Source organism: Panthera leo, chromosome B4 (genome assembly GCF_018350215.1).
Source record: "Panthera leo isolate Ple1 chromosome B4, P.leo_Ple1_pat1.1, whole genome shotgun sequence".
Taxonomy (NCBI): domain Eukaryota; kingdom Metazoa; phylum Chordata; class Mammalia; order Carnivora; family Felidae; genus Panthera; species Panthera leo.
In genome coordinates this window covers 28,735,276-29,010,000 of record NC_056685.1, presented here as the reverse complement: position 1 = coordinate 29,010,000, position 274,725 = coordinate 28,735,276, and the positions used below count along the sequence as shown (strand labels likewise).

General features: G+C 38.0%; 3 protein-coding genes, 2 long non-coding RNA genes and 1 pseudogene across 21 annotated transcripts in view; 1 reads left to right on the top strand and 5 right to left on the bottom strand.

The window, feature by feature from the left end:
- The window catches only part of LOC122224035 (coiled-coil domain-containing protein 7-like), a 134,101-nt gene extending 132,156 nt beyond the window's left edge, over window positions 1-1,945 (bottom strand). For all 3 annotated transcript variants that reach the window (XM_042945300.1, XM_042945302.1, XM_042945301.1), the window contains exon 1: window positions 1,694-1,945. The gene's annotated coding sequence lies outside the window, so the exon portion shown is untranslated. The remainder of the gene's footprint in view (window positions 1-1,693) is intronic.
- Window positions 1,946-35,572: 33,627 nt separating this feature from the next.
- Window positions 35,573-35,994, bottom strand: LOC122224036. The gene is made up of 3 exons (XR_006204635.1): window positions 35,922-35,994; window positions 35,766-35,837; window positions 35,573-35,631 (listed from the first exon to the last, which is right to left on the bottom strand). It is a non-coding gene; the product is annotated as an uncharacterized LOC122224036 (long non-coding RNA).
- A 17,919-nt stretch (window positions 35,995-53,913) lies between these two features.
- On the top strand, window positions 53,914-158,501 carry EPC1 (enhancer of polycomb homolog 1). 15 transcript variants are annotated; one of them, XM_042945269.1, is made up of 17 exons: window positions 53,914-54,017; window positions 54,129-54,221; window positions 65,021-65,212; window positions 126,984-127,143; window positions 139,748-139,893; window positions 140,281-140,487; window positions 140,867-141,015; window positions 141,908-142,067; window positions 143,316-143,492; window positions 143,574-143,663; window positions 143,746-143,894; window positions 145,725-146,077; window positions 153,408-153,526; window positions 153,607-153,693; window positions 154,537-154,678; window positions 154,784-155,147; window positions 157,123-158,501. In XM_042945269.1, the coding sequence occupies exons 3-17, from the start codon at window positions 65,210-65,212 to the stop codon at window positions 157,193-157,195; spliced, it is 2,379 nt and encodes a 792-aa protein (XP_042801203.1). In that variant the 5' UTR covers window positions 53,914-54,017; window positions 54,129-54,221; window positions 65,021-65,209; the 3' UTR covers window positions 157,196-158,501. The 15 variants fall into 15 exon arrangements, with proteins under 15 accessions (XP_042801203.1, XP_042801193.1, XP_042801202.1 ...); XM_042945260.1 differs by lacking the exons at window positions 53,914-54,017; window positions 54,129-54,221; window positions 65,021-65,212 and adding exons at window positions 103,077-103,167; window positions 110,413-110,513; window positions 113,593-113,741; XM_042945267.1 differs by lacking the exons at window positions 53,914-54,017; window positions 54,129-54,221; window positions 65,021-65,212 and adding exons at window positions 90,534-90,549; window positions 113,593-113,741.
- On the bottom strand, window positions 82,900-90,697 carry LOC122224031. Its single transcript, XR_006204631.1, has 3 exons — window positions 90,629-90,697; window positions 89,418-89,469; window positions 82,900-83,752 (listed from the first exon to the last, which is right to left on the bottom strand). It is a non-coding gene; the product is annotated as an uncharacterized LOC122224031 (long non-coding RNA).
- A 2,553-nt stretch (window positions 158,502-161,054) lies between the features above and the next one.
- On the bottom strand, window positions 161,055-163,910 carry LOC122224030 (transcription factor BTF3-like). Its single transcript, XM_042945275.1, has one exon. It carries the CDS (start codon window positions 163,899-163,901, stop codon window positions 163,398-163,400), a length of 504 nt encoding a protein of 167 aa, XP_042801209.1. The 5' UTR covers window positions 163,902-163,910; the 3' UTR covers window positions 161,055-163,397.
- A 70,165-nt stretch (window positions 163,911-234,075) lies between these two features.
- On the bottom strand, window positions 234,076-240,139 carry LOC122225319 (annotated as a pseudogene).
- Window positions 240,140-274,725: the final 34,586 nt, after the last annotated feature.

The window sequence follows — 274,725 nt, the reverse complement described above, 5'->3', positions numbered from 1 at the left end:
GAGGGGCAGAGAGAGAGGGAGACACAGAATCGGAAGCAGGCTCCAGGCTCTGAGCCGTCAGCCCAGAGCCCAAAGCAGGGCTCGAACTCACGGACCTCGAGATCGTGACCTGAGCTGAAGTCGGACGCTTAACTGACTGAGCCACCCAGGCGCCCCAGTGGCATAATATTTTAAATAAAGGTAATGTAATAAGTGATACAGAAACTAAAATTTAATTTACAAAATTGAAAAGCATCAAAAGAATTTCAAAGAAATTATATTGCCAAAGACAATGCATCAAAAGCATCAGGTCTGAGAGAAAAGGACCAGCAAAAATGACTTAAGAATGATTGATCAATGAGCCAGAAGGTAAAACCAGGAGAGGATGTATTGAAAATAAAGTGAAAAACAAACAAACAAACAAAAAAAACTTACGAGTAAATGATGAACTGCGTTAAATGCTGGGCGGGTAAGATGAGGACTAAGAATTAACCACCGGATTTAGCGACAAGGAGGTAGGTCATTTGTGACCTAAAGGATAGCAACAGTTTTAAGAGTGACGGGAGGTGAATGCCTGAAATATGGGCAAAAGGAAGATTTTTTAAGAGAAAAGTAACATGTTTGTATGCTGTTGTAGGTTGAATTATGCCCTCTCCCCCCAAAAAAATATGTTCAAGTCCTAACCCCAGAACCTGTGAATGTGACCTTATTTGTTAATAAGATCTTTGTAGATGGAACCAAGACGGATTCAAACTGGATTGGAGTGGGCCCCAACCCCAATGGTGTGCTTCCTGGAAGAAACTCAGACCTCTAGGCGCATGGGGAGACCACCACGTGAAGACAGAGGCGAAGATGAGAGCAAGGAGTCTAAGGGACACCAACTGGCAGCGGCCACCAGAAGCTGGGAGGAAACACGGAACAAAATCCTCCCTGAGAGCCTCCAGGAGGAACCAGCACTGCCACACTCTTCAGACTTCAGCGTCCAGAAACAGAGGATAAATGTTTGTTGTTTTAAGCCACCCAGTTTGTGGTACTTGTTTAGGCAACCCTAGGAAATTAATACATATGCTGATGGAAATGACCCAGCAGAAAGCAAAATGTATTGATTGGTATGGAGGGAAACTGCTGGAATGATATCCTTGAGTAAACAAGGGGATATAGGTTTTAATGCATAAATGCTCCCGTGCACTTAAGGCAGGACCAGGGAAACTTCTGCGGTGACAGACAGGAAGGCTGAGACGCCCGCTACTTCAGGAAACCAATTGAGAAAAAGACGGGCCGCGCACCAGGTGCAACCAAACAACCTAATAAATGGACCCATGAAGTTCACACGCCTATAAAAATAAAGGTTACATGGACTAAACGCTTGTATTTACAAGAAATATTTAGGGATTTTACGTATTGTCTTCATTTAATCCTAACTATCCTAGGAGGAGTAGATCACCACAAATTTGCCCAAGTTTATCAGTCACCTTCTACCACAAAGAAAACGTTTTCTGGTCTCCCTTCAAGGATTCATCTCAAACGCTTTAATGATACAGTACACAACGAAATGGGGGAGGGGGCGACATAGGGCAGAGAAGCTAGGATTATCGTCTTAGATTTCGCTTCAACAGAGGCACAGCTGCCGCTTTTGCCAGAGAACACAACAGAAACCCTCACACTCCGCGGAGGGAAGGACCGCAGGCGCCTCCCCTCCCAGTGGCTAGAATACCTGCTGAGGCCGCTGGAAGCCAGGTTACTGGGCGGTTTTGCCTTGGCCAAGCGGGCTCTAAGGTGAAAGAGTTGGAAATGCCGAGCCTCCCAGACTTCCTTCAAGGCGGAAGCCTGCAAACCCTTCAGACTCCAGCCTTGCTATTTTACAAACTGACATTTGGGCGGAAAGGCCGGGCCTCTGCGCCCTGAGGCGGCGGCAACGACCGGCCCGGCGCTAAGCGGCGAGGTGGGCGGTTGACGCCGCGTCACCGACGCCCCCGCCGCGCGCCCCCGCCCCGAGAGACCCGCGCCGCGCGCCCCCGCCGCGCGCGATCCGCCGCCGCTCTAGGAGCCAAAGCCTGAACCGAGTCTTTCCCGGAACTGAAGGCTAGAGGATTTTCGGCAACTGTGGAGCCCTACGAAGTAATACAGTCCAGACTGCGCTTTCTGTGTTTCTTGCTCCCTGGGCTGTGTACTTCCCTCCAGGACGCTGCACAAGTGAGATTCTTTTAGGCATTTGGCCTAAAGAAATAAAACAGGGGCCTCTTTGGTGCATTGAGAACTTGGGCTTCATCACCAGCAAAACCTGAGCCCCAGGCCCTTAAAGTCTGCAGTTGTCTAAAGTTCTTTACAATCCGGGGTTTGGTAGAGTCCCTTACCAGACTTAAGCTCCCAGGGAATTGTGCAGCGGCTTCGTATTTTAAAAATAAAATGTACCAGAGAGGCATCTGGGTGGCTTAGTCCCTTAAGCCTTTTGAGTCTTGATTTCTGCTCAAGTCATGCCCTCACAGCTCCAGATACCAAATCCTGCTTCAGGGTCCATCCTGATAGCACCGAGCCTGCTTGGGGTTCTCTCTCTCTCTCTCTCTCTCTGCCCATCCCCTGCTTGTACTCTCTCTCAAAATAAATAAATAAACTTAAAAAATAATTAAAAAGTAAAATGGACTAGAAAGTTGCATCATGCCACACAACAGTCTATTGCCATCAGTTTGCATACTATTTGCAAAAGATGTAATTTTCCAAGGTAGAGTTTTTTTGATAGTTTGACTTCAAGAAATGAATTTTTTCTTTTAAAAAATGAAAACTATTGATTTAAAACACTCTCCAAATAAAGTTTTGTTGCCCAAAGTACAATGTTTTAATATTTAAAAATACTAACTTGATATAATTTAATTTTTTAATAATGGCTTGTTTGGTTTGCTATATGAATATTCAAGTAAATAGTTCTAGGGCACCTGGGTGGCTCAGTTGGTTAAGCGTCTGACTTCTGCTCAGGTCACGATCTTGCAATTCACGGGTTCAAACCCCACATTGGGCTCTATGCTGACAGCTCAGAGCCTGGATCCTGCTTCAGATTCTGTGTCTCCCTCTTTTTCTGACCCTCCCCTGCTTGTTCTCTCTCTCTCTCTCTCTCTCTCTCTCTCTCTCTCTCAAAAATAAATAAAAACATTTTTAGAAACATAGCCCAGAACAAAATCTGAAACAAGAAGTACAAAAATGGAAGAGGGCTCCAAATTGAGACATAGAAGGATCCCGAACTCACCTCCTCCCCCAAACACAAGAAATTTCCAGCTACATATGGAAAAATTCCCTCTGCAAAGGACTTTGGAAACTAAGTGAACAGCACTTCTGCAACATAGGAGAAAAGGGCCACATTGAGACAGGTAGGAGAGGTAAAGACCAAGTCTTGCAAGAAACCTCTCCAAATCCCAGCAGACCCACAATTAGGAGAGATCTCATAACAGAAGAGCTAGTCCCTGAGGACAAAGGCTCCCCAACTCTTGGGATCTGCACCAGAGAAACAAGCCACAGAATGTCTGGCCTTGAAAAACAAGGCTTACTTCCAGGAGAACCATGTGGCTCTAATAACGGAACATCCACTCTTAAAGGGATTGTGCCTAGACTCATTCACCACCCTTACCCTCCAGAGCCAAAGCAACAGTTTAAAAAGCACCTACATCATATGCAAAGGAGACTCATTTGCTAATCTTAAAAATATTTCAATTTATATTCAATTGATAATGTGGTCATTTCAAGGATCTGGGACAATTTAAATTCTTACAAAAAGAAGTGGAATTTCCTACTGACTCATTTTCTAATTTTCAGAGTTATATAGAAGGTATGTGATACAGTGATATATTTATTCATATATATAAACTAATATGCTTATATGTAACATAAACTTTCTATATATTGAGATATACACATTTAAAAGACAGAAAATATTTGTGTTTTATCCTTTCCTAGATATCAGCATACAATAAATGCTTGTTAAGTAAATGTTACAACTTTTTTTCAAAAGTGCAAAAATGTAAGAGATCCATGGAAAATTGTATCCCAATAGATGGAAAAAGAGATACCATGCTAACATTACTCAAAAGAAAGCTGTAGTTTTTATATCAATTACAGAAAAACTGGATTTTTGAGTAAAGATGATTACCAGGGATAAAATGGGTTATTACATAATGATAAATAAGTCATTCATTAAGAAGACATAACAATCCTAAACATTTATGAAACTAACAAGAGAGGATCAAAATACACAAAACAAAAGCTGATAGGACTCCAAGAAGAATAGACAAACCTACAATTAAAATCTACAATTAAAGTCAGAGATTTCATCATATCTCCCTCCATAAAATATGTAGACAGAAAATCAGTTAGGGTATAGAAACTTGAATACCGCTTTCAACACTAACAACATTATCAACCAAATAGTAATTCATGTGTCAAAGAAATAGTCAAAATAGAAATTATTTTGAACTGAATGAAAATAAAAACAAATCATATCAAAATGTGCAGGATGCTGCTAAAGTAACATATAAAGGTAAATTTCTACACACCTGTAATAGAAAAGAAGAAAGCTCTCAAATAAATGACTTCAAATTAGAAAGGAAAGGCACTAAAAAAAGAAAGCAAATGAAACACAAAGGAAGAATAAAGGAAATGGTTAAGAACAGAAATCAATCAATAAAAAATAAATATAAACTCATCAGTATAAACTCTACAGATGTCAACAAGATAATAAGGGACTTTATGAACAACTTTATGCCTATAAATTCAAAATCTTGGACAAAATGGATAAATTTCCTGAAAGACAGAAATGACCAAAGCTTATTCAAGAAATTGATATCGTGAGTACTATTATATGTACTAAAGAAATTGAATTTGTAGTTAAAAAATCAAGAAAAGTTTTCCACCAAAAGAACCCTAAGCCCAGATGGCATCATTGGTGAATAATATAAAACATTAAAGAATAAGCAGTAAAAATTTTATACAAATGAGATCCAGAAAATTGCAGAGGATCCAGGAATACTTCCCAACTCATTTTGTGAGGCAGCATTACCCTAACACTGACATCAAAAACATTATAAGAAAAGAAAACTACAGGTCAATATCCCACATGAACATATATGCAATAATTGTCAATGAAATTTTAGCAAATTGAACCAAACAATATATAAAAAAATAGTAGTCATGACCAGCTGGGGTTTATTCCAGGGATGCAAGTTTGCAATAACATATGAGAATCAATGCAGGGCGCCTGGGTGGCTCAGTAGATTAAGCGTCCATCTTCACCTTAGGTCATGATCTTGCTGTTCCAGAGTTCAAGGCCCCTGTCAGGCTTTGTGCTGACAGCTCAGAGCCTGGAGCCTGTTTCAGATTCTGTGTCTCCCTCTCTCTCTGCCTCTCTTTCTCTCTCTCTCTCTCTCTCTCTCTCTCAAAGATAAATGAATGTTAAAAAAGTTTTTATAAAGGGGCACCTGGGTGGTTCAGTTGGTTGAGTGTCCAACTTTGGCTCGGGTCATGGTCTTACGGTTCATGAGTTCAAGCCCCACATCACGCTCTGTGCTGACAGTGAGGAGCCTGGAGCCTGCTTCCGATTCTGTGTCTCCCTCTCTGCCCCTGCCTTGCTTGCACTCTGTCTCTCCATCTCTCTCAAAAATAAACATTAAAAAAAATTTTTTTTTAATTTCATAGTTACAAACAGAGGGGGGGGGGAGGCAAACCATAGGAGGCTCTTAAATACAGAGAACAAATTTGAGGGTTAATAGAGGTGGGGGAGAGGAGAAAGTGGGTAATAAGCATTGAGAAGGGCATTTGTTGGGATGAGCACTGGATGTTGTATGTAAGCCAATTTGACAATAAATTATATTAAAAAATTTTTAAAAGCATGATAATGTAATTCATCATATTTACAGGCTAAACACACACACATATGCACACAGATGATTATCTAAAGAGGGGCTGAAAAAAATAATTGAAAAAATCCAACATCCATTCCAGATTTTTCATAATCTGAAAACTTGAATTAGAAATTTTCTCAGCCGTGGGGCGCCTGGGTGGCTTGGTCGGTTAAGCGTCCGACTTCGGCTCAGGTCATGATCTCAGGGTCCGTGAGTTCGAGCCCCGCGTCGGGCTCTGTGCTGACTGCTCAGAGCCTGGAGCCTGTTTCAGATTCTGTGTCTCCCTCTCTCTCTGCCCCTCCCCTGTTCACGCTCTCTCTCTGTCTCAAAAATAAATAAAAACGTTAAAAAAATTTAAAAAAAGAAAAAAAAAGAAATTTTCTCAGCCTTATAAAACACATCAGTGAAAACCTATAGCTAATATCATACTTAATGGTAAAGATTGACCGCTTTCTCTCTATGATAAGGAACAGGACAAGGATGTCTGTTCTCATTACTTCTTTTCAACAATGTACTTAATGGAAGTCCTAACCAATGTGAAAGCCCAGGAAAAAGAAATGAAGGCATTCAAACTGCAAAGGAAGAAAAATGAAATTTTGATAAAGAGACAAAATGATCTATGTAGAAAATCTGATGAAATCTTCAAAAATTAACTAATAAGCATAACATGGTTGCAGGATACAAGACCAAAATACAAAAACCAATTGTGTTTCTGTATGCTCTTGATAAACAATGAGAAAGTAAAATACAATAAACACCACTTACCATGGTATCAAATACATGAAATATATATACATACTACTGAAAAAAATGTGCAAAACCTCTACACTGAAAATTATAAAAACTTGCTGAGAGAAAATAAAGATCTAAATAAATGCCGATATACTGGGCTCATGAATTAGAAGATTTAATAATGTTAAGATGTCAGTTCTCCCCTACTTGATCTATAAATTCAATATAATCCCAATCAAAATACCAACAGGTCTTTTCAAAGAAATGGTACTAAAATTCCTTTCAAAACGCAAAGGACATGCAATAAGCAAAACAACTTTGAAAAAGAATAAAGTTGGAGGATTTCAAACAAAAAGTATAGTCCTAGAGGAGTCCCTGGTGTCCCCGGGAATAAAGTCTTATTGACCATTTTTGAGCAACGCTCCCCTCCCCCAAGTGGCACCTATTGCTCTCATAAGTGCACACGTTGACAGTGGTTCCAACATGGCCTCCCAGCCACTGATACACCTTAGGTTTCTTACTTCTGTTCAACTAATTGAGAGTCCTTGTATTTGGAGGGACTATACGATGGCAGTCAGTCCAATCTGTCCTGTTTGTTTATAATAACAGTTGGGTGGGATTTGTCCATCCCATGAAATGCCTGAATAACAGGTATGAGAAAGTCTGTGAAAAAGACAACAAATATTTTGACAAGGTTTTGCATAGGAGGTGAAGAAGCTGGGGCCATTTGCTGCTACTTCCAATACTGAGAAGCAAGATTGAGAAAACAGCAATCAAATTGTAATCAAAGCCATACGGCAGAGAGCAATTCAGAAGTCAGTTACATTCAAAAAATATGATTTGCAAGACAAAAATAGATGGTGGCTGCACTATAGCCATTGTTAGGGATGATCTTGAATAACAGTGTTGAAGCAAATTTTTCCTAATGAGAGAAGTTGTGAGCAGTGCCTCTGTTTATCCACTTTGCAGGGAAGAAGTGGCTCAACATAAGAATATATATGGACTCATGGATGGTGGAAAATTGCTTGGCCTACTGATCAAGGGCATAGAAGGAAATAGACTGACAGGTCAGAGACAAGATCCTACGTAGAGGCATGTGGACAGACACATGAAATTTTCCATATCACATATAACTGCCTACTTAGAAGGCATCCACTGCAGAAGAAGCACTGAACAACTTAGTGGACAAAATCATTCAGCTAATTGATATTAGCCAACCTCTGTCTTCAGGCATACTGAACCTGGCACATTGGGCACATGAAAAAGTGGTCACAGTAGGAGAGATGGAGGCTACACATCAGTCCAAAACCATGAAGTTCCTCTTACCGAGGCCAATCAAGCTACTGAATATCCACCATGACAGCAACAGAGGCCAATAACCTAGTGTGACACCATTCCTTGAGGAGGCCACCGGGTCATTTGGGGGCAAGTTGATTAATTTGTGCCCATTCCATCCTGGAAGAACCAGTGAAATACATGGGTTTGGAAGCATAGGGATGGAAGCAGGAGATATCCCAGTTAGCATCATTCCCAATAACCACTAAAGAACTCTGTGCTTTTCTTCCTGCAACTCTGGACTTTGGAAACTTAAAAATCTAGGTCCCCAAAGGGAACAGCAAGTCTCCTATTGAACTACAAGCTACAGCTTCCACAGCTGCCACAGCTGCCACCTAGACACCCTGGGATCCTTGTATCCAGGAACCAGGATGCTGGAAGAGGACTGACCACTTGGCAGGCATAAATGATACTGATCAACAGGGTAAACTAAAACTAATGTTACACAGTGGTAGCAGGGAGGAATACATGTGTAATTCAGGTGACCCACCTGAGTGTCTCTTAGTACTCTCTTTCCCAGTTACAACTGTGAATGAGCAAATGCAGCAAACCTAGCCTAAGAACTGTGTGGGCCCTGGGGATCAGATCAGTCAGGAGTTTGGGTCACACCACCAGGTAAGCTGGGTGAGTAAGTTGGGTCATGACCAACACAGGGAATAGCTGAAGACAAGGAAATTTAGAACGGATGGTGGAGAAAGGACATGATAAGTGTGAGTTTCAGCCCCCAAATTAACTGCAGCAGTGGAGACTGTAGTTCAGCCCATAGACCTCCCTATTTTAAGTTTATTCTCAGAAAGAGAGGTCCACAGGAGAAACGTGTAAGAAGAAATACATGCAAAGCAGAGCGTGAACTGTGACAACCATGAAGACCTCACTGTGATGATCACATTTCCCTTCAAGAAAGAACCTGAAGCAAAGAGTATGGGTTGCTGAAAGCCTCTGGCTATGGATGCCATCAGGCTCTGTTTCAGCCTTTGAGATAAGTCCACTTGCCTCTTGGGCATTCCCCAGCTGATGACTAAGCACACAGCGATATAAAGATTTGCTATTTCTGGCCATTGTGGGACTCCTCCATGAGCATTCTCTGTACTTGAGATCCCAACAGGGCTTTCCGAGACTTTCTCACCTATGCCATGGTCTGATCCTCTTTCATTCTCCCTCTCCTTTCACAGGTACCAGCTCAGCATCATTGTCTGAAAGCTTCCTCTGCCACTCCTGCTCCTTCTTCCCTTTACAGTGGTAACCCCTAATAAATCTTTCATTTGTAACTTCATCTTAGCACCTGCTTCCTGGAGGACCCAAATCAACAAAGAACTAAATGTAAAAACAAAAACCATAAATCTAAAAGAAAACATGAGAGAATGTATTCATGACCTTGGTATGGGTCTTAGACAAGACACAACTATAGCATCAGTTGACTAGTACTTAGTCAAGTACTAACTGTAAAAAAAGAAATTGATAAACTGGACTTCTTTCACAGTTAAAATGAATTATCTTTCAACAGATGAATACATAAACAAACTATGATGTGTCATTACAATGTAATACTGTTCAGCAATAAATAGAAGGGAACTATTGATACACAAAACAATTTGGATGAATCTGGAAAGCCATTATGCTAAGTGAAAGTACCCAATCTCACAAAGTTACATACTGTATCATTCCATTTATATGACATTCTCAAAAAGACAAAACTGTAATAATGGAGAACAGATTAGTATTTTCCAGGGGTTAGAGGTAGGGGAGTGTGTGATTATAAAAGGGTAGCATAAGGGAGTGTTTTAGCATTATGAAACTATTCTGTATCTATATTCACAATGGTTACATCCATTCATGTGTTAAAATTCACAGCAATGTACACCAAAGAAGTCAATTTTACTATATGTAATTTTTTAAATAAAAAAAAACAAAAATAATCACCCACATACTGATGCTTTGCTTAAAATTATTCAATGAATGAATGTTTAGGGCTGAAGTTGTTGCAGCATATGGTAGGTGTGTGTTTAATTTTGTCACAAGATGACAGGCTTTTTTCCAGGGTGTTTGTTCTACATCTTGATTGGGGTATGCACTTGTGTCAAAACTCATCAAACTGAGCACTTACAATGGCTGCAATTTATTTTATGTATAATATACTTCAATAAAGCTGATTAAAAAGAAAATGCTTTAAATTATCCTTACATATCAATAATAAAAGGATTTGAACAGACATTTCACAAATGAATACATAGCATCAATTATTCATTGATGAGCAACATTATTTCTCATTAAGATAATGCAGATTAAAAGCACAATGAGATACCACTACATAGCCACTAGAATGGCTAAATATCACTGAATACCAACTGTTCCAAGAATATAGAACTACTGGAATTCTCATACATTTCTCATGAGTGTGTTAAATGGTACTCAATTTTCAAAAACATTTTGGTCATTTCTTATAAGGTAACCATAATCTTACCCTCTGACTAAGCAATTCCATCCATATGTACACAAAAATACATGGACATGGAACATTTGATTGTAATAGTACAAAACTTAAACCATATAAATGTCCATTAAAAGGACTACGAGTAACCAAACTGTGTCATACTCATATAATAGAATGCTAATCAGTAACATGAGTAATAATCACTGCCACACACAGTGTCATAAATAAATCTCACAGACATTATAAGCAAAAGAAGATAAATACAAAAGTCTATATACTGTATGATTCCATTTATATGAATTTCAAAAAAAGTAAAACAAATATATATAGTGATATATGTTTGTCAGCCTCCAAGATGCCGTCAATGATCTTTGCCTCCTGGTTTTCATATCCTTGTGTAGTCCCTTCCTACACTGAATCATGTCTGGCCACGTGACCACTACAATATTGTAGAAGTGACAGTGCATGACTTCCAGAGTTAAGTCATAAAATACATTGCAGTTTCTGCCTCAGCCTCACTTGAATTGCTGACTCTGGGAAGCCAGCCACCATAGCACAAGGACACTTAAGCAGACTTGCATAAGGCTCATGTGAGGAAGAACTTGCCGGCCCTGTGAATAAGCCACCATTCAAACATTCAGATAACTACAATCCTGGGCCTTGCTGACATGTGACACAATCTCAAGAAAGGCTCTAGTGAAACCATCTAAACAATGGAGTCCCAAATTCCTGACCCACAAAACTTACAAAATGTAGTAAGTATTGCTTAGTATTTTAAGCCACAAAGTTTTGGATAATCATTTATGCAGCAATAGATACCTAAGACATGATAAAAATCAAAACAATATTTGTGGGAAGGGGCATATTGACTGAAAAGAAGCACAGGGTAACTTTTAGGGGTAATAGAAATGTTCTATATCTTAATCCTGATGATGTTTATATGGATGTATTCATATGTCAAACTTTTGAACTAAATGCTTATGATCTATGCATTTTATTGCATTTAATACATATGAATAAAAATTAAACGAACAATAAAGAAAACATGATTCAGGAAAGAAAAAGTTCATTCATAATAGTAACTACACCATAAAATATCTAGAAACAAACATTAAAAATGTGCAAATTCATGGGCGCCTGGGTGGCTCAGTGGGTTAAGTGTCTGACTTGATTTCAGCTCAAGTCATGATCTCATGGTTTGGTTCCTGAAATGGAGCCCTGTGTCAGGCTCTGCATTGACAGCATGGAGCCTGCTTGGGATTAACTCTCTTGCTCCCTTGCCCTCTCTCTCAAAATAAGTAAATAAACATTTTTTAAATATGCAAATTCTATACAAAAAAAAAAAAAAAGACTAACTCCTTGGAGAATAATATCAAGGGGGATAAAGACCTGAATAAAAAGAGAGACAGACCATGTTCATAATAATAAAGGTAATTAAAACGACTAACTTTTGTTGAGTGCTTTTAATGTAGCAGACTCTGGTTCAAGCACTGCACATGGATTATATCATATTATACCTTAAAATAACACATGAAGTTATTTCTATTTCATAGACAATGAAACAAATTGAGAGGTTAGGTCAATATTGTCAATATGTCTATTCTGCAGATAGCAATCCTTAAATTCAGTGTTATACCAAGCAAAAACTCCAACACCATTTTTATGAAATTTGGAGGACTAATTCCACAATATATATATATGGAAGAGAGAAAGAACAGTGACAGGGGGATATGCTTTATCAAATCATGCAAAGTATGCAAAATAAATAGTGACTTAAACGGACAAATTTGGAAAAGAAAAACATTAACAAATAAGTAGGGAAACTGAATATAAAGCCCAGAAATAGATCCATAGATACAAAAATTTCTAATTGTAAAAATACGATATTTCGAATCACTGGTGAAAGAATATGCAATTCAGTAAAATGGTTTGGATATATATCTACCGTCTGGGAAATAACCTACATTGAGTTCCAACTTCACACCATATAACAAGTTCTAAATCAATTAAAATATTAAATGCTAAGTAGCTACAAAGTATTAGAAAGAAAAGAAATGTAGGGGCACCTGGTTGGCAGAGTTGGTTAACTGTCCAACTCTTGGTTTGAGTCAGGTCATGATCTCATGGTTTGTGAGTTCAAGGCCTGTGTCACTCTCTGAGCTGTCAGCTTGGGAATCTGTCTCCCTCTCTCTCTGCCCCTCCTCCACTCATGCTTGAGCACTTTCCCTTTCTAGAAAGAAAGAAAGAAAGAAAGAAAGAAAGAAAGAAAGAAAGAAAGAAAGAAAAGTAATGTAAAATTTTATAAGCTTGGGATAGGAATAGGCTTACACTCAAAGCTCAAAATCCAGCAAGGAAAAAATGAAAAGATTTGATTACATGATTTTAAAATTTCTATTTATTGCATGATATCACGAGCAAAACTTAAAAGACATATTTGCAACATATGTAACTAACAAAGAATATATAAAGACCTTCTAAAAAGACACCTGGGCACTTCTAAAAGGAGCGCCTGCATGGCTCAGTCAGCTAAGTGTCCAACTCTTGATCTCAGCTCAGGTCTTGATCTCACTTGAGTTTAAGCCCCGTGTTGGGCTCCATGCTGAGTGTGGAGCCTACTTAAAATTTTAAAAAATAATAAATAAATAAACAGACAAGTCAATAGAAAAATTAACTTTAAATATATAGTTCATGCATTTTGAACTAAATTCAAAAATTTGAAATTCACGTAGGCAAAAAAGCATAAGAAAATATGTTCAGGGCACCTGGGTGGCTCAGTTGGTTAAGTGTCTGACTTCAGCTCAGGTCACAATCTCACGATTTGTAACTTTGAGACCCACGTTGGGCTCTGTGGCTAACAGTTCAGAACCTGGAGCCTGCTTTGGATCCTATGTCTCCCTCTCTCTCTGCCCCTCCCCTACTTGCACGCTGTCTCTCTCAAGAATAAATAAACATTTTAAAAAAATTTTTAAAGAAAATATGTTCAAATTTTCTAGTAATTGTGAAAATGAAACCTAACATGAGATGTCACCTTATACCATCAAAATGGCAAAAATTAAAATAGTGATTATATCCACAGTTCACAAGGATTTGGGGAAAGGAACAATCTTATGCATACTTCATGAGAAAACCAATTAACAAAATCCTTTTGTAAAACAATTCAATATTATTTTTCAAAGTTAAAATTTTACATATTCTTTGACAGAATAATTTTACAACCATGAATCTATCTTATAGAAATGTCCAAATACATGCACAAAAATATTTTAACAAGAATGTTTATTATAGCATTATTTATGATAGTGAAAATTCTTAAATAATACAAATGTCTGTCAAAACAGAGGTCACTTTAATAAATTGGGATATATCCAAAATATTTTGTAATGATATGCAGCTATTAAGAATAGGAACTTTGTATATCACTATGGAATAACCACTAAGACATGTCCATTGAAAATTGTATAATTATGCATAAATTATTATTTTATTTGTTTAAATAACCTGTATGTACTTCTGTAGATTATATGTGTATAAACATATATTAATGCAGCGAGAAAAATCTCAAAGGATACATATCAAAACATTTAAATTCAAGTTAGTTAACATGCAGTGTAGTATTGGCTTCAGGAGTAGAACCCAATGTTTCATCACTTACATATAACACCCAGTGCTCTTCCCAACAAGTGCCCTCCTTAATGCCCATCACCAGTTTAGCCCATCTCCCCAACCACCTCCCCTCCAGCAACCCTCAGTTTGTTCTCTATATTTAAGAGTCTATTATGGTTGCCTCCCTCTCTATTTTTGTCTTATTTTTCATTCCCTTCCCCTCTGTTCATCTGTTTTGTTTCTTAAATTCCACATGTGAGTGAAATCATATAATAGAATGTGTATATGTAAGGTGGAAAATGAAGATGAACTTTATTGCTCTATGTGTTCATGCACATCTGAGGCTTTCATAAAAATACAGTAATTTATTTCTATTACCTGTACAACAAAAAGTACAGAGAAATATAATCATCAAAAATCCATTCCACTTACAATGTACAGTTTATTCAATATAAGACTCTGTGATACTTTGGTAGGTATTATTGCCAACCTTTTTTATAATTTTCAACATCAATTTTTACATTTTATTCAACAAATATTTATTTAAGGTTACTAAGCAACAAGCACTGTGTTGGGTACTTAGACGTAGTAGCCAGAGAAAACACAGTCAACTGCCCTTATAGAGTTCACAGTCTATTGGAAGTAGAAAAAATTAATAAGTAGTTAAATAAAATGCAATGAATGTTCGAACTAAGGAAATACAGGGTACAAGTAAGAGGAAATAATAAGAAAACCTGATTTAATCTAATCTAAAACTAAATCAAAGAGCACAGAAAGCTCTAAGAAAGGAGATACACACCCCAAAAGAGATGATTACATTAAAACTGAAATGTAGGCTTGGAGTAGCCAGGCAGAATAGGAGGGAATGCTAGGGAAGGAGGGGAAAAGACCAAAATGAGAACATTCAGGGCAGAAAGAATTATCATATGCAAAGTAGGTATGGTTGGAACATAGCAGGTGAGGGTTGAGTGGCAAGAGGTTAATTTGGAGAGACAGCCCAGGACCTATCTGTCAAGTTTCTGATTAGCCCTGGTAAGAAAGGAAGAACTTTATCTAAAAGCCAATGGGAAGTCTGATGTGGAAACAAAGGCAAAAGAAAAAAATTAAATTCCCTTTCAGTATACAGCCCATTGACAAGTCCTTGAAGCAGACACAATGACCTTCCTCTAGGACTCAGCTGTCTCAGATGTTAACACTTTGCTAAGGGCAAAAGGCAATATTAGCTTAATATTATCCCTCCCCCAACCCCAGGACCCTGTAGTCTACCTCAACATACAAAAATTACTTTGGAAATGTCCTTTATCTCTAACCGCCCCCAAGATCTATGTTAACAATCATCGTCCAAGCATATGGCTTACTGATATACATCTGAAGGGTCTCATGACTAAGGTTTTACTAGACAGTGGTAAATGACCTTTTCCTAACAATAACTAGTTCCTCAAGGTGCTGGAAACCTTACTTCCAAAATTCCTTAGAGACTTACACTAAACTTCACCTCCCTCCCAACTTGAAGGTATGTAATCAGTCACCTGGCACAACTCCAGGACAGCTCTTTCTCCCCAAGAGTCCTGTCCCCATGCTTTAATATTTTTTTTCTTTCTTTTATTTTAGAGAGAAAGAGAGAATGCCAGCAGGGGAGAACAGCAGAGGGAGAGAGAGAGAATCCCAAGCAGTTTCCTTGCTCAGTCTGGAGCCCAAAGCAGGGCTCAAACTCACCATCCAGAGACCATGACCTAGACAAAATCAAAAGTCAGAGGCTTAACCCACTGAGCCACCCAAGCACCCCTGTCCTGGTGCTTCAATTAAACCACCTTTTTACACCTAAGACAGCTCCTATTGGCTCCAAGCCCCAACATTTCCACATCAAAGTCACTAAACAGTTTAATGCAGGAGCCTAACAGGCTTAGGTTTATAGCACATTTTTGAAAGACCACATCAGATGATTGTGGAGAAAGGACTCCAATGGTACAAAAATGGAGACAGAAAAATCCATCAGAATGCAGTTTCAGTAAGCCAGATAATAAAGACAGAGATGTGAGTAGATTTGAAAGATATTCAACCCAAGTAATTCAGTGGGATCTAGCAACTAGGTGGATGTGTGAGGACAGGGAGAGGAAAGAATACAGAATACATTCCACCAAGGGGGTCGGACAGGGGGCCGGGCAGGGGCAGGGGAATAAGGCTGCAGGAATTGGTGGCAGCAATGAGGCAGGCTGCGCTAGAGGCAAAGGTCGTGCTGGAGGCACTAGTCTAAAAGAACATGAGGGAGCAGCCACTGGCCAGAGCAAGGAGGACTTGGTTGAGGTTTGTGGGCGGGAAGGAGAGGGACACAGAAATGGGAGTGGACCGACTCCTGGGCCTGGGCAGCTGCAGTAGCTCCAGAGGCCGAGTGACGTCATTCCGAAAAGACAAGGAGGCCGCCAAACTGGGGCTCTGAGTGTTTGTGCAAGGTATGCACGCAGCCTTTAGAAGCTGGAAATGACAATAAATAGATTCTCCACTAGAGCCTACAAAAGGAACACAGCCATGGCAGTTCCATTTTGGACTTCTGACCTGCAGACTATAAAATACTAAACTTGTATTGTCTGAAGCCACTAAATCTGTGGTAATTTGTAATGGCAGCAATAATACAGGTGTTCTTTAATACAGCGTATCAACCTGGGTTCTCCCATAGACAACAGGTGATTTTGCCTCAACAGCGTATCAACCTGGGTTCTCCCATAGACAACAGGTGAATTGCCTCAAGATAAGACAGAGGCAATTATTTTTTGATTTCTTGAATCCAGAGTTCTCATACACCTACAAACTTTGTGTACATGCATAACCTCCTTTTCATCAAACTAAGAAAAGACTTTGTTCTTTCTGAAACCTTATTCTCTTCACCTGTCTCTATCTTCTAACAACTCATTTTCACTGGGTCTTGCTCTATCAGTGATCTCTATCTTGTATCTTTACTCTCTCCCTCTCAACAGAGTCTACACATCAGTCTATGAACAGGCTCAAATAATAACCGTATTTATTGAGACCTTTTCTATATACCAGACATTAGGCTGTGGTCTACTTCATTATAGCACTGAATCCTCTGAGACTGAATTTGATGAGTAGTGGCAGATTTACAGTGAGGCCTTAAACTTAAACCTTAAACCTCAAACCTCAAAACATTCAACTGCACAAGTCATATCCAAAGCATATCTAATTTTGTATTTTAAGTTTTATTTATTTATTTTGAGAGAGAGAGAGCGCACATGTGAGCAAGAGCACAAGCAGGGGAGGGACAGAGAGAGGGAAGACAGAATCCCAAGCAGGCTCCACATACATCAGCACAGACCCTGACTTGGGGTTCAAACTCATGAGCTATGAGATCATGACCTGAGCAGAGATCCAGGGTCAGACACTTAGCTGACTACACCACCTAGGTGCCCCTTGTATTACTCTTCTTGAAAAGGCCCCCAAACTGTATGAACTTCAAAATTCCACAAAACCATGATCTATACCTGTCTATGCGGTAAATATTATTATTGTCCCCATCTTACAAATAAGAAAACTGCCATAGTGAGGTTTTACAATTCACCTAAGATTATATAAACAGTCAGGGACATAGCAATATTTCTACCTAATTTTTCTGACTCTCAAGTCTAAAGATTGCTAATTTGCCCATTAAATTAACCTGTTTCTTCAGGGAACTTCTTACCTTAATACATCCCTTCCTTTGCAACTTGTTTTCCTCTAGTTAGTATTTTATCTGTCTTGTTCATTTCATAATCCAAAGAATAATCTAAACTTACCAGCTCTACTTCCTTATCTCCCATTTACTTTTAACTCACTATAATCCAGTTTCTATCTACCCCCACTAAAATTCTTACTGTCTCCAACTGCACCATACTCAAACCATTCCTTCCCTCCTGAAGCTTTCTTTTTCCTTAGTTACTAAGACATACTTTCCTCTTTCTCCCTCTTTTTCTATGACTGCCTTCTTTTATTTATTGTGCTTCTATTTGTCCCACCTCCTCATCCCACTCTTTTTTTTATCCCCTCTTTAAATATCAAATTTAAATTTTCTTGTATTTTTTATTGTACCCTCTTCTCGCTCATTTCATTTCCTTACAGTGGTCTCATTTTCACACATCCTACAGCTTTAACTAGACTCCAATAGTCACAAATCTATACCTCTATCTTAGCCATGTATCATGAATTAAAGACCTATTAATACAATTGCCCACTGGACATCTCCATCTAGATAAACTGCTTCCAATTTAACAGATCTAAATCCAAATTTAGATCTAAATCAACTCTTCCTTCTGCTTAATCTATCTAGTCAATTAAGCCAGACCCTAGGAATGATACTTGAATCTTCCCATTTCCTCATATTCTATATGTAATCTTAAGCAAGTCATTGTGGTTCTACATTTTATTTCTCTTCTTCAACCCCACCGGGATTGCTTCAGCTCAGACTATCACTATATCTGACATCTTTTATCATAAAAATACTTATAATTTGTCTTACTAATCTGCATTTAACCCCCTCTACACACACATACATGTACATACACAAACACACTCATAAATAGTCACTTCCTCCAGGGTGCTTTTTTCTAAAATGCAAATCAAATCACATTACTTCTCCTGTTTAAAGCCATTCTCATCTTCCTATTGCAGAAGTAATCAAATTTTAATGTGTTGTAGGGCCATTATCTGTCCCTAATTACATTTGACCTTAACTTCCGAGGTTTCTGCCTCAAATCTGTACTTGAACCATTGTGAACTTTTTGTAGGAATTAAACCACGTTGTTCTACACTTCTTTCACACACCTGTAATTCTCTCTGGCAAGCTTCCATTTCTATTGTCCTCCATAAAAGTTCTACAAATTCCTTAGGACTCAACATATGTTGAAGCCTGAAGCCTTCCTTTCCCCCTCATCAGGTAAAATTGACTACCTCTTCACATTGTGCTTTGTTATTTCACTTTGTATACTTCTGTACAATATTTAATAATATGCAAAGATAGAATCTACAATATCTAAGATGAAAAACACACTGTATTGATTAATAATAAATTAGACGTTGTAGTAGAATAGGTTAGGGAACTTGAAGACCTAGAAAAGGGCACTATTCAAAACACAGAGAGAAAAAACTGAAAAAAAAATTACAGAGTAGCATTGAGCTGTGGGATAATTTCAAAAAACCTAGTATTATGGTACTAAAGATGCCAATAGTGGTTGGGAGAAGGGAGGAATTTGAAGAAATAATGGCCAAAAAACCTAAATTTGATGAAAACCCACGGATACAGGAATTTCAATGAACAAGACACACACACACACACACACACACACACACACACACACACAAACAGGAAACCTATACCAATACACCATAATCAAATTAGTTAAAACCAGGGAATAAAAGAAAATCCTGAAAACAACTAGAAAAACAAGACATTACTGACAAAAGAACAAAGGTGAGGATGACAGCAGACTTTTTGTCAAAAACTAGGCAAACCAAAAAACAGGAAACCAACATCTTCAAAAGTACTGAAAGAAAAAATTGCCAATCTAGTACTTTTACTCAGTAAGATAATGAATCAACATCTTCTCAGTGAGATTATTTTTTAAAACAAAACAAAATAAAAAATTTTTCATAGATCCATATTCATCAGATAGTGACATAAATCATTCCTGACTTCAGTCCCCTCACAAGAAGACTTCCTATCCATAGACAAGACAACATTGTGAAAATTCCAAAGCCCAGAGAGTGAGACTGCAGCACCACTCTGGACCACAGAGACTAAGAAGAAACACATTAGAAGGGTAAGAAGAGTGACTACATCCTGACTGCATCAAGCTAGCACAATCCTGCACTGACAGGGTCTCCATGGGCCTACAGTTTTTCCAGTGAGAAAAGAGAGCCCAAGGTGGACATCCAACTCACCCAGTGTTGCAGAACACTTCCTGAGAGATCCCTCAGGTGTTGCTTCATGGTTGCTGCAGGGTTCAACCACTGGGGATCAGATTGAGATGGAGAATGGGGGCAAAGCCTACAGCAACCAGTGCTAAGATCTTGGTGGACAGCATTCCTGCTTACAGCAGTAACAGAGCAGAGAACTCTCATCTGCAAAACCAAGCTGGAGGCCCCATCTGGCCAGAATGCTTGGTGTGCAGTTCTGTCTTATTTAGATCCCAAACCAACAAGCAGAACTGACCGTGGAGTCTGTTCTACAACCCCACCTTGCCAGGAAATAAGTTCACAGCCCTGCCTAACTACTGAATGTAACTTCCAATCATGCCCGGCAGAAAGCCTGGCCAGTTAACTCAGGCAAACACAGACACCATCCTAAAGCCCTACTTCTAGAAGGAGCCAAGACAGCAGCCCTGCATAACTGTTAATTATAGCCACTGGTCCCACATAACCAGGGAATCTAAACAGTGACCCTGAGCATCCTCAGAGATCAACCTATAGTATCACCCAGGCAAGAAGCCCAGCCTACAGCCCTGCCTAAAAACAGAGCCCAGCCTATGGCTCTGATTGATGAGCATACCCCAAGGCCTGGTCCAGACAGAAAGCTCAGTCAGTGACCCTGCCTAATCATAGAGCATACCCTGAGGCCTTACCCAATGAGTGAGCACAGACAGCAACTCCACCTGACCATGAAGCACAGTGTCTAGCCCCAACCAGCTATGGGATACAGGTGGAGGCCCCCTCCCAATCAGGCACCGGCCAGAGACCTTATCCAACAGCAGAACATAGTGAACAGCCTACCTGATTGCAAGCTCGGGCTGAGGCCCCATCTAACCATAAAGCTCTGCCTATAGAACCACATGAATACAGAGTCCAAAATCTATCCTTTTTTAAATGGAACCACAGGGGACCCAGATTAGCCAAAAGAGTTCTGAGAAAGAAGGAAAAAACTAAAGACACCACATTCTTGATTTCAAACTATATTATATATACTATAATCAAAACAATGTGGTACTGCATAAGAATAGACATATAAACCAATGCAACAGAATGGAGAGCTCAGAAAAACAAACCCATACCTAGTCAACTAATATTTGACAAGCAACCCAAGAATACTCAAGGGAAAGAATAGTCTCTTCAATAAATGGTGCTGAGAAAACTGGATAATCACATGACATGCAAAACAAATTAAGTTGGAACTTTATCTTACACCACTCACAAAAATTAACTTGAAATGGATTATAAACTTAAATGTAAATCCTGAAACTGTTCCCAAGAGAAAACATTGGGAAAAAGCTCCTTGACATTGGTCACAGCAATGATTTTTGGATGATACCAAAAGCACAAGCAATAAAAGAAAAATAAGTAGGACTATGTCAAACTGAGAAGTTTCTACAATGCAAAAGAAATGACCAACAAAATGACAAACTACGAAATGGGAGAAAACATTTACAAACCACACATCTGATAAAGGGTTAATATCCAAAATACATAAAGAACTCATACAAATCCATAGCAAAAAAAATAATCTAATTTTTTAAATGGGCGAAGACCTGAATAGACATTTTTCCAAAGAAGACATACAAATACCCAACTAGTACATGAAAAGATGCTCCACATCAGTAATAATTAGGGAAACACAAATCAAAACCACAATGGATATCATCAAAAAGACAAGAGATAACAAGTTCTGGCAAGGATGTAGAGTAAAGTAACTCTTATACAGTATTGGTGGGAATGTAAATTTGTACAACCACTATGGAAAACTCTCTGAAGTTTCCTCAGAAAATTAAAAATAGAACTACCATGTGATCCAGCAATCTCACTTCTTGGTATATATCTGAAGGAAAAGAAATCACTATCTCAAGGAGATATATATACCTCATGTTCATTTAAGCATTATTTACAATAGTTAAGACATGAAAATAATATAAATGACCATCAATATGAGTCAATAAAGAAAATGTGATATATATACATATATACACATATACATATGTGACTTTCTGTGCCATAGAACAAGTCCCAATAAATTTACAAAAATTTGAGTCATGTGAAATTGTTCTCAGACCTCAATGGAATAATATTGGGAAAATCCCCAAATACCTGGAAAAAAGTAATGCAAATCTAGAAACAAAAAGGTGTGTGTGGGGGGGGGGGGGGGTGAAGGAAACAAAGAGGAAATTATAAAGTACTTTAAGTTGATAGAAAATACATATATAAAAATTTTTGAGGTACAAGAAAATCAGGGAAAAATAAAACTAATTAGATATATGAAAAAAGAAAATAAGTCAAATCAATGTCCTCAGTTTACACCTTAAAAAAAAAAATGAAGACCAAAATTAAAAATTAACAAAAGAAAGAAAATACTGACAATCAGACAGGAATCAATGAACTAACAAACCAACATATAGAAGATATTAATAAAACAAAAAGCTTGTTCTCTGGGAGGATAACAAAATAGACAAATATTTAGCCATGCTGATCAGGAAGAAAAGAGAGAAGACATAAATTACTAAATCAGGAATGAGAGACATGACATCACTATGGATTAGAGGGGAAATAAAAGAATTATAAGGGAAAGGTATAACTGTCTTTTTTTGTAAGTTTATTTATTTTGAGAGAGAGAGAGCACAAGCAGGAGAGGGGCAGAGAAAGAGAGACAGAATCCCAAACAGGCTCCACACTGCCAGCACAGAGCCCAGCACAGGGTCTTGAACCCACTAACTGTGAGATCATGACCTGAGCCAAAACCAGGAGTCAGACGCTTAACCAACTGAGTTACCCAGGCACCCCAGTATAATTATCTTTATATCCAAAATTCAATGATTCGGATGAATAGATAAATTCTTTGAAAAGTACAAACTACCAAAACTCAAGTCAAGAAGAGAAAAAAAAATTCTTTACAAACTTACCTAGAAAATATATCTTAACTCATTCTTTCAGCCAGCATTACTCTTTAACCAAAACCAGATAAAGATACTATAATAAAAAAAAACATACAGACTAATATCCCTTATGAATATAAGTTAAATTTAACAGTATAGTAAGAGAATAATTCATCATGAACAAATGGGATTTATTCCAGGAATGTGAAGTTGGTTTAATATTCAAAATCAATCAGTGCAATTCACAACATAAAAAAAAAACCATATCATAATATCAATTACTGTGGAAAAAGAATTGCCAAGATCCAGCATCCACTCCTATTTTTTTTTTAATTCTTGATAATCCAGGAATAAAATGGGACTTTCTTAACCTGATAAAAGGCATTAATGAGAAAACTATCTTAATTTAAAGAATATCATTTGCAATAGCATGAAAAATATGAAGTGCTTAAGGATAAATCTGACAACAGGTGTGCAATACATGCACACTAAAAACTATAAACTATTGCTGAAATCAATTAAAGACTATGTTAGTCTACTTGGACTGCTATAACAAAATGCCACAGACTGGGTTACCTATAAACAACAAACATTTATTTCTCACACTTATGGAGGCTAGAGATGCCAACATCAGTGCTGCATTAGCAGTGGACCACTTTCTCCAAGAGATTTTGGTCAAAATTGGTTTTATCAAATGTTTGAAGAGGCAATTCAGAAACAGGGCATGATTGGCTAGAAGTCCAGGATTTCCTAATAAGGCTGGCAGGTCGAGGGTAAAATAAACTACCTAAAGCTGAGTTGGTAGATTATGACTAGCATATGCTAAGTTTTCTTGACAGGTATTTCCTGTAAGTGCAAGCTGATGTAGGTTTAGATTTGTGATGTGAGTCAGGCCACTAAGGTGGCCTCCATTTTGTGGGTCCTGATATATGATTTAACTTCATCAGATTTCATACAGAAAGGAAGACTATATTATTGGGGAATGGAGGAGGAGTGACCTTTGTCATAAAGTGGCAAAGAACTTGGTTGAATTGTGTTAGTGTCCTATTCTTTTGTGGAAGATACAACTTGTGAGTGTTGAAATTAGATTATTTGGCAGAGGAAACATGCAAGCAAAGTGTGGAAGTTTGTGTCTTGGTTTCTATTGACTTCTTATAGTAAAATGCAAGGAGAAATGACAATTGCTAATCAAACTGGAAGCAGAACTTTAAAATTTGGGAAAATTTTATTCATATTGGGAAAAACAAGAAATCCTGTTAGGGAGAGAACAAAAAGTACACGGTCAAATTAGATAAAGAGATTATTTTGGATTATTATGGATAAGCTATCTCAACAGAAGCTAGGAGCTATTCATCAAGACAATGGGGAGATTAGTCAGCCATCTAAGTACAAGTCAGGATCTGTAGTCAAAAACCCCATAGAGATTTTGGAGCTGCCTTCCCGTCACAGGTCCAGAGTGGACAGGATCATAGAGAAACCCCATTAAGGCAATACCCAACAGAGCCTTGGAAGTAGGGTCACCCCCATAAACCCAGAGTAGTAGAGCCACCACCTGACTCCAGCTTCAGGGAGATTCAAGTGCTGTTGACCCAGGCACAAAGCTATCATGGAGGTGGAATCACTGCAGAGAATACCTGCGGGGGCAGACCCAGGGACGCAGGTGCTCCCGGGCTGGCCACCCAGAGCCCTACAGGCAGGGCTATCCAGACACATGAAAAGATGCTCAACATCACTCCTCATCAGGGAAATACAAATCAAAACCACAGTCAGATACCACCTCACACCAGTCAGAGTGGCTAAAATGAACAAATCAGGAGACTATAGATGCTGGCGAGGATGTGGAGAAATGGGATCTCTCTTGCACTGTTGGTGGGAATGCAAACTGGTGCAGCCACTCTGGAAAACAGTATGGAGATTCCTCAAAAAATTAAAAATAGAACTACCCTATGACCCAGCAATAACACCGCTAGGAATTTACCCAAGGGATACAGGAGCGCTGATGCATAGGGGCACATGTACCCCAATGTTTATAGTAGCATTTTCAACAATAGCCAAATTATGGAAAGAATCTAAATGTCCATCAACTGACAAATGGATAAAGAAGATGTGGTTTATATATACAATGGAATACTACTTGGCAATGAGAAAGAATGAAACCTGGCCATTTGCAGCAACATGGAGGGTATAATGCTAAGTGAAATAAGTCAGTCAGAGAAAGACAGATACCATGTTTTCACTCATATGTGGATCTTGAGAAACTTAACAGAAGACCATGGGGAAGGGGAAGGGGGGAATAAAACGTTACAGAGAGGGAGGGAGGCAAACCATAAATACTGAGAACAAACTGAGGGTTGATGGGGAGAGGAAAGTGGGTGATGGGCATTGAGGAGGGCACATGTTGGGATGAGCACCGGTGTTGTATGGAAACCAATCTGATGATAAATTATATCAAAAATAAATAAATAAATAAATAAATAAATAAATAAATAAACAAATATTTAATAAATAAAAATTAAAAACAAAACAAAGAAGTTCCTCTTAAGAAGGTAACAGACACCACCTACTCCCCTTCTGGTTTCCCTCAAGAATTTGACAAAAGACCTAACTAAAAACAAGTAGTAGACCATGAAACAGTACGACTCACAAAGATCGGTATGGCCATAGACCACCCCTCTTACAACGGAAAGGAGCCAATCAAAAAGGAATGACCAAGCATTTAGAGTTACCTAGCCAATAAGGGTAGAACCTGAGAAGAAACAAGGGAAAAGGAGCCCACCAAAACCCTATATAACAAAGTCCCTTGCCTATTGTCTCAGACATTTATTTTCAAATGCCCCTTCTCTTCAAAGAGAGATTTCATACTATTCTTACTTTCTAATCTTATACTCTAATAAACTTTTGCCTGCTGCTCATTTTATTCTTTGTCTACCTCTTCATTCTTCAAAGCAATGAAACAACAAACCCAGGTATTGAGGTAAAGAATCCTGCCTGCAACACAAGAGCAGAATGCTATGATCTGAATATTTCTCTCCCCCTAAAACTCATATGTTGCAATTTGATGAGGGACCATAAGACAAGCTGAGGACAAAGCACAAGCTAGCATACTTCCACACCCCAGGTGGGGTATGTGTGATCTTCCTAAGGCACTTCTTGCTGTCCAAGAACAAAGGAAAGGACAACAAAGGATGAGAGTCTCCATCAGTTTACAAATATCTTAGTACAATTACAAAAAAAGGGGGGGGGGCAATCTTATTAATAGTCTAAAGCCCAGGAAATCCCTACCATCTTAATGTTAATACTTTGCTAGAGGGAAAAACAACCTTAACTTGACAATAGCAGACCTCCAGTAATCTAGGAGTCTTCTTAAGCACACGGAAATCCCTTTAAGAAACTTCTTCTGGGGTTGCCTGGGTGGCTCAGTCGGTTAAGCGGCCGACTTCAGCTCAGGTCATGATCTTGCGGTCCGTGAGTTCGAGCCCCGCGTCAGGCTCTGTGCTGACTGCTCAGAGCCTGGAGCCTATTTCAGATTCTGTGTCTCCCTCTCTCTCTGACCCTCCCTCATTCATGCTCTGTCTCTCTCTGTCTCAAAAATAAATAAACGTTAAAAAAAAATTTTTAAAAAGAAACTTCCTCTTGACTTTACCTCCCCCAACTCCATAGTGTATGTAGTATATAATCAGTTACTCTTCACAATCCCAGTGCAGCCCTTTCTGCCTATGGCCCTGTCCCCGTGCTTTAAAAAAATCACTTTTTTGCACCAAAGACATCTTCAAGAATTCTTTCTTGGCCATCAGTTCTGAACCCCACCACCACCACAAAATCCCTCCAAAACCTACTCCCTGAAGTGATGGTATCAGGAGGTAGGGTCTTTGGGAGATGATTAGGTCACGAGGGCACAACAGAACTGTGAGAAATCGGTATTTGCTGTTTATAAGTGACCAAGTCTATGGTAGCCTGAACAGACTAAAACATGGACCCACATATATAGGGTCCCTTGAATTTCAACGAAGTTGCAAAAGGAGCTTCTTTCAACAAAGCTGCAAAAGCAACTCAAATTATGCTATAAAATTGAACATTCATATGCAAAAAAAGAACCTTGGAGAACTTTGGCCCATACCACCATCATATCAAAATAACTTAAAGTGGATCATAAAGCAAAAATGTAAAACTTAAAACTATAAAACTTAATGAATCAAGGAAGAAAAGCCTATGTAACTTTGGGTTGGGCAAAGATTTCTCAATACTATTCCAAAAGCATGATCCATAAAATAGAAAACTAGTAAACTAGACTTCATCAAAATTTAGACCTGCTTTCGGAAAAATACTGTCCAAAAATTAAAAACTAAACCACAGACCAAGAAAAAATATTTGCAAATCACATATCTGATGAAGGACTTATATCCAAAATAGACTAAAATACTCAAACCTTAATAATGAGAAACGAGCAATCCATTAAAAAATGAGCAAAAGATTTGAACAGACGCTTCACCAAAGAAGATATATGGATGACTAGTAAGCACCTGTTTAACATCATCAGTCATTAAGAAAATGCAAATTAAAACCACTACATTAGAATATCTAAAACTAAAAACATTGACTATACCAAGTGTGGGTATGGATGCAGAAGAACTGGAAAGTTCATATAATGCCAGTAGGGAAGTATACCCAGTTTTTGGAAGTTTCTTAAAAAGTTAAACCTACAAGAGTGCCTGGGTGGCTCAGTCAGTTAAGCGTCTGACTCTTGATTTTGACTCAGGTTATCTTCTCACAGTTCTGAGCTGACTGCACAAAGCCTGCTTGGGATTCTCTCTCCTCTCTCTCTCTCTCTCTCTCTCTCTCTCTCTCTGCCTCTCCCCTCATGTGCTCTCTCTCTCTCTTTCTCTCTCAAAATAAATAAATATACATTTTTTAAAAAGTTAAACATATGTATCATATATAATCTAACCATTCCACTCATATATACTCAAGAGAAATGAATGCTTGTGCATGAATATTCACAGTAACTTTATTTTAAAATGCTGTGTGAAACAAGCAACACTAAAGATGACACATACTGTATGATTCCATTTACATAAACTTCTAGGAAATGCAAAACCTGCTGTTCCAGAAAGCAGATAAGTTATTTCCTGGGATGAAGGAAAGGGCAGAGAGGAGAGGAATGTACTATTCCAAAGGGGCACAGAATATTTTTTGAGTAATGATTATATTCTTACTCTTAATTGTGGTGATAGTCTTATGGATATATAATTGATATGCCTGTGTGTGTTTGTGTGAAAAAAACAATTATATTCTTTCTGGCACCCTATTGTATATCAATTATATCTCAATAAAGATGTTTTAAAAAAAGAAATAAAAATAAACCTCTAGTCCCAAATCATAATTTTAAATCTAAATAAATGAACTATTATCAAAATTTTATGAAATTATTCACCCACTATAGGCCAAGCACTATGCCAGTTGCTTTAGAGGAACAAAAGAAAAATAGTAGAGTCCTTGCGCTTAATCACATAACCAAAATATTTGCAAGGTAGCATATATCAAGAGTATTGAATAGTTTTTGACTTTAAGGAATATGGCAGAGTAGGAGGATCCTAAATTAATCTCTGTCCTACAAACACACCTAGATAAGAGCCAACCCAGAAAATGACTCAAAGTTGGGCAGACAGACTTTCCAAAGTTAATGGTAGAGAGGAGGCCAAATCAAAAAGGGTAGGAGAGGTGGAGACACCATTGAGAACAAAACACTTACTAAAACTAACCACAAACAGGAGGGACACCACAAGTACAAAGAAGGGAAAAGAGCAAATCCCACACCAGGCACTCCAACATGGGAAACCTACACAGAGAAGATGAATCCCCATGACATCTGGCTTTGAAACACAATGGGACTTAACTTGGAGAATTTTTACAGCCAGCAGTGCTTACTTATGTCTGGGTACTTTAAAAAGCAACAAACTTAGCTCTAGGAGAGCCAGAGGCAATAGCACACTGAGTCCCTGCTCTTACAGAGACAGCATAATGAACAACACCCCCTTCCCCAAGATAGAGCATAGAAGGAGCAGTTTGAAAAACACCTAGGAGAATATGTGAAAATTTATTTACTAATCTCAGAATCAGTGCTGAAAGGTTAGAGATGTTTAGAAGATTTCTCTAAGAACAAAAGAGCTGGAAGATTCTATTTCTTCCCCTATACCCATCCTCCCACCCCTAGCCTAGCTAGCTTGGATATTTGCAGGAATCAACACAAACACTCTTAACTACTTTGCTAACACTGTGTGCCCCATCCCCACATTTTACAGAGGATGTGTCCCATCCAATCCACCCCACTTGGCAGGAATCCCTCCAAAGTGGCTCCTGCCATGTTTCATCCTACAGGCAGCCTTGGCAAGGACCAGAGACACTCCAAGTGACTCCTGCCCTGTGGGGAGGGGAAGATAACTACATACACCAGGTCAACTGCAGACCCAGGAAATGAAGTTTATAACTGGCAGTCCATAAAGAGTGCCCTGCCAACCAGTGCATGTCCAGCCTTGGCAATATCTGATCTAACATCTGGCACTGCTCACCAACAAAAACCTCTCAGGGGGCAACACCTGAATAGACATTTTTCCAAGGGCAACAGACACATGAAAAGATGCTCAACATCACTACTTATCAGGGAAATGCAAATTTCCTGTCAGAATGGCTAAAATCAAAAACACAAGAAATAACTAGTGTTGGTAATGATGTGGCAATACAGGAACATTTGTGCACCATTGGGAATATAAATCGGTGCAGTCACTGTAGAAAACAAGAGGTTCCTTAAAAAATTAAAAGTATAATTACCCTATGATCCAATAATTCCACTACTCAGTATTTACTCAAAGAAAATGAAAACACTAATTTGAAAAGATATATGCACACCCTTGTATGTTGCAGCATGATATAAAATAACCAAGGTATGGAAGCAACCCAAGTGTCCATCCATAGATGAATTGATGAAGAAGATGTGGTACACACACACACACACACACACACACACACTGGAGTATTATTTAGCCATAAAAAAAAGAATGAGACCTTGCCCTTTACAACAACATGGATGGACCTAGAAGGGTTATGCTATGTGAAATAAGTCACAGAAAGACAAATATCATATGATTTTACTCTTGTGGAATTTAAGAGACAAAACAAAGAAAAAATGAGACAAACAAAAAACCATACTGTTCATGTAAAACCAAAAAGCAAACTTGAGACAACTGGGAAAATTTATAAACTGACAAAATATTTGAATAGAAGAAAGACATATTTTAATTTTATTCCATTGGAAAAGAATCCAAATTGTTTATAAGTGAATATATGGGATTTTTTTTCCAAACTCTCCTTTGCTGAGTTTGGAAATTTTAAGAAAATTTTAATATAAATGGTATCCTCAGTTTAATGTTTATATTGCAATTCCTCAAAATAATTAAACATTACACATATGAATGGGGAAAAAAACCCATACTCTTAATACAAAGAAGAAACTGGTGGGTACCAGAGGGGAGGTGGGTGGAAAGAAGGACAAAATAGATAAAGGGGATTAAGAGTACTTATCTTGGGGTGCTTGGGTGGCTCAGTCACTTAAGCATCCGACTCTTGATTTCAGCACAGGTAATGATTCTTAGTTCGTGAGATAGGCCCTCCATTGGGCTCTGCACCGGCAGCGTGGATCCTCCCCTCCCTCTCTCTCTGCCCCTCTCCTGCTTGAGCTCTATCTCTCTCTCTCTCAAAATAAATAAATAAATAAATAACCACTTAAATTTTTTTAAAAAAAAGAGTACACTTACCTTGAAGGATATTGAAAAATGTATAGTATTGTTGAATCATTATACTGTACACCTAAAATTAATATAACACCGCATGTTAATTATACTTTAATATGTGTATGTATATACACATATATACATCTATATTTAAGGTATATATACATAGGCAAACATTCCTACACAATAGAGAAATTAAAAGGGTAATTATTCCCATTGTAGAGTAATATACTAGCGTTCTTTTAAAAGTACAGAACTTGTGGGGCACCTGGGTGGCTCAGTTGGTTAAGCGTCCAACTGTAGCTCAGGTCATGAGCTCACAGTTCTTGAGTTCAAGCCCTGTGTTGGGCTCTGTGCTGACAACTCCGGGCCTGGAGCCTGCTTTCGCTTCTGTGTCTCCCTCTCTCTCTGTTCCTCCCCTACTTGCACTTTCCCTCTCTCTGTCTCTCTCAAAAATAAATAAAGAGCAAACATTTTTTTTTTTACAAAATAAAAGTACAGAGCTTGCCTTTGCATTAAAATATTGTATCTATAATTTGCAAGTCTTTCAGGAATTGATCTCATATAAATTATAATGTACCTCCATTTAAATAGATTATTATAGAGAGCAGCTCCTTTTAATCAGGGGGAAGAACCCTGAAACAGGTAAGTTTTAGGTGAATTTCAAAGGACATGGTATTAAGGACATGGTATTAAAGGACATTTAAGAAATGGTAGATGGGGACTTGGGTAAATTATTCCAGGTGAGGAAAATACCCTTAGTGGCAAGCTTAAAAGACAAATGAATTCAAAGAAAATGGAAACTGGGGAAACAGTAGAGAGCCAGGCTTGAAGGTCATTAATAAAAAGGGTTTTTGAAAATAAATTAGCTTTTAAAACTGGTGAATGTTACTCAGAGAAGCTATGGGTCTGAGAAAGTATGGAAATGGATAAGTGTCATTGGGTATATTTCCATAAGTAATGTCAACCCCTTTTGGGAATTTTCTGCATATGGATCATCCTCCTCCCCTCCTAATTCAAAATGGATAAAAGAGGGGCTTCTGGGTGGCTCAGTTTGTTAAGCATCCGACTTCAGCTCAGGTCATAATCTCACAGTTCGTGGGTTCGAGCCCCACATTGGGCTCTGTGCTGATAGTTCAGCCTGGAGCTTGCTTTGTGTTCTGTGCCTCCCTCTCTCTCTGCTCCTCCCCTGCTCACACGTTCTCTCTCTCTCAAAAATAAATAAATTTTTAAAAATGGATAAAAGACTTAAATATAAGGTATGAAATTGTAAAACTCCTAGAATAAAACATGGGGGTTAGCTCCTTGACATCAGTCTTGGCAATGATTTTTTTTTAGATATGACACAAAAAGCAAAAGCAACAAAAGAAAAAATAAACTAGTGGAACTACATTAAACTAAAAAGGTTCTGTACAGCAGAGGAAACATCAGCAACATTAAAAGGCAACTTATAGAATGGGAGAAAATATTTGAAAATCATGTATTTGATAAGAAGTTAATATCCAAAATATATATAAGGAACTCTTACAACTCCATAACAAAACAAAACAAAACACCTGATTAAAAACTGAATAGACATTTTTCTGAAGAAGACACACAAATGACCAACATGTACATGAAAAGGTACTCAACATCACTAATATTCATGTTGACACAAATCAAAACCACAATGAGCTATCACCTCACAGCTACTAGAACAACTATCTTGGAAAGTACAAGAGATAACAAGTGTTGGTGAGGAAGCAGAGAAAAAGGAACCCTCATGCACTGTTGGCAGGAATGTACATTGGTACAGCAACTATGAAAAACAGTATGGAGGTTCTTCAAAAAATTAAAACTAGAAGTACCATATGATTCAGCAATCCCACTTCTGGGTATAATCTGAAGTAAACGAAATCACTATCTGGAAGAGATACATGCACACTATGTTCATTGCACCATGACTCACAATAGCTAAGACATGGAAACAGCCTAAGTATACATCAAGAGATGAATAGGTAGGGGCACCTGGGTGGTTCAGTCGGGTTAAGCGTCTGCCTTCAGCTCAGGTCATGACCTCACAGTTCATGAGTTCCAGCCCCACGTCTGGCTCTGTGCTGTCAGATTCTCTATCTCTCCCCTCTCTCTCTGCCCCTACCTTGCGTGTGCTCTCTCTCTCTCTCTCTCAAAATAAATAAATAAACTTTTTAAAAAAATTCTTAAAAAGAGATGAATAGGTAAATAAAATATGGTTTTTAGATATATGTACACACACACACACACACACACACACACACACACACACACAATGGAGTATTATTCAGCCATTTAAAATGAAGGAAATCCTGCCAGGGGTGGGAAGTGGGTGAAAGTGGTCAAAAGGTACAAACGTCCAGTTATAAGATAAATGACTTCTGGGGATGTAATGTACAGCGTGGTGATTATAGTTAACAATACTGCTGTATATTTGAAAGTTGATAAGAGAGAAGATCTTAAAAGTTCTCATCCCAGGAAGAAAAGAAATTGTAACTATGTGAGATGATGGATGGTAACTAAACTTATGTGATGACCATTTTGTATTTATACATATTTCAAGTTATTATATTGAACACCTTAAGCTAATACAATATTATATATCAATTATAGCTTAATAAAACAAGTAGGGGGGAGAAATGTTGATCCCATTTATAGAATTCTCCACAGCTAGATCACCCTCCTCCATCACCCCCTACACACACACACACACACACACACACACACACTTCTTCCTGAAGCAGAGAGAGAAAAGGAATAGTTCCAACAGCTACAAAGGATAAATAATAGTTGTACCAGGTTGAATCAGAGAAAGTATTTTCTACTAAACACCAAGACTTCCTTCTGCCTGTTTCCAAGGGGCCAGCTATGGGGAAGTTAGCAGTGCATCTGCATTCAATGAAGGTCTTGGAAGAGACCCAAATCACCACATTCGGAAGAGTTCCAAGAACTCTGCGAGGCTGTATGTTCCAAACAGAAAGAAAGAACACAGAAAGCAAGGTTTGAAGTGGAGCCCAGAAAGGAATCTAGTAACAGGAAGCAGGAGTGTGGAAAATGAACATTTTAAATTAAAGTTGCTCAGGGATTCTCAGAATCAATAGACAATATACATGCTTAATGTTTGAAATATGCTTTTTTACAGCATTCCTTTTTGTTCACTAAACTTCTTCATATGATTTTGAACAAGTGTGCTGACAGAGAACAAACAGCCCATGAAAGAGAACACTGGCTGATTCTGGGTAATAAATATTCCCATGTGTACATATACCAAAGAAAGTGCTATATTCATAAGGAGCATATTAGTGACGAGAGGATGCTTTCTAAGAACATATTTCACTTTTTAGGTCCACAATAATAATATGCAGTGTTGGGGCATCATATCCTTCAACACATGGAGAAACGTAATATTAAATGAAATCTAAGAATCTGGGCAAGTATCTTAGAAAATTCATTTTTGGGGGTAAAAAAATGCCACCACCCCCCCCCCCAGTGGAGTGTCTGGCTAGCTCAGTCGGTGGAGCCTGCGACTCTTGATCTGAGGTTGTGACTTCATGTCCCCTATTGGGCATGGTGATTATGTTAAAAAAAAAAAAAAAAAGTAAGTCCACCCAGAAAAATTCTGTCACAAGCTGCAACATGGATGAACCTTGAGGACATTATGTTAAGTGAAATAAGCCAGTCACAAAAAGACAAACATTATGGGGTGCCTGGGTGGCTCAGTCAGTTAAGGGTTCAACTTTAGCTCAGGTCATGATCTTGCAGTTCATGAGTTCGAGCCCCACGTGGGGTTCTGTGCTGTGTCTGCCTCTCTCTGCCCCTCCACCACTTGTGCTCTGTCTCTCAAAAATGAATAAACATTAGGGGCGCCTGGGTGGCTCAGTCGGTTAAGCGTCTGACATCGGCTCAGGGCATGATCTCACAGTCCGTGAGTTCGAGCCCCGCATCGGGGTCTGTGCTGACAGCTCAGAGCCTGGAGCCTGCTTCGGATTCTGTGTCTCCCTCTCTCTCTCTGACCCTCCCCTGCTCGTGTTCTGTCTCTCTCTGTCTCAAAAATAAATAAAAACATTAAAAAATTTTTAAAAAAATGAATAAACATTAAAAAACATTTTTTTAATAAAAAAATGTTTTAAAAAGACATTCTGTGATCCACTCATACTGTTATCTATCTAGTCAAATCTACAGAAACAGAAAGTCAAATGGTGGTTGCCAGGAGCTGAGAAAGAAGTATATGAAAAATTGTTATTTAATGGATATACAGTTTTAGTTTTGCAAGATGAAAAAGTTCTGGCATTGGATGCACAACAATAAGAATATATTTTACAATACTGAACCATACATTTAAAAATGTTTAAGATGGGATATTTTACCTTATGCATGTTTTACGAAAGCTAAAAAAAATTTTTTTAAACAAGGGAAAAGAGTCAGTCCACCAAGTACACAGGCTTTCTGAGAAGCAGTTGCAGAAGGACTGAATAAACATTTGAAGTACATACAATGTAATATTTTTAAGTATGCAGTCGGAAGAAAGAATAAAGTAAAAGAGCATTTACTGGGTCTCAGTGCAGGCTCATCAATATTAGATCCTTCACATATGTTGTATTAAATTCTTACAATAATCCTGAAAGTAGATATTCTGGTCCAGATGCTGATATGCTAGTCCTGAAAAAATTGGGGTTTAGAAAGGACAAATATCTTGCCCAAGTTTCTGCAGCTAATAAGCAGCCTAGGGGAATAAGGTTGCCCATTACTGGAAGATAAGAGGGTCATTACAATGAAAGTTTAGAGAATTAAGAGAATTAGTTTTCTACCTGTCCCACTTTATTGTCACTTTTCTTTCCCACTTACTGAATCCAGAGAAGAAATTTAAAAGCTAAGTTATTCTAGCATTTATGGAGGAAATTGCAGGGAAAAGCCTTGAGAGTTTCTTAACTTAATTATAGCATAAAATTTTGAAACTGGAAGTCGTATCAAGTTACCTGACAGAAAACAGTGCCTGGGAAAAGGATTCACAAGCCTAATCCCGTGAAGTGAGCCTCCAGGGGGAAAACAAAATATGGTTAGCAGCCATGCACATTTTTCACATATATATGTTTAAGTTTCTCTTGATATAAAGTGTGTCAGTCAGAATACCAGATAAAATTGAACTTCTCCACCACTTAATAAATACCTTTCGTAAAAGTGAACCAAGGACTTTGTATCAGTCAAGGTCATATCAGGAAACAGATGGCACACACAAACTCTGCAATTTGAGGAAAGTTTAATAAGGAGCTATTCATGAAGGTGTGGGCAGGATACAAGGAAATCACAAGGGATAGCACAGTACCTTGGGGCTAGTGACTTCAGGGGTTATCCTCCCCTCTCCAAGGCCATCATGGACTAAGGGAGTGCGCTATTCCTGAAACGCAGAGAGAGAGCATGGTTGATGCTGTCTTTTGGCCACAGGATGCAAGCAGTTTGCAGTGACCCAGCAGCGAGAAACTCCAGAAATTAAATCTCTCTATTCCCACTCTCCTCTATTCCTGTTTCTGATCTTCTGTCAATGCTCTCCATTGGCTGCACCTTATTTAGGCCTTTTAAGGCACAGAGTAAGGTGGAAAAGAATGGAGAGTGCATTTGGAGAGGCAAACAAAAGGTATCCAGCAGAGACTGACTAATATTTTATAGCTCGTGTGTGAAAATAAGTTAAGGAAGAACTAACAACAAAAAACAAGTCCTCTGGGGTTTGTTTGTTTGCTTGTTGTAATAAAATATATTAGAAAACTTACCACTAAGTCTGAGAAATGTGTTAGTTAGGTTTTGCTATAACAATGCAGCATCACAAACAACTCCCAAATCTCAGTAGATTACAATAATAAACATTTATCTTTTACTCTCAGGTCTACAAGTCAGTTCTGGTTCAATTACATTTGGCTAAGTTAACTGGACATGTCTCCTGGCTGAAGGTTGGGATCAGTTGTGCTTCACGTATCTTCTCATTCTGGAATTCAGGCTAAATGGCCAATGATTACATAGAGCATGGCAGCTGGTAGGTGCACAAAGGGAAAAACAGAAACCATAACATCTGTTAAATCTGTATTTTTTACTGGGATGCTTATCATTTCCACCTTATTGAATCTGCCAACGGAAGACTTTTGACCAAGCCCAATGTCAATGGAGTGGAAACATCAATGTATCGAGAAGGGTAGAGTGAATATTTTCTAAACAATAATTAATCTACTATACTTAGTAAAACTGCCTCTGAAAATATACCTTATATAGAAACACCCAGGCTTTATGACTACAAATAGATTTTTATCCCATTAACTGTTTTTTATATATATACTTTTCTTCTTATTAAAAGTATCCTCTGGGTGTGATTATGCATTCCCTGCCAATCACATTTACCTTCTATGTTACTGAAAGAAACTGTCTAGGTAAACACTGTTAACAGAAATGTTAGCCTAAAAGCACATTTATGCACCTTCACGTATAGGTATAGGTGTAGGCCTCTGTGTAATGCACCTAGAAAAAGATGAAAAGCACTAAAAGTTTATACATCACACCCTAGTAACTTATTCAAATTTCAAAGCTACTCATAGCCCTTCCTAAATCAGCAGAATTTTTAAAACATATTAAAGCTGATTTTTAAAGATTTATATGTTCAATGTTTCCTTGCTGCCCATCTACAGTTACAATGTTTTTTTCCAGCTTTATTGGGATGTGATTGGCATACAGCATTGTGTAAGTTTAAGGTATACAAATTGTTGAATTAATACACTTATTACCACTGTAGCCTTAGCTAATACTTTTATCACATTATATAACTGCCATTTCATTTTTGTGGTGAAAAATTTAACATTACTCTCCTAAAAACTTTCAAGTATGTAATACAGTTTTATTAACTAAACTCACAATGCTATACATTAGATCCCCAGAACTTATATCTTCTAACTGGAAGTCTGTATTATTTGTCCAACATCTCTCCATTTCTCTCATCCCCATGGTAACCACCATTCTACTCTGTTTCTACCCGTTCACTTTTTTTAGATTCTGCATGTAAGTGATATCATACAGAATTTGTCTTTCCTTGTCTGACTTATTTTACATAGCATAATGCTCTCAAGGTCCACTTGTGTTGCTGCAAATGGCAAGATCTTCTTTCTCGTGGCTGAATAATATTCCATTACATATATATCACCACATTTTTCTACCCATTCATCCATTAACAGACACTTGGTTATTTCCCTATCTTGGCCATTGTGAATAATGCTGCAATAAACATGGACATGCAGATATCTCATCAAAATCTTGTTTTTGTTTTTGCATCTATATTTTTCAGGGGTATTGATCTGTGGTTTTCTTGAAGTGTCTTTGTCTGGCTTTTGGTATCAGAGTAATTCTAGGCTTGTAATTTTGTAATTTTGGAAATGTTCCCTCCTCAATTTTTGGAAGTGTTTGATTTTAATTTTTCTTTAAATATTTGATAGAATTTACCAGGGAAACCATCTGGTCCTGGATTTTTCTTTGTTGGGAGCTTTTTGATTACTGATTAATGTTCCTACTCAGTATGTTCGTATTTTCTATTTCTTCATGATTCAGTCTGATAAGTTGTATGTTTCTAGGAATTTATCCATTCTTCTAGGTTATCCAATTTGTCGGTGTATAATTATATATACTAATTTCTTATGATTTCTGTGTATTTCAGTTGCAATATCTCTTCTTTCACTTCTGATTTTGAGTCTTCTGTCTTGCTTAGTCTAGCTAAAGGTTTTCAATTTTGCTTATCTTTTAAAAAACAGCTCTTAGTTTTGTGATCTCTTCTATTATTTTTCTGATCTCTATTTCATTTATTTCTGCTCTGATCTTTGTTATTTCCTTCTATCTGCTAACTTTAGGCTTAGTTTGTTCTTCTTTTTCTAGTTCCTTGATTTGTAAAATTAGGTTATTTCCAAAGATAAAGAGAAGGAATCAGAGCATACTACCACAGAAAATCACCAATTAGCAAGGGCAGAAAGAGAAGGAAAAAGAAACAAGGAAACTACAAAAAAAAAGCCAAAAAATGATTAATAAGATGACATTAATAAGTCTTTACATATCAATAATTTCTCTAAACAGAATGAATTCTTCAATCACAAAACACATTGTGGCTGGCTGGATTAATAAAAGCAAGACCCAACTATATTTTGCCTACAGAAAACTCATTTCAGCTTTAAGGAAAACATGGGCTCAAAGTGAAAGGATGAAAAAAAGACATTCTATGCAAGTGGAAACCAAAAGACAACAAGGATCACTATATCTACACCAGACAAAGGAGACTTTATGCCAGAAATGGTTAACAAGAGACAAAGAAGATCATTATATAAGATAAATGGGTCTATGTGTCAACTATACTTCAAAAAAGTTAATTTCTTTTAATTAAAAAAAATAAAATTAAAAAGTTTTTTTAAAAGATAAATAGGTCGACTCATTAAGAGGATATAATCATCATAAAGGCACCCAACATGGGACCACCTAAGTATATTAACCAAATACTAACAGGTCTGAAGGACAAAATAGATAACAATACAATAATGGTAGGGTACTGCACTTGCATCAATGGGTAGATCATTCAGACAGAAAATCAGCAAGGAAACAATGGACTTGAACCATGCTCTAGACCAAATGGACCTAATGGACCTATAAAGAACAGTCCACCAATAGCGTCAGAATATACATCCTTCTCAAGCACACACAGAACACCATCTAGGATAGATCCTATGATAGGTCACATAACAAGTCTTATCAAATTAAAGAAGACTGAAATTATACCAAGTATCCTTCCAGCTACAACGGTATGTAACTAGAAATTAACAACAATAGGAAAGCTGGAAAATTCACAAAAGTGGAAATTAAATAACACACCCTTGAAAAACCAATGCATAAAGAAGAAATCAAAAGGGAAACCAAAAATTATCTCAAAACAAATGACAATGGAGACACAATCTACCAAAATTTGTAGGATGCAGCAGAAGCAGTTCTAAGAGGGAAATGTAGAGAAATAAATGCATAAAGTAAGAACAAAAGAAAGATCTCAAATAAACAACCTGACTTTACACCTCAAGGAACCATGATTTTTTTTATCTACTAATTTATGTATTATGCATGAAAGAAGGAAAATCACAAAAACCTCAAAAAGGATTTAAGCAGTTATACAGGTAAACTTATGATCCTGTTTAGGAATTTTTTTCCCATGTGCCTGACAAAGGGTTGTGCCACCTTTGATTAGATAGTTCTGGTGACAGACAGTCACCATCTAATGTGGTAGTCTTTTGGACACTCTCCTTTTGTTTTTTAATATTTTAAAAAATATTTATTTATTTTTGAGAGAGACATAGACAGAGTGTGAGTGGGGGAGGGGCAGAGAGAGGGAGACACAGAATCTGAGCTGTCAGCAAAGAGCCAGACGCAGAGCTCGAACTCACAAACCGTGAAATCATGACCTGAGCAGAAGTCAGACGCTTAACCGACTGAGCCACCCCAGGTGCCCCTTCGACACTCTCTTTGATGGAATGTTATAGTTTACTCATTTTTTTTTAGTAAATTCTACACCAAAATGGGGCCTAAACTCATGATCCCAAGATCAAGAGTTGCATGCTCCTCCAACTGAGCAAGCCAGGTCCCCCATTTGTTTTGTTTTTTTAATTGATCCCAAATCTTCCTTTCTTCAGCTTCCTCTCAATTGTTCCTAGGTTTGTCCTTGAGAGTAAAGCAAATGCATCCCCTCTTCTGTTAGGATAGTTGCTCCATATTTGGAAACAGCTAGAATGTGTGCTACTACCCTCCCTGTCCCCCACCTCTCACTCCACCAGAGCTCTAGTCTCTTAAGACAAGGGCTCTTTCCAAAAGTCTTCATATATCAGTGTCTCCAGAACTCTTCTCACCCTGTTTGCACTCTTTTAGATTACACTAAGAAAAAAAAATATTCAGGGAGATTTAATTTTATATTTTAAATATTAAGTATTCATGGGGTGTCTGGGTGGCTCAATCAGTTGAGCGTCCAACTCTTGATTTTGGCTCAGGTCACAATCTCATGGTTTGTGAGATCAAGCCACCTGTGGGGCTCTGTGCTGACAGCATGGAGCCTGCTTGGGATTCTCTCTCTCTCTCTCTCTCTCTCTCTCTCTCTCTGTCCCTCCCCTGCTCACACTCTCTCTCTCCCTCAAAAAAAAAAAAATTAAATAAATAAATAAATAAATATTACGTATTCACATTCACTATGCCTTCCCCAAGCATCCAACCTAAAATAACTTTCATTATATTCTTTCAGGGTATCTTGTTCTATTCCTTTATAGTACTTATCATATATAAGTGATACTTACAAATCTAATTAATCATAAATACCTAATTTAGATAACACTTTAAATTATTAAATATTTATTTAATAATTTAATTATATCTATAATAATATCTGTCTCTTCCACTGGTCTGTAAGTTCTCTGAGAGCAGGAACTATATTTATTTTGCTCACCATCTTATTTCTTGTTTTCAGCATAATCCATGCTACACAGTATATATTAATAAGTATTTATTGACTGATTCTCAGCTGTTGAATAAAATGAAATTCACATTGTGAACATAATTAAAGAAAACAGAGTGTCATTGTCTTCCTACATAGGAAAAATATCCTGGAAGAAATTAAGAAAAAGCAAATTTTGAAGAAGACAAGGGTCCTGGATTGATGGAGAAAGCAGGGGAAAACACTCCAGCATGTAGCGCTTTATCTAACGTAGTAGAGAATGGTAACTGTTTACTAAAGTCCATATTCCCTTCTTCCTGGACATATGGTTAGGTTACATTTCTAAGCCTCCCTTCCTGTTAGACAACTCCTTTGCTGGTGACTAATTTATGTTCATGCTGGAACATGAACATAAGTGAGGGCTACTGCTTTTGCATTTCTGTTTTAGAAGTGTCTCCTTGCCCTTTTGTCTCTTCCCAGCCTCATCAATGCAGATAACAACAAGGCCACAAGTGGTTTATTCTCCATTTGGGGTGGAGCCACAAGTTGGAAGGAGCCTGGGTCCATTTTGGACTCCTCGGAGCAGAGCTGTCCCACTCACTTGGATTGTACATTTTCTATTACTGCATAGAAGAGACATAAACTTCTTTGCTCTTTAGGCTACATTATCAGTGGGTCTCTTCTTATAACAAGTTACCTTTGTGGGACACCTGGATGGCTCAGTAGGTTAAGCGTCCCACTCTTGATTTCGGCTCTGGTCAGGATCTCACAGTTCATGAGACCAAGCCCCACATTGGGCTCTGTGTTAACAGTGCAGAGCCTGCTTGGGATTCTCTCTCCCCCTGCTACTACCCCGCTCACATGCACAAACACACCCTCTTTCTGTCTCAAAATAAATAAATAAACTTAAAACAAAATTTTACCCTTTGCCCTAAGACATCTGTCATTTAGAAAATGTTTGATCAATATTGCTTGAATTCACAGTATAGAGAATGACATGTGTGGCATAGTCTAAAAGAATCTAATCACAAACAGAGGAGATGAATATGCTTCAGACAAGAAGCTAATGAAGAGTAGTGAGAAATCGCTAACCAATTGTGGGAAATATTGGGGGTTATTATAAGCATATATTAAAAATATTTTTAAGTAATATAAATTGTATTATTAAACTCTCATGTACCACTCCCTCAAAATGAATAAATGTCAGCATTTTTGGAACTCAGTTCAGATTTTTTTCATTTTTTTAAAGAAATAGTACCTTATAGCAGGAACTTGGGTGGCTCAGTCGGTTAAGAGTCTGACTTCAGCTCAGGTCATGATCTCACAGCTCGTGAGTTCAAGCCCCACTTAGGGCTCTATGCTGACAGCTCAGAGCCTGGGGCCTGCTTCAGATTCTGTGTCTCCCTCTGTCTCTGCACCTCTCCTGCTCGCATTCTGTCTCTCTCTCTCTCTCTCTCAAAAATAAGTAAACATTAAAAAAAAGAAAGAAATAAAATAGTACCTTATAAAAAATTACTGTCCCCTATAATTATCCTGCCTGGAGGAGGTTTTTCAACATTCCTCCCAAAGTCTGGTACCTACAGTTGAAACCCAAATAAGGACTAATCATGAGAGTACAGAGTCTATTACTCACTGGGATTGGGACGGTAAAGTTCTAATAGCAAAAACCACGATTGCATTTCTTACTTAACAAGTGCTTAACACTACTTGCTTATGTTAAAGTGGAAATTTACTAACACTGCCTAGCCATCTTTCACATTAACTACTACCACCTGTTCTCCCCTTTCTAGGCTAACAAAACTTGTGAAATTGACTTCTGACATAAGTGCACCACCCGACATTTACTACTTGTAATTGTTCTCCTGTTATTTTGGTCTATTGGTGACAGGGCATGACTTTTATTCAGGAGAATTTTTGGCATCTAGTTGCAGACATTGCCCATTTATGAGGACTAAAAACTCCTAGGTGGATCCTAGCACTTCCAATACTTTATAATAAGTTTATCACTTGGTTCCTTTCCCAAAACTGGTCAATATATCAGGCAGATACAGGTGCCTGGTAAAAGCAGGGTCCTATTTTAGTATTTCTGTTTTGTTTTGTTTTGTTTTGTTTTGTTTTGTTTTGTTTTGTTTTGTTTTGAATCTGAAGAGGTTTCATCTAAAAGTTGCTAGACATTTTCTGCCACAAGGAGTAGCGACATCAATTATTCCTTAGAACAGACTTCCTTTGTTTTGAAAAAACTACACGAAGGAGCCATTTAATTATATTTCCCCCAATTGTTCTGTGGATTGTTCTGTGGTGGCATGGAAAGTTGTTTGCTTACAAGGGCAGACTGGGTGAAATTAGCCCAAGAGATTTCCAGATAGTATTATTGAGCAAGAAAAGTAAGATGCACAGAGATGTGTATGATTCCATTTATGTAAAACAAATGAAACAAAAATGTGAACGTGTATAAATATGTTTTTAAGTGGCTACATGATCATAGAAAAAGTACATTAGGCTACATACACCAGACTGTGAACATGGGATGGTTTTGTGGTACAAGGAAAAGCAAAAACAGGGAAGACAAGTAACAAAATAAATAAATAAAAATAAACTTTAAAAAAGATATTTTTAGAAAAGAACACTAAAAAGTAACAGTACCATGTAATATAAGTGAAAGATTGGACTTTGCTAAACTAGTTGAAGTCATCATTTTTTCAAATATAAAAGCAATGTGGTAACAGATTTGTGAGGGTTTAGGGACATATGTGTTTTAAGATGAATATCAAAACACAAAACAATAACAACAACAACAACAACAAACCCTTATGTACACTAGTAGAAAGACGATAGTAAAACCCTCTATGACAAAAGCAAGTGCAAATTATCTCAAGTGTTTCTGTTAACAGATTTTAAAAATGCAGTTTGAGGTTACAGTTAATAGCATCTTAAGTAGAGGGAAAAGAAATGCCAAATAAAGCAGATTTGATTCCAGATCATGGAATAAAATAGGCAGGCTATAATGGCTTCTTTCAGGTATGACTTAAGATCCTTCCACCAGTGGAGCATCTAGGTGGCTCAGTCAATTAGGTATCTGACTCTTGATTTCAGCTCACATAATGATCTCACGATTCAGGAGATAAAGCCCTGTGTCAGGCTCTGTACTGACAGCATGGAGCCTGCTTCAGGTTCTCTTTCTCTGCCCCTACCCCACTCGTTCTCTCTCTCTCTCTCTCTCTCTCTCTCTCTCTGTCTCTCTGTCTCTCTCTCTCAGTAAATAAATAAGCTTTTTTTTTTAAAGGCTCCTCCACCACAGGTATTAATGTAACCATTTTACAGATGATGAAACTGAGTCTTTGAAAGTTTTGGCAGCTTTCCTAAGATTACTCTACTTGAATTTGAGCCCATTTCACATAATTCCAAAACCCATGTACTACTCACTATCATAATAATTGTCTCACTATAGAATGATATACTATAGATTTAAAATTCATTTAGGAGCATGACATACATATCCTGTATTTGCCATGGCAGGCTATATTGTATTCCAGAGTAGTGCCACCGAGTTCTTCTTTTCTTTTGTATCAACCCAAATGTTCTCTGTGTTTCCATGCCCCAATATATATATATTATCATTATCATTATCATTTAATAAGTTTTATATTTATTAGATCTGTATAGGCTCACAAACCTATATGATCTTCACACACCTCCATCTCGCTGACTTCTTCTGTCTTACTCCACTCCAGCCACTCTGGCCTCCTTGTTGTTCCTCAAACACAATAAGCATGTTCCTGCCTCAGTGCCTTTGTACTTGCTATTTCCTCTACCTGGAATAGTCTTCCTTCAGATGTCTACTTGATTCACTCTCCTCCTTCACAATGAATCTTTTCCAGATCAACTTACTTAAAATTAGAATCTTTGTGGCCAATCTGACTCTTGCTAAATGGTATCTCCTGTTTTATTTTTTCTATCACATTCATTATCATTTAATAAGTTTTATATTTATTTACTTTGTTTGATCCCTACCACAAAAATGTAAACTTCACAGGGCATTGATTTTCTCTTTTTTTTTTTTTTTTTTTACTGGCATGTCACACGCATCTAAAATAGTACTTGGAACACAATAGGTTCTCAATGTGTGGAACAAATGAATAAGTGCATTGCTGTTCTCCTTTCCAATATTCAGATCTGATAGTATGATGTTCATTAGATATGTCTTTTAATTACCACATTCTGGTCATGCATCTCATGCTATAAATGTCTACAATTTCTACATGCCTGTGATTTCTAGAGATAAAAACAGGACTGAGGGGTCAGTGGTGAGACAAGTGAGTCAATAATATTGTTGAAGAAATAGTGATTGTATAATATGAAAATATAATTTTTATCTATGCCTGTAGTTTACACAAAAATGAATCTAGGTAGATTATATACATATTTTTAAGTGGTGCAAAGCTACAGAAATTCAAATTTTATGTTGTCATTGGAAGGGTAATAAACAGGGGCACTGGGTGGCTCAGTAGGTTAAGCGTCAGACGGCGGCTCAGGTCAGGATCTCATGGCTCATTAGTTCAAGCCCTGCATCAGGCTCTGTGCTGACAGCTCAGAGCCTGGAGCCTGCTTCGGATTCTGTGTCTCCCTCTCTCTCTCTGCCCCTCCCTTGCTCATGCTCTGTCTCTCTCTGTCTCTCAAAAATGAATAAACGTTAAAAAAATTTTAAAAGAAGGGTAATAAACAATGTCAATATTGCAAAAAGAAATCAAACAAATTTATAAGAAAAAAGTTAAGGTTTTAGTGGCTAAAAGGGCAAGGTGTAAATAATTTATATAATGAATACACAATTTGTAAACAAACATGGAAAAACCTTCAATGAGTTAACAACAAATGCAAATGAAAACTATAATATGGTATCATCTGACATTTAGAAAGCAATGTGGTTAAATGGCTATCACAATGTTAAATTAAAAAGGCAGAATTCAAAATTATATCTGTCATGGTTATAATTATGTATATGGACATGGACAGGAAGGGAACCCAAAAGCTAGATGTAACTTGGTCTGCTGGTTTTATGAGCATACTGAAATTTAAAGTTTATTTTCATCCCTTCCTTACCCTACCCTATCCTATGTTTTGGTATGTTGACATTTGAGGTCAATCCTCACCTGGCCAGTTTTGGTTTTATTGTTGTTGCAGTTTTAAACTGAGAAATACTAATTTTCTATCTCTGTCACACCATATTTTTTCCCAGAGCATTAGGCTTTGTAGTTTTGAGAGCCAGAATAGTACAGAGGTTACAAGCACAGACTCTAGAGCCAGACTGCCCTAGTTTGAATCCTACTTTTTACTTGATCTTGGGCAAGTTACTCCAATGGCTCAATTACTTCACCTTTAAAATGGACATAATAATAGGGGCGCCTGGGTGGCTCAGTCGGTTAAGCGTCAGACTTCGGCTCAGGTCATGATCTCACGGTCCATGAGTTCGAGCCCCGCGTCGGGCTCTGTGCTGACCGCTCAGAGCCTGGAGCCTGTTTCAGATTCTGTGTCTCCTCTCTCTCTCTCTGACCTTCCCCCATTCATGCTCTGTCTCTCTCTGTCTCAAAAATAAATAAACGTTAAAAAAAATAATAAAAATAAATAAAATGGACATAATAGTAATCCCTCACTTGTGTGGTTTTTGCAAGGATTAAAAAAGTTCATGCATGTAAAGCACTTAGGACAGCACATAGCACTAGATAATAGTGACTATTATTATTATTATTTTAATTAATTAGTTAAATAATTGATTATTTTCTCTCTGTCTCTCAATATTCTCAATATTCTTGATTAGATTGAAACTCTTGTCAAGCAAGCTCGACAACCTTAAGAATCATAGGGTTCTTCCGTCTTGCACTGTTGGTGGGAATGCAAACTGGTGCAGCCACTCTGGAAAACAGTGTGGAGGTTCCTCAAAAAATTAAAAATAGATCCACCCAATGACCCAGCAATAGCACTGCTAGGAACTTACCCAAGGGATACAGGAGTGCTGATGCCTAGGAGCACTTTACCCCAATGTTTATAGCAGCCAAACAATAGCCAAATTATGGAAAGAGCCTAAATGTCCATCAACTGATGAATGGATAAAGAAATTGTGGTTTATATACACAATGGAATACTACCTGGCAATGAGAAAGAATGAAATATGGCCTTTTGTAGCAACATGGATGGAACTGGAGAGTGTTATGCTAAGTGAAATAAGTCATACAGAGAAAGACAGATAGCATATGTTTTCACTCTTACGTGGATCCTGAGAAACTTAACAGAAAACCATGGGGGAGGGGAAGGGAAAAAAAAGGTTAGAGAGGGAGGGAGCCAAAACACAAGAGACTCTTAAAAACTGAGAACAAACTGAGGGTTGATGGGCGTTGGGAGGGAGCGGAGGGTGGGCGATGGGCATTGAGGAGGGCACCTGTTGGGATGAACACTGAGCGTTGTATGGAAACCAATTTGACAATAAATTTCATATTAAAAAAAAAAGAATCATAGGGTTCTTTGCCAGGAGTCTGTTGTTTTCAAACTATAATTAATGGTTCAGGTAATGACAAATCTGATCTCTAATGCCATCTTTGTACTATGTAACCACAGAACACAGTCAGGCAAGTCACAGTTTCTCCAGGTGGCAGAACAGACTCGAAAGGGTTGGGATCTGGAGCTAAACCACCAACCATGTGGGACAGACAGAGGAAGAACAGATCCCTCCCTAGGTACTAGGAAATTAAGTCTTAACATTTGCTGAAATACGTGTCATGTTCCAGTTATTGTGCTAAGTCTAAAAGCAGAGTAGTTGGTAAGAAAAGCCATTGCTTTCATAAAGGGTAAAGACAAACATCAAATAATCACAAGTGCAATAAGTGCTACTCAGAGATCCAGGATTCTAGGGGAGCTTACAGTCTGACAAGCGGATATTCCAACCACATGATCACAGTCAACAGAACACAGGTTGATCCAGCATAGGCTGCTGTCAAAGTGAGTGGCAGTATCTGGCAATAAGGAATACATAGCAATTATTACTCAAAACTACAGGAGGCATGCTGGGACTCTTTATTCTGGAAGTTCCTGCCACCAGGCAACATCAAGGAGAGAACTCAGATACTCAGAAGATTAAAACAGATTGGCACATCCTGAAAGGAGGTGAAAAGAATGTACTGTATTCTAGAACTCCAAGTAATTCAGTATGGCTGGAGCCCAGACAGGAGGAGCGTTGGGAAGGGAGGCAGGAGCAGCAAGCAGGGACTAGATCTTGAGAGCATTTTCATACCACATGGTGGACATCTGCCAAAAACCTGCAGCCTGCTGGCTGGGGAGTACTATCAGGCTCAGTTCTCTTGCTCCTTTCCACCTAACAATAGCACCACACTGAGCTTCTGCCAGTGTGGAGAGAGGCATTTTCTAGCCGCCACATTAACCCAAATGGTCCAAACCCACATTCAGAAGGACTTGTAACTAATATGGGCTGTACAGTTGCACCTGAGAGCACAAACAAGGGGTAAGGCTCTCTTTTCCTTCTCTCTCTTTCTTCCTCCCTCTCTCTCTCTCTTTCTCTTTTTCTCTCTCCTGCTTTTTTAGGTTAAAGTCCAACAACTTCTTTTCTAATGAATAAATAGCTCAATGTTTATTTTGACTTTTCCCTCCTATGTCCAAGGGAAATGATAACATAGTCCTTAATTTTTCTTGCTTTGAATGGGGTTTGCTGAAAGGGGGTACTAGTGTCAGTAGGTGGCAGCATGGAAGGAAGCTCTGCTGGGAATTCTCCATCCAAAGGGAAGAAACACCCTCATGCCTACAGAAAAATAAAATAGGCCTTTTTATCTCATCTGTGAGTTCTTTCTCTGTGATCGTTTTTCTTGGAATCATGCTGATATTCACTTTGTTATTATTTTAAAACTATATAATTTTGGAACTATATTTGTGCTATAAACACTACATACTTATACCACATAGATTACCTTTATGAAATAACTTCACATTTATAGAAGATTTGGCATTCTACTCTAAGAAAAACTTTCTCTCCTGCTTGTTTGCTTATCTCTCTATGGACTTGTGTATTCCTATTTTGTTCAATGCGTTGTAGTGTGTTACTGTCCTTACTTACTTTTATGTGCAAAATGAACCAGACTTGGCCAGTGGGGATCCCTTCAAGCTAGCTTCTATGTCCTTTGACAAGTGTTTATAATTGTTTGAGCATTTCCTTACTCTCTTGAACAACAGGTGATCCTAAATCATCTTGCATTTTCTTTGCCTCAGCTCTGGTACCAACCATTTCCAACAAATACTGGTTCCTTTTAGCAAATATCAATATTTAGAAACCAAGATCTAGGCACTCACCATGTTCATTTCTACTGAGCTGTCATTGCTTCTAAGCTCTCTCAGAGAACAGAGCTAGGAAATATATGCATGTATACACATAGACATACAAACACACACACATTTATATTTATCTCTATATGTATCCATGTATGTATATTTTTTAAACTCATTAGTTTACATACCAATACTTTTAATTCCAATTCAGCACTTCAGGTTCTCTCCGGCCTTCCTCTTTCCATATCTGTAAACTCTTTCTCCAACAGTGAGAAACCTGACTCACATGATCCTCAGTGTGTTTATTTATTTGTTCAATCTACCTGTATGTAATTGATCTATCTACCATGTTGGTTGTCTGCTTAGCCCCAGGCACTGCCATTTCCACAGCAACTGCCTCTTTCAGAGGAGGAGAATGGATAGAAAGAGTGGCTTAATGAGAGGAAAAGAAAAATGGAAGGAAGGAAGGAAGGAAGGAAGGAAGGAAGGAAGGAAGGAAGGAAGGGCCAGTTCCATCTTAAAGCTTCCCACCTACAGATTGTTCAAAAAACCAAGGGCTTACTCAAAGGCAAGGGTTCAATAGTGTTTCCAAATGCCAAATAGGGAAAGAAACAGAGAGTCTGATCAGCATTCAACTGTCTGTGCTTCTTGCAGTAACTCAAAGTTTCTGTCAATAATAATCTCAGAGAGTCCTACAGAGGCTTTTCTACAGACACTGTGATTATGGTTGAGGGTATTGCTGCCATTGCCATAGTACTGTCCCTATTTGGGCTCCACAGTTATATTTCTTCTAATTTATACTCACACACCTGTCCATGATCAACCACCATGTCATAATATCTGTGTTAAAAGGAGCCTACACACAGTGCTGAGACCAACCCTTCCCCATGGAAGCTTTTATATTGAAAGCTAAAGCTCTTAGAGACCAAATACAAAGACACAAATACTTCTATGAGGAGTTATCAGGCCTTTATCCTGCCTAGAAAGATCTTGATATTCTTTTTAGATAAAAACAGTGATAATTTCTGGCTTTTTCAGGATAGTGATGGTGCATAACAGGATCTGCAATTTACAAAATTCCGGGGCACACATACTTTTATTTAAGAAAAGGTAGGAAATTACCTTAGAGACATATGTGAAATATGAATATTTTATCACACTTAGAAGACCTCAGCAAAATTCCAATATATGAAGAATATTCTTCACTTCCTCTTAGAGAACTTGTGGCACCCTCTGATGATAAATCTGAATCCCTCCTTAGATAATAATTTATCCCCTTTACAGAAATCTCTAGTCCAGGTAGTAGTAAGCTTTCCTCAACAACATCACATTCAAGCCAACTTTAGAAATGCTCCTTTAAAGTCCAGAAGCTTAATTTCTGGGCCAAATCTGTCCAGAATGGATCAGAATAGTACCCAACTGTCCACCAACCATAGAAATGAGAAATAAATGATAGTATATTCAAAAGCAAAATATTACACAGCAGTGAGTGTACTACAACTATGCAGCAGCACTGCATCTCACAAACATAACCAAATGTGAAAGTAGGCATCGTGTATGATTCTGTTCCTACACGATGTCTACTTTCATGTTCAAATATAGACAAAGCCAGTACATGGTGCTACAAGTCAGAATTGCAGTCACTTGTGGGGGAATAGCTAGAAGAGGGCATAAAGGGGGTTTCCAGAATTCTAACACTATTCTGTTTCTTGATCTGGGTCCTATCCATTCTGTAAAATTTCATCAAGCTATACACTTAAAATTTATATATTTTTACTGTGTATATTAAATTCAATCAATATATATTTATGCCTCAAAAGGCTCCTTGAGTGAAACACCACTGATCCTTAAGGAAGGATCCAGAAATTTTCAGGGAAAAAGGACCATTCTTAGGTCACTTTCTAACATCTTCAGGAAAGGTCAGGATTGTTTTAAGTCCCCTGGTTATGACAGTAGGCTTCTCTTCTGTCTCCACACCTGCTTACTCTGACTGACCTTAGCCCCATATATTTGAATCAGACCATGTGGGTACCATTTTGTGACTAGAGGATTTTTGGAGGTGAGTGAAACTCCATGTTTATACATATATTTTGAGAAGGCTGACTCTCCCCAAGTCAAATTTGCCAAAATTTTTTTAATGTTTATTTACTTTTGAGAGAGAGAGAGAGAGAGAGAGAGAGAGAGAATGAGCGGGGGAGGGGCAGAGAGAAAGGGAGACAGAATCCAAAGCAGGCTCCAGGGTCTGAGCCCCAATGAGGGGCTCGAACCCACAAACTGTGAGACCGTGACCTGAGCCAAAGTTAGACGCTTAACCTACCGAGCCACCCAGGTGCCCCAAATTTGTCAAAATTTAATTGAGAGCCTACTGAACATCAAGTCACATTCAAGGCCTGGAGACTACTCATGCTGAGGTGGGGAAATCCAGTCATGACAGGTAAACATCTCTAGAAAGTAGGAAAATTTAATGATCTTCTTTAAAATGTTGAATTTAAGATTTCAAAGATCCAGAACCAGAAATCTTGAGCTGATATCCCATTTCTCAGTCTTAAGTAGTAGATAGTTTTGAAAGCTCCCCATACCCAAAGTGGTTCTTTGCCCTTCAAAATGATGTGAGCCTGTAGCCACATTTAGAGCTATGGGACTTAAATTGGTAGGGGAAATTGGATTTTTGTTGCTTTGGAGAAGAGAGAAAAAGACAAATAAAATGTGTGTCTTTATGACTTACTTTTCCATAGGATTCAAAAGATGTTAATCCATAAATTTGTGAACTCCCCATTTGGCTCTCTGGGAACCAATCTAATCTTAAGGTAACATATATGTAACTATTCCCTATGCACAATGAAGATATGCAGCTATTGAATATATTCACAGCAGCATGTCCCTGGAATAGTTTCAGGTTGATGTCTGGCTCTGCTTATTCTTACCGTTATTATCAGCATACCTATTCATACCCCAAATCTTGCTCAACTGATTTAAAGACACTTTCTAACTTTTTTTCATTGCTTCTATGTCATCTTTGCAGTTTTTTTCCTTTTTTAATTATTTGTGAACACTCCTTAGTCTCAGCCCAATTCCTAAAACTGCCACAATATCCAACTAACAATTTTCATTTTTTCCTCATATATTTTTTCCAAAATACATCATAACAAGTTATCCAAGACTTTAACCAAGTTATATTCTTGCATTCTTGGCAACTGAATCATTGAAAGAATGAGTCTGATAATCATCCCCAATGACATTTTTATCAGGGCTTTCATAAAATAATCCCTATATTGGAGCAATTAATAGTTTATTTGAATTTTTCTTGAAAAACAAATTATATTTAGAATGGTTCTGTAATCTGTGTACTTTTCCTAAGAGACTCCTTCTAGGTCTTTCTTTGTTCATCTCGTGACCAATAATATCCACAAATATAACTACCACCTAAGCAACTCAGGTATTTTATAAGCCCATAAAAAGGTAAAAGAACCTTCAGAATGTGTGTATATTTTCAAAGTCATTAGATTAATCTAGAAGTATCATCTGAAGCAGAATTTTGTTTAGGAATCAGGATGTGTAATTTTTAACACCGAGAACATATGCTCTCCTTTTTTCTTCCCCTCTTTATTTCTCCACTACTGTGATTCTTCCCTTCATTTGAACAGCTTCTAAGCTCTTTATTCTAAGATTGTGCCCTGTTTTTGCTTTTCTTTATTAATCTTACTACTCAAAATCTGAAAGTAGGATTCAGTAAACTTTCTAGTGAAACCAAAGGGGACGTTTGTCAAACTTGGCACCCTCTGGTTTAAGGTCTGTATCATGCCGCTGATACTTATAGTTTCCAACCTCTGTTGGCTCCTTTACAATCTAATGCCCTGTAGTCTCTACTTACTTTCTGGCATAGGAAATCTCTCCTCTTTCCTTACAGATAACATGGTAAATGGTTTTGAAGCTTTTTCAAATGAGGAAAGTGATGGCACTAAAAGTTGCATTGATCGTATACTATTTTATAGTTTATGAGATAGTTTACGGGATTGTTAGAAATAAATGACAGGCCTCCTAATTCCCAATCCCTATGTCTGGAAAGAATTTAATACTATGGTCTTACTCTCATTTTACTTAGTTTTAAGATTATCATCTATTAATAATAAGTGTAACTGTTCTCCCATTAATGATGGCAATATAAAGTCTTCCTTCCAAATAATTTATTTAAGTAAAAATGCCATTACATTAAAGAAACTTTAAATAAATAATAGCAAAGGTGATATGAGGATATGGCAAAAATCGTGAAAATCAAATGACTAAAGTTTGGGAACCATCACTATTTGGGAAACTATTTGGGAAACTATAAAGACTGATGTAGAATGATGGCAGGGCAACCGAAAGTCAAATGTCATTTACTCTGTTCTCTAGATGGTACTTAATGATTCCCGTGCTCTCTTATGACATCAGTTGAGGTCATAATGGCAAGAGACAATCCCAGGCTTTCCGCTTGCCTGACTCCAGCCAATAGCTGACTGGCAATTAGAGAAGCAATCCTATCACACGTTTGGAATAGTCAGAAAATGTGCTGATAGGAGCCAATCAGAGCGACAATCTTCAGGCCCTATAAAAAACATAAAACTGACCCAAGAAAAGAAATAGGTAAGTTGGCCAGTATCAGGGAGCATAGATTTGCATGCTACCTCACCTCTGGGGCACCAGTCTCTGATTTTTTTTTTTTTTTTTTTTTTTTTTTTTTTTGGCTCTTTCTAGAAACTAGATGTGAATCCTGGGCAAGTGTACAACAGTGACAGAAAGAGCACTATGCTCTGGGTAACCCTAAAAGTTTACTAAGGACACTGTAAGGTGGGAACCATCTTTGCTTGGTATTTATGGTATTTCTATTATAGCAAATATTCTTTTTAGCTAAAAAATGATAAACATCTTGTTTAAGTGGCAAGTAGTTGGGATGGAAGTTTTGTTTTTGGCAAAGCCATAAGTGGGGGGGACAGGGCTAGGGAGACTGACACAAAGATCTTGCCCTAAACCCTTACAGGGGGACAGAAGTTAGAAGAGGAAGCTCATGCTTTTGTTTAAGAAAAATTTATAGGAACAAAAATTATAACAATATTTATTAACTTTAGGAAAATTTTAAAACTTTTATAAGCTTCAATGTCTTCATCTGAAAATAAAGAGAGCAATAACATACCTCATACTAATTATTGTGCAGATTACATGAGATAATGAATATAAATCACCAGGTCACACTAATGCTCCATAAATGTGACTTCTCCACGAAGGCAAAAGAACTGAGGTCAAAATCTGAATCTTACCAGTTATGTAACCATGGGTCAGTTTATTTATTTATGACTCAAAATTTTCCAAAATGTATATGAGGCAGATTATAAAAATTCCAAATAACAAAATAGTATACATAAAATTTCAGAATCAGGGAAAATATAAATTGGAATGGAAAACCAAGTGAAAAGAAAAAATATAACATATATGTTCAGACCATTAAGTCTTTTAACAAGTACTAATGTGTACTAAAGTATAAAATTAGCTCTGGGCTTCCTAGCAACCCGAAAGAAGATGGGAAAATGTTTGAACAAAATATCCCTTCATTCTCCATGGGGAAGAAAAATATCAAATGCTCATGACAAACGTGTTTTCGAAGCTTTAGTCTCCTCATCCTTAAAATAATAAAAAATATTATCTAGCTTTCAGGTTAGATGTTGAAGACTAAGTGGAATAATGTATATGAAAAAGTACTTTTAAACTTAATGTGCTATATAAATGTTATTTATTATTCCATATACTTTATCTAATAGAGCAGGCTTCTCACACTTTGGGATCTTCTCTTAAGTTACTGAGCTAAATTACTTTTACCATAGGAATATCTAGCATCTCCAGGTACTATTCTAATTATTTACATGTATTCAATTCCTCTTGACAATAATAGTAGCTGATATTTTATTATCCCAAATCAGATGAAGAAATTGGGACACAGAGAGGTTAAGTAACATTCCCAAGATTACTCTGCTAGTATGTGGCAGTGGTAACATGAATACCCAGGAAATTTGGCATCTCAATACATGATTTTAACCATACTTGTACACAGTTACAACTAGGTATAAATTCCTTATACTCACAGGGCTTATGTAACTATAAAGAATACCCATCTATAAATTGAATATAAACCAACCAATAAAACCAATAAGTTTTAAATTAAAGGTCTTAATGTGATGTGACAGAAGATAATTGTTTTCCCCATAACTACTGGTAGCATGAATTTGATGAATTTGGTCAGGTTAAAACCAGGTAGTGCAAGACTACATTACCTCATCACTGTTTTTCATCCGAATTACTGTAAACCATTGTTCATATAGCTTATAGTGATATTATGTCTTTACTTGATATAAACACATCATTTACATATTAAGTCTGCTTTGGTTCTTTTCTCATTAGTTCCCTGATTAAAGTAGAATTGCTTGGTGCTAACTCAATTATAAAAACAGACTAAAATTGCAGAGTAGCACTTGGCCGTAGGGAGGTCATTCAGATGATGCACAATATGCTTCTTACTTTTAAATTATTGTTTAAATGAAAATTAAAAATTTTTAAATTCTCACGGAGAGCTCAGAGATACCAGTTTGAGAAATCCCACCAGAGACTATTCTTTAAAAAGCAGGTGACCAGACGATCTCTTTGTAATTTGATGTGCAACCCTATCCCACTCTGTTGCCAGAGAGGAAGAACTGAGCACCACCTCCTGCCAGTAAGAGAAGAAAGTCTCTAAGCAATGTCTATACTCCTCCAAGTTTCCACCTCTTTCTATCATGTACCCAGGGCTCCTTGGGGCATCTTGAGGTGGCGAGTCCAGCTAGTCTGAGTCCTATCAGAAAAGAGGGAGACTTTAGGGAGATTTGGCTACAATAAACCTGTTCTGATGGTACCAAGTGCCACATGCTAGCCCTAGTGGCCTCAGACTGACAAGGGGCTCTTTCGGGATTCTTTCAGCAATAGCCAAGTCCCAAGACCATGCTCAACTTGAATTCCAAGCCAAAAGGGTCTCAGTTCTCAATGAACAGTTCAGGCCTAGGGTGAAAGCAGATCCAGAAGCACTGCTTCAGGATCAGTTCAAAATAGATAGGAATTTAGCCTTGTTTCCTATTGTAAGTATTCTTCAAATTATGTTTTGCAAACTTACGTTTGATGTATTGGTTTCCAAATATGCACAATGGACACAGCATACTGATGTGAAGATACAAATAGTTTTAAGATGTCTGTTACTGAGGATTGCATATTAAAGACTTCTTTGAGGACAGCAAAAATGTTGCAATAATCTCTACAGAGAAGCAAAGACAAGAGTCCAGCATGCCAGTGTCTGGCTTAAAATTACCATGAAATAAAGAGCCAATAGCACGGATCTTTACTAGCAGTTCTGAGAATGAAGCCTGGACCCTAAAATAGAGTGACTAACTCAATCTCATGATGACTGAAACCTGATCTTGGCCTCATCAACATTTTACACTAACTCCTGGATAAGCAATCGCTTTAAAGAACCCCCAGTAAGGATAAATAACACCCATCTGGCATTTTCTTTTGCTAGGTGAAAAATGATAAGAGGTAAATGATAAACGATAGTAAGTCTGAAAATAAGGAAGGTCGTATCAACAACTTATCATATATAGAATAAGGTAGCAAACAGTTGGCTGCCACCAGGGCTGTAGGCTTATTTATAAAAAGTTGATCTAAAATGACCATATTTTCTGATTTTCCCTGTATAATCCAGGCTGTTGTACCAGTACAGTTATTAATAGCGCCATTTTCACTCTTGAAAATTTCTCAATTTTACTACAAATTATCTAGTCACCCTAGTCACCCTATCTATGACACCATCCCATGTTATTTTATACTCCGCCTCCCCTTCTGATCCTCTTCTCCCTCATCCCCTAGGAATCCCTTATCATCGTCTTTACTCATTGACCATCTTTCCCTGTTTTCCAAGTGTTTCATGCTCCAAAGTTACCCCTCTATTCAGTATTCACTCCCATGTAACCCAAATTCATTCAACTCAAATGATCCTGGGAAATGATTAGAAAGCAAGCAATGTGGTTATTACATGGAAAGGAGTTTGTGCTATCTGTGATTTTACAAATAATTTAGAACTATAGAATGGGGGGACAGTTTTCTAATGCCTCTTGAAAATCTCTGCCACTTGTCAAAGTAGGGTGCAATTGTGTTAATTATGTAATCACTTCTGTCTGAGTTATTTTTGTGACTGCTATTATATATACACTTGTTCAGTTATATAATAGGGATCGCTGACTTGGCACCCTTTATTCTGAAAGTTTGCCAACACAAAAAGAAGTACAAGGAAAGACATTAGAAAGAGATCCAAAGAAGCAGGATTATATTCTTTATTACACATTTCCATATTTTCCAAGTGGCTTGAATTAAGTTTATATTACTTTTCACCATCTGGAAGGAAAAATGAATATAATAGAGGAGAATAATATGTAAGAAAAGAGTAAAGATCACTTAGGCCACTACTTATTCTTATCAACAAGAAAATATGAAAGCTAGCTTTGACATTGGATAATTGTCAGCTGGTTACAAACACATGTGTTTATATCACATATAAAATAAAGCTTCTTTCAGTGGTCAAAAAGTTAAAGTGAATCATCACACCAGCAATCCAGCTTTGCAAGAACTGCCTCTCTTTTATTAGTTACCCTTAACTGGCAAGATAAAGCCCCGCCCACCCCCCACCCCCCCCCACCCCCCACCCCCCCCCACCCCCCCACCCCCCCACCCCCCCACTGCTTCCCACTGTGTGCCATAGCAAGGTGTTAACCAAGACAGACAGGAATAAGTCTTGTAAAAGCACATTTTTAAGGGGTGCTATTTCTTTGCACCACCTACTTTGAGCACCAGAATTTTTACTGCAATTGTCAGTTGAGGGCTATTCAAATTCCCAAATTCGAACTTATAACAATGCCTAAAGTGTTCTTTTAATGCAGAACAAATTCATTACAAATAACTGACCTAAATATTAAAATACAGTAACCACCTATGCAGATTCCTTCATTAAAATCAACCCCCATTCCCCCCACCCTAAGAAATTATAAGAAGCTTTAGCTAGATTTAGCTAGATATAGCTAGGGAAATTATTTACAATTTGATCCTGTTAAACTCTTCTTCCTTTGTCATCCTAGACCTGAATTATTTACTGACTTTTTCTTCCCAATAATAATTCATGTTCTATAACAGTAAATGATCTTTCTTGTATGGAAGCTTTAATGATTTCTCACAGAAAATTTTCATCTCTTTTTCTATAATTATTCAATCTCATACTTTAAGCAAGAAGCACCAAACGTGCTTCTGTTGCTGTGGTTATTCCAATTCCTCTTTGACCTCAAATCTACACAAGGGTTAAATTTTAAACAGGATAGTCTCTGTCAGTATACGATTTTTTTCATCACCAATTTGCAGGTGGGAGTGGTGGGGGTCATGGAGGGAAATATGTTCTATTTTTTTTAATAGCACAAAGAATAACTTTCATATTGAATACTAGAAGAAAAATTCCTCTTTTTCATATTTTTACTATGATACTTCCCATAGCATACTACAATACAAGAAAACTCCAAGCTAGGGTCTAGGTTTACTGTTTTAACCATTTCGTGTCCACAGGTCCATAACAGGTCAGTTACCACAGAGTCTTGAATTCTGATAAGCCATAGAGGAATGAGACGTTTGAGTAACAGCTGAGGTCACCCAAGATTTAGGGTTCAGAGGATGAAAATGGCTGCTGCTGGTGGAGGCATGCATATAGCTGTCAAGAATATAAGAAAAAGAATGTTGAGAGAGTGAATAGTGTTGGAATATGCAGTTCTAGAATACTTGCCAGCAACATGATTAAAGGAAAACATAAATATAGGAGAACCATTTTTTAATAAGAGAAATGAGTAGTTGTCTTAGGCACTTAGAACAGAGGTTATTGAATATTTTTTAAAGAATTATATCTTTCATCTTGTTCCTCACCATGTCTATTGCAAATTATCAGATCCCATCACTCTGTAATAATTAAAATAGCTTTCTTTTATTAAGAAATAACATGCATACAATATAATAGATTTAATGTACTAATCAAAGTATAGCTCAAGAATTTTTGCATATATGTGTACACATATGACATACATATATACATACAAATATGCATATCTTATATCTATGTAACCAAATGTAACCAAAACCCAGATTATAAAGTCCCCTTCTCAGCCTAGAATTATACAGCAATTTAAAAGTAACTGATTTTAACAGAGAAAATAATTTGAAGATCACTCACACTGATTGTACTAGAAAATGCATTAGTTATGAAGAAGAGACCCCATAAAACAGTGCTTTTAGACAAATTAGTGGTTTTCTATTTCCCTTATGTGAAAAAAGAAAATCCAGATGGAATGAAGGCTCCACAGAACCTAATGTTCTTCCTTCTATGCAGCTACCCCTAGCCATGAGCCATCCTCTTGGCTGTCACAGAGCTCCTGACTCCACCTAGGTGTGGTGACCACATTCCAAGCAGGAAGAAAGGTGAAGGTGAAGAGCAAAGGGCCCTGCCTGCTGAGTCAGGCCCCTATCAATGCTTTCTCAGAAACTCCACCAAATCACTTCTGCCTAAATCTCACTGTTTAAAACTGTGTGGCAAATAGTTTGGGGGGTAGCAAACCCAAAACAAAATTAGAATCTTTCTTTCTTTATTAGTAAGAAAGAAAGAGGGGCTGGATACTGGCTAGCCAACAGTCCCAGCCACACCAATGGTCACAAACTCCTCCCATGAATGACCTTTCTTGAAAATGCCACTGTGCTTAGATACATGCAATCTAAAATCATCCCACAATGGGTAATGAGTTCTGAAGTAAAACTCCTATAATCTCTGCCACAGATATAAAATTAAAACATTTGGAAAAGACTGGTGAGGTACTGCTTCAAAATATGTTTCCTAGAAAAGAATCATAACATTTCACTATTCTTAAGAAGGAAAATACAGGAAAAATATTAAAGGGTAAAATTAAAAGAATTTGTTTAAGACCACACAAATAACTAAAGAAATTTGATAACATGGTGCACATTAATTCATTATGGTCCACAAATGGAAGTTTGGCCATTTCCAAATTGTAACTCTTTTCATGATCATTTGGATTATGAGCTTTGATTTAAACTAAGAATGATTTTTTTTTAAAGAAACTGAATGGACTAGCATCTTCAGATGCACAGTCTCTTAACCACAATTATGAATTCCCAAAATTTGAAAACTAAAAACTTTTTTGCAAGTTGCAGTATCTGTTTGGTGACAAAAGCTGACTTGACTGATATGGGGCTACTTATAGTCTTTATTTACCCCCATTTAGTGTGATTGGTCATATATTTTATTATTATATTTGGTTATGGAATGCTGCATCGTATTACTGCTTTAAAATTATGGTAGTTCCCTCTCATCCATGGGCGATACATTCCAAGACCCGTAAGGGATGCCCAAAACCTCAAACAGTACCAAACCCTATGTATACTGTTTTTTTCCTACACATAAATACCTTTGATAAAATCTAATTTGTAATTTAGGTACAGTAAGAGATTGACAATAACTAATAGTAAAATTATAACAATATAATATAATAAAAGTTATGCGAATTTTGTGTCTCTCTCAAAACATCTTACTCTACTGTACTCACCCTTCTTGTTGTGGCGATGTGAGCTGATAAAATGCTACATCATGAGATGAAGTGAGGGGCATGATGCCGGCATCGTGACAGAGCATCAGCCAACTATTGACCTTCTTACAACTCGTCAGGAGGAGGATCATCTGGTTCCTGTGGAGGGTTGGCCATGGGTAACTGAAACTGCAAAAAGCAAAACTGTGGATAAGGGGGACTACTATGGTTTAAAACTCTGAATTCCAAACCATGTTTTCCTTCACCTCACAGTTTTAAGAGGTAAAGGTCTTAAAAACTGCATTACCTAATTGGTTCACAATTTGATTTGTTTAGAGATTCCTATTACTATCAAAGCTCATTCGAGGAATTACACATCATTGCTTTTAAATATTTTCTAAGTCTTGGAATCTAAGAAGTCGAACACATTTATTTCTGCCCAAGTGTACATAGCATTTTGGTTCAGTAACAAACAGTAAATTCAAAAAGGATAACTTTTTATTACTATTGTATTAGTTAAATTCTAGCTTTATAATAATGCTTTGGCTCATTTGTTTAATGTTTATTTATTTTTGAGAGAGAGACAGAGACAGAGTGTAAGCAGGGAAGGGGCAGAGAGAGAGGGAGACACAGAATCTGAAGCAGGCTCCAGGCTCTGAGCTGTCAGCACAGAGCCCAACGTGGGGTTGAACCATGAGACCATGATCTGAGCTGAAGTCGGACACTTAACCAACTGAGCCACCCAGGCACCCCTAGCTCATTTGTTAAAAAAAAAAAAAAAAAAGTGTTAATTGAGCTTTGTGCAACTGATAAGAAATATAAGGTTTTTTGAATAAACATATACCAATATCAAACTTGAAAAGAAGCAGAAAATGAGGCAAATGGTTGCCTGAATTCTTCCTTTTCATTTTACTGGTAATATGTATGATCTTAGATATTTGTTTCTTATTCATATGTATTTATGAACTGAGTCATGGTCAATGGCTATAGTGATGCAGGCAAAATGTAGATTTTTAAAATATAATACCAAAACACTGTGATGCAGCTGTGTAAATTCACAATTTGCATGGACTTTAGGTTTTTTCCTCCACTTCACCACAGCTTCTCTGGATCTCATCGTCACTAAAACTTCCAAAATCTCAAATTCCAACCTTCTACTCTCTGGATATAATTCACTTAGATATGGAACTCCTTTCTGTAGCTTACAAACCTCTGCAGAGACTAATTTCTGACCTCATCTGATGTCATTTTCCCTTTCTCTCAATAGGCTGCACAGACATTGGCCTCATTTTACTTCCTGGAATACTTCAAGCTCCATTCTGCCTCAGGGCATTAGCACATGTTGTAACCTCCTTCTGGTCTGCTATTTCTCATGTATTTTTCAAGTTTGGCTCCTTCTCATCCTTTAAGTCTAGTTTCAATGTCACCTTCTTAGAAACAATTTCTTTTAACACCTTATCTGTGTGTTTCCCTCCCTGTTACTAAGACTGCACTCTATGTCTTTAATAGCACTTACAATTTACAATTACATATTTATTTGCTTGCTTTCTTCTCTGTCTCCCCACTAGACTATGAACTCTTTGAAGGAGATGGTAAACTGTCTCTTGTTCATTAATATATACGTAGCACCAAGCATCACATCTGGCACATTCCAAGCTCTGAAGAACTATTTGAATAAACAACATGAGAATTATTTATCCTATGTCTTTCAGTAATTTTTTCTAAACATCTCACTCTACATTTTACCTTTGCCCAAGCAAAAGATGTCCAAATCTTGTGTATCATGAATGTTGGCTCAAAAACTCTGAAGAAAATTCTCCCATAAGAAAATATATAATTAGAAATATTAGAAGAATCTAATTTATAGATAATAAAGTATATACACACATGCACATCTACATATGTATATATGAATGTACATATATAATTATATATGTGGATGTGTGTGCATATAAAGGAGTGGTGGAAAGGATGGGAGAGAAAAGAACTGGACTAGGATCGTGGAGAGACAAAAGGACACAGTGAAAACGGCCTCTAGAAAATTGTTTCTATTGGAAAGAAAAGTGCTTAAAAATTACTCAAGAATGTTAGTCTACTCTGTTCATTAGATAGCTTTTTTAAGGATGTTTTCCTGACTATAATCAAATAAATATCACAGAATTTTACTGTCATCAGGTCACTATTGATGAGATTACAAAATAATCTCTTTACCGCAGTCGTTCATTAAATATATTTGCATCCAAGTCTTTTGTCATCTACTCCAGTTGAAGGAGAGCAGGGACAATAGACATAGCCCAGAGAAGGGATCTAGTTAGGTTCTATCTAAATTGGCCTAGGACCCATGCCTGTAGTTGTCTGTCTGGCAAAAGCAAATGAATGCATGGTAAGCCGTACCTCCTGGTTTACCTTGGACAGTCCCTGTTTATTCCAATCATCATATAGTTAATAATATGTCCCCTTTCGCTCTCAAGTGTCCTGATTAAAATGATGAATTATATAGTCACCTTAGCTATCGCTCCTTAAGAATGTTACCTATTAAATGCCAGGCAGGGAAAGGGATGCCAGACCAACAGGTATGTGCACAGGGGGAAAGGGATCCTGAAGAACTAGGCAATTCCTCACCCCTTTTCTTCATCCAGTTCCTTTAAACATTGCTCTATCCTTGGCTCATTAGAAGTTTAGCTGGCGAAGAATTTTGAATGTGTTCAATTAACAAATATGCAGTATTAGACACATTTCGATATTTGCTGGCTTTTTGACTTTACATTTACAATCATCATGTTGCATTCATTTTGTATTAATTTTTTTTTTAAGTCTCAGACTTCATTTTTATTTAAAAGCCCAATTGGAACCACCAAATACCTGACTCAGCTCACAACTAGAGACAGAGCATCAAATTTCCCAGCCCACTTAATTTGAAAGCTTGCCAAGATAGGTGAAAGACCTTATAAATATGTAAAGCAGGAAGTTCAAATTACAGTCAAGTAAATCGCTAGTGATTGATGTTCTTTTCAAAACAATTAAAAAAAAAAACTCATAAAAGCAGCACATTTCTAAGACCCCCTTACCAGAGGTTTCACCAGAGTTCAGACTGGACAATGTACTTTTAGTACTCTATTTATTTTGGATTTTTACCACTTCCTGGAGGCCGGGAGGAGGCACAGTGGGAGGATCCAAAAAAACTCAGTACCACAGCCATTTTGTTTGTAAGGCAGAGTGGTAGAATTCTGTCAGCCAGTAAAGGTTTTTGAAACAGAATTTTTAAGGAGGAAAAAAAAAAAAGTATGTCTATTGTTTTAAATTTAACCACTAAAATCGTTTTATTTTTATTCTTTGCACAAATGGTAGTTATTGCAGCTAACGAGTTCTATTTTTACAAGGAATTAAATCTCTCTAAGCTACAGGAGTCGTGAATTTTGTTCAAGGAGGACTGCCTTCTTTAGGTACCTATGATGTGAAATCAACAATGTTTTGATGGAAATAGTTTTTTTTTTTTTAATGGCCATATTTGTATCCAAATTACATATCCACGTTTGCGAAGTGATCAACGATTTGCTTAAGAAATGCATTATATTCCGTTAAAACCCCCATACAGGAAATAAGAGGGTTCCTTAAGACGTTAAAAGGGCATTTTCCTGAGCTTACAGGCAGTCGTGGGTGCTATTGTTTTGCAGTGTCACTTAATAGCGAGCTTAGACTTTTGTCGTTTGGGTGGCTGTGCTTTTAAAAGCCCAGTGTAAAATGGCACACACACTGCATTTTTTTCCGAGCTGCAGGAGGCGGGGGGAGCGGGGGATAGTGCAGACTGTAGGGACACTGCCCTCCTAACCAATCAGAGCACGCCTGCTTGCCATCGCAAAGTTGTTAACCCCAGAGTCTTCTGGCTGCCGCTGCCTCCTCTGCTTTTAATCTTCCGTGGATATTTCTCCGATTTTTTCCAAACGCCCACAGATCCTGGGGGAAGCCACCCTATTCAGCCACTGATCATGGAAGAAAGTATTACTTTTTATTTACCAAATATTTTAAAGATGTTTGAAGATCCATATGCTGCCTGGAGGCTGTTGTTTCTAGGGACACAAGTATCCAGCCTATATTGTTACAATTATTTTTCAAGAACTGGCTTCTTCTTTGCCTACACTAATGGTAAGTTTGTATTTTTTAACATTTATTTCATTAAATCTCTGAATGAGCCACCAGATAAAGAGGATTTTCATTGTGTTTCTTCTAACAAAACCAATCTTTGTATTTTTCTTTAGCTTTGATCTCTGCATATTCCACCTAATCTTGTCTGGTTAATTTTTACTAAAAGAAAGAAAGATAGTTTTTTTTGTTTTCATTATTAAAGCTAAATGTTTATAATATAAATTATACTTTAATTACTGTGAACTACAAGAGAACTCAGCTATTTCAAGATGGACTTGTTTTGTGCCAGCAATGTTGGTAATGCCAAATATGTGCATATCCCCTTTATAAAAATTATGTATTACCTAATTTGTCCAGGACTAAATTATCAGCAGGCAAACTATGGATGTAGTTTTTGTTTCTTTCTTTCTTTCTTTCTTTTTTTTTTAACTGGCCTATTGTGGTTTTCTTGATGGATTACTTGGATACAAACTACCGAAAAGCTGCCCTTGGTATAATGAAGGTGGAGATTGACATAACCGGGTTTATATTAAGTTATGGCTGTTACTAAATAGTGGGTCTTTTATTTGCTGATCAGATCTAAACTTGTATTCCATAATATTAATTCTTTGAGGCTCTTCATTAGATAATCTTTGTAGATCTAGCTTGTTTTTCTCCAAAAAGGTATCTTTGGGAGACATTTTGTAATTTTTGGCATTTTTCTAATTTTTTTTCTTTTTGCACACGGTGGGAGATCTTTTTTGTTTTGCATTGATCTGTGTTGGTGGCGCTGTCGTGCTCCTCAACAATTTATGTCAGTTTCACTAAAAGAAAAAAGGAGGAAAAAAAAAGAGGTGGGGCAAGATTTGATCTATTATCTTATCCCTTTATTTCCTTAAAGAAAGTTCAATTTGGTCAGAGGAATTATTCAGTTGTATGATTGAAATGTTTTTGTTTTTTTTGTGTACACTGTGAACTGTGGGTGAGAGCAGACATGTCGTCACAACCAGTCCAGGGAGCATCAGAGACAAGCATGCAGTTTGCAGTTGTGTTTTATCTGATCTGATTATCTCTAGATCAGAATTTTTCAGTAATAAGCTGTTGGTTTACCCTCTCTTTCCCCGGTAACATTTTGCATTTTCTTTATATCACAATACCATACGTATTCATGTTTTTTCAATGTAACAAAACATTTGAGTTTTAGTTCACTCAATGTTGTAAAAGTTTAATTTCGTTTTGAACCTAGAGATTTCTTAAATAACTATTCTAAGTTTCTCCTAGGAATTTTCTACTAGTTTGACGTACAATAATGCCTACATTATTATTTTGAAATGATACTTCAATTAGATTTATGTATATTCTTGTTTTGAAAAAAGCAAATATTTTGGAATAACATAATTTTTTGAGAATATATACACAACTGCTTCTAACTTTTAAAATACTGGTATTCATGTATCTAAATGTAGGTAAATGTTTTTCATCTTTGTTCTTATTGAGAATTATCTGATTAGAGAATATGGGGTTTAGGCCCAAAGCCTCCCAAGAACAAAATGTATACTATGATATGACATAGGTTATACCCGTCTCTGTGGACATTTTAGTTGTTTATGAAGAGTGTAAGTATGTCCTTCATTTACAAAGAAAGTGGGAGGGATCAATAATTGTACCTAAAAACATAATATTTTGCCAAATAAAGTAAAAACAACTGAAATATTACCCTAGACTACCTTACCATATGATTGAATAATTTCTTGAGAGAGTGAAAATTTCTGGACATATTGTCTTTATTCACTTTGAAATATGTAAATGCTCATTTCACTGATCATTTAAAATTCTGAAGTAAAAACGTGTTAAAATGACTAGGAATAGTATTTCTGATTTTTGTGTCCCTATAATTTACCTGTATAGGACTCTTTCCTTGAACTTTCACAAATAATTATGTATTATGTCTATATTTTGCTTATACAATGCTACAAAAATTTGAAACTGTCCACTGTAACATTTTATTTCTTTATAAAATGTAAATGCCCCCAGCAAGACTAGTTTTGACATTATAGATTATTTATAGAATGAAATACTGCAGGTGTAAATATATTATCTAACCCTCTGATTATTCTGGAGAGTTTAGTTCTCTGAAGTTGATCTACTGAATAAAATAGACTTCCCAATATGTTTGTTGCTAAAATATTCTGTTATTCAGCTGGTGATATATTTTATTTTAATTTGTAAAAACTAAAAAGGTTTATATATTGTAGCCCCCCTTTTAAAAACAAACTGATGCTATGAAGTCCATATGTAGCTATGCAATGCTCTTTGTTCTCCTATATCATTGACTATTACATCATTGATTGTGAAGTAACCATTATAGTTAAATTTTCACTTCTTAAAATCAACTATATTATATTTATATTAAAGATAGTCTTTTATGTATGACTCTTATATCACTATGTAGGTAAGGAGGTTTAAATCTAGGAGGCAAAAACAATTTATTATTTTATATTATTCTCCATTTTTAAATCCACCTTGTACCTCATTTTAGCTCTGGATTCTATGGACATTAATTCTTTTTTTAATTGACAACATTTTTGTGGGCATTTAGTTCATGAGTTTGGTGTGATTTAGATTAGAATTGTTATAAACTATAATGTTTCTCTCATGAAAAAAAATCTTTATTTATTAAATGAAGTCTAGAGAGAACTCAATTTTCCATAGTAACAGTTGCCAGATCACGAGCAATGAGAAAATAATTTTTTTAATCCTGAAATGTCATTTTAGTTAATAATTATACATTTATTTCTTTTTTGCATACCATTTTATCAGAGATAGGAGGAAATAACAAAATTGACTATATTAAAATGGCATATCATATTTTTTACCCTGCTCATCCCTCTCATGGAGGGGAGGGGTCAATGAGTAGTGAAATAGCCAAAAACAGGTTGCAGAAAAAAATGAATAAATGATGCCAAAGACACGGAGAATCTGCAAATCAGATTCTAAACAATAAACCTCAGAAAAATGAACTTGAAATTATGGAGTTCAGTCAATAACAGAAATAATCTGAAAATTTTATTAAGACTTAATGTAATGAACCAACACAATGTCCCAATTTATTAACTCGTATTCATTAGTATTGCTAAAGTTTGAGGAAATTTTCAGGTTAGCCATACCTATTAGGAAAAATGAAATAACAAAAGGAAGAGATATTAAGACAACCTAACATAAAATGCTAAAAATATTAGCCAAAACCAATCTAATATTCCTTGGAATGAACTTCTGGAGAAGAAGGAAATATAGCTAAAAATTTAGCTCTTAGAAAACCAAATTCAATACAGGCCTGAAATCTCACATTTCCAACTCCACCTACTTCTTGTGCATATTGACCTCTGCTGTTTCTTGGACATATCATTACTTTCCATAAGACCATACAGATTCACTACAGTCCTCAGCATTTTTGTGCAAGGAAAGAGAGGGGGAAAGTAACAGACAAAATGGGTATTTGTGGTATAACTTTTTTTTATCTCTCCAAAAAGATTCTTAAATGGAGAGTCTAAAGAGAAAGTAAAACAAAGAAATTATTTGTTTATGAAAAAGATGAAAGGGTTGTACTTTATACATGATTTGTTCAACAGTTTTAAATTTTATTTTATTTTTAATGTTTATTTTTGAGAGAGAAAGAGCTCGAGCTTGTGGGGGAGGGGCAGAGAGAGAGAAGGAGACACAGAATCCCAAGCAAGCTCCAGGCTCTGAGCTGTCAGCACAGAGCCTGACTCAGGGCTTGAACTCATGAACTGTGCGACCATGACCTGAACTGAAGTCAGACACTTAACTGACTGAGCCACCCAGGCACCCCAATTTGTTCAACATTTATTTTTATTTGGGGATTTATTTGTTCTAGATTTTCCTACATATTATGTGCCAGTGTGCTAAGATGCTGGGTATAATATTAAGAAGAGGCATGCATCCCTGCTCTCATGGAGTTTATAGTCCGAGAAGGTTCAAAGTTCTAATCTAAGGTGTTAGATATTGGTAGGGTGGGAGAGGTCCCATTTGGGAATAAAGGCCAAATAAGATTTCTGGAGTAAAAAAAATTTTTGTTTAATTTAAATATGTTCTTATGGGGATTTAACAAGTGTCCTTCTATTGAAGAATCATTATTTGGGCACCAAATATTCACACATTGAGGGGAAAATAGCCCTTAGATTTTAGATACAGCCCAAATAGATGCTATATAAATAGACAGTTAACTAATCCAAATTTCTCTTGCAAAGTGAGAAATAAAACATAAATTTATTGGGGCACCTGGGTGGCTCAGTTGGTTAAGCGTCTGACTCCGGCTCAGGTCATGATCTCGCGGTTCGTGAGTTCAAGCCCCGCATCGGGCTCTGTGCTGACAGCTCAGAGCCTGGAGCCTGTTTCAGATTCTGTGTCTCCCTCTCTCTCTCTGACCCTCCCCCATTCATGCTCTGTCTCGCTCTGTCTCAAAAATAAATAAACATTAAAAAAAATTTTTTTTTAAAAAACATAAACTTATTTTCTTAAAAAGAGAGATGGAGATCACCACTCTGGTAGTACGAATTTGGGGTGTGTCCTTGTGAGGTCCATTTAACGAAAACTTTTAAATGTGGTAGAGCCCGATTTTGTACATTTTGTACATTTTATTCACATTGTCATGAAATAAATGTCTGAATTTAATATAAACTGTGAAACGAAGCAGGGAAATACAATTGCAGTGTTAAAGGATTATATCAAAATTAAAATATTTATTTTTATTTTAAAATCTGTAATAGTTTTAGTGGTATATATAACAGAAACTTTTTAAATAAAAACAAATATTTTAATCTACAAAAGTAACATAATTACACATTTGGCTAATAGTTAATTAGTTAAGCACATCAGATATGGAGCAGGAAATTAAGACCACTGTTATGGGGCACCTGGGTGGCTCAGTCGGTTAAGCACCTGTCTCTTGACTTCGGCTCAGATCACGATCTTGTGGTTTTTGAGACTGAGCCCCACATGGGGCTCTGCAGTGACAGTGAGGAGCCTACTTGGGATTCTCTCCCTCTCTCTCTCTCTGCTTCTCCTCCTCTCTCTCTCTCAAAATAATTAAATAAAATGTAAAAAAAAAAAGTTGTTTAGAAAAAGACTGTTGTTATATGCAGATGATATTGAGCAGAAGGCTCTTCATTAAGGATTCTCTATATATGGTTTAAGATGACCTCAAGAATAAAGTAATAAAATTATTTTGCTATAGAGCCAATTAATCCACACTAGCTAGATGTATTATGCCATTTAGTTTGCTTTTGTACTAACATAGAACCTTACTGACAGCGGCATAAAAAATATGGACATTTATTATTTCAACTAAATCATTAACAGGAAGCAAGCCTGTTCTAGGTTTGGTTCAATGGCTTAACAATGTTACCAAGCTCCTTAGCAGTTTACATTTTTTTATATTGCCACAATGTCAGCAATGTCTTTCCTCATAGGCACATTATGACTGCTGCAGCTCCAAGCATCATAGCCTGATATTACAATTTCCAAAGGGAAGAGAGTTTCTCTTAATGCATCTTTTTATAAGGGAAGAAATTCTTTCCCAGAGGCTCATAGCACCATGTTTCTTACAGCTCATTGACTAGGTTTGTAGGATGTGTTCATACCTTACCCAGGCATGATAAAGAGATGAAATTTCTCATGATTGGTTTGGCTAGGCAAGAGCTCTTAGAAGGATGAATACCTTCTCAGTATCCAGTGCTCAATATGGTAGCTTCTATTTGCTTTGTATCAATTTTAACTGCTTTGTGTGAACTTCTTGAATGATAAAACTTAAATATCTGTTTTCACAGAGACCAGACTGGGCACAAAGACAGCTAATTAAAACACACACACGCACACACACACACTGAAAACAAACATTTAATCAGAGCCTACTTTGCTCCAGCTTCTATCTAAATTCTACTTTTTTGTTATATCCTTAAATTCTCACACAAACTTTGGAAATAGGACAATTGTTATACCCATTTTCCAGAAGAAGAACCTGAGGCTTAGAGATTTGGCTCAGGTTACCTAGTAAATGAAAAAGCTGGAGTTTGAACCTGGGAAGTTTGAAATCAGAGGCTGTGTACTTACCTATTCTTCTATACTATCACATTAGACATTTGTAAAATTTATGTTATGTAAATGGACATCTTTTAAAAGCACTATATGATGTCACTGTTTAAATAAATCTAGTAACATTTTCGTAAAAACAGTAATTGGCCACCTAACTTACCAGCTGTGTATATATCTGATTTTTGTACGTTGAGTTTGCTGAAGGCACACTTGTACCACATCTTGTCTCTTCAGGAATATCTCATGAAATTCTGTCAGAAGTTGGGTTTTTATAGGGAAGAAAAAGATCAAAGCCTAGAGATTCCGTGAGGCTTAGTTGCAGTGGGTAAATACATCATTCATAGCAGTATGTCCCAATAGAATTTTGGCATCTATTTCACAACTTCCAAGTTCAGTTTTATGTACAGAATGTTTCAGTCTTAGCCACGTTGGGGATGTATGGAAGTTTACCCCCTGGGATATTTTGGGGGGATTCACTGTACTCTAGATCAGTGGATCTCAAACTTTAGTGTGCCCAGAATCACTTTAAACACAGATTGCTAGACCCCACACCTAGGGTTCTTGACTCGATTGGTGGAGGTGGAGCCTGAGAAGCTATATTTTTGGCAACCTCCCAGATGCTGCTGGTGCTGCTGATGCTGTTGGTCCCCAGGGACCACCCTTTGAGACCCTGCTCTAGAGAGTTGGATGGTACCTGCCGTGATAAATAGTTTGCCTTTGAAATATGCCAAACTTAAGAGGATGTCATTTAATACTTGGCAAATACATGAATAAACACACATTGAAATATTCAATAGGGTTGTCAGGATAGCCTCACTGAAAGGGTGAGAATTGAGCAATGACCTAAACGGAGGAGTCTTCTTATGCCTCAGCATGAATATCACATTTCAGATTTATTTGCCAACAAATCATATATGTGTGTATTTTTAGCCTTTTTTAAGCAGCAATCTACAATTTACAAATTATTTTTAAAAGTAGGTAAAAATAGAACTTAGTTGTGTTCAATAGCAACTTACATCTGAGAAAGACTTCTATATCCATGGCATTTTTCTGTTTTTTCTCAAGATTTTATCCCACCAGCCATTAATGGCCCACATTCATTAATAGGACATGGTTTCGATGAGACTGAGAAAGAGGCTGCCATGCCAATGACCTATATTTAGCTTTGAAACTCAGGCTGCTGCCCCAATCCACTGGAAACTCTCCAACCTCCAAGACAAAGGTCACAACCTCTAGTTGAAAAACACTATCACATGCCAAGGAGCAAAGAGGACCTTTGCAAAGAGTTTAATTGCTCCAGTGCTTTGACACTTAAGAAATTTTTATTTCTGAAGGCCTTTGCTCGCTTTTCAGTAAAATAGAAAGTCCAAGAAACAAACTGCCAACATAAATGAGTAAAAGGCAGATTCAATGTCCTTAACATTCCCAGAAGCCGATGTAAACTTTGAGCTATCCTTTCAAACCACTAGAGGCTTCATCAGGAAGCTAATGTGAAGTACCCTGAAGAGACAAGAGTAGTAAGGGTGGACTGGTGTGGTCCACTATCAAAAAAGAGTCATTCAGCATCCATATGATGATAAACTTAGAGCATTTTAAATGGTCTGAACCTGACAAACTGTGCTGTCCAACACAGTAGTCAAGAGCCTCCTGTAACTATGTAAGTTTAAATTAGAATTAAAATTAAAAATTTGGTAGCTACACCTGGCTGGTGGCTACCATATTGAGCAACAGATTCATGGAACATTTCTATCTTAGTCTGTTCAGGCTGCTATTACAATACCATAGCATGGGTAGGTTATAAACAAGCAAACAAAAACATTCATTGCTCATAGCTACAGAGCCTGGAAGTCCAAGATCAAGGTGCTGGCTGATTCAAGGGTCCAGTGAGGGTCATAATGTCCTGGTCCATAGATGGCTGTCTTTTTGCCTTCTGTGTCCTCACGCAGCAGAAGAGGTAAGGGAGCTCTTTGGGGTTTGTTTTACAGAGGCACAAATCCAATTCACGACATTTCTACCCTCATGACCTAATCACCTCCCAAAGACCCCACTTCCAAACGCCATCACATCAGGATTTAGTATTTCAATATATGAATTTGGGGGGACATAAGCATTCAATCTATAGCAGTTTCCACGATTGCAGAAAATTCCGTTGGACAGCACTGGTTCTTCAGACTATGGCAGGCTCACACTGTTGCACGAGTGCTTCTCAACTCCTCCTGTAGTTAGAATCATCCAGAAACTTAAAAACAAAATGCCTGCACCACATCCCCAGAGATTCTAGTTGGTCTAAGATCAGATCTAGGCATAAGCATTTTCCAAAAGTGACTCACAGGATTCTGATACACAGCTGGGGTTGAGAATTGCTAAGTTACTCACTCTACTGAAGTAAGCCCTAAACCAAACATTTAAGAGGTTAGTAGATTTAGAACTGCTACATCTCATCTTAATATTTCAAAAGCTATAATCCATCTCATGTAAAGTGAGGAAGGTTCAAACCAAATTAAAGAATAACTGGACAGTCAGGCTAATTCTGTGGGATAAAGCATTGACTGCCTAATGAACACAACATCAGCTGGAAGAAAAACGGCCCAATAGCCACTGTTAGTTTTGCATACTAAAAGACTATTCTGAAATTAATTTGAGTTTTTAAAAAATAATGCGAAGTTTATTAAAGTTAATATCCAAGGAAGCTCTTCCTTATGTTTTAAATTTAATTTACAAATCTTATCATATTTATAAATCTTGCAAGTTTTAGAAATCATGGTCTTTTAAATTTTGGTCTTATTTATAGTATTACTTAAATGCTTTCCAACTCTTTATTCCCCTTTATACTGCACTTATAAACTTACTGCGTAAACATTTTCAAGAAGTTAAGAAAGTCTTACATATCTAATAAATTTAACTTCTAAGTATGGTGACTAAGTTCTCTTTAATGTTTCAACACACATATAACTTTGTAGGAATTATACTTAAAAGTCTAATAGGCTGAGCTCTTACAAAACACTTTTGTACTTATTCTACATCTTTCTGGAGTTTAAAGAGTCTTACCTACTAAGAATGTCTTACCTACTAAGAATATTTTAACCCCAGAAAGATTTAGAATGAGTCTAACAAACCAACTATGTCCTACCAAAAAATTTTGGAGTGATGCCTTCCCAAGTGAAAATTTTTATCTGCCTTCTCAGCTTATTGTGGTGCCTAGATGAGAAGAGGTTTTGGCTGCAGCACACTGTATCTGTGTCTGAGACACTAATGTAATATGCTGAGCCTTATTTATATTCATTGTATCAAAAAAAAAGTAAAAATATTTGCTCAAGATATTGAGTCATACCTTTCTGGACCTTTTTCCAAGTCAGGTTAGGATCTTTGATCCACACACACGCACAAGTGGCTACAAGAATGAACAAATATTTATAGGTTGTGCATTTCTTAATCCTTTAGAATATATCCTTTAGATATAAAGGGTTTTATCTAAAGGTTTTATCTATATTTATATCTAAATCTAGACACCTTTGAACTTGGCAGAATCCTTCACATACTGTAGTATAGGACAATCAACTCTTGGATATACTAAGAGTTACTTAATTGACACAATCTCTTTCATGGCTTTGTCTGAATATATGATCACAATTTCCAAGCATATTCTACTGACAAGGTTGTTTTTTTTTTTTAACCCTCACAAGAGCTGACAAGAGGCTTCTTCATACACATTTCTATTGAAGACATATGAGAACAATTTAAGTACACAGCTTTTCCTGATCTGTTTGAGTCCTAGCTCTGCCCTTGACTACATGTATAACCTTGGGCCAGTTACTTAATTGTGCAGACCCTCAGTTTCCTCTTCTATGAAACAAGGTAATATCACCTACCTCACCTGGTTTTGTGAGACTACAATGAGGGAAAGCACTTAAAGCACCAAATATAGCACCTGACATGTCTAAGCACTCAGTATATGCTCTATGTTCATTTTTTCATAGACCCCCCCCCCCCTTGATGTCAGTGATCAAAATAGGCTTTGTGCAGTGTGTTGGGAATTAAAAAGATAACCCCATTCAGGTGTATGGATATCGCAGTATTAGGGAGGCTCTCATTATCCTCCGCAGTTACTCTTAAAAGTCAGTAAATCCCAGTAAAATGTCAGTAAAGTCAGAGATCCTTTTCAGTGTAATGATTAAGGTTCCTTTGTTACCTGCGTTTTGTTCACTAAATATATCTCAATAAATTTATTGAGTTTCTACTGTATTAAAAACAACAGCAACAACATTGTGCTGAGCCTTAGAGGATTAGGGAGAAGAGAAAAGCCAATGAGAATTGGGGTAGACTTCATGGAGAAAGATACTTTTGACTAGGGCCTTGAAAGACAGTAGGCTTTAACATGTAGAAACTGAGAAAAGACATTCCAGGTAAAGAAAGCCATGTGAGCACAGGCAAGGAGGAGAGAAAACACATGGTATTTGGAGATGCCAGCTAGAAGTCCAGTGTAGGTACAAAGTAAGCTATAATTTGGGGGGGGGGGGGGTGTGCAGAAACTGGGAGAAATGGACCTGTGATGGTAGCTTGGAGCCATCACAAGGAGGATTCAGAATCCCAAGCTAGGGAATCTGGATGTCCGTTATTGCCAATAGAATACCAATTCAAGTGTTTGTAATTAGCCAAAAAATGGTGATGGGATAAATAGGAGGAAACTGCTTCTTTCTTACATCACTGTTTGCCTATTAGCCTGAGTAGAAGAAAACTTCAATGGTCTAGATCTCTGGCCAGGTAAGTTTTGATGGGGGGAATAAAGAGGAATAGAAAAGGTTGAAAAATGTGGGACAGTTTTCAGTAAGTGTGGACACTGGGCAGCAGGGGGCAGCATGAGGGCACTGAAAAGTTAAAAGAATGTGTAGGGCATTTGCTTCTGTAATATTTCTTGACAATTATGAATTTGCATCTATAAGGCTACTTATATTAATAATAACTTAGTGTTCTTTTCCCAGAAATGAATAAATTAAAAGAGAAAAGAAGAAAAGTAACAGGCTGGCTGATGGCAGAATAACATCACTGTTTATTTAAGAGCATAGAAATAAACAGTTGTCTATGTATTATTTCCTTTCAGAGTTCATATAGATTTGAAAATGTCTAAATTTCAATTTGAAAGCAATTTGTTTTCGTTTGAAAAACCTTTATGACTCTTAACTATTTTGCATTTTTTCAAAGTACCCTTGTTCAGCTACACTGTGTCTAAAGGAACTAGTAAAAAAAAAATGAGAAAACACCTGAAAATAAAATTTTAGTTAAATAATGAATACAAATTTTAATATAGATTCTATTTTAAACACAAATATATGGAATTTTAAGTTTTGGCCTTTTATGACTATGATATTTTGGTACTTTCAAATGGAATTTTTCTTTCTATATAAAATTTGAGACTATCCTAAATTTCATATTTTTCTGGTGAAGTTCACCTTTTTACTAACCTTTTTAGAAGTTTGGATGGTTCGTGATAGGAAGAATAGAAAATTAGAAGTTTCCCTTTATATTTTTTTTTTAGCTCTGGAATTTACCATTGTGAATGCTCCGTTACACCCACCAGAAAATCTCTCTCTCTTCCGTTGTATGAGGAAGATGGTATAATACTGTTCATATACCACACACTTACAGAGAAACTTTCTTTGTTCCTTCAAGATTCTCTCAGTGCCCATCACACATGTTTAGGAGGCTGTGATCTCTGCATGGATTGCCCTTCATGTCCTGCTTTTTATTGCCTCATTTCACCTTTATGTATGCTTCTTTCTTTGTATTAACATAATACGTTATACTTGTCACTTGAAGAAAATTTTTAAAATTTTTTTAATATCTATTTGGTTTTTTTTTTGGGGGGGGGGGAAGGGACAGACAGAGAGGGAGACACAGAATGTGAAGCAGGCTCCAGGCTCAGCTGTCAGCATAGAGCCTGATGCGGGGCTCAAACTCACGAACCGGGGCTGAAGTCTAATGCCCAACCGACTGAGCCACCAAGGCACAAAAAAATTTTTTTTAATGTTTATTTATTTTTGAGAGAAAGAGAGAGAGACAGAGCATGAGCGGGGGATGGGAAAAGAGAGGGAGACACAGAATCCAAAGCAGGCTCCAGGCTCTGAGCTGTCAGCACAGAGCAGTGAGATCATGACCTGAGCCGAAGTTGGACGCTTAATCAACTGAGCCACTCTGGCACTCCTATACTTGTCACTTTAAATGGCCACATAAACTGGGGGCTGACTATTCCATAATTGTTGAATATTGATTTCCACCTTCATTAAGGAAAATTTGAAATGATGAATAAGTGTTCGGTTCTTAAATAACATGAAAGGAGATAAAAACAAATAGCTTCATAAGTTTATGAACCATTTTCTCTATATTTCATTTCAATCATTTGTAAATTTAAAAATATAAAAATAGAAAATTTTTAACATTACCTTTCAAACCAGGATACACCAGTATGTACACACAGGACATACCCTGTTTGTTTTTACAGGAACTAAGTCCATTAAAGGAAATAACATCTTTTTCTTTTGTATCTCCCATGGTTCATAATACAATGCTTGCACAGAGGCAGGGGCCAATAATTAAAACATTAGGAAAATTTATTAAAATGTATGAAACATAAGCTAGTTTTTTGATGTAAAGATTTAAATGTACTCTTTATACTTCTTAAATTGTTAAACTGGTTAAATTGTTACTATTATTGTTCTGGTTGTTTCTATTTGGTATTTTTCTTAGTGCCAGGATAATAGTATTGGCTTATTTTCTTGATTTATTACATAGAAATTCCCTGTACTTTTCCAGTGAGAATATCAGACTAATTGCAGCTCTATTACTAGATTTAATTATTTTGATCATTTCCGCTTCAGCTTTTATTTTGAACTTTGTCTCTTTCTTCAGATAATAATTCTCAATCCTTATTTTCCAGTTTTAATGATATCTTTATAAGCTACATGGATTTCTCAGATCACATTTGACCATAGTTATGGCAAAGCTACTTCTACTAAGCATCCTTTTGTTTAAGCATTGAGTGTTACTAATTACCAACTAGCAGAGCATTACATCTTTGACTCACGCAGTGAAATCACTTGCCCTCTAGGGCATAGCTTTCACTTTATTTGCTCTTACACTCTTCGTAAGGGTTTTCTATACTATGTAAACATATAGCCAAGAAATACGAAAGGCATAATTACTATGAAAATCATATATCTCAATTTTAATTATCTTTTCTTAGACTTTTACATTTAAAAAATTTCACATATCCTCATTTTTTTTCTACCAACTATAGAAAAGGCAAGATGTTCATACAGTTTGACAGTCGGAAAGTTGGGAGGGATCAAGTCTTAGTGCTTTTTTTCAAAGTCCATTTTTTTCAAATGGCCCAAGGACATTAAGATCAAGATTACACAGCTAGTTGGTGTTAAGAAGCAGGATTATAACCTACATCTTTTAACATAAAATGTTCATGAATAACTATTTAATACAGATGAGATAGCCAAGCATGAGTTATTTTTTAATTCATTGATGACTCAATTATAAAATGTAACATGGCTTAAAAACCTTTTCTTTCTTTCTAAAAATAGTCTTAAAAACCCACATAACAGAGGCACTGCTATTATTATAAAGTTAGATTCTTTTCTCTATACTTAAAATTGTTTTGTTTTTTATTCCCACTGAGAATTCAGAAAACAGAATTTTAAGAAAGACCATTAGAATGTAGTTCAAAATTACTCCTGAAGAACCGTTAATTTTCAAGTAGACCATGAAAGTGTATTTGAAGCAGCACAGATTCTGGAACAACCCAAGAAAATAAAGACAGAGAGTTCTGCTAAGATGGAAGAACAGAACACACACAGTAGTGTCTGCTACAAACCTGATATAAGGGTGTGTGTGTGTGTGTGTGTGTGTGTGTGTGCGCGCGCGCGCGCGCGCTCTAGCATTTTTGTGACTAGAAGGACAAAAGATAGGGTTTAAAAAATTGGGGGAGGGGAGCCTGGGTGGCTCAGTCGGTTGAGCGTCCGACTTCAGCTCAGGTCATGATCTTGCGGTCGGTGAGTTCGAGCCCCGCGTCAGGCCCTGGGATGGCCCAGAGCCTGGAGCCTGCTTCCGATTCTGTGTCTCCCTCTCTCTCTGCCCCTCCCCCGTTCATGCTCTGTCTCTCTCTGTCTCAAAAATAAATAAATGTTAAAAAAAAAAAAATTGGGGGAGAAGGAACGCTTTTTTATTCAGATAACATTTCCTTCTTTTTAAGGTTTGGGCTTTGAGTATTTCTGTTTGAAGAAAATAAGGACCGAACAGCTAGTGTATACCCCGTTTAGTATTTATATTAAAATGAAGGTAATTAGGACTTGGTTCAGCCTACTCCAGGGCAACCAACTTTCCAACCTATACTGGAAACTATTCCTTATCTGTTTTTAAGAAAAATGCTCAGCTTTTTTGGTGAAATAGTATTATCTAATAATTCTTATTGGAATCTTACTATAATAACAGGCACAGAAACTATATTGTAAAATTTTGTAGGGATTAAATGAGATAGTGCAGGGGAACCTGGGTGGCTCAGTCACTTGGGCATCTGGCTTCAGCTCAGTTCATGATCTCATGGTTTGGAGTTTGAGCCCCACGTCGGGCTCTGTGCTGACATTTTTTTTACAAATTAAAAAAAAATTTTAATAAGAGAATGCATGTAAAGCAGCCAGCCACAGTAAGAACTCAGTAAATTTGGTTACGTGGTTTCTATACCAAACAATATTTGGAGGCATGAACTATGTCCATGTTACAGAGGAGAAAATTGCAACTCAAAGAAGTAATAATTTAAGTTTACAGAGCTAGGAAAAAGCAGAGTTGAGAATCAAACCCAAATCACCTCTGATTCTGGCATTAGTATTTTAACCACTACATATTAGCCATTTGTTTTATTGGTGTATCATCTGCTAGAAACCTTAAATGCTGCTTTTTAAATGGGGGAAATTGGGCTGCCTGGGTGGCTTAGTCAGTTAAGCCTCTGACTTCAGCTCAGGTCATGGTCTCACAGCTCATGAGTTTGAGCCCCACGTTGGGCTCTGTGCTGACAGCTCAGAGCCTGGAGACTGCTTTGGATTCTGTGTCTCCTTCTCTCTCTGCCCATCTCCTGCTTGTGTTCTCTTTCTGTCTCTCTCTCTCTCAAAAATAAACAAATATTTTAAAAATGCTTTTAAATTAAAAATAATAAAATGTGGGAAATTAGTGAGCAGAGAAAATTCAGGGAAAAACATTTTTATTAATTTTCTGTTCTAAATGGAGTGATGATGAGAAAGAGGAATTTTTGAGAAAAATATATTAAAATTATAAAAATTTATAATTGTAAGAATTAGAATATAGATACATTTCTTAGAATAATTCAAACTTATGATAGGTTTTAAGGGGCAAAAAAAGATTATTGAAAAATAAATGAAATGGGTGAATTTGGTATTGTGTTCAAGATTTTCCATTTAAGGAAATGTCCAAAGCCCCCTCAGTCTGCCAACAATCTTCTGTGATCAACTGCATGATTTGGACAGGTCATAGATTTTCTGTTCCAATATGCTATTTTGGGGCAAGGGTATGTGTATGCCCTTCCTAACCACTACAGTGAAATTGAAATAATAAATTCTTCCTTAATATTTGTTTAGTACTTTGTAGCTGTCAAAAATTTTTCACTACATTACCTCATTTGTTCTTCATACTGGCCTAAAAGAGAGGAAAACAAGTATTCTTTAAACTAAGTATATGAGATACTTAAGGCTTAGAAACTAAATCATTTCTATGGGATCATACTGCTGGGAACTGGTAGGTATTAGATTAGCATCCAGAGCTTTAAACATGGATGCCAGTATTCCTTTTAGCAGGTGATGCCTCGACTTACTTACTGTACCATGTTGCTACTCGGAGTCCAAAATGTTACTTATCCTTTGACTGTTTTTACTCAAAGCACTCAGCCTAAGGGAAACAGTAGCAGCTTGTACAGAGAGGCTCTGACCCCCTGGGGAGCTTGCTTGACCAGATTTGGAGATTGAGTAGTCACTGAGTTCAATGAGTCATTTGTCAATGGGGGGGAAAGGTGCACCAGAGCTCCTTGTAGATTTAAACCTAGGAATGATACAAAGTTACTAAAGGGAAACAAAACAAAAAAAAATCTAACTTTTTTTGATGTTTTATTTATTCTTGACAGAGAGAGACAGAGACAGAGACAAAGCACGAGTGGGGGAGGGGCAGAGCAAGAGAGGGACACAGAATCCGAAGCAGGCTCCAGGCTCTGAGCTCTCAGCGCAGAGCCCAACGTGGGGCTGGAAGTCACAAGCGGTGATATCATGACCTGAGCCAAAGTCTGACGCTTTACGGACTGAGCCATCCTGGCACCCCAAAACAAAAAAAATCTAGATGAATGTAATGTTTTATCTAAATTAGTTGTGTGTGTGTGTGTGTGTGTGTGTGTGTGTGTGTGTGTGTATCTTGTTGGACTTTGGTTTCATGTGAGGACTTTTTTAGCTTGGTTTTGTGTCCTTAGGTAAGAATTTTGAAAGTCTTTACAATTCATGTTGTATATGTATATATATACATGTATGTATATATATGTATACATATATGTATATATACATGCAATACATGTATGTATATGTATACTATATATACAGTATTTTATACTGTATATATAGAAAAAAAAAGCTCTGAAAAATAAAATGACCTATGGGATAAAATAGAATTAAAATGTCCTTTAAAAATCGCTCATGTTTATTGAGCATTACTTTTGTGTCAGGTTCCTGATAAACTCTTTGCATTAATGATTCTATTGAATCAATGTATCAACCTACATGGCAGATTCTGTTGATTACTATTTCACTGATGGAGAAACTGCAGCTCCAAGAGTTTTAAGTTAGAATAGAAATCTCTGAATCAAAGTGGTTCACCATGTTCTTTTTAATAGAGAAAGTTTTAGGCAGAAACATAGCTAAATATTTTGGTTTATTTGGTATTAAATACCCAATACATTGTCAAAGTATAGCAATCTGCTAAATTCTGTGTCAGAATTCTGTTCATTTTTATACTTAAATGTCTTATTTTACACTGGTTTTAGCAGGATAAAAATCTTAAGTGATAATAAGGATAATACTTTACATTTATAAGATCGTTATGCTTTTTTCAAAGTTCACATGTCAGACTTCTCAAGTAATTAAAGGAATAACTTGATCAGAAAAAAAACTTTTATTTCCTTGAATTACCTAGATTAGAATTTCCCAAAGTGTGTGTTTATAGAACTAAAGGTAATAATTGATAGTACATAGTAAGGGGTTGCATGGTCAGATAAATTTGGAAAATACTGTAATAAGCATTTGTAAAAGATTTCTTTTCTGCAGTTGTCCTGATCCTTTGCCTTATGAGCCTATACATTTTTTAAAAATATATATAATAGTATTTTTCTAACTTACTGCTTTTTTTTTTTAATGTTTATTTATTTTGATGGGGGTGCACAGAGAGAGAAGGAGAGAGAGAGAATCCCAAGCAGACTGTAGGCTGTCAGTGCAGAGCCCAATGCAGGGCTCAAACTCATGAACCACGAGATCATGACCTGAGCTGAAATCAAGAGTCGGACAGTTAACTGAGCCACCCAGGTGCTACATATGTGCTACCACAGTGTACCTGTGTTTAATTTTTGGCTTATGAGTCTAGTGTTTGGGAAACTTAATTCAGAAGAAATCTTAAGATCTGGATATGACTTATGTCCTTATTAGTTACTCATTTAAGCAAATTGGGTTGGTTTTTTGTTTACTAGTTTCTGCAACTTTAAAGATGGAAGATAAGTTTTACTTCCTCCTGTAACTAGGATTTTGTAAAGACTTGTGAAATAATGGAATGTATTCTCTTTTAATGTCTAATGTGGGAGGTGCTGATGATGTTAGCCACGCTGTGTCCCTGGCTCTGTCCTGAAGCTAAGCTGATTTTTGGCCTTGAGGTGCTCTCACTCCTGTGGGCAAGTAACAAGAAAACTATCACAGAAAAAGTATTGGGAAATCACTTCAAAATTTTACTTGGCTTTGGCTTGCCTGGTAAATGATTAATTAACATGCTTCAGGCACCACTCAGCCTATGACTCCTCCAGTTCAGATCTCAACTCACCAGAGTGTATTTTCCGCCCACAGTGTCCTATAGAAATCTTGCTGGCTATGATCTCCAGTGACGGCCTCATTCTTTTTGGTCTTCCTCATTAATCTTTTTGGTCCTCCTTGAAACATTTACCTCACCCAGCTTCTCTCTGTGCTTCTCCCAGCCTCTTGTCTCTCCTTCTCTGTTCTTTTCCTGGCTCTTGTCCCTTTGCTGTCTCCTCGATGTTGGTATCTCTCCGGCTCTGTTCTCCATGCCCTTCTCCTACTCCATGAATCATTCTTCACACCTATAATCTCAGTCCTTGCGGTTGAAATCGTCACTTTCCCTTCCCTACTCCGGAAGAGAGGAGAAACTGGATTTAGAGTATTTATCTAACTAATCGGCACAACAGTTGCTCAACGTATCATAAAGAATACAGTGAAAGTAAAACTTTAATTTCACTAATACTAACTTATTAGATGATAGAGAAGATAATTCTGTGCCCCACGTTTCAAAAGGAGAATGATTTCCTGCCTTGAGTCATAAAAGCAATAATAGCAACTCAAAAAGTCTCTCTCTCTTGAAAGCCCTCTTCTCAATCTTTTTTGTTGTTTACCACCCACTAATAAATTTGATATAAGCCTTCCAATATGAATTTCTACTTCATGAACAGTTTTTCTCTTTTCTCCAAGTTTCATTTCTTCACCCTATGTACCATTTATACCATACTGATTTGTTTATGTTGCTTAGTAAAACTAAAGCTCAACTATAGTATGTTTTATGTGCTCAGACTGTAAGACACCTAAAAGGTTACTACATTCCCTTTCCCTCCCTCCCTTTTCCTCCTCCTCTCCCAGCCCGCTCCTCTCTTCTCTCCTAACTTGCTCATTTTTATGTCTTTGCTCCTTACAACCTTGGACTAACACCTGGGCTGTACACAGTAGTCTGTCAGTGAGTTCCACTCACTGCATTAAATGAGTTAACACTAATTTAACAAAATTCAGTTTAGATAAATACTACCAAATATGATACATATGTTTTAGTTCTTCAATTTCCTTGTTTTCTAAGGCAGACTTTTATTCTTCTGGCAAATTAATTGTTGGAATGTGTGACATTCCTCTAAAGTACTAAATTGTTATTCAAGTTTCAAATGATTTCCTGTTTATAACTCCCACTTATGCATCCAACTGCATCCAGTAGTCTAGTGTTATCCTCACTAAAATAATGCCACAGAAGTCTCATCAACTGCCTACTAGGACTGGGGAAGAAAAGCTCAGATCATGTGTGGGACCTGGGAATTAAGGAAGCCCAGTCCTCAAAATGGTTAAACTTACCTAATCACCTTTTTTCTTTCCAGAGAAAATTTAGACCATTTTGGCAAAATCCTTGCTGGGTTCATAATAGATTTTCTACAAATTTAGGATTTTATATTTCACAACAAGATGTATTATTTTTTTAATTTTTAAATTTCAATACTGCTGGCACCATTTTGCGAATTTTTAAAAATATTCTAATTCATTCTCAGGCCCAATTTGTTTGAGTTGTGTTTCTTTTTCTTTTCTTTTCTTTTTTTTTTTCCAGTTAAAATTTGTATTGGAGATAAAGGTAAACTGAAATAACTTTGAGTCCATCCTGCTACAGTTTGCTAAGATTAATATTTTCCCTTTATTCTTTTAAGGTAGAGATAGATTATTTCTGGATATATTCTGAATATTTTATCAAATATAGATCTTAAATATTCCATACAGAATTCCATGTATAAATCAACTCTGTAGAAGAATCAGTTCAGATATTATTTCTTTGACACCCTATTAAATACATTACAAAACAATTGCAATATTTACTTTCCAATATTTCCTTGAGGGGGAAAAACACATCATGAAAGCATTTCCAGTTTTTATTTTCCTAAATGTTATGTTGGAAGAATTATTTGATGCCATTGCTTTATATAGCTTATCATGAAAATAAGAAGCAGAAAGTTAGGAAAAATAACTTTAAGTGAAAATTTAGTGCTTTTGCACAATGCTCCCTTATAGCCCTATATCATTTTCTCATGTTGAGATCATTATTATGCATTCACACATTTTAAAGAAATTAATTTCACTTTTTCTCAGTTAAATGTAAAAGCAATATCTCACTTTATTATTAACTCTATGAGGCTATAGGGATCATGCAGATCATTGTTCTGCAGCACAAACTGCTTTACCTAGTTCTTAGTAAATATCCAATCAATATTTGTTGAATGCTTGAAGGAATGAAGAATCTAGACTCCTGCTAGCAAAACTGGCATCATGGTTTTTTAAATCTTATTGTTTAATCAAAGAGAGTGTAACTTCTTTGCATCACCATCCATTCTTGCCCTCTTTCCTTCCTGCCTCAGAAGACAATTCTAACATTAATCAATTTATACGATTCTTTGTTTTCAGTGTACAAACATGCCCACATCTCTCCCACTTTCAAAAACAACACAATCTGTGACCCAAATAGCTACCCCTTTGTCTCTGCCTCTCCTCCCTTCATTGCCAAGCCTCTTGAAAGGGAAGGCTACATTCAACATCTCTTTTTTCTGACTTGTAGTTCACTCCATGCTTCACTTTATAACCTGGATATGGGGGCTTCACTCTGGAATCAGACACTAGGGATTTCAATCTCAGCGTTGCCCATCATCAGCTTTGTGACCATAGGCAGTTTCTGCAACCTTTATAACAGGACAGATCTCATAGGACTCTCATGAAAATTAAATGAGATAATACATTTAAAATGTACTTCCGCATTGCCTGGCACATAGTAAATGGTAGGTATTATTCTTACTGATTGGAAGTGTAATGGGAGTTCAGAGATGAGAAAGAATGGTGCAGACTTAAGAAGAATTATTTTGAATTCACATAACCACTCACTCATTCTTCATATTAGGAAATTAGAACCCAGAGAGATTAAGTAGTCACAATTTCGTGGAGGGCATGATATTTGATTTGGATTTTGAGGGATAATAACAATAGTTTATAATTACTGAATGTTTACTGTGGGCTAGAGACCATTCTAAATATTTACATGGAATGTTTTATTGAATCTTCAAAACATTCCTGTGAGGTCGTATTTCGCATTTCGTTAGCTAGAAATATACTGTCAGTCAGGGAGAACTGAGAAAAAGGAATGAATAAAAATCTGGAGGCAGGAAAGACATGCTGATTTCTAAAGATGGTTATGAGACATACCAGCCAGAGTGAAGAGCTTGTCTTAGGCAATAATGAGAAACGATGTTGGACAGAGTTAGGCAAAGTTATGAGGCCTTAACAACCATACCAAAAATAAAATTTTTTTTGGCTTTATCTAATGGGCAAAATAAAGGGAAGATATAAATAAGTGACTTGGGGAAGGGAGGATACCCACGGAATGGGGATTTAGGCACACCGGTTGGGTGGCATGAACTATGAAGCCCTGAAGGGCAGTTTGTCCTTCATATACCCAGGAACCTCTACCAGCCACTATCAGTTACCACTAGCCACTAAGAGAGTACCTGCAGCTTCCTGTTAGGTAGGTGGTTAATAACGGTTTCTTGAAGGAAGGAATGAATATAATTATGAATTCCCACTTTCAAGTTGGGAAGTGATGAGAGCTGGCACTATGGTTAAGGCAATGGGAATGGAAATAAGGAGACAAATCCTAGATACAGTTTCAAAGAATAAATAATAAGACTTGGGCACATATTAGACATGAACTAAAATTTAGAACCATACTTCAGGTTTATTATATATAGCAAACTGCAGTGTTAGAGCAGTTGCATTTCACACATTCTTGGTTGTGTTTTCAGCAGAATTTCTGTCTTTGGTGTAAACTGAAATGAAGCACATTTCAGCATGATGATATGAGTAATTATTATTACCATTAAAACTTCTATCTCTTTACTTCCTACTCCTACTCCCTCAACCCAAGAGCTTACCACTTTTACCACACACCTGGTTTGTTTTTGGAGTCTTCTACTGAACTCTGGCCAAATAAACCTCACCTTCACACACCTGGCAGTTGCCTTCTCTCACTGTTTTGTTCATACAGTTGCTTTCTCCCATGAATACCTTTTCTTCTACCAGTTCATTGCCATTACCAGCTGGAATATTAGTCATCTTTCAGAACCAAATCACATGCTATCTTCTCCATGATGTCTGATCCGCCCAGGTGAAACTGACTTTTCCTTCTGAACTCCCATAGCAATGCACTTCACCATACTGCCTAATACTCGTCATTTGGTTTACTGGGTATCCCCTTATCAGAATCTTACTTGTATTCCCTGCATTTAAGCCTGAACCTTTATTTCTGCACTCCTGGCCCTTAGGAGAGAGGGAACTGAATTGAGTATGAAGCTTGAGACTCCGGTCTTTGGGTCCTTGAGAACCCAGTAGGACCTGGGAGTCAGAAATCCAGGTCATTGAGCTGGATGGAGAGTCGCTGCAAAAAGAAAATGTCACTCAGCAGGCATATTATCTGTGAAAAGGCAACCTTAATTTGTAAGCATATCTCTGAACCTGCCATGGAGGATGATTCTAGAATTTCTAGAGAACAAGGAACTGATTTGTACAGTATCCATAAGGGATGTAGAAAATGTTATCCATAAGCTGTTATTTTCATGAAGTTTAAAAATATATATATTTGTTTCCGCGGTGGTTCATTCATAACTTAAGATCCTATTTTGTTCTATAAAGTCTGTAAAGACTTTGTGCTATGAAGTCTTCTATAAAATCAATGGAATTCTACTTGTGGGATTTTTAGAAATCTAATATTGTAGGTTGCAGAGGACTACTAGACTAATATTGAGCCAGAACTCTTAAACTTGGCTAAATAGGTGTCTATTTCACAGTGTGGTTGGCAATTCTGGAGGCTCCCAGAATATGATACGGGCTCTCGTGGCTAATTCTTTGCACATGCTGCTTCTCTTGCCTAATATACTTCTCATTTTTTTTTTTGTTTGTTTGTTTGTTTTGGCAAGGTTAACTCATACTTATCCTACACAATTTTGACTCAGATATCATCTCCCCCAAAAAAACCTTCCCTGAATGCTTTCATTAGAGCACTGCCTATGGATTGGGTGCCACTCCTGCCTGTTCCCACAATAGCCTGTGCTTTCATTATAACACTTACTTCAGGTGTGGCAGTTTTCATCTACAGGTCCTTCTGCTCGAGCTCTGAGCTCTGCCAGTGATAAGTCATCAGCAGCATACTTAGAAGGCCACGAGGGCTCATAAATGTTTGCTCATTGAATAAATGCACAGTATTAGTATAGAAAATGTGGATGAAAGTCCCTCTGCCTCCCAGAGGTAAGTTGTCAGTATGAGAATTTTAGGGTAATTTTTGAGAACTGGAGTCTGTGTGTTCCTTTTCTTCTCCCCACCTGGTAGAGTGTAGCTAAACCAGCCTGGAAGATAGCAGTTTCCTATGTGCCTTAAGCAAGTTAACAGTTCCCGTCCAACCCAGTATTTAAGAATTGTGATTATTTTTACTGTGTAGCCCCCAGGGAGAAAAGCAGACTTATAAAACATTTTTCTATCTCAGTGAACTTTTGAAATTTTGCTGCCAAACCTACTAAACCCACCCTAACAGTCTTTCTGGTTTTTGTTTAATATGCCACCGGAAAGAGCTCTCTGGATACCTAGTTTCATGTATAATATAAACCAAAAATTAATATATCAGTTCTTCCCCTTTTTTTCTGTTTTGATTTGGCAGGAGCACTACAGGCTTTATATGATTCAATCTTATAAAGTTTTTCAGAGAACAAATGATAAGTGTGAACCCATAACTGTTATAGAAGCAGCTTTTTCCTTCAGTGCAAACAAAATCATGAGCTACATGTAATGAATTGGCTGTGCAATCCTGAAGTAGGTCGTTTAAAAAAATTTTTTTTCCCTTAAGGTCATAGTGCCCGATAAGAACTCCTTTTGCTTCAATTACAATAAAAGTGTGAATATGGGTACATAAAATGCAAGATTAAAAAAAGATCTATTTTGGAGCGGAGAAGGATGCGTACCGTTTATACTGAGTTCAGTGGATGGGAACTGACCAAAGATTTGCTGCGGAGCCTGTCAAATATTATAATACAGAATTTCATTAGATGCAAAAATAATCGCTGGTAAAAGTTCACCCAAAGTATTATTTTGCCCCTAATTTCGTTTGTATTTTTGTTTTAAAGACCTAAAAAGCCGCGATAACTAAGACATGCATTCACCCACTGAATTTGCCATCGGTGCGCAGCGCCGTCTGGAGCGCCCCTCCTAACCCCCACCGAGGGCGGCTTTGGCCCCCCAGAGTCGCCCCCGCCCCTTGCGCTGGCCGCTGGCGGGGGTGACAGGTGCCGAGCCCGCCCACCCCCGAGTAATAGCACCACCCCGCAATTCTCCCGCCGTTGCCTTTCGCTAAGCCGGCTTGCGGCTGGGTAGTTTGCCTGCACCTTTGCCTGTCAGAAAACGGCGCGGGGAGGGAGCGAGCGTGAGAAAGTGAGCGTGTGCGCTATAGGAAGGAACAGGAGGATCGAGGCGTCGGCTCCCGGCGTCCGAGCGCCCAGTCTGCCCCGTCCCGCCCGTCCGCCTCCGGGCCTGCGGAGGGTGGGGGCCGCGAGCAGCGAGGCCGGCGGGCGCCGGGGGTTGGCGGGACGCGCGCTCCGTGCCGGCGCCCGGCCTCGAGCCCGCGCTCCCCCCCCCCCCCCCGCGTGCCCGCGCCGCTGCGCGATGCAGTGTGGGGAATGGCTGGGGTTGGCTGAAGAGCGCACAGTGGAGTTTTAATGTCCGCCATGTTGGCCATGGCGTATTGAAGAGAGCGAGCGAGAGAGGAGCGGAGCGGCACAGCCTCCCACCCTCCCGGCTGGTGTTAGTGCCCGGACGGCGGGCTCTGCGCTCCGCCCCTCAAGTCCCCGGCAGCGGTAGGCGAGTGGGGACCGAACCCCCGGTTCTCCATGATCCCGCTGGCCGGGGCCGTTTCCCCAGAGCGGAGAGGTATCTGCTGCGCCTGAGATGAGTAAACTGTCGTTTCGGGCGCGGGCGCTAGACGCCTCGAAGCCGCTGCCGGTTTTCCGCTGTGAGGATCTGCCCGACCTGCACGAATACGCCTCGATAAACCGGGCCGTGCCGCAGATGCCCACCGGAATGGAGAAGGAAGAGGAGTCGGTACGTGTTAACTCCCCTGTCCGACCCAGCGCCAGGCCCCGCTCCCTCTGCTGCCTGCGGCGGCGGCGGAGCAGCATACCCACACAAAATGGCCGCCATCTTCTCTTCGCCGCCGACTCTCAGTCGCCGGCCGGGCCTTTACCCCGCCTCCCCCGGCCTCGACCCCCGGCCGCCGCGGCCCGGCGGGGCCTCCTCTAAGGCCACCCGCCGACCCCGGCCACTTGTACCCGGGTCCCGCGGAGTTCGGGAGCCCGAAAGGCACAAAGGGGTCACGTGACGAAGCTGCCGGCAGCCATTTTGTGGTCTTAGTTCTTGGGTTGGGCCTTGTGCATCCGGAGAGGGGAACGGGCTTGGGTGGCGGTGGGGGTGCGGCGAGCCGGGAGCCGCGGAGGACCCGCCTGCAGCCCTCCCGGCAGGCCGCTGGGTGGCGTTCTAGGGCCACCTCGGCCTTCGCGCGCTGCGGGCGCTGGGGAGCGCAGGTTCCGTGCACAGTGGGGGAATTTCGCTTCCCGATGGCCTGGAAAGGTGGCTGGGCTCTGTGCGGCCCCCACGCGGAGCCTCACTGGGGCATGTAATGTTGACAGCAGGTCTGTGAGGCTTGCAGTCCTTTTACCCCCTGCAACAGAGTGTTGAGAGTACTGCGTGTTTGCGCGGATGACTTTTATAGAAGATAAGGTTCATTTTCTGTATCTTTGGGACTTTTGCATTCATTCCTCCCCAATTCTAATTAGTCGAAGGGTAATAAACTACTATCTATCCCTGACTTTTTCTTTGATCTTTGAGACTATGTTGCAGACTTATTTTGGAGTACGTAGCTTTTCTAAAGCCTGTAACTTTATTAATAGCTTTTTTTTTTTTTTTTTTAAGTGTAAGTCTGCCTTCTTTCTGGTTTCTCAACATAGGGGAAGAAAAGACCCAATTTAAGAAGATGTTATAGATCTAGATTTCGAAAGAGGGTCCTTACTTATCGATAACCGAACTAAAGTGAATTCATTTTACAGAAATCTTCACATTCAGATGTTTTATATCGGGTGGGTTTCAGTATTTAACTATTTACAGCAAATAGACATTTTATCATAGCTATGGCTTTACCTTGTTGTGGAAACTGGGTTGAGACAGGGATAATAGAATCTTCCTCTCATTTCCCCCAGATTCTTGACAGTATAACTTGATGACTTCTAATCCTAAGGAATTGCATACTTTGGTTTTCAGGTACAGCCATTTAAACAGGGTGCAGTGTATTGACAGTTCAAGGAAATCAAGGAGTCGCAAGATTTGTGTGCTACAATTTTGTTGTGGAAAATTGTACTGTAATACTTCTATTTGGTACTGTACGAATTTTAAATGTAGAAATTATGCTCTGTAATGTTGATTTTGAAAATAAAGCTCTTCAAATTGTTTGGGTTATTTAACCTTTTAAAGTAAAATAGTTCTGACAGTTGAATGTTATTTTTGAGAGTAGTGTTTTAAATCTAACTTTACAGATAAGCTAAGTGATAAGTGCATGTAGTAGTTGAGATTGTCTGGTGTAGCACTGACTTTCAGCACTTATCAGACAGAACCTCTCAATTTATTTTACTTGTGTCAACTTTAGAGTAGATTGGTGCCATTTATTTTTTAATAAGTGATTTGTTTTTAAAAATTAAAGTGCTTGTGACTGCAGAATCTTGTCTTTTGGTTTTATTTTTGTTTCTAAGTTTTACAGATCATACTTTCAAGTTGGGGTGTTGGTGTTATACTGCCTTGGAATTTAATTTGTAGTTCTTGTTTTGCAGCCAGGGAAGGTGGGGAGATGCTTTATAAAAGCAAGGTAGCACTACAGTACATGTTAGACATTTAGTTAAGTCTTGCTTCTGAGTATTTTGGACAGTCTCGAGCTACAACCTGAACTCCGAGCTGAACTCAACTAAAGTATCAATGTTTGTTAAATTTTATAGATAATTTTGTTCACGGAAATAATTTTGACATCTTATAGTGCAATGGATATCATTAGTAACATGTGCAGTCTCTCTGAGGAATGTGAGGGATTTTTATTTCCCTTTAAGCTACCTTTTTCCATCATCTGTTTAGAATTTGTTTCAATTTACATCCAGCCAAAACTATGATCAGTGAAGCATAGACATCAAGAATAGATACTGAATTTAATAAAAGGATGTAAGCACTACCAAGTAAATTGCTGCTGTACAGTCCTGGTTCATGTTGTCAGTAGTAGTAGGCCATATAAGTCACAATATTGAAAATAGCATGCTACACAATATTGAAAATGTAGGCTAAACATAGAAATAATTGAATTCTGAGTTAACTTTAGAAAAACAAAAATATTTTGATAATTTGTTGAAGCATGATGTACTTGTAAAGGTGAATGGTTAAAACAAACTTTTGCCTTGGACATTGAGGGTCTAGCTAAAAAAAGTATAATGGTATGTTGATCATGAAAGATGGGGCAGATTTAAATGACAGTTTTGTATATACCCCCTGATTAAGAAAGCATTTCATGATCAAAATGTATCTGCAGTATTGTCATGTGAACTGTCTGGTAATTGTTACCATATTTTGTTTCTGTGGTGAAGGACAGACAAATTCTAGGTCTTACCACTGAGAAAATAAAACTTACTAATGTACTCCTATTTAACCAATTTTAATAATATAAGCTGAACACAATTAGGCATGCCTCTTAATTTTTAAGAAACAACTTTAAGCAGAAATTCTCCCCCCCACCCCCGTGGCTTTACTCAATTTTAGAATTTAGTTGTTATTTATTAGTGTAGTTGGATTGAAAAATAACTCCAAAAATTGTAATAAATTGAAGAACTTGACTGAGTCTTAGATGTTTAGGGATTAAATGTTTGAATTGGTACACTGTCATACATTGTAGCTTGCTAAGTCAAAAAACAACATTTGATGAAGTCTTGGAGTTGATGAATTACAGAAGTAATTTTCAAATAGGAAGTCAATAGACTGTCAGTTCTAAAATGAGATAAATGAGTCCCTTTGGGTTTAAAAAAGAAAAATTTGGGTAAGTTGAGAGGGCAGATGTTTGCACCATTATAATATTTTAACATTTTTGTTAAGATTATAATCTTAAATTTGAGATCTTAACTTTGAAGTTAGAAATGTTGAAATACTAAGTCTAGTGCCACGGCTTCTCTTTTAATTGAAGGGATAACTTTGCAAGATGTTAGTACTATTGGTGTGTTTTTAATAAAGTTGATTTATGTTGGTTAGAATTGGAGCTTTACATTAAAGTATAATTCTGCTAGGAAAGACATTCTGAAAACATTGGTTTTAAAGTGATAATTAATAAATTGGAACTACCTGGTTCCTATAGTGTAACTTTTTCATTGGGATGTCCAGGGTGTTGTGGCTCTATTATGAGTGGAGAGTTAACCTTTCTACTCCTATTACCTAGTCTGATTTGGGTAGAATAGGTGATGTAATTGATACTACCCTACACAGCTACCTTTGAGACTGTTAGAAATAGGGTCTAGCCATTATAATCCAGCACCTTGTTTTAATTGGGTTCTATCTGGACAAAATGGTCTCATACACCTGCCTTTCTCTCCTCTTAGAACTACCATCCATTATTAGGTCCTGTATATAATGTTATTAGATCCAAGTTAAGGACTAGTTATAAAGTGGACGGGTTTTTGTTTGTTTTTAATTAGGGATAAATTAGAAATATGTATATATCTCTGAAATGAGGAAAAATAAATGTTACATTTTCAAAAATTGATAAAAGTCTAGTTTTTCTACTTTGAATGATCAATTTAAATGTTTTCTCATTTTTTGAAATAAACCAAAAATCTTTTTTTTCCCCTTTAAAATTTTATGAGCTAAGATTTTTTTAGTCCTTGTATTTGGAGCTGTAAAATTAGATTTCTTCCTTCTTTCTTGGAAGTGAAGAAAAATATGTGAAATCTCAGTTACAGTAGAAGCAAAGTTTAATTTTTACAAATAGTTTGAATTAGAAAGGACTCGAGAATTTTTTTTTTGCATTAAGTAGCCAATAACTAGTCTATTTAAAATGAAAGATAATTGAGAAGCAAGAGTAAAATTTAGTTTCCAATTTCTACCTGAAGATATTTTTTTAATTTATTTTTTTAGGTAAGCTATATGGCCAGCATGGGGCTTGAACTCATGACCCTAAGATCAAGACCCACATGCTCTACTGCCTGAGCCAATCAGGTCCCCCCCACCAAGATATTTTTGAGAAATTTCTAAGTTGTAAGGACTGCATGGAAATTATTCTGGAAGTAGTGAATTCCCACGATATGCATATAAAATTTTGTGATGGTATATTTTTCTAGGAGAAAAGTTCATATTTGTCCATCAGTTTCTCAAAGCATTGGTAACAAATTGGAGCAGAAAGCTCAAGATTAAGGGCTACTAACTCTCCTAGAAATTTCAAGTGAAGTCATTTTGGTTTTATTAGACTTATTAGGAGAAGGATAATTCTATCCTTAGCTATAGGCAACTCAGGAAGAGACGACTCTTTTCCACCCCGCCCCCCCTCCTTTCTTTCTTAATTGGCTTAAGGAAGAGACTACTCTTAACTGCAAAAGGAACCTCTTGAAAACTATGGTTCCTAGGTGCCTAAAGAGCTCTTGTTTCGGTGTACTCTTTGATATTTAAAATTTTGGATTAATACCATTTGAACTTAGAGTTCATTTTCTTATAAAACAATGGTAATGAAAACTGACAGGCTTACATTATCTATCATGTTTTGTAGAGGCTTTGTGATCTGTAATGGAGTTTGTGCTGAACTACCATTTCTTTCTTTTAATCAACAGTACTTAATTAAAAATACTGTCTAAATGTAAGGTAGCTAAATTTTGTAAACGAGGAATAATCTGTACTCACAGGTTCATGAATTTGTGGGTAGATTAAGTATTAAACCAACAGCCCTAAAAACTAGGTTTTAGTTTTATATTTTGCATACTACTACATCACGGTAGTAAAAACAGATGAGATAGAAAGATTTGGAATCTAATATATATGATTCATTTTTCCTAAAAAGTTAAGGTTATTTCTTATCAGCGGTTGGTTAAAACAGCAGTTTTAAAGCAAAAGCTAGCATTTAAATGTATATTTATTTGATAGAGAGCACATGTGCATGCTCATGCTCTTGAGCAGGGGAGGGGCAGAGAGAATTTCTAGCAGGCCTGACATTGCCCTGCGCAGAGCCTGATGCAGGGCTCCTATCTACTGACCATGAGATCATGACCTGAGCCAAGATCTCAGTTGGCTTAACCAACTGAGCCACCTAGGCACCCCCAAAAGATAGCATTTTAAAAGTAACAGTAATACCATGGGATGAAGACATAGTTTGTAATTCTGCTTCTTAAGATAACCAGCAAGGAAAAGAGAATTTTATATTGTAATTTGGGAGTGAAATGAGTTGTGAGTTTCTAAGTGCAAAGTGGTATGAAAATATGAAATACAAAGACAGGAGTAGAGTATGTCTTTTACTTTTTAAAGTACATTTTTGAACCCTCAAAGTATGATTTACGTTAGTGTTTTGTAAATTTTTTGTAAGAATATATCAATTTATTGGGAAATCGATGAAAAATGATTCAAATATTTTAAATAAGTTGCTAGAACTACTTTCAATGAGTTGCTTGAAGCTTTGTCGTCTGCAACACATTTGTAAATTTTGGCAGGTCTTGATCAAGTTTATGTAACTTAAAGCCTGCGATTATAGGAAACGATTTTGAGTTATTGAGTGTTTTAAACATAGTGGAGACCCAACTTTAAATATATATGAAGTGAATTTCATCCACCAACCCCAGTGTAGTAGGTAGATGAAAAACAAAAACATGTAGTTAAATCTATTATGACCCATTATTTGAGTTGTAGCTTTGATGAATGGGGATATAATCAGTTCTTTGAAAGGTTTCGGTCAGCTTCTGTTAATGCATGGTGACAAGTTTGCTGAATTTTGTAACAGATTATTAAAGCAGATTTTGGTTGAATTCACTTCAGTATAGAGTTCTGGCTGAAATGACATGGCCTTAGAGTGAATCCAGGGGTAAAGATAATGTGAGATTTAAAACATCCCATCAATGATTTAATAGTTTCAATTTTTTTTATATATTGGGATGAATTATTTTCAGTATTTTAGAACCACAAGTAGCAGTTGTATATTCTCTGAGAAAATGTATTTTGGCTTTTGTGGCTTACTTACATTTACACAATCCCTTGTATTTGGGATTATCCAATATGAATGTGTTAGATATGTTTTTTGTCCTTGTAGCGTTGTATGTAGTTGCAAAAAGTGTGTCTTTAAATTTGGGTAATAATTTGAGAAAGACAATTTTATTTTTATATTTTTAAAAATATTTATCTTTGAGAGAGAGAGAGAGAGAGAGAGAGAAGGAGACACAGAATCTGAAACAGGCTCCAGGCTCCAGGCTCTGAGCTGTCAGCACAGAGCCCGACGCAGGGCTCGAACCAACGAACCATGACATCATGACCTGAGCCGAAGTCAGCCACTTAACCAAGCTGCCCAGGCGCCCCAGGAAAACCAATTTTAGACTCAAGGCCTCGTGCAGCTTCCGACAGTTGAGTGTATGCACACCTGCTTCCACTCACCCAGGTTTTCTTAACTGCAAAGTGAAGTAAGGCTATAGTAATTTCCTGTTGTAATGAGTATATTATGGTCTGTTTCCAGAAGTATTTTATGTGTTTACAGAATAGTCATTCCATCTTGAATTAGTTAATAATTTCATTTGCATATTATATAAACATAATTTACATGGAAATGAAGGTAGTCTGGGTGCAGGGATAATTGGTTCCAGTTTAGTCCAGAAAGACTCACAAGTTCTAAAGGATTTAAAGAACATAAACTGGTGCTGTAGTCACAAAGCTTTTATTGTTATGAGAATTTGAAATTAGAGCCAGAATTGTGTAGTTGTGGTTGCAAATTTGTGTTTCACCTGTAAGAGTCTAAAGGGAAACAGAATTTGTGTTTCACCTGTAAGAGTCTAAAGAGAAACAATATAAATATGGCTGTTTTGAAGCCTGAAACAAGAATTTGATCATTATTGTAATACATAGGTGGAGATATTTGAGATGAGGTATGTTGTACACAGACTGAGAAAATGTAGATTAGCCCATTTTCAATCACTTTTGTGGCAAATACTTGTGCATTTGCTTTGAGGCAAGGATTGTTATAGTTCCCATGGTTACAACACTGAACAAACAGGGTTCCTTTTTTCATGGGTCTTACATTCTAGAATATAGGCTGTATTAGGGCAGGAATTTTTGTCTTGCTTTATTTCACTGATGTGTTTTCAGCACCCAAAAGAGTGCCTGGCATGTAGTAAGTGTTCAATATTTGCTTCATTGATGAATTCTGTAATGGGGAAACACAAAAAAGGCAAATGACAGTAAAAACTATAACTCTTATGTTCCACTCTTAACAGTGGAACAAGTTAATTTCAGATGGAAGGAGGAAGATAGAGTTTTCTTGGCATAGATGGTCAAGGAACGTTGGATCTGAACCTGGAATGGTGGGAACGAGCCAACCCTTTGAAAATCTGGGTGAAGAACATTCCAGGCAGAGAGACCCACAGATGCAGAGAATATGAGGTAGGAATAGAAGGCAAATATGACCAGGGCAAAATGAAAAAAGGTCCTCTGAGACTCAGGACCCAACGATAGTCAGGAGTCTATATCTGGTAAGGTATTATAGGCTACTACAAGGAGTTTGGATTGTTCAGAAATGAAGTAAGCCATTAGAGAATTTCAGGCAAAGGAGTGCCATGATCTGAAGTCATGTTTTTCAAGATTATTCTTGCTATCATATGGGAGAATGAGGCATATTGAGCAAGAATGAGAGTTGGTGACTTTAGGGTGGTGGTAGTGGAGATAAAGAGAAATGGATGGATTTGAGGTATATTTTAAAGGTAGAACCAGCAGAAGTTGCTGGTGGATCTGAATGTATTAGATGGAGAGAAAGAATCAAGGATTAACTCTTGATTTTTACCTTGAGCACCTGGATGGTAGGTGATTAGGCCACTTACTGAAATAGGGACAGAGAAGGGAGGATACAGAAAGAATGGATGTGTTTGAAGTGCCTCTTGTCCATATTTAACTGGATATGTAAGAGTGTAGTGAATTAGAACAGTCTGCACTGGAAGTGTATGTAATATTTTAAAGTCATGGGTTGGTGCTATAAATTGGCAAGTCTTTGGGAGATGGCTTTTAAAGCTGTGCCTTGTGGCTCAGCTAAAGGAGGAGCTATTAAAGAAGTAGGAAGAAAATTATCAAAGTGTTTCAAGAAAGGAAATTGGTTAACTGTGTCCACTGAGAAGATGAGTAGGGGAAAGTGATTGTTTAATTTGATTAGATGTGTGCCATTGGCCTATTTTGGTGGAGTAAGTAGGAAGGAAAGCCCGGTGAGGATAGAAGAAATAATGAGAGATAAAAGAATCATGGCAATTGTAGACGATGCTTTGCAATAGTTCTGCTATGAAAAGGAACAGAAAAAACAGGACAGTGGCTGAAGTAGGCTGGGAGATCAACAAATGATTTCTTTTAAAAATGAGTTACATTGGGTGTAAATGTAATTAATTTAAAAAATAATAAAAATGAGTTACAGAGTTTCAGCAGACACAAAGGGAAGGTAGGACATAAATGAGGGAAGCAAAGCTAGTCCTCAGTTTCCCCATCTCTACCCACCTAGTTTCCAGGCTTCGAGCATATGTAGAGGAGATCCCAAATAGACCCTGACTGACAGCCTCCTTGAGTTGGAAGAGAGAAAATTCAGAGTTTGGGGAAGCTTAAGTGGCTTCAGGTCAGGGTATCAGACATGCACAGAGAGCTCCAGAGATTCCCTTGAGGGTGCCTGAAAACTGATCTGAGCCTGTCTGAGGAAACTTTGAAGGCTGAGGCAAAAGCAACTGTAAAGAAGTAGGAGGGACAGTCCTGGGAGCTCACACAGGACTAGGAATGTGTTGTGTTCTCACTAGCCAGAGTGGAAAGACATCCTAATAACATGGTGCATCAGGTAAGATTTCTCGGAAGAGTTACTTCCTTAGTTTTAGGGCCAAATTAGCTCTAAAGACTGTTCAGGATACAGCCTAACAAAGATTAAACACTATTCTCAAAAGGATCAGACTAATTACAGGTAACTTAACTGTGTCCCAGAATAATGCTGAAAAATATTCAAAAGAATACTAAAAGATCCTACAACATAAAACTTAGTGTTTAGCATCCAATAAAAAAATTACCAGGTATGCAAAGAAGCTGGAACATCTAACTAACGACTAAGGAAAAAATACGGAAGACACAGAAGTAACCCAGGTAATAGAATTAGTAGACCAAAATGTTAAAAGAGTCATTATAAATAGTAGACTTAGTGTAATAGTTGGAATGATGTTGTTAAAAAGGATAAAATAATCCTGTCCCCTCTTCCACTGGGGACTTTGTTCCTAAAAACTATTTCCTTAAAACTGTCTCTCCTGGATCAATTTCATAGAGGGGGTTGGTCGCTAATTAGAGCAGAAATACTTCTTCCTCTTTAAAAGTAAGAAAAAAGGCAGATGTGAGAAAAAAAACTCAGTTCAGTTGTTAGAATTGACAGTGGGAGAATGAGGTAATTTATTCTATGATTCTATTTTCTCTGTGAAGTATGAGGTGAGGTCATCACCTCAGAGTGAGGGGGGGTGGGACCTTAAGACAGATGAAGGTATGTGTGGGAAAGCTGACTTACTAGAGAAATGTGGTATGATTGATGGATGAGCTGAGGGCTCAATATTTGTGATCATTTAAAGTGAGACCTGTCAGCTCACTTCAGCAGTTGAATGCAAGCATTAAAATTGAGTTCAAGCACCAGGTAGGTATATGATAGGGGTTTTGGGGGGTTAATGTTTGCCCAACAAGTACAAAGGAAGAAGAGAGGGATGAGAAGATTAGTGAGGTAGATTGTCATGATAGACCATGGAATCTAAACTGGGTGAGCAGGGAAAGGAGATATCAAGAAGCTGATGAATAGTGGAGAAGTGGTAGGAGTCATTGGCATAAAAGGCTTTGTGGGAGGCAACTGCTGGAATAGGTGAAACTAAATCATGAGGGTGGTGGTTAAAAAGTGAGACGCTTGATTTTGGATGTCAGAGGTGGCACAGTTACTAGTGAAGGCAAGAGCTAGAATATAATCACAGGAATGGTGGCTAAGGTGGAACACAGAAAAAGATCAATGTGGGTGAGAAGGTCATGATGGCAGAAGTGTAGTTAGTAGTAGTTGAGAACAAGACTGGAAGCTCTGTGACTCGACCAAGAGAGTGTGTATGACAGCTTTGGGGAGAATGATGTTCTGAATTTCTGAGGGGGTTATGATTTTTGAAAGGAGAACAAAGAAATGGTATGGGATTGGTGGTGGAAAGCAAGGAGGATGAATACTTAACCCACCTCTAAGTAAGTTGGACATGGGAAAATAAATAGCTGCTTCTTAAAAGGGCTATAGGGAGCACTATTTCAGGAAGACACTGCCAAGCTTCAGTCAGGGCAAGAAGTTGAGGGAACAATGAAAGAAATTTGAGAATTTTATGAAGAGGATATCTCTATTCTAGATAACTGAGTGGAAGAGTTTGGGAAAGCAAGGAAGTGTGGAAGATTGGATCACATTAGGTGATGTTGAGGTCAGAGTGATGATAAGAGCCAGGGAAATGCTATTAAGTTTTGGACTCTGTTGGCAAAGAGGTTTATCCAGCCAACTTCAGATGCACAAACGGTTCAGGATACCTTCCTAGTAGATACTCTGATCTATATGAGCCATTCCTGCAGCTACATATGGTGTGATAGCCTGAAGGATGTGCATCCCCACTAGGTAGAAACTGGCTGCTTGAGGAACTCCAAGGAATATCTATCACTCCTGCTGCAGTTATATACAGGCATACCTCAAAGATACTGTGGGTTCAGTTCCAGGTCTTGCATAGCGTGAATACTGGAACAAGGCGAATCAAATGAATTTTTTGGTTTCCCAGTGCATTTAAAGTTAGGTTTACACTATACTGGAGTCTATTAAGTGTGTAATAAGATGTCAAAAAAAAGTACATACCTTAATTAAAAAATACCTTATTGCTAAAAAACGTTAACTATCATTTGAGCTTTCATTGAGTCATAATCATTGATCACAGATCACCATAACAAATATAATAATGAAAAAATTTTTGAAATATTGTGAGAATTACCAAACTGTGACACAAAGATAGTAGTAAGCACATGCAGTTGAAAAAATGAGGCCTATACACTTGCTCTGTGCAGAGTTGCCACAAACCTTCAATTTATAAAAAAACACACTACCTGTGAAGCTCAATAAAATGAGGTATGCCTGTAAATATCTTTACAATAAAGGATTTGGGTACAGTATGCTTGTTTCAGGATCCAGCAAGTGGATATTTGAGGTTGTTATTGAGTATCTGAGAACTCTCCTTTCTCTGCGTGGTTCTCCACCGGGACTATACTATTCTCTCATCTTCAGGATATTCTGGAAAATTGTGGAAATGCTTTTGATTGTCACAATTTTGGGGAGATGGTCTTGGGGTCAGGAACAGTATGAGTTCCATCATGCAAAGAGTAGTCCTGCAACACAAAGAATTGCCCGTGGGACTTTTGACTATCCCACAGAACATCCTAGTAGGTGAAATTTCCACTTGTAAATTTTCTGAGTCTAGGACCTAAATGTAAAGTGTTTTTGTACAGTTTTTATATATACTAACATTTCTAAGATTGCTACTAGTATATAAAATAAGAGAATATTATACTGTGTTTTGTTTAGAACTTTTGTAGTGAGTTGTTACCATTTTGGAAATAACTTCATCAACATCATTTGTAGTATTTGAATCAACAGACCTAAAGCATAAACTCTGTTTTTTTTTAACTGTCACATTCACAGTGATTCTTTGTAGACATGTAGCATCTGTGATTGCTTCATTTTGTCTTCCTAGGTACATACCCCAAGCATTTACATGTTGAAATACATATTTGATTGTAAATTACTTTCTTTTTATTTCTACTTTGTTTTGCAGTAGGTTCTTGGATTGATTTGAAAAATATGTAAAGCAGAATAGTGAAGGAATTTGAAAAGAAGGAGCATTGGATCTGATAGGATTGAAAATAGCTACTCTACTGGGCTCAAAACATGAGCAGTGGAGTTAGGTTTTATTTCAAGTTCTGGTTGTCCTACTTAACCCCAAGTCTGGTATAATTGAGATCTTGTGTAAAGTTTTTAGCATGGTGCCTTATTATGCAGTAACTGCACAGATCTTTTTAGTTTACTGTTTTAGTTTCATTTTTAATCCTTGAAGGATAGAAATGTGTTTTTTAGGTTGGTTTTAAAATTTTCAGCAAATTTCCATTATATAGCAAGTGATTTTTGTTATAGAGTGTTTTGATAGTACTAATTTTGATACACATATAGTTGTATTCATGATAGAATGTGAGATACTAAGCAAGGTGTCAAAGAACATGGCCTTAAGTAGACAAGTATATCGACCAAATGGATTGTTTTCTCTCCTTAAATACAGGCTTGGTTTCCCAGTGGATGCTAAGATGTATACAATATGTTTTGAAGAATTCATCAGCTGAAAAAAAAAAGATTTCTGCACTTTTTTACAGGTTCTGTACCCTTTAATGATCTTCAGTTTTTAAGGCTGCTCCTTCACGTAAACCTACGCTTTTCAATCTAAGAATTCCTTAAAACGATTAGTCTGCCTTATTCTGAAAGGTTTATAATTGCTTCTTAATTGGTCTCACTATGGTTTTCAAATTTATAACCCCCTCAAAATTGTCAGCATACTCTCTAAAATTTGAATATGGCTGTTGCTTTGATATCTAAAATCTTTTAAATTGTTCCTTTTTCTGATAGAGTAGAATGCAACAACTCTTCAGTGGAGTTTATTGGGTTCTGATGATCGGACTTACCTCTATTTTCAGTCTCTTCCCTGCTTACATTCTGTATTAGTTATTAATTGCTGCACAATAAATCACTCCCAAACTTAGCAGCATAGAGCAGTAAATACTTAATATCTTACACAGTTCTTGAGGGCTAGGAATCTAGGAGCAGCTTTTCTGAACAATCCTGGCCGAGGGTCTTTCATAAGGTCCCAGTAAAGCTCTTGGTTAGGGCTGCAGTCTTCTAAAGGTTTGACTGACTCTGGAGAATTTCACTTCCACACTCCTCACATAGTTGTTAGCAAGCTTCAATTCCTTGCTGACTGGAGGCCTCATGAACTTCTCCATTGCTGCCTCATTGTCCTAATGGTATAGCAGCAGGCTTACCCCAAAGATAGTGATCCAAAAGAAAAAGAGCACAAGTAAGAGAGCACAAAAGACCAGAATAGTAGTCTTTTATGACTGACTTTGGAAGTTACATATATGGTCACACAAACCAAGGCAGGTAAATGTAGGAGGAACTACACAAGGTTGTGAATGCCAGGAGATGGGGACCATTGGAAGCTGACTACCACAGTAGCCACATGCAGAATAAATGCTCTCCCTTTCAAAGCTGCTACAGGTCTCATCCCATTATAGTATCAGCTCATAATCCAGAATCCCATCCAAATTGGTTTCAGATACCTGTTGTTGCTACTCAAATTTCTCTCAGCGTGTTAAGCTAAAGGGGAGTATCCACCCCCTCCCTCACATACCCAGTATGCAGTACAGGGTAAGGCTTAGGAAAATCCTTTAAACCATTCCCATTCAGAGCAGGAGGCAGAGGGTAGACAGTAGTAGACACAAGACGGTTGGTTCCTGGTCCAAAGCATATCTGAAATCAGTCACACAAATTATGATAGTTCCTTGGTTGAATGTCAGTTCATGAGTATAATTCACCCAAGGCTCTCAACTTTGTCTTTTGGGCATTTGGTTCTGCCCTCTGCGCACCCTTTCTTTTTCATGAAAGGTAGAACATGTTTGTTATTGAGTTTTCTTAGCTTTCTTCCTGCCAACATTTTAGGATTCTGAAGACCTTTTTTCATTTTATATTGTTTCTTGTCTCATTAGTTCAAGCTGGCAGTGTTTCAGAATATGTAATTCTTTAAAAAAAAAAAAACTTGTAGGTCTTCTATGTACTTTATGGGGTCTATTTCATTAGTTAAATGCCACACCGTGAATATATTTAAGAGAAGCCTTTTACTACCGAGAGCTGCTGCTGAGATACCACACCCTTAAGCTTCCTAAAAGCCTTATTGTTTGAGAGAATCTGAAGAGAGTTGTTCTCTTTACTAGGCCTTTTGTCTGGCACAGTCTTTGATCTTTCTGAGGTTTTAACAAAAGATTTTATACTCACTCCCTCAGCTTAGTTTTAGACCACGTTTTTTCCATTGGTGCCCTGGATTTGATATTGGCTCAGAGACCATTTCTAAATTTTAGTGTTGTTTGCATCCTGGAGAAATTGCACATTTTCAAAACCCTCACTCAAGTCCCGGCTCTTCTTTAACAGTTCTTCATTTAGTTTGTTTTTGTCTTTGTCTTTGTCTTTGTCTTTTTTTTCTTTTTTTTTTTTTTACCATATAAAGCCAAAAAACAAGGCAGCACTTTTCAACTCTCTGGTTTAAAAATCTCCTTAGCTAAATCACCCAGGTTATTAGGTAACATTTTCTACTTTTCACATAACTAAAGGTAACAACAGTGTTCTTGAACTTTCTGTACCCTTCCTAACAGGGATACCCTTCCTGTAACATCTACCTCACTTTTCTGCCCTCATTGCAGCCTTATAAAATGCCATGAAGCTTTTATTAACAGTTTCTCCACTAATACTGTCCTTAGAGGCCATGGTCTAGTTCCAAAGCCATTCCAGCATTTTAGGTTTTTGTTACACCATGAGGACTCTCGGTACCAATATATGTGTTAGTTATCCCTTGCTGCATCACTACTTATCCAAACCCTAGCAGCTTAAAACAATCTGACCTACCTTTTCTCAGGATCAGGAATCTGGGAGTTGGTTTACTGGGTGATTGTGGCTCCGTATCTGCAGAAAGCTGTTCAGGGTTGCAGTCACCTCAAGTGGAAAATGTGCTTCCAGGCTCACTTATGTTGGCTAGAGGTTTCTGTTCCTCATCACACGGGACTCTTCATTTACTACCTATTTGTCCTCCTCACAACCAGACAGCTGGCTTTCCCCAAGCAAATGATCCAATAGAAAGAAACAGTGTGCTCAACTAAGAGAGTGCCTAAGACAAAAGCTGCAGTCTTTTGTAACTTAATCTTGGAGGTGATTGAGACACCATCATTCCTGCTGTATGCTACCGCAAACCCTCTGCTCAATAAACTGAACTACTTATTGCATTTAATATTCTTTTAATTGCTCACCTCTGCCTTTCCTTACACTATCCCCTTTTACCCCAAAAGCCTTTTCTTTCTTTCCACAGGGTCACTCAACAAACTCCGGTTTGCTGTCAACTTTTATGAAGCCTTTATTGACATACCTTCCCAAGCCCTGTCATATATAACCTGAACTTGTAGAAAATAAACTCGTTTATGTGATTATTTCCTAGTATCTGAAAGCCCTTTGAAAGCAGAAATAGTGTTATATCTTAACCACTTAATATTGTTCTGGCACCAATGTTTAATTAATGATTAAATGATTCTGAGAAAATCTAGGTACTTCATGATTTTTTTGTTATCTAAAATGGTAATCAGATACCTGTTTTAAATGCCTGTGAGCTTTTGGAGTGAAACTAATAAAGTAGGATTTAAGCTATAATTTTTATGTGTTTTTGTAAGATTAGGAAGAACATGAGACATTCTAATGATTATGCCAAAATTTTAAGCCAGAAAAAATGTCATGACCTTTCTAAAAATACATTTTGTGAGACACTGTGCTAAAAGTACTTATTTTATATTGTGTAGATTTATCAAATATGAGTAAGCTTATACTTACAAAGTGTAATGATAAATATTATGGGGTCTGTAGACATGTCTTTTCCTTCAAAGGGTTCATAATTCATATGATAAATAAACTATAATCTGAGGCAGTCTTTTTAAGTCCCTGTTGTAAAGATCAGGAATACATACCTATTTTTACTTTGGGTAGTTTATCACTCCGAATATAATAAGGGGAGCCTGGGTGGCTCAGTCAGTTAAGCACTGGACTCTTGATCTCAGGGTCATGAATTCAAGCCCTACGCTGGGCTCTCTGGACTGGGTGTGAAGCCTGCTTAAAAAAAAAGTCTAGTAAAACCTCGCAAACCAACTTCTAATGTTAAGTCCTGAAAAGTCATCTTTTTTGCTCCATTTGAAGTAAATAAAGTAAAAATCATGCAAGATCAAAATCAGTTATTTTACTCTAAAGTGTTTATATTAAAATACCTTTTCTTTGATGTGAAAGAGTATTTGAAAACCAAGATTTTGGTTGTAAATACCACTTTATTTGCAAGTTTCCTTCTCCTCTACCATAGTGACATCTTGACACTGTATATGAGAATTCTGTATGAATGCTTTTCCCTTGGTTAATTTTTCCTTTGCAGTGCAGTACCAATAAAATAAGAACAGTTTGTTTTGTTCATTTTGCATATCAGTAAATGTAGAATCCACTCCACAAAAATACATTATTTTGTTTTTGAGTTTTTCCGTGTACTATCTAAAAACATTTATTGAACTCTGTTTATTTTTTTGTCTGAACTTTTGTGTTGTGATTTAGTAAAATACACTTGAGAAATTTCTAACTTTTGTAATAATGAAACAACATCTTGGTTTTTTGTTTTGTTTTGTTTTGTTTTTGAAGATGGGATAGAGTAAAGAAATGTTTGAGAGGATTAACGTTTCCCCCTGGTCTTTGTATTTTTTAGGACTGGGTATTTTCATATAAAATTTCTCAGTTGAACCTTGGTTCTTGTTCATATGTAGAACTCTTATTTCTCAAGGATTCCTAATAATTTGTATCACTGGCAAGAAACCAGTTAAATTACTGTAATGCCCCTTTATTTCTGCCCAGCTACCTTAAATCCTTCCTGGAATAAATCTTAAGTTTGAATAAAAACCATCTGTAATTTCTAAGATTTGGATCTAGAAAGCCTTATCGGTTAGGAAATAATGGAATATAATCTAATGTTTACTGTATAAAGTGGCATGAAATAAGATGACCACTCATTCCTAATAGCTGTGTATCTTCTACAAGTATGGGGGTGGGGGGGAGCTGTTGGAAAGGCATCCTTTTGATATAAATATGTTATGCTACCCATAACATCTTGGTGTTATGCTGTCCTTTCAGTTTAATGCATTCAGATTTATTATGAATTACAGTGGAGAAATTAGAGAATCAAGAGGAAAGTTCAGGTAGGGTAGCAAGAACTTAAAATACCCTGAATAACAATTCCTAAATAATTCAGATGTTGTCTCCATTGCCACTTCCCTAATTCAAAGTACTATCATACTCTTGCCTAGACTTAAGTATTTTCCTAAGAAGTCTTCCCAAGACTGCAATTACTGCCTTCCCCAGTATTAGCAAAACCAGTGGTCCATTGAATACTGTGAAATCTCATTGTGTCGCTTCCTGCTGAAAACCTCTGAAGAGCTCCCATTGCTCTTAAAGTGGCTTATATATTAGGCCTTATGTAACCTGGCCGCTACCTTCATTTAGTTCCTCCAAATCCTTTGAGGTCCCTCCATCCACAGGAGGATCATTTATTGCCATGTGCTGATACATTATTTCTCTACAGGTTGGTTTAGTAATCTCAGATCTCAGCTCCAGGTCACCTCCTTCGGTATCTATCCGTTAGGATAGGTCTGTTACATTCTCCCATAACATAACTTTTTAGCAATTACTGTTACAAACTTCCATCTCATTTATTTGATTATTTGCTTAGTCTTTACCATGTGATTCTTGGGTCCAAGCACCTTTGGCATTTGAGCTTAAATTTCTTCATTATTTGTTGAATAAATGGGTACATTATTGGCCTGTTAATTTATTCATATATCTCTAGTTCAGTGTATCCCGAGTTGTGTTTAAAGATTAAGAGCATAAATCCCATTATAATTTAGAGTTACAGGACAATAGTGGTATTTCCATCAAATTTTTTTACCATGTGGTTACATGTGATTAGACAGGTCACTTAACTACTAGACCTCACTTTTGTCATTTGTAGAAGGAACTAGTTGATATGTAAGCTTGCCTCTGACTCAGATGTTCAGTGGTGTTAATGGTTTCCCTTCATCAGATGGGACAAAGATTGATTTCTAGCTTCATTGTCCATTAGGTTGATTTGGAGGTTCTGTTCCACGTGACTCCAACTCTGGGATTCAGCTGAAAGAGCAGCCTCCATCCTCAATTTGGCTGGATGCTGTGATAGAGGAAAGAGCTCTGGAAGATCTCTTATCTTGGATCTTAATGCTCTGGCTGGAAATTACATGTCACATAGGCTCACAGCTCATTGGCCAGAAGGAGCCACATGGTTCCACCTAACTATAAAAGGACCAGTAGGTACAGCCCTACCATATGACCAGAAGGCAAAGAAAAAATATCCGGCAAACAACACCAATGACAGATCTACCCTTCTCATCAACCAAAGATTTGAATCACTGTCTTTAAAGCAAAATATACTCTTTTCCTCTCCCAGTGAACCCGCCCAAAAGTCCTAGCTAAACTGCATCAAGCTTGAAGTCTTAGGATTTCCAGGTGATGTACATAATTCTCTGCATCCAGTTTGGATGTGTTTTTTTCTTGATCTGGAAACGTGTGAATGAAAATACTATCTCCGTCACTGCCTGCTACCACCCCCCCAACCCCCCCCCCCACTGTCAATACACCCAGTATACATCAGATATATATTGTGGTATGATAACCACAATAAACACTCCCATTTGGATAATGAGAGGAAAACATAGCACTCCCTAATCTAAAGCAACTCAAAAATCTCACCAGGCTGACTTTTAAAAGGGTCCCTTTCCTCTGGATATGGGGAATATTCTTATTTGGGTACTAAATCTGCTCTTCTGGAAGGTCTCTCCAGTCCATTGTTTGTTGTGGCTCTTGGCATTCTTTAATTCTCCATCATCTTCCCTAGCCTCATCTGAAGTAGGTATTAGAAAATATTAGGGGAGGTAATGCAAGTATACTTCTAAATCAGTCAGATTTTAATATGGGCTTTTGATTTTTGTTAATTGGCAGCACAACTTTGTAGTAGGCTTCTAATGTGTTTTCATTTAAGCTCAGTATGCTAGTAGCCTGTATTCATAGTTCTTTATCAGATGCCAGTCTCCTAATTGCTAGTAGCATAAACCTATTAACTTTTGCTGGAAAAGCTACACCCTTAATGTCCTTTCTTTTTCCTCAGAGCTGTTTTGTTCATCTGAAAGCATTAACACAGTTTTAATTGGGTCTCTGCTTTTGAGACTCTAATCAATTCAAGTGTTTTACTCTGAGCTGAAACTTACCCTCAAGGTCTGCTGCTCTTCCTTTGTTAGTCAATAGCCTTCTTGATTTTTACTTATGACTCAGATGGAGAAACATTCTTCAAATGCTACAAGTCCCTGTCATTCTTGTTTTACAAACTAATCCGTTTTTTAAATTTGTTACTTACAATACTGAACACAGAGCAACCAGCACACCGTTTTGGTGTTGTTTTTTTAACCTGTTCTCCTAAAACTACAGCTTTATTAAGTACATTATTTGCTTTTCAAACTATAACTGCCTTTTATTTCAAATAATTTGTACTCCCTAATATGGATTATCATCCTTCCATCCTCTGAGAAGTGTCCTTCCTGCTTGGCCCCCAAACTAATGGAATATATTTTAGTCTTTGCGTTACAACAGTATCCCACTTCTGGAGCCAATTTATATCAGGATCAACTAGGTTCTGATGTGATAAGAAGCAGCTTCAAAAGTTTATTTCTTGTTTTATGTAACATTTTTTCATGGATCAGGTGGGGAACTAGGCAGATGGCAGCAGTCAACATCTCAAGTATGGTGACAGAAGGAGATTGCGAGTGTTTCACCAGCAGCAAAATACTCTGGCCTAGATACAGTAAGTCACTTTGATTCACAACTCATTGGCCAGAATTAGGCACCTAGTCCCACCAGCCACAGGAGAGCCAGAAAGCACAATATTACTGTGTGCCTGGGAGGCAGCCAGGAATAATTTGATGAACAGAACTAAGGGCTATCCATTACACTTTCCGTATTTCTCTTTGTGTGTTGGGAAAAGAGGATGAAGAAAGGAGGGTATTTGAAGACATTTGTGAAGACATAAAAGGTACACCTTCAGTAAGCTATGTTCTGAACCTAAGGTTTTTAACCTATCCTCCTTTAGTCCATTTAAATCATAAGTTTTGCATTCTTACCATGGTTTGGTGAGATTATAATATAAATATCTCTTACTAGAAGGTATACTTTGGTTGGCATCATCAGATTGAGATAAGCGTAAATTTCTAATTAAGTACAGGTGTTTAACATCAGCCCTTTGGTGGCATTTATTACTGGAAAATTTGCCTTTATGGGGTTAAAAAAAATTGGTAGTGTCTGCCATAGTTTGCTTCTTTAAAATGGGATCATGAAAGTATATTACTTTTGTTTAGGTATAGAAGAGTCAGTTTTATTCTGACCAAATTTAATGCAGCTTCTAAGATAAAACTTAAAAGCATGATTTAATTAATGCTTTTGTAATGCTTTAAATATTATCTCAAAGCTTTAGTTATTTCATCTCTTTCTGCTATGAAATAAGAGAATTCATGCAATGTTTATATAAGCCTAAAGACCTTTGCAAGAAAGAATATAATTTCCCTTCTCTTATGAATATAAATACTAACTAGAGAATAATTCAAATGTGAAGATTAAATCTAAAACTGCTGTAGGTATGTTGTTCAAGTTTTGCAACCATTTGCCCTTCCCAAATAAAAGTTACGCATTTTTCTCTTCATAGGAAAGAGAAAACCAAATTTATTTCAGGTAGCATAAATTAGTTTTAAAATGTTCCAGTGAGTTATCTCATATCCATTGTAGGATAAGATGTGTGGTGAAAATAATCTTTGAAGTGAATTACTGCCATGAATTTAACTTGATCAGGAAAGCTGAGAGAACAGGGCTTCCTTATGACTTCAGTGCAGGTTTTGGTTTTTTTTTTTCTTTTGTACTTTAGAGTGTATAGAGTTCTCGTTCTTTTGTAAAAGCTGAAAAAGTGAGTGGAGTTACTATAGTAATGTGCCTGAGTTTGTCATATAAAGTTCTTGAAGTTTACAGTGAGTGAGATTTGACAGTCTTCGGAAGTTAGGATTGTTTTTAACAATGACAGACTGCCAATAAAAATTAAGAGGTTTAAAATGTCCTTATTTATAGGATTAGTTAGAAAGGACCTCATTTAAGAAAACACGGGTAAATTTGAACTTAGTCTTATCAACTTATTGATTCACATATAGCTACAGTAAAACAATGTCTATTAATAACTTAGCCATTTATTGAAATTTGCTGTTACAATAATACACCAGTTTTATAGACACAATTTCACTTAATCCTCAATGCAGTTTTTATAAATTAGGTAGCATTTTCTGCCCTTTAATGATAAGGAAAAAAAGGTTAAGTTGGTATCATTATTTATATTATTAGAAGCTAGTAAGTATGTGCTAGGTGCTATGCTGAAAGGTTACCTGCATTTCTTCATTTTATCTTTATAATGGCAGTTACCTCATTTTACTAAAAAGAAAATTTAGGGTTAAAGAAGTTAAGTCACAGTTTAAGTGACATAATTGGAATTCCAATCCAGGTTTCTGACATCAAAGTGTGTGCTTTTAAATAGTATACCTTGTAAATGTCTTCCTATTTGATAAAGGGTATTCTAATAAAAAATTAATATTAAAATCAAATTTTATTTCCATACAATATGTTTTGTAATTTATAAGAAGATAATTTATGACACAAAATAACATTAAATTAGAATGATTTGGGATTAAAAATACTTATTTTCGTCCACCACTGTGTTTAAATAAAGGGGGAGTGAGTTTGAGTAAGTAAAGGAAACAGACATATAATTTAAAAAGAAAGTTTTGAGACTATCAGAGCACCTTTTATTTTTTAGCTACTACAAGACACAGCTTTCAGAAATTATCACACTGGGAGTTTAATGGTTTTGGTGAAACCAAGGGACTTGGTATTAGTTAAGAAAAGAAAATTTGTGAGATTAGTTTTAGTGTATGAACTTCCTATACTTTCTTTGTATACTAGCCACGTTATAGTGTTTTCCACAGTTACTTAAACATGCACAAAACTTAGCATTCATACAAACCCTGAAAGTTTATACTTTTGATAGGTAAAACAAAATATTAATAAGAACAATATAACAGCAGCTAAGTCTTGATTGCTACATCGACTTGCAGAAAAATACAAGAGATAAATCTGTTATTTTTGATAGAAGAACAAGTTTCTAACGAGTCTGTTTCATTCTTCTTAGATCCTTATCTCTCTAGGGTGGTAAATCACTTAGTATCCTCTTGACTTCTTTTATGGTAGATTATATAATAATACCTAAATAAAATACTTTAAAGCCAAAATGAACTCCTTCCCAATTAGCTGTTAATTCAAAGCTTATTCTCTTTTTGGAGGAAATCTCATATTACTATTTATTTCTGTAAAGAAATTACTTTGTTTCCACATTTGGTAAATGTGGTATCAGAGATATAATAAAGTGTCCAGTATAGTAAAAATTTTAGTGTAAAATAAGTATAAATTTTAATGTATTTCTATGGTCTATTCAGCAAGGTAAAACAATGCTTATTAGAAGAAAACATACTTTATACTTTACTGTGGACCTGTATGTATGTAGGGATGATAGATGATTAAGAGTAGTTACACAGGAAACATACGTACCTGGTCTTGGTTCTCCTAGGACTTACTCTTGCTCTGCTCCATCCTTCATATCCATGGTGCCTGGGTACTACCAGCAGTTAAGCTGTTTGAGCATTAATTTAGTAAAACACCTCAAAGAGAATCCTGTAAGAGAAGTTGGGGAATTGCTGTTATTTCCTTATCTGGTTGTAGCTTTCCACTGATCCTTGTAGCCATGATGCTGTTGTTATCTCTTCATCTGTTTAAAGTCCTTTCTGCTTCTCTCTTAGTATTCTGAGTCCTCCCCTGAGTACCAGCCAGAACGCAACCGTACATGGGGAAGGCAAAAGAAGACAAGAAGGAGGAATTAAGGCACAGTAGAAAGACCATGGGGTTCTGGAGTCAGACCTTAATCCAAATCCTTCTTCCACCACTTCGGGCAAGTGACTTAATCTTACTGAGTTTCACTTTCCCCGTAAAATAGGTATAGTACTACATTTTAAGAATGAAGGTTAAGTATCTAATATAGGGTCTAAACATAGAGATAAAATTTTACTTAATAAACTTAACTTCCCCCTTCTTACTGTCATTTTCACCATGTAAATAGGGCATGCTTTCGTGTCTGTCAGTGATCCACCTTACCACAACCAGACTGCTAAATCTTCAAAAGTAAACAGTGTAAATAACTACCAATATTAAGAGTCTCCAAATTTTATAAGAGTCAGATAGTAAATATTTTAGGCTTTGCAGTTCTTACAGTCTGTCACAACTACTCAGCTCTGCTATTGTAGGGCACAAGCAGCATGGGCAATATGTAAATGAATGAGTATGGCTATGTTCTACTAAAACTGTTTACAAAAACAGATGGTGAGCCAGATTTGCGCCCCCCCCCCCCAGGCTATAGTTTGCCAACTGCTGGTCTGTACTACTGTCCATAAAAGGGAGTTCTATTGTCAGAGATTTCATAGTCTAAAAACAGCCCCCCCTTTTTAAAAACAAACAGTGAAAAATACCTCAGTATGAGTTAACAGTGAAGTCATAAGGTTATGTTTCCCGAAATTGATAGACTTTCTTATTGTAGAAGAGAATGGTTTTTATATGCCACAGTTTAACATATAACTTTAATGCTTACCATACTTTTTAATATGATAATGCTTACCATACTTTTTAATACTGAAAATTAAAGGTTTGGTCCCACCAAACATTTAGATGAATTACACTAAATGGTCAGTAATAATTAGGATATATTGACTTCTGTATTACTCATTTGGAAAATCATAGTGCATTTTAGTATATGTAAAACCTGTGAAGATTCTTCTGTACAGAAACTGTTCAACATTATTTATCCCTGTCCATGCATTTCTCAAAATGAATCACACAACTCTTCACATAACACTTAATGCTGTCTCTAGAACTATTCAGAAGACAGTATTCTGATAATATCTAGTTTAGGTAAGGAAATTAATTTAAAGAGCCAGAAAACTTTCACTGACATGTGATCAGAGATAGTGCAGTTACTTGGCAGTAATTCTGGAAGAAGTACTTGTACCTCTTCCTCTGGATTTCAAGGAGTCTTGTTTTTCTCTTTCTTTTTACTCTTTTTTTTTTTTTTTTTAAGCTATTATTGGGAAATAATTTCAAGTTTACAAAAAAGTTATAAGAAAGAGTAGTACACCCATACATACCAATTGTTAACATTTTGCCCAATGTGCTTTATTGTTTGCTTTTTCATATGCTATCATGTATTGTATGTGTTTGTATAACACATGCACATACATAATATATTTTTCCAAACCATGTGAGACTAAATTGTCTACATCATGGTCCTTTATTCCTAAATATTTCAGTGGGTATTTAATCTTTTATGGTACAGATAGTCTTTGAAGATTACAGTCTCTTTAATTTTTTTTATTTTTAACAGAGGATCCCATTTTGAGTTTGATGTTTTCTCAATTAGATTCAGGTTTTGCACTCCCAGGTAGAATATTACATAAAGGATGTCATATTCTCATGGTATCACATCTGGAGGCACATATACCTATCTGCCTCTCATTGATAATGTTAGTTTTGATCACCTAGTCAAGGTGTGGACCAGTCTCTCCACTGTATAGTTACATCTTGCATCTAATAAGCAATCTAATAAGCAACTGCATCTAATAAGCAATCTGAGGGGAATCTACATCTTTTGGGGAATTAATATAATGAAGTTGTTAAGAGTTCATACTAGAGTCACAGCTGGGTTTGAATCCAGCTAATTGAATGAACTTAGGCAAGTTTACTGATACGTGAAATACGTGATGATAGTTGCCACATCTTTTTCTGTGTGTGTATATAACATACATTGTTATGAGCTTTAAATGAAATAAGATATACGAAGGCCTGGCATGTAATAAAGGTTCAGTACATGTTGGCTATTACTATTTTAGTTCTGGAAAGATGAATTAATAGACACAGTAATAAATTCTAAGGCTTTATACCCAAAGTTATAAAGGACTTCACGAAGTTGTTTCTTCCAAGTAGATTAATATTTTATCTGGGGCACCTAGGTGGCTCAGTCAGTTGAGTGTCCAGCTGTTAGCTCAGGTCTTAGTCTCAAAGGTCGTGAGTTCAAGCCCCACATTGGGCATCACGCTGGGCGTGAGCCTACTTTAAAAAAAAGATTAATATTTTATCCAAGATGAATGACTTTTTAAAAATATCTTATTATTGAGCTTGTTCTAATTCTTGGTATTCTTCCCTACCTATTGTGCTCTGTCCCTTCTGGTATGTGTGAGGCAGGTAGTTTAAGGGTGAAACCCCTATCAGGAAGTTTTTTTCTGAATTCTTACTTGCTTAGTTTTCAATTTCATGAGGATTTTAATTGAATTTTTATGAAACAGACATTTTAAAAATCACCTGTATCTATTTTCTATTCTACCACTATGAAAGTGTCATGTAATAGTTGTAAGAGACTTTCTGAAAGGGGTAGATATCCTAGTAGAATTATAAGGAGTAGAGAGAGGTTTAGATGGACTTAAAGACAGGGAATATCACATATAGGTATCACTAACAAGTTCTTTTAGGTGTTCCCTGTGGTTGGAGTGTGAAAATCGGTAAAAAGTAATAAAGTGTTAGACTGGAAGAATTAGCTAGAGCTAGATCATGCCAAGAAGTTTGAATTTCATCATGAAGGCAGTAGACAACCAAGGGTTAAATGTCAGAGTGATGGGATCTAACTTTTAGAAAGGCCCCTGGCAGTAGCGTTAGAAGGGAATTAGAGGATAGTGATACTAGAAGTAAGAAGGCTAGTTGCTGCCTGAACTGTAACAATAGGATTAAAAAAAAAAAAAGCTGAATAATTTCTAGACATAAAATGAATGAGAAATCTATAGGATCTGATGGCCTTATTTGGAAATGGGGAAGTAGGAAGCAAGAGAGAGATGGAAAAATCAAGTCTCCTGACTTGCGTGACTAGATATATGATGGTGCAGTTCACTGCATTAGGTATTACGAGAGCAAGAACAGATTTGGAGAGTCAGCAGGTGGGGATGTTCATGTTCGTGTTCTGTGAGGTATGTCTGTGGAACGTATAGTAAGAGGTCTTTATACATGTGCCTAGAGTTTAGCAGAAATCTGGGCTAGAAATTAAGGTTTCGAATCATGTCATCAGCATACAAATGGCAGTTAACGCCATGATCATGGATGAAATTGCAAGAGTGAATATGTACAAGGGCTAAGGACTAAATCTTGGCATAGCTTTTGTTTGTATTAGATTATATAAACACATTTAATTTTAGACAAGTTTAAATTTGATTATTCAATACTGTTGATTTAGGGTAGTAACCTCCCAAAATGAGAAACACCGTTTGTATTTTATTTGACTGTGTGAGTTAAAAGGTATTAAATAATGAGATGACTAGCTAGCTCTCCAGGATATGTCAGAGGCTTAGAAGTCATCAGCATAAAGATTATAACCAGAAACAAGAGATTTTTGAGCCTTTTTACATTTAATTTTTAGGGAAGCATTCCAATTAGATTGTCACTTCTGTGGGACGCCTGGGTGGCTCAGTTGGTTGGGCGACCAACTTTGGCTCAGGTCATGATCTCACAGTTTGTGAGTTCGAGCCCCACGTCAGCTCTGTGCTGATAGCTCAGAGCCTGGAGCCTACTTCAGATTCTGTGTCTCCCCCTCTCTCTACCTCCTCCCCCCCCCCCCCCCGCCCCTGCTCATGCTCTGTGTCTGTCTCTCTATAATAAATAAACATTAAAAAAAAATTTAGATTGTCACTTCTGTGAGAGTAGAAAGAAACTAATTTCAGTCCCTTCCCCTTCACATGCCAGTCAGCACATTGGGCATGCAGGCTCTTAGTAAATACAGCACAAGCCAAGTCTAAAGGGATGTAAGGGGTGCAAAAAGGAATGAGAAGGCAAGCAACAAAATTGAGCTTAATTTTGTCTGGGGCTACCTTTGACCATGTTACATAATACTTTATGTCCTGAATATTTTGTAAGAAATGGACTAAGTTGACACTATTTCACACCGCAGAGAAGAAACAACACTGGACTATTTTACATGTACCTTAGCAAAGGTCTTATTTTACTGTTTTATACTCTAGAAATAAAGTAAATTCAGAGTATTGATCTCTAAGTGGGAGAAGGGGTAGAGGGTAATAGTTTTATGTTCTTTTACCATTTATTCCTTGTAGAAAATAGTAAGAATTGAATTGTTCTTTTTCATCCCAAATAATCCATATGTTCAACTATTTTAACTATTCACATGAGTATTTTAAATACAAAAGCCAAATGTGTTTAAGCCTTAATTTGTTTCTTTGCTTTTATGAAATTTAATCTTAGTTTTTTTATGAAGTCTATTCCAAACCAGAACAGTTTGTGGACCTTAAATAATTGGCGCAATTCACTGGCTCATCTATTCAATAAATATTTCTTCGGTATTTGTGTTAGGCACAGTTCTAGACCTATGGCAGAGCTAAGCAAAAAACAAATTCCTACCTTCATGGATCTTATATTTTAAGGAGAAGGAGATAAGACAAATAAAACAATAAGTAAATTCAGTAGTCTGCAAGGAGCTAAGTACTATAGAGGAAAACAAGGGGGTGGGATAAAGTGTTCTAGAGTTAAGAGATGAGAGAGATTTCATATTTTTTTGCAACATTTTATTATGAAAATTTTCAAACATATACAGTGAAGTTTCAAGAATTTACAGTGACGACCTGTATACCCACTAGCTAGTTTCTACTGTTAACATTTTACTCTACTTTATGTCCTATCCATCCATCTCCCCATCCATTTTTTGATGCATTTCAAAGGAAATTGCAGACATCAGTGCATGATTTCCTAAATATTTCAACATACATGTCATTAATACAGTTCAGTATTTACTGTTGTTTTCTTTTGAGGTAAAATTCACATACAAAGAAATTCACAAATAGTATATGCTAGCTGAATTTTGACAACTCATATACTTTCATAACCCAACCCTCATCAAGATATGGAGCATTGTTACCATCATCCCTGAAAGTGTCTTCATTCCCCTTGCCAATTAATCCTTACCCCCACTCCCCAGAAACAAGTACTGTTTTGATTTTTTTTCACCATAGATTAATTTTGGCTGTTTTAAAATTTCACATAAATGGATTCAAAGAATGTGGACTCTGTTTTATAAAGCTATTTTTACTTACCTCGGTGTTTTGGGGATTTACTCATATTGTTGCATGTATAAGTAGTTCCTTTTTGTTGCTGAGTATTATTCCACTACATTACTATACCGTGGTTTGTTCATCTGTCCTATCGTTGGATATCTGGGTTGTGTCCACTTTGGAACTACCATGAATAAAACCATAGAATAGTCTTATTCACGTCTTGTTGTGGGCTTGTGTAAATTTAACCTACGAGTGAGATTACTGGGCATGTGGAATGGGTATGTTTGGTAAGATCTTCCATACCTTTTTCTCAGTGACACCGTGTATGCGAGTTCTAGTTATTCCACATCCTCACCATCATTTGGTATTGTCAGCCTCAAGTTTAGATATTCTGGTGGCTGGCAAAGAATGATCTTTGTGCAAAGATGACTTTTGAACAAAGACTTGAAGAAGGTGAGGGGGCAAGCTATTTAAGTTTGAAAAACAAATAATCCAGTATGGAAAAGCAAAGTGAATGAAGAGGAAAATAGTGAATGATGCCAGAAAAGGGGGAATACAAATCATTTGGGACCTTGTAAGCAGTTTTAAGAACTTTGGCTTTTATTCTGAATGAGGTAAGAAATAACTGGAATATTTTAAATGGAACAATGGCATGACTTGCCTTGCATATTAACAGATTGGCTATTCTATGAAGAATGGTAAAAAATGGAAGCAGGGAAACCAGTCAGAAAGTTCTTCTAATGAGCCAATCGTGAGTTGGGTGTTTGGATGTAGAAAACTACACAGTCCTTGCTGAAGCCATGTTCCTGAATAGGCACTGATGTTTAGTTCTTAGAAATGTCATCAGAGAATAGAAGAGAAAGTAATGCAGCTCAGCCTTTGTGTTCAAGTAGCAGTGGAGTCTAGCTCTACATGCGTAAATAATCAGGGGTTAAATTTCTCAAGTGGCTTTTTATAAATTAGTAATCACTTATTTCCCCATAAGGAATTTCATATATTGTTGCTTATAATAGCGTGTTTTAATTTCTTAACCCAGAGGGTCTAAATGTGGTCCTAATTGTTGTTACGTCTAAGTGTTAAGGTCATTATTTGCTTAAACAAAAACTTAATAAGTGAATATAATTTAATCTTTATTTAGGAATTTGTACAAAATGACCTTAAATAGCTCTTTTCGGTTTGCTAATATTTATTAGATATTATAAAACAAAGTATTGAGTGCCTGCAATAAAGCAAAATATAGTACTAGATGCTGAACAGGTTACAAAGATAATTGTATTTAGTCTTCATCCTTAAAAAAAATTTAGAGTCCCCAAATAATACAAGAGAATACATCTTTTAAAGGAAAAAAATTGAAGGTTAATTAAACATAGTGTCCACATTTTAGAGATCAGTATATATACAATTACAACACAATTTCTAAATAGAGAATGTAGTACTATAGAAGCACAAACTGGGGAGCATTTGTGCTAAGATGAGGCAGAGGAAAGATAATTTTAAAATAGACCTAGAAGAACAAGTGGGAATTTTCCATGGAGGAGCGGGGGCATGGTGAATGGTAATGTCAGCAGAGGTAGCCATTCATCCATGTGAGCAAAAACACAGAGCATATGCTTAAGAGACCTTTGCAATACTGTCCCTTCAGATAATTTTTATCTACACATAGCTAATGTCAGTCTCATTTAATCAATAAAAATGGTATTTTCTGACTTCTCAAATGTAAGTGACATGCCCTGTTTAGAACCAGTTAACCCTTTCACATTAACTACCAATGCATTTAACAAAGAGACCATAAAAAAGCACCCGAAAGGGCAACCTCTTTCTAGGGATAAGCAAAAGTAACAAAGAGGAGAGTAAAAGAAAAAAGCATTAACTGCGTGAGAGAAGAGAGGGAAAGTTGGGTAAGGGGGGGAAAAAACCAAAATAATACAAATAGGTAGCAAAGTGACTTGCTGGACTTGGAGTCTATGAGGAAGCTAGGATTCTTACGTATTCTTATGTATTCTTATTCTGTCTGTAAAACCCATGCTCTTCCTGTGTACTAGGTGGGCTGAAGTAACATGAGTGAATACTTACGGAGCTTAGTGTCATGATAGCAAGTTTCATGGACACATGACGATGTGCCTCTGAACTTTCTAAAGATTATTGTTCAGTCTTTCCAGATCTTTTTTATTGTTCATATTGCTATGTATAGAAAACATAATTACTTGCAGTACAAGAAGCTTTTTAAGTTATTTGCTTAATCATAAGTTATAGTTAACCTAACTCCATTTTATGTGGGATCAAATATTAAAGAATTCTTTAGATCATTTAATTTTATTTACTTTGTTCCTTGTAAAACCAAACTTGAGAATTTATGCCTCTGTTATTTTATGAAAAATTATAATTGTTCTTGATATTTTGGTAATTAATTTTTAGTTGCAACTGTGCTTAATATAAATACAGTATAAATTTTACCTCCCCACTGTGTCAAATGTATAAGTAGTCTTCAAACATAGTTATTCCCTTTTTTTTTTTTTTTAAACAGTCTTTTAAGTAACTCCCATTACTGCAGATGTTAGCTTTGCACTAGTGAAAATGATACTGTCCTTGAAATCCTTTTCCTATTTATGTTTACAATAACACATTGTACTTTTTCTTCATAGCACTTACCACACTGTACAATTTATTTTTAAGACTATTGTATTAGTATCTGCTCTCTAGTAGAGTGTAAGCTTTACAATGTTAGGAACTGTGTGTATTTTATTTACAACATTGTGTTCCCAGTGCCAGGCACATGGTTGGCACTCAATAAATATGGACTGAGTTAATGAACAAATTTAATCCTAGATGTTCTGCTCTGTATCTCTAGTTTTTGTTCTCTACCAGCATTTCCCAAACTATTACAGAAGTTCTCCATGAGCTATTAACAGATATTTTCTGAAAAAAAAATGATTCTGTGGTCATAAGTTTGGAAGGACTGCATCCCCGTTCTTGACAACCCCAATTTCCATTAGTATGTTAAGACCTCTCAGAAGTCCTAAAGTTCAAAAAAAAAAAAAAAATCTAAGGTTAGAATCCAGCATTTTGTCTTTTTTAACTGTCATACTCTTTACTAGACTATTTGAAATTATTGGAACACAGCTGACCTATTTAATGTTGCAAGTAGATGTATTCAAAAATTTCATTGACAGATCTTATCTTCAGTGAATATCTAACTTTCTATATAAATTGTAATTGAAAATTGGATTATCTGTCTTAGGTATTTAGTCCAGGCATTCAATAACTTATTGAATTGAATTCAGAACTCATTCTCATTTATTCATTTGTTACTTGGTTTCACGATTCTACATCTTCCTACTCAAATTAAAAATCTCATTTTCACTTATAATGTGATGTTACTGTAATGTAATTTGTTCTGTTTCCTAGAAATAGATGTATATAGTTTTGGGTTTTAAAAATACTTTCCTAGAAAGCTGCAAGTATATTTTACTCTTGAACTAAACTAACTTAAATGGGGAAGGTTTTACTGAACCAAATAAATTACGTCTTTTACAAATCAACACTGTTTTATAAAATCATTTAGTGAAATGTACTCAAATATTTTTTTGTCCAAAAGTATTATAGGTACATTTTAGAAAATATAGGAAACAAAGTACAAAAGAGCATTTCAAAATTGTACCACTTAGAGATAATTTGTTAACTCTTTGGTGTCTATACTTTGAAACTTTGTGTGTGTGCGTGCATACATGTGTGTGCATATGTGTATATGTGTATACGCATACATACATACATACATATTTATTCAGCAAATATTTAAGCACTATGCTTTGTGCCCAGCTCTTGTTTTAGGGTGGCTGTTTAACAGTGACCAGAATAGACAAAAATCCCTGTCTTCATGCTGCTTAGATTGGGGTGGCAGAGGAGGGTGAGGAGAAAGGGGTGACAATAGTAAACGGGTATATGAGATGTCAGAGGATGGTAAGTGCTGTGAAAAAATAAAGCAGGGAAAGGAATAAAAATATAGAGATTTGTTTTATATATATGCTCATCTACTTTTAGACTTTTTTGTGAATGTGCTTATGTTCAATTATATCTTTTTATTTTAAAAAAGATTAATTACTACAAATATCCTGAACTTACAGTTTTTACATCTTTTTAAAAGATGTAAAAAGATTTTACAACTTTTTAATAAGTTGTTTTTTTTTCCATATTAAATATTATTCTGAGCCATTTAAAGTCTGCACATATTCCATTTTATAGAATATGGTTTATTATCTACGTAGCAACCAAGGTGATCTTTTAAAACCTTTCAGCCACTATTGCCCTTAGTAAAAGGACAGATCCTTAACATGACCAATGACTGTGCATGATTTGGTGCTAATCCCCCGAGCAGACAGCATCTGTTATTCTCGCTCACTCACCATGCTCCAGCCATAGTGGCCTGTGTTTGGTCCCCTTCCTGTCTTAAAGTCCTCATACATACATGGGGAAAGGGAAAATAGGGATATATAAAGTTATAGCTATATCCCAGTTGTTGAGGAATGCTTTGAAAGACTTAGAACTTAACCATAAGCCTTTTATACTCTACACAGTTAGGGTCCTTCGTACTCTATTCTTCATCTAACTTTTTATTATAAAAATTTTCAAACTTAGAGAAAAGCTGAACAACCTAGATTCCAAACTTGTTAGTTTTGCAGTTTATTTTTTACTCTATAATAAAATGTATCTATAATTGAACCATTCAAAAGTATATTGCACACATTATGACACTACCCCTGTAAGCCATGTATTAGGGGGAAAATATTTTCTTGACTGTTAAAGATAGGAGGAAATTGTGGGAAGTATTTTATTTAAAAAAAAAAAAAAAGGTTTTTTAGGGCAGGAAGTATTCACTCTAATATTAATAAATAAAAATTTGGTTTCATAGTTATGGAAAATAGATAAAACCATAAGGAAAAATCTACAGGACACTGTTCAAGCTACAGAGACTATAAATGGTAACTGTTAAGCATATAGAACATTCTTTAGTTTTTCTAATAATAAAAGATACATATTTGCTACCATATGTTGAATAGTATGTTTCATGCATTTTAATCACAATTCCATAAGGTAAGTGCACAATGTACACTTAGAGATAATAAAACATGCTGGGATAAATATCTTGTCTCAAGTCCTAAAGACCTAGAGCTAGTAAACCATGGAGCCAACATTCAGATCCAGAGCACTCTTGGTTGCCAAAGTCCATGTTCTTAACCGGCATACCATATTGCCTATAAAAGTCAGAACATTTTAAGGGTTCTATTTCACACCTGGAAAGTAATTTTCTTTATGGTTCATCTAGAAAAATAAATGAGATAGCCAGGAATATTCTGAAAAAGGAATTATGAGGGAGGAGTTGCCTTACTAGATAATGAAATGTAGTATGAGGCTACACTATTAAAATCAGTTAAATCTGGCATAAGGGACAATTGGATAGAGTAGGAAAAAAGTTTAGGAATACTCCCAAGTGCAAGGGAAATTTATTCTAGGATACAGGCACATTTTTTTTAAGTTTATTTATTTATTTTGAGAGAGAGAGGTGTGTGTGGAGGGGAGTGGCAGAGAGAGGGAGAGGGCGAGAGAATCCCAAACAGGCTCCTACTGTCAGTGTGGTGCTGGATGCTGGCCTTGATCCCACAAACCATGAGATCATGACCTGAGCTGAAACCAAGAGTCGCGTGTTGAGCTACCCAGGCATCCCAATACTGGCACATTTTTAATCATAAAGAGAATAGATGATTTTATGCATGACATTAGGAAAAGTGGCTTGCCATCGTCTGTCCTTATACAAAAAAAGGAAAAGACCGTATGTCTCATGTTCACCTCCACAAGTGATAATAGATTAACTGTTCTAAATTAGGAACAAAATGCAAATTAAGAGTAATGTGCCTTGCTTCCCCACTCCCTTCTTGAGTTTGGTATAAGTATGCAGGGCAGAGGTCAAAGAAAATTTTTCTCAACATTTAAGGGAATCTGAGAATAGAAAAAGTATACATGTGACTGACTTCCCAGCTGGAGCTTACAGAAGCACCCTGTGTCAATAGATAAGGGCCAGTAGATATGACAACAAACTATACTAAAGTATAAAGATACAATTAGCCAGTAGGGAACCTAAATCAAAGATCAAATTGAATTATAAAAAAGAATTTGTGTACACCCTGGTTTGTGACTATACAATTTATACCTCTTATTAAACATGACAAAACCATAAAGGAAAAAGATTAATAAATTTAACAGAACGTTCTTGCATGGAAAAAATAAAAACAGAAGTCAAATTTAAGGAAAATACTTGGAAAATGTATTACCTGGGGCCAATTTCCTTAATATTAGAAAAGAAATAATCTATTTAAATGTCGAGAAAGAAAAGCACTTTTGAAAATGAGCAAACAGCAGCAAAATTTAAGAAAAAGTTAATCATCCTTATAAAGAAATTAACCTAAAATAACTAGATGGATGATTTTAAAATTTAAAAGTCTCATTAAGATGCTGCAGGCAGTATTTTGTTGGAACCCCATGTGTCCTTTGAGGACTTTCATTTGCAGTGCTTTCACCAAGCCACAAAGCTGTCTTGTATGTAACAGTACAGGAGTGATTTTTGTAGCATTCAGGGAAAAAGGTAGGCACTTAGGTTGTTTCCAGGGTTTTGTTTTGTTTTGTAATGTTTTTTCCCTATCAGTTGGTGTCTGGTTAAATAAGTCAGGTACATCCATATAGTAGGACACAAGGCAGCTGTTGCAAAATTGTAGTAGAAGTGTCAGTGTGGAAAGATCTCCAGGATATATCAAGTGAACCAGCGCCCTAGAAATAAAGCTCTGTGTGTTGCATAGGAGAATCCTATCTGAATTTTAAATCTTACCTGAATATGAGGACTGGAATTCTCTGTTTTCATACCATTGGAATATTTTTTTGTCCTTAAACTTGTATTTTATATATTTTTTTAAAAATCAGTTTAATGAAACATTTACCAAAATTCAGTGATGATACATGGGCTGGGTGAGAACAGGTATTTTTATGGCGCTGGTGGTATCACAAACTGGTAAAATCTTTCTGTGTGGTGACTAAATCAAAGTTTATTTTTAGTACCTGTTATATGCTATATGCCACACATTATACTAAACATTTCAGGCACATTTATGTTACTTAAACCTCCAACCAACTCTATAAAGTAGATTATTTTTCTCTTTCTGTAGGAAACAGATTTAGAAAACTAAAGTATCTTTCCAGGAGTCACAGACTCTGAAGCCTATGCTTTCAACCCCTGTCCTCACTCCAGTATGATTCAAAAGGGATCTGGAAATTCATAAGGGGTTATAGAGACAAAAGACCAGGTTTGAATGTGTCCATTTCATAAACTAAAAATGGAGATAATAATCTCTTTCTTTTAAAAGATATTAGTTGATGTATATGAAGGTATTTTTCCACATTTATGAAGCATTCTATGAAAAAGGAGATTAGAATAATTTTTTATCCATATCTTTCTTCATACAAATTTAAATGTTTTAACCCTTTTTCTTTGAATTTCATCTATAAAATGCAAACTTTAACAGTTTAGTCAATTTTTTGGACTCTTTTGTATAATTTAACTCAATTTCAGTGTAATACCTTTCTTAAATTGAGAAAGTATACAGTGTATTTAACAAAACCTTGTTTCTTCTTAATATGTTTTTACCACTAACTGTATTGTCAGCATCCTTTCAAAGCTATTAAAATCCTTCTTTTTATTTTTCTTTAATTTTTTTAATGTTTGTTTTTGAGAGAGAGCACGAGTGGGGGAGGGCAGAGAGAGAGGGAGACAGAATCTGAAGCAGGCTCTAGGCTCTGAGCTGTCAGCACAGAGCCCAATGTGGGGCTTGAACCCACAAACCATGAGATCATGACCTGAGCCGAAGTCTGACACTTAACCAACTGAACCACCCATATGCCCCTAAAGTCCTTCTATTTTTAAAGTAAAAACCTCTTCATAAAGTATACGTTCTGTTGGCTATTTTAAAATACATAGACTTACCTATTTTTTCCTCTTTTAGGAACACCATCTTCAGCGGGCTATTTCAGCACAGCAGGTGTATGGCGAGAAGAGGGATAATATGGTCATACCAGTCCCAGAGGCAGAAAGTAATATTGCTTACTATGAGTCTATCTATCCTGGGGAATTTAAGATGCCAAAGCAGCTCATTCACATACAGCGTAAGTAATTACTCTTTTAATAATTATATTTCCTATATTATCTGCTTAACTTGACATGTTTTTACTTTTACCTGTTCAAGGCCTTCTTAGGTATCCATTTCATTGACTGGCATCAGCTTAGAGAGTTACTAGAGCCCATTTTCGACTTGTTTGTTTGTTTGTTTGAGAGAGAAGGCACAAGTAAGAGGGGCAGAGAGAGAGAGAAAATCCCATGGGCAGAGGGAGAGAAGTGGTGTTCACCCAGGGCTCGTGCTCTCCCAGTGCAGAGCTTGAACTTACAAACTGTGAGATCATGACCTGAGCCGAAGTCAGATGCTTAACGACTGAGCCACCCAGGAACCCCATTTTCAACTTTTAAAATTGAGATTTCTACTTGACAAAAAAAGGTGGCATTTTCATCCTACGTTTTTAGTTTCATCTCAACATATGATCTTATGCTACTTTCAGATAATGAATATACCTAAGATGTGGAAATGGTTTTCTTACTATTGAGAAATAGTAATAGGAGTAGCCTTAAAGAACTTCTTAGTATAAGTCAGGAATCACCAAACTTTTTCTGTAAAGGGTCAGATAGTATATATCTTAGCCTTTTAGAGTCATTCAGTCTGTCACAACTGTTCAGCTCTACTGTTGAAAGGCAAAATCAACAATAGACAATACATAAACAAATGGGCATAGCTGTGTTTCAATAAAACTTGATTGACAAAAACAGATGGCAACCCAGTATTGGCCCTTGGACCATAGTTTGCCAACCTCTGATCTGTAATTCTATTTACTTTTTAAAATTTGGTGGATTTGGGGGGGTTGTTGTTTTAATTTGAGACAGCTCACGAGCTGGGGAGAGGGGCCCAGGGGGAAGGACAGAGACAGATAGAGGGAATCGTAAACAACCTCAGCGCTGAGCGAGCTCGATCCCACAATCCTGGGATCTCCCTGAGCCGAAATCAGGAGTCCCATTCTCAAATGACTGAGCCACCCAGGCATCCCTAAATTTAGTGTTCTAATTGGTAACTTGTTTCACTTGATAGTGATAAGTTCTTCATTAGCAATAATCGTTTGATAGCTATCACATTTGATGATGAACAGCTGAGAGCTTGTAAACTTAAGAGACTTAAATTTCATTTACTCCATCCTCAAGTAGTTGACAACTTAAAAACATAGTTGAAAGTTTATATAGGTAAAATTTGTACAGCTTTCATTGTTATGTTGTTGACCTTTATGATTAAGACATTTTTCCAGCAGAATGTCCAAACTTTTTTTTTCTGTCTAAGCCTTTTTCAGGACCATATAAATCTGTGTTGTTTTTAGAATAATTATTTAAAACTAATTTTATTTTCCTCATTTAACCTTTCCTCTATCTGATCTAGTTTCTGTCCTAAATTCTAAACATTTATTTTACTATTTCTTAAATGTGAAAAAAAAAAAAAAAACACATAGTGTCTATATTGGCTCTTATCAGTACTATATTAGCATTTGATATATTTTTTTTAATTTTTCTTAATGTTTCTTTATTTTTGAGAGAGAGACCACATGAGTGGGGAGGGGTAGAGAGAAGGAGACACAGGATCTGAAGCAGGCTCCAGGCTCTGAGCTGCCAGCACAGAGACTGATTAGGGGCTCGAACCCATGAACCGTGAGATCATGACTTGAGCCGAAGTCAAATACTTAATTGATTGAGCCACGCTGGTGCCTTTTAACTTGATGTTAAATCTAACTTGTATGTAACCTTCTTCATTTCCTTTAGGAAAAATAAATATATATTTTTTCCAATTTACTAAAGGTTACTTTGAACCAAATAAGTGGCATGTGCTTTCTTGCCCACTCACATGTTTAGTTACATTTATGGCACAGACATTTTAAACAAATTTGATCAGTATTAGAACCTAAAAATTAGTTCTCTGAAAAATCATGGGAGTTTGAAAATTATAGATCATCATCAGATCTATATATGTTAACTGGGGCCACATTGTATTCCACAGCCACAGGTAATATTCATATGAATGTATGTGTTTGGGTTAAAGCAGGATTAAGTAAAATAAAATTATATTAATCAATTTACATAAACATTACTATCAGAAAAAAATTTGGAATGCATGTTTTACAAATAGCTCATTGATGACCAAAACCCACAAAAACACATTTTAGTGGTAACTAGTAGATTAAATTACGGTCAGAAGAGTCAAAAGGTGCAATATTTATAAAGGAATTGACCTTGCTGTTGTTGTAACCAAGTAATAGTAATAAAATGGCAGCAGAATTGTAGCTTATTTGGGAAGAAACTTTTTTAGTCAGTACAAATTTGAAGTATGTTGTCTCTGGAAAGCTGTATACATTGGAATATCAATCAAGACAGTCTGCTAATTGGTGTTAGCTGCCATTGAATTTCTTTCAACATTTTATTTTGGGTAATTGTAAATTCACAGGATAATACATTAGTGTTAGATACTTCAGTCAAGATACTCAACTATATGGGAATGCAAGCTGCTGCAGCCACTCTGGAAAACAGTATGAAGGTTCCTCAAAAAACTAAAAATAGAACTACCCTACGACTCAGCAATTTCACTTCTAGGCATTTATCCACGGGATACAGGTGTGCTGTTTCGAAGGGACACATGCACCCCCAGGTTTATCGCAGCACTATCAACAATAGCCAAAGTATGGAAAGAGCCCAAATGTCCATCGATGGATGAAAGGATAAAGAAGATGTGGTATATATATACAATGGAGTATTACTCGGCAATCAAAAAGAATGCAATCTTGCCATTTGCAACTACGTGGATGGAACTGGAGGGTATTATGCTAAGTGAAACTAGTCAGAGAAAGACAAAAATCATATGACTTCACTCATATGAGGACTTTAAGAGACAAAACAGATGACCATAAGGGAAGGGAAACAAAAATACTATAAAAACAGGGAGGGGGACAAAACAGAAGAGATTCATAAATGTGGAGAACAAACTGAAGGTTACTGGAGGGGTTGTGGGAGGGGAGATGGGCTAAATGGGTAAGGGGCACTAAGGAATCTACTCCTGAAATCATTGTTTCACTATATGCTAACTAATTTGGATGTAAATTTAAAAAAATAAAAAAACAAGTTAATAAAAAAAAAAAGATACTCAGTTATATCATCCCCACAGGATTCCATGTTGTTACTCCTTTATAGCCAAACCTAGTCCCTGGCAACTGCTAATGTGTTCTCCATCTCTGTAATTATGTTAGTTCATGAATGTAACATAAACAGAATCATGCAGTGTGTGTCCAAACTTTAGAGAGTGGCTTTTTTCACTTAGCATATATCCTTGGAGTTCATCCAACTTGTTTCATGAATTATAGTTCTTCCTTCTTATTGGCAAGCAGTAGTCCATAATATGTATGTACCACAATTTGTGTAGCCACTGACCCAATGAAAGACATTTGGGTAGTTTTCAGGTTTTGACTATTATAAATAAAGCTGCTGTGAACATTCATCTGCAGGTTTTTGTGTGAACTCCTGGGATAAATACCTATGAGTGCAGTTGCTGGGTCCATTTTTAGTTTGACAAGAACTTCCACAGTATTTCCCAGAGTATCTGTACCATGTTACATTATCAGCAGCAGTGTATGTGTGATCCAGTTTCTCCTGTATTCTTGTCAGCATTTGGGGTTATCACTTTTTTATTTTAACCATCCTAATAGGTATGCATTGATAGACCTCAGTATACTTTAAATTTGTATTTCACTAAATAGCTAATATGTTAAATACCTTTTCATGTGTTTATTTGCCTTCTATGTATCCTCTTTGATGAAATGATTGTGTTTGTGTTTGCCTGTTTTCTAAGTAGATTGTTTTAACATTGAGTTTGAGGATTGTTTTATTTATATATTCTAGACACAAAGTCTTTGTCATATATGTGATTTAGACATATTTTCTCTCAGTATATAATGTCTTTTCATTCTCTTAACTGAGTCTTGTCACAGAACAAAAGTTTTTAATTTTGATGAGATCAAATTTATCAGTTACATGTAAGTATATGATCAGTTTTGAGTGTGTGAGGTTTAGGTCAAGGGTTTTTTTTTGTTTGTGCTTTGTTTTGGTTTTATTTCTGGATGTACAATTGCTCCAGCATCATTTATTGAAGAAACCCTCCCTCCTCCATTGAATTGCTTTTGCTTCTTGGCCAAAAATTAAGCATATTGATTTGGATCTGTTTCTGGGTTCTATATTCTATTCCACTGATTTCCATTTATTTCAAGATGGTACCACTGTTTAGATTACTGCAGCTCTATGATAACCTTTGATATCAGGAAGAGTCATTCCTTCTTTATTTTTCTTTTTCAACATTATTTTGGGTATTCTAGGGCCTTCAATAAGCTTGTCTGTATCCACAAAGAAACTTGATAAGATTAGATTAAACCTATAGATCACTATAGGGAGAATTGACATCTTTAATATGTTGAGTCTTCAGTCCATGACCACAGTGTGACTCTGCAAGTATTTAGTTCTTCTTTAATTTCTTTCATTGACGCTTCATAATTTTCATTATACAGATCCTGTACACATTTCTTTATTATTTAAAAATAATTAATGTTTATCTACTTATTTTGAGAGAGAGAGAGAGCATGAGCTGGGAAGGGGCAGAGAAAGAATCCCAAGCAGGCTCCATGCTACCAGCACAGAGACTGACATGGGACTCAAACTCATGAACCGTGAGATCATAACCTGAGCCGAAATCAAGAGTCGATGCTTAACTGAGCCACCCAGGCACCCCAGATCCTGTACACATTTCTTTAGATTTATACCTGAGTGTTTTATTTTCTGTGGAGCAATTGAAAATGGTATAGCATTTTTGATTGGTTTCCACCTGTTCATTGTCAGTATACAGAAATGCAGGTAAAATTGTTTGTCTTATGTACTGTGGCCTTAATTGAAATTGCTTGTTCTAGGAAATGTTTGCAGATTCTTTGGAATTTTCTACATAGAAAATCACACTGTAGTCTGCAAATAGAGACAGTTTTATTTTTCCTTTTCAATCTGTCTTATTTCTCTTTCTTGCATTAGTATAGTGTCTAAAACTTCAATACTGTGTTAAACTATGTGATGAGAGCAGGCATCCTTGCCTTGTTCCTGATCTTAGAAGGAAATAATTAAGTCTTTCACCATTAAGTATTACGTTACCTGCAAGTGTTTTTGTAGTTGCCTTTTATGAGATTGTCATATATGTGATTTGGAAATATTTTTTCTCAGTATATATAATGTGACTTTTCATCCTCTTAACAGAGTCTTCCAAAGAGCAAAAGGTATTTTTCTGAGATCCAGTTTATTAGTTTTACTCTTATGGATCGTGATTTTTACTCCTAGTGTACTGAGAGTTTTTATCATGAATTGTGTTGAATTTTGTCAAATACTTTTTCTACACCAATGGATAGCATCATTTGATTTTTCTTCTTTAGTCTGTTGATGTGATAAGTTATTGATTTTCAGATATTGAACCATACCTGGAATAAATCCCACTTAGCTGTAGTGTATTTTTTTTTATACCTTGTTGGGTAGAATTTGCTAAAATTTAATTGGGGAGTTTTGCTTCTACGTTCATGAGAGATAATGTTTGTGTATGTGTGTGTGTGTGCCATGTGCACGTGCCCTGTCTTGTTTCTCTTTTTTTTAATCTTTTTTTTTTTTTTTAATGTTTATTCATTTTTGAGAGAGAGAGAGAGAGAGAGCACGTAAGTGGGAGGAGGGGCAGAGGGTGGACTGGAGACAGGATCCAAAGGGGTCTCTGCCTGACAGGAGTGAGCCTGGTGCCGGGCTCGAACTCACAAATTGTGAGATCATAACTTAAGCTGAAGTCGCACACTCAAACAACTGAGCCACCCAGGCACCCCTGCCTTGTTTGGTTTTGGTATCAGAGTAATAGTGGCTTCATAAAACAGGTTGGAAAGTATTCTCTCTTACTGTTTTCTGGAAGAAATTGTGTAAGATTTATGTTAATTCTTTAAAACTTGGTATTGGCTTTTAATATAATACAATAAAAATAATTATGGTGTAAATTTCTGCAAAGTTAAAATTGAATTTTGACTACAAGGTGGTCTAGTAAATTACTTATGAAGGGTACATTACCTTGAACTATATATATGGACTGGTTCATTGTAGTTCCCCTAATTCCTATTTTGTAAAGCTCTTAAGCTAATGTTACACAAATTCTTCTTGGGAGTTGTTTGTTTTTTTGTTTTTTTTTTTTTAATTTTTTTTGTTTATTTTTGAGTGAGTGAGCACAAGCGGGGGAGGGGCAGAGAGAGAGAGGGAGACACAGAATTCAGAAGCAGGCTCCAGGCTCTGAGCTGTCAGCACAGAGCCCGACGCAGGGCTCAAACTCACAGACTGCAAGATCATGACCTGAGCCGAAGTTGGACGCTTAACCAACTGAGGCACCCAGGTGCCCTACTTCTTGGGAGTTTTTCAGGTGATAGATAATTAGTATTCCCTAAAAAAAGCAACGGTCAAACATGTTTGAGAATGATTACATATTGTATTCCCCTATCATAATGTATAGTATCATTTTTATAGGCTCTGGGAGTCTTGTGGCTAAAAAAAAAAAAGCTTCTTTTAACGCACCATTTTCCAATTGTGTGTTTGTTACATGTTCTGTTAACATTTCTTTGAACTTTAGTTTGGAAAAGTTCATCTCTGTCCTTGTCTTTGACTGGCTTAGGGAAGAAATCAGAATTTTCTCCCTTTTTCCCTAGTGGGAGCTCTGAAGGAAAAAAACCAATGCTAAAACCATTATCCGCTTCAGTCTTTAGGTACTCTGTAAGGTATTTCACTGAGTGTTGGCTACTCAGCATCTCTTGATCCAAATATCATGTAATGTTGTTTCTCTTTTGATTAGTGACCTGTAAAGTTTCTGGATTACACAGCTAGGACTTCTTTCCTATTTATACTGGAAGAAAGGACAAAACAGTCTGACCAGAATGAATAGACAGGAACAACTCTCTCTCCCCCTTCCTTTTGCACTTGGGTCTTAAGACTCTCCTGTTAATCCTGAAAGGAAACTTTTTTTTTTTTTAAACCTTATTTTAGAGAGCACAAGTGTAAGCAGGGAGAGGGTCAAAGGGGGAGAGGGATGGGGGAATCTTAAAACAGGCTCCATGCTCAGGGCAGAGCCCAATGCAGGGCTTGATCTTACTATCCTGGGATCATAACCTGAGCCGAAATCAAGAGTTGGCTACTCAACCAACTGAGCCACCCAGGCACCCCAAGGAAACCTGTTTTTAAAGAGCAATCTTAATGTACATTTATATAAGTATATATGTGTATACTTAGGTATATATATTTATAGCTCTGTCCACTGGAAAAACCAAGAAGCAAGATTAAAGCAATGGAAAAATTAAGAATAACATGAATTATAAAGCATTGAAAAATGTAGGAATTCGTGAATCCATACTGATGATAAAAAATGGTGAAGAGTCGTCTCCTGCTTTTGTAATATAAAGCCAAAAGCTGAATGGTACACTGTGAAGAGAGTGCTAGAGTTACAAAGTCATTTTGCAGTTAATCATGATCAAGATTGAATCATGTAAGAATCATCAGTGTGTTCTCAATAGAAGAGGAAATTTTGAAAAGGAGCAGAATATTTGCATGGTCTTAAGCTCTCCCTACAAATTGCTTATTACTTACAAGAGGGGGAAAAAAACAAACAGTAGTTATGCAGTGGAATAATTGGGTAATTTCTTGACTGATGAAAATTATCATCACTTATGAGGAACAGATGAACACTGTGTGCCTCTAGATGTGATACACTGAGAAGGACTAAGACAGTTGAGTATTGCAGTATGCCATCAGAGAGTGCATAGTCTAATCACAATGGGAATAATAAGAAGAAAGGTTCTGGGGAGAGGTGTGTATTCTCAAAAATATTAGTGTGTAAAAGACAAAGACTGTGAAAATGTTCCAGATTAAAGGAAGCCAAAGAGACAGTAACAAAAATAATACCTGATCCTAGACTGGTCCTGTGCTGGATCAGCTGGCAAAATTGGAATATAGGCAGGAAATTAAATTGTTGTATGAGTGTAAATTTATGAGGTTGATGACTATACTGTGATTATATAAAAGAATCTAAGGAAATACACTCTGAAGTGTTTAGCAGTAAAGAGCAATTGTGAATGTTACTTACCCTCCAATGTCCCCCAAAATAAAGTATGTATGTATATATCGATATAAAATAGAGAATGCATGCAAATGATAATAAAATTTAACAGGTGAATCTGGGAAAGGATATGCAGGTATTCCTTATACTCTTTTCATTTTGCAATTTTTGTAGGTGTGAATTTCTATATGAAAAGGTTTTTTTAAAATAGATCTTTGTTGAACCTACTTTCTAAAGTACCTCTCAGCATGGATGTATCCTGTCTTTATGCCCTGATTCTGAAAGATTGCATTTTCTCCTTCCTTTGCCTACCTCCCCATCCCCCTGCAACACTCCATCTTCCCCCATTATTCTTCTGATACTATGTTCTAACATATAAAATCCATAAAATCAACCACAGAACTTTATCAAAAAGGATTTTGTATCTGTGATTTAAATCTTTCAAATCTGGGATTCTCTATTCATTCTCCTCAAGTACATTCTGGAAGTGACTCTAAGCTCTGTTTACTTAGAAATATAAAGAAATTGAAGACTTCGATGATCTAGTTAGCCAATGATAGCTTTGTCTTCTTAGGTCTAAGGCAAAGATGTCAAATACTACCACACCATAGTAAATATCACTATTAACAATATTTTCTCCTGCTCAGCATTTATTTTAAGAACTTTGCAAGTTGATATTACCAATCATTGAGGGTTAGTGCTTGAGTTGAAACCCATTTACCATTCCTGGTCTGACAAATGTCTCCTGAACCTTGGATGGTGTGCCTTCTTTTCAATCAGGGATTACATTCTGTTTCTAATCCACAATTTGTGCCATTTGATGGACCCAAATATCCTTTCACTATTTGCCTCTTGTAGTTTTATTTTTTTATTACTATTTTTTTTTTTAGTTTATTTCTTTGGAGAGAGAGAAAGAGAATGGGCGTGCACATGCAAATGGCAGAGGAGCAGAGACAGACAGAGAGAGAGAGAGAGAGGGAGAAAGAGAATCCCAAGCAGGCTGTACACCCATCGTGGAGCCCAATGCAGGGCTCAGTTCACAACCATGGTATCATGACCTGAGCTAAAATTAAGAGTTGGACACTTAAACCAACTGAGCCACCCAGGCGCCCCTGCCTCTTATATTTTTAAAATGCTGTTTAGTGTTATGGTCTGAGTTATATATGCCATTTGTTATATAAACATTTATATACATTTCATCTCTATTACTTGACTCTAAGCATGAGACTGTGGTTTGTACTACTTTGTATTTCCTTTAAAAATAATCAATTTATATGTACTATTATGTTCTTGCTTAGATTTCTTTACTGCATTTTCTCCTCCATCTGTGTATTTTGTTTAACCATATACATATCTGGGTTTATCCCTATCAAAATATTTTAAAAGGAGTCAGCCTCTACAATATGGTTCCTGTTTTTAAGCAATTACTGGCTAGCTAGGTCTCATTTTAATTGACAACTTAATTACAAGATGCAATCCATTTGCCTGTTTCTCTACAGACCCTATTTTCTATTTTGAACAAACTCAGTAACATGGCCCAGAAAGTTTGAAGATACTCCTATTTTTAGGACCATGATAAATACATTATATCTTTATCAGCTGCAGTTGAGCTAGCATTTGGAAGGGACAGGTTTGGCTGAAGCCAAATTACACGTTAAACATTGGCTTTGGTTTTTTTGGTCAAATGAAATCCTAAAGTGAATTTTTACATGTTAGCATTTTTCTAGGATATTAATATTTTTATATCTGAACAAGATTTGGTTCTCCTTATATTTTAAGATCTTACATGTGTTTGCACCAACTATAAAAGGAAAGTTTCTTGCAGACGCAAGAGCAGTCTGACCATCAGATACTTGTTAACTTCTGTAAAAGGCAGGAGCACTCCTAGGATAGGGATCTTCCTTTCCAGTCTTGATTGCCTTCCTCCATATGTTAGATGAGACTTGTCATTCATGATATAATGTATGTCAAATATATTTTGGTAAGGCAATAATAAGGTGATAGTAGATGGGTTTGTTTAATTTTTGTGAATAAGTTTGGTAAGTGTGATTTGATCTGAAAAATTATTTTATAGCGGAGGATGCCAAAGTAATATATAAATGAGACCCTAAAAATATATAAAAATACCCTTAAGAAGCAGAACATTGCTGGTTGGTCCGTATCAGTTTGGCTCTTTGTATTATCAGGATCACCACTTTTTAATAGAACTTTCAGTGATGATGGAAATATTTTATAATCTGTGCTTTCAGGTATAGCACTAGCCACATGTAGCTATTTAATACTTGAAATGTGGTTAATGTGACTAAGGTACTAGATTTTTAATTTAATCTTATTACTTTAAATTGGCTAGTGGCTATCCTATTGAACAATACAGCTATGGATTGTTTTGGTTAGGGACCCAAGAAAACAAGTATTTTTAATCTAACAGTGTTTAATTTTAATCTACTTCAGAATCTCCAAAAGTTCTGTTTACATAACAATAACAAACAAATAGATCATGGAAAGTCATTGGAGGGCCAAGGGTTATAAGAAACATGGGTGCTGAGATGATAATGTATAGAGTTGTTGTTTTTTTTTAATTTTTTAGAGAGCACTCTGAGCAAGGGAGGGGCAGAGAGAGGGAGTGAGAGAATCCCAAGCAGGCTTCAGGCTCAGTAGGGAGCCCAATGCAAGGCTCAGTCTCAAAAACCATGAGATCATGACCTGAGCCTAAATCAAGAGTCTGACAGTGAACCAACTGAGCCACCCAGGCACCTCAGTATACAGACATATTTAATGAAGGAGTCTAAATATTTTAATTAGGAATGTTACAGAAGTGTAATGTAGGTCAAAACGGAAAATGAACAATGCTATGTAATATGTTCAATTCTACAAATATTTATTGGATTCCTATAGGCCAGGTACTATTTTAAACTTAAAGCAAGGATGTAGATTTCAGGCAGCCAAAGGACCCCCTCTTGTACTTATCACGGATATCACTAATGGATGACTGCATACTTCTTCAGGGTTTTTTTCCCCACTTGAATAGAGGCAGTATCAGTATGTTTTTCAGTAGGGTACAGCAAACAGTTGGCATACAAGATGAACATGTTTACTGTCTCTGCACTAGAGGTACAAAGATACAATGAAGTAAATTCACAGAGGTAAAGTCACAATGCCTCCTTTCAAGGAAATCAGTCATATTCTAATACTTATCAAGTAGATTATAAAGTATGTGTAGAAAATAGTACAAAAGAAGGGCATTGATCTAGAACAGGAATTTTTAAGCTTGGTACCACAGCTTTTAGGGATATTTGAATTGCTGGTGGTTTATGCAGAATGTTATATGTTCACACAGTCTTTTTTCTGGGGAGAGGGTTCATAACTTCTAAAAAAGCAAAAAGTGACAAGGAACCATCTACTAGTTGGGGGGGCAGTCAAGAAGGAATTCCACAGGACTTGATGTCAGGTTGGATTTTGAAAAGATTAGTCGTTTGCAGTCATTTGCTAGGTGGGCAAGCAGAAAATAGCTAATATAAAGACATGAGATAGCATGCTGTATGAAATACATAAAATTTGAGAGGCACCTGGCTGGCTCACTCAATAGAGCACACAATTCTTGATCTCAGAGTTGTGAGTTCAGGCCCCACATCAGGTGTAGAAATTACTTAAAAAAGAAATACATGATATTTGCTATGGCAAAAAGTACTGATGAGATTGGAGAGACTCCGTCAAAAAGGACCTCAAACAGTCCTGAGGATTTGGATTCTGAGATGATGGGAAGTTAAGGAAGGGAAAGGTGTGAGACATTTTGATATCAAGCTATTTGATATTTTATTTATATTATCAACCTAGTTTAATATTGGGAAGTATTGAAGGACATTTGATAATATAGTATAGAGCAGTGGTTCTTGGCCTTTTTTTTCTAATCCTAACAAATATAGAAATACATCACATTTCTATCACCATGACAGTGATTGTCATAAGGAAACAAACCTTAGCAGATGTGCATTCATTGAGTGAAAGCTATTACTGTTATTGGCAGTGGCTGCTAACACTTCAGCTTTAAATACCACTCCCTAAGCATTTGGTAAAATAGTTAAATAATTTATTAGGTAGGACTTAAATATTCTAGAAACAATCTTATTTAAAGACCTTTTCCTTTTATATTATGTCAAACCATATGAAATTGCCGATATTACATCATTTTTAAGCTATACGATTTTCATATAGTACAATACATTTGATAATCTCTTTCTGTTCTTAATGGCTTCTAGTTTATTTGCTTTTGAGGTGGGAGGAAGGGTTCACATCCATTGTCTTTTATGACTCATGTCTCTATTAACAGTAAGGATAGTCTCCTTTCTTAAACTTTAAATGTGGGAAACATACATTTCTTATTTTGTTAGAAAATCTAGATCTTGTTTTTATCCAGACATCTGTGAGAGGTTTTTGTCAGTGGATTCACATAGTAAATGATTGCTTATGGTTTCTTCTGTCAGCTTTTAGTTTGGATGCTGAACAGCCTGATTATGATTTGGATTCTGAAGATGAAGTATTTGTGAATAAACTGAAAAAGAAAATGGACATCTGCCCATTGCAGTTTGAGGAGATGATTGACCGTCTAGAAAAAGGCAGTGGTCAGCAGGTAAAACTTCATTGTATATGTAATAAGTGTGTGTTTCCATACCTATATGGAAATAGGATAATGTTGAGGTTAGGATAAGTGAGCAGACTCTGGAGTTAACAAGCATGAATTCATATCCCATATCTGCCCAGTACTAACGTGCATAATCTTGAGTGATATGTTTAAATTTCTCCACGCCTCATTTTCCCCCTCTGTAAAATAGAGATGATAAACATGATAAGATTGTTGTAAAAATTAACTAAAATAAAGCATCAGTGGCTGACGTGTATAAGGCACTCCACATTTGCTGTTATTAATTATTGCTGTTTTGATTGTCATTAAAGTTGGAAGTACTTTTGAACCTTATGTATGTATTCTATGAAAATGACATAATGATTTTACATTTAGCCAGTCAGTCTGCAGGAAGCCAAGCTACTGCTAAAAGAAGATGATGAATTAATTAGAGAAGTTTATGAATACTGGATTAAAAAGAGAAAAAACTGCCGGGGGCCATCTCTTATCCCATCAGTAAAACAAGAGAAGCGAGATGGTTCCAGCACAAATGATCCTTATGTGGCTTTTAGAAGGCGTACTGAAAAAATGCAGACTCGAAAAGTAAGTGAATTTGGAAAACTTCTTTCGTAATTTTTTTTTGATATAAGAAAAATTATTTATACTTACAAATATCTCAGTATCTGAAGGTGGTATTTTAATTTGTGTTTAAATAGACTTTCTATACAAAATAATGAAAAGTATTAATTTAAAGTGAATCAACCTTAGGATTCATTACATAGCTATTAATGATATATTTTAATGTTAAACTATTTAAAAATCCTATATATAATTGATCCTGGTGATCCATATTCCCTTTCAGTATCTTTAAAATTCTAACTAACCTATCAAATATATCTATTCTTATATGTTAGTAGTGGTGTTCAGAATGCCACTAGTTAGAAATGTTACTGACATTCAAAAAACAACTCCATATTTGCAGAATCGCAAAAATGATGAAGCCTCTTATGAAAAAATGCTTAAGCTGCGTCGAGATCTGAGTCGGGCTGTTACTATCCTAGAGATGATAAAAAGAAGAGAAAAGAGTAAAAGGGAGCTATTGCACTTAACACTGGAAATTATGGAAAAGAGGTAAAGTATACTTTAATAGGAATACTTCAATAGGAAGTATGGTACCATTAGCATTTTATATATTGAAGTATGATACCTAAGCAGTTAACCCCAGAAATACCTTCTATTAATAAGTAGAGACTATATAAATGCGTGATATGGTATACTTTGTTTAATTTTACATGTGTTCCTCTATTTTCTTTAAAAGTGACTGGGTTCAGTAAAATTAAAATATGCCAAGTATAAGCTTATTCTTTTGTCCTTAGTTGAGTGCAAGGCTGGGAGGGAAAGAACATTTGTCAGTCCTACAGCTTTTAATTTACTCACTAGATGGTACTGATTTTTTTTTTTTTTTAAACACATACTGGGTTTTTGTTTTTTTTTTTTTTTTACAGACAAGTGTAAAGAAGGGAGGGGGAAAGGCCCATAATCTCAACATTCAGTCATTCAGGAAAGTACACAATGAAAACTTTAAGCCTCACTCCCCTATTTCTCAGTCATTATCTCCAAAGAAAACCACTATTAAATTTCTTATAATTTGTTTCAGGAAAATTAGTTTTATAGTAAAGCACAAAGCAATTCAAATTAGCAGAAAGTTCCTCAACACCATTTTAGGCATTAATTTCAACATCTCCACCAAATCTTTCACCAAAATTGGTAAGTTATAGTTCGAGCCTTTTTTTTTTTTCAACAGTCATCTACTTATGGTGCCAAGATAAAGTTTTAAGCCAAAACTAAACAGAAGAAACAAAAGGAATTATGTAATCTTTAATAAGCATTCAGCAAATAGTCAAAGTTTAATTGTAATCTTAAATCTAGTCAGTGTTTATAATTATGTATCAGGTATTAATAGTTATGTACAGAACTAACTTTAACTTTCTAAGCTTTTTTTAATTTTGTTTTATAATTTCAGGTATAATTTGGGTGACTACAATGGAGAGATCATGTCTGAGGTCATGGCACAGAGACAACCAATGAAACCTACCTATGCCATCCCCATCATCCCTATTACTAATAGCAGTCAATTTAAACATCAGGAAGCAATGGATGTGAAGGAGTTTAAAGCAAATAAGGTAGGGGCATCTGGGTGGCTCAGTCAGTTAAGCATCCAACTTCGGCTCAGGTCATGATCTCACAGCTCATGAGTTCAAGCCCTGTGTCAGTCTCTGTGCTGACAGCTCAGAACTTGGAGCCTGCTTTGGATTCTGTGTCTGCTCTCTGCCTTTCCCCCACTCACCCTCTGTCTCTCTGTCCTTCAAAAATAAATAAACATTTTAAAAAATGCAAGAAAAAAAGCAAATAAAGTGATAAAAATTTTTGTGATAACAATAGCTGATAATGGAATGGTATTTTATCATTAGAGTGAAGAAAGAATACCCATATAAATCTTACTATGAAATATGCCACAAAGTCAGGTTGTGATTCAAGGCTAGCCTGTCGATGCAGCAATAGGAATTGTAAAGAGAGATACCATATAGATTAACTTTTTACCAATTAACTTTTCCCAAAAAAACTGTAATTGAAACTTGATATAAATATTTAGCATATGTACATAACCATGCTACTTGTCATGACTTTTTCTTTCTGACAAGGATTATTTTTTGCCTCTAACCTTTCTTGCCTATTGAATACTTCATACTTCTAGCCTTTGCTGTTACCTGCCATACATATTTCTAAAATCACTCAGTGCATCAGCTCATTCACTCTTGCTTTTGTATTTTATCCTGCGTTGCCTCTGTTTAATGATTTCATCTCTTTATCATCTAAAACTGCTCAAATTCGCCACTCCACATAGCCTTTATTGTTCAGCTCTCAAATCCTTACCACTCTATTTTTGTGACACCTCCACATTATAACTTTATGTCCCAGTATGGTAATAGTTATCTGAGGTTTGCTTTGTGTATCTGTAAAATTATTTTCATTATTATTTTCCCAAAATTGATTTGTTAATTCTTTAAAATAAAGACTAGATCCCCCTTTTTTAATTCTCTTCTGGATTTTTCGTAGAAAATTAAGAAAAAGGTACAGGAGCCAATGGTAAATACTAACTGCAGGATTTCAGAAGCTCAAGAATTTCTATTCTGTTTTAACTGAAACAAAATATTTTATGAGGTTGTGTTTAGGTTGTAGGAACATACCCATGTGTCACAGAGACCAACCTCTAAGATTTTACAGTAAAAGATGACAAAACATAAAGTCTTCTATCTCTTCTGAGTATGAATGACTTCATTATAGCTATAAATTTCTTTTTAAAATTACCCAAACTGTAAGTTTGATGAACATGGTTTCTAGAGTTTGATTAATATATGACTTTATTGCAGCAAGATAAAGCTGATCTTATCCGACCTAAACGTAAATATGAGAAGAAGCCCAAAGTCTTACCATCGTCTGCTGCTGCTACTCCTCAACAGACGAGTCCTGCCGCACTGCCAGTCTTTAATGCTAAAGATTTAAATCAGTATGACTTTCCCAGCTCAGATGAAGAACCTCTCTCCCAGGTAAATATGAGAAACTCTCTATGAATATAGAGGAGGGATGTAAGAAGTCACGTGTTTTGACTCACTTCATTTTATTTAAAGGTTTTGTCTGGCTCTTCAGAAGCTGAAGAAGAAAATGATCCTGATGGTCCCTTTGCTTTCCGTAGGAAAGCAGGCTGTCAGTACTATGCTGTAAGTTTCAGGTTCTCTTTTTCAATAATAAACTGTTCACCTTTAACTGACAAAATGAAATAATTTGGATTTTTTTTTTAAGCCTCACTTAGACCAAACTGGCAACTGGCCTTGGACTAGTCCTAAAGATGGAGGATTAGGGGATGTACGATATAGATACTGCTTAACTACCCTCACCGTACCCCAAAGGTGTATTGGATTTGCACGAAGACGGGTTGGGCGCGGTGGAAGGTAAGGCATTTCTGTACTCCTAGCATAGGGATATTTTAGACAGTAGGGAGTCAGATCTAGAGCTGAAAACGAGGTAATCCTTCTCAGTAGTTCATTTGTTCCCATTTGCTGTTCTTAACTGATGTTTTTACTAAAATCCTTAAAGAAACTGCAAAAAGTTATTTCAGAAGTTCTGGGAGATATTAGGAGAAAGGATTGAATAGGCTAGGAATGTCATAAAACTTGGGGCACTTGGCTGGCCCAGCCAGTTAAGCATTCGACCCTTGATTTTGGCTAAGGTCATGATCCCAGGGTCATGAGATCAAGCCCCACATAGGGCTCCATGCTGAGAGTGGAGCCTGCTTAAAATTCTCTCTCTCCCTCTGCCGTTCTCTCCTGCTCACACTTTCTCTCTCTAAAATAAAATAATTAAAAATCAAACAACAACAACAACAAGAAATGTCATATAACTAGTATACTAAGTCGTTTAACTCATCAGTGAAAAGGATCCAGGATCAATGCATAACCTGACCCTGACATCCCAGTTTTTCTGGATCTAAATGCTCTTCTTTTGTTTAAACGTGATGGAACCAACCCATGTATATTCTAGATGCCTTTATGTAAGAATCTGTGTATTTGTGCAGGAGGCAAGAAGGAATTACAGAGCACATAAAAGTGCAGAAAAAGAAAATTATTCCTATGTTGGTGAAAAAACATAGGAACTGTGCTTTTGGGAGAAAATCTAATGATGTAATTTATAGTGAATTATTGCTTATATATGTGTTTCTTTCATTTTTGAATCTTAATTTCAGTTTTTAATCACTTAAAACGTAAGTTTAGAGTTGTCTGAGCACTGAAATATATTTTATTTAGTGCTTTTCCTCCCATTATTGTGTTGACATCAATAGTAGTCAAAATTCTCTATGTTGGCTATATTTTGTTCTGTACTAGCATTTATCAGTGGTAGCATTTTAAGATAGAATCATTTTTATAAAGTTTATATAAATAACATAAAAGTATATCCTCTAGAGTAGTGGGTATCAAATACTTTGTCTATAAGAAATTTTAATGAGGGGTGCCTAGGTGGCTCAGTTTGTTGAGCTTCTAACTCTACTTTGGCTCAGATCATGATCCCAAGGTCGTGGGATTGAGCCCCACAGGCTCTGCACTGAGTGTGGAGCCTACGTAAGATTTTCTTCCCCTCTCTCCCTCCCTCTCGCTCGCTCTCTCTCTCTTCCTCCCTTATTCCCTCTGCCCTTCCTCCCTGCTTGCGCGCACGCTCTCTCTCAAAAACATAAAGACAAATAATTTTTAAATAAAGAAATCTTAATGATGTAAAATATCCGAAAGATCGTATACTTTTTATTGCACTTCTACCTCTCCCCTACCCCTGTCAAAAAAAAAAATGAAGTGTTTGCTTAATAGAGAACAGGTATTTTATAACATATTTTGGTGCTTTGTAATGGAAATAAAAACCTTTGGTTGAAAAGCAATTTGAAAAGAAAAATATTCTCATGTTTTATCAGTAACTTATACTAGTAGACCAACTCCTAGAACTGTTGAAAGACTCTTACTGATGTAAAATGAATAGTATACGTTATTCTTTAAGGTGGAGTACTCTCTTTAATCAGATAATTATAAAGTAAAAGAACTTTTATCAGAAGTTGAGAATTTTTTAAAAAAAGAAAAGAAATTGGGAGTTTAGCCTATAGGAGCCAAATACTGAAATAATCAAATTCATAGCTTTTAAACATTTAGTCTGAGATGGCTTTGGGGGAATTGAGTGGGTCTTTTTAATATAATTTTTGAATAGCTATTTTACATGTATGTTCCCTGCCTTATTTTTAATAGGGTCTTACTGGACAGAGCTCACTCAGACTATGACAGTATGTTTCGCCATCTGGATTTGGAAATGCTTTCCTCTCCACAACATTCTCCAGTCAATCAGTTTGCCAATACCTCAGAAACAAATACCTCGGACAAATCTTTCTCTAAAGACCTCAGTCAGATACTAGTCAATATCAAATCATGTAGATGGCGGCATTTTAGGCCTCGGACACCATCCCTACATGACAGTGACAATGATGAACTCTCCTGTAGAAAATTATATAGGAGTATAAATCGAACAGGAACAGCACAACCTGGGACCCAGACATGCAGTACCTCCACGCAAAGTAAAAGTAGCAGTGGTTCAGCACATTTTGGTATGTGTTTTTGTTATGATGTACATTTCTATAGAAATGTCAGGTTCATTAATTTTTTGAGTGTGTGGTCTATTTAAGTTTAAAAGTCCTTTTCCCTCAAAATAATGAGAGAAAAAAAGGACTTGGTCAAGTATTCATTTGAATTCTGTTTGTACATGTGTTTCTCATTTAAATAAACCCACATTACAAAGGTGAATTATTACTATTTAATATATGACATTTGTTTCCTGGGTACACTCTGTGAACCACAATTCCTGATTCAGCAATTATATTTTCAAATAATAAGAAAAGAAAATGGGCTGTTAATTGTTACTATTTTATACTTGGACACTTCTCTAGTCTTTTTTTTAAACTGTAAAAGTAGACCAGCAAGTCAGTAGATATGCAAAAGCCTTACCTAATGATAGTAATGCAGAACAATTTATAAGAGGGAAAATAATTTTTCAGAAAACAATATTTAAATATTTAAAGGATTATTTTAATTTTATAGGATTGTAATTTTGGAAACATTTCTAGATAATATCTGCTTTAGCATTATGGCTATATTGTGAAATGTGTCTAAAATAAATGCTGTCTTAAAATATAGTCCTAAGATTTTAGCTTTCTATTTAAAAGCATAAATCTGTGTTATACGAAGCATGTAGATTATAGAAATTCACTGTTAAAATTATGTTACCACAGATTTTTGTAAAGATAATTTAAATACTCATTTTGAAGGGACTGTAAAGATATTTATTGCATCGCCCCAATTATCTGGTAAGGTACAGCCAAACCTTCTAACAAATACGAGAACGTGCTGCTTATTGTTAAAGATCTCCAGAAAAGGTTCTATAAACCAATTTACTTTGTGTCTAGAAAACAAGTACTTCTGTGAAATGGAAATCCTTAGTTCATAAGAAAAATAATCACATTTCAGAAATCTAAATTATTCTGAGGCCTAACAGAGTAGTATAGTTCCATTAATTTCTGAGTGTATATATATCATGGAAAGTTAATCTTCCCTGCTATTACAGTCTTAAAAATCAAAATAACTTTTCAATATGAAGGAAACATATAGTGTGGGGTGTAAACATGTAATATGTTTTCCCTGATAGATTTTTAGGCTCTATAAATTCCTTGAGACTTCTTGTAGAAAATTGGCATGTTCTGTCAATCCCCATCTTCTCAGTCCTTAAATAGAGAAGTTGAGGGAGTGCCTGGTGAGCTCAGTCGGTAGAGCATGAGACTCTTGATCTCTGGGTTGTTTGAGCCCCACATTGGGTGTAGAGATTACTTAGAAAAATAAAATCTTTAATAAAAAAGAATAGAGGAGTTGAATTTTATAACTATCCTAAGGATCTTTTAATGATCTTTTTTTATGTAAATTGTTTTGCTATACTACGTAAGTAAGCATTGATATTATGAAACTTACCTGATTTGTGTTTGCCAAAGAATATTAAAAGGTGAACTTTGAACAGTAGTAGTATTACCAAAAGTTTAGCTGAAAAAAAATTTTTAGTAACTGTGATTTTCTTTTTAATCATTTCCTTGCCCATATATACAACTTCTAGAAAATGGGTTTATCAGTTTTTTGTCATTGCACTTAATTGTTTTCAATTTTCCCTTAATTTTTACTAGATCTTTTGTATACTTAGAGAATAGTTGCCTACAGATTGCTGTAGGGAAATGCTTTATTTTTTGCTATTTGTGAATACTCAAGAAACCTAAAGCTCTTCTCTTTATGCTCTATAAAGTATATTATAGTAGAATCATATCATAAGTACATTTAACTTTAGAAATTCAACTATAGGCCCCTGGAGAAAAAATAAAATTTTAACAGTTCAAAAAGTATATAGGATTATAAATACAATTCTACTGAAAGAATATAGTCTCCAGAATTGGCCACTCTGGCAATGGCAGAAGTGAATCTGTTGTTTCTCACAGAGTGTCAGTGCCTCCTGAGGTGCCACCTTCATTCATAGGTGAAGCATCTCACCTCCATCAGTGTAATTATAATTTTAAAGATAAATTTTTTCATACAGCATGGCCCCCAGATACAAGCCAAACTATTTCATCTGGTACTCAACCACAAAAATTGATCTCATCTGATGCAAAAGGAAAAACTGCTGAGCTTATTGAAAGAGATAACATCCATCATGGCACACTCTAAAGGAATTTTCAAGGCTTAATTTTTACCATACTGACTTTGGAACTTAACTATTAGATAAGATAGGAGTCATTTGATATATACTTACTTGCCTACTGCTTAAGCCAAGTATTTTGATTTAGCCATTTTTTTCTGTCATTGTTTTAAATACCAATATTTATTCATATGTTGTGGCATAGTGATACACCCTCTGAACTGATTGTCCTTTTCCTAAATAATCACCTACAAGAGCCTATTTCTTCTCATTTTCAAATAGGAAATTCTAAATGAGGATTATCAAGAGTCCATTATTTTTAGTAAAAGGTATGAGCTTTATTTAACACCAACTTTTATAGTTTCTGGTGCTCAGAATTTTTTTGCTTGCTTCCCAGTCTTGGCCATTTTGCATAGTTGTGTGGCCAGATGGGTAACCTGGTTAGACTGGCATTAGGTAGTCTGGTTAGTCAGGTACCAGAGTGCTTGGTCCACTGGATAACACACAGCAGAATGACACAGTGCTGAGGAACTTGGGAAGACTTAACTATATGCGTATTTAGAATTTCTAGGACTAGATCTTAGTATGTATGGCTAAATTGTGTATCTTAATCTTCAGTTAATATGTGATTTGGACAGTTTCCAAATACAGTATTGTTTTTTTTTTTAATCTATAAAAGTACCTTTAAAAATGTTTGTTCAGTGACTAAGTATTCATTTGCATGCGTTTGAGTTTCGGGGATACAAGATATCAGAACTAACACCGTTTTTTCATAATTAGAAAGGACTATATAATTTTGAAAGACTGTAAGTAGAAAAGTGGTTTGTAAACCACCATTCTATGTTCAGGAGGATTTGAATTCCTAGTTCCCACTGAAATTTCATCAGCATTCTACAGATTAGGCTTATTTTCATAAATTAATAGGATATATGTAGCTGGAATGATGTTCTAAGTCTTAGGATCTGTAGCTTACTTAAATTAGTGCAATTTACTTCATAAAAATTGTAACATAAAATTTTAAAAGGAACTCTAGTTTGAACCTTAAATATTTTTATGGTTAGATTTTATAAAATTGTAGGACCTTAATCCTTATCCAAGCGTGTTTCACAGTTCAGAATTACATCCTCAGCAGGGTCTGGAGTAGCACCCATAGTAAAATTAATAGTTCTCTCTATGCTGAAGTAGAAGAATATTCACAATAAGGGGAAGCTTGGGCCACAGATAATCTCATGTTCAAGTAATTTGTGGCCCAATGAATTCAGGTTCAGTCATGTTTGGCCATCTATGGCAATATACCATGTTTTTTTTTTCAGGTTGGATTTCTGGGTGGCTGACAAATGCTTTAGGAACCGTAAAACTTTCGTTCAAGCTTGCTGACTTAGGGGATCATACTTTAATACTTTCTAAAGTCATTTCATTTTATATTTATTTATTTAAAGTTACCTTTTCCTGTATTGAAATAATTTTCTGACTACTGCTAAAAGAAATTTCTAATTGAGGATTCTCTTTTAAAATAGGTGTTTGGGTTTGTTGTTGGTGGGTTTTTTTGTTTTTTGTTTTTTTGTCTTTGTTTTCACAAACAAAACGACATACATTTTGGTAATCTTAAATCTGTCTTCTCAAACTGAATTTTCAAATTATTAACTAAGTACCTGTCATCCTCACTACTCCCACTTCAGATCATTTCAGTTGATCTGCTCCAGCTGCAGGAATGTGACTTAAAGAGCAACAGCTTGAGCTATAGGCTATTCCAGGTGCTGGGTTACCACATAATAGTTTCTTTGTCCAAGTAGACTGGTAACATTTTAGATTATTTCATCTAAATTCCTACCCCAGAGAATTATTAGCAGCTACCAAAACAACAGTGGTCGTTGTAGACCTTTGCCTAAACACCTCTAGGGAGGGCACATTCAGCAGTTTTCAGGTTATTCTAGAGTTCGGAATCTTGTTTAGAAAGTTCGTCCATATATTAAACAAAAGCTGCCCCCTTAAATTGAAATCTACAGATTCCTCTTTTACCCTTAGAAGCATGCTGAATAAGTTTTCTTGCTTTCCAACATCATAGTATCCTTCAAATATTTGACGTCTTACCATGCTTCTTCCCTCTTCTCAGCTTTTAATCATGTCCCTCACGTGACTCCTCTCCCATACCTAGACTCCTGTCAGGTGTTCTATATATGAGGCTGTTTGTTTTTTTAAAGCACTTGAGTCACACTGTTGGGTATATAAAAAGTTTGATTATTTCTTGTAGATAGTATTAAATCTAAAACTTTTATCTATTTCTTTTCATATTTAAAATCTCATTGGTTTGGGGATGGATTTTCCCCCTTCCACTGTTAACTATCTTTGTGACCTCAGATGAAAGTTTCTTCATCTTTAGTGTGAAGTGATAGGAGGACATCACCAAGGATGCCACCTAATCTAAAAATTTGGAGTTCTGTGAAACGCTTCTGATTCTAGGTTTGGTCATCTGTTCATGAAACCATCCTGTCCATCCTTAAGTAAATTGCAAACCTGACTACCACACCCTGTCTGGAGGTAGACATACAACCTTAACACCTTCTACCTTGATAGGGATTGTGGTCATTTTTATTTATTTACACTTAGCATTTGGTTAAACTTTGAATTAGAATGCCATCTGAAGTCTTCTCAGTTTTCTGTATAAATAACAATATAAAACCCAATTTATTTTGTTTTGCCCAATTTACTACCTTACCTTTGTCCAGGCTTTTCCTACTTATTCATATAGCCTTTAGAATAGGATTAGAAATTTATTTCTCAGAAGAAATATAAAATCCTTACATCGCATGGCTGAAAAAGGCTTTAGTGATCACCTAACTTAGTCTAAGTATTTTGGATGAACATACTGAGCCCTAAAAGTTCGGTTACTTGCCTAGGTATACTCAGATAGTTACGATAGAGCCAAAAGCTGGGGAAAAAAAAAAAAAAATCAAGGTTTCTTGGCCCCTACACCTATGGTTTTTATTACCTTCACTTACAGCTTATATGTTGCTTAACATATGCATGTCTTTTAGATCATTTATTTAAAATGGGGAAAATTTCGTAACTACTCCAGAGGTGTAATAATATCTAAGCAATAGATTGACAATACTGATCTAAAGTCATGATGAGTGTTAGGTGCATTTTTATTCCTAAATCTGTATTAGGAAGAAGTTAACAGTTGTTTAAAAGTGAAATTCAGAGACCAGGATTAAAATGTTAACTTACATTACCGCAAAAATATTTGGAACCTTTATTCAAATGAATTTTCCAATTTATTATTACTAAATTTTTTATCAAAGTGTACACAAATACAAGCAGAGTTCTGCAAAAGAATATTTTCATTCATATAAATGGAGTGTTTTATATACAGGTCTCCAGTGAATGCTAAATTACTGTTTTTCTAGATATGTAATGACCTGACCTTGCAGAAATGATCCTTTCTTAAAATATTTATTGAGCATCCCCTACTAGGGAATTCAAGACTTAGGCAACTCAATCAAATTTAGGAAGTTAAAACATAAATCTCAAAAACATACTAGCAAAACTAATAAATTAAGTTGCTTTTTACGGATTTTTTTAAACCTAAAGATAAGTGTTACAGTAATTATAAACCATCTTTCAGGGCAGCATTAATTTTTATAAATTTTCTTCAAGTTTTGATTCAACACATTTCTATTGTATGGAAATGAACATTTTGACACAAAGTTACTTTATGTCCATATTTACAGGTTATCCTATTACCAGTAAAAGTCTTCCCTGTAGTATTCAGATCTGAGAAATACAACATAGTAGGAAAAGAAACTTATCAAGGGACAGATATCAATGAAAGTTTTTACAAGAAATTATGTTTTTGTTCTTGTAGCCTAAGCACTTAGTTCAATTCAAGTGTAAATAAAGCCTATGTAGACACTAATAACTTCTGAGGTTTTCATAAATATTATTTCATAATTTCCTGATCCATTGAAAATATGGTAGAATTTCTACCTGAACATTTTGTAGTGGTACTAGGCAGAAAGGCTGTATCCTGGAAGATAAAGTTTCTTTATGAGTTACGAGTGAAAATTATAAAACTTGTTAAAGTGAAACTGTCTTCAACTAAATTACTAAAATGCAATTAAAGACAACAGGAAATTCGGTGGACAGTGTTTTGAAAACATTAAACTTTAGATTGAGGAAATTTGCATTGCATGATTTATAGATTCCCTGGTATTCAGGGATGCATGATAACCTTTTTTGTGTTTTGAAATAATTTCTTACCCAAACACCACAGGCTTCTTAAAGAAGCCTTTAAAGTCAGATGTTGTGATTGTATGTACCCTTTTTTTTCCTTTTTTTAATTGGCAAAAAATAAGAAAAAGAAAAAGGTTTCCTTTTTAAAAACTGCACACACTTTTTTGGGGGGTAATAAATGAACATTTTTTTGTTTGTTTTTTTTAGAACTGAGCTCTCCATAGACAAACATAAGTAGCATAACACAGTGTCTTTCCTCAGACATCATTCTGTACAGTAAATCAACATAAACAACTCCGTTCTTATTGACTGGATTTTTTCCAGGTGGGTTAATTGGGTGGGGAAAATTAATTAACCTTAACATTTGGAGCCTCTTGTCTTCCTGCTAAAGGATGAGTTCTTTAAAAAATAAAATAAAAAAAGGTAATAAACCAACAACCTTATATTCCATATAGAGGGAATGTTTGTAATGGCTAAAATTAGAAAATATGTAGAACAATTAGTATTTATACACAGAACTATTAGGGATCATCTGAATGCATTGGGACAGTGATATGAGTAAACTAGAAACCAAATGGTAATTACCAGATTTCTTCTCAAGCTCCATGCCAAGTTGAATTCTAAATATGTAGATTTAAAAAGCTGGATTACCTTTTTACACTGTCTAGCACAAGTGTCACAGCTTATAAAAATAATGGTTCTGAAACTTGAGAAGTGAGCATTTCTCTTTCCTATGTTGTTATAACTCAGGAAGTTTATAATTTTGTTTTTCTTTAAACTCCAGCCACTCCTGATAAATGTGGTTGTAAAAATGCTGAATTTTTCATATGGAAGTGATCTTTAGCAGGATCATCAGCCTTTGTCAAATGCTTTAATTTTACACAAAAATTTTCCTAATGCTGAAATTTGTTTTAGTATTGTAAGATATGTGTGGTATCTGTGTGTTTTTATAAAGTATTTCCTCGTTTTATGTTCAGCATTTACAGCCGAACAATACCAGCAACATCAACAGCAACTGGCACTAATGCAGAAACAGCAGCTTGCACAAATTCAGCAACAGCAAGCAAATAGTAATTCCTCCACCACCACTTCACAGGTGAGGGATTTGTCTGTCTTATGATTATCCCTCATTGTTTCCCACCAGAGTTCATCTCTAATTACCAACTGTTGTCATAGAACCTTGCATCTAACCAGCAGAAAAGTGGCTTTCGCCTGAATCTACATCATAGCCATTCTATACAGGGTTTAGAAAGAACATTACAGGTGAGTATGGAAGCTGTTGCCTCTGCTCCCTATTTTAAAAAGTAAAGCTAAAAAACATAGTTAAATGCGATCAAGACACTGTCTTCCAAGTCTGTCCTATAGTCTGTGAATTTTCCTTGTTAGTATATGATCTCACCCAGCTCATTTTCTTAGTTATTTTAATTATTATTAAAATTTATCTTAAATTACATACTAAACCTCTTTGACTATTAAATGAAATCACTTTTAAACCTCAAGGATGATAAATGTTTGCCATTGAAACACATTTAAAGCTTGAAGGCTGAAATTTTAATCTAAGCATCTTGGAGGAAAACTCATTTAAAAAAATTCAAAGGGCCTCTTAATTTCTAGGCCAAGTTATGATGTGATGTTTTGTTACTTCTCTTCTAAAAGGATAGTTATCCTCCTGTCCCAGAGATACCTTTGGGTGGGTGGGTGGGGGTGTGTGTGTGTGTGTGTGTGTGTATAAGTTAGGTTAAAAAAAGCTTACATACTCATTTTTCATTATATGTATTTGCAAATCACTGAAATGTTTTACTAGCATATTTCTTGTCTGACACTTTGTGTTGGAGGTTTACTGTTTTCACATTCTAGAAGGTTTATTTTTGTAGTTGATTTGTCCATATTACGTACTGTCACATGTGAAGATCAAAATTCATAATCCCTGAGTTCTTATATTGTTTGAACACTCTTCAAATTTATGACTGTCAAAAGAGATGAAGATATTTCAGTGGTTTGCCACTTTGGTTTATATTCAAACTGATTTTGGTATACCTGTGTAACTTTAATGTTGATTTGAGACTAAGTGATGCTGATTAGATTTGTTTTGTATTTTCTTTTTAGGGTTTTGTTTCCAAGACTTTGGATTCTGCTAGTGCTCAATTTGCTGCTTCTGCTTTGGTGACATCAGAACAACTGATGGGATTCAAGATGAAGGATGATGTGGTGCTTGGAATTGGGGTGAATGGCGTCCTTCCAGCCTCAGGTAAGCATAAAGACATTTAAATTGTTCTGATATTTGTAACCTATATCTCTTATTAATAAACAGCAAAGTCGTACATTGTTTAGATGCTTCTTTCTTTTTCTCTAGGAGTATACAAGGGCTTACACCTCAGTAGTACTACACCAACAGCACTTGTACATACGAGTCCATCAACGGCAGGTTCAACTTTGTTACAGCCTTCAAACATGACACAGACTTCAAGTTCCCACAGTGCACTGAGTCATCAAGTAACCGCTGCCAATTCTGCAACAACTCAGGTTCTGATTGGGAACAACATTCGATTAACTGTACCTTCATCAGTTGCCACTGTAAACTCTATTGCCCCCATAAATGCACGACATATACCTAGGACTTTAAGTGCTGTTCCATCGTCTGCCTTAAAGCTGGCTGCCGCAGCAAACTGTCAAGTTTCCAAGGTTCCATCTTCATCTTCTGTAGATTCAGTTCCAAGGTCAGTAGTTATTTTAAGCCTAAAATGTTTGAAAAATATGAGCCCTAACTTAAATCCTCTAGCAGTGCTCTCTACTTATTGGTGTTTTTTGCTCTTTCCTTATATACATTAAAAATGTATAGGGGCATCTGGGTCTCTCAGTCGGTTTAGCGTCTAAACTCTTGATAGTGGCTCAGGTCATGATCTTGAGGTCGTGGGATCCAGCCCCACATAAGGCTCTGCACTGACAATACGGAGCCTGCTTGGGATTCTCTGCCCCTCCCCAGCACGCACACACACACGTACGCGCGCTCTCTCTCTCAAAATAAACTTAAAAAAATGTATAGATGAGAATTCCTTATTTAGTCAAGACTTAAACAGATAATTTTTATAATTCAGTACTGTTAACAATTTGAACTAAATGGTATACTGAGTATTGCATATATGCTTTGGATGTCACTTCCTTAGTATAATAATAGCTTATAATGCTCTTGTTTTTCTACCTTTGCATGGAGGGAGTTCTCTTTAGAATGTTTCTTTTGTTTTCTTCCACAGCTTCTTGTGTAAAGAATTGATAGAACCCACTGTGGCTTGTATGCTAAGCTGCTGTTAATAATGTAAATAATGTAAAGGCTTACAGTATTAATGCCAGGTCAACTTTTATTCAAACCATTATTTTTTATGCTAATTTGTCATCTTGGGTTTCAGTAGATTGTTTAGAATGTTTGTTCAGGTTCTTTTCTGTTTTAAATATTAATGGTAATTAGAATCTTACTATTTACAAAGTACTCTGGGGGAAACAAGAGAAAGACCAGGGGTTTTCAGTTTAGTTAAAAGACAAGCATAAAAGTGTAAAAATTAAATGCTGTTAATTGTGAGTAATAGCTGGAAGTCATTCTTGTATCACAAAGCATTATAGCCTTGTCAGATTAATTGTGTAAATTATGACTATAATTTCAATATAAGGAGTGATCTTTTCACACCAGGGGTATTCTGGGAGAGTTCTACAAAATAAGATCAGATTTGTTCTTAGCTGGGCAGAGAAGAGGATGAGAGAGTTGGAGAAATACAAATGTGTTCAGAAGCTAACAACTAAACTAATTTGTCTAGAGGTTTGGGAAGGTTAGTAGTTCAAGTTGAAGGGGTAGGAGGTGGGCACACTTTAGAACACCTTGGATGCTAGACTGATAGGTAGACTTCCTCGGCCAAGCGTGGCCCAAGAGGGAAGAGCAGGCTTTGTAGCAACAGACTGTATAGCCTTAAGTTTCCAAACCCATGCATCCCTGTCTGCTTCTCAATTTAAGTAATAGTTATTGTCTGCTCCATTCAGGTCCATTCTTATTATTCTGGGTCTAGTCATAACTAATCAATCAATTAGAGTTCTTACCTAAATATATAATACATGGTTTTCACTGTTACAGAATTATATAACCATGAAACACTGGCAGTGTATGGTAAACTTTCGTATCACTTATTTTAGTCCCTTCATTTTAAAAATGAGGGAAATGAGATCCAGAGAAGCTGATTACTACAAGCACATTCAGGTGTTAGAACAACTGTGACCCTGGTCTTCTAATTACCAGCTCAGTAGCTCTGCTACTCAACTGCACATATAGAGCACTGACAAAAGTCCTGACTTGAATGACTTTTGTTCACATTTGTTACTTTTTTGAAAGAGGAGGAAAGTGAAATTAGAGACTAAAAGTTAGGAATTCTTTATGTTTTTTAACATCTGGGTTGCTTGGCTGCCACTACGATTTTATTGGTGATATAGTTGACCATGGAATTTATGGTGGACAGAAGAAGCCTGACTTTTGGTTGTATATTCCTGATAATAAACTATAAAGGTTCATACTCCTCTACTTGTGTCTTATCCCAAAAGTGTCACATTTCTTCCTATTACTAAAAATACTTAAAAATTTTTTTATTGGGGAGATAATCTTGATTTGTTAAATTTGTTGCAGATAAGTAATTTAATTAAACTTTATTTCAACAGGGAAAATCATGAATCAGAAAAGCCAGCACTAAACAACATAGCAGACAACACAGTAGCGATGGAGGTGACGTAGCTTCCTCAGGAGTGAAACTGCAGCCTGGGGACTTGATTAGGTGCTATGCATCAGTAGCATTTTGAATGCAAGGGATGATGGAATGCAGCACACGCGTTTCGGTGGCAGCTGTGGGGACTTGACAGCAGTGCTCATCTCTCATGCTTCAATTTTTCTTTTCTTATTGTTAATAGGAAAAAAATCAACATCTGTAAATTAAGAATACAGCAATTATCTGTACAGTACTGCATATTTGTAATACCCTTGTATATATGTTACTTGAATACAGAAATGTTCATTTGTGATGCTTTGCACTTGGGGGTGGGGGGGGTGGGAGGGAAATAAATTGCAACAAAGAGTGTGAGATGTGAGATTGTATAGAGATGAAGTGTCATCACATCATGTGCATGGTGCGGAACCTGCTGTTTTATCTATTTATTGTGCCGTGTTTACAGTTTTTTGTACACTGTACCTTCATTGGTTCCTGTGCTGTAGTAAATGTGTTAGGTAGCTGTGGACTCCTTGGTATTTTGTAAATGGTATAACATAACTTGGTTCCCCTCTGGGTCCCTGAGTTTTCTGTGTATCATGTGAAAAAAATGGTGACATACATACAGAATTTTACAAAAAAAAAAAAAAAGGCATCAGTTTTTAAAAAATGGGGAATGTACTGTTAAATGGGGATCTTCCTGGTCTACTATCATTAGGACAAGTAACAAGCTAAAAATGAAGTCTCTTGAATCTTCCCATCCCCACTTGCCCACAAAGCTGTGGGCAGTTTCTGGTACTTAAAGCACTAATGTTATGTTGCTGCTCTACAAACAGCCCAGTAGTCCCATTTCCTTCCACACCAAAAAGTGTTAAATCAAGTATGCAAATGGAGTCCTTACAACTGGAGTTTATGTTGTCTTGCCCTTTTTTTAGCACAAAAAAAAAAAATTGTACTTTTTTATTGTCGAATTGTTGAAAAGACTTCATTCTTTACTTGTTCTTACAAAAAGGATATAAGGGAGAAGAATGCAGTAATTGCTGTACGTGTATCATCATTCCAGTTTCTAAAAACAGCCAGCCAGCTTTTTTCCTTTTCAGATTCTCCAGAAGGCTGCAAGGCCAGAACCACAAATATCGGGTGCCTTCCTTTGGAAATATTTGACCTCTCTTCTGTGAAGAGAATGGTACTTAACAGACTACTACCAGTGCTTTGTCAGTACCGAAGTCTGAATGCCCAGTCCAATGGCATACATGATCCTTAAGGTTTTTAATCCCACCTGGAAAAATTGTGATAGAATTCTCACAAAATAAACCCAGGGCATTACATGTTGACAAACTAATGTGTAGTGGTCTTTTGCTTTTATTTTCAACCCAAGAACTCCTGTGTACTTTAATTGAAATCACTCCATAAAGGGGGGACTTGGGAATGGGAGTGATGACTTTAAGTTCATTTTTTTCAACAGTTATTATTGAATAATCACTAAGCTTAGATCCTAGAACAGTGGAAAAATGCCTGCCCTCGTGGAGTTTGTAATCTCATTGAGGGATAAAAACAAAAGAAGTAAGACTTAAGTTGTATTAGGGGATAAATATTTTAGGGGGAAAAGTAATGCAAGGAAGGGGGAGAGGGAGAAGCAGTGCTAGGGGAGGGTGGAGGGTTCAGTTTCAAGTGAGGTGGGCAAGGAAGGGTTCACAGACCATGCTTCCATTTGATCAGAGACTTGAAGTTGGGCGGGTAGAGCATTCTAGGCAGAGAGGATAAGTACAAAGAACCTGGGGTGGCAGTGTGCCTGGCTTGCTAAAGGAAGAGAAGTGTGGCTGTGCAACGGAAAGAGGAGAGTAGGGTAAGTCGAGGAGTAATGAGTCTGCTCACAGAGGAGCTCCAGGCAGGGCTTTATAGGGATTTGTGCTGGAGGACAAGGTAGAGAGCACAAAGGAAAGAATCCTCAGGCTGACTCCCCAAGGAGAGATTAGAAAGAGTTTTTTAAAGATAAATTTGGGTGGGAAAAGGGTGACATACAAGCACATAAAGGCAGGGTTTTATTAGCACCTGTGCATTTAAAGATCATGCTTCTTCATGCATCACATGTCTGATATATTAAATCTCCACTCGTGGGTGTGGTTCTTAGTATTATAATGAGGGGGAAGGTTGGTGAACTGTCAGCTCTGGGGTCCATCTTGGCACAGACTGGTTTGATCCGGTCTTTGCCAGTCTTCGTAGTAAGCATCCTCCCTCCACATTCCTGCAAGATAGTCTACCCAGGAGGTATAGAGTTGTAGCTTTTTTTTTTTTTTTTTTTTTTTGGTCCTTATGAAGGCATCCTAGGAATGCTGGATTTAACAGGTTTGAGGGGACCCAAGTCCCTGCTCTGTGTCAGTAGTGAGAAGTAGTTGGATTCTGTTTGCATTTTAAAGGTCAGCCCGGTAAATTTTGTCCATTTTGAATAGATGTGAGGTACATGAGAAAATGAAGATTTAAGGATGACTCCCAAGGTTTTAGCCTGAGCAACTGGCCACAGTTGGAGAGCACTGAGGAAGAAGTGGGTTTGGGGAATCTTGGTTTCTGGGCCGTTAGAGATCCATTAGACATCCAAATAGAGATGTTAAGCAAGGAGTTACATACAAAATCTGGAATTTGGAGGAGAGGTCTGGGCTGGAGATCAAACCTTAAGAATCATCTTCGTAAGATGATGTTTGAAGCCATGAGTCAGTGAGATCTCCAAGAGAATGGGATTAAATCTTGGTATAATAAATACAGCTATCACTGGTGGAGTGTTTTAAGAGTTATTCTTACCTTGAAGAGAATTCCCTGTCTCGAATAGACTTCCAATTTATATAAGTACTACCTGTCTTTATTCTATTCTACAGTCTTTAAGGAAAAAGACAAAAAGTTGCCTTTCAGTGCTAATGGCTGGTAAGTGTGACTAAAATTTAAACTGCTGGTTTAAATGTACTCAAGAATAATTAGGATTAGGACTAAAACTTCAAAATAAAGTCCAGCAGGTAGAGTGAGGCCTGAGCTCTCTTAGTAATGCCGAGTCTCTTAGTAATGCCGACTGTTCACAAGCAAATTTAGAAATTGATTGAGGAACAAGAAAATGAGTCTTCAAACATACCCAGTTAGGAATTTGAAATGAGTCTTGGAATGGGGCAGAGACATGGCAGATAGACTAGTAATCATCAACATCCATGTGGTACTTACTCATTCCCTCATTTTAGCATACCAACTCTGAGATTCAGAGAAAATACTAATTTGTATCATTCACATTTTAAAATAAGGGAGTTCATTCAAAATGGAGTCATCAGCCTCTAAATTTCTTGCTGTCTTCCATATACTCCATTACCAAGGTTATAATAGCCGAGAGTGAAGGACAATACAGAAGAACAATTTAAACATGAAGGTCTTAGAGAAATAGGTCATCAAGGGAACTTTGACAGCTAGTGTAGCTAATAACTATCATTATTTACAATGTAATATCTTATGCATACTAACTATCTCATTTATTCCTTAGAATAATCCTTTTATACAGATACTAGGATTATCACTTTTAAAGGTGAGATTACTTCAAAGTTATACAGTGAGTGGCAGTCCAGGATTTGAACTCATCTGCCAAATTCCAAAGCTGTTGCTATTTGCTTCCCCCTACGTCGTGAATAAGCCTGGAAACAAACATTTCTAACATAATTTCTTAGTAACCTCTGTTCTTGTTGTGCTCTTAAAGAAATTGGTACTGCTGATTCTGTTACCCTGGTATTGTTCTACTTTTGTCTTGAAGTTTCCGGAGCAGAAGCCCAAAAAACGCCCCAGACTGACTTTTTGCCCTAGATACAAGTTTTGTTTCTTGAAAAGGACTATGTAAATAGTGTCTTCTGGACTCCAAATTTAGGAGTTTTGTGAATATTGTAACAATGTGTAGTATCCTATAATATTAATGTATCATATGTTACAGACAGGTAAACAGGATTTCACACTCCTCACTAAGAGCAGATCTACTTGTATCTATTTTATATATTGATGTTCTTTATAAAATACAAATTCTTTAAATAAAATGATTCTGCTGTTTTTAAAAAGTTTGAAAAAAGCAGCAATAGAGATATACACAAATAGCACATTGATTCAACAAGTATTTATTAACTGTGCCAGGCATTATGGTTGGTGACACAGCAATGACATTCTCATAGGATATACATTGAATAAAAGGCTAGGCAAAATTAAACATGATATTAAAATCAATATTAAATAAAAATGTCTAAGGAGTCATCTTGAGATTTTTAAAAATACAACATTTAGCTTTGGAAATTACCTGTGGAAAACATCATTGGAAGAACCAAATGACAATTTCTTATTTTTTCACGAGGGTATATTCTGAACCAATTAGGCACACACACACACACAAGAGTTTCACATAGGCAAATGTATAACCATGCATTTCGAAAGAGAATCCAGTCTTAGAGAATAATCTGCCCTACTTTTGTAGTCCTATGAAACAAAAACGGGTTAGTATGTAGGACTATTAGTATTACAGAGCATTAGTCTCCACTGAAGACTTCATTTCTGACCACCTGTATAGTTACCTGTGGCTGCAATAATAAATTACCAAATGATGGCTTTAAAACAACAGAAATTTATTCTCCCATAATTCTGAAGGCCAGAAGTCCAGAGTAAGTTTTTTGCTGAGCTGAAATCAAGCTGTCAGCAGGGCTCTGCCTTTGGATGCTCTTTGGGGAGAATCCATTTCTTGTGCCATCCAGCTCCTGATGGCTGCCTGGCTGGCATTCCTTGGTGCATGGTGGCAGCAGTCCAAACTTTGTCCATCTCTGTGTTCACATTGCCTTCTCTCAGTGTGTCTGAAAACTCCCTCTGTCTTCGTTTTATTGTACACATGCAGTTGCTCTGGAGCGCACCCACATAATCCCGGATAAACCTTTCAAGACCCTCAATCTAATCACATCTTTTGCCATATAAGGTAATATTCACAGGTTCTGGGAATTAGGACTTGGACATACATTTGAGGCCACTATTCAACCCACGATACCATGATACTTCTGTGGCTCCAGATATCCAGCCAAAGGGTAGTAAAAAAGCAAAACAAAGTTTACCCTTGTAATAAGCCATTGTTGTAAGTAGCTAGAATTCATTGTTTTAATTCTGGTTTGTCTACCTCAAGAAAAAAATTCTTAAGTTTACAGAAAAAGCAACCAGAATGATCATGGATATAAGAGAATTGTGAATAGACTAAAGACATTTGGTCTCTAGTCTGGAAAGATGAAACAAGCTATGACCAAAGTCTTGTAAGGGATATACAGAGAGTGAACACTGATTTTGTTCACCAAATTTTGAAATTCTAAAAACAAGAGAGCCTCCCTACCTCACCCACCCACACACACATCTGATTCTGGGGAAATATTTATGATTAGAGGAAGAACTACTTAAGTTTACAGTGAGTGATTTAAGGTATTGACTGGGCTTAGAAATCAGCTAAAAAGTTCACAACAGGTTTAATGTATGCAATAAAATTGATATGCTGTTATGGTCAAACTAGGAATTCTCTAATATTAATCTTTATTCCAAGATAGCCAGCATAAAACCATCTCTAATTTCCCTTAAACTAATATGATTTTACTCATCAGATTTTATTATTTATCACTTCACCTCTTGACTCTAAACTCTAAGCCTCTGCAGTTCAATATGCTAAGTACTAACCACATGACAACTTAAATGTAAATTAATTGAAATTAAAATTAAAGATTCACCTCCTTAGACTAGCCATTTTAATAATCTTCAAAAGCCATTTGGCATAGTAGCCACCATATTTGATAGAACAAATCTAGGACACTTACATCACTGCAGAAAGTTCTTATTAGACAGTGATGTTCCATATATATGTAGTGTGATTGTTTCCACTTGGATGTAAGTAACACATTTCAAACTCAATTTGTTCCACATTAAGGTCATCTTTCCTCTTCCCCTTCACCCCATAAAGAAGCCACATGTGCAATTTGGTTCTTCTCTAGTGTTCTTTTTTTTTTAATCTTGTTTCAAACTTATTCCCAGACTTCTTCAGCTTAATTAGCTGCAAAGAATGAATTGTGTATAAGCAAAAACTGAAAAGAGCTGCAGTGTCCAAGGGGTTGGGGCTTAAAAATATTAGAGATCTAGATTTTATCAGATCCATGAGCAAAATTTTTAAAAAGCAGTCATAATATAAAATAGCAGCTGCCAGTAACTTCTTCAAGCTTTATCTTCTTCAGAAGTTGATTCAATTCTGTTTGCTTCCTTCTTGGAAGCTTCATCAAAATTCTCCACAAAATCTGGAACTTCATCATCCTCCTCCTCTCCGGTAGCAAGTGGTACCTTTCCATCCACAGATTGTTTGGGCAGAACTTCAGCCAGCCTTCTTAAACTAGTCAGACTGTCTGCACCAAGTTGGTTTAAGATACTGAGTAGCATTTCTGTCAGATGCTTCCTCTCAGCATGGCCTGTAATGGTTAAAGTGTTCGCTGCCAGGGATGCCTGAACTTTACGGTTGTTAAAGTGGATCACCGTTCCTTGGTTTGTGAACATATTCCCTTCTTCAATACCAGAGATATTGTTTACCCCTGACTTCTTTAAGGAGAACTGAAGGTTTTTGTCATCTGCTATAGCTGTTCGATGAACCACCTTTTTTCGGCGAGCCGTTCCTTTCCCACCAATGCGCACTTGCGCTTGCAGTTTGACGAGTTTCTCCTGCTTCATGGTAGCTGCTTTCACCTTGTTGGAGAGGAAATGGGGCCGCGCCTGGGACTAGGGTTGGCGCACAGGGGGTCTCGGGTGGACCATCTGAGATTAGGTGCACACACGGCGGGGACACAAGATGGCAGCTCTAGTGTTCTCTAAATAAAGGACACCACTATTTACCCATCTCACTGAGCAAGAAACCTGAATCATGCTCATTTTTTCCCCTCCTACCTAACCTCCCACATTCATAAGGCAAAAATGATTTTTTTTTTTAATTCCTCTATGGGGCACCTGGGTGGCTCAGTCGATTAAGCATCCCACTCTTGGTTTCGGCTCAGATCATGATCTCACAGTTGGTGGGTTCAAGCCCCTCATCAGGCTCTGTGCTGACAGCACGGAGCCTGCTCGGGATTCTGTCTCACTCCCTCTCTGCCCCTCCCTTGCTCTCTCTCTCTCTGTCTCTCTCAAATAAACTTAAACAATTAAAAATAAAGAAATAAAAATTCCTCTCTGTATTGAATTGGTATACTTCTCTCCATCTGCATCACTGCCACATGTGTTCAGACCACCATAATCTCTTCTGAGCTACTGCTGTGGTTCCCTAACTGCTCTCCCTGCTTCCAGTCTTAATTCTAAACCTTTCCCCATCTCATTCTGTTGCCAGAGCATTCTTTCGAAAACTCAAATCTCACTATATTTAATGTCCCCGGGGTGAATTCCAAACAGTTATTGAACACTTACCAAGTGCCAGCACTGCTCTAAGCACTTCACATTATCTCACGCAATCCTCATAACCAAGGCCACTGGGTATGGCTGTACAGGTTCTGCTGCTATTAACTATGTGGTCTCGTGTAAATAGCACACTCTCAAACCCCCGCTCCACAATTTACAGATGAGAAAGCAACCTATCTATCTCAAGTGAAATTAACTACAAATCATTTTAATTTCTGAGTCCACATATGTAATTAAAGGCCATATTTTTTTTTCAATATATGAAATTTATTGTCAAATTGGTTTCCATACATCACCCAGTGCTCATCCCAACAGGTGCCCTCCTCAATACCCATCACCACCCTCCCCGCCCTCCTACCCCCCATCAACCCTCAGTTTGTTCTCAGTTTTTAAGAGTCTCTTATGCTTTGGCTCTCTCCCACTCTAACCTCTTTTTTTTTTCCCTCCCTTCCCCCATGGGTTTCTGTTAAATTTCTCAGAATCCACATAAGAGTGAAAACATATGGTATCTGTCTTTCTCTGTATGGCTTATTTCACTTAGCATAACACTCTCCAATTCCATCCACGTTGCTACAAAGTTAAAGGCCATATTTTTAAGTAACAGTCTATCTTTAGTGAGGACAAATGCAAAGTATTACATTTGTGGATAAATAATACTATATGTAGAAGATTGTACTTTCAAAGCTAAAAGTTGTAAAAACCAAAGAGGCTTCACTTCTAGGAAGAAATACTCCCTCTTTCTTCATCAGATTAGAACATGGAAGAAATTCTTAAAATGATCCACCCTTTTCTAAAGTAAAGCAGCAAATCTTTGTGTTACTTGTTGGCCATTCCAAGAAATTTGATGCATAAGGCATAAATGACATCCTAATAGGTTGATTATTATGAATTTTGTGGCTGAATTTGTGAAAGGCAAAAAATAAAGAAGATATAATTATTAAATCTCATTTAGTAAAACCCAATGTTATGTTTGTGTAGTCTTAAAAATTTTGTGGAAATAATAAAGTACTTGATCTATAAAACCAATGTAGGACATCCAGAGAGTTTAAAATTAGAAGAAAAAAGATCTTAATCGTGTACAAATGAGTATTCTTAGGTCATGGTAATATTAGAGTGAAGGCAAAGCTGGTGGTAAACCGATTAATTTGTATAAAAATTCAATTATTCAGCAGGAACATTATATGAACTTTGTTCCAATACACATTATAAAATTTGTATTTCTAAATAAAACTGTTATATTATTTAAATTGTACTTAAAAACTCTGAATGTGAACTTCTAATTGTGGCCAAGATGGAGTAACAAGGATCAGATTCACTCTGTCACCTAAAACACAAAACTGAACAAAGTACATAAAACAGTAATTTTTAGGTATTAGACATAGGCAACAGAAGATAGCCATAAGAGAGAGGAAACAAGTGAGGTGAGTTCTGAGGGTGCAGTGCAGGGCAGAGGAACTCAAAGCCTAGCAGTCTCACAGAGTTGAGGAAGTGAAGCTAGGAGTCGCAGAGGTTAAGGGCTAGAGTTCACAGAACAAGTACCACAGAGTTCTGAAAAGAAAGAGAACTCCATAGATTTGCAGGGGTCCTCTTTGATTATTCAGTTGTAAACTTAATGCATATGTGTGAAGAAACAGCACAAAGATGAGGAAAAGCCACCAGAAAGATTTAGAGGCAATAATTCTCAAAGCTTAGGGTTGCAAGCAGTTTTTATACTTACTGGACACAGAGTGGAAGCACTTAGAATTCATGAGGCATCAGGTAGAGTACTCAGAAGCATATTGCCTCACTAGTAGGGCAAAATCAGACTAAGGCTGCTCTGGATCTGCCTAATAAAGCATAATAGCTAACTTCAAAAGAATCAAATCATATCCAAGTAATTTAAGTACTTCTCAGAACAAAGCTCAAGAATTTTTTAATACAAAAAGTAAAACTCACAGTTTCTGGCATCCAATTCAAAATTATCTGGCATGCAACAAAGCAGGAAAATACAACCCAATCATGAGAAAAATTAATCAAGTGGAAGCGTTCTTATTTTTTTTTACATTTATTTATTTTTGAGAGAGCACAAATGGGGGAGGGGCAGAAGGAGAATTAAACACACAATCCAAAGCAGACTCCAGGCTCTGAGCTGTCAGCAGAGAGCCCAACACAGGGCTCGAACCCACAAACCATGAGGTCATGACCTGAGCTGAAGTTGGACACTTAACTGACTGAGCCACCCAGGCGCCCCTCAAGTGGAAGAGTTCTAAATGGCATGGATGAAAGAGTAGGCAAAAATGTAAAATCTATAACTATATTTTATACATTAAGAAGTTACAGGAAAACTTGTACATAATAAATGCAGACATTGGAAATACTAAAAGACTCAAATAGAACTTCAAGATGTGAAAAATCAATGTCTAGATGAAATTAAGAGATTAGATACTATTGAAGAAAGATTGGTGAAACTGAAATCATGACAATAGAAGCAATCCAAAATAAGACATGGGGAAAGAAAAGATTGAGAAAAACAATCAGTCAACTATGGCACAATTCCTAATATATATGCAATTAAAGTATAAGGAAGACAAGAAAGAGTCGGGGGTGTACTTAAACAATGACCAAAAGTTTTACAAATGTGATTAAATCAATTCACAGACTTAAGAAAATCAACAAGCCACAACGACAAAAAAAAAAAAAAAAAAGGAAAGAAAATTCACCAAAGTATATCATTAAAAAATTGCTAAGAATGACAGCAAATATTCACTGGAAGAACATGCAAAAGACAGTGGAGCAATATCTTTATTGAACAACAGCAACAACAAAAAAACTATCAACCTAGAATTCTATATTTAGCAAAATTATCTTTCAAAAGGGAAGGTGAAATTTTTTTTCAGATATACAAAAGCTGACAGACTTCATCACAAGTAGATATTCACTATCAGAAGTATTAAAGGAAGCAGATGAAAATACGAGATAGAAATCTAGACATATACAAAGAACATCAGAAATGGTAAATATGTATATACATATAAAAATCCCTTTTCCTTATTTTTAAAGTCTTTTTAAAAGATAATTGACTTTTTGAAGCAAAAATAACAAGTGTATTATAGCACTATAACATAAAGGGAAAGAAAACTTATGACAACAGCACAAAGCTCATGAGAAAGACAAGACTGAAGCGTCTTATGCTATATTTGAAGTGGTATAATATCACTTGAAGGTAGCCTATGATAAGTTAAAAATGTACACTAAAAGTCCTAAAGTAATCACTAAAATTACAAAACAGAATTATAGCTATCAGCCAGGAAAAAAGATAAAGTAAAATCATAAACAATATTCTATTTATCCAGAAGAAAGTAGAAAAAGAAAAAGGAAATAGGACAGAGTAAATAGAAAGCAAATGATAGTTTTAAACCTAACCCCGTCAATAATATTAACTACTAACAATAAAAACAACCCAATTGAAAGGCAAAGATTGTTCAACTGTATAAAAAAGAAAAATCCACCTATACATTGCCCACAAGAAACTCACCATAAATCTAAAGACACAAACAGGATATAAGTAAAAAGATGGAGAAAAATAAACCATAATCAACAAAAAATCTAGAGTAGCTATATTAATATTAGACAAAGTAAATTTCAGAATAAAGAATATGGCCAGAGATTTAAAAAGGTCATATTGATAAAATAATTGATTTATCAAAGCATAATAATTCCAAACATTTATGCAGTCTAATTAGAGAAATCCAAAATACATGAAACACAAGTAATAGAATTAAAAGGAGAAATAGGCAAATATATAATTACAATTAGAGATTTTGATACCACCTTTCAATAGTTGATAGTATAAGTAGGCAGAGAATCAGTGAGAACTTGGATAACATTATCAACCAATTTGACCTGACATTTATAGATCAGTTTATCCTACAATGGTAATTACACATTTGCTTCAGATGCACACGAAACATTCATCAACCTATACCATACAATACCATAAAACATACCACACCATAAAACAAGTTGCAATAAATTTAAAAGGAGTTAAATCATGCAAAGTATTTTCACTAAACCACAATGGAATTAAATTAGGATTATTAACAGAGATAGAAAACCCATAAGTATTTGGAAACTAAATAAAAAACTTCTAAATATCATATGCATCAAAACAGAAATCAAAAGAAGAATTAGGACATTTTGAACCAAAGGAAAATGGAAGTACAAATATCAAAAGCTGTGAGATATAGTTAAAACAGTGCTGAGAGGAAAATTCATAGCAAAAAAGAAGACATCAATCAATGACCTAAACTTCTACCTGTATAGGAAACTAGAATAAGAAGTGCAAATTAAATCTAAAGCAGACAGAAGAAAGGAAATAATGAAGACCAAAATAGAAATCAAAGACATTTTTAACTTAATTTTATTTTATTTTTTTATGTTTTTATTTATTTTTGAGAGGGAGGGAGGGGTAGAGAGAGAGGGAGACACAGAATCCGAAGTAGGCTCCAGGCTCTGAGCTGTCAGCACACAGCCTGAGGCAGGGCTCAAACTCACAGACCACAAGATCATGACTGGAGCTGAAGTTGGACGCTTAACCAATTGAGCCACCCAGACACCCCAAGGAATTTTTAAAAAGTAAAACAATACAGAAAATAAATGATACCAAAAGCTGATTCTGTGAGTAACTCAATAAGATTGATAAATCTCTAGATGGACTAATTAGGATAAAGAGAAAGAAGTATGCAGTATGAGGAGTATAAGAGGAAACATCACTATAGATTCTACTGAAATTAAAATAAGAAAATACTAAAAATTATATGCCAATAAATTTGACAACTTAGGTGAAGTGGAAAAATTCCTTAATAGACACAAATTACCAAAGCTCCCTCCCGAAGAAATAAATTAAAAAAAAAAAAAAAACTACAGTACAATACAAAAAACAAAGATCAATACAAAAAAAAATCTTTTAATAACATTTTGGCAAATCAATTGCAGTAACATATTTGAAGAAATCTACATTATGACCAAGTAAGAACCACCCCAAAAGTGACTATGTGGCACATCTAAGTGACTAACGCCTGAGACACTTACATATTTCCCATGGTCCAGGTGTGGCCTTGTAAAGTGGCTGAAATTTATCTCAGGCTTGTAAGAGGGTGTGGATAGAACTTAGATGGAGCCAGAGCTATAAAGACTCTGTATTAGAAGACAAGGAACACATTTATATATCAACAGCCCACAATCCAATGGGGCAATTTATAAACTACCATGTGTCAATGTAGGATCAGATGACAATTGAAACCCAGGCAGTTCTAGTTCAAATCCTGTCTGTACCACTAATTAGTTGTGTGACTTTGTGTGAGTTACTTAATCTATCTAAACTTCAGTGTCTTTATCTCTAAAACGAGGGAAATAATAGTAGCTACTTGTTGGGAGAATTAAATGAGATCATGCAAGTACAGTATTCACTCAGGCCAATATTAAAAAAGACAAAGAGAGAGACAGAGAGACAGAGAAATTCTATAGTGCCTTCCTCTGAAAATAGTTGAGTGTTATGTCGTCAAGATGATGCAGTCAGATAGGGACTGGGAAAACAATTTATAACTCAATACTTGTTCTGGATTTTTATTTGTTTGCTAAATAAGTTGACATATAGATGTACTCTTTATTTCTTGCTCTTCCTATTATTATGAGAAATTAAGTGAGTCTCTCAATTCACTGTGCCCCAAATTGCAAAAGGAAAAGAAACACAAACGTCTAGCCAGTAATGTGTTAGAACCGGTTTACATTGGCTCATGAGAATCAATTGTTAAATTTTTAGAAATTTTATGACCTGGTTGTTAAACAGTTATTATTAAAAAGTAAATTATATAAGGTTACAGATTATTAAATTATATAATAACAAAGATAATACAAGAAAAGTATAGAGCAATATCCCTGATGAATATTAATACAAAATTTTAAACAACATTCAACAGAATTCAATAGCACATTAAAAGGATTATATACCATGACCAAGTGAGGTTTATTCCTGAAATGCAATGATGGTTCAACATATAAAAATCAGTCAATATAATATACCACATTAACAGAATGATGGGGAAAAAAACACATCATCTTACTTTCTCATGATGAAAACATTCAACGAACCAAGAATAGAAGAAAACTATCTCAGGGTGCCTGGGTGTCTCAGTTCATTAAGTGGCCGACTTTGGCTCAGGTCATAATCTCCCAGTTGGTGGGTTTGAACCCATGTAGGGCTTTGCATTGACAGGGCGGAGCCTGCTTCAAATTCTGTCTCCCTCTCCCTCTGCCCCTCCTCTGCTTGTGTGCTCTCTGTGTCAAAAGTAAATATTAAAAAAAAATTTAATTGAAGAAAAGAAATAAAAGGTATGCAAATTGGAAAATAAATAGGAAAATTATCACTGCTCACAGATGGCATGACTTTTTATGTAGATAACGCTACAGATTCCTCAAAAAAATTGTGAGAACTAATAAACAAATTCAGCAAAGTTGCAGGATACAAAATCAACACAAAAATATAAGTAGTGTTTCTATATACCAACAATGAACAATCTGAAAAGCAAATTTTTAAAAACACTTCCATTTACAATAGCATCGAAAAGAATAAAATACTAGGGCACCTGGGTGGCTCAGTTGGTTAAGCGTCTGACTTTGGCTCAGGTCATGATCTCGCAGTTCATGAGTTCGAGCCCATGTCAGTCTCTGTGCTGACAGCTTGGAGCCTGCTTTGGATTCTGTCTCCATCTCTCTCTGCTCTCTCTCAAATATAAATAAATATTAAAAGAAAAAAGAATAAAATACTTAGGAATAAACTTAACCAAGGAGGTGAAAGATAAATACACTGAGAACTACAAACATTGCTGAAAGAAATTAAGAGGACACCAATAAATGGAAGAATAGCCTGTGTTCATGGATTGGAAGACCTAATATTGTTAATACTGTTATTGTTCAATCCAAGGTGATCTACAGAATCAGTGCAATCCTTATCAAACTCCAAATGGCAATTTTTGCAGAAATAGATTAATCCATTCTGAAATTCATATGGAATCTCAAGGGACCCTGAGTAGCCAAAACAATCTTGAAAAAGAACAAAATTGGAAATCTCACACTTCCGGATTTCAAAAGTTACCACAAAGCTACAGTAATCAAAACTGTCATGCTAGCATAAGGACAGACATATAGACCAATGGAACAGAATAGAGTACCCAGAAATAAACCCTCACTTATATGGCCAAATGATCTTTGACAAGAGTGCCAAAACCATTCAATGGGGAACGAATAGTCTTTTCAGTAAGTGGTGTTGGGACCTTACACCATATACAAACATTAACTCAAAAGGATTAAAGACCTACATATAAGACCTAAAACTATAAAACTCTTAAAAGGAAACACAGAGGGAAACCTTGATGACTATGGATTTAGCAGTGATTTCTTGAATATGACACCAAAAGCATAGGCAACAAAAGTTAAAGTATATTGGACTACATCAAAATCAAAATCTTCTATGCACCAAAGGATGCCGTCAACAGAGTGAAAAGGCAATCTATAGAATGGGAAAAATATTTCCAAATCATATATCTGATAAGGGTTTAATATCAAGAATATATACAGTACTCCTATATCAACAACAAAAAACAACTAATTCAATAATAAAAAAAACAGGAAATGAATAGATGTTTCTCCAAAGAAGTTATACAAATAGCTACAAGCATATGAAAAGATGCTCAACATCACTGATCATTAGAGAAATACAAATCAGAACCACAATGAAATACCACTTTATATACATTAGGATAGTGACTGTTAAAAAAAAAAAGATGGGCACCCAGTGGCTCAGTCAGTTGAGTGTCTGCAGGCTCAGGTCATGATCTGCAGGTTTGTGGGTTTGAGCTTCACATAGGGCTGTCTGCTGCCTTTCAGCACAGAGCCCACTTCAGATCCTCTGTCCCCCTCTCAGTGCCCCCCCCCACTTGCACTCTGTCAAAAATAAATAATTTTTTTTAAACAGAAAATAAATGTTGGTGAGGAAGTGGAGGCATTGGCACTTTGCTGGCAGAAATGTAAAATGGTGCAGCTGTTATGGTAAATAGTATGACAGTCCCTGAAAAGATTGAAAATGGAATTACCATATAATCCAGCAATTCCACTTAAAAAAAAATTCCGATGTAGTTAACATACAGTGTTATATTAGTTTCAGGTGTACAAAATACTGATTCAACAGTTCCATATATTATTTAGTGCTCATCAAGATAAGTGTACTCTTGATCCCCTTCACCTATTTTGCCCATCCTCCCACCCACCTCCCATCTGTGTGTTCTTTATAGTTGAGTCTATTTCTTGATTTGTCTCTTTTATCCCCCTTTGTTCATTTGTTTGTTTCTTAAATTCCACATACGAGTGAAATCATATGGTATTTGCCTTGCTCTGACTGACTTATTCCACTTAACATTATACTCTCTAGATCCATCTCTGTTGTTGCAAATGGCAAGATCTCATTCCTTTTTGTGGCTGAATAATATTTATATATATATATATATATATATATATATATATATATATATATATATATATTTAACTTCGCATATATTTCTAGAAGTGAGAGTAATCTTTTAAATTTGACCAAGCTCATCTTAAAACAGGTTGAACCATCTTAAAATCTGACCAGGGCTGCTTTACACCAAGACATTGAGTGATGAGCTCTGTGGGCTTTTGTTTACATTGTGGGTTTGCTCTGGCTCCTGAATCAGCAGAATCAGGCCCCTCATGCATGAGGACAAAGCCACAGCTGACTTTTCCCCTTGCAGGCCAGCCCAAGGGACTTCCAGAAGCCTGGCCTCAAGGGGCTGTAGATTCACAAGCATTAGGTAAGAGGTGGGATCAAGGTGGAGGTCTGGGCAAACACCCAGGTGGGAGACAGCCTGACCCTCCGGGGTTTTGCAGGCCTCCCTCCTTTCCTTTCCTCACACTCAACATGTACAAAATCAACCATATGTGCAGGCATGAAGGGAGGGGGCAGGAAAAGAGAGAAGGGGAGGGAGAGAACAAGGGATTTGCCCATCTGTCTACATATACCCGGAGGGAGATGGAAAGCGGGAATTTACTCTTCCCTTGTCGGTGTTCGTTCCTGCACACGTCCTGGCAATGAAGAGAATTCTAGAGTTTATATCAGTCTCTCCTTTTATGTAATTAAAAAAAAAAACCTGTAAGCTGTCTTATAGGACACTGGAAATTACTGGATATAGTGTGCACATATTACTGTACTGGGTACAAACACAGATCCCCTGTTCTGTTTACATGGGTGATTTAAGGGCTTTTCAAGGGCTTTTGGGGACTATTTTAATTTGTTCCTCATTCTGAAGCAGCAGCATTTGGACTATGCTATTTGAAACCATGACTGGATTTTGCAATGAAGCCACACATCCATCCCTGGGGTTCTTTTTTGGCTTATCTTCTGAAGCAGCAGTGGCTTGAGCGAGAAGTTCTGTAACTGAACAATCCAATATATAGGATATATACTATATCTTCTTTATCCATTCATCTGTTGATGGACACTTGGGAAGCTTCCATAGTTTGGCTATTGCAAATAATGGTGCAATAAACATAGAGGTGCACGTATCCCTTTGAATTAGTGTTTTTGTATTCTTTGAGTAAATACCTAAAAATGCAATTACAGGATTGTAGGGTAGCTCTAGTTTTAGTTGTCTGAGGAACTTCCACACTGTCTTCCACAGTGGCTGCACCAGTTTGCATTCCCACCAATAGTGCAAGAAGGTTCTCTTCACTAACACTTGATGTTTTTTTGAGTTTTGGGGGGTTTTTTGTTTGTTTGCTTTGTTCTGAATTTATCCATTTTTGAGAGAGAGAGAGAGAGAGAGCACAAGCAGGGGAGGAGAAGAGAGAAGGGGAGACATAGAACCCAAAGCAGGCTCCAGGCTCTGAGCTATCAGTGTAGAGCCCAACATGGGGCTTGAACTTATGAACCATGAGATCATGACCTGAGCTGAAGTCGGATGCTTAACCAACTAAGCCACCCAGGTTCCCCTTTTGAGTTTTTTATTTTAGCCATTCTGATAGGTGTAAGGTGATATCTCATTGTGGTTTTGATTTGTATTTCCCTGGTGCTTAGGGATGTGCATCTTTTCATGTGTCTTCTTTGTACAAAAGTCTGTTCATGTCCATTTTTAATTGGATTATTTATTTTATAGGTGTTGAGTTGTATAAGTTCTTTATATATTTTGGGTATTAGCCTTTTATCAGATATGTTATTTGCACATATATTCTCCCAATCAGTAGGTTGTCTTTAGTTTTGTTGGTTGTTTCTTTTCTGTACAGAAGCTTTATATTTTGAGATCATCCCAATAGTTTATTTTTGCTTTTGTTTTCCTTGCCTCAGGAAATATATCTAAAACATGTTGTTATGGCCAATGTCATAGAAATTACTGCCTATGCTCTCTGTTTCAGGTCTCATATTAAGTCCTTAATCCTTTTTGAATTTATTTTTTGTGTACAGTGTAAGAAAATGGTTCAGTGTCATTCTTTTGCATTAACTGTCCAGTCTTCCCAATACCTTTTGTTGAAGACACTGTCTTTCCCATTGCATATTCTTTCCTCTGTTGAAGATTAATTGGCTATATAATTGGTTTATTTCTGGGTTTTCTATTCTGTTATGTTGATATATGTGTCTATTTTTATGCCAGTACCACACTATCTTATCACAACTTTGTAATATAACTTGAAGTCTAAAATTTTGATACCTCTAGTTTTGTTTTCTTTCTAAGATTGCTTTGGCCATTCAGGGTCTTTGTGATTTCATACACATTTTAGGATTGTTTGTTCTAATTCTGTAAAAAATGCTGTTGGTAGTTTGATAGGGACTGCATTAAATCTGTAGATTGCTTTGGGTAGTATAGACATATCAACAATATTTGTCCTTCCAATCCATGAGCAAGGAATGTCTTTCCATTTCTTTGTGTCATCTTCAATTTCTTTCATCAATGTTTCATAGCTTTCAGAGTACAGGTCTTTAACCTCCTTGGTTAAGTTTATTCCTAGGTATTTCATTTTTTTTTGGTGCAATCATAAATGGGATCATTTTATTAATTTCTCTTTCTGCTGCTTCATTATTAGTGTATAGGAATGCAATGGATTTCTATATATTGCTTTTGTATCCTGTGACTTTACTGGATTTATTTATTAGTTTAGTAGTTTTTTGGTGGAGTCTTTAGGGTTCTCTATATATAGTATCATGTCATCTGCAAATAGTGAGTTTTACTTCTTCCTTATCAATTTGGATGCCTTTTATTTCTTTATGTTGTCTGATTGCTGTGGTTAGGACTTCCAGTACTATGTTAAATAAAAGTAGTGAGAGTAGACATGCTTGTTCTGTTCTTGACCTTAGGGGAAAAGCTCTCAGATTTTGCCCATTGAGTATGACGTTTACTGTGGGTTTTTCATATAAGGCTTTTATGATGTTGAGGTATGTTCCCTCTACACCTATCTTTTTGAGGGTTTTTTATCATGAATGGATGTTGTACTTTGTCAAATGCCTTTTCTGCATCTATTGGAATGATTATGTGCTTTTTATTCTTTCTCTTATTGATGTGATGTATCATATTGATTGATTTGTGAGTATTAAACCACCCTTGCATCCAAGGAATAAATCCCACTTGATCACGATGAATGATGCTTTTAATGCATTTTTGGATTCAGTTTGTTAGTATTTTTGTGAGGATATTTGCATCTATGTTCATGAGAGATAATGGCTGTGGTTCTCTTTTTTTGTAATGACATTATCTGGTTTTGGTATCAGAGTGATACTGGTCTCATAGAGTGAATTTTGGAGTTTTCCTTCCTCTTATATTTTTTTGGAATAGTTTGAGAAGAATAGGTATTAACTCTTCTTTCAATGTTTGGTAGAATTCACCTGTGAAACTGTCTGATTTTTGTTTCTTGGGAGTTTTTTTTTATTACTGACTCAATTTCTTTGATGGTTATTCAAATTTTCTATTTCTTCCTGTTTCAGTTTTGGTGGTTTATATGTTCCTAGGAATTTATCCATTTCTTCTAGGTTGTCCAATTTGTTGGCACATAATTTTCCATAATATTATCTTTCAATTGTTTGTGTGTCTGTGGTGGCAGTTGTTATTTTAAAAGCAAACAAACAAAACAGAAAGTAACAAATGTTGGTGAGAAACTGGAACTCTTGTGCACCATTGGCAGAAAAGTAAAATGGCGCAGCTGCTATGGAAAACAGTATGGCAGTTCCTCAAAAAGTTAAAAATAAAATTAACATATAATCCAGCAATCCCACTTCTGGATAGATACATAAATTGAAAGCAGTATCTCAAGGAGTTATTTGTATACCCATATTCATAGCAGCATTATTCACAACAGCCAATGGTGGAAGCCACCCAAGTGTTCATCAACAGATGAATGGATGAAGAAAATGTGTTATATACATACAACGGAATACGATTCAGTCTTTAAAAAGAAGGAAATTCTGTCACATGATGCAATATGGATGAGTCTTGAGGACATTATGTTAAGTGAAATAAACCAGTCACAAAATGACAAATACTGTGTGATTGGCACTTATATAAGGTACTTATTTATAAGGTATCTAAAATAGTCAAACTCATAGAAACAGAGAGAAGAATGGTGGTTGTCAGGGGCTAAGGGAGGGGGAAATGACTTGTTTTGGATATAGAGTGAGTTTTGTAAGATGAGAACAGTTCTGGAGATTGGTTGCACAACAATATGAATACTTAACATTACTGAAGTGTATGTCCACTTCGTAATTATTGCAGTGGTAAATTTTATGTCATGTGTGATTTACCACAATTTAAAAATGTTAAAAACAAGGATAATAAAGACTCAAACCCCATAACTTCCTAGTTATTTTACTGTATTTACTCTAATATATAATCTTGGGGTTATATCTATTGTATTTATGTGGTAAACATACTCTATACAGGTGGGTTCTGCATATCCCTTCCCAGCTCAGCATTTAAAAAGATCATACTGATAGCTTGAAATTAGCCATGATGAAAGTATTTGTCCCCACAGAAATAGATGAACAGTAAAAATAGTTAGTTGTTTGTTTGGAGTGCTGGTTGTTAAACATTTACCTGCACACCACTAGGTCTGGCATACATGTAGATTTGGGCCCTTTCTGCCACTGAAAAATACACTAATCACCGGCACTGGGGGACCCTTCTTTCTAAGCCCCTTTGACAGTAATAGGGGATGATCAGGGTGGATATTGAAATCACATGTAGAGTGTTATTTTTGTTCACTGGCCTCAGGGAGAAAGAATGTAAAGAAGATCACCAGGATTTGATGGGGAAAGTGTCAAACCTGCAATTCTTTATCTGAGCATCTACAACATTATTCACATCTATCCTTTCTGCCCAACACTGCCTTGACCAAACCCCTCAGGCAGAAGTCCCCAGGCCCAAGCCAACCTTGCACACCCTGCATCTCCAAGCAAATCATCTCTTTGTTTTCAATGGAGCAATGGCCCAAAGTCAGTAGTTCTGGGATCCATCCTAAGGTATTCAGAGGTGAAAAGATCCAGATCTTTGAGGCCATTGGGAGTAAAGTCTGGCTGATGAAACATCCATCTTCCTTCAAAAACTTGTTAATTGCCTGCCAATTTGGCAACTTTGATTAGCACTCTGAGTACTAGGAGGAAGTCACTGGTGCCCCCTCGTGGCAAACCTTGAGGAGGAGAGAACCCAGAACTGCCCAGAAAACATGGAAAACCAAAGGACATGTCAGGTGACAAGCAAGTGCAAAACAGGGCACACTGTTGTGCTTCCCTGTCTGTTATGAAAGGAAGTGGGGTTGGGAAAACAGATTTATACTATCTCTAAAAAGGTTATTATATCAGTGTAATGCTTTAAAAATACTTTAAAGAAATGGAGACAGCTTGTCCTTGTATCAGGAGAGATCACACAGCAAGTGTTAAGAGAAGCAGTGCCAGCCACTCCTGAGCAATGGTTTCTCAAAATCTGGTCCTCCGACTGCCTGCATGACAGTCACCTGGCATGCGGATAAAAATGCATCTTCCCAAAGATCAGCCAAACCTGACAGATTTCGTTTCTCTGGAAGTGAACATGTAAAACAAGCTTATAAACACGAATATTTGAGCCCCAGTTGAATTCAGAGATGAGTAAGAAATTCAGTGGGTTGTTATTTTGGTGTAGCTGTCTCTCACTGAAAGTCTCTCATGTAATCTCTCCCATATCAAAGGAGACAGAAGAGACAGGATGATTAACTATGACCTGTGACCCTGAATGGATCCTTGTCCAGAAAAAAGTCATTAATGGGGCAATCGAAGAAATTAGAAAAATGTCTGAAGATTAGTTAATAGTTGTTAGTTGTTAGTTGTTAATAGTTGTTAGTTGTTAGTTAATAATTGTTTCAATGTCAATTTCCTTGTCTTGATAATTGTACTATGGCAAGGTATTAACATTTAGAGAAGTTGGGTAAAGGGTCTCTGGGAATTTTTGGTACTGTTTATTTTTTAATTTTGTGCAAGTACAACATTATTTCAAAATTTTAAGTTAGAAATTTAAAAAGAAGCTTGGGTCTCCCATTTGATAAGTACTTTATATCCTCCCTACCTGAAGCATGGCCCATGGACAAGCTGCACCTGGAAACTTGTCAGCAAGGCAGATTATTCACAACCCCAAAGAAACTCTGAACCAGAATCTGCAGTTTAACAAGATTCCCAGGTAATTCCTATGCTCATTCAAGTTTGAGAGACACCAAAGTTGACGCACATTACCCCATTAAATCTTCCAACAACATGACATGACATAAGAGTATCATCCCCATTTGACTGATGTGGGGGCTGCAACTCACAGAATCATCTCTTGCCCTATGTCCCATAAGCACATAAGTAGAAAGGTCAGATTTGAACCCAGGTCTCTCTGACACTAAAGCCCATTTTCTTCAAGTGCTAACTGCTGTCTGGTTGCAGATATAAAATTTACTATTATATGCAAGGCTAGGACTCAACTCAACTTACAGATCCTACTTTCTGGCTTCTATTGTAAAGGCAGATATATTTGAGAGAGCACTAAACTGTGACACCAGAGTCACAGTCCTGGTTCCTTTTTGCCCATTCATTGGTTTGCAATGTCAGGAGTTCCCGAGATGAAATCTGAAACTGCCCCCCATACATGGAGGGCAAGAAGAGATGGAGGAGACAGACTGCTCCAGATGGGTGGGTGGCCGTTGTAATGAGCAAAGGAACTTGCACGTGGGGCTTGTGTTGAGTAGCTGCAAGATGAGTAGATTTTTGCACGCACTCATCAGACTCCTAAAGGTTCATACAGAAGCCTTGACTGATTTCCGTCATGCATTCAGTCCAGATGGTCTCAACACCTTACTCTCTCAAGGCTATGTCCTTGAAGCAGCTGCTAGTATGGGAATAGCAGGCTGAACATATGTTCCAAGGACAAAGGAGGGAGTGAGGAGCCTCTGGTTGCCCGCATCCAGCTCTCAGGTGCACTGGAGGTCATGTCCTCCCGATGACCTCCTCCAGCACACCTCCACTGAGGCTGCCTGGCCTCTCAGGGTCGCAGGATGTTCACATGTGGAGTGAATGTGAGAGACAGATACTGTGCATCCAGTTCCAGCATCCAGTTGGCTTTCTGTCACCTTTACCCAGGCTCCACAGCTAGTTGGAGTGGTTGGTGACAAACACATTGTCATTGTATCCCTTCATCTAAGCCTGCCAAGGCTGGTCTTCAGAACCCAAGAAGCAAGTGACCTCTCTCACTGGTGTCCTTCCCCCTCTGAACCACGTGCCCCCAGTGTATCCAAATTCTTCAAGCCCCTCTCTTCCCAGGCTCCTGGTCTTTATCTCAGGCTGATAGGATTATGCCTGGCTCTGAAAGACCTGCACCGAGAAATCCACTTTGCTGTGTTAGCTGACACAGCCTGTGGAGTACTGCTCTGAGGATGCATGTCTGTGCCCCATGTGAAGCACGAAGTGACCCTCAAATGGTGACACAGACAAAATTGCAACCTGGTGAGAGACCCTGCCCAGGCTCCTTAGGTCTCTTCACACACATGGGTCTACTCAGAACTAGCCCTTTGAGGAAGAAGCTGCCAGGTCATGAACATTCTTGCACAGAGTGGGGAGGGGGAAAGCAGTCAGGGCCACCTGAGTCCTGATGACACATAAGGCTGCTACACAGAGACAGGTGCGCTGGAGGGTCTGAGCCTCATGTCAGTTTAGAGTTTATCCCTGAGAAGATTCATGTGCAAATGTTGTCTTCCTCTGACCCCCTTTCCTATCTTAACCCCATTGTGTGTGTGTGTGTGTGTGTGTGTGTGTGTGAGAGAGAGAGAGAGAGAGAGAGAGAGAGAGAGCAGGGGGGAGAGAAATTGAGATTGAGAAAATGGAATATGCCAAAGAAACATCCTTAAAAATTCATTCAAACTTGTGTGGTGTCAAAGCCTCCTCAAACCCCACTAGCACAGAGAGTCCCCCTCCCACTGCATGTTTATTGAGAAACCTCACATTCTTAGAACTATGACTACCAAAAGGAGGGAGTTTTTGGGGGGTGGTGGAGAGTATCTGAATTATCTGAGTAGCTTTTTGAATTCATTTTTTCCCCAGAACTACAGCAATGGTTCTCAAGCCAGTATGCCTAAGAATCATAATTTTCATGGGTCTTGGGCAGGACCCAGGAATATGCCTTTTTAATAAGTATTCCCAGACAGTTTTGCCAAGGGAGTTCAAAAGACCACCTCTGAGAAACAGTGTTCTATAGCAATGCTTCTCAAACTTTAATGAGCATTCCTAGAAATTGTGTTAAAATGAAGGTAGGTGGTCTCGGGCACTTCTAACAAGCTCAGAGAATACGTGAATGTTGCTGGTCTGAGAACCCTCTCAGAGTAGCAGGGCTCCCTAGTTTGAAGGTTTTTTAAATCACTTGTAAACTCTGATTCGGGTGTTCTTCAATAATCTGTGCTTTGCTCTGTTATAAGCTTCCTGAGTTATCAAAGTTACAACTTGATCTAGGAAAGATAGGATAGTAATTTTGCATATCCTCCTGCTAAAAAAGTATTGTGTGATGCTTGAGCTCAGATAAAATTGTGTTAGACAACCTCACATAACTAAATCTTGCCAGTCAGCTAAGAATTAGTCTATTTTTGAAAACGGTATAAAATTCAATAGAAAGTCTGCTGGGACCAGGTGTTTTCCGGTCTTTGGAGACAAAACTGCTAATTCAAGCTCCAGCTGCAAACATTTTTTTCTTCTCAATGTTTCTTTCCCTCTCGGGAACAAGACTTTTAAATTCAGTGACAGCAGAGCTCTCAAGCTCATTTAGGACGAACTTAAAATGTTCTCCAGTTTGTCATCTGCTGAGCTATGTGATTCCAGAGGCCCTGGTAAAAGCACATCTTCACTGTGCCTATGGCGAGGTGATGGGAAATGATCATGCAGAATTGGGGTTTCAGAAAGGTCGTAAGATGCCTCTTCCATTCTTTGTTGTTGTTGGAATTTTTCCTCCTATTAAAAAAAAAACAACTTACTTTTTAAGCTGTGGTAAAATATGCCTAACGAAGTTTACTATTTTGACCATTTTCAAGTTTTTATTTACTGATTTATTTTGAGAGAGAGACAGCGTGAGTGGGGAGAGGCAGAGTGAGAGAGAGAGAAAGACAGAACCCCAACCAGGCTTCACACTGCCAGCGCAGACCCCCTTGTGGGGCTCAAACTAACTGTGAGATCATGACATGAGCCAAAATCAAGAGTCCTATGCTTAAGCGACTGAGCCGTACAGGCACCCCTATTTTAGCCATTTTAAGTGTATAGTTCAGTGGTATTGAGTACATTTGAATTGTTGTGGGACCATCACCACCATCCAGAACTTTCTCATCATTCTACACTAAACCTCTGCACCAAACCCATTCCCCACCCTGCCCTGTGTCAGAGGGTGGAGGAGCGTCAGTAAAGTATCCTTCAGACCGAGAAGGCACATTAATACCGAAAAAGGAAGCAAGCCGCGCTACACTGAGTTTTGTTGTAACTTACTGACAGGGGCAATCGGGCTGGTAGATGGATGGACAATCCAGGTGGTACTATGCTGACATTCTCCGCCCGGTTCAGACCTCAGCCCACAGCTATTATGAAGGGACACGGAGGTAAGGTCACTGGGTCATTATCTATAATGGCACCATCTGTGCACCAGGGAGGAGACCAAGATGGAGGGCTGAAGATGGAGTCAGCGCAGGCAGCACTCCTACACCTCCCCGACATCTTTGGGGCACGTACAATCTTTGCACACAATTCTTCCACAATGACCGCAGAGCCAGGTATCTGGGGGTAAGGACTTGCATCCCCTATCCCTTTGCTATCGCAACAATATAAACATCAACATGAGATTCCTCACTTGTAAAAAGGTCTTTTCCTCAGACCCAACAGTCAGAGCAATTGTGAACTTCAGCGTAAGCTATGGCCCCTGACAAGAAGACGTTTCACGATGAGACAGGAAGGAACGTCAGCAATGCAAGGCCAGAGAGGATAAGGCAAATGGTTTATAGGCAATATATATGGCAAATCTTCGTTTAGGAACAACACAGTAGAGGTTTGGTCCCATGAGCCAATGCCACCTCTGGCTTAGGTATTTTCCCTGGGGGATGTTACCATGTAGTTTGTTCCTTAATATCACCAGGGGATGTGTCTATATTGTACATAGCATTTCGGTTGGCACCCATCCTAACAACCCTATCTCGGTGCCTGTGTTGGGCCCTGATCATTGTAGAACAAGGGGTTAATACCAGATATAAACAAGAGATTAGGATACCAAGCCACCAAACTAAATTGCAACGAATTAAAGTTTTACCATGTGTGAGATCTCATGGCAATTGCAAAATAAGCCCCTCCTCCATCAGACATATCCTGACAGTACCTGCCCACGGAGAGTAAGCTGAGGGCCTGTGGTTGGTTAGATGTTCATATGCTGATGTCTGTCCTGCTCTGACAGTGGTAGGGAGTTGAATGGTCTCTGTTAGTCTTAGAGACCATCCTTTGAGACAGGTGTCTGGTGGATCTTTAAGGTGTTTTTTATCAGTCAATTCATCCTTTCCATTAGGCCTGCAACAGTGGGATTGTATGGCAGGTGGAAAATCCGTAATATATCCTGGGACTCCACCTATTTTTGGAAGTCATGGCTAGGAAACTGTGTCCTTTGATCACTATCTGAGTTGGCATTACGGCCCTCTAGTTTTATTAACCCCTTTGTAGTTGCAGCCTGATTGGCTCTTTCACAGGCAAAGTCTTGTGCAAGTCCTGTAGACATGTCACACAGGTCAGTGTATATTTGTGTCCTTCCAGTACCAGCAAAGGGCCTATATAGTCTATTTACAGTGAGAAACAGAGCACATAGTCTGCCCACTATGCCCCAGGTGTAACACATCAGCCATTGCCTGAAGTTGCATCGAGGGCACTCTTTGTCAGCAGCTTGCAGATTTTAGAGGCAAATGTAATCTTTTTATTACTTCCCAAGTAGTGTTGGGATCTCAGTGTCCCGATTTATGGTGGGCCCATTCTGCTACATCAGATGGGATCAGCTTTTCCTCCAGCAGAAGGGCTCAGGCTAACTCACCTGCCTTGTGATTGCCTGGCAGTGTGGATGGGGAAAGAGCGGACAAGTGCCATATTTGGACAGCTGCATCAGGTTTAGTGCTTACTTCCCAAATACCTTTCCATAGTTCTGCTCCCTGCAGGGGTCTATTTAATATAGCCCAGTCTTCTTTCTGCCATTGCAGGCATCCATGTTGTTAACCCTTTTCACACTGCCCGGCTGTCAGTGGCCAAATCTATGGGCATAGGTCAATGCGTCAACACAATCCATACTGCTTTCAATTCTTCTCACTACTTTTAGTTCCTTCTTCCAAGCAAAGTACTCTGTCAGTGACAGAGGAATGTCACATAGGCAGGTTTTCTGGCAGCTACCATCAGTGCACCATGTGTTCCTGGAGGCAAGCCTACTCCTTCCCTTACTTGGGGCAGGGAGCCATACTGTTGGCAATTTCTGGAAGTTGGGCTGGGTTGGCATAAGTGACTGGCTCTAGTAACCAGTGCAGTTCATGGGACAGCAGGCTGGTCCTGGAAGTGCTCCTCTGCCATTTCTGTAAGGTGGGTATCTGAGCACAGGCACTAAGGCTTGCTGAACATAAATCCACCCTGCTATTGGCAGAGAGGTTTGTATCATCATTGGCAGGTCAGTAGTCAGCCTTTCCATTGTTGTGGTGCAAGACATGCAGCTAATAGTTGCTTCTCGAGAGGAGTATACCTGGTCTCCGTTCCTTTCCATAATTGAGACCAGAATCTTAATGGGCTTTGTTTTCCATTTTGTCGGTGCCACAAGCCCCAGCCAAACCCTTCTGGATATGAACTCACATCTAATTCACAACTCACATCTGGCATCAATACCCCCAAGGCCCATGCTTTTTTTTTTTTTTAATTTTTCTTTTATTTTTTAAAATTTATATCCAAATTAGTTAGCATATAGTGCAACAATGATTTCAGGAGTAGATTCTTTAGTGCCCCTTACCCATTTAGCCCATCCCCCCTCCCACAACCCCTCCAGTAACCCTCAGTTTGTTCTCCATATTTATGAGTCTCTTCTGTTTTGTCCCCCTCCCTGTTTTTATATTATTTTTGTTTCCCTTCCCTTATGGTCATCTGTTTTGTCTCTTAAAGTCCTCATATGAGTGAAGTCATATGATCTTCATCTTTCTCTGACTAATTTCACTTAGCATAATACCCTCCAGTTCCATCCACATAGTTGCAAATGGCAAGATTTCATTCTTTTTGATTGCCGAGTAATACTCCATTGTGTGTGTGTGTGTGTGTGTGTGTGTGTGTGTGTGCGTGTGTGTATATATATACCACATTTTCTTCATCCATTCATCCATCGATGGGCATTTGGGCTCTTTCCATACTTTGGCTATTGTTGATAGTGCTGCTATAAACATGGGGGTGCATGTGTCCCTTAGAAACAGCACACCTGTATCCCGTGGATAAATGCCTAGTAGTGCAATTGCTGGGTTGTAGTTCTATTTTTAGTTTTTTGAGGAACCTACATACTATTTCCCACAGTGGCTGCACCAGCATGCGTTCCCAAGGCCCATACTTGTTTACTACTATCTTTGTCTTTAAGAAAGCCTCTTGTTGGTTAACAACCCAATCCCACCTGCTTCTCTTCTTAACCAAGGTGTATAAAGGTCTTAATGTCTGCTCTAGATGGGGAATAAAAGGTCTCCAGTAACCCAATGAACCAACAAAAACCTGTAATTCTTTTACCATTTTAGGGATTGGGAAAGCTTGTATCTCATCATTGACTGCCCTTGCCATCACTTTGCCTTACCCAACTCTGTGAAACCAAGGATCTTTTTTTTTTTTTTTAATTTTTTTTTTAACATTTTTATTTATTTTTGAGACAGGAAGAGACAGAGCATGAACAGGGGAGGGTCAGAGAGAGGGAGACACAGAATCCGAAACAGGCTCCAGGCTCTGAGCTGTCAGCACAGAGCCCAACGTGGAGCTCGAACTCACGGACGGTGAGATCATGACCTGAGCCGAAGTCGGCCGCTTAACCGACTGAGCCACCCAGGCGCCCCAATGTGACACCAAGGATCTTAACTGATTGGCCCAGCCCATGGATCTTGTCCGTATTTACTTCCCATCTTCTTGACTTTAAGTATGCCTGTAATGACACAGTTACTCAAGACAAGGAGAATAAATCAGCACAAGTTAACATGACATTATCTGTATGATGATAAAGTATCATCTCCTTGGGCAATATCCATTTAAATCTCTGGCTATCATCCTGTGACCAGTTGTGGGACTATGGAGATGCCCTTGAGGGCAACACCTGGCAGGTCCACTGTCTCCTGTTTCACATGAAGACAAATCGGTCTTGGGATTCAAGTTCTAATGGAATGTTAACAAAGGCTAGATAGGTCCAGTACATGATGATATGTCTTAATGGATGCCATGATTTTCTTCTAACAAGGCTATATTAGGCACCTCTGCATGGCTGGACAGAGTAACTTTATTGACTTCCCTAAAATCTATTGTCATTCACCAGGTCCCATTAGATTCATTTATAGGCCAAACTAGACTAATAAATGGGCTTTAAGCAGGCCTGATTACCCCTGCCTTTTCTAATTCTTTAATGATGGCTGTAATCTTGTCATGCCCCCCACCACCCCATAGCTTATATTATTTTACCTTTATTACTCTCTGGGAATCAGCAACTGTATAGGTTCCTATGAAGATGTGTTTCACTCCTCGATACACCACCTGAATTCACCTGTCATTTTAGTTAGATTCAGACCTTGTAGAACATCTACTCCCAAAATATACTCAGGAATGGGTAAAATATGCACTAGAAAACAGCAGGAACGAAGCTTGCTGATCTGTAGGGACAGACTAATTTGTATAACCTTGATCATTTGTCTCCCATAAGCATCAGTAGCCTTTATTTATCCCTGAAATTTTCAGGGGTTTCCATAGATAAGTGTTCTTTCAGCTACGGTGTCCATTAGAACTAGTATAATCTGTTTGTACTAACAAACAAGAAATGACCAAGAAATGGTTGATTGAATGTGGGGCACCCAGCCACCTCCCACTGCAGGCACTAGAGGGAAACAATGCTGGCCTAACCCCATCTCTAGGAGTAGGGGATATCCAACCCTGAAATTGCTCCATTAGTGGAAAAGTGGTGGTGACACACCTGGATTTTTTGGGCCTTCCTTCAAAGGAGAAACTGCTTTCTCTTAGGCAATGATTTCCATAAGGCTTAGAGGACCCAATCCATTTGTTTGTCTACATTTTCTCTGGGAGTTCCAGATAATATTAGATCCTGCCATAATTGTTTATGAGAGACCTTGATGGAGCCCCTTTCCACTATTTTACTGTTGGTTGGATCTTTTGTTTTTCCCTGTTTTTCAATCTGTCTATTTCCCTTATGACAGATTCTTTCTGTTCCACTGAAGTCGGCCACCATAGCAGCTGTTCTAGCAATGGGCACATTGACCACAGCAGTAAGGACAGATCTTAAAGTCCTGTATGTGCCCCCAAGGCTGAATGTATGATACCATCTTTCATACCAAAGGAAACTAATTCTTCATCTGGGCCTCTAAAATGCTAGGCTTAAGTGGAATGCTTCATTCCCAGTCCAGGTGTAATTTCCTGTAGTTCTTCCATAGAGGTTCAGGGTAATGGAGGGGAGGGAGCACTCCCTTTCGTTAAGCCAGGTTGTCTGAATGCTAAAATTTATCCATTCAATCCAATTAGCTAAGCATCCGTGATTCTCATCCATGCCTGTGGCACACGATCTCTGTCCAAGGCAGATCAAGCAGCAACTGAGGCCATGTCTAACATCTCAAGCCCATTTAACATAGTACCAACTCCCCCAGAATCCCATTGTTGTAACGCCCAAGCTGCCATCCCTTCTTGGCCCCTTTGCTTCAAGCGAATCATTAGCTCCACCAGTTCCATGCACAATGGGCTTTCTCCCAGCAAGAACAACAGGCATTCTCCAAACACTGCCCCTTTACCCACTCGTGTTTTGTTTTCCTGTAGCTTGCTGACTACGCCAACTGCTAGAAGGTGAAGGAGAGGGGTGGCACTTGGGTGGCTCAGTTGGTTAAGCATCCAACTTCAGCTCAGGTCATGATCTCATGGTTCATGGGTTCAAGCCCCTCCTCAGGTTTTGTGCCGATAGCTGACAGCTGGGAGCCTAGAGCTTGCTTTGGATTCTGTGTCTCCCCCTCTCTCTGCCCCTCCCCCATTCATGCTCTGTCTCTCTCTGTCTCAAAAATAAATAAACATTAAAAAAAATTTAAAAAAAATAAAATTAAAAAAAAAAAAGGTCTTTAAGCAACAACATTACAGGACATTGAACATATCTAATGTCTATTTCTTGGTTTCTAAATACCACTTCCTATTAAAAAGAACCAGAGATTCTTGGAGAAATTAGGAATCCTCTGACTTACTCCAGACCCTGAGGCAGGGAAAGTCCAAGGTAAGCATAAAACATCAACATCTTGTTCACAAAAGAAGAAAGGGCTGAAAGACTAATGAGGTAATATCAAAAGGGCAAAGAAGTCAGTTTGAAGGAGATCCTACAAGCTAAATCTGAGACAGTTTGAGAAGGAAGGAAGGAAGGAAGGGAGGAAGGAAGGAAAGAAGGAAGGAAGAAAGGAAGGAGGGAAGGAAGGAAAGGAAGGAAAGAAGGAAGAAAGGAAAGAAGAATTAAAGCTATGGATTATAATTTATTGAACTTTAAAAATCCATGAATCCATAATGAGAGTCACAAAAATAAATACAGAAAAGGGGGGAAAGAAAGATTTTTTTCTTTACTGAATGCCAGCTAATAAATGCAGGAGGAATGATAAAATACAAAATCATCATTTTTAATTCCCAATGTAATATCAATGGATGCTAAAACCATCAGGTAGAAAGTTGAAAAACAAGATTCACATGGCTTCAAAGAATAATCCCACAGATTATGTATTAAAACAAAGGGGAAATGTGTTTTACAGTGGATTATTTAGACATGGCCACTAAAATTCCCTTCCCTGTATTCAAATCTATCAACCATGTGACTTGTTTTGGCTAATGGACAATTGCTCATGTTATGGAGCAGAAACATGAAGAGTTTGTGAATTGGGAATTACTTTCTTGCTGCTGGTAATATTTCTACTACCATAGCATCAAGCTTATGCTAACTTGATGGAAGATGAGAGACTGTGAATGAAGGCTCCAGAAATCCCAGTTTCCCAGTTATCCAAACCATGCCAGACACACAAATAAGCCCAGGTGAGAACAGCCAAGTCTGGCCCAAACCAACTTAGCTACAGTTGCTGACCTACAGAACTGTGAGCTAAGTAAAATGGTTATTGCTTGATGGCACTAAGTTTTGTGGTGTTTGTTATGCAGCAGTGAATGGCTGCTGCATAAACTGGTACCAGGGGTGGTATGCTGTTATAACAAAAATTTTAAGTGTATGGCCTTGAGACTGAGCAGAGGACAGAGGCTAGAAATGTAGTGAAGAAACTCCTAGTGGAGTTTAAAATGGCAAACAAACTGTTCATGGGAGCTGGAGAAGCAGTGAGAAAACTGCTATATAGCAGCAAGAAAAATGGTGACCTATGTTAGGCAGCTGCTCAGCAATCAGCCATAGTGTCTCCTACACTAACTTGAAAGGTACAGAAAGCAAGAAATCATCTAAATTGTGTTTAAAAGCACAATATAGTATAGAGGAAATACAGAGGAGCCAGGACTTGCTGGGTTGGAAAGTAAAAACATTACATCTGACAAAGATTTTCAAGAAAGAAATAATGCCTTGAGTGTAAAGAACAAATAAAACATATGGCTTTAAGACCCTTTGCTGGGGCGCCTGGGTGGCTCAGTCGGTTAAGTGTCCGACTTCAGCTCAGGTCATGATCTCACGGTCCGTGAGTTCGAGCCCCACGTCAGGTTCTGTGCTGACAGCTCAGAGCCTGGAGCCTGCTTCGGATTCTGTGTCTCTCTCTCTCTCTGACCCTCCCCTGTTCATGCTCTGTCTCTCTCTGTCTCAAAACTAAATAAACATTAAAAAAAAAAGACCCTTTGCTAAGACCTCAAGAAAATTTAAAGTGATGTCTAGTAGATCCTCTTAGCTTGATAAGTGGATTTTCAGGCTTTTTATGAATATAAAGTTGTGTCTTATTGTGACCTTAATCTGTATAGCCTGATTCAGTATATTTCCATCTATTCCTTGAGTACTCATAATTCCTTTTCATCTCTTATCACTTTAGAGAGGGGAATGTCCTCCAGGGAACATGATGAGCTGGTGGGTTTTCTGGTCCTGCATGATGGATTCATTCTGGCATGACCAATTTTCTACACCTTCTGAACTCTTCCTACTATACTGTCGGGGAAGTTTTGGCAGCTCCACTTTATTGTGGGCCATCATGATCTCCAAGTTTCAAGAAGCCATTCTCACAGTATGTTAGGTATCCTTGCCAGGATGTCAAATCATCAGTCATGGGAGACTCATACCGATGTAAACTCTTACATCAATAAATCCCCATATCAATAATCTCTCCACCAAGATTTGTATTTCATTCCCTGCCCTATCAAACAACACCTTTCATATCAGGTCCCATATTTGCTCTCCTGGTTCCTGCCAAGACCTGCAGGTTTGGGGATGGTGGAAATAATCCATTTTCTCTCACTACAAGGACAGTACTTCTCTCACTACAGGGACAGTTCAGGTCATTCTGAGACTGAAACCTAGTTCTTTGTCTAGCTGCAATGAAGATAAACAAAGGGACATTTGAGAAGGGCATGAATCATCTTGTAATGCATTTGCTTCAGGTGAGAACTTCGCATGATCTACAGGCAGTGGGGGTCTTCTCTAGCAAAAGAAAGGGTCTGCTTCTGTTGGCCAGAATGTTGAAGAAACTCAGATGTTTTAATATTTTAGACTGCAGATGTACACATCCCACATCTCTGGATCCTCATTTTAGCCAAGGAGACTTTCTAGGGCTATGAATTTAGTTACCCAAGTAACTATGCCACACTTAAAAATTTTGAACCTGATTTTTAATATAACCTTTAGCCACCAGAGGGGGAAATGAACAATACTATTGCCAGAACAACAAAAATAAAAAGGACAACAGAATTCTCATCAAAACCTATGCAGATAAGAAAATGATAGAGCAACATTGAAAAATATTTTTAAAAATACAGACTTATAGAGAATGACAAATACCATATGATGCCACTCATAAGTGGATTTTAAGAAACAAAACAGATGAATATAGGGAGAAAAAAAGAGGGGCAAACCAGAAAACAGACTCTTAACTATAGAGAACAAACTGAAGATTGCTGGAGGGGAGGTGGGTTGGGGGAGTGGGTTAAATGGGTGACGGTTATTAATAATAAGGGCACTTGTTGTGATGAGCACTGGGTGTTGCATATAAGTGATGAATCACTAAATTCTACACCCGAAACTAATATTACATTGTATGTTAATTAACTGGAATTTAAATAAAAACTTGACAAAAGAAAAAATAAAAAATATAAAAATAAAAAATACAGACCTTGAATTCTATAACTAGAGAAAACACCTTTCAAATTTGAAGGTGAAATAAAGAATTCTCAAATAAGCAAAAGATGTAGTAATTGATCACCAGAAGATCTTCACTACAGGAAATGTTTAAAACAAGTCTTTGGACAAAAGGAAAATAATTCCATAGGGAAATCTGAATATAAACAAAGGAAATGAAGACCATAAGATATGGCAGATATATGAGTAAATATAAAAAAGATTTTTTTCTCACTTTTAATCTCTTCAAAAGATCACTGAATATTTAAAGAGAAACAATAACAATGTATTTTTGGATTGTAACATGTAGAGAGAGGTAAATGACATGAGAGCAATAGCACAATAGATAAAGAAGAGATAAAATATGCTGTTGGAATATTCTTTCACTATATGTGAAGTGATACAATATTAGCTGAAGATAGACTGTGATTAAGTTAAAGATGTATATTATGAGCCTTAAAAAATAAAGAGGGATAAAACTTCATAAGCCAATAATGGAGATAAAATTATATTATAAAAATAAATGATCCAGAGAAAAGGAAGAAAAAAGGAAAAGAAACAATAGAAAGATGGTAGATTTAAATCCAACTATATGAATAATTATGTTAAATATAAATTGTCTAAACATTCCAATTAAAAGGCAGAGATTATCACATTGGATAAAAAAAAATCAAGACCCAATAATATGCTGTCCACAAGAAACTGACATTAAATATAAAGGCACAGACAGATAGGTTAAACATAAAAGGGTAGACAAAAATCTACCAAACAAAAACTAATTGAAAGAAAGATGGATGGCTATATTACTATCACACAAAATAGAAGAGAGAAAAAGAAATGTTACTATGGGTAAAGTGACAGATTTTATAAGGATAAAAGGCTTGATTCATCAATCAAAGTCAACAATCCTAAATTTATATGCATTTAATAATAGAGTTTCAAAACACATGCAGCAAAACCTGATAGAAGTGAAAGAATAAGTGGACAAATTCTCCAGGACAGTTGAGATTTCAACACTTCTCTCTAAGCAGTTGTAAACAAATAAATAAAAAATCAATAAGGACAGGGGCACCTGGGTGGCATATTTGGTTAAGTGTCCAACTCCTGAGCTTGTTTCAGGTCATGATCTCACAGTTTGTGAGTTCGAGCCCTGCATCAGCCTCTATGCAATAGTTCATGTTTGCCTTTGTTTCCCTTGCCTCCAACGATATATCTAGTAAGAAGTTGCTCTGCAAGGTCAAAGAAACTGCTGCCTCTGTTCTCTAGGATCCCGATAGTTTCCTAGCTCACATTAGGTCTTTCATCCATTTTGAATTTATTTTTGTGCATTGTGTAAGAAAGTGGCCCAGTTTCATTCTTCTGCATGTTGCTGTCTAGTTTTCCCAACACCATTTGTTGAAGAGAATTTTCCCACTAAATATTCTTTTCTGCTTTGTTGAAACTTAGTTGACCATACAGTTGTGGGTCCATTTCTGGGTTTTCTATTCTGCTATTGATCTATGTGTCTGTTTTGTGTCAGTACCATACTGTCTTGATGGCTACAGCTTTGTAATGTAGCTTGAGATCCGGAATTGTGATGTCTCCAGCTTTGCTTTTCTTTTTCAAGATTGTTTCAAGATTGTTTTCAAGATTCAGGGTCTTTTGAAGTTCAGTAAAAATTTTAGCATTGTTTATTCTAGCTCTATGGAAAATGCTGGTGGTATTTTGATAGGGATTGCATTAAATGTGTAGATAGTTTTGGGTAGTACAGATATTTTAACGATATTTGTGCTTCCAATCCATGAGCATGGAATGTTTTTTATTTATTTGTGTCATCTTCAATTTCTTTCATCAGTGTTTTATAGTTTTCAGAGTACAGATCTTTTACCTTTTGGTTTGGTTTATTCCTAGGTATCTTATGGCTTTTGGTGCAATTGTAAACGGGGTTGATTCCTTGATTTCTCTTTCTGCTGCTTTGCTATTGGTGTATAGAAGTGCAACAGATTTCTGTACATTGATTTTATATCCTGCAACTTTGCTGAATTCATGTATCAGTTCTAGTAATTTTTTGGTGGAGTCTTTAGGGTTTTCTACATAGAGTATCATGTTATCTGCAAATAGTGAAAGTTTGACCTCTTCCCCACTGATTTGGATGCCTTTTCTTTTTGTTTTCTGATTGCTGAGGTTAGGACTTCTAGTACTATGTTAAATAACAAAGGTGAGAGCGGACATCCCCATCTTGTTCCTGACTGTAGGTAGAGGAAAAGCTCTCAGTTTTTCACCACTGAGGATGATATTAGCTCTGGGCCTTTTGTATATGTAGGCTCCAATTCCTGACAGAGGGTCAGAGAGGCAGGAAATTTCAAGAAACTCATGGCCCTAAGGCTACCGCACAGCAGTTGGGAGCAAAGTCTGCTTGGGCCAAGTCCTGATTACAAGTGAGACACAAAATCTTCAGAGACACCAAGGCTGTGTGGAAGGAGACAATGGACCTCTCAGGGTACCTTGCGTGAACCGATGAGACCCCACCCAAAGCCTTTACATTTTGTAACAAGCCCCAGGAACTTTAATACAAACTAAAAATGGCTGTGACTTATTTCCCACCAGTCCAGCAAGAATGGGTTTCAAACAAAAAAGAATTGTTAAAAAATATCTATCTATCTATCTATCTATCATCTATCTATTTATCTATCTATCTATCTATCTATCTGTATTTCTTATACACTTGAGGTTATGAGCTGAAAGATATATCCACTACAAACATAGGAAACGACATAAAACAATATTAAGAGGAAAGCATCAGGATGAAGAAAAATGCGTACAGTGTATCTTGTAAACTTTGAGACTCTATCTCAAAGATAGGAAAAAATGATCTGGCACAGATCTTACCAGAGAGGCAGGAAAAAGAAGAGAGGAACTGGTTATGTACATAGATGGAAATAGAAATAAACTACCAAGTGGAAAATGTACTGCTTTTATTGAGTAACCCGGAGGCCAGCTGAGGACACCCACTCTGCTTTAGGGTTGTGCATAAGCTATAACTCTGGATCACAAATTTGCTTAATATCAAAGACTTCCCAAGACATCTGCAAATTCTGGGTAGCATGTATTTTATAGCCACTGAAGCCAAATGAACAAGTCAACTCACCAGCATCTAGTTACCTAGAAGATAGCTTCTAGGACTGTCCTCTTCTCAAACCATATACTATATCATTAAAGCTTTTGACTTAGCAAAAAGCTACTTAATACAGGGAGAAATTATGATACTTCTTTAGAGGCAAACGGGAAGAGTCAAGTAGCATTCTTTTCTCTCTGACTCACTAACAAAAAATATTTATTCTCAAAAAAATATATATTTATTCTCATCTTCCTTTCCTCATATCAAGGACCCACACCATCTGACTATACTGCACCATCTTCCTTTCCTCATTCTAGACTCCTGATCACTTCCACCCCAACTTTAGACATTATCCTGGATGTTTTCATGTAAATGTCCCTTCTAACACTCTAGCTAGCCTCTTTGTTCTCAACCTCTTTTTTGTAGCTGTGGCCCAGTTTTATATTGTCAGAGTACTAAATAAATCAGCAGCAATTTCAAGGCCAACATGACTACTGTATATCAAAGTCTCATAATTTCCATAAACATCCACAGTTGTCACAGTCCTCAGTGTGAGGCTGTTTGAGTGGAACAGTTTCTTGCCCTGACCGATGTGCACACACATCACATCCATGGTTTCTGAACTCAGCTGTATCCTCAGCACAACTCAGCAATCCTACTTCCTGTTCCTACTCAGTGGCTTCCCCTCTGCCTCATGACTCTTCACCAGTTTAACCAGAATTTAGCTCTCATTCCCAGAGAAGATGGAGTCTCTCTGGCATGAATTCTAGTTCTCTACCCCCCACCCACAGAACAGCTTGTATCTGGACCCAACATTCCTTCCCTCCCTAAAGTGCCCCACCTCCATCAAAGGGTATTTCTGTCTCTTGTGCTCTGGATCCGTTTCCCCATCTCAGACATGTTGCTTTTCACATATTCTCTCCTTTTCCTATATCTTTAATCTCTCTATTGCTGTTGGCTTCTTCTCTTAAATAAACAAACCTGCTCATATTTCTTAGATTCTAAGGGAAAAAACCCTAAATCTTTCCTTTTATAGCAAACTTTTTTGTTTTTCATCCCCATTTACTCTGTTTTTCCATTGAAAACAATTACTGCTTTTTCTGACTACTAAAAATATATTTTTTTTACTGCAGAACAGCTTTTAAATTAGCCAGAATTATACACAGCCTACTTTGATTTTCCCTAACTTGGCTACATGTACCAAATGTATCAGACTCAAGCCCTTATAAAAGGAAAGAGGCCAATTTGTTAGGAACTGTGAACAAAATATTGACAGATTCAACTACCAGTCCTTTCCTTGCCCCTTTCTACCCCTGCTCTCCTTCCCCTAGTCCCAAAGCCTAGCACTGCCATAATCTGGTAGATGTGGCTGAGGACAGCTGAGAATTTCAGTGGCTCCTCTGGTCCATGTCTTGACTGTTCTGCACTCCTCACCTCCTGGGGGGTGGGGGTGGGGGATGGGCAACCAGATCACAAGGGTGGAAGTGAGTAAGATGGATGGTTGACAATATTTCTTTAAAAAATACTTCCATCCCCTCAACTTCAGTTCATCCCTTCTAAAGCTATTACTTCAGGTTTAGCTGGCTTATTTTCCTCATAAACTAAGAGGAACAGGGAGTGGTAACTACTATTGATTTAATTATTTTACTTGGTAATAATTTGGTAATAATTGGAAATAATTAGGAATCAAAACATTCTTTTGGCCAAGTCTCATAGACCTACACAAGTCATACCTCTGTGATCATTCATCATTGTCACATCTCTGGCCACAGCCAGGAAAGTTTCTCAACTTTTAAGGACTCATGGGATTAGATTGGGCCCACTCAAGTAATCCAGGGTAACTTCCCATTTTATAGCCCTTAAACTTAATCCCATCTGCGAAATCCCTTTATCCAGATAAGGTAACACAGTCAAAGGATCTAGGGATGAGAACGTGGACATTTTTGGAAGTTCATGATTCTGCCTATGGCACATGATACATTTTAAACCTACAATAACTGAAACTCTTGCCATAATTCTTTACAAGGATTACAATTCTTGCCACGATTCTTTACAAGGAGAGTGTTAACACAGTGGGTCCAGCTCACTAGTGTGTCAGTGATCACATGTTGAATGCATATAGGGCTAAAGCCAAGAGGACTCATTTCATCTATTCAAGCTACTATTCCAGATGTTAAATCTAAAATCTATGCACTGTTAGAAACATAGAGAAGCTCTCAAATGTGTGAAGATAAAGGGAAGTACTTAGGTATATTAAAAAGTTGTTTTCGTCCATTTAACTGAATTCTCAACTTTTCTTCAGTTTTGTGTGAAGAAAGGCAGTAACTCCAAAGAGCTACTGTTTGACATTGAAGCTTTTTGGTTTCCCCAATGTCCATTCAAACCATGAGGACAAAGTCATTCTGAAAGAAACTTTTATTCTCAAAGTTAATATCCATGATTGGATAACTTTGCAATTAGAATAATCTCAGTTACATTTGGCCATCTGAACAACTTGAATTTATTTCTACAAAGCAGGCATTCCACAGGAGAGGCAAAATGTACACAATGGCCATAAAATTAGATGCAGGGAGGGACACTCTTTGATTATGACATACTTGGTCCCTTTTGTTAGTTGAACAAATTGGTTTTGAACTCAGCCAAAGATCTTGTCAAGAAATTTTTGAAAAAGATTCTCAAACAACTTAACACTAATAAAAAAAGATTCTCATAAGTGTTTTTCCAATCTCACTGCCAGCCTCGAGTGAATAAGGAATGTTGTTTTTTTTTTCCCCATCATTTTGGGCATCATTACCAAATAACTCAAAACAAGTACAAATTCTGGCAATCTCTTCAGATGGCTTCTTTTAACTAAAATTTGTCAAACAAAAATCGCTTACATCACTTTTGTTAGAAACTATCAAAAGAGGAAATTACATGTAATCACCTCTCAAGCTATGAATGCACGTGAATTAGAAATCTTGGCTCAAGTTTACATCAAAACTAAAACATTCTCATTAATGTAGATCTTCATAAATTTTTCTTAAGCTATGTGAAATTGAGCTGAATATCCTTATTTCCTGACTGATCTTAAACACTTTTCTTCCTCTCACTGGAGCACATTTTGGCGAATTGATTAAATATACTACTGCTTGTATTACATAGTTTACTTCTTTATTTCCATTTATGACAGTAATATTAGTTTTCCACATGCGGTAGCAATATCAACTTTTCTTTTAAAATACATTTATCTTAGTAAAAAATGAGTCAAACTAAGTAAGATAGTATGCACTGGAATTTAGGAAACATGTAACAAAATTAAAAATATTTGCCTAAGCATCTGGTAAAATAGTAAATACATGATGAAAGATAGCTACTATTTTAAAAATATTTTTCTTATTTTTTAGTTAAATTATTGTGAAAATTTACATTTATATTATTTAATTTACAATCTAAATTTCATTCAACAGATAGGTATTGCTCATGACATGCCAGGCCCTGGGAATTCAAAGATGTAAAGGAAGGGTATGACCCCTGCTTTCAAGGAGCTATCATTGTAGTGGAGAGAGACACTAAACAACCAGCAACAACATAATGTTTTATTTCTTATTATGAAGCTACACTACAAAGTGCTGTATGAGCACAGGGGAAGACCCTCTGGGTCTGCTGGCAGCTTCAGGGAATTCTTTACAGAGGAAAGCAATTGAGCAGAAGTGTGAACAGCAAGTAAAGGGAACCTCCAGAGGATGGAGCTTATGGAACAGAGGGAGATGAGGCTTACCAGGAAGGCAGGGACAACCCTGATAGTCTTTGCCAAGGACAAAAGTTTTGGTTCTATCATGTGGCTAGCAAGCAGGGAGCTGCTGAACAACTTTGATCAAGGAAGTAAAATAATCATATTTGTATGTTAGAGAAATCACTCAGGCAGCAAAAATGTGGACAAGTCATTGCAGGGGACAAAGCTAGAGGCAGGAGGGTGGCAGGTAGCTCTGCAATACTCCGTGTGAGAGCTGATGCAGGCCAAACCCAGCAGAAGCCACAGAGAAGAAGACAGGCAGGAAGCACTGATGGCCAATGGCTGGATGGAAGTGGCAGCTGGACTTGGTGAAGGATGGGACTTGGAGGGGAAGGGAAGGCTCTCTCCAGCTTTCCCCTCAATCTACCAGATTTTTAGATGATCCTGCAGCCAGTTTCATTTTCTTAGTCAAACCAGAACAGCATTCTTTGCAGCCACACTCTGATACTGTCATGCAAAATAACAGGAACCATTTTGTTTCCAAATCAAGCAACTGTTGATTGCCTTGTCTTTGGAAATCAGTATTCCATTCACAATACTGCAAATGACTGCTAATGAATGTGACTTGAACAGATGTTAAAATAATGTTTTGAGTAACTAGGGTGCTCTATGAACAAGGTTAGAATCTTCCCATTATAATTTTCCAACACCACACACCTGGCATCTTTGCTAATTGAAACTGTTAGATATCATTCACCATAAATCTTGCTTATATGGCTAATGTAGCATGAAATTATGCCAACTGAAGCAAAACATAATGCATGATAAACATTGGCAAAACCAGTGACTATGTTAGCAGCTTTGCATACAGAGTACAAAATCAGGTTTTCTTCTTGGAACATGTGGCCAATTCTTTTTTTTTTTTTTTTTTTAATGGAATGTACAAAACAAAATAAGGGATGTTTATTAAATTTGCATTGTAAAGCAAAAATTCACTGGTGATGAAAAAGGCAATGAGGATCACAAAAAGGATCCTATTCAAGGGTTTTTGCGGTTTGTTGTTGTTGTTGTTGCTGTTGTTTTTTGATTTCTGAAAGGTGGTTTTGACAACTTGGTTTCTTGAGAGTGCGTGTAGATCTTCATCAAATACTCAAGACAAACCTGGCTATTCAGGGCCAATCACTAAAGATATCAAATTATCCCATCCTCTGCAATGTCTCTCCATTTCTTTGCCCTCACTTAACCTAAGGATTAGGGAATCCTTAATAATAATAATAATAACATTTATTGAGTGCTTGCTAGGAGCCAGATACGTTCTAAAATCTTTACATATATTACCTTAATTAATCCTCTTGACAGTCCTGTGAAGTAAGTACTATTACTCACATTTTTTATCTGAGGAAACCAAGGCACAGAAGGGTTCACTAATTTGCTGAAAGTCAGACAGCTAGGAAGTGGCAGAGACAGGATTCAGACCTCAGGACTCCTAACGGCTTTGGGCTACTGTCTCTAATTGAGGGAAGATGCTTGGTGACCTCAGGGCCTGGAGTCATATCTTGGGTTTATACCTCAAGTAGAATCTCCTGCATGAGAAACCAGAAAATCTACCACACTCATTTTATCAATGAAATACAGCTAGATAATTTAATTTAAAAGTAAGATTTTATTTACAATGTATGACCCACACCACCATCAAAACGAGACTCAAAATACTTGGGCGTTAATTTAACTTGGGGACCAAGAGAGCTAATCAATGAAAACTACAAAACCAAGGTGTGGACTTAAATGGGGTCCCTCAGCATTAAAATACACAGAAATATTTTATATTCTTTCTGGGTTTTCTTCTTTCTGGATATACCTCATCACAAATTTATAAAGTCTTAGAAAATATTTTTTGAGAATTTTAATTTAAGGGGATATTACAGACAGGAAATTACTTTAAGATCATGATAAAAACTAAACAAGACTCTTCAGAAATTAACTTCACCAATTATATGAACTTAATGAATTATAAACAAGCAGTAGTACAGCAGAGGGGAAAAGGAACCTCTATCTATTAAATGCTGTTGGAATACGTCTACAGCTGGATTCCAGATGAGCAAAACAGAGTAAACTTCCCGAACTGCAAACTATTACAAGTGGGTTAAAAAATTAAAATGTAACCAATCTCTCAAGCACCAGCTTATCCAGCTGGGAAAGAGAAATAAACTTGGGAATGAAAAAATGAAAGATATTGTCCATTCTAAGATGTTGGGATATTTTTAAAATTTATGATTGCATAATGAACATATTTTGTACATGTCAAGAAAAACAACAGTCAAGAAATTACATTTGTGTGGGGGTGCCTGCGTGGCTCAGTCTGTTAAGTGTCTGACTTTGGCTCAGGTCATGATCTCACATTTCATGAGTTTGAGCCACACACCAGGTTCTGCACTGACAGTGTGAAGCCTGCCTATCTCTTTCCCTCTTTCTTTGCCCCTTTCCCATTGGTGCTCTCTCTGTCTCTCAAAATAAATAAATAAACTTAAAAAAAAATTACATTTGTGTGAATACAAGTGACAAATGCTCTGTTAAGAACATACAAATAACAGAACCAAAAGTGTTTATTAAATGTCCAGATTTCATTCTGGGAGTGATTCAGAGTAGAAGAATTAAGAGTTTACATGCAGGGAAACAGAAAGACAACACCCATGTAAGCACTTAGTTTCAATAAAAATTAAAAGAAAGTTGTTTAAAATAAATGAAGGTACTATTACCACACACAATAATTGAGAACTTCTTAATTTTCTTCGTATTTTTTTAATGTTTATTTATTTATTTTGAGAGAGAGAGCAAGAGGGAGGGGCAGAGAGAGAGGGAGAGAGAGAATCCCAAGCAGGCTCTGTGATGTCAGCACAGAGCCCGATGAAGGGAACTGAGAGATCATGACCTGAACCGAAATCAAAAGTCGAATGCTCAACCAACTGAGCTACCCAGGTGCCCCAAAAACCCTTAATTGTCTTTGTAACTCTAGTCCTTCCACAAGGAAGAAAGTGATAGGTAAGACACGAAAACTAGAAATATGCAAAGATTTCTAAGTGTTTTTTCAGAGTAGTGCTGGGTTTGCATCTTTGATTGTATTGACTGGGCTATTTTCAATTCCACAGGGGCAGATTCACTGTGAATTTTTGTCTGGTAAGGATGCAAATAATTTCTGTCCAGTGTCAGAAGCAATACCACGGATTAGTTGATGGCCTTGTAGGATACTAAGCTGCTTATAAATTGGCAGCTCCTCCAAATGCTCCTTGAGACATTTTTAAAATCTTATCCATTCTCTTATCAATTTATTGGTTTAGTGTTTATTTTATATTTGCATGACAGTCAAGATTTTACCTTCTTGAAAATTTACTTTAGCACTTTCAGAGGTCATCACCTCGAGACATCCAGATGGACTTACCTGACTGACCCAATTTAACTGCCTTGCTTGAGATGTGCACCCATGTGTTGCTTATGCCCAGATACGTCTTTTCTTGGTTTCCAGAGTGATTCTCAAGCAGTGATAAAACTAGTGATTTTGGTGGATTTTTTTTCTTCCTGATTTTCTGATTTTGTTTTTGTTTCTGGTTCATATAAGGCCAATCAATTACTCCCTACTAATGGCAGCAATGGCTAGAAATTTGCTGACACAGCCTAATGATTTCAGTTGTCTATAGAATGGATAATGAACATTTATTCTCTATAGATGACAGATGAGAGAGACTCTGGCTTGTCTTTTTGTTTGTTTGTCTGTTTGTATCTCAGTGAGCTCAAGTCAATCAACCAAGTATTTGATGTCTACTGGAGGGAGCTCTGAGATTACAACAATTGAGTTATTGAATTTCTGTGTTTACTTTGATCTGTCACTATGGTCATAAAACTGAAGCTATAAACTATGTGTTTATACACCTGTGTATCTACAATTTAGAACAGCCTTTACGTCTAATTGTGCAAGTGTGAAATATTTCCCTACATCCAAAGGTTCTTAATAATTACCTCTCTTAAGTTAAAGGAGCTCTAATTGTTTATAGGCATAAGTAAGTGCCCAGAGAAATAAAATACTCTCAAATTTTACAGAAAATAAACTGTAACTTTAATAATTTAAGCATGCTAAACTTTTATTTATTTTTTATTTTTTTAAATATATTTTTGCAAGGTTTAGAATTGTGGCTTACAGTTTCAACATTTCTTTTTAATTTTTAATTTTAGAAAGGGAGAGAATGTGTAAGTGCATGTGTGCAAGCACAAGTGGGAGAGGGGCAGAGGGAGAAAGAAAAAGAGAGAGAATATCTTAAGCAGTCTTGAACCTATGACCCCGGGATCATGACCCTAGCCAAAATCAAGAGTCAGACACCCAGCTGACAGAGCCACCAAGGTGCCCCATAAATGTGCTAAACTTTTAGGGAAAAAAAATCATTCTTACAGAAACTGCTAACTCAGAAATGTTTTAAAAATCTAAGCTTAAATAATTAAGGTGGATCTTTGCACAAATCAGACTGGTTTGACAATTTTGGTTTAAGAAAGAAAATAAATAGTTTTATGTTTTTTTTCTTGTTTATCAGTAATAAGTAATCTAAAACATACAGTTTGCTCTTTCATAAGATTTAGATTTATTTTCGCAACAAGATATTAGTTAACATAAACTCCATAAATTCATTATATAGGTTACCTATCAAATAAGCTAACATGACTCCTCTGTGATATTTAAATGTATATTTGTATTCAACTAAATTGAGTCATAATTTCAACTAGTGTTTTATAACAGTAATTATGTTTTATAGTGGTTTAGTTTAAATAAATTTCCAAAATCCTTAGGTAACTTAAAAACTTGGATTAATAACACATCAATTTAATTAATAAATAATCTTTTGATACCTGAATAATTTCCAAGACTGAATATTGAACACTGATTACTAAGCATGATTTTAATTTTGTGTTTTCCTTTTTTTTTTTTTTTTTTTAATACACAAGTGATTATATCTTTAGGTCATGTTAAGAAATGCGTTCATTTTTTTCACTCTTGTGTGGAATTTAAGAAACAAAACAAATGATCATAGGGAAAAGAGAGAGAGAGAAGCAAACAAAGAGTCTTTTTTCTTTAATTAATTTATTTTGAGAGAGAGACAGAGAGCAAGCAGGGGAGAGGCAGAGAGAGAGAGGGAGAGAGAATCCCAAGGAGGGTCCATGCTCACAGCGCAGAGGCCAAACCCATGAACTGTGAGATCATGACCTGAAGCGAAACCAAGAGTCAGACGCTTAACTTACTGAGCCACCCAAGAAACAAACTCTTATCTATAGACAACAAACTGACAGTTACCAGAGGGGAACGGGTGGGGAGGGGAGGGGTGAAATAACTGATGGGAATTAAGGTGTGCACTTGTGATGAGCACTATGATGTATGGAAGTGTTGGATCACTAAATTGTACACCTGAAACTAATATTACACTGTATGTTAACCAACCGGAATTTAAATAAAAACTTAGAAAAAAAGAAAAAGAAATGTGCTCATCTTGCCCCTTAAGGTATGAAAGAAGGTGTAAGTGTGTGGCTGTTGAGGGGAGTTTGTTAGTCTGTTGAAATGCTTGTATGTAACAGACAGTTCTCAATTACCTGCCTCCCAGTTTTCTCTTTGAAATATAATTTAGTTACTTTGGCTAAAAGTTAAAATTAATATGCATGGTTAAAACTATACTTGCAGCAAAAATGATAGAAAATTACAACTGTAATGACAAGTCGTATACAGTGGACTGAGTTTTCGTTTTCAAGGAAAAAAGAAAGTAGTTTTGTCCTAACATAAAATACAAGTTTGCTTCAGAATGTACAAGAGTAAAATGAAAGATAAAATTCAAGTAGATAGCAAGTTGCTGAGGGTGTGAGGGAAGCAGATTTTATTTGCCTTAGTTTACACTTGGCTGAGTCAGAGATGCAACCATTATGTATGATCAATTCTTTTTCTTTTTTTTTTTTTTTTAACATTTATTTAAGAGAAACAGAGATAGAGCACCAGCAGGGGAGGGGCAGAGAGAGAGGGAGACACAGAATCCAAAGTGGGCTCCAGGCTCTGAGTTGTCAGTACAGAAACCAACACGGGGCTGGAACTCACGAACCAAATCATGAGATCATGACCTGAGCCCAAGTCAGACGCCCAACCGACTGAGCCACCCAGGCGCCCCTATATAGATCAATTCTAACCAAGTTCGCCAGCTTTGATAGGTTTATTCACTACGTAATTGTTTACAAAAGGGAGAGGGACATTGTGAAACATTTATTTCCATGTACTCTACTAGTGCAAAACTAGAATGTAGCTTTCTCACTGATATATGACAGATTGGTCCTAGAGCTCTTAACAAGCAGTGGTTGAAAGTTATCCTTTACCAGGGTGCCTGGGTGGCTCAGTCAGTTGAGCATCCAACTTTGGCTTGGGTCATGATCTCACCATTAGCAGGTTTGAACCCTGCATCGGGCTCTGTGCTGATAGCTCAGAGCCTGGAGATTGCTTCGGATTCTGTGTCTCCCTCTCTCTCTGCCCCTCCCCTGCTGGCACTCTGTCTTTCTCTGTCTTTCAAAAATAAATAAAAAATGTTAAAAAAAAAAAAAGGTTATCATTTATATTCTTTGAAATCTGCACAGATAACAGAGATCCCATAGTTTACCAGAATAATGTCCTTGATTATTCAAAACAAAACACATAATGTTCCTCACTTGTGAAAGAGCTAAGTTTCCTTACAACCCTGCTGCTTTCTCCCATTTATCTTAAAATATTTTTACATTGGTTAAATAAGTAACCAAGTATTGATTCCCAGACCCCCTATTATCCTATTTTAATCAAGTATCCAAATATCCCCTGATTATTCTTTTGATTTTGTCTCTCCAAAACCAAGCTTTCAAATTTAGGAAAAAAGGGAGGGCCTGTCTTTTAAACTTAAAGTGTCTTTGGGAGCACCTGAGTGGTTCAGTCAGCTAAGTGTCCAACTTTGGCTCAGGTCATGATCTCATTGCTCATGAGTTTGAACCCCACATTGGGCTCTCTGCTGTCAGCACAGAGCCTCCTTCAGAACCTCTGTCTCCCTCTCTCTCTGTCTCTCCCCCACTCATGTTTTCTTTTTCTCTCTCTCTCAAAATAAATAAATATAAAAAAAATATGGGGCACCTAGGTGGCTCAGTCGGTTAAGCGGCCGACTTCGGCTCAGGTCATGATCTCGCGGTCCGTGAGTTCGAGCCCCACGTCAGGCTCTGTGCTGACAGCTCAGAGCCTGGAGCCTATTTCAGATTCTGTGTCTCCATCTCTCTGACCCTCCCCCATTCATGCTCTGTCTCTCTCTGTCTCAAAAATAAATAAAACGTTAAAAAATTTTTTTTAAAAAATAAATAAAGTATCTTTGAAATTTCCCAGAGGGCCCTTGGAAATTGCAAAGATGTATTCTTTTCACCTTTTAAAAGGAAGATGTTGGAAATAATTGGGTTTGTTTGGTATGCTATGTATTTCTTTTTTCGCTCAACACTATTGTAAAAACTGCATGTAAAAAAACTGTCAAATCAGAAGAGATGCTCAGCCTTCCCTAGGTTGTCTGTAATTGGTAAAATGTTATAAATATCAATATTCTAAAATGTGTATATGTTATGAAATGATCTTAGAGATTATAAATGCTCTCACTATTTGTAATATATTCTTACTTTCAAGTAAAACATTGATTAAACCCTAAAGAAACAGTTATGTACTGATCCCAATAGAGAATTCTACTTTCTTCCATTCTGATACTATTGTCTACTATAATAAATAAACCGCAACTATTCAGTCTCATGATCATACAGGTGTGTGGTTGTCTGAAGGTTGTGGACTAAACTAGAACCTGACTAAACAGAACTCTGTACAAAAAACTGGGACAGGGGCGCCTGGGTGGCGCAGTCGGTTAAGCGTCCGACTTCAGCCAGGTCACGATCTCGCAGTCCGTGAGTTCGAGCCCCGCGTCAGGCTCTGGGCTGATGGCTCAGAGCCTGGAGCCTGTTTCCGATTCTGTGTCTCCCTCTCTCTCTGCCCCTCCCCCGTTCATGCTCTGTCTCTCTCTGTCCCAAAAATAAATAAAAAACGTTGAAAAAAAAAATTAAAAAAAAAAAAAAAAAACAAAAAAACTGGGACAGGTCCTTTAAACTGTTGATACTTCAAAGAATAGACTCCTGTGTACGGGTGAGTTGACATTGCTTAGATAACATTCAGACTATTCCAGTGAACTAAGTGGGGATTTCCAGGACTCTTTTTAGACCAGATGCAGACACGCCTCATGAAAGCAGATTGCTGACCCAAGATCCAGCCACACGACAATCAATTCCATAGGATTGAATTGAGGGAAATTTCACTGTGGCATTTCATTTGAAATATTGATACTATTTCAAGTACTCTAGTTTTCATGGAAATAGGAAGCCCTTTCTCTGTCTCTTCAAGCTACTTATAGCTCACTTTCAGTTTAGTGGCCTACGTGTTGTAAACTGATATAGAAAACACTTAAAATTGTATCTGAGGCACCTGCGTGGCTCAGTCGGTTAAGCAACTGACTCTTGATTTCAGCTCAGGTCATGATTTCACGTGGGTTCGAGCCCCGCATCAGGCTCCATGCTGACAGTGCAGAGCCTGCTTGGGATTCTCTCTCATCCTCTCTCTCTGCCCCTTCCCCACCCATATGTGCATGCTCTCACTCTCAAAATAAATAAATAAACCTTAAAATGAATTAATAAGTAAAATGGTATCTGATTCTCACTGATCCCTCAGAATTCCAAAAACAAACATTTTTACTGAATCTCCTTACTTTTAATAATGATGGAACTATTTGTAGAGATTTAATAATAATTTGTCCCCCTTTTACCTAAAAATAATGGGAAAATAAACTGTGCAAGACTACATCTGGAGTGTTTGAAAATGATTCCTATTTAGGTCTGAATAAGTAATTCAGGTAAAATCACATAAATACAGCACCTTGGGCTTGGTAGTGGCCCAATAATGTATGGTTCTAGATTTGCAGAGCAAACTCAAGTTGTCCCAGTGGCTAATTAATTAATTTTCTTGCTATACCTATGTAAACAATCAAACTAACCAAATCGTATGAGACCCGTCTTCTTGTATTGAGAATAGTCTTTGGAGGTTATTTCTGATTTCTGAGCAAATGAGGGAAACTGTCAGAATAGTTATGCAAAATGTGGAAAAAGGCAAAATAAATTTCTGGGTGTTCATTCAGGGAAGTGTGAGGTTTGCCCTTTGATTTACTTCCTATCGACCAAGCTATTTTACAACTTTGTAAAGGTTAACCTAAAGAGGTCTGGTAGAGATGCAAATAAGCTGTCTGGTGTAAAATATAACCACAAAAGTTACAGTTTATTGCCCTGTGAGATATTAGACAGTTTTTATCTAACCGCGCAATCTTATCCTGACAATCCTTGATTAAATTTCCTGTAAGTGCTCAGCTCTGCAAATGCTCTTCGAGCCAGTATTAACATCTTCCTGGATCCCTCATTAATTAATGGGTTGGATAAAATCTTTCAAATGTACTCATTATGTATTTGTATGAAAGTTATGATCTAATCTATTTTAGCAGAGGTTCAAAATGTTTGTTAAATAAATACAGAGCCCATGGGTGAAGATCCAGAGTGTGCACTTTAAAGATGAGAGAAGGTGGCCGAAATCTAGCTCACACTCCACCCACAAAGCCTCTGCCCTGTCATGGACCCATGTCCATCCAGAGGAAGGGAAACTTTTTCCTGTATATGAAGGTGCCTGTACACAAAGATATGCTTATGTGGCTGCTTTCTTCCCACTTGCACCAAGGCACTGACAGGCTAGTTGTGGCCCTAAATGTATCTGTCCAAGTACAAAAATATTTTTAAATTATGAAATCCAGTGAGATAGGTACTGCATGAAAACTAGTATAAATATTTTGTGTACTATTTTGGGAAACCAGAAAATATTTTCAGTCTCTGAAAGGAAATCTTTCAATATATAATGAGCTATGAAATTCACTATAATTTGAATTCAATGATTCTATTTTGGGGTATATAGCCCCAAAAGATAGATTCTCCTCCCCACCTCCTCTAAAAATAGATCTGTATACAAAGCAATACATGAATAACATCAAAAAATTTCAAACCCTGTACATGGTTACACAATGAACTCTGTCAATGCCTTGGAGTGTTTCTATAAACTACTAGTATGTAAAAAATAGCAGATTAAAAAAACATAACCTGCTTGATGTCAAGATAATATATTCCCCGACCCACAGCACCTGGCACATGGCAGGTATGGTGCTCCCTAAAAGTGTGATGGCAGAATACATCCATCTAGAACACGTACACCTAACAGGGTATTGTAATATTATAATGCATGTACAGCAATCCAGTTCCAACGAGGCTGGAAAAATTAGAGTCATGTTGTAGAGGCTATTGAGTGCCAGACTGTGAAGTCTGAACTACGCTGTGGCTAAGGAGAGCTGAATAATGGTTTTCAAGAAGTAATGGGGGCACCTGGGTGGCTTAGTCAGTTAAGCATCCAACTTCAGCTCAGGTCATGATCTCGTGGTTTGAGAGTTCGAGCTCCACATGGGGCTCTGTGCTGACAGCTTGGAGCCTGGCGCCTGCTTCAGATTCTGTGTCTCCCTCTGTCTCTGCCGCTCCCTCACTTGTGCTCTGTCTCAAAATTAAATAAACATTACAAAAAAAAAAGAAGTAAAATGACTAGGGCGCCTGGGTGGTTCAGTCGGTGGAGCGTCTGACCTCAGCTCACGTCAGGATCTCACAGTTCATGGGTTCAAGCCTCACATCGGGCTCTCTGCTATGAGCACATAGCCCACTTTGGATCCTTGGTCCCCCTCTCTCTTTGCCCTTCCCCCACTCTCTCTCTCAAAATAAATAAATAAACTTAAAAAAAAAAGCAACAGGATGAAAACAGTATTGTTGGGAGTAGTTGTGACTATCTGGATAAAGGTTAATGTGGGGTAAAGATGGGTCTGGCATTCCCAGCCTGAAGGATGGCAGAAGGTTAGAAGCAAAAGATTCTCCATTTGTACATGGTAAAAGCGGGTTTTAAGTAATATAAATAATAAAGAGCTTAATATTGATTATTTTTCTGTAAAGTTGTATAAATTTCCAGTTGATTTAGTATTAGTAATTTTATCATAATTTCTTTTAAAAAATCTTAGTTGACCTGGATCTGTTAAAGAAACACCTTGGATTTCCATGGGATTATCACTAGAGGGCAACCTAATCACATCCACCTGACTGCTTTGGAGCCTGACTGCTCAACTGTAGCCCTTGGACCTGCATCATCAGTGCCAACCGAGTGCTTATTACAAACGCAGATGGTGGGGTCCCCTGAGACCCAGTGGACTCAGAATCTGTACTTTAACAAGCTCCCCAGTGACTGGTGTGCACATTTAAGTTTGAGGAGTGCTGCCTGGAGCACACAGATCTCTCCTACTTTTTTGTTAAGGATGGCTTGGCATTTCTTATCAGGTACCCAGTCTCAATCACTCCTGTGCAGTCTTAGTCATCTCCACTCTGTTCCTCCATGTTTTCCTGTGGTCATTGTCCATTTTCACTTTTACCCTACAACCGGTGGAATATACACGTGGAAAAGCAGGACAGAAGTAGATTTCAAAGCCTACCCAGCAAACCCCACAGCTGCTCAGCTCCTTCCTAGTGCTAGCACTTTTTAAGGCCAACACAGAACAGCTGTTTCAACTTTCTTGCATTTCTGCAGGATGAGGAGACAAATTCTGTTTTTGATTTACCAAAACAGAAATAGAGGACAGCTGCTTTTTAAAGTGTGTTTACCACTGAGGTCACATTTAAAGTAAGATTTAGCTCTTGAAATCAACCTCCCCGGAAAACCAAACAGCATAAACAGCCTGCCCCTGACTCTGCCAGCCAGGAGGAAAGGGGAGAAAGGAAGTTGGTCTATGGAAGGGGCTGGATTGGATCAGTAGCCTCCCATGGGAGTGGCTCCAAGCATCTCTGCAATTATTCCTCCCCACAAGTGCGTGGGCGGGTTTAGGGCAACAAGGTAACTCTTGGCTTCATTTTTGCCTTTTATGCTAATGGAATTCTATCAGCCCACGTCTATTTTCCACCATCTTACTGCTCTCAAAGTGTTAAGCCTTGGCTTGCCATCAGCACAGGAGACAGGATTGCAGAGAAGATGTCTTCCAGGAAGTAGAAACAGCACATTCTTAGGGGGGACAACTATAGCCTTGACCCATATCCTCAATTACATTTCAACCATGTTCTTTTTTTAAAAAAAATTTTTCTTTGCATTTATTTATTTTTGATAGAGAGGGAGCACAAGTGTGGGGAGGGGCAGAGAGAGAGGGAGACAGAATCCAAAGCAGGCTCCAGGCTCTGAGCTGTACAGGGTTTGGACTCATGAATGGGGAGACCATGACCTGAGCTGAAGTTGGACGCTCAACTGAGCCACCCAGGCACCCCTGTTGTGTTAGACTTTAGAACATAGTTGAACTGTGGGGTACCTGGGTGGCTCAGTTGGTTAAGCGTCGACTTCACCTCAGGTCATGATCTCACGGTTTGTGAGTTCAAGCCCCACGTTGGGCTCTGTGCTGACAGCTCAGAGCCTGGGTCTGCTTTGGATTCTGTGTCTCCTTCTCTCTCTCTGCCCCTCCCCCACTCACACTCTCTCTCTCTCTCTCTGTCTCTGAAAAATGAATAAATGTTAAAAAAAATTTTTTTAAGTCTAACACAACAGTCCTCAAATTTTCCAATGCATCAGAATCCCCCAGAGGGATTGTTAAAACACAATCCCTGGGCCCCACCTATGAAATACCTGATTCAGCAGGTCTGAGGTTGGACCTGAGGTTTGAACTTCTACATTCCCAGTGATGTTGATATTGATTCTGATTGGTGATCACACTTTGAACATAATTAAGATGTCTTAAAGCATTTTAGAGCATGGCTATACATTCCTGTAATGAGTTGAAAATTGTTGTGGCAGGCTTGGAGAATTTTGTAGACGTTAGTCAGTGCTTTTGGTTTTTGTTCCCCATTGAAAAGTCCATTTTAAACTGCCTACAGAACTGAGCACAGATTGAAATATGACCTGATTTAACCCAACCGCACCAAGGGGCAGATTTATTTTCTGGCTTTCAGTATTGTTTCCTAGGCAAACAGGCCTCCTGCTAAAGAACTACCTCTTGCCTCTATACAACGTGTGGGGTAGGACTGCTGGACCGCACAAAGAAGGCTGGGAAGATCCCATGATACAAGGGCATCAGTAATGTTTCTAATGTTTCTAAGTAATGTACCAAGAGCATCTTAACTTCAGGTTAAAGACTGTAAATATTTTAGGTTACTTAAACCAACCAAGAACTCCTGATGGTCCTGTGGGGAAAGGAACCCCAGAAACTCATTAATTTCTTCCCACCTCTTCATATCAAAGTTTGCAATTAATTTTTTAAAGGTAAGGTGTTGTTTCTGTTAAAATGTAAATAATCTCAAGGGAGATAAACATTATCAGTTATAAAAGTTTGAATTAGGAGCACCTGGGTGGCTCAGTTGGTTAAGCGTCTTTTGGTTTCAGCTGAGGTCATGATCTTATGGTTCTTGGGTTTGTGCTCCAAGCTGTGAGCACAGAACCTGCTTGGGATTCTCTCTCTCCACCACCCCCTCTCTCTCTCTGCCCCTCCCCCACTTGAGCTGTCTCTGTCCTTCTCAAAATAAATAAATAAACTTTAAAACAAAGTTTGAATTAGGACACTAAAGTATTTCATAGTTTGGTTATAAGAGAGGGAAGACAGGTGGATTCAAACATAGAAATCTCAGCTGAAGATGGACCTGATCACTGGCAGTCCTACACACCCTTCCCTTAGCACTCTGAGGAGCTGAAGGGGTTTTCTATGATCATCGCCCCCAAGAATATCACTTTTAACAGCCACTCACAGATGAGAGTAACTTTGTGGGAGTCTGGGAGTTTAGCAGAGCAGTTTCAACACACCACTGGAGCAAAATATGGATGTATTGAAGCAGATAGGAAGAATGGTTTCACTTTATCCATGTCACCCCTTCTCTAAGACAGCATATGCCAAGAGAAACCCCCTCAGCTTGCACTTTTTCTCACAGGGGAGAGTGAGAGCATAGTGAATGAGTGTCTAACTTTCCTAGCTGTGCAAGACACTGCCCAGGAGGCTCAATTCTTCCTTGCCCCACCCAGAGTACAGAAGTGAGCAGCAAAGCTAGGAGGTTTAGAGAGGTGAGAGCACAGAAACAAGGGCTCAGAACTCATAAAAGGCCCATGTAAGCCTTACAGATTCCATCAAGAAACAGCCTGAGCTGCTTGGGACACCTCACCTATGGACCCCTCTCACTGGTGCACAGGCACCCCCAATGCTCCTTATGCTTCACCTACCCCTTGTGTGCCCCCACAGCCTGCAAGAGAAGCCTTTGCAGATGGCTCTCAAGCACTGCAGAAAGCCAGCCCAGCTCTGCAAGTATGGGAAAAGGAATACAAACTTGAACATTTCATGGCATTGCTGTGGGGTAAACAAACAGAAGACTCTCAGCATTGGCCTGACTTTGTGGGGTTGAGACAAGGTATAAAACCTTAAGAATTCCCCTCAAGAAGAGGTATGAAGCAAGCATATCCATAGGCAAGGTCTCAGGGAGACTCAGAATCCCAAACCAGGCTGATGGTGAAGGTCTTTCTCTCCTGAAGCAAAGCAGTAAAGACTGGACACAATGGCTGTTCTTTAAATGTAAAAAAAAAAAAAAAAAAAAAAAAAAAGGCAATGTGAGATGCCAAAGAATGTGGAAAGTTGAGGGAGTAAGACACCACCAAAGGAATACAATAATTTTCCAGCAATCAATACCAAAGAAATGGAGATCTGTGAATTGTCTCAAAAAGAATTCAAAATAATTGTTCTCAGAAAGTTCAAGAAGCTACAAAAGAACATAGACAACTCACTGAAATCTGGAAAATAATGCATGAACAAAACAATAAGTTCAACAGAGATATAAATAATAAAAAGAACCAACAGAAATCCTGGTGCTGAAGAATACAATGAATAAAAATTTTTAAATGCTATAGAAAGCATCAGTGAAAGATTTGATTAGTGAGAAGAAAGAATCTGTGTACTTCAAGACAGGCCATTTGAAATTATCCAGTCAGAGGAGAAAAAACAATGAGAAGGAGCAAAGAAAGCCTACACAGTTTATGTGGTATTAACACAAGAACCAATATTCTTTTTATGGGTGTTTCAGAAGGAGAAGAGATAGAGAAAGGGGCAGAAAGTTCATTTAAAGAAATAATGGCTAAAAACTTTCCAAATCTGCAGAGAGATTTGGACATCCAGGTACATGAATCTCAAAAGTCCCAAAACAGATTTAACCCAAATTTGTATTTGTATCTCTTCACAGAGATGCATTGTAATCAAGCTACAATAAATCAAATTTGAAGAAAATTTTGAAGCAGCAAAAGAAAAGACACACATCACATAAAAAGGAACTCCCATAAGGCTGTAAGTGAATTTGTCACCAGAAAATCTCCTCTCCTTTCAGTTCAGGAGAGGGTGGGATGATACATTAAAAGTGCTGAAAAAAAAACAAAAACTACCAATCAAGAACACTTTACCCAGCAAAGCTGTCCTTCAGAAATGAAGTAGAGGTGGCGCCTGGGTAACTCAGTTGGTTAAGCTTCCAACTTCAGTTCAGGTCATGGTCTCATAGTTCATGAGTTCAAGCCCTGTGTTGGGCTCTGTGCTGAAAGCTCAGAGCCTGGATCCTACTTGGGATTTTGTGTCTCCCTTCTTCTGCCCCTCCATGCTCATGCTGTCTCTCTCTCTCTCTCTCTCTCTCTCAATCTCTCAAAATAAATAAACATTAAAAAAAATTTTTTTAAAGAAATGAAGTAAAGATAAAGAATATCTCAGACACAAAAAAGACAAGACAGTTCATTACCAATAGATCTACCTTATAAGAAATGCTCATGGGGCTTCTTCAAGCTAAAATGAAAGGACACTAATTAGTAACACAAAAACATATGCAAGTATAAAATTCACTGGTAAAGGTAAATATATAGTCAAATTCAGAATACTTAATACTATAATGGTTGAGTATGATATAAATCAGATTTAAGTCTAGTATAATGGTTAAAGAAGAAAGCATTAAAAATAACTATGATCATTTGTTAATGGATACACAATATAACAAGATACAAATTGTGACATCAAAAACGTAAAACATGGGGGAGGAGTAAAAGGGTAGAGTTTTTGTATGTGATCAAAGTTAAATTGCTATCCACTTAAAATAGACTGTTATAAGATGTTTTATGAAACTTATGTAACCACAAAGCAAAACTACCATAGATACACAAAAGAGAAAGAGAAAGAAAATAAGCATACCACCATAGAAAATCTTCAGATCACAAAGGAAGACAGAAAGAGAGGAAGAAAAGAAAAAGAAACAAGAAAACACCCGGGAAACAATCAACAAAATGGAAATAAGTATGATTGCAAGGAGACAATTGTTTGTGAACATAAAAGTGATCAATTATTAATAAGTACCTGAAAAGCTACCTTCAACCTAACACTCTCATGACTCCTAGTTCCACTAAAAGCAAAATTCAAATTAAAGAGAGATCTAGGTCAAATTAAAAGAATTTTCTGATTCAGACACCAGTAAAATAGCTACATATGTTGAAGTTCTATAACATTAGCTTTCAGAAGAGCATTTCTTGCCTTTTGGCAAATGGAAATAAGCAGAGTTCCATTCCTTGGGTGTCCAGGGGTACTGGGGTGACTTTATTGCCCAGAAAATGAGGGAATGGCACCTGTTGGGTGGGGCTGGCTCACTAGACCCTGGCTCTGTCCCCTTTTCCCCATTGTGTTTCTCCTCCAAAGAGATAATGAATCTCTAATTTTTCCATAGCAATTATCAATAATAGATGCCCCCTGCAAAAAATATAAGATCTTTAGTTAAGGAGATATTTTACCTAAATACCATAAGTGCACTTTGAAGCTGAACTGTCTCTCATAACATCCTGTAACTTGGTGTTATTGAATTCGTCCACTTTTTAAAAAATGTTCATTTATTTATTTGAGAGAGAGAGAGAGACAGGACACAAATGGGGGAAGGGCAGAGAGAGAGAAAGAGGGAGACAGGGAATCCCAAGGTCCCTGTAGAACCTGATGCAGGACTCGAACTCACAAACTGCTAGATTATGACTGAGCTGAAATCAAGAGTCGGATGCTTAACTGTCTGAACCGCCCCAGGCGCCCCATAGTCTACTACTTTTGATAACAATATTTTGTGACATTTCTGGCTTCAGAGACTGGTTAGCTTGCATATTTTGTCTTAGCCATTGAATTGCTGCTGTGCCCAAAATGAAGTCTCGGTATTGAATCAGTTACAGAAAGTGGGTTAAAGCTTCATCCTGTCACAGCCCCCCACTGTCTCCTTCAGTGTCCCAGAGGCAACGATCCAGAGAGAAGGAAAAAGCCCTTGGATAGACCAGGGAGAATTCCCAGATACCAAGGAGACTTTATAGGTAACTGCCAGATGCTGAAGATTAGTGAGCTGAAGGTAAAAAGAGGTGTGTGACAGATTATATTTTCCAAAGATAGCCACAACAATTTCTCTATCCCAGATGCTAATTTACAGTGTGGCTTTCTGTATTTAGGAGTTTATGTGCCCTTTACTTAAACCTGGGTGCACTATGACTCCTTTGAACAACATGATACAGCAGAAGTGGCATTCTTTGTCTTCCAAAGTCTGCCAGAAAAGGTGATGTAACCCTCATGCTTGGAGTCCTCAGCCACCATTAAGAACTCTGACTACCCTGAGGCTCCATGTCATAAGGAAGCCCAACGTGCAATGGTTACATATAGGCTCTCCAGCCAGCAGTCCTTGTCTTTCAGTAGTCCTAGCCCAGGCACCACAGAAGTAAGGTGAAGGAGCCTTTGGATGATGCCAGTTCCAAGCTGAGGCCCCAGACATTGTGGAGCAGAGGCAAGCCATCCTGCTATGACCTGTTTGAATTCCTGACCCACAGAATCCATGAGCAAAATCAAAATTGCCAGGTCTGGAGGTAATTTGTTGTGCAGCTGGAACAGGCGGAAAAGTGGAGAGTGAGAAAATGGGTATTAATCTAGATCTCAGAGGGCTGGAGGGAGACCAGAAAGCCAAATTTACCTATACATCCTAAAGAAAGAGGAGAAATTTTAAATTATATATATAAATATATGTACACTTATATTTATATATACACACATATATAAATACATACGTATATGCACATATACATATATTTGTATACATGTGACTGTATGTGACATTTGGCAATTATTGAATCTTACCAAGTAAGTGTTTTAAGTTGAATAGATTATCAGAGTGTGGGCAGCATCAAAAGTTATCTCTTATCTGGTGGCATGGCCTTTGGAGAATCCAGACTTGGAGTTGAGGTCTAATTCTACCCTTTACTAGCTATGAACTTGAGCAAGATACTCCATATCTCTTTGCCTCCATTCCTTGCCTGTAAAAATGAAAATCATAATACTATCAATTTTATAGGACAACCTTATTTATTTATAAGGAAATAAAGAACTTCAACAGCACTAAGACCAATTGAACCTAACAGAATTATAAAGAATGTTGCACCCACCAATAGCAGATTACACATTTTTCTCAAGTGCATGTCTAAGATACATCATATGTTAGACCATAAGACATTCTTAATAAACTTAAAAAAATCATACCAACTGTCTTCTCTGATCAGAATGGAATGAAATTGGAAATCCATAGCAGAAAGGAAAACTAGAGAATCCACAAATATGTGAAAATTAAACACCATGATCTTAAACAAGTAATAGCTCAAAGGAGAAATCACAATGGAAAATAGAAAATATATAAGACAAATGAAAATGAAAACACAACACACCAAAATTCATGGGATGCAATGAAAGCAGTGTCACGTGGGAAATTTATAGCTGTATTACATTTAAAAAGAAGAAAGATCTCAAATTAACAACCTAAATTTCCACCTCAAAGAACTGGAAAAAGAACAAACTAACCCTAAAGCTAGCAGAAGAGAGTAAATAAAAACGATTAGAGAAAGCATAATGGAGGATATAGAGAAAATCAACTAAAGCAATAGTTGGTTCTTCACAAAGATCAACAAAATTGAAAAACCTTTAATTAGATTGACTAAATAAAAAAATGAGAAGACTCCATTATCTAAAGTCAGAAATAGGGGCGCCTGGATGGCTCAGTCAGTTGAGCATCTGACTTTGGCTCAGGTCATAATCTCACGGTTCATGGGTTCAAGTCCTGCATTGGGCCTATGCTGACCACTTGGAGCCTGGAGCCTGCTTTAGATTCTGTGTCTCCCTCTCTGTCTGCCCCTACCTTGCTCACACTCTGTCTCTTTCTCAAAAATAAATAAACATTAAAAAAATTTAAAATCAGAAATAAAAATGGGAACATTAATGTTAATTTACAGAAATAACAGCTATTATGAGAGTACTGTGTACAATTATATGTAAACAAACTAGATAAACCGGATTAAATGAATAAATTCCTAGAAACACATAATCTACCAAGACTGAATCATAAAGAAAAAGAAAATCTAAACAGACCTATAGCTAGTAAGGAGATTGAATTAATAATCAAAAAACTCCCAACAAAGAAAGGCCCCAGACCAAATGACTTCTCTGAAGAGTTCTACCACACACTTAAAGAATTAATGTCAATCCTTTTCAAACTCTTCTAAAAAAATGAGGAGGAGAGAATACTTCCTAAATATTCTATGAGGCCAGAATTAGCCTGACACCAAAGCTAGACAAAGATACTGCAAGAAAATTACAGACCAATTTCTCTATGTATATTGACACAAAAACACTAGCAAACAGAATTCAACAGCTCATTAAAAGGATTATATACCTTGACCAAGTTGGAATACAAGGATGTTTCAATCAATCAATGTAACACATCACACAAACAGAATGAAAGGAAAGAAAATCACATGATAATGATGCAGAAAAACTGATGCAGAAAAAGCATTGACCAAATTACTGAAAAAAACTAATGAAAGTAAACAACTTCAATGTAATAAAGGTGATATACAAAAATCCCACAGCCAACATACTAAGTACCGAAAAGACTAATAGTTTCCCCAAGGATACCTGCTTTCTCCACTCTATTCAACATAGTACTACAAGTCCTAGCTAGAACAATTAGGCAAGAAAAAGAAGTAAAAGCTATCCAAATTGAAAAGGAAGAAAGAAAACTGTCACTATTTGCAGATTACATGATTCTATATATAGAAAACCCTAAAGACTCCACAAAAACTGTTAAAAAAAAAAAGAGGTTAGAGTGGGAGAGAGCCAAAGCATAAGAGACTGTTAAAAACTGAGAACAAACTGAGGGTTGATGGGGGGTGGGAGGGAGGGCAGGGTGGGAGGGAGGACAGGGTGGGTGATGGGTATTGAGGAGGGCACCTTTTGGGATGAGCACTGGGTGTTGTATGGAAACCAATTTGACAATAAATTTCATATATTAAAAAAAATAAAAAAATAAATAAATAAAACTAATAACTCAGCAAACTTGCAGAATAAAAATTCAACATACAAAAAAATCAATTGCATTTCTATACACCAACAATAAACAATCTGAAAGGAAGTTTCAATTTTTCTTTTATTTGAGAGAGAGAAAGAGAGAGTGAGAGCAGGGAAGAAGGGCAGAGGGAGAGAGAGAGGGAAAGAATCTTAAGTAGGCTCCATGTTCAGTGCAGAGCCCTATATGGGTCTCAATCCCACTACCCTGGGAACTTGACCTCAGCTAAAATCAAGAGTCAGAAGCTCAACTGACTGAGCCACCCAGGTGCTCTTAAAAAGGAAACTTTTAAAAATTCCATTTACCAAAGAATAAAAAATAAAATAAGATAGTTAGAAATAAACTTAACCAAGGAGGCAAAAGACTTGTGCACTTAAAAGTATGAAACATTTGCTGAAAGACATTAAAGAAGACACTAATAAATGGAAAGATGTCCTGTGTTCAAGGAAAAGAGGGCATAATATTAAGATGTCAGTTCAATCCAAAGTGGTCTACAGATTCAATGCAGTTTCTATAAAAATTTGAATGACATTATTTACAGAAATGGAAAAGTTCTTCCTAAAATCTCAAAGGACTGGGAGCCTGGGTGGCTCAGGTGGTTGAGCATCCGACTTCAGCCTAGGTCATGATCTTGCGATTTGTGAGTTCGAGCCCCATGTCAGGCTCTGTGCTGAGTACTCGGAGCCTGGACCCTGCTTCAGATTCTGTGTCTCCTTCTCTCTGTCCCTTCCCTGCTCATGCTCTGTCTCTCAAAAATAAATAAATGTTAAAAAAAATTTTTTAATAATAAAATAAAATCTCAAAGGACCTTAAATAACCAATCTTGAAAAAGAACAAAGTTGACATCTTGTACTTCCTGATCTCAAAAATTACTCCTAAACTAAAGTAATCAAAACAATGTAGTAATGGCATAAAGACAAACATATAGACCAAATGGAATAGAAGAGAGAGCCCAGAAATAAACCGTCACTTGTATGGTCAGATGGTTTTCAACAAGGATGGCAATACCATCCAATGCAGAAAGGATGGTCGTCTCAATAAATGGTACTGGGGAAACTGGATATCCACATACAAAAGAATGAAGTTGGATTCTTCCCTTATGTCATATATAAAAATTAACTCAAAATAGATCCATGACCTAAATGTAAGACCTAACAAGATAAGACTCAGAAGAAAATGTATGAATAGCTTGATGCATTAGATTTGGCAATGATTTTTTGGATATGATACCAATAACACAGGAAACAAAAGAAAAAAGATAAATTGGACTTCTGTGCATCAAAAGATATTATTAACAGAATGAAAAGTTAACCCACAGAATAGGAGAAAATCTTTGCAAATCATGCATGTAACAAAGGCTTCATATCCAGTATATATAAAGAACTCCTGTAACTCAATAGCAATAACAACAACAACAAAATCCTATTAGAAAATGGGCAAAGGACTTAAATAGACATTTCAGCAAAGAAGACATGCAAATGACCAATAAACATATAAAAAATATTCAATATCACTGATCATTAAGGAGATCCAAATCGAAACCACTATGAAATACCACCTCACTCCCATTGTGATGGTTATTTTTCTTATTTATTTATGTATTTATTTATTTTTTTATTATTATTATTTTTTTAATTTACATCGCATTTAGTTAGCATATGGTGCAATAATGATTTCAGGGCTAGCTTCCAGTGATTCATCCCCTGTGTAGAATGCCCAGTGCTCATCCCAACAAGTGTCGTCCTTAATGTCCCTTACCCATTTATCCCTTCCCCCACACACAACTCCTCCAGCAACCCTCAGTTTGTTCTCCGTATTTAAGAGTCTCTTATGTTTTGTTCCCCCCTCCTTGTTTTTATATTATTTTTGCTTCCCTTCCCTATGTTCATTTGATTTGTATCTTAAAAAAATTTTTTTAATGTTTATTTTTGAGAGAGACAGAGTGCAAGAGGGGGAGGGCAGAGAGAGAGGGAGACACAGAATCCAAAGCAGGCTCTAGGCTCTGAGCTGTCAGCACAGAGCCCGATGTGGAGCTCACACTCATGAGCCATGAGATCATGACCTGAGCCAAAGCCAGACGCTTAACTGATTGAGCCACCCAGGCACCCCTGTTTTCTATCTTAAATTCCACATATGAGTGAAGTCATATGATATTTGTCTTTCTCTGACTAATTTCCCTTAGCATAATGCCCTCTAGTTCCATCCATGTAGTTGCAAATGGCAAGATTTTATTCTTTTTGATTGTATATATATACCACATCTTCTTTATCCATTCATCAGTCGATGAACATTTGGGCTCTTTCCATACTTTGGCTACTGTTGATAGCACTGCTATAAACATTGGGGTGCATGTGCCCCTTTGAAACAGCACACCTACATCGCTGGATAAATACCTAGTATGCAATTGCTGGGTCTTAGGGTAGTTCTATTTTTAACTTTTTGAGGAACCTCCAAACTGTTTTCCAGAGTGGCTGCACCAGTTTACATTCTCACCAGCAGGACAAAAGAGACCCTTTTTCTCCTCATCATCACCAACATCTGTTGTTCCCTGAGATGCTAATTTTAGCCATTCTGACTGATGGGAGGTGTATTTCATTGTGGTTTTAATTTATATTTCCCTGATGATGAGTGATGTTGAGCATTTTTTCATGTGTCTGTTAGCCATTTGGATGTCTTCTTTGGAAAAGTGTCTATTCATGTCTTTTGCCCATTTCTTCACTGGATTATTTGTTTTTTGGGTGTTGAGTTTGAGAAGTTCTTTATAGATTTTGGATACTAAACCTTTATCAGATATGTTATTTGCAAATATCTTCTCCCATTCCATTGGTTGCCTTTTAGTTTTGCTGATGGTTTCTTTCGCTGTGCAGTTTTTCATCTTGATGAGGTCTCAATAGTTCATTTTTGCTTTTCTTTCCCTTCCCTCTGGAGACGCGTTAAGAGGTTGCTGCAGCCAAGATCAAAGAGGTTTTTGCCTGCTTTCTCCTCTAGGATTTTGATGGCTTCCTTTCTTATGTTTAGGTCTTTCATACATTTTGAGTTTACTTTTGAGTACAGTGTAAGAAAGTGGTTCATTCTTCGGCATATCGCTGTCCAGTTTTCCCAGCACCACTTGCTCAAGAGACTGTCTTTATTCCATTGGATATTCTTTCCTGCTTTGTCAAAAATTAGTTGGCCATACGTTTGTGGGTCCATTTCTGGGTTCTCTATTCTGTTCCATCGATCTGAGCAACTGTTTTTGTGCCAGTACCATACTGTCTTGATCATTACAGCTTTGTAATATATCTTGAAGTCTGGGATTCTGATGCCTCCAGCTATGGTTTTCTTTTTCAGGATTGCTTTGGCTATTTGGAATCTTTTCTGGTTCCATACAAATTTTAGGATTGTTTGTTCTAGCTCTGTGAAGAATTCTGGTGTTATTTTGATAGAGATTGCATTGAATATGTAGATTGCTTTGGGTAATATCGACATTTTAACAATATCTGTTCTTCCAATCCACGAGCATGGAATATTTTTCCATTGTTTTGTGTCTTCTATTTATTTCATTAAGCTTTCTATATTTTTCAGATTTTTAACCTCTTTGGTTAGGTTTTTTCCTAGGTATTTTACGGTTTTTGGTGCAATTGTAAATAGGATTGATTCCTTGATTTCTCTTTCTATTGCTTCATTATTGGTGCATAGAAATGCAACTGATTTCTGTGCATTGATTTTATATCCTGCAACTTTGCTGAATTCAGAGATGAGTTATAACAGTTTTTTGGTGGAATCGTTCGGGTTTTCCATATAGAGTATCATGTCATCAGTGAAGAGTGAAAGTTTAACTTCTTCCTTGCTGATTTGGATGGCTTTTATTCCTTTGTGTTTTCTGATTGCCGAGGCTAGAACTTCCAATACTATGTTGAATAACAGTGTCAAAAGTGAATATCCCTGTCATGTTCCTGATCTTAGAGGGAAAACTCTCAATTGTTCCCCATTGAGTATGATATTAGCAGTGGGTCTTTCATATATGGCTTTAAAGATCTTAAGGTATGACCCTACTATCCCTACTTTCTTGAGGATTTTTACCAAGAAATGATGCTGTATTTTGTCAGATGCTTTCTCTGCATCTATTGAGAGGATCATGTGGTTCTTATCCTTTCTTTTATTGATGTACCACATTGATTGTTTTTGCAAATATTGAACCAGCGCTGCATCCTAGGTATAAATCCCACTGGTTGTGGTCAATAATTCTTTTAATGTATTGTTGGATCTGGCTGCCTAGTATCTTGTTGAGGATTTTGCATCCACGTTCATCAGGGAAATTGGTCTGTAGTTCTTCTTTTTAGTAGAGTCTTTGTCTGGTTTTGGAATCAAGGTAACGCTGGCTTCATAGAATGAGTTTGGAAGTTTTCCCTCCATTTCTATTTTTTGGAACAGCTTCAAGAATAGATTTTAATTCTTCTTTAAATGTTTGGTAGAATGCCCCCTGAAAACCATCCAGCCCTGGGGTTTGATAAAAAAAACCCAGGTTAGGGGTTTATCAATTTGTTAATTCTTTCAAAGAAGGATCTCCTGGTTTCATTGATGTGTTCTACAGCTTTTTTGGTTTTGAAAGCATTGATTTCTACTCTTACCTTTATTATTTCCTGTTATCTTCTGGTTTTGTGTTTTATTTCCTGTTCTTTTTCCAGGTCTTTAAGGTGTAAGATTAGGTTGTGTATCTGAGACCTTTCTTCCTTCTTTTGGAAGCCCTGGATAGCTATATACTTCCCTTATGACCACATTTACTGTGTCCCAGAGGTTTGGGGCTGTGGTGTTATCATTTTCATTGGCTTCCATGTAGTTTTTAATTTCCTCTTTAACTTCTTGGTTAGCCCATTTATTCTTTAGTAGGATGTTCTTTAGTCTCCATGTATTTGTTACCTTTCTAAATTTTTTCTTGTGGTTGATTTCAAGTTTCATAGTGTTGTGGTCTGAAAATATCCATGGTATGATCTTGATCTTTTTGTACTTGTTGAGGGCTGATTTGTGACCCAGTATGTGATCTATTATGGAGAATGTTCCATGTGCAATGGAGAAGAATGTGTATTCTGCTGCTTTAGGATGAAATGTTCTGAATATATCTGTTAAGTCTGTCTGATCCAGTGTGTCAGTTATAGCCATTGTTTCCTTGTTGATTTTCTGTTTAGATGATCTGTCCATTGTTGTAAGTGGGGTGTTGAAGTCCCCTACTATTATGGTATTATTATCAGTAAGTTTCTTTATGTTTGTGATTAATTGATTTATATATCTGGGTGCTTACACTTTGGGGGCATAAATGTTACGATTGTTAGATTTTCTTGGTAGATAGACCTCTTGCTTATGATATAATGCTCTTCTTCATCTCTTATTACAGTCTTTATTTTAAAATCTAGATTGTCTGGTGTAAGTATTGCTACTCCAAGTTTCTTTTGACATGATAGATGGCTTTCAATCCCCTTACTTTCAATCTGAAGGTGACTTAGGTCTAAAATGGGTCTCTTGTAAACAGAATATAGATAGATCTTGTTTTCTTCCCCATTCTGTTACCCTATATCTTTTCATTGGAGCATTTAGTCCATTGACGTTTAGAATGAGTACTGAAAGATATGAATTTATTGAGATTATGTTGCCTGTAGAGTTGGAGTTTTTTATGGTGTTCTCTGGTCCTTTCCAGTCTTTGTTGCTTTTGGTCTTTTTTGTTTTGTTTCATCTTTTCTACCCTCAGAGAGACCCCTTAAAATTTCTTACAGGGCTGGTTTAATGGTCACAAACTCTTTTGGTTTTGTTTGTCTAGGAAATTTTTGTCTCCTATTTTGAATGACAATCTTGCTGGATAAAGAATTCTTGGCTGTATATTTTTCCAATTCAGCGCATTGACTATATCCTGCCACTCCTTTCTGGCCTGTCAAGTTTCTGTGGATGAGTCTGCTGTGAACCTGATCTGTCTTCCCTTGTAGGTTAAGGACTTTTTTTCCCTTGCTGCTTTCATGATTTTTAACTTGTCTGTGTATTTTGTGAATTTGACTATGATATGCCTTGTTGATGGTCAGTTTTTGTTGAATATAATGGGACTTTACTGTGCTTCCTGGATTTTGATATCTGTGTCTTTCCCTAGGTTAGGAAAGTTTTCCTCTATGATTTGCTCACATAAACCTTCTACCCTTATTTCTCTCTCTTCCTCTTCTGGGACCCCTATGATTAGGATGTTATCCTTTTTTAATGAGTCACTGAGTTCTCTAATTCTTATATCGTACTCTTTTGCCTTAGTTTCCCTCTTTTTTTCCGCTTCATTATTTTCCATAAGTTTGTCCTCTATTTTGCTGATTCCCTGCTCTGCTTCATTCATCCTTGTCGCCAGGGCATTCATTTGAGATTGCATCTCAATTATATCATTTTTAATTTTGTCCTGACTAGATTTTACTTCTTTTATCGCCACAAAAAGGGATTCCATGCTTTTTTCAATCCCAGCTAGTATTCTTATTATCATGATTCTAAATTCCAGTTCAGACATCTTGCTTGTCTCTGTGTTGATTAAGGCCCTGGCTATCATTTCTTCCTGTTCTTTCTTTTGGGGTGAATTCCTTCATTTGTCATTTTGGGGCAAGAAAAATAATTAATGTAATAAAAAATAAATAGAAATTAAAAAAATAAAAACAACACAAAAAGTCAAATAAAGGATGCTAGATTCTCAGTGTGTTTTGGTCTGGTTGTTGAAAGAAACTTGACAGAATAGAGAAAAAAGGGAAAGAAAAAAAAAACAGAAAAAAGGGGCAGGGGAAGGAAAACATTTGAAATTTTTAAAAAATGAATATAGTAAAATAGAATAAAATGAAATGATGAAAGTAAAATAGAATTTAAAAATTACAAAAAAGTAAGAAATATAGTAGAGAAAATTAAAGAAAAATCTTTTTTATAAAAATGGAAAACAAAAATAATTTTTTCTCTTTCTGTAGTCAAGAAAAGGAAAAGAAAAGAAAAAGAAAAAAATTGAGTAGATGGACTAGTGAACTGAATGAAATATGATTGAAATTACATCCAGTTTTCCTAGAAGTTAAACTATGAAGCACTTTATACTCCGTAAACTACGCAGGCAGAGAGACTTGTGATGTTCCTCTAGAGCACGGCTAGCACAGTTGGACGGGGCTTGATGTAACAGCTCCATTCTCCACTAGATGGTGCTGCTTAGTTTACTGGGGTGGATCATTGTGGCATGCTTAGGCGTGTATGCACATGTGCAGGAGGGGTAAAAATGGTGTCACCCAGCTACCCAGTCTCTAGTGTCAGAATTCTGCTCTCCCTGACCAGCAATCAAGCATCCCTCCTTTGTCTCCGGCTTTGTCCACTCCCCACTTCTACATTGTCCACAACCAAGCTGTCAGCCTGCCAGGTGGTAAGTCCCTCCAGAATTTTATGTCATATGGGGCTGTGTTTCCAAACCTCTCACTTCTGAGGGCCCTGTGGCTTTGACCCGCTCAGACCCTCTGGGAGAGGGTCTTGCTAAGCAATGGCCAGGTGCTGCCCACCCCCAGGAACGTTCACATGACTGCTGCTACAGATGCCCAGAGACTGCAACTGGGTGCCAGCCTGCCCCAGAAAAAGTTCACAGGATCATGTAGCAGCAGTGTTTTAGGGATTATGGCAAATCACAACACACATCTGGTGCCAGGCTTCAACCTTAATGTCCTTGTTTCCACACCAGCAAATGTGGCTGTTCTCCAGAGTCCACTAGGACCTTTGCCTGTGGGGAGGCCACAGCCTCTACCAAATGTCCTCTCAGCAGAGAACTGCCTCTCCCCATGTGGTCAGAGGATGCCTTGGACCTGGCTGCTCCTGAGGATTCACCCTTCCCACCAGAGCTCCTCCAGGTATGGAGCTGCAGAGTTTCAGACTCTGCACTCCCCTGTTTATGGAGTCTTAAAGGTATTTAAACCCCTCTCCTTTTTCCTTCTTGTTAAGTCTCTTATGGTGTTTCCACTTTTTCTCTTTCTCTCCAGCTGATTTTGTGGGGAGTGCTTTTCCTGTACTCTCCCACCTGTCTCTGTCCTCTCTCTGCAAGCAAAAACAGCTCCCTACCCTTGATGGCTTCTTTCTCCCCCAGTTCCCCTCTCTGCGCCGTGTACCTGCCAAGTTCTGTGGTTCAAGTTGTGCAGATTATTGTGTTCATTCTCAGATCAGTTTTCTAGGTGTACAAGAAGGTTTGGTGTTGATCTAGCTGCATTTCAGGGATGAGAGAGGCAGAAAACTTCCATGCTGTTGCACCATCTTGGCCCCTCTCTGCAAGGATGGCTACTATTAAAAATAACAATAACAGAATAACAATAACAGAAATAAGTGTGGGCAAGATTGTGGAGAAACTGGAACACTTGTGCACTGTTGGTGAAAATGTAAAATGGGGTAGCTGATATGGAAAACAGTATGGTAGTTATGGTAGTTCCTAAAAAAATTTAAAAAAGAATTGCTATATGATCTGGGACACCTGGGTGTCTCAGCTGGTTGAGCTTCTGACTTCAGCTCAGGCCATGATTTCGCAGTTTGCAAGTCTGAGCCCCATGTCACAGCTCAGAGCCCGGAGGCTGCTTCAGGTTCTGTGTCTCCCTCTCTCTCTGCCCCTCCCCGACTCATGCTATCTCTCTCAAAAATAAATAAAACATATTTAAAAAATAATCACTATATGATCGTATAATTCCTCCTCTAAGTATGTACCCAGAAGAATTGAAAACAGGTACCTGAAGAGATGTTTGTATAACCATGCCCACAGCGGCATTATTCATAATAGCTAAATATGGAAGCTACTCAATTTTCATCAATGGAAACAAATGTATGTGTGTGTGTGTGTGTGTGTGTGTGTGTGTGTATAGGATTATCATCCAGCCTTAAAAAGGAAGAAAACTCTGACACATGTTACAATATGGATGAAACTTGAAGACATTATGTTAAGTGAAATAAGCCAGTCATTAAAAGACAAACATTGTATGACTCTACATATGTGAGGTAACTAAAGCAGACAAATTCCTAGAGACAGAAAGCAGAATGTTGGTTGCCAGGGCCTAGGAAAGTAGGGGACAGAGGAGACAGTGTTCAATGGGTACAGAGTTTCAGTTTGGAAAGATGTTGGTTGCACTTAAAAATGGCTAAAATAGTACATTTTATGTAGGTATATTTTACCACAATTTTTAAAAAAGAATAATAAGTTGGAAAAATAGTAGAAAGTTTTGTATTAAAATTGCCTTTCATTACCAAAAATTTTAACAGAATAATGTTTGCTGTAGGTTTTTTTCAGGCGCTCTTTACCAAATTAAAGAAGTTTCCTTCTATTCACAGTTCACTACAAGTTTTTCCTTTGAACATATGTTGAATTCTGTCAAAGACTCTTTTGCACCTATATTAGAAAATTATATAATTTCCCACTGTTATTATCTTAGTACAGAAAATTACATTGATTTTTCAAATGTTGAACCCATGTTGCAATTTTGGAGTAAACATAAATTGGTTGAAAAAAATATAATATCTCCAACTTATCATTGGCTTACAATGAATAGTCTTAGCATAATAACTTATTGAGCACATAGTAAGTGCTCAATAAATGTTTTCAAACATTATTTATTACAAACTTTGGAGAAAATCCCAGTTTCCCCACAAAATCTTGTTGAAGTTCCTGTACTCTAAATTCTTAGGGAAAGATATCTGAATGATCTCTGGCAGCAAACTCTCCAACAGAATTATCTCAAAGAGTATATTGATGCACATATGGATAATTTTTTTAAACATTTATTCATTTTTAGGAGTGAGAGAGACAGAGAATGGGTCAGGGAGGGGCAGAGAGAGTGGGAGACAGAATCAGAAGCAGACTCCAGGCTCTGAGCTGTCAGCACAGAGCCCGATGTGGGGCTTGAACCCACGAACAGTGAGATCATGACCTGAACCAAAGTCAGATGCTTAACTGATTGAGCCACCCAGGCACCCCTACTCTGACACTTTAAAAGCCACCATAAAATACAGATGGAGGGAACCCAAGAAATAGTTTAAGGTATGTATTTGTCTGTAGTTTTTAGACCAAAAGTCTGCCATCTAGTGGCACAAATGATTAGCACAGATAAAGTCTAACAGGTTGCAAGGAAAAGAAGGATATTTTATCAAGTTTATATTTATCAAGTTGCATGCCAAAGATTGCAATAAGTCCTTTATTTCTTTACATCTTTTAGTTTCCTCTAGTCTTCTTTGTAATGAATATGTCAGTGTTATAACTCTTCACAAGCAGAGGATGAAAAACAAAAGAGAAGCTTCTCTTAAATTTATATGCAGGTACAATAGGAAAAAACCAAGGGAGGGGTACAGAATTAGGAAGTTCAAAGACTTACATATGTGAGCACCTGTTTCCATGACCATGAACTTAAATGAATCAACAGATGTAAACATTACCTAGAACATAAGAACTCCATTAAGCGTAGCTATAATGATGATGATAATGCTAATTATATTATAAGGTCCCTCTACATTCCCTTGCAATAGGGAATTACAGCCTCCTGGAGGGCCAGGAATAAAAACATACAATTAATTTAGAAAAAATAATATTAGTATAGTGTTCTGTGAGGCCCAGAGTTCACAGGCAATTAGCCCTGCTGGAAGTGCCCTGGAAGACTTTCTGGATGGGAGAGAGTCCAATCTAGGACTTTAAGGATGACAGTGCAAAGGATCAGTGTTCTGGGAAAAGAAGACAGCATAATACAAGGGCAGTGACACTATTCTCTATAATATTATTATGGTAGATCCATGTCATTATCCATTATACATCTGTCCAAACAAATGTGCAACATCAAGTGTAAACCTTAATGTAAAATTGGTGGATAATGATGGGTTGATGCAGGTTCATTGATAGTAATACATGTACTAGTCTGGTTATGGATGTTGATAGTGCAGGAAGTTGTACCAGTGTGGAGGAAGGACATCTCTGTACTTTCTATTCAATTCTGTTGTAAACTTAAACATCCTTTAAAAATAAAATCTACTAAAACTGAAAAGCGTAAGACACTTAGCCTCTTGAAAGAATACAGTTTCTTAAGTGAGAGGGGGAAAAGAAACAGTCAATGATCACCATGTTTATTTAGTGAGCAATCAGTATGGCCCGGCGCTGTGTTAGATGGCATGAGGGATATAACTGATTGTTACAATAATATCCCTGAAGACTCACTGCTGTATCCATTCCCTGTGAAGTCCTCACTCACATTGATTCTGGGCTTCTCAGGGTCATTTGCTTTGACCAACTGGATATTAGCATAATGTGTTGCTGACAGCGGCTTGCAAAACTCTTGCACATTAGGCTTACACTCTTGGGCTTACAACTCTTCTGACTATGTGAGGAAGCCCAGGCTGTCCTGCGGGAAGATGAGACACTACAGGAACAGGGACTAGCTGTCCCGGTCGAGACCCTAGCTGAGAACAACCAGCCTGACAACACCCAGATATAAGGCAGAAAGCCATCCTAAGGTGTCCAGCCCAAGCTGACGTGCCAGCTACATATAATGAGCCAAGGCAGTCCAGTTCAGAATCACCACCTCGCTGACCTAGTATTCTGCTACTCACTCCTGCTCACTCAGCTCTAGCCACACTGGCCTGCTTGTCATTTGTTCCTCAAACTTCAAACATGCTAGGCATGCTCCCACCTCATGGCCTTTGTACTTGTCCTAACTCAGATATCCTGCACATCTTTGCTTAAATGTGACCTTCAATAAGACCTGCCCTGACCATCAAAGTTAAAATTCAGTTCCTAGCCCCTGACACTTCCTATAGCCCATCCCTGCTTTGCTTTTTTCCAATGCCTTGATCAACTTCCAATAGAATAATACGATGGATTATTATTTTTTTTTGTTTAGCTTCTGTTTTCTTCCACCAGAATCTTAGTTCCAGTGAGCAGGAGCTTTATTTTGTTCATTGCTGTATCTCTAACATCTAGAACCATATTTGGCATTTTAGGTGATCGGTAATTATTTGTTGAATAAATAAATAGGAAATTCTGATCACTGCAAATTTAGAAATACCTCTGCCAGACTTTAACCAAATTATCATAAACCAATGTGGATGCCACTAAAATTATAAAACCAAGTATGGGGCTATTTAAATCCCAGAAAGCACACTGAAATTGGTAAGAGGAGAAGCATATAGAATTAGGGGTCAGACCCAACCCCCTACCACTCTACTGGTCAGTTGTCAAGATCCATCATGGTTCCATATATTTTGCTCTGTTGTTTCTGCAAGTGTACTCAAATTTGTCAGAAGAGATTCCCAATTTCTGGAAAATATGGTCCCACCTAGCAAAAGCAATTTTGCATATTAAAAACTGTGGCACCAAAGGGGACCCTGCTGGTAATATTCTAGAGGGTTTTTAAAGCCATGTGCAAGCCCCCAAACTGAATATACAAGCCCTCCGTATGCAGTTCTCCCTCTCTTCTTCTTTCCTGCTTCGTTTCTCCTTATGTCCCACCACATTTCGTGTGTTCTAGTCAAGTGGACCCACTGGGAGTTCTTAGAACACTTAAGGCATTTTCCTGCCTCTGGGCTTCACACATGCTCTCTCCTCTGCCTGAAAGGAATTTTCTACCTCTTAATGCCTCCATTGATTTCCAGCCCATGTTTCTGCCTTTCAGAACCAAGCTCAAGCAATGGTTTCTTGTGGACTTTCTCTGGCTCCCTCCAACCCAGTCAGACATTGTTCCTCTGTGCCACCTATACCAACAATGATTTGTACTGAGCCTGTTGATTTACTTGCTCATATCTCTGTGGGCCTTAAGCATCTTGAGGAGAGAGTCTCTGTGTATAAGACTTCGTTTTATATCTCCAAGACTTAGCAGAACAAACAAATATTTGTTGAATGTAAGAGTAAATGACCAAATATGGTCACATAATAGTAATTATGTTCAATGGATATGATATTGCATTCCCGGATCCTGAGAACATTAAATATAGATATCTCTTTCTAGAACTGACCCCAGGTTGGAGAGAAATGGGAAAGAGCAGTTCCCTTTAAGGGATTAAGCTGCAAGGTGGAAGCTTTATCTTTGAATTCCAGAGAAGTCCAAACTGATGTTGCTATATTTATTTGGTATGCAGACATGTAGACACATTTAAACTCATGTTAGCCAAAATCAACCAGACTTTAAAAGTAAGGAAAGGTCAAACACACAAAAAAATCCAAGTGAGTCAAGAGGGAAGGGAAACAAATACAGGGTAAGTCCAACAGAACCTTTTCTTTTCTTTTTCTTTTTCTTTTTCTTTTTTTTTCTTTTTTTCCATTTTAAGCAGGGAAAGAAAATCAGCAGGACAAAGAAATTAATTCCTCTGAGGGCAGGAGAAGGACAAACACTCCAAGAAAGGCTTGGGCCTGCACCCAGACTGCTGGGGAGGGTATTCAAACTGCCTCATTAAAATTAGCTTCTCTACTAATAGCAGATTCCCCAGGCACCTTCCAAGAAATGGTCTGTTGTCCAGCAGGGATGCAGGAAAAAAAACTTTTACAAAAAGAATTTTTGATCAAAGGAAGCAATAGTCGCAGTTATTTTGAACCCAAAATCATTATTCAGGTAACTGAATTACTCTCAATCTGACTTTTCTGACTTGATTTCAGAGCCTTGTAACAGGCTGGTGCTGGATGCCTGTTTTTCAGTTTATTCACTCGGTCAAGGGTGCTCTACTCCCTGCAGAGCTTTCCTGATTGTTGTATGGAGACACACAGTTTCCAGAAAGTGAACCAGGAGGAAAGAGTGGGACTATAAGCCAGGGCTTTGCTAGGTCTTTCGTCCTCCCCTGTCCACATGGCTGTTTCTTATTTTCATTAATTTGGTTCTTTTTATCCAGCAGCTCCACTTAACTTTATCTCCGCACTAAAGATGTTGCCTTAAAATTTTTTAAAGAAAAAGAACAGGTTTCTAGAAGTCAGTGGCCCCATAGCTGGAGTAGGGGCTTTGATTTTTGTCAAGTTAGGGTACCCTCGGAGTAACTGGGAAAAATGTTGTTCTCTCCTCAGCTGAAACAGATATTTAAGATGAGAAACGATTGGCCACAAAGTTCTTTGGTGTTTGTCCAGTGGCTTTGCTGATAGGTTGAGCTTGGGCTCTAGAAAGGAGATACTGGCTGGTGGGCTACTTAGAGGTGAAGGGGAGAGAGGTAACCTGAAATCTCGTATGATTTCCTGTTTGAGCCACTCAATAAATATTATAGTTAATTAATTAAAAAGGGACTCATCCTATTTTTTTACCTAGGCAAAGAACTTTATTTATTTTATTTTTTTGTTTATTTTATTTTTGAGAGAAAGAGAGTGCAAGCAGGGGAGGGACAGAGAGAGAGGGAGACAGAATCCAAAGGAGGCTCCAGGTTCTGAGTTGTCAGCACAGAGCCCAATGCAGGGCTTGAACTCACAAACCTTGAGATTATGGCCTGAGCCGAAGTTGGCTCTTAAACTCACTTAACTGACTGAGCCACCCAGGCACCCTGCAGATAACTTTATTAACCTGTTTCAAACTTTATTCCCAGGTTTCTTCAGCTTAATTAGCTGCAAAGAATGAATTGTGTCTAAGCAAAAACTGAGCAGAGTTGCAGTGTCCAAGGGGCTTGGGCTTAAGGAACTGGATTTTGTCAGATGCATGAACAAAACTTTAAAAAGTAGTCATGGGACATCTGGGTGACTCAGTCAGTTAAGCATCCAACTCTTGATCTCAGCTCAGTTTATGATCTCACGGTTCCTGAGATCAAGCCCTGAGTCAGGCTGTATGCTGACAGTGCAGATCCTGCTTAGGATTCTCAGTCTTCATCTCTCTCTGCCCCTCCCCTGCTCCAAATAAATAAATGTAAAAAAATTAAAAACCAGTCATAGTATGAAATAGCAGCCCCTAGTAACTTCTTCAAGTTCTATCTTCTTCAGAGGTTGACACAACTCTGTTCCATTCTTGGAAGCTTCAAAACATTCTCCACAAGATCTGGAACTTCATCCTCCTCTTCCTCTCTGGTAGCAAGTGGTGCTTTTCCATCCACAGATTGTGTGAGCAGAGCTTCAGCCAATCTTCTGAAATTAGTCAGACTGTCTGCACCAAGTTGGTTTACCATACTGGGTAGCATTTCTGTCAGATGCTTCCTCTCAGCATGGCCTGTAATGACTGAACTTTAGGGTTGTTAGAGTGGATCAATACCAGAGGTATTGTTTACCCCCAGCTTCTTTAAGGAGAACTGAAGTTTTTTATCATCTGCTGTAACCATTCTGCAAACTACCTCCTCTTTCAGGGAGCTGCTCCTTTCCCACCACTGCACACCTGTGCTTGCAATTTGGCAAATTTCTCTGGGTTCACACCAGTTTCGTTCTGCTCTCTTGTTGGAGCAGAAATGGGACCTCGAGGGGGTGAGGGCTGGCATTCAAGGGGTCTCTGGGGGACCAGCTGAGATTAGGTCATACTCACAGGGACACAAGATGGCAGTTACACAGGATTCACCATATTTTAAAAAAACATTTTAAACAATGTACTTTGAAATAACTTCAAGCTTACAGAAAAGTTGAAAGTACAGTGCAAAGCACTTTTTTTTTCCTGTTCTACTTTGGAGTAGGTTGCCAATGATGCCCTGTCACTCCCAAATTCTTGGGTGTATATTTCCTACAAATAAGGACATTTTCCTACAGAACAACACAACAGTTACAATTGGGAAATTAATGATAATATATTACTATCGTCTGATCCTCAAAGCCATTCAAATTTCACCAACTGTCCCAATAATGTCCTTGAGAGCAAAAAGATCTAGTTGGAACCCTTCATTTAGCTATCATGTGCCTACAGTCTCTTTCGATCTAAAACATTTATTTACTTTTTCTTGACTTTCATGATCTTGACACCTGTGAAGATGATAGACCAGTTACTTCGAGGAATGTCTCTCAGTTTGGGTTCGTCTGGTGTTTCTAATGATTATATTCTGATCAAGCAATTCTGCAGGAATATCACAATATTGAGACCATGTTTTTCACATTGCATTATATCAAGTGGTTCATGATTTTGATTTGTCTCATTACTGGTGATGTTTACTTTGATAAGTTGGTAAAGGTGTTATCTGCCAGGCTTCTCCACTGTAAAGTCAATTTTCATTCCCTTTATAGTTAATCTATATTTTGTATTATGCTGTTCCTCATACAACTATTCATTTATTCATCTATATTAGTATGTACTTAGGAATTTCTACTTTATTCAAGGGTTTGTGATCTATTCCTATCATTTTGATTTTGATGTTCTCATCAATGTTTTGTTGAATGAGCCCCTTCAAACAGCTCTGTATATCTTTGACATGTTCTCATCATTTAAAAAAAAGTGTTTACTTATATATTTATTTAGAAAGAGTGTGTGTGTGAACAGGGAAGGGGCAGAGAGAAAGGGAGAGAGAGAGAATCCTAAGCAGACTCTGTGCTGCCAGTGCAGAACCCAATGCAGGGCTGGAACCCATAAACCATAATATCATTACCTGAGCTGAAACCAAGAGTCGGACGCTTAACCAACTAAGCCACCCAGGTACCCCAACATGTTCTCACCATTTTCTTTCTTTCTTTCTTTCTTTCTTTCTTTCTTTCTTTCTGGTGCAAAAATGTGATTTTATTAAAGCACAGGGACAGGATCCATGGGCAGAAAGAGCTGCAGTGGGGTTGTGCAAAGTGACTATTTATATACCGTGTAGTTGGGAGAGGTAAAGTCAAGAGAAAGTTTCCTAAAAGGACTTCCATATGCTAAAGAGGATTTGCAGATTACTGGAAGCCCAGCTATTGTCAAACTAAGGTTGTTTCTCCCTCTAGCAAAGCATTATCATTAAGATAGTAGGGAGTTCCTGGAGATTAGGCTATTGATGAGACATTTGTTTTTTGTTTGTTTTTTTAATTGTCACATGTTTGTTTTTCAGATATACTATTATATATATATATATATATATATATATATATGTATAATTTATTGTCAAGTTAGCTAACATACAGTGTATATGATGTGCTCTTGGCTTTGGGAGTAGATTCCCATGATTCACCACTTACATAAAACATCCACTGCTCATCCCAACAAGTGCCCTCCTCAATGCCCATCACCCATTTTCTCCACCCCCCCGACCCCCACCTCTTTCCACCCTTAGTTTGTTCTCTGTATTTATCTATTTATTTATTATTATTTTTAATATAATTTGTTGTCAAGTTGCCTAACATACAGTGTATATATACAGTGTGCTCTTGGCTTTGGGGGTAGATTCCTGTGATTCATTGCTTACATACAATACCCAGTGCTCATCCTAACAAGTGCCCTCCTCAATGCCCTTCACCCATTTTCCTCTCTCTCCTGACCACCTCCCATCAACCCTTAGCTTGTTCTCTGTATTTAAGAGTCTCTTATGGTTTGCCTCCCTCCCTTTCTGTAACTATTTTTTTCCCCTTCCCTTCCCCCATGGTCTTCTGTTAAGTTTCTCAATTTCCACATATGAGTGAAAACATATGATATCTGTCTTTCTCTGACTTACTTATCTCACTTAGCATAATAACTTCCAGTTCCATCCATGTTGCTGCAAATGGCAAGATTTCATTCTTTTTCATCACTGAGTAGTATTTTATATTATATATATATATATATATATATATATATATATATATATATACCACATATTCTTTATCCATTCATCAGTTGATGGACATTTAGACTCTCTCCATGATTTGGCTATTGTTGATAGCACTGCTATAAACATTGGGGTGCATGTGCCTCTGTGAATCAACACTCCTGTATCCTTTGGATAAATTCCTAATAGTGCTATTGCTAGATCGTAGGGTAATTCCATCTTTAATTTTTTGAGGAACCTCCACACTGTTTTCCAGAGTGGCTCTACCAGTTTGCATTCCCATCTACAATGCAAGAGTTTCCCTTTCTCCACATCCTTGCCAACATCTCGTTTCCTGAGTTGTTATTTTTAGCCACTCTGACCAGTGTGAGGTGGTATCTCAATGTGGTTTTGATTTGTATTTCCCTGATGATGAGTGATGTTGAGCATCTTTTCATGTGTCTGTTAGCCATTTGGATGTCTTCTTTGGAAAAAATGTCTATGCATGTCTTCTGTCCATTTCTTCACTGGATTATTTGTTTCTTGGGTATTGAGTTTGCTAAGTTCAAAAAAGATTTTCTAATCATTTTTTGAGCACTTCTTTACTACTTTCTGGTCAAAAGGCTGTTCTAGGCTCACCCAGAATCAATAATTTTTTTCCACGAAGTTCTGGTCTTTTTCAGATCAGAAACGTGTTTACAAACCAAAATCTGGGTACTAGGTGTGCTGATTGCTTAAGGATTCCAAGGACCTTTCAGGGGACTGAGACTAAAATCCTAAGTACTGTTTCTGAAAGATTTACTTCATACTTATTTCTGTATTTATATGGAAAACAATGGATTCACACAGTTATCTTCAATTTCAGTCAATGCTCTAAGGTTAATTCTATTTTTCTCTCTTTCCATATTTATAATTCTCTCCTCCAACAATGAGTAACCTGGCTCCCATTATCACCAATATATTTACTTGTTTGATGAATCCCTCTTTGTAAGCCAATCTTCCCACTATTGCCCCCTTTTTGCCAGCCAAATGCTCTCCCTGGTGGGCTCTGCCACTCCAACTAGATCACTACCACCACTTTTCTCCCCATTCCACTTAGAATTTGACACCCTAACCAAGCCACCATCCTGAGAAGATTCCTTCCTCACTCCAACTGGGCTCCGATATCCAAACCAGGTCATACTTCCACGTGAATGTCTTTCTGTCTACATGAGTACACTCCTCACCCTGCTCAGACTCTGATACCATACACCAGGTTACCCTCAATACAGATGTTTTCATTTCACTTAGTCTCCGCTATTCCATCCTGGGCCACCCGGCTCTGCTCCTGCACCTCACTACCATCATTTGCCTTGATGGTCTCTACAGAAATGTTAGGGCAGGGGGAGCTCAAGGTGTGTCAAATTCATTTCTTATTGATTCCCATATGCTTATATTCTGTCTTGGATAGATTTGGGCTTTCAAAGCAGTCATATTGAAACCGGTCATTTCCTTCTGGGAATGGATGGTCTGAAAGCCAGATAACTTCCCCAATCTCTGTAAATGATAGTGAGGCCTACTCCCAAGTATATGTAGCTACAATGGTAGTAATTCAGGTGTCACAGGTGTCCACAAGAAGAGAGCAGAGGCAAGACTGGGATGAGAAGAACTGGCACACCAAACAGTGTTGTTGGACCCGGCAGAAAGGATGGGCTTCTGGGCAGCACCTCCATTCCAATAAGAAACTACAATGCCATACAGAGAAATCAAGACCAACATCATTATAGAGATTAAACCCATGTATTAGGGTGTAGGAAAGGCCAAACCATGGCTTGCTATACAGGTGCCAGATACCAAGTCTATGGCAATAAAGCCAATGCTAGGTATTCTATGATGACAGGCCTGAGACTGTTAACCTGGTCACGATTAGTGTGATAAGTAAAAGTGTATCGGAGATCTCACAACTTCCCTAAGTTCAAGAGCTAGAGGGCTCACAAACTCCATAGTAAGTAATACTCACAGCTAAGATTTATTACACCAAGAGATACAGAGCAAAGCAACTGGTAATAGGTGTGCATTGGTAGAGTCCAGAAAGATCCAGCATACACTTCTGATGTCCTTCGTCATCTGAGAATCTTAGGAGTGCTCTCTCTCTACCTGGCAGGGAACTACAGGGACATGTGTGAAATGTCTCTGTCCAGGGAAACCTATTTGAATCTCATCGTCCAAGGTTTATATGGGAGGCTGGTTATGCAGGCATATGGTTCTAGCAACCAACCATAGCAACCAAAATTCTGTACCCCACTGATAGCCTGCATACTCATCATTAATCTTGATGTTTGTGCAAAGCAACCCGATGGTCTGGTATTCTGAAGTCCATTGCTCCTAGTGTATGTGATAAAATCAATTGGTAGCTTCAAAAACTCTGCAAGAGTCACATTCCCAGGGATTGGACAAGAGTCAACCATGGTCCCTTGAGACACCCAAAGAGATATAACCAGACTTGCTTGTTAACTCTTTCCTCTCAGGAGGGCAACAATAATTCCAACTGGATGGTGCCAGAAAGTCAGAAGTTTAAAATATATAACTAAGACCCAGATTTGGTTAATTATGTTTTCTTATAAAATTGACTATCAACTATCAACATAAATACTAACTAATCTCTAATTTGGATTCATAAACTGATATGAAAGCCCAAACAACATTAAAAGAAGTGAGTATACTTAGGCACAAGTCAAGTACCTTCCTCATCCTAGAGAAATTATAAATGGAAGGCGTTTTGAAAATGATAAAACAGGGGCATCTGGGTGGCTCAGTCAGTTAAGCACCTGACTTTGGCTCAGGTCACGATCTCATGGTTTGTAGGTTGGAGCCGCACATCAGGCTGGTGCTGACAGTTTGGAGCCTGCTTGGGATTCTCTGTCTGCCTCTCTCTTTGGCCTCCCCCCATTCGTGCTTTCTCTCTTTGAAATAAATAAATAAACAAAAAGAAAGAAAGAAAATGATAAAGCATTATGTAAGCATGACTGCTGTTAATGTCCTGCAGGAAAGGCTCAGCCCTTCCCCTGAAAGAAGGCAACTTCCCAATGAATGATTTCTGATGCAGGTAAAGGCAAAGGATGGTGCTGAGATTTCTCTTGGTTTTCTTCAAGTCATTTTGTAGTTCATCACTGAATAAACCTCAGGTCAGCAGAAATCCCTCACCAGTGGTTGTCTTCCTTTTCTGCAGGATCCTCACTTTAACCTGCCAATAGGGCACCTCCCCTCACACCCTGTGGGAGTCTGAAAGACACATTTGCCATCCATAAAGAGGACATAAAACCTTATTTAGCTACACAAATGTGCCACAAGCTACACTTACCTGCAAAGGGCTGGACCAGATCAGTGTTTTGTACAAGTGATGCATGTTGAATTCATCCAGGGGAATTTTTAAAAAATAAAGACTCCAGGTATACTGAACCAGATTCTCCAGGAGAAGCACTACTGCAGATAGTCAGTAAAGAGGGCTTTCCTAACCTTCAGGTCCCTCCTGTTCCTCCTTTGTGCCCATTATCTAGAAGGCTCTGTGTGTGTCCTCCTTCCTCAAAGAGAGCCAGTCTCCTTCCTGTCAATCAAGAACAAGCCTGGATTCCAAAAGATGCCCCCCAGGGTCTCTCCTGCTCCCACTAGTTGGCCTTCCAGTCTGTTCAAGCCTTGACAGATGTCCAGGGGTCCTTTCTTCCATGATGTCCTCTGGGTTTCCTCTCCCATCCCTCTGTCTTGCCCTCTACCCCACCTCCCTCCATCTTGACCAGCCCTCATGGTCAAGGTCAACAAAGTTGGGAAGACCCGGCTCAGGCTCTGTCCTAGGAAGGCATCAGAGGATTCTTAAATTATTCAAAGTAAAGCTTTTATCACACACACACACACACACACACACACACACACCAGCAGCAGCAGCAACTTTCTCTTGGCAATATCAACCACCTCTCACAGCATAAATAACTTCAAGGAGGCATTACCTCCCCTACCAGGTAAACCCTCATGGTGACGAGCACACCTCAGCTAGACTACCGGGTTTGAATCCCTACTTACCCATGGTATGACTTCAGTCAGTCACTGAACTTTTCTACACTTCAATTTCCCCATCTGTGAAATGTGATTAGAATAGTGCTTATTTCATGGCAGGTTATAGGATTAAGCAAGTTAACATCTCTAAGGCCCTTGAAAGGTGCCTGAGCCTAGTTAAGTGCTGTAGAGTGCTGGCTATTTTTACCACCAGGAATGCAGTTTGGGGAGGATCACAGGCAGTGAAGGGGACCAAGAGCTCACGCAGTCATGTAGCATTCCGCCACTGTTACCTAGTGTTACCTAGTTTACTGCAAAAAGAAGGTCCAATTTACTTTTATTATGGTGAGTGGTTCATGGTTCAGAAGGCTTTGACCCCTTGCCCCCACTGTCCCCAAGTCTAAACAAGCCAGGTGTGGATTTTCTGTCGATAATTCTTTGGCCCAAAACCATCCATTCCCTGACCAACTCGCATTACCAGCTGATGCTCAGACAAGGTGCCTTTCTCAGGGAACTGCGTTTATTTTTCAGGAGAGATTTTCGGAGGCAATTTTCCTTAACGTCACTATTACTATAGCCTTTTTCCAAATCAAAAACAAACATTACATCACTATTTCCCAGTTATATATTTAGCCACTCTAAACATGCAGATATTTGAAATGATCTAATCTGGTTTCCTCATTTTATAGGTATAAACTGAACCCCCAAGGACAACTCATGTATCTGAGGTCCCACAACTAATTGTTGGTATCTGCCTCTTGGCCTGCAGCTTAATGCCTGCCCTATGCACCTCACAGCCTCCCCTAGAATGCTGAGGCCTGAGGGAATTGCTCTCCTGGGCCCCTCACACTGGTGCAAGAACAGGGTTCCACTGCATTTTAATTATTTATTGATAAATTTGAAATCTTTAGGGGTAAAATCATAACGTACCAGGGGTAAAACCAATACCAGAAGGTTGAGAGCCAGAATCATAAATTCATTTCACTAATTTTTGGAGTAGAGATTCTTCTTTAAAAAAGTATTTGAGAAGGGCAAATGAAGAAAGAAGGAGAAAAAACCTCCAGGAAAATTAAGGTCAATTAGTTTAACATCAGGCTGAGAAAATAAGATGTGCAATCCATATTCACCTTGGTGGGAACATCATGAAATGAAGGAGGCAGCATTTCCCTCTGAGATGATAAATCGAGTTAAATTAACCAGATTTCTTTGATAAGATTACAAATGTAATACATGGAATATTATGATAAATGTCATATTTCTGTATACAGTGGATGTAGAAAGAAACAAATGCAATTCTCATCTTTTCATCTGGATTTCAGCTAGGGAACCTCAACTCAGTCCTAGGTAGGAATTGCTTGTATTCGGGTGATCCTTCAAATACGCCCAGTCAATCATGCCAATGTTGGGTGAGTTAAGTGATTAGCAGAAATGAGGAAGCCATTTCAATTCTGGGCTGGGCTCCCATGTCCATGGCTTCATAGATGCAGTGGGAGAAGTATTCCCATGGTGCCTGTGTCCCCAGCCCTGCAGAAACTGCTGGGGCTGTGGTTGTGTCCGTGGAGCTGAAGCTTCCAGCTGGCATCTTTCCACTCACCAGGGGCCTTTCTCCTAGCAACAGTTTGGGCTTATCATCCTGCAGATCCCCATGGGCTGTTGTGAATCATCCAATGTTATGAAGGTTTTATTGATGCGGTCCAACAGTGAGCGCTGCTTGAACAGTTAGAAGTAAACCACATAACGCTGGGCGTGGCATGCTGTTTATAATCCTAACGTTCGGTCTCCTGCTTTCCAGGTCTCACAGGTAAAATACACAATGATAGGGGTGCCTGGGTGGCTCAGTCGGTTAAGCCTCCAACTTCGGCTCAGGTCATGATCTCGCGGTTCGTGGGTTCGAGCCCCGTGTCGGGCTCTGTGCCGACAGCTCAGAGCCTGGAGCCTGCTTCAGATTCTGTGTCTCCCTCTCTCTCTGCCCCTCTCCTGTTCATGCTCTGTCTCTGTCTCAAAAATAAATAAACATTAAAAAAATTTTTTTAAAAATATGCAATGATACACTTTTAGGTTTTCATTTTCCAGAAACCATAGAACCGTGGATCCTCACTTTTCTTAGAATCCTCTTTTTGTAATTTCAGAGAAAAACAAAATCTCCCCTCAGGAACCTTAAATGCATATTACTAAGTGAAAGAAGTCAACCTGAAGAGGCAACATACTGTATGATTCCAACTATATGATAGTCCTGGAGACGAAAAAGTATGTAGATGGTAAAAAGTTCAGTGGTTGCCATGGGTTAGGGGCTGGGAAAAAGGATGAGTCGGTGGGCACAGAGGACTTTCACTGTAGTGAAAATCCTCTATGTGGAACTGCAATGATAGATACACATCATTTTGCATTTGCCCAACCCATAGAATGTACAACACCAAGAATGAACCCTCAGGTAGACAGACTACAGGCTTTGGGTCATTATGATTTGTCAATGCAGGTTCGTCATTGGTAAAAAATGCACCATTCTGGGGCACCTGTGGGGCTCAGTCGGTTAAGCATCTGACTTCAACTCAGGTCAATGATCTCTCGGTTCTTGAGTTCGAGCTCCACATCAGGCTCTATGCTGACAGCTCAGAGCCTGGAGCCTGCTTCAGATTCTGTGTCTCCCTCTCTCTTTGCCCCTGTCCCTGTTGCACTCTCTCTCTCTCTCTCTCTTTCAAAAACAAATAAACATTAAAAAAAATTTTAACAAATGCACCATTCTGGTGAGTGATGTGAGTCATGCGGGAGGCTAGACATGTGTGGGGACAGGAGAGATATGGGAAATCTGTTCCTTCTTCTTAAACTTGCTTAAAAAAATAAAGTAAAAACAAATCTTCCCTCCATCCCCAATTTTTTCCCCAAGTCACATGAAACACAACTAAAATCTGATCCTGACTGACAACCTCCCTGTTTTCCCTGTTTCTCTCTCTCCTCTCCTCTCCACGGGGTACATTTCCAGATTTGTTCTTTGTGCACAAAGGAACCATTTCCGCACATAAGCCCAGCTGGTTCCCATGTGCCAGATCTATGCCAAGCATGTGCTTCTCCCAAGAAATATGCCACAGTGCCAGGCTCTCAGATTCCCTCTCCCTGACTCAAGGAGCCTCTTTAGCCTGTAGCCAGCCCTGACAGTGCCCCACCCATCTCTCTCTCTCTCTCTCTCTCTCTCTCTCTCTCTCTCTCTCTCTCTCTCTCACACACACACACACACACACACACACAGAAGCCTGCGCTTCTCCAAGAGCTTTTCCTCAGAGTTAAACCCCAGGACCACTCCCTCAACCCATAATAAATGGATAAATACCCCACCTTCCTCACCCCTAAGGGTGACAATTCTCAGCCATATTCCACAGCCTTTTATGTGTCCCCAGCAGAACTGAGCCTCCGTTGCCCATAGTAATCTGCTCAGCCACACACTTACATGCACTAATTGCACCCAGATCCTTGTCTCGCGGTCTGTTTGCGGTGAAACTCAAATTAAAATGGACTTGTTCCTCTCCTCCTCAAAAAACTTCTGACTCTCCATTCTCATCTTCCTTACCACATTTCCATAGAGGCAGTGTCCTGCACAAGGTTAAATGCTGTTCCTTTCCTCTTGAACCTGACTAGGAATGTCCTACCTCCACCTCTGAACCCGAGGTTGCCCCTCTTAGTAGTTCCTGTCCCTCATGCTCAACATACAAATAGACCAACGAAAACCAGCTCCACAGGGTATCTTGTTTCTCTCCCTCTCCTTCCCTCAACTATGCGGTTTAGTGACTCAGTCTGTTTGCTGTTCTTACTCCCCCCTGCCACCCGCTTACTTCCTATGTCATTTCAACCCATGTTCCTTACTTCCTTCTGGAAACGGTTCTCAAACCGGCCTTCTCAGCCTTGTGCCTCTTTGATGTCTCTGTGCACTTGGAGAGTCGATAATCCCCACTTTTCTTACAGGATCTCCTTTCTTGGCATAGTACTCCACATGTTTTCTCAGCCTATCCATTTTACCTCACCCACCTCTTCCCATTAAGAGTGTACTCAAACTCAAGGCTCAGCAGAAACCCCACCTCCTCCATGAAGCCTTTCCTGACCACCCTGGTAGAAGTGACTTCTTTCTTCTGAATCCATTAAGTGCCAAATGTCTTAAATTCTGCCTCATATTGTAGTCATGTATTTTATCTCCCTGTCTACATTACAAGTTCCTTGGGGTCAGAGACTTCGTTAGTATCATTGCATGTCACGTACAAACTTAAACAAGAAACTCAATAAATTTCTGTGGAACAAAATGCCTGATTTGCTCTCGAGATAGTTCAACTCTAATAAATTTAACAAATAATATCAAAACTTGAAGGCACTTGTCAGTGTGACATCTTCTCATGTTCTCTTTCTACTCTTTTCTCTGTTGTGATCAGAAACTTGTGATAACATTTACATGTTAAGACTCTTCTTGGGGCGTCTGGGTGGCTTAGTTGGTTAAGCTTCCGACTCTTGATTTCAACTCTGGTCATGATTTCACGGTTTGTGAGATGGAGCCCCACGTTGGGGTCCGTGCTAATAGCAGGGGAGCCTGCTTGGGATTCTGTCTCTCCCTCTCTCTCTGCCCCCTCCCCCCCTCATGCTCTCTCTCTCTCAAAATAAATAAATAAACATCTTTTTTAAAAGATAACATTTAAAAGACTCTCTATTCTTGCCTGGCTCTCTTTGGTTTCTATTATGACTGTCAGTAAATAGCTCTATTATTAAGTACAAATCGCTTTCTTTCTCATCAGTCTCTGGCCCTGGAGATCTGGCTCTTCCCCTGGGATGGGAGGTGCCCAAAGATGTGACTAGGCAACTGTTCAATTTGCTTACATCATAGGAGATGCCCCGGGGCGTAGGGCTGTGTTGATGTTCAGAGATGGGGCCTCTAAGGAGATAATCTTCAACCTCGTGTTTGCTCACAGCTCTCCTCTCTGGCTCTTGAGTCCCCACGATTCACAGTGTGTGACTGCCAAGTACATCCCTGTAGACCGATGGGCTTCCCTCTGCTTCACAACCCAGACTATCTCTAACCTGGAAAAGAATCTCCATTTCCTCTCCCTAAGTGTCTCTCTTCCATTCACATCACTGACAATAAAAACTTAAGCGGCACCTGGGTGGCTCAGTCGGTTGAACGACCGACTTTGACTCAGGTGGTGATCTCGAAGTTCATGAGTTCAAGCCCCGCACTGAACTCACTGCTGTCAGTGCAGAGCCTGCTTCTAATCTTGTCTCTCTCTCTCTCTCTCTCTGCCCCTCCCCTGCCGGCATGTGCTGCCTCTCAAAAATAAGATAAAATAAATTATATTTTAAAAAAACTTAAGTCATTTTATTGCATAATTGGAGATGACTTTTCAAATGCCAACAGAACCATCTGAGGTATACATTTAAATGAATACGAACGGCTACTGATTGAGCGCAGACAAAGAACAGTCAAGGAGTCTGGGAGCACCAAACCCAGTCTTTGCTCATTGCGGGGAGAGCAGCACCAGGTTTGGTAAGGGTGTCACTGAATAAGTGAAGGGGTCAGAATGAAGGGCTTCAAAGGTCAATTTGGGATTTATATCACCAAGTATGAACTTATGAGAATGAAAGCAGGATGAGAGAGGGCTCCATGTGCTGGGCACAGTCCCTTCTACCTCACTTCACAGCCCTTCATTTTCCTCAGTGTCTCTCTCTCTGACCTTCCTCTCTCTCTACTTCAGTCTTGGGGATTGGCTTCCTCAAGGACAAACAAATGCCCCTGGGACAACCGCATCCCTGGCCTCCCAGTTATCAATGGAAGAGTCGCAACATTCCTCACCACCTCCTCCCCAAGAAAGACAGCAAAAAAAAAGACATGCAAATCAGTAATGGTTTCTTCAGTGGCTAGGGTCCCAGCTGTGCCCTCATCCCCCATGACTCAGGCAAGTGACAGGACCTCACAGAAACAGGTTTTAGGCAAGGTTCTGCGATGGTTTTGCTGATGAAAGTCTCCAAGGACTTTGGCTTACTTCAGCTCTCCACACACCTATGATTTCAGTTCCTTCAAAAGCAGTAATTAAACGCTTAGGCTCTGACACCAGAAACGCCTGCATTTGAGTCCTTATTCCTCTACGTACTATCTCTGTGACCTTGGGCAACTGACTGACCCACTCAGCTTCCTTCCCTATCAAGAGAGGTGGTAATAATACATACCTCATTCACTTGCTGGGAGGATTGAATTAAATAATCCATTTAAAGTACTTGGCACATTTCCCAGCACATAGCAAGCACACAACATATCTTAGTAATTAATTATATTATTTAGATAAACAGGTTGACCCACATTTTCCTTCAAATTTCATGAAACCATATTCATTCTAGAACCTGTCCACTCACCCAAACCCCTGACCCCACCATGCAAATTCGGGAATGCCTTTTGAACCCAGTTGAGGTCCTTTGACTTTCTTGCATGTCATGGAAGTATGATGTGGAACTCTTTTGAAATTTTGTTCCAGTGTCTGCTTTTTTTTCTGATCAAGATAGTTGACCTTGCACAGGTGGCCTCATGTTCTCTCCCAGCAAGCCCAGGGGATAGCATTGCAGCTGTGGGTTTAGGTAGGGGAGGAGATGGGGGAGTGGGGACAGAGGGCTGATGCTTGTTGCAGCATCCATCTCTTGCCCAGGAGGTTCCCTCAGGGCTGATCCAGTTCTGTTGGAGTGGGGGGCAAGTCTAAAAGAAAAATTTTTGAGATTGTTTCTGATGTGGCCTGCCTAAGCCAATTTGGTCACCCACAATTATTGAGTCCTTTTAAGGATGAATGGATATGGGTCACCAGAAGGTAAGTAGGTTTGTTACATGAAACTACCTCTCTTTTGGGCAGTTTGTTACAAATGAAAGCAAGTCTCAAGAGAACTCTGTCACACCTCCAGATATTTACTAGCAAGCTGGCAAATAATAGTTGTAGAGCCTGTTCTGTAAGTTCCATGAAATGGCAGCTCTTTGCTCTCTCCAGCCTGCCATCAAGGATCTTGCATGAAAGGTTTGCTTAAGGTGCACTCAACAATGTCCTCGCAGCAGGATTCAGCAGACGTGGTCAGGACTGGGTGAGAGACTCCTCTGGAAGCCAGGACCCAGGACTTGGGCACCATTTCAAAGTATACAGACAGCAGGCTTGCAGGGGTAGGAGGATCACAACAATGTAACAATGTTTAAAGCTTGTTCACACAGCTTAAGCCCCTGCCATTTCACCAGTGTAAAATCAGTAAAGCTAATGGTTAAATCCTTGGTGATGATCTGAGATAAGGCTAACTGAAAGGCCCAGAGTTTTCCTCTCTGGAATATGGGCTCCAATATGGAATAGTTTTTCAAATGCCAACTAAACACCCCTAAATTGAAACCCCAGTTAAGAATGGGAAGACCACAATTTACACACACACACACACACACACACAACACCTTTGCTTAAGTACTTAAAAGTAAATTGCAGACCATATAACAGCTTACAGCCTTTCAAATCTCTTTTTATGTTTAAAATTTCCTTTTAATTTTTTTTTAATGTTCATTATTGAGAGAAAGAGAGAGAGAGAGGAGAGAGTGGAGGAGGAACAGAGAGAGAAAAATACAGAATCTGAAGCAGGCTCCAGGCTCTGAGCTGTTAGCACAGAGCCCCACGTGAGGCTCGAACCCACAAGCTGTGAGACCATGATCTGAGCTGAAGTCGGACACTTAACCAACCGAGCCACCCAGGCACCCCTCTTCTTGTGTTTTAAAAGTAAATTACAAGGGTGCCTGGGTGACTCGGTTGGTTAAGCATCTGACTCTTGATTTTTGACTCAGGTCATGATCTCATGATTTGTGAGTTCGAGCCCCACATCAGGATCTGCTCAGAGCCTGCTTGGGATTCTATTCCTCCCTCCCTCTCTGCCCCTTCCCCACTCACTCTCTCTCAAAATATATAAACTTTTTTAAAAAGTTTATAATAAAAAGTGAATTACTGCCAGTGTAACAGCTTACAGCCCTTCAAATCTCTTTTTGTGCTATCCAAATAGAAAAACACTAGACACAAAGTCATAGAATGAAGATCGCACCCAGGCTCAGTATTGTGCCCAATAACATAGCTGGCTACGTGCATGACCCTCAATCCTCCGTCTGCTTACCTGCCATCTCTCTAGGTTTATCCTTCTGTTGGCAACCCAAACCATCTGGGGAAAGTGCCCCTACAGTGACTACATGATAAGATATAGAAAAAAATCAGAGTCTCTTTTTGAGAGAGAGAGAGAGAGAGAGACAGCACAAGTGGGGCAAGGGCAGAGAGAGACATGGGAACGGGGGATCCGAAGTGGGCTCCACCCTGACAGCAGAGAGCCTGACACTGGGCTCAAAGTCACAAACTGAGAGATCATGACCTGAGCCAAAGTCAGACACTTAACAACTGAGCCCAGGTGCCCCTCCATTTTTTTGAAGTGGAAAAAAACTCAGGGTCTCTTAAAGGGTAGATCTTGGTGCCCTGAGCATCTACTGCAAATGGTTCATGGAAAGGTTACAGGGCAGGGGCCTGGAAGATGTCCCTGAGAAAGGAACCCAGAAGGACACAGTCCCTGGTCATGGAGGAGCCGTGAGTGAACAGAGATTAGACACCTGGATGTGGGAGGAAACTGGAAATCGGAAGTCAAAAAGGAGAAGTGCAAGACACAGTTGATTACATACGACCTTGAACATGGAACATGAACAGATTAAGTGTCCATCAGCTGCCTTTGCTATTCATGACTTTCCAGATTAGCCACTTCACGTGTGGGTGACTTATTTTTTTATTTTTTTTATAATTTTTTTTTACACTTATTTTATTTTTTTAAAGACATAGAGAGACAGAGCACAAGTTGGGGAGGGGCAGGGAGAGGAGACACAGAATCCGAAGCAGGCTCCAGGCTCCGAGTTGTCAGCACAGAGCCTGTCGAGGGGCTCGAACTCACAAACCATGCGATTATGACCTGAGCCGAAGTCGGACACTCAGCTGACTGAGCCACCCAGGCGCCCCTCAAGTGTGGGTGACTTTTTAGTAAGTAGTGCTGATTATTCATTCTGGAGAACTTTGACCAAGAGGTTCTTACATTTTAGTTCGGTTAGGCTCACCAGGGGAATTTATTTGTAATGCAGATTCCACAGCCCCATGCCCAGATGTCCACATTCAGTATGTATGGAGTGGGACCCAGAAATGTGTATTTTTAAATACCCCAGGTGTTTCTATTGCACACAAACCAACGGGTACCACTGCCCTAGGTTTAGTGTACTTTTCTTTTTCTGCAACAAGGAAAAGAGCTCTATTAATTATTTAAGTACCACATACTCCATGTAAAATTTGAACAATTCCTAAGAGTGTAAAGGAGAAAAAAAAATATCCAGCTGAAATCCTAGCACCGGAGATGTTTGGTTCTCTTATGAACATTTTAGAAACTATCACCTCAGGAAATGTTTAGGCATCAATGAATATATATACTCTTGTATAAGTAAGATCATATATATTTGGATGCATACGTATTTTAATGCATTCTTTTTCTTTTGTTCTCTTTAGTTACCCTCCCCCACTCCTGCCCGCATCTCTACCACCTGTGATTGTGTGTCTCTTCATATTTTTCTCTGTTTGCATAATCATATAAAAATATCCACATGAGATTTTTGTCATTATTTGACCAAAATATGTGTGAGTGTGTGTTTTAATATTCACCATATATGTATATACATACGCTGATCTAATGATTCCTTTTAGTGGCCCCGGTGCACGGTACTCCATGATATGGCGCAACAGGAGCATTTGCTGTTTCCCGTACTTTGCCACCACCAACAGTGCTGTAAGAATCATGCCCTGCCCTCAAGGAGTTTATAATATTTTAGGCTCAGCTGTTGTGTTTGGAGGCGGATCCATCAGCTTTTTGTTGTATAACACACCAAAACTCAGTGGTTTAAACTAATAATCATTTGACTCAGAGTGAGGCCTGCTGGGTGGTCCTCCTGCTCTGGGCTGGCTCAGCTCATATCTATTGGACTCCTACATGCATTTTTGGTCAGCTGGTCTCACTCACTGCCACTTGGCAGGCTGTTTGGTCTGGGGGCAGGAGGGCCTCAGCAGGGACATCTTGTCTGCTCTGTGTGGGCCCTCCTCCAGGAGGCTGCCCTGGTTTTTTTCACATGGTGTTCACAGGGTTCCAAAGAGCAGCAAGAGAGCACAAGGCCCAATGTGCAGGTCCTTTTCAAGTTTCTGCTTGCACTTCTGCCACATTAACTTTTCTTTCCCAAAGCAAAACACACGATCAAGCTCAGAGTCAGTATGAGAAATGGCTACTGAGGGGGAGCAGAATTTGCTAGCCCCAAACATTCAACTTTGACATTTTCATCTCAAGGCAATTGAGTGGAAGCAGATACAAGAGAAGCCTCTCTGCCCTCCCCCTATTTGCCTAAAAGCAAGACATAAATTTGTACAGAAGTCAATCACCGACAACCCTAGCCCCTTATCATCCCAGAGAGGGCATGAGAAGACTGTCTATAACTTTACTGGCTAGACCTTACCTTCCTTTGGTGTCCTATATATTTGCCTTTTCATAACTTGCTGCCCGAGAAACTCCCAGTCTTTTTGTTTTGTGTTGTCACTTCTCTGAAAGTTTATTATTTTTGTTCTGATGTTATATAAGCCTAAGTTCTAGCCACCTGTTTGAGTTACTCATCTCTGAGTTTCTCCCATGTGTATATGAAATATACATGTTAATAAACTTGTTTGTTTTTCTTGTGAATTGTCTTGTGTTATAGAGCCCCCGCAAAGAACCCAGAAAGATAGAAGGAAAAAGACTTTCCCCTCCCCTATACTACCCAAGAGTATGGATTTAAGGAGGGGAATTATGCTTGCCATTCTTGCTGACAACTTACCACAGGGACTGTCTGCTAAGAGGTTCTACACGGTTAATAGAAAACCAAAAGCCTTGGGAAATTGGCGAATCACAAGAAAAGAACCTGTCATTTCCTGCCCAAAGGTTGGTTCCAACAATGTGACAAAGTCAGCACATTTCTGATGATCTAAGTGTTGCAGAACTTCTCACTCCAGGACTCCTGGGACACAGTCTCCAGAAGAGCTGATTGACACTTTCTGGTCTGTTCTCTCTCCCTCCACAAATGCTCCCAAAGGAGAGCTGTCCTGGCAGCTGCTGTCTGCACCTGCTACTATGAGGCCTCAGAAAAGTTCCTTTTTCCTTGGGGCTCATGTATCCAGGGGTTGTATGTGTATATCCTGTGGAGTGACCCATTTAGAGCGAGTCTTTAGTAGAACACCAAGCTCCCACTGGTATTATTTTTCTGACTCTGCACTGCTATCTCTCAGGGTCATCTCTGTTGCCCGCTTTTGACTTTGGTCTTGGGAAACTTGGATTCTAGTCATGTGCATTCTCAGGCAAGTCACTTTATCTCTCTGGATTTCACTCCTTCTAAGAGAAGCGAAGGTCAAGAATGGTGCTTTTCAAGATCTAATGTGTATACAAGTCACCTGGAGATCTTGCTAGAAATGCAGTATTTCAGGCCCCACCCTGAACATACTGAGTTAGCACCTGCTCTTTCACAAAATCTCCTAATCTAAGCAGTTGTTCTCAATGTTGACTGCAAATTAGAATCTCATGGGGAAGCTTTAAAGTAAGGGTGCCCAGTGCCCCCTCCTACAGATTCTGATTTCATTGGTTGGGGTTCAGCCTGGACACCAAGCTCCCTTGGACTTGAAGGAATTGGGAAAGGAAGGACAAGCGGGACCTGGAGAGAGTGCTGTAGGAGACTCAGCCTTTGGTAGAGGAGCTCAGCTGCTGCCAACCGGAAGCCAGCAGGGAAGAGGGCAAGGGGGGTTAATATCACACCCCCTCATTTCCTGCCAGTGCTTCCCATTCATTGAACCCAACTGGATTCCAAAGCACAAGGAAGCCCAGTTGATTCACTCCATAACTGTCAGCCTAGTTGAATGGAGAAGGATGAACAATAGGTCTCAAATGGCAAATAGAAATTACTCAGCAAAGAATGCTTCTCTTGAAATGCAGATTCCTGGGCCCCATGCCAGACTCATTGCAGTAGGTCTTCGGTTTGGAGCTGAGACCCAGAAATCTGCATTTCTACAAAGTTGCAGAGATATACACACTAAATTTGAGAAGGGCTGGGCAAGATAATCTCTGAAGGTCTTTCTATGCTATTACTCCTTACCTAAACTGCTCATTGTTCCCTTATACTCACTGCTACCGTACTTTGCTTGGCTTTTCAACTTGTGTGTTCTGCATCTCAAAGTCTGTTCATTAAACAGTCTGTTCATTAAACAGACTGTAACTACCTGTAACTACATTTCCACCACCTGTAACTACAAACAGAAGTCACATTTTATGCTGATGCTCAGCTTCACACATCACAGTTCTCCATTGGCTTGATCATAGAAAATGGTTTTACCTCAGATCTACTCTTCCCCTCCCCGAGGATTTATAGAGGTCAGGGTGCTTCCCACGTGTCCACAAATGTTCTGTTAGCTGCAGTCGCCACAGTGTTCGCTCTGTCCCTCCTTTCTGGTTCCCATGGGTCCACAGCTGCAGCCCACACCCTTTTGGGGAGAAGCCTCACCACCACCGCTGCCCTTCTAAGAAGGCCGCAAGCCATACCCAGGATGCTATCTCTGGGTGCTGCCAAATTTCCAATCCTTGGGAGTATTAGATTTGACTTGACTTTCATGAAGAGGTGGGGGAAATGTCCACCTCCCTGTCCTGAAACACAGTTTTCATGGCACAAACTGTTAATTATTTTAATTTTTAAAATTTTATTTTAGATAGAGAGAGAGAATGTGGGGGGGGGGGGAGGAGAGGGGCAGAAAGGAAGAAAGAGGGAGAATCCCAAGCATGTTTCATGCCCAGTGTGCAGCCCATGTCAGGGCTCCATCCCATGATGCTGGGATCATGACTGGAGCTGAAATCAAGAGTTGGACACTCAACTGACTGAGCCACTCAGGCACCCCCAAATTGCTATTTGAAACCACCGGGAGCTTCTGCCCACTGCTGGAGGTGGAGTCGCTATCTTGCCATTGTTGAAGCTGGAAAATAGCTGTATGAGAGTTGGGAACCAGGTGTAGAAACTCTCTCTGGGCTTCAAGGAGGCCTTCCCTTTGTTTCAAATAAGGACAACTCTTGTCTCATTGTGGAAACCTCAAATCAATAAAGTAAATCAAACGAAGATGTTTCAGACTGAGACGTTAATTAAATATTTTCAACTATGTCAGTTGGGTGGATCTTTAGCAGCACTATAATTTTGCTGATATTTTGTAAAATATGTATTTTGACTGGACCGTTCCTGAAAAGTATTGGATTTTTTTTTTTTTTTTTAAAGTGTGTGTGTGTGCATGTGTGTGTGCGTGTGTCTATGAGACTTTTTTGCTCAAGTATTTGCTTTCAGGACATCATGAGATGAGACCTCACCAGGCATATTCTTCTTTTCATCTCAACTGAAGGAGAAAGAAGGAACTTGCCGACACTGGACTGGGCTTAGGGCGGAGCCGGCAACACCGAACGGCTGGAATTCCACACCTGGTGTTACATAGGACTAGTGATTCAGACTGGGAGAAATATATGATCAGCCCTTATGCCTGCCCCACCTGGGCCACACACAACCACCCGACACCCTGTGTGGAGGCTGAGTGATATCCCACCTTCAATTATCCTTCTGCAGAAAAGGAGGGTGGGATCCAGGGCTCTGGGCAGGGGACTTATGCTCTGGGGCTTCCTGGAGGCTGGGGGCTACAGAAAGCAGCAGTCAGTTGGAGACTTCCTGAGAGAAAGCTCACTCACAGTTTCTAGGAGCAGTGATGTCCAATACTGGATTTTGAGGTTTTGTTTTCTGCATTGTATTTCCTTTCGGTCTCAAGCCTTCAGTCAAGTTGTGTTACCATGACAACCTGGAGTTAGCTATACTTCAGAGTCATGCCTGTCCAGCACTCAAGAGCATGGTGACAGCAGCACAGTGACAAAGTTAGCAAGGACCGACGGCAAAGAGACAGGGAAGGGGGCTCAGGGTGGAAGCAACAACCAAAAAAGAACATTTCCAACACATATGGACTCATCATAGACTCTCAGAAATATTGGGAGAAGGGAGCCCAGCAGACTGGGCTTTCTGCAGTGAGGCAAATGGCAAACTGGGCTAGTTGGGTGGAAAAGTTTACCACCCTTCCACTACCTCATCACCAAGGCTGAAGAACTTGACATCTTCAGCTATCCTTGTTTCCTCACGTCCTATACAGCCCTGCTTCTGCCTGGGATCTGACAGAACCCTTAAGCCCAATTTCATCATCTTCTCACCATTGCCCTCTGCCCTGAATCTCATAAGAAACAATTCCATCCATTTCTAACCTCCTGAGCACAGTCCAAGGGACGAAAAAGGGAGTGAGTACAATGGCTCTCTCCCTCTTCCTCCACTTCCTACCATCTCCTGGGATTATGCAAAACTGTCCTTCCTCTCAGGGCTACAAAACAAAAGTCCTTGTGCACATAAATGGATTCACACAGAAGCAGCTCAGCCAGCTCAAAACCATGTGTTGCATTTATCACTAGCTCTCTAATGGACTCTTTTTGGTGGCCTCAAGGGGAACTCTAAGGGCAGCTTCACCCCTTCACGTAGGGTACATATTTCTGCCCAGGAATGTGCAAGAAGAGAAAGACCTTGTGTGGCAATTTAAAGATGAATTGCAGGGACCTATCACACCAATCACCTGTCTCAGTATGGACATCCCCTTCTCAGGCAATCCTCATCTGAGCACCAAGCAGCTCTTCCCAGGGTGTCCAGGCTTCCCTCACTGGGCCCGAATCTCTACTGCTCCCAATCCTCGAGGCCAATCTTGCACCATCCTGTCCCTGGCCACCACCTTAGATGTCATCTCCCACTTCCTCTCTCTTCCCACATAGTCTCATCCCCATTCTGCTCTGTATTTCCTCTCCAATGACCCTTGCCTTCCCCTTGTTTCTTCAGGAAACCCTATTCCCTCACAAACAAATGCTTTTATGTTCTTACGTGTTAACCCATTTATGTAGTCAGACAGCAATATTTTTAGAGAGTCCATAAATGTAACAGGCATTGCCTTGTGTATTGAGAGTATAGTGATAAATACCATAAACAAGTGTCTGCTCATGGGGCTTACGCTCTACTGGGGGACAAATAAAATAAATGAGTAACAGTAAATAAATGAACAAGAAACTTTCAGACAGTGATAAGAACTTTGATAATGGAATAGAGTGATTGGAGGCACAGAAAGTTTGCTTTCTTAGATAATTTGATTAGAGAAGGTCTTTCTAAGAATGTGATATTTGACACAGATCTAAATGGCAGGAAGAACTCAGCCATGGGGCAGTTTCAGGTTGAAGTTCTCACTCGATAGATCGGCACCACTATACATTTGTCATTTCTAACCTTGGATGTGCCCTTAGAACATTCTGACAATCCTTTTATGTATGTTGGCCATACACTCCTCACATGCACTGCTCAGTGGATATTCAAAATGTTCTCAGAGTCATATCCATCCCTGCCTTCTTATCTCTCAAGAGAGTCTGTCTTCTACTTCACAGAGACAACTTGAGAGTGTCAAGGGACATCTCTCTCAATGTCCTGCCTCCCTGTACCTGCAGGTACTACTCCTCTGAACCCATATTTTCTCCTTCCTTCTCATCTCTGTAAAAGTGTCCCCTTCCCACTTTCTACATTCATTATGTTCTGGATCCCATATCCTCCCATCCCCTCAAGGACATCACCAACCTTTGTCTATAGTTTCAACTTTTCCCTCTAGACTGGCTTCTTCCATTCAGCATAAAAAAAATGTTCACATCCCTCTGTTCTTAGCAGGAATACATTCTCTCATGAACTGCTGATGTCCGTGTACGTTGATTAAAATAAAAATAACAACAATAATACATTTCAAAAGACTTAGCCTTTTGCATAAATTTTGAAGTTTAAACATTTTTTAATATTTATTTATTTTTGAGAGAGAGAGAGAGAGAAAGAGAGAGAGGGAAAGTGTGTGTGAGCAGGGAGGGGCAGAGAAAGAGGGAAATAGAGAATCCAAAGCAGGATCCGCACTGTCAGCACAGAGCCTGACTAGGGCTGGAACACACGAACCTTGAGATCATAACCTGAGCTGAAGTCAGACACTCAATCGACTGACCCACCCAGGTGCCCCTGAATAAATTTTGATTCTGTAATTTTACTTCTAGAATTTATCATGCTTGGGCTCAGAGACATAGTAATAAAAAGAACCACGTGAGTGCTATTTATAATATTGAAAAATTATAAAACCATAATGTCCAATAATAGGAGAGATTTTTAAAATAAAAATTATATAGACGTATAATGGAACACTCTCCATTGCCATTCAAGACGGCATTGTAGAAAAAGTAGTTAGGACAGTATATATTCATGATATATGGAAACACAAAAAGTAGCCTACATTAAATATTATCATTTTAAGAAGTATGTTCCTGGTTTTAAAAAGACCATATCATATATACCAAAATGTTAATAGTGATAATGTAGGAGAGAAGGGATTATATAAAGCAGTTCATATTTTAATGTCCCAAATGCATGTTTTAAATTTTCTATACTAAGAATATAAGGGTTACTAATGAGGGGTGAATTTATTTTCATATTCCTCCTTTGTTCCTCTATATCCCTTAATCACTTGTCTTCTTTCAGAGATAAGCTTTTCCAGTGAGTAGCTTTCTCTCATGTGTCCATTTCCTCCTCTGCCATTCTCTTCTCAATCCACTACACTCTGTCTTCTGACTCAACCATCTCCCTGACATTCCAGTTGCAAATTCAGTCATTCCCTTTGCTGTCTACATCTTCTTTCACTTCTGTGCATCATTTAATATCATTATCTATTATCTCCTTGAAATTCTAGCCTCTTTGGATTCTGCAGCACTCTGGGTTTCGATCCCTTTTTTCTGGCCACTGCTTCTCAGTCTCTTTTTAGGTCTCTTTTCAGACACCTACTTCTTAAATGTTAGCATTTCCTAGAGTTCCATCTTTGGTCATATATTCTCATTCAACACATTCTTCTGGGTAATTTCAAAGGCACACACAGCTAACCGTTCCAACCATGTGCCTCCAGGTGATGGCACCAGCATAGTGTAAGCAACTGCCCACCAGATAGTTTCACCTGAAGGTCCTACACATTCCTCAAAATCAACATGTCCCTAGCAGAACTCACATTTCCCTAAGAGCTTCCCTCGTATATTCACCATTTTGGATAATGACTTACCCTCTGGTCATTCAAGTCAAAAATCTATAAATGGCCCCAGGCCCCTTTCTCCTACATTTCCCCAACCCTACACACATTAGTCTATTTTTTAAATTAGGGGTTCCAAACCATCACCTCTCTTTCAAGATGCTTACTCCATATGACCTCTCTCAGTAACTGATCTTGCCTTCTCAGAGAAAATTAAAACTACCAGTTAGAATTCCTTCACCTTCCATGCATTCTCTACCGTGCTAGAAGCTGGAGATATAAACATGAAAAAAGCACCTGGAGCGTCAAGTCTATTGAGCATTGAGGATTTGTTTGAACATTAGGAAAGATTTTTTTCCCCAACTGGTGTACATTATATTAATGTTTAGATAAGACAAGGTGTAACCTGTTTGGTCAGATTCAAGGATAAGTTTGAATTGCATGATTGAAAATGGCTAAAAGTCAAGGCAATAAAATGTGGCATAAATATCTGAAAAAGTTTCTGTAAAAATCTTAACCCCTAAAAGTGCACAGCTTGCAACTTGAATTCTAGATTGTTAATTTGTATTTAAAAATCCTATCTTTGGATCCACTCATTTAAAAATACATAGCAAATCTGAGTTCAGCCTGTTTTCTGTGAAGGCACACAGAGACAGGCACAAACAGCACAATACCACTGCTATGATGGACACAGGAATAGAGTTCAATGATCACAAAGATGTGTGAGGAATGTGAAGGGAAGTCTCCACAAAGAAGATATCATTTGAGCTGGGACTTGAAGGACATCTACAGTTTACGTATAGCCTTTCATGTTCCCAAAAGGATTAATATAGTTTTGAAAACAAATGCAGGACTCTTACTTCCAGAAAGATGGGGTGGACATACTTTTCCCTATTCTTCTCACCGAGTACAGCTAACACCCCAGACATTACATGTGAAACATGTAAAGACTCTGAAAGGTAAAGATAAGAAGGCAGTCAGGGACCTCTGGACATGAAGAATGACAAGGAATGAGTTCCCTGGGTTTTCTTTTTTGCCTCATTATCCCAGGCTTGGTGCTGGAAAAACTGGCAACATGGAAACACCAATAAGAACAGAAGGAAAAAAACACCCAAATTCAAGAAAAGCCTGTTTTTCTCCCCAAAGGACCAAGAAAGGGATAGCCTAGAAAAACAGATAACTTTCAGATGGCCACTCTCTTTCAGGCAAACACCACAGAGAAAGCTATGGATGGCTCTACCTTCACTCCCACCAGCAAAGAGAGTAGGGAGCCTAGGCTGCCACCCTTCTCAGGTCGATAGTAATGAAGCATCTACTGGGAGTGGCCGAGGAAACCTATTGGAGAATTAAGATTTTCCCCACTGTCCAGAGGTAACAAGACCACCCTCCATGGTCTCATCAAGAGATATAAGTGGAGCAAAAAAAGCCATCCCTGTGCCTCCCATCAGGGTGGTCTCAGTGGTGGCCTAGAGGGGGGCCTACATCTCACTCTTTGCAGTAACAAGGAGTCCCTGTCTCCCAGGTGTCAAGGGAGGCACAATAAGAAACCCAAACTTCAATCCTTATATGGCAATGAGGCTGAGCCCACCCTTTGTTGTCAGAGCAGTGTCAGAGTAGTCTGCTGAAACAAAAGATTTAAATAAGATCCAAAGTTCCCCAACATAATACTCAAAATGTACAGGTTTCGAGTGAAAATCACTCTTGTGTCAAGAACCAGGAAAATCTCAAGTTGAATGAGAAAAGACAGCCAACATATGCCAACACCAGAATAACACAGACATTAGAATTATCTGGCAAGGATTTTAAAACAGCCATCATAAAAATGCTTCAATAAGCAGTTGCACACTCACTCTAAACAAATGAAAGAATAGAAAGTCTGAGCAAAGAAACAGAAGCTATAAAGAAGAACAAAATGGAAATTTTAGAACTGAAAATAGAATAATGAAAATGAAAAACTCTTTGGATGGTTTATCAGTAGAATAGAGTGACAAAGGAAAGAATCCAGGAACTGGAAGGTAGAACAATGGAAATTACCCACTCTGAACAACAGAGACAAAATGGATTAAAAACAGAATGAACACAGCCTCAGAGACCTGGGGGAAGATACCAAAATATTTGTGTCATCAAAGTCCCAAGAGAAGAGAAAAAGTATGAGGCTGAAAAAGTATTGAAAAAATAATTACTAAAATTTCCTGAAATTTGGCAAAAGACATAAACCTACAGATTCAAAAATCTGAGGGATCCCAAACAGAAAAACCCCAAAGAAATCCACACCAAGACATATCAGTCAAACTTATGTAAACTAAAGACAAGGGGGAAAAAATTGAAAGCAAGGAAAGAGAGATAACACCTTACCTATAGGAGAAAAACAATGTGATTATGTTTGATGGAGTCACTGAGTTCCTTAAGTCTATTCTTGTTTTAGATAATTCTTTTTTCTCTCTTTTGTTCAGCTTTATTACTGTCCATTACTCTGTCTTGTAGGCCATTAATTCATTCCTCCGTTTCTTCTTCCCTCCTGTTGTTATCAAACATGTTTCTCATTTCATTTAGAGCCCTTTATCTCTGCTATGTTATTCCTTATCTCTGTGTTAACAGTCTCACTCCCGTCTTCTACTCTCTTCTCAAGTCCAGTGAGCATCCTTATAATCACTGCTTCAAACTCTCCATCAGGCCTGTTACATAAATCCATTTCACCTAGATCTCTGGCCATGGCTTTGTCCTGTTCTTTAATTTGGGACAAATTCCTCTGTCTTCTCATTTTTTCTAAGTCTCTGTGCCTATATCTCTGTTAGAAAAGTCAGCTATGTCTCCTGTTCTTGAGGGTAATGACTTTATGAAGAAGAGGTCCTGTAGTGCCCTCGCTTGTATAGTGTCCCCTGTTCTCCAGGGCCTGGCACTTCCAGGAGTGTCCCCAGTGTGCTGTGTGCACTCTGCTGTTGTGTCCTGGCCACTTTATCCTTCAGGCCAGTCATCTGCAGAGGCTCTCTTTGCCTGTTGTGGGCAGTGTTCAGTCCCTGGCCTGAATGTGGTACATTTTAAATCTGCTTGTGAAGTAAGACCTGTCACTGCTGCCACCAAAGATGAGGGCTCATAAAACTCCCAGGTCAGGAGATGTGGTGCTGGAAAGGGTTTAAGGGTTTGGACCAGTCTTTTGGGGGAGGGGGGGGTCCACCGCGCTGGGACTGAGGTAACTGTGACCTGGAGGGGTTATTCCACAGGAATGCAGGGGAGGGAAGGCGGAGCTTGGTGTAAGCTAATTAGGTATTGAGTGTCTGGTGTGGTGCTGTTTCCCACAGGTGGTCTTGTGCTTATGCTCAGGGACAGGAGAGGGAAATGGCACTGGCTAGTTCCTTTGTTCCCAGAGGGGTCTGTCCATGAGTGCTATCTCTCTGGGATGCCATCTGAGATGAACAAATAATCTCCCCACTGTGTGCCCCAGATGCTCTTCAGATTGCTATTTCCATGCTATATGTCCATGGGTTGTTGGCCTGTCTTCTGTCCTAAAGCAACCCCAGTGTCCTCCAAGCTCTCCCAGAGCCAAGGAAGCTGACCTTCAGAACCCCACTGGTTGCAAGAACTCATGAAATTCAGCCCCTCTTGCTTTCAAACCAGTTGCTATGGGGATTCCTCTTTCTGGTATGGGTTCCCCCATGTGCCTACTCTGACTACTCTGTCCCTTCTCTGTGACTAAGGCTCCCTCCCCACCACAGCTGCCATTGTCCATTTCTCTCCCAAACCATGTCTCTTCACTTCCTACCTTCTTCAATGTGACTTCTTCTCTCCCTTTAGTTGTGGGGTTTGTTCTGTCAGACTTCAGGTCGATTTCTGGAGTATTTAGGATGATTTGATAGTAATCTAGTTGTATTCATGGAATGAGATGAGCCTCGGGTCCTCTGATTCTACCACCATCTTTCCCTCTCAAGTCTAAGAGAAAAACAATTTCAACAACAGCAGATTTCTCATCGGCAACCATGGCGCCCAGAAGACACTGGCACAGCATTTTTCAAGTGCTGAAAGAAAGGGGCTGTCAAGCCAGAATTCTATATCCAATGAAACTATCCTTCAGGAATGAAAGAGAATCAAGACATCCTCAGATGAAAGAAAAGTATGAATTTTCAACTAGCAGACCTGCTCTAAAAGGGTGGCTAAAGAATGTTCTCTAAACAGAAAGGAAGCAGTAAAAGAAAAAATCTTGGAGTATGAAGGGAAAAAATAGAAAGAGTAAAATATGGGTAAATTTCCTTCCCTGCAATTTTCTAAATTATGTTTCACAGTTAAAAGAAAAGTAACACTCTCTGATGTGGTTCTCTCTCTCTCTCTCTCTCTCTCTCTCTCTCTCTCTATATATATATATATATATATATAAAGAATGTAAATGGAGATACGGTTTGTATAGTTTACTCAAAGGGGTAAAATCTTGACGCCAGTACCAGTAGACTATGGTAAATTATATATTACACAGAGGTGGCACAAGAGAGATTTTTGAAATGGTGGAACAGTTCTAAATCTTGATTGCAGCGATGGTTACATGAATCTATACATGTGGTAAAATGACATAGGATTACACATACACACACACTTTGTACCAATGTACATTTCCTGTTTTTGATATTGTGCTATAGCTGCAGAAGAAATTTCCCCATTGAAGGAAACATAAAACTTTACCTAAAAGAGTTAGGACTGTAAACATCATGGCTGGCAAATCATAGCTCTTGGCCAAAGCTACTCCACACCCAGCAGGTGAACTCAAAGAGCTTTCAGGGCTGTGTTTGAGATAAGAGTCAAAAGACCTTCCTGAAGTTTTGAAAACCTTTTGTGAAAATTCAAATCACCTTTTGCATTCAGAAACCTTAGCAATTTGAGGGCAGATGATAAACACGAATGACTAAATTTGTAGTTAGAGGAAAAACAAGGTGAAAACCGTAGGAAACAGTTTTCGCTTCATGGACCAACGTTCAGATAACCCAAAGCTGAATGAGAAAAACAGCTCAGAAATGAGAGAAATACAGGCAGAGAAACAATAACGAAAGGAAGAAACTGAATGGGGTGGTGTGGTATCATGCAAGCCTTTTGTCATTGAAGGAGACACTTGAAGGCTCTCTGGTGTTAGCTCAAGTTTAATACTTGCGTCACACACTTATTTGTATAAGAGAAGGCAAATGCTCCTGGACTGAGATCCCATCATCCTCTGTGAGGACACTGGGTGTGTGTTCCCAGCCCGCATATCTCCCGTTAAATGTCTTGGTAGAAGAGCTCTACTCACTTCCTCGAACCTGCCAGGTGTGAGGGGCTTCATTATGAACAGGGAGCTATAAAGCACCATATCTATATGATATAGTAACCAGCAGGGTCACTGACTTTCTCTTCATTTTTGTTTCTTTGCTCTGAACTATGTATTTACAAATACGAACATAAATAACAATTTGTCTGCATTTGTTGAGTGCCTACAGAGCACCATGCTAGAGCTTTTGAGGCAACACCCCCATGAAGTGGGTGATTAGTAGCCACCTACAGAAGAGGACACTAGGGCACAAAGCCACTGTTCAAACATGGCTCTGACTCTAGAGACTGCATTCTTTTTTTTTTTAATGTTTATTTATTTATTTATTTTGAGAGAGTGTGTGCATGCACAGGCAAGCAAGGGAGGGGCAGAGAGAGAGAGAGAGGGAGAGAGAGAATCCCAAGTAGGCTCTGCCCCCTCAGCACAGAACCTGATGTGGAGCTCAATCTCACTGAGGTCATGACCTGAGCCGATATCAAGAGGTGGATGCTTAACCAGCTAAGCCACCCAGGTGCCCTGGTAGAGACGGCATTCTTAACTTCTCCAAAGCCTCCTGATGAAGAGGAATTCTAGCTTTTTTTCCCAAGTGCAAGTGAATCTGCTTTTTTGCCTGGATACAATTGGCATTTTCTTGAGGTGGGAGGTTAATTAAGGAGCCCATTGCAATATATTATATTTTCATGCAAAATATAAGCTAAAGTTCCAGTGGCTTGATGTGGGTTATCAAAACAGAGACTAACAGTCTGAGTCATAGAGTAATTTATTTCAAATTTGGCTTCAGCACCCATCGCTAAGTAATTTCAAAAGTAGGCCAGCGGCGTGGGAATGGCTAGAATGACGTCACAATTAGGCAATACAATTCCCACCCTGAAAGACTGAGGCCTGCATTCAGGCAAGGTTCTTGCCTCTTGCCTTCCCCCACCGCAACCACCCACCCATCCACAGTTCCGATTAAACGAGTTGCTCCCCGTTTTGTGGTTTTTATCTCCTAGCTATCCAGCTGCCTGATGTGCTCTCATCTTTCAGGTTGAGCTGCCAAGTTTCCATTCTGGGCTCCAGAATGAAGACAAAGAATCACCCTCCAAAGTGGTGCTGGAGCTTTTTTCCCCCTCCCTTTTGGCATCAGTGTTTTTAATGGAAACTTGATTCACTTGTCACCAAAAAAAAAAAAACCAAAAACACAGAGAGTGCTGCATCAGAGGTGTTGGACAAAGCCTCCCCACTGGGATTATTCTATTTCAGGGGTGATCACTCTGCATGCTGAGAAGAGGGCTTCAATGAAAAACCAGAAAGCAGGTTCCTCCCGAGGGGTTGGGTGGAACTTTTCTGAGACCCCAGGGGATCATTTTGAGCAGGGGAACATTCTTGTGCCAAATTGTGTCAATCCTGGGAGGTTCTCCCTCTCTGGGATGAAACATTCACAATTTAATGAAGCCAAACATAAAAACATTAAGATTCAAATGTTTTGCATACTTAAATACCATCTGATTGTTCTCAGAGATGGGCTCCACTACCCATGAACTGCTGGCCAAGCTGTAAAATGGGAAAGATTATAGAAATCCCTACTTCAGGGTTTGCTGGGAAGATTAAATGAGGTAAGGACACAGATTAGTGACCAGGCACACAGAAAGCAGTAGAGTGAGATATTTAATGGCGGGGACTCTGGACTCAATTACCTGCATCAAAAATCTGTTACTACCATTTATTAACCAGGTGAACTAGAGCAAGTTATTTGATCTTTCAGAGCCTCCATTTCCTCATCCAAAATGGGGTGGAAGTGATAATAAAGGTCTCCTCATAAGGTTGTTGTGGGTGTTCAGTGAATTAATATGTATAAATCATCCAGAACTATCATTATATGATATGTCCTTTATAAGTGTATTCAACCATTATTATAGTAAGTGTCCAATAAATGGTTTGTATGGATATATTATTAGTTAATTTTTCCTTCTCTAACACTACATGCTAATATTTAGATGCCTATAGGTGGCTTTAGACGAAATGGTCATCCTTGCCTATATATAGAATAAACTTATGGCTACTAGGTCAGAGCTCAGAAAGAGAAAGATAAATAATATTTACTGAGCGTCTACTATGTGCTAGATACTTCATGTGTATAGACTAATTCAATCCTCATAATCAACCTGAAGGTAAATGTACTACAGGTGAGGACAAATATGCAGACAAATAATAATTTACTCCAAATCACAAAGCAGAGGACAGCAAAACCAGGATCTAGAGACAGATATGGCTGAATCTAAGCCCACATCTTACCCCTGTCCTCCTGCCTTGGGAAGGAACTCAGATTGAGGTTTATCACCCCACCTGCTCAGTGAAACCCAAACTTACTTCTAACAGGAGGCAAGGTCTTTCATTCCACTTTAGAATATAGGTTTGAGACGCACACACCTCCTGCTGACAAAAATTCCCACTGACGTGTAAGCATCTGACATAAAATCCTTTCCTCATATCAGATTTGCTGGTGGCAGGAACAAAAGGGCACTCATCCTAGAAGAGGGAAGCCAGGCCAAATTTAGGTCATGACTTACTGCTGTCCTGGTCAGTTCTGCTTACTCTCAAGAACTCTAATTTTTTAAAATGTTTATTTATTTTTGAGAGAGAGAGAGACAGAGCGTGAGCAGGGGAGGAGCAGAGAGAGAGGAAGACAGAATCCAAAGCAGGTTCCAGGCTCCGAGCAGTCAGCACAGAGCCCAACATAGGGCTCAAACCCGAACTGTGAGATCATGATCTGAGCCGAAGTCGGACGCATAACTGACTGAGACACCCAGGCGCCCCGAAAACTCTAATTTTTAATGTCTGTTCCTGGTGGGGCTGCCAGACTTTAAAGCCTATATCTATATCATCTATATCTATATCTATATCTATATATCTATATCTATCTATATCATCTATATCCATCATCTATCTATTTATGTATACTTTAGGGGTGCCTGGGTGGCTCAGTCAGTTAAGCCTCCGACTTCAGCTCAGGTCATGATCTCGCGGTTGGTGAGTTCGAGCCCCGCATCTGGCTCTGCGCTGACAGCTCAGAGCCTGGAGACTGCTTCGGCATCTGTGTCTCCTTCTCTCTCTGGCCCTTCCCCTCTCGAGCTCTGTCTCTCTCTCTCTCTCTCTCTCTCTCTCTCTCTCTCAAAAATAAATAAACATTAAAAAATACTTTGTTATATATGTATACTTTATATTTTATATTTTTTAGTATATGAGTATGTCCTGTGCAATATTTGGGACATACTGCAAAGTTATTTGTGGGTTTTTCTAAACTGAAATTCAAATTTAACAGGGTATCCTGTGTTTTAGCTGGCAGCCTTAATTCCTTGACCTGAAAGATTTCCACTGAGTTTGTCACAGAGAGACAGAAGAGATAAAGATACCATCACTGAGCATCAGAGAAATAGTCCCAATGCCTTCCTAACCCACAAGCTTAAAATGAACTTTGGGCTGCACTCAGGAATGTCTGGTCTGGGCCTAGCAACAGCATTTTCCAGAGTACCAAAAAGGGCCTGTTGACTCAGGGAGTGGTTGCCAGGTCTGGAGTAGCAGCAATGAGATGATGAGGAAGAGTGGGCAAGATGGGACGTGTGTGTGTGTGTGTGTGTGTTTTAAGTTTGTTTTATTTTGACAGAGAGAGAGAGAAAGTGCACATGTGTGAGTAGGGGAGGGGCAGAGAGAGGTGGGGACAGAGATCAGGAGTGGGTTCTGTGCTGATAGCAGAGAGCTAGACCCAGAGCTCAAACGCATGAACCGTGAGATGTTCAACCGACTGAGCCACCCGAGTGCCCCTTGCTTTTGAACGCTTGTGTTAGTTTCCTGTTGCTGCTGTAACAAGTCACCACAAACTTACTGGCTTCAAACAATGTTCGTGTATTATCTCACAGTTTCTGTAGGTCGCATGTTCGGGTGGACTTAAACATATACTTTGCTAAGTGTCTCGCAAGGCTTCAACAAGGGGTTAACCTGCCTGGGCTCTCCTGGAGGCTCTAGGGAAGAATTTACTTCCAGGCTCATTCATGTTATTGGAAGAATTTAGTTCCTTCTCATGCAGCCACAGGACTGAAATCTTGGAGTCTTCACTAGCTGTCAGCTGCAGGGATTTCCAGCTTCCAGACATCACTTGCTTCATTGGCCCACGACTCTGTCCACCTTCACCAGGGCATCCAGTCCTTCTCATGCTTCAGATTTCTCTGACTTCCCCTTCTGCTGCATTTCTCTGACTTCTGCTTTCCTCTTGTACTAAAAGTTCATGGGATTACATTAGGCTCACCAGATAACCCAGGATTATCTCCTTCTGTTATGGTCAGCTGATTAATAACCTTAATTATATCTGCAAAGTCCCATCTGCAATGTGATATAGTACAGTCACAGGTGTAACACCAAGGGGCAAAGATCATGGGGTCAGAATTCTGCCTTGGAAGTTGACAACTCGTTCTGGCCAGGTCTGATGACTTGCCAAAGCAGAAGAGCAACTTCCCATAATATCAGGGGCTCCGCGTGTTCACTTGGCCACTTCTCGTGTGGTGCGAAATACTCAGGATAGAATCAGAAGACCTCGGTTCTGATCCCAGCTCTGCATCTACCAAACCAATCCAAGTGAACTTAGACAAGTCATTTTTTTAAACAATTCTTTTAAGTCTATCTATTTATTTTGAGAGAGAAAGAGAGAGAGAGAGGGAGCACGAGTGGGAGAGTGGCAGAGAGGGAGAGAGAATCCCAAGCAGGCTCTGAGACATCAGCACAGAGCCGGATTTGAGGGTAGAACTCACAAACTCTAAGATCATGACCTGGGCCAAAATCAAGAGTTAGAGGCTTAAGCAAGGGAGCCACCCAGGCATCCCAACAAGTCATTTGAAGTCTCTGTGTCTCCAGCTACTTTACCTGTTAGGTGTAACATATGGGATAAGGCCAAAGAGCTACATGTAATTTTCAGGCCTGACCACCTGCGATTACTAAGGTTCCACCTGCCAGTCCTCAAGGGGGGAACCTGCCCTCCCACACACAGAAAGGAGTTGCAGTCAGGGCCTCGGTTCCCCTGCCAGCCTTGCTCTTACATACATCCGCATTCCTAGCCCAGACACATCCATCTGAAGGCCTCTTTATCAGGGAGGCTTTGGCAGAGTCCTTCCTCAGGAGACTCTGCCAAGACCTCCTTATAGGGAAAGGGAGGAGAAAACTCGAAGACACTTTTTCTCTACGCTGACTTGGTATTCAGTACTTTTCCACTCCAGTCCTCCTCTCTTTGTTCCCCTACCCTCAGCCCAGCCCTGGGTCCATAAGCCTGGGTCCAGGAGCCTTTTGCTCAGGGTTCCCTCAGTAGGGAGACAATTTCCCCATCTGCGCTGATACATCAGACCCTTACTTGGTTCTATTCCATGGGGAAAATGAACAGGAGGAACCAGCACATTTCCCAACCTAGCTTCTTGCTGCTCATGCTAGGCAGCAATCAAAGGCTTGACTGTTATTGCTTGTTGGCTTGTCGTCTTAATCGGCTACTCCAACACGTGGTAGTCCAGCTCTCTCCAGTTCAGCAGAGCACTTGACAACACTGGGCTGCCTAGTTGCTTTAGCAGAGACATGAGTTACGTGGTTCATTCATTCATTTATTCAATAGCATTTATTCAGCACCTGTAATGGGCTGGGCACTTGCTAGGTGTCAGCGATACAAAGATGAGTAAGACCTGTTCCATCACGGCAAGAAGGTTACATTCCAGTTGGGGCATGTGACCGATTAATTATGACACAGTGTAATTAATTCTCTCATCGGGTATTTGTTGAGGGGCACCTACGTGGCTCAGTCAGTTATGCATCTGATTTCGGCTCAGGTCATGATCTCACGGTTCATGAGTTTGAGCTCCGAGTCGGGCTCCATCCGCACTGGCAGTGCAAAGCCTGCTTGAGATCCTCTGTCTCCTTCTCTCTCTGCCCTTCCCTGCTCATATCTCTATCTCTTTCTCTCTCAAAATAAATAAATAAATGTTTTTTAAAAAGTCTTTGTTAAAAGCCTAACTTCTCACTTGAGATCTCATAATGATTCTTTGAGATAAATTTTATGATTATCTTTATTTTACAGATGACTAAATGAAGGCTTAGAAAATAAATATTTTGCTCAAAGTCCCACAGCTTGTAATAGATCAGGAATCAAACTCAGGACTTTTGATTTAAACATAGTGCTCTTTCCTTTATCCCAGTTAGAGACAAGTTTTATAAGGACACAAAAGAGGAGACTGATTCCTCCTGGGGTTAAAGAAAGAAGGCAATGCTGTAACCTTCAGGGCTTTGGAAAAAGTGGAGTGCTATGTATGGTGCTTTCTCTTATTATCATCATTATCATTTACACTCTTACTACTTTCAATACATAGACAAAATAAAAGTTCCAAGTCATCTATAAGCCATCATGCAAAGACCTGCCCTCTCTTGGAGGTGGAAAGTCCTCCAGTTGTCTCTGTCACAGACCTCATTCATAGTCACTTCCCCTGAGTCTGTACTGATGACATCTTGCTCATGCAAGGTGCAGATGGCTTTCTCCAGGAGGGTTTTGGGAAAGTCTGCCTTTACATAATGACCCATTAAACACAATGACTCTCAAAAACACTGGTTCTTTAATGAGGTCGTTTAAGGATCAGAGTCCTATTTGAACATAAAGGAATCCATTTATTCCATCTCACTGGCTTGAAGGAAAAAGCTAATCGTGGGTGTTTGCAGAATGCTGGGTAACAATAAAGGGCGAAGCACTCAGAGCTAGAAGGACAGCAAAAGCGAGCATGATGTAATGGTCTCCTCCCTAAAATATTTCCTCTCAGCTCCCCACGAGTATGAAGTTGTTGGCAAATATTTAAGATAAGTGCTCTTGTCTAGATCCACTCACTGGTGCTCTAGGGCTCTGTCCAGAAGGAGATGAACGCCACGGAGCCTAGCCTAGCATATGCCCCTCCAAAGTGGCTTCTTATTTTCATTTGTTTATTTCACCGCCATTTCCCAGTCCTTCTTCCTTTCTAGGGTCCCTTAGGAAAATGCAGCGGGCCGTAGAGCACCAGAGTCCCTGGCCTGTGGCTTTGCATTTGCCCCCTGAGAAATTCTGCAGACACAGAACGAGTCCAATTTTCTTCTCTTGGGTCCCCCTCAGTGACTAGTTTTGATACTCTTTTTTCCTCTTAGCTCCCAGGTCCTCCCAGGCAATAGAGCTTCAAGGTGAGAATAAGAAAGATTGAATTTAGTTCAGCCAGGTTTTGTAGCCAAATCATATCCTCACTCAACATAAGCCTTCCCAGTTATCCAATAAGACTAGTGTAAACATTTATTATCTGAAAGTTTATAAAATACTTTAAGTTCATTGGAGAAGCGTGTCCTAGAGAACAACAAAGAATCTTGCTGCTCTTCTTGGCTACTGCTTAGTAATAGTGATTGATCATTGGAGTCCATGTTCATTTGCGTTTCTTCCCTTAATAAATATCTGTTGAGTATCTACTTACACGCAGAGTTCTCTGCTGGACACCCATCATGGTACAGATACACAATCTCTGTCCTTCCAGAATTTAGCATTTACTACTTAAAATGAGCAAAAAGGAAGAACTAAAAGGTGTCCTTGGTGGTGTGTCACGTTGTTCCAAGCAATATGTCACAAAATTGGACATTTGGAATAACCACACAAGGTTGATCCTGACACGGCTGGCTTCACTCATATGCTTCTCTAGACATCTGAGCGGCAAGCCCGGAATCCTCTTGTTGGGCTTAATGCTTAATGTAGTTTGGTGTCTGCAGGAGGCCCAACAGAGTTAATTTCAGGTCTGTTTGTGAGCACTTTGGGGCTTTAAGTGCAGTCATTTTTAATTCATGTGATTCAAAGGAGACCCTGAAATAGTTGGCTTTCCAGACCTAACAGCCGGGGGCATGAGCATTCTCTATGGGACTGGGGACACCACGCCTTAGTTGGGGCAGGGAAAGTGATGACTCACTCTGAACCACTTAGGTAGGGCAGGAAACAGCTGATTCTTTTGTTGCTGTTCTAGGCGGGGCCTGCATTCCCTGGGTGGACAGGTTGCATTAGGATTCTGGCCAGAGTTTTAACTGCTCCTCTCTTTCTTCGATTCTTCCTGGGGATCTGGGGGAAGAGAGTTGAGCCATGGGATGAGCTAAACAAATAGGAAGGAAACATGGTGCTCTGCCAGGCCATCTGCTCTAAGTAGGTTCCAGCAAACCTGAACTGTGGTGCCTCATAGGGAGGTAAGTGGAACCAGGAGGAGCACAAAACAAACAAGTGATTCTTCGCACACTACTAGCTTGGAAGCTCAGGGCACCTGGTGAGCAACCCCCAAAGTTGGCACTTTCCAGGAACTGCCAGCAGCCTAAAGAGAGCCTCTTACTTGGGCACTGCTGGGTTGAATTTCATTGAATTTCATTAGCTTACTTCCATTCTTCGCATCTCAGAATCCTCATTTGTAAAATAAGATTGCTAATAGGAGTCACCTAGAGGGTTGTTTCTGAAGATTAATGAATAAAAACATACAAAGCACCTGCATGGTTCAGAATTAAAGCTTAATAAAATTTGGCTATTTTTTTATGAGGGTGTCAAGAGGAAGACATGCATGGATCAACCAATTGGTGCAGACGCTGATTGTTAAATTATGGCTGGAAGCAACCTTGTGTTTTTCTTAGCTTTAATGAGCCATAGCAAAGAAATAGTGACTCTGCACCTTTGAAGCCCAACCTGGATACAGGTCTCTCCTTCTAAACCTGGGGCCATGTTCCTTCCTGGTGTAGACCAGTACACTTCAAACTTGAATGGTACATAAGTCACCTGGGAGTCTCACTAAAATGCAGATTATGACTCAGGAGATCTGGAGGTAACTGAGAGTCTGCATTTCTAACAATCTCCCGGGTGATGCTACAGATGCTGGTTCACAAACTCTGAGTACCGAAGATCCAGTCCCATAGAACCCCCTGTGATGGTGGAAATCTGCACTGTCTATTCAGTAGCTACTAGTCACTCACCACATGTGATCATGGAACATTTGAGATGTGGCTCTTGGAAACTGAAGTTTTTATTTAATTGAAGTGTAAATAACCACATGGGGTTAGTGACTATAGTATTGGACAGCACAGCTCCAGACCCAAATGCCCAGAAGGTCAAAGTCATGGATCCTCGTTAGAGTCACAAACAAAACTATGTTCAGGACTACATTATATCTTAGATGACAATGGAGACTGAGCAAAAAAAAAAGTATATAGCTCTACCCAATCCATCTACACACCCAGAAAATAAAAGGATATACTCTGACACATGTAAATGTTAGTAAAATAACTTTCTTATTTGCAGATGAACTTCCTGGTAGAGCTGTCTGATCGACTTCCTTCTCTTGCCTCTGAACCTGGAGCTAGAACTGTTTACTACCTGCATGTTGGGAAAGAAAAAAATAAAAAGAAGGTATTTCATTAGTGATTAATTCAGTGATGTCCTCCGTTTCAAAATTTTCACTTCTTAGTTGTTTTGCTTGCATATTTTCAGGGTGAGCCCTTCATATCCATATATATCATAGAAATAGACATTGTCTGAACTTAAAAAATGGAAAGTTGAATGAACTTAAATAGGTAAAAAGATCTTTATCTGATTGTATTGAAAAATAATCATATAAGAACTTGGAATGTTTAGTAAAGAATTTTGTCAGGTTGAAAATTATAATCAAGTCCTTCGCTTTCTTCACAGTCATTCCAAATAGTCTTTGATTTCTACAAGTGCTTTCTTGGATGAGGTGGACTTGTCAAACATCCTGGATAAATAGTGATGAGACTTACACCCATATCAGTGACAAATAACTGAGTCTGATCCAGAGCACAGAGCTGGATTTTGAATAGAAGCCAGGGCCTGGTGCTTTCACATTGATATGAAGAGGAAGCCAGCCTCCTTTTTCACTACATCTTGGTGAAAAATGCGTCAATGTTATTAACTGCATTTGATATTACATGTAAGAGATCAATTTCAATCATCTCCAAGTTGCTGTACTGATTTGAGAAATGATATTTGGGATTTTTTTCTAACACTTTGCATTTTTAGCATGTGAATATTTGGAACCATAGGCAACAGATAGGTACAACATAAAGAGCTATTATATTAGCTCTGGCTGGATATTGATTATATAATAATATAACTATAATTATGAGAAACTCTTATTGCAACAAATATCAACTAGAATTTGATAACAATTAAGGATATAATGCTTATCTTTCATTTCATGACAATAGAAAATACTTTCTATATCCACATTACATTTTAAAAAATATTATAGAGATGAGATATATCAAGAAACTATCTGATATATGCCGCTATATCATGCTACCAAAATGTGTAGAGAATAATGAAAGGGGGACCTTTCCTGCCATAGAGAATAGTGAAAAGGGGACCTTTACAATCAACATTCACATAGAAATTAAAGTGGGTGTACATGAAATGCCTTCAACAATGGACTATAAAACGTATAAACGTTAGACATTTTATTATGACACAGCACCTAATAGATTCAAAATTAACTCTCAGATGAGAAAGAATGCCAGTGGATCAAGGTATAAAGGAGTATTTTTCTCTTTTCTCTTCTTGTCACCTCCTCTCTCCCCTATTTTCCCTTTCTAGCTACCTCTGTTTCTTAACAGCTTTTTAAAGTTTTTCTTTTGTCCTTTGTTTACCCCATATCTTCTTCCACTGGAGAGATGTGTCCTCATAATTAGTCATCAAAATGTACCCGGTCCTGTGCAAGATGTGACAGAAAGGCATAAAGAACACATAGAAGTTTCCTTCCCAGAGGCAATTTAGAATGATATCTGGAGACAGCCTTCATATATGAATCAATGAACATATAAGGAACATAAGTGATTGAAAACCACACACCAATCACTTAGAAAAGCCAGGGTGGTTACCACAAGAAGGAGGAGAGAAAGAAATGTCAATGGGAATTCACGATGTAAGGCTGATGGCTGGAAAGTCAAGCCAATATTGGGTGTTGTAGGAGAATAGGAGAGGCTAAGAGTCTAGTTTGCAATGAGAATTCATTCAGGTAAAAGCAGTCTGGGCACACAAGGCCACCAAGGTGAGAGCTCCTGAAAGAAAACCTTCAGCAAAGCTTTTACTGTGCGCCTATTGGCCGTGGACAGGCTACCTCTGGCTCTTCAGTGGTACCTGGACCCACAGCAGAACATCTGCCCAGAAGAGACAGAGAAGTACAAATATGGATCATAAACTCAGGAGTAATGCAGGGATCTAGGAGTTGATGATCGGATCTGAAACAGGCAGAGCTGGGTCATCAAGATCTCAACCAAGCACTTCTGGGTGGTTTGAAGCTGCATGTTCCTTTTATCTTATTAATTGCCTTTCAGAGAAAGTGCTGGGTAATGTTTTGTTCATGTTTAATGATCTGG

What these genes read in the sequence shown, in the direction of transcription:
- EPC1 (XM_042945259.1), top strand. Translation starts at nt 90,397, where the DNA reads ATGAGTAAACTGTCGTTTCGGGCGCGGGCGCTAGACGCCTCGAAGCCG. An exon ending in AAAAAATGCAGACTCGAAAA is followed by an intron (nt 140,488 to 140,866) that starts GTAAGTGAATTT and finishes CCATATTTGCAG; the next exon opens with AATCGCAAAAATGATGAAGC. An exon ending in CCTCCACCACCACTTCACAG is followed by an intron (nt 153,527 to 153,606) that starts GTGAGGGATTTG and finishes CTGTTGTCATAG; the next exon opens with AACCTTGCATCTAACCAGCA.
- LOC122224030 (XM_042945275.1), bottom strand. Translation starts at nt 163,901, where the DNA reads ATGAAGCAGGAGAAACTCGTCAAACTGCAAGCGCAAGTGCGCATTGGT.